This window comes from Mya arenaria, chromosome 12, assembly GCF_026914265.1.
Source record: "Mya arenaria isolate MELC-2E11 chromosome 12, ASM2691426v1".
In the NCBI taxonomy this organism is placed as follows: Eukaryota; Metazoa; Mollusca; class Bivalvia; order Myida; family Myidae; genus Mya; species Mya arenaria.
The window spans coordinates 68,950,318-69,198,967 of record NC_069133.1 but is presented as its reverse complement, the minus strand read 5'-3'; the positions used below and the strand labels follow the sequence as shown (position 1 = coordinate 69,198,967).

The following is a 248,650-nucleotide window of genomic DNA, read 5'->3' as shown; positions in this document are numbered from 1 at the left end:
ATCTATAGAGCTGCATAACTGTCTTAGTTCGCTGAGTCTTTGTTCAACATTATACATGACTGTTTTCGAATGTCTTAATGGAGCAGATACCTCTTTAATTTTATTTAATACTCTTAAATCATTTGACTCTACTTGATCATATGACATATAGCTCAGGTAAAGTCCACAAAACATGCAAATGCACAAAACTATCAGCAATAGTTTGCATCGGAAGCCTTTCATGATATTATTGACACAGTCCTTGTTAAAGATGTGCCTGTAATAAAGAAAACAACATTTTACTGAAAGAATCATCTCCAAATTCAAATGTTTATAGCATTGTGAATAGCAATTGTTCAAATTTAATATCTTGTCTAAAATATGGCTGCATAATTATCATATCAAATGCTCAGATCGTTATAATGACACTGCAGCTGTGATCTTTTTATACTTTATATTATAAATGCATTGAACAAAGTATCTTATAGAGTTGCTAAGGTCATAAATAATTAAACTCTGCAGTTTCCTATTAATGTTGATTTAAGAAGTAAACAATGAAATTGTCACTTAATTTAATTGGTAAAATATTTCTTAGAATTTAAAATAAAATCGGTTACCATTAAATCCAGACTGAAATAAAAAATATATAGTCCGTACTATATTGGTGAATATGTTTCGATAAATGAATATCCTTTAAAGAAATGCACACTTCATAGCGAATTTCAACTTGTCAACTTGTTATAAATGACAGATGTGTCATTATGTCACTATTAAGTGAGCGATAAATTGTCAGTATGACCCAAATACTTATACGATATCCTTATATGAATTAACTGTGTTGGTATGTTTATAAATAAACCTTTATTACTAATGATAATTTTATTTCTTTTACGAATGATTTTTAATATGCGCAGATTGCTGAAATTGCTGATCAGCGTATATCATGATTTTAAGTCTAGTATTGATTGTGGCCTAAACACAACCAATACTAGACTTAAAATCATGATAAATGATTATATATATATATATATATATATATATATATATATATATATATATATATATATATATATATATATAGTAATATGTAGTAAGATACAGCGAAAGGAAAGTAACTTGCAATACAATAAATAATAATTATTTCAGACAGAGCTCAATGTTTAAGTTTTAGAAAGGCACACATATATACATAAATATATATATATATAAATATATATATAGATATATGTATACATGTACACAATACTCATCGCCAACCATATGAATGTATTAACCATTGTATTTGTATACTGTACTCATGGGCTTATGCCTATTGTATATGTTTTTCCACAATAAATAAAAAAATAAAATATTTGCCAATCAATGTCCAATACATGGCTCACAGGAAGCTATGGCTTTCGATATGTTTTTAATGATGTACAAACTATGAATCAGTTATATTATAGATACTTTGATACAGGAATCCACTGGAAATTATCTAAATCAATAATACTATTAAGACAGCAGTGACAAGCCCAGAATCGAAAAGGAAAATAAAATACTGTGAACAAGAAGAGAAACAAATTGTAATATTATGAAGTGCTAAATATGTTACTATTTTATTAAACACGGAGAAGAAAAAAATGTGTTAGCTACTTGTATTAAAACATGCAATTTATGTTAGTAATAATCATAAACGCTCAGATTCGTGATATTGTATAAATAAGTATGTACATAAATAGGCCTATCCAAAGGCAAACATGATATCGTTTTCATAATATGTGACATACATGTTCGACGTGCTTTGGTGATACTTTTTTTCTCTGTAAGTGTCCAGAAGCAAATTATTTAATATCATATATACGCTCTGAGTTTCTAGAAATACGACATGTGTTACGTGGTAAACTATGTATCTATGTGTTTTTTTTATATTGCAGTTAGTCAATATTTCGCAAGGAAATATATACCTTAAACAATACAATGGTGGAGAATGGAATGGCAGTATTTTACAAAATATTTGACATTAAAAGTTCAAATTGGTCGACGTTTTATATGACGTATTTAATGGTTTAATTGTCAACCTATTGAAATTATAACTTAGCAGACGCCTTTAATAGCTTTCGCACTTGGTATATTATAGTGCTGTAAGAAGTATACAATTACAAATTAAACTGTCGTCATCGCAATACAAGAATGGTTGCACGCATACCAGCAACTAACAGTCTCTCTATTGTTTAAATAAAAACACAAAAGTAGCAATATATGTGATTTTTGTAATTGTAATGTAGAAGCTTCAGAACATTATTATAAGAATAATATATTACGTATAGCTGCGAGTGTATTACAATTTACGTGCGTGGTTGTGTGTATTCTCGTGTGAATATTAGAATATGTATAGCTGCATGTGTATTCCTATTTCCGTGCGTGTATGTGTTTTATCTCGAGTGAATATAAGAATATGTATAGCTGCATGTGTATAACTATTCACGTGCGTGTATGTGTGTTATTTCGTGTGAATATAAGAATATGCATAGCTGCGTGTGTATTTCTATTTCTATTTACGTGCGTGTATGTGTGTTATCTCGTGTGAATTATAGCTGCATGTGTATAACTATTTACGTGCGTGTATGTGTGTGATCTCGTGCTAATATAAGAATATGTATAGCTGCATGTGTATTTATATTTCCGCGCGTGCATGTGTGTGATCTCGTGTGAATATAGCAATATGTTTAGCTGCATGTGTATTTCTATTTACGTGCGTGTATGTGAGTGATCTCGTGTGAATATCAGAATATGTATAGCTGCATGTGTATTTCTATTTACGTGCGTGTATGTGAGTGATCTCGTGTGAATATCAGTATATGTATAGCTGCATGTGTATTTCTATTTACGCGCGTGCATGTGTGTGATCTCGTGTGAATATAGCAATATGTTTAGCTGCATGTGTATTTCTATTTACGTGCGTGTATGTGAATGATCTCGTGTGAATATAATAATATGTATAGTTGCATGTGTATTTCTATTATGCGCGTGCATGTGTGTGATCTCGTGTGAATATAGCAATATGTTTAGCTGCATGTGTATTTCTATTTACGTGCGTGTATGTGAGTGATCTCGTGTGAATATCAAAATATGTATAGCTGCTAGTGTATTTCTATTTACGCGCGTGTATATTTGTGATCTCGTGTGAATATAAGAATATGTATAGATGCATGTGTATTACTATTTACGTGCGTGTATATTTGTGATCTCGTGTGAATATAAGAATATGTATAGCTGCATGTGTATTTCTATTTACGCGCGTGTATATTTGTGATCTCGTGTGAATATAAGACAATGTATAGCTGCTTGTGTATTTCTATTTACGCGCGTGTATATTTGTGATCTCGTGTGAATATAAGAATATGTATAGCTGCATGTGTATTTCTATTTACGCGCGTGTATATTTGTGATCTCGTGTGAATATAAGAATATGTATAGCTGCATGTGTATTTCTATTTACGCGCGTGTATATTTGTGATCTCGTGTGAATATAAGAATATGTATAGCTGCATGTGTTGTTCTATTTACGTGCGTGTATATTTGTGATCTCGTGTGAATATAAGAATATGTATAGCTGCATGTGTATTTCTATTTACGCGCGTGTATATTTGTGATCTCGTGTGAATTTAAGAATATGTATAGCTGCATGTGTATTTCTGTTTACGTGCGTGTATGTGAGTGATCTCGTGTGAATATAAGAATATGTATAGCTGCATGTGTATTTCTATTTACGTGCGTGTATGTGAGTGATCTCATGTGAATATAAGAATATGTATAGCTGCATGTGTATTTCTATTTACGTGCGTGTATGTGAGTGATCTCGTGCTAATATAAGAATATGTATAGCTGCGTGTGTTACGTGCGTATATGTGTGTGATCTCGTGTAATATAAGAATATGTATAGCTGCATGTGTATTTCTATTTACGTGCGTGTATGTGTGTGATCTCGTGTAAATATAAGAATATGTATAGCTGCATGTGTATTTCTATTTACGTGCGTGTATGTGAGTGATCTCGTGTGAATATTAGAATATGCATAGCTGCATGTGTATTTCTATTTACGTGCGTGTATGTGAGTGATCTCGTGTAAATATAAGAATATGTATAGCTGCATGTGTATTTCTATTTACGCGCGTGTATGTGTGTGATCTCGAATAAATATAAGAATACGTATAGCTGCATGTGTATTTCTATTTACGTGCGTGTATGTGTGTGATCTCGTGTGAATATCAGAATATGTATAGCTGCGTGTGTATTTCTATTTACGCGCGTGTATGTGAGTGATCTCGTGTGAATATAAGAATATAAATAGCTGCATGTGTTGTTCTATTTACGTGCGTGTATGTGTGTGATCTCGTGTGAATATAAGAATATGTAAAGCTGCATGTGTATTTCTATTTATGTGCGTGTATGTGTGTGAGTTCGTGTGAATATAATAATATGTATAGCTGCATGTGTGTTACTATTTATGTGCGTGTATGTGTGTGATCTTGTGTGAATATAGGAATATGTAAAGCTGCATGTGTGTTACTATTTACGTGCGTGAATGTGTGTGATCTCGTGTGAATATAATAATATGTATAGTTGCATGTGTGTTACTATTTACGTGCGTGTATGTGTGTGATCTTGTGTGAATATAGGAATAAGTAAAGCTGCATGTGTGTTACTATTTACGTGCGTGAATGTGAGCGATCTCGTGTGAATATAAGAATATGTATAGCTGCATGTGTATTACTATTTACGTGCGTGACTGTGTGTTATCTCATGTGAATATAAGAATATGTATAGCTGCATGTGTAATACTGTTCACGTGCGTGTATGTGTGTGATCTCGTGTGAATATAAAAATATGTAAAGCTGCTTGTGTATAACTGTTCACATACGTATTTGTGCGATTTCGTGTGAATATAAGAATACGTTAAGCTGTATGTGTATAACTGTTCACGTGCGTGTATGTATGTGATCTCGTGTGAATACAAGAACATGTATAGCTGCATGTGTATAACTATTTACGTGGGGGTATGTGTGTGATCTCGTGTGAATATAAGAATATATATAGCTGTATATGTATAACTGTTCACGTGCGTGTATGTGTGTGATCGCGTGTGGATATCAGAATACGTATAGCTGTATGTGTATAACTGTTCACGTGCGTGTATGTATGTGATCTCGTGTGAATATAATAATATGTATAGCTGCATGTGTATTACTTGAAATGTGCGATATGTATGTGTGTGATAAAATGTGGAATAAGGAATATGTATAGCTGCAAGTGTAATACTATCTACTTGTGTGTATGTGTGTAATAAAATGTAAATTTATGAATATGTGTAGCTGCATTTGTATTGCTATTTACGTGCGTGAATGTGCTATATCGTGTGAATTCAGGAATATGTATAGCTGTATGTGTATTACTTTTAACGCGCCTGTATGTGTGTGATAAAATGTGGAATAAGGAATATGTGTAGCTGCATTTGTATTGCTATTTACTTGCGTGAATGTGCTATATCGTGAGAATACATGAATATGTATGTGTATTACTTTTAACGTGCCTGTATGTTTGTGATAAAGTGTGGAATTAGGAATATGTATATCTGCATGTGTAGTACTATTTACGCGCTTGTATATGTGTGATATAGTGTGTATACTAAGTTTGTCTCTGTAGTTTTTCTCATCAATAATGAAACAAATAATATTCGAGGAAGCCAAATTAGGTAACACAAAACGCAAGCTCCGCTTTTAAAAGCGAAAACGGTCTCCTCTTTATCAATCTCCCATTTTTTATCCATCTTTTAAACCTCCCGAGTCAACAAACGTACGCCATAAGTTGTTGCATCTGACTATCAAATATTTCATGAGATGGATGGAGATTGCTATTTCCATGTGTAGCCGTTACAGACCACGTGTCCAAATACGTTACGTTGTCCCAAAGATGTTGAAATGTTTCCTTTACGATATCTTGATAAATTAAGCTCAACCTATTATCAAACCACTTTTTGTCATCGTGACAGACGTGCGGCCCTTTGTAAAATAGTTTAACTTTAGGTTTCCTCTTGATTAACTGTTCCAAGGCCTTTGCGAGTTCATGAATTCGCTGTTTGTAAACATTAATAGGATATGCTTGAAAGTGTGTATGATAATTTACAACAATGATTAATTTGTCATCTGGAATATCACTGTTTGATAGTTTTTTGAGTTCTGATGGAAATGATGTAATTCCGTTCGGAGGGAAATCTGCATTATGGAATGGCATTTCATGTTTCAAATAGGCTGTGGTTATATCAAAGTTACTATAAGTTGTTCTTGAATGATACGTTCTTCCTTTACCTAGACCATCACGAAGACTTTTCTTACTGAAATCGTTTTCTAAAATAGATCTAGCAAAGAATTCAAAGTAATTTCTTATAGTAGAATCTCCAAAGAAGTATACGGTTTTATTCTTTAAGCACTCGCGGTAGCTTTTGATTGTAGGCACACACGATGAAAAACACTTTGCAAAGTGCCACTGACCTTCCAACCAGTACCCACTAGGATATGAGTCTATTTCTGTCCAAGACTGAGACGAGGACCTTTCAGAACATGATATATTCCCTTTGGAATTTGTTTCCATGAGTACGTGGTTAATCGACACTTGGTCATTGAAATATGCAACAGTCGGCAATAAAACCTTCTCAGAAGCTTTGGCGTCACCTGTGTTAAAAGCCCCAATTCCAAAGGAATGAATATCCTCACAATAAATAGCCTGTCTCTTTGGATTACCACAATACCAGGACATTCCATCATTTAGCAAAGTAAAATTGCAAAGTCTGTCATAACCGTATATATAAGCGGTTGGCCCACAAGGTGTATATTCACGCTCAAATACACCTCTGATACCCAATCCATTCTGCATGGTAAACACCTGATTACCAAATTTTTCAACTGCTTTGTCACGAAGACAATAATTCTCAATAAAAGATGCTACCCTCACACTTATTTCTGTTGATCCACTCCACCATATACGAAGAGACGCCGTGTAGCTTCCATTGTTGAAATCAACCACGTGACTGCTCGATCTTCCGTTCCCTTTCGTTTGTTTGGCTGTTACAATCAAGACGTCACCTCCAATTGTTTTTAACACGTTTCCATGGTTATATGTTGAAATAAAGACATATATGAGGTTGCTATCACTTTCATCTTGTTCGACATCATTTATTCTCGAATACCTAACGCTTGTTTTGGTCATAAATAAATCTTTTCCATCTAAACTACTGCACAGCTGTCTTAGTTTGCGTAGTCTTTGATCAATAGTATTCATTTCTTGTTTTGAATTTCTGAAGCTGGAGATTGGAGTTGATAACTTTTTTATTTTGCTTCTTGCTTTTAAATCATTTGACTCCACATACGACGTATAGCTTAGGTACAGCCCCCAGAACATGCAAATGCACAAAATTATGAGGAATAATTTGCATCGGAAGCTTTTCATGATATTATTGTCACAGTCCGAGTTAAAGATAAGCCTGTAATTAGAAAACAAAATGTTCTGATAAAATCATCCCACAATTCAAAAGTTTATAGCATTATGTATGTCAATTGTTCAAATTTAGATTCTTGTCTGAAATATGTCTGCATAACAATCATATGTGTAACTTACTGCACAAATTGCTATATGTGCACCTGTCGAGGTTCGAACCCACGACCCCTCTCTCTGCAGGCGGACACACTACCGCGTCGCTATAAAAGCTCAATAGCGATACAGTATAAGTGCCGCTATATACACATCGTATACCCGGTTATATATAAAATGCTCAGAGCATTATAATGCCAATGCAGGTATGATCTTTACATACTTTTATATAATAAACACATTGAACAAAGTATCCTTTAGGGTAGCTAAAAATAAATTACTGAAATGGTTGCTGAAATTAATTAATAAGATATTTCTTAGAATTTCAAACAAAATCTGTTACCAGCAAATCCAGACTGAAATACAAAAACTATATTGTCCGTCCAACACTGGTTAATGTTTCGATAAATAAATCTGTACAACAGATTAATAATATTATTGATATTCTTTAACGAAAAAGCACACTTCTTAGCGAATTTTAACTTGTTATAAATGACAATTGAGACTGTGTCATAATGTCATTATGAAGTGATCGGCAAATTTTCAGTATGGTCTTATACGACTTATCCGATATCCTTATATGGGTATGTAAATTAACCTTTATTCTTCAGAGTTTATTTTTAGATATTTGCAAATCAATGGGGTAAGTGTTCAATACATGGCTCACAAAAGCTATGGCTTTTTGTGTGTATTTGATGATGTAGTATTGGCCCTTACAGCTGTGGCGCAACAATGCATCATCAAAAACATACAAAGCCTTATGTTGTAGAAAGAAAGTGGCTCGGTCATTTTAATGTAGTTTATTAGGTGGAATTAAATTCTCAAGTCAAATACTCAATATTCAGTATTTCTAACAAGAATAAATGCGATTATGTTACAATTTCGTAGAAAATAAAATGACAGCCGCTGAAGTTATGCAATGTTAGTCTGTGTAAAATATCAAATACTTCCCAAAAAAAGTTTACAAAATAATCCGAGAAAACTAAGGGATTAGGCCATAAACTAGCTGAAAATGGGCCGAAACACGGTCGTGCCGTTTTCTGGCCGGTGTCAAAACAGAGCGGCCAAGAAATGGCTAGAAAACGACCAACTTTCGGGCTGACAATTGGTCAGTGGCCAAGAAACGGCCAACCCCGCTGTAGCAGAAACAGCCGCAGCCATATTGGACTTATATGAAAAACAACGTATAGTGGACAAAATCCAGACTTCCTAATGCATATAAATATAAACAATACTCACTCATGACCATAATTCGTTAATCGTGAGTACAAGGAATATACGACATAAATTTTGAATGCAATACAAAATCGCGACATCCCTGTCAGATTCATATCTTGTGTCACTGCAAAAGAAGGAATTTAGAAATCTCTACGTAAAATATGCACAGAATTATGCGTAAGGCCAAATGTATGAAGTTGTGCAAATGCACCAAAAGCATGAAAAGGATGCCATAGTCCTAAACATTTGAGAGTTAAGTAAAATGACATTTTATATTTATTATGTCCAGATGTGGGTTGCATCAGTATTAAATATGAATAAGTGATAGATACATTGATACAGGAATCCACAGGAAATTATCAAAATCAAAAGTACTATGAAGACAACAGTGACAATTCCAGAAGCAAAAAAAATGTAAAAAGGAAGAAGAAAACCTGTGATTTTTGAAGTGCTAAATATGTGAACCATTTTTGGAAGCCGGAGAAGAAAAAATATTATGTTAGCTACTTGAAGTAAAGTATGTCTCTATTAATCATAAACGCTAAAACTCGTGTATGCATTAGAATGTACATTGAAATGTCCTTTCCAAAGGCAAAAATGATATCATTAGCATAGTATGTGACATGTTTGACGTGCTTTGGTCATAATTTCTTTTCTGTAAATGCCCAAAGGCAAATTATTTCATATTAAACGCTCTACATTAATAAAAATACGACATGTTTTACGTCGTGAATTGTAGTTAGATATTTTGTATTCTATATATTTCTATTGGAACCAATAACAATCCTACTCCCAGATTTCAATAATCTTACAATGCGTTTTTAACCTCATGAATTTAGATAAACTATTTCGATTTAGAAAACTTCACATTCAAAAGTGTTAAATTGATCACTAAACCTTGATACATTAAAGATTCTGAACATAATCAATTTCCTTTAGTTTGAACCCAGTAGGAAAATTTACCTAGAATGGTAAACAGAATAATCACCTTCGATCCCTATAGTTGATAAAAGCCTTTGTTATCGCTGTCAACAGTTGCTTTGATAGTTCCTTACAGCATTTTCAATAGAAATCAATTTCATGTTGCGTCTGAACAAATGCTTCATTATAATAGAGGTGCATTATCGATAAATCCTCAACTTGAACGATTGGAGCGCTTAGCTTTTCTTTCTCGAAGTTAAACCATAACCATAACTTTCTTTCCTATATATACAAAAAACACAGTACAAATCACTTTTCAGAATTTTATTTTGTTTTATTTACATTTAAAGTTTGGATTTAATGGCGAGGCTCCATGATATTTACACAAGCACGAATTCACAAGCATGAACAGCGAACGAAGCAAACTGGTCACCTGCCAACTTGGCGTATTACTGGTGACCGCCCCAAAGCAGCAGTTTTGAATAGCCCCAATGGGCTTTACGAGTTTGATTATGAAATAAACTTAAATATATGAACGTGAATTCCGTCAAGGTGTACTATGGCCGGAACTCACAAGTTAGCATTTTAACTTTAAGTCTACTGTCTGTATTTATATAATTCAAATAGCTTAATAAAACATCATAATTTAAGTGCTGCCGAACGCTAATCACGACTCATAAAGCATTCAATACTTAACAAACACAAAATGTCATGATTTTAATAGATGCCACGCCGCTGGTAAATTCACGAGTTATCCATCCGATGAGGGTTTGGGTCCCACGAGTGAAGAATGTGCACCTCTGTTTGCGTAGTGGTCAGCGACTTTGCAAGTTCGTCGTGGTGGCTTTAAACGACCATGGATGTTTTAGCTCTGCTGAAAACAGATATGCAAAACGGGCGCAGACAAATGCAACACATGCCGCTATTCATGAACATAACTACATGTATAAACTAATCAAGAGCTAAGAAGCAAGAGGTACAGCAATTAATTGGGTGAGGGGGGGGGGGGGATTTTCTTAAATAGCAATCCTAGCTCTTGAAAGAACTTTCGGTTCGACTGCCTGAACGATAGTGAAACGGTGTGGTTGCGCGCTCGATTTAGCGCAACCACGCTCTTTTTAAGTTTTAACCAATGAAATGCTTTAACGAAATGGCGGGCGCGGGAATCTTTTGATTACGTAATACTGTAAGGCGCCCTCAAGCGGATCTGTTAAATGATTAGATGTGTATTGCTAACGTTAACATAAAGATGATGAAACGGGTTGATTATTTTCGATAACAACAGCTATTTTATAGTTAATAGCTGGAATTACTATTTACGCGCGTGTATGTGTGTTATCTCGTGTGAATATAATAATATGTATAGCCGCATGTGTATTACTATTTAAGCGCGTGTATGTTTTTGATCTCGTGTGAATATTAGAATATGTAAAGCCGCATGTGTATTACTATTTACGCGCGTGTATGTGTGTGATCTCGTGTGAATATAAGAATATGTATTGCTGTATGTGTATTACTATTTACGCGCGTGTATGTGTGTGATCTCGTGTGGATATAAGAATATGTATAGCTGCGTGTGTATTACTATTTACGCGCGTGTATGTGTGTAATCTCGTGTGGATATTAGAATATGTATAGCTGCATGTGTATTACCATTTACGTGCGTGTATGTGTGTGATCTTGTGTGGATATTAGAATATCTATAGCTGCATGTGTATTTCTATTTACGTGCGTGTATGTGTGTGACCTTGTGTGGATATTAGAATATGTATAGCCGCATGTTTATTACTATTTACGCGCGTGTATGTTTTTGATCTCGTGTGAATATTAGAATATGTAAAGCCGCATGTGTATTACTATTTACGCGCGTGTATGTGTGTGATCTCGTGTGAATATAAGACTATGTAAAGCCGCATGTGTATTACTATTTACGCGCGTGTATGTGTGTGATCTCGTGTGAATATTAGAATGTGTATAACCGCATGTGTATTTCTATTTACGTGCGTGTATGTGTGTGTGATCTTGTGTGGATTTTAGAATATGTATAGCCGCATGTGTATTACTATTTACGCGCGTGTATGTTTTTGATCTCGTGTGAATATCAGAATATGTAAAGCCGTATGTGTATTACTATTTACGCGCGTGTATGTTTTTGATCTTGTGTGAATATTTGAATATGTATAACCGCATGTGTATTACTATTTACGCGCGTGTATGTGTGTGATCTCGTGTGAATATTAGAATGTGTATAGATGTATGTGTATTACTATTTACGCGCGTGTATGTGTGTGATCTCGTGTGGATATTAGAATATTGTAAGAGTATTCAGTTTACCCCGCTTATGAAATGCAAGATATCATTTCGCTAGAGTGACCCCTTTTTAGTCGTTAGTCTGTGAAGGTTAATTATTGTTGAACGAGAATAAAAAGACGAAAATATGTTTAAATGTTACTTATTTTATTTGTTATAATTAACCAACAATGAAGCAATATAGTTACATTTGCGACGCCATCCGTAGTAGTCTTAAGTTATGTAAGTTACTGTTAGTTATGTTAGTGTAAATTTTGATGTTGTCAGGCCTAAAGAAATGCAAAAAGAGATCCCTGTTCTTCTGCGCGTTCCATTTTATACCCAGCTCCTTGATACATCTTCAGCAGCCACCGTAGTAGTACTTCGTCAGCTCCCGCCAATGAAAATGCTGCATTCGCCAATTTCCCTCTTCTCAGCCAATCGAAAAGACGCGACAAAAGTCTTCTACCTTGTGTCAGTCCGCGGTCCAAGAAATAGTTATAGGCCGAACATTAAAGTTATTGCTAATTTCAATAACTAATATACTAAAACTGTTCTGCTATATTAATACATCCATATATAATCATAGTGTAAATTAACCTTACATGATTTGCTGTGTTACTTCGCAAATCTCACGAACCAATATTTCGTAAACAGACAAGTTCAGATGGCGCCACATATACATGTGATACAAAAGTTACTTTCCATTGGAATTATGACGTTACCAATGAGATACGAATATTGTAAGATATACTCTTTCACAAGTGACAATATATTTTATAGTGATATATGCATGAAACCTTCTTCAATGGTTATTTACATGCAAATGTCATATATTTCCGCGACCTGTCAAAACTGTCAGAAACTTGGCACATTGATATCTATAGAAATCGTGGTAAATATGTAAGTATGGTTAAAGTTATTGTTCATCGTTGTTGCCAATCCATGTCAAGAAGCAGGCCCAGTCCCTCACATTATACTTCCCCTCTCTTTATTAAAATAATCCTCCTGGATTATACAACAGTTTGAATAAATAATTGATAAGACAATTTAAATATCTGACTTTATATGCTTTTTAAGAACACATCAAACATTTTAAAACACATACTAACAGGAACGTATTAACTGAGCATTACTTAGTATGAATATAAACCGTCCTAAACACACTGTTCAATCGCACACAATTTAAAGTCTAATCTTAATGCTCTTAGTGTCCATCCCTTCAAAAATCATGTCACAGTCAGTCCACCTCTCGACACGCTCAAGGCTTCTTAGTATACCCTGAGATACTCGACTTTCAGTTATATCCCCCTTTGCTATTCCCTTCAGATATGCAAAGTTATAGAACCGAATCTTTGAGTCTATCTTATCGCAGTCCTCTTCTTCAACCCCGGGCTTCCCTTCCGCCTCAATAGCCATGAACTGGTACTTGTCAAGTAGCGTCCTTCTGGTCACGGTTGGGAAGGAAGTCACTGTCATGGACTGTTCCAGGAAGATGGCAGCATACTACATGGGCCATAAGTCTTTGGTCAGCTGTCATGGAGCGCCAGTTTGCTGGAGGCCAGCATAATTTCTGATGACCTCGCTGGAACGAAAAGTCCGTGACATTTGACCAATCCCTCTTAGCCGGCGGGCACATAGGCATACAGCCCTTCATCCGGAGACGAACAGCCCTGTCCTTAAATCCACCCTGGCTCTGTACACTGCTTTCTGATGATGAGGAAGATGAACTTGCTGCAATGCTCCTTGGTGTACTATGTCCAGCATCTCCAAATGGCCCGACTGCTTCTTTCTGTGGAGCCGCCTCCTCCCCCAATACAATATCATCTACATATTCCAACTCACGATCTTCTTCCGCCCTCTTTCTTTTCTGCCCTCTTTCCTCCACATTGGTTTTCTCTCCCGGCTCAGCACTAGACTCCTCTCTCCCCTCTCTTTTCTTCGCCTGTCCGCTGGTCACTAACTCTTTGCCACATTCCGTCCTCCTTTCGTGACTTCTTCGACTGGTGTTACCATGTTCATGTTCTGTTCTTCTGTCCACTACCTTTCGCTGGTCCTTGCTTGGTGTTGTCTCCCGCGATGTACCTTTGGAGTTCTTCCGCAGCTCTTTATTTATTTCTACACCTGATCTCCATCCCGCAGCCATCCGTTCTGTACGCTCCTTTCTGTCAGGGAATGAATCAGCCCATTCCCTCATTGCCTTCCTGGCTTCATACGCCGCACGCGAATCATACTCTGTGACATAGTCAGCTACCCTGGCATATTCCTCTGGATGCTGCGCGAAGTAGAACGCATTAGCCCTGTAAAATCTGTCCTTAGCGAGTTTCACCTCCGGGTGAACAGCCTTTACATGGACCTCACAGTCTCCGATCCTGGTGTAAATCCGCTCCGATGCCTTGCACCATGGACAGTATACCGATAATCGACGGTGGGCTGATATGACGTGAGCACGCAGCATCTTCTGGCTTTGAAGGTAGACCTCACACAACCAGCATTTTACCCTGAAATATCCAACCATAGAATAGCAAATTCGGGAATAAACTGATTTTTAATCTTCTTTAGTTTGATACAATGATATGTACTATTACAATTTTAATATTATTTAAACAAACCTCCACAGACTAACACAAATTATTTATTGTCAAATATAATTGTATGTTCATATTTATGTGCATTTTGACTGGACTTTTGTAATCCAACGTGGAATGTTTGCCCCCTGTATGGAAAGAGTCTGTCCACGTGGTACGCCTTTGGACATGCTCTAGATGACAATTTCACCTTGCATACCATGTCATCTATTACCCTAGTGATTAGAAAGGGACCCTTCCACTTAACGGCTAATTTAGAGCTGACTCCGACTTTTCTTGAGGGATCGTGCAACCAAACTACTTGTCCCGCCAAGAATTTTCTCTTTTTAGCGCTGCAGTCATAGTGTTTCTTTTGATACATGGCTGCAGACTTCAGATGCTTTCGCGCCACCTCATGACAAAGTGTCAGTTTTCTTTGTAGTCCAGCAATATAGCTTTCTGGTGTTGTGTCTGTTAAGTTATTTTCAGGGCACCCAACTACTGCCTGTAATGGAAGACGAATATCGCGTCCAAACATCATTTTGTTCGGTGTTATTGAGGTACTACTTTGTGGGGATGATCGATATGCCATTAAAACTTGTTGAAGGTGGGTATCCCAACTGTCCTGTTCAGTTTGACAATATGACTTCAACATCGCCAAGAGTGTCCTGTTAAACCTCTCTACCAGTCCATTTGCCTGGGGTCTCTTCGATGTTGCGTGCAGCTTCTGTATTCCCAGGTAGGTACACACATCTTCTAAAAGTTTGGACTCGAAACTTCGGCCTTGGTCTGTGTACACCTGAAGTGGGGTGCCATAACGACATATATATGAAGTTGTCCACAAACGCCTTGGCGACAGTTTTGGTCTCCAAATCTGAAATTGCCACGCACTCTGTCCACTTGGTAAACCAGTCTATCATAACCAGAATATACCGGCTTCCATTGGTCGTGACCGGAAGTGGCCCCAATATGTCCATTTGTACTCTCTCCATAGGTTCTCCAACCAAGGACTGTCCTAGTGGAGCTTTATTTGACTGTCTCGAAAGTTTGTTAACCGCACAGATGTCACACGTGATGCAGTAACTTTTTACACTTTCAGCTATCCCAGGCCAGTAAAATGATTGTCTTATTTTGTACAGGGTTTTCATAACCCCAAGATGCCCTCCAGTTGCCAAGTCATGGTAAAATTTCAACACCTCTTCACGCCTGTCGGATGGGGTAACCAACTGGTGCAATATTCCCCCATCATCTTCTTCGTACTTCCGGAACAGCACTCCCCCTACAACTTGCAACCGATCCCATTGCCTCCAAAGAGTTTTTGTCTCAGCTGTTGCACTTGAAATATCATTCCAGTCTGGTCTTGTTCTGTTTTCTTCTTTTGCAAGTTTGATTGTGCCAATGCTAGTGTCAGCTTGTTGACTTCGTGAGATGTCTAGTGGTTCCCAGTCGTTCAAGAGAAAGTCAGCCCTTTTCAGTTGTAATGATTGTGTTGCTGTTTGGCTCCTAGTTACAACCCTTATGGTATCTTCAAGTGGTTCTTGATCTTCTTCCCCCTCTTTGGCCTCCTGTAACTCTTGTTGGTGCTTGCAGGACTTGCACGGTTTACGCGATAGGGCATCAGCATTACGGTGTCCCACTCCAGCCCTATGTTCTACCGCGATATCATAGGTGTTCAATTCTTGAAGCCAGCGAGTGACCTGACCTGTTGGCGCTTTCAATGTTCTTACCCAGCTGACAGCCGAGTTATCAGTCCTCAGAAGTATTTTCTGTCCATAAAGGTAATTGTGAAAATGTTTTAGAGCACAAATGACAGCTAGCAATTCTTTTCTTGTGATGCAGTATGACCTCTCATGGACATTCATCGTCTTACTCATGTATGCAACCACTCTCTCCTGTCCATTTTGAACCTGCGAAAGTACTGCCCCTACTCCGTTGTCCGAAGCATCGGTATCCAGAATGAACTGGGAACCAAGTTGAGGGTATGCGAGAATGGGAGCAGACGTTAGCAATTTCTTGAGGTGGTCGAATGCCTCTTGACAGTCGTTGTTCCAGACAAATTTTGTTCGCTTCTCACAGAGTTTATGTAGTGGTTTGGCAATATCTGCAAACCCCTTAACAAATCTTCGGTAGTATGATGCAAGCCCCAAAAAGCTTCTAACCTCCTTGCAGGTTTCTGGTACAGGCCATTCTTTGACTGTTCTGATCTTCTCTGGATCCGTTTCAACACCCTGCTCCGAAACTATATGCCCTAAAAATATTACTGTCTTTTGGAAAAATACACATTTCGATGGTTTCAATTTTAGGTTGGCTCGTCTTAATCGTTCAAAAACATTTTTCAATCGTGTTAAACATTCATCAACTGTTTTCCCCGGCGTAATTATGTCATCTAGGTACAGCAAGGACTCGACCCACTGCAGGCCCCTTAGAACGTCCTCCATGACCCTTTCGAAGGTCGAAGGGGCATTAACTAGACCGAAGGGCATGACCTTGAAATGGTACAAGCCCTCGCATGTGGAGAAAGCTGTTTTAAGTTTGTCTTTGTCATCCATCTCAACCTGCCAAAATCCCGAGCAAAGGTCCATCGTGTTAAACCATTTGGACCCGGACAGCGCATCTAGACAATCATCAACCCGTGGGATAGGGTATGCATCCTTGATAGTGACCTCATTTAGTTTGCGATAGTCCACACAAAATCTGGTCGATCCATCTTTTTTAGATACCAAAACTATTGGCGATGACCATGGACTATTGGACGGCTCTATGATACCCTTCTGTAGCATCTTCTGTACTTCACTTCGTTCTATTTCTCTTTTACCGTATGGCTGTCTTCTTGGTGGCTGTCTGATAGGGTTAGCTGTTCCAGTGTTGATAGTGTGTTTAACTTGGTTTGTACAGCCAAGGTCATCAGATGATCTTGCAAATATGTCTTGATATTTGTTAAGTAATTTCGCAAAGTTTTTCTTTTCCTCGGATTGAAGGTGGACAACACTTCGCTCATACATTTCTTGCACATGCTCTGGTAGCAGGACCTCTTGTGAAGATACATCGATACATTCATTGGTACAATCGGTTAATGCTGCGCACCTTTCAAAAACTGGTTCAGGGTAGCAAGGATTTTCCAATGGGAAACAGTGGCCAACGCTGTATCCCGCTTCCAATGTAATGGTCTGGTCATTATCGTTCACTACACATACAGCGGTGTCCTCAACACAGGTCTCAATGATTCCAACCACCACCGTACAATTTGTATCCTGTAGGTCACGTGAGTTTTCTATGAATGCTGTTCCCGGCAAACACGTGGTGCCTTTTACTTCTACAGGTAACATTTTATAGCTTCTAGGTGGTAAATCCACCCTTTCTTTTACCAGCACCCGGCATATTCTTTGTCCCCTTATCTCTGCTTCGCATTCAATCGTTTTACCATCAATTGTGTGTAGTGTCTGCCCCTGTATATCCCATGATCTTATATGTTCCGTTATGAAATCTTGTCCTAGTATGCCCTGTAGAGGAATGTCGCAAACAATGACATTAACCGTAGCCTTGTATCTCCCTAACGTCATTTGTACATCACAAGAGCCATGCACACTCAGGTGGGTTCCGTCTATAGCTTGTACACAATGGTTGTGTTCTTGCAATATGGCTGTTTCCTTTCCTATCTTTATAAAAGTTTCCTTTGATATGAGCGTTGCGGTAGCCCCACTGTCTAACAGGATTCCACCGCTGTTTCTTCTATGTTTCCTTTAACATATATGCCATTGTCCCTTGCTTTCGAGTTGTCCCAGATATGCCCTACCCTCATACCCCGCTTGTCGACGCCGCATGAAACGTCAGTGTGTCTAGGTCGATTTTCATTCACACCCGTCACATCACGACCTACTGATGAGACGGTTTTAAGTTTTCCGACTGCAAAAATCTTCTATTGTCACTACCTCTTACCGGACAATCCCTAATAAAATGGTCCCCTGCTTCACATCTATAGCAGCACGTCCTCGCAGGAGTTTTGCTTTTGTTAACAATCTCAAGCTTGTCCAACCGTTGCTCGATTTTGATTATGGCATTTCGCAAATCTTCACAATTTGTTTGGCTGGTAATGCTAGGCCTTGCTGTGTTGCTTACACTTGTAACACCTCGTATGGGCAGCGACCCTGTGCCGATATTCGCTCGTCCTAGCACCTCTTCATAGCGTTCGACGACTTCAAAGGCTTCGCTTATGGTCTTACAATTTCTATCCATAAGGCGACACCTCATTTCTGCGGAAACGTTCTTGTAAAAATGTTGAAGCGCCAGCATCTCTTGTGCCTCTTCATCTAGTGTCGAATATGCTTTTTGGGCCAGCAACCGTACTTCGTCACCAAAAGCAGCTATTGTTTCAGATTTTCCCCTTATCTTGTTCTGCATTTTCGCAAGCCACCTATTCTGTTGCCGTTTACTGCCAAATCTCTGCTCAAGTCGGCTTGTCAGTAGCTTGTAAGAACGTTTTTCCGAAACAGGTAGAGAACTGTAGTGGACACGTGCCTGCTGCTTAAGGGAGGTCGCCAAGTACAATAGTTTTTCTTTATCTGTCCACTGTGCCAGCTCCGCACAATCTTCAAAATAAGTAAAATACTGATCCCAATCTTCTTCTCCTGTATATGGGTCAGGTTTGATGTTTGGGCGTGGGCGTCTCCTGAACATCGGTCCTGTTTCAGCATGGTCACCCTCCCCATCATCCCCTTGATGCTCGTCCCCATGTTCGTTTTGGTTCATTTTAAAGTCGATCTCAGAGTCGGACTGGTCACTATTATCACACATTTTAGAACAATTGTATGGCTACAGAAAATAAAAAGAAGAATGAAGATTATTATAAACTTCTTTCCTTTAATGTATGATAGTACATAAGCATTAAACATATATATATATAAAGCAGTCAATTCCGCTCTGCCGCTCCCGCAATGCTATTCAGCTCTACCGCTCCGCTCTCTTATTCTGCCGCTCCCTCTCTGTAAAAGCTCCCGCTCTGTCAAATCCGCTCCCGCTCTGCTATTCCGTTCTACCGCTCCCGCTCTGCTAAATCCGTTCTGCCGCTCCCGCTCTGTCAAATCCGCTCCCGCTCTGCTATTCCGTTCTACCGCTCCCGCACTGCTAAATCCGTTCTGCCGCTCCCGCTCTGTCAAATCCGATCCCGCTCTGCTATTCCGCCCTGCCGCTCCCGCTCTGTCAAATCCGCTCCCGCTGTGCAATTCAGCTCTGTCGCTCCCGTTCTGTCACTCTCTCCAGAAATAATATCTTAACAAAAGTTCGTCGATGCTAAAAATATATCAGCATCCCACTCCTGACACCAGTGTAAGAGTATTCAGTTTACCCCGCTTATGAAATGCAAGATATCATTTCGCTAGAGTGACCCCTTTTTAGTCGTTAGTCTGTGAAGGTTAATTATTGTTGAACGAGAATAAAAAGACGAAAATATGTTTAAATGTTACTTATTTTATTTGTTATAATTAACCAACAATGAAGCAATATAGTTACATTTGCGACGCCATCCGTAGAAGTCTTAAGTTATGTAAGTTACTGTTAGTTATGTTAGTGTAAATTTTGATGTTGTCAGGCCTAAAAAAATGCAAAAAGAGATCTCTGTTCTTCTGCGCGTTCCATTTTATACCCAGCTCCTTGATACATCTTCAGCAGCCACCGTAGTAGTACTTCGTCAGCTCCCGCCAATGAAAATGCTGCATTCGCCAATTTCCCTCTTCTCAGCCAATCGAAAAGACGCGACAAAAGTCTTCTACCTTGTGTCAGTCCGCGGTCCAAGAAATAGTTATAGGCCGAACATTAAAGTTATTGCTAATTTCAATAACTAATATACTAAAACTGTTCTGCTATATTAATACATCCATATATAATCATAGTGTAAATTAACCCTACATGATTTGCTGTGTTACTTCGCAAATCTCACGAACCAATATTTCGTAAACAGACAAGTTCAGATGGCGCCACATATACATGTGATACAAAAGTTACTTTCCAGTGGAATTATGACGTTACCAATGAGATACGAATAGTGTAAGATATACTCTTTCACAAGTGACAATATATTTTATAGTGATATATGCATGAAACCTTCTTCAATGGTTATTTACATGCAAATGTCATATATTTCCGCGACCTGTCAAAACTGTCAGAAACTTGGCACATTGATATCTATAGAAATCGTGGTAAATATGTAAGTATGGTTAAAGTTATTGTTCATCGTTGTTGCCAATCCATGTCAAGAAGCAGGCCCAGTCCCTCACATTATAATATGTATAGCCGCATGTGTATTACTATTTACGTGTGAATATTTGAATATGTATAACCGCATGTGTATTACTATTTACGCGCGTGTATGTGTGTGATCTCGTGTGAATATTAGAATATGTATAACCGCATGTGAATTACTATTTACGGGCGTGTATATGTGTGATCTCGTGTATATATACGAATTTGTAAAGCCGCATGTGTATTACTATTTACGCGCGTGTATGTGTGTGATCTCGTGTGAATATTAGAATATGTATAGCCGCATGTGTGTTACTATTTACGCGCGTATATGTGTGTGATCTCGTGTGAATATTAGAATATGTATAGCCGCATGTGTATTACTATTTACGCGCGTGTATGTGTGTGATCTCGTGTGGATATAATAATATGTATAGCCGCATGTGTATTACTATTTACGCGCGTGTATGTGTGTGATCTCGTGTAATTATTAGAATATGTATAGCCGCATGTGTGTTACTATTTACGCGCGTGTATGTGTGTGATCTCGTGTGAATATTAGAATATGTATAGCCGCATGTGTATTACTATTTACGCGCGTGTATGTGTGTGATCTCGTGTGAATATTAGAATATGTATAGCCGCATGTGTGTTACTATTTACGCGCGTGTATGTGTGTGATCTCGTGTGGATATAAGAATATGTATAGCTGCATGTGTATTACTATTTACGCGCGTATATGTGTGTGATCTCGTGTGAATATTAGAATATGTATAGCCGCATGTGTGTTACTATTTACGCGCGTGTATGTTTTTGATCTCGTGTGAATATAAGAATATGTATAGCCGCATGTGTATTACTATTTACGCGCGTGTATGTGTGTGATATTGTGTGGATATTAGAATATGTATAGCTGCATGTGTATTACTATTTACGCGCGTGTATGTGTGCGATCTCGTGTGAATATTAGAATATGTTTAGCTGCATGTGTATTACTATTTACGTGCGTGTATGTGTGTTATCTCGTGTGAATTATAGCTGCATGTGTATTACTATTTACGCGCGTGTATGTGTGTGATCTTGTGTGGATATTAGAATATGTATAGTCGCATGTGTTTTACTATTTACGCGCGTGTATGTTTTTGATCTCGTGTGAATATTAGAATATGTATAGCTGCATGTGTAAAACTGTTTACGTGTGAATATTAGAATATCTATAGCTGCATGTGTATTACTATTTACGCGCGTGTATGTGTGTGATCTTGTGTGAATATTAGAATATTACAAACACAAGTATAAACTAACAATCTCAATAAAAAAATGTCAAGAATTTAAAACATAGAAAATATACTCATGAAATAACTAAATCCCCCCCCCCCAAAAAAAAATGATTGTAGGATAAAATGAAGCATTCATTTAAACCATTATGAATTTATATTTAACGCCTAATCAGCACTGAATTGCATCATTATATGATCCATATTTTTCCGGGTTTTGTGAATGTAAATGTAAATTAGGTCGGTGACCACCGCAGTTCTAACCGCGCTGGGGTTGATACTCTCGTGCGCGCATTAATTCTCCAAAAGTTAAAAATGTTATGTCGATCTGCTGATGCGATTTCCGAGATACGGTTTAAAAAGTCTGCAGGCCTAAAAACTACAGATATTTGTTCTCAGTGACCAATGAAAACCTTATATTAGTTCTCACTGACCAATAAAAACGTACGATATCAGTTCTCACTGACCAATGAAAACCTATGATATGAATCAATATACTTAGTTTTCGCCGTCATTTCCTAGGTTATCGAAATAACTTGTGATATTGGTTGATATCATAGGTTTCATCAGAGCAAAATCTGTAATATCATAGCTTTTATGAATTATTGTGCAAATGGCGTGCTATAAACTTGTCCTGATGTCACAGGACGGATATTCGGAGGCAAGCAGATAAAATATTGAATGGATGAAACCTTATCAAAAATAGATGGTCCTTCTTCAACATGCTTAATATTAATATGGGTGAAATCAAACAAACCCTCATCTGCATGTTTATTGCTTAGCTGCTAAATAATTAAATGAATAAAACCCATACAATATTTTATTCTGAATATTAAAAGCAGACAGCAAATTAAAAAGGATAAAACAAAAAATAAGGATGGTCCCTCTTTAGCTTGTTTATTAGAAGCAGCCAAATAGTTACATGAATAAAACCCAAGCAAAAATCATTTTCGCTCTATTGGTTGTTTATTAGAAGCAGTTTAATACATAAATAGAAACCCAAGCAACAATGATTGTCGCTCTACTGGTTGTTTATTAGAGGCAGCCAATGATGGTCGCTATATTGGGTTTTTTATTAGAAGCAGCCAAACAGTTAATAAATAAAACCCCGAAACAACAATGATGGTCCCTCTACTGGTTGTTTATTAGAATCAGACAACGAATAAGAAACGATAAAACTAAACACTAATAATGACAGCTTTTTAGCATTGTCCGTAGTGGTTAACCTGTAGATTCTTGTGAGCACATCTCGATTTTTCAAACTCGCATCTGGAAGAAACAATTGGTTTAATTTGTACCGGTATTTTAAGTGTAAATAATAAAAATGCCACTGGGCACCAACCTACTACCAGAAAAAATACCACAATCAAATCTCTAATTACACATCAATAATTGAATTACATAAGCTTACATAGGGTGATATATCATCCCTACGAGAATATTTTGCCGTAGATTCTAGACTACATATTTCTTTTGAGCCTATTTGAATGTAAAATAGATAGTTCTACGCAATAATCAATAAACCTTTAAAACATTTATGGTTTAATACTTAGAGACACATTTATGGTTTTAAACTTACAGACACATTCATGGTGTTATACTTAGAGACACATTTATGGTTTTAAACTTAGAGACACATTTATGGTTTAATACTTAGAGACACATGTATGGTCTTAAACTTAGAGTCACATTTATGGTCTTAAACTTAGAGACACATTTATGGTATATGCTTAGAGTCACATTTATGGTCTTAAACTTAGAGACACATTTATGGTATATGCTTAGAGACACATTTATGGTCTTAAACTTAGAGACACATTTATGGTTTAATACTAAGAGACACATTTATGGTCTTAAACTTAGAGACACATTTATGGTGTTATACTTAGAGACACATTTATGGTCTTAAACTTAGAGACACATTTATGGTTTAATACTTAGAGACACATTTATGGTTTTAAACTTAGAGTCACATTTATGGTCTTAAACTTAGAGACACATTTATGGTCTTAAACTTAGAAACTCATTTATGGTATATGCTTAGAGACACATTTATGCTCTTAAACTTAGAGACACATTTATGGTATATGCTCAGAGACACATTTATGGTCTTAAACTTAGAGACACATTTATGGTGTTATACTTAGAGACACATTTATGGTCTAAAACTTAGTGACACATTTATGATCTTAAACTTAGAAACTCATTTATGGTTTTATGCTTAGAGACACATTTAAAGACAAACGTAGAAACATAGAAACATACTAAATTGTATGCATAACGTAAAACAAAACAACATTAACGAGTAAAGAACTGCCTATTCAAATTGCATTTCACGCTAAGGCGAATATATAAAACTTTATATAAATTTATTAGTTAGATACGCACACATTACTGTAAGTGACCCCGTCAGTTCCGCAGACTCGCTCGGTGTTGGTGGGGCAAGCCTCGTGCATCAGCTCCAAACAGAAGAAGTCCTGTAGTTGGTTATGGTTGATGAATAGTGGGTCCAAGGTCGTCATGGGACCACCAGCAGTGGTGGTCATCCTTCCTGTAGTGGTCATCCCAGGACTGGTAACGCCAGCGCCCTTGCACGAGGTGAGAGCCGTGACGTGGAGGCTGTGATCCCTACACTGGGCCTGAGCAAGATAACAACTGAAACAGAGGAAGCGTTAGAACATCCAATCGCTGCATTCGGAACTCCTCGGTCATTTTTATCGAAAACAACCTCGGATGTATGCCGGTACATCAGTTGAAGTAGTTCGTAATTTTTTGAGTTATATGATTAATTAAATGTAGTGTTTTAGCTTGTATATATTGATCTAAGTTTAAATTGATTGCCAATGAAGTGTATTGTTGCAAACATAATTAAGATTCCCAAGAGTTCAGTCATTAAGTTTAACTGCTACATTAAATTACTACGCGATCTACTTGCTGCGGACTGAAATCGTCCAAAAACATCTGAGGTTGTTTTCGATGAAAATGGCCGAGGAGTTCCGATTGCCATTCGCTGTACACAATGGCCCACACACTTGGTAAGTATAGTCAATCTACAGAGTAACATTTGAATCATAAAATATATGAAATATAAAAACTCACGAATCATATTAATTACTTGGCCTCAAAAACTACAATAAAAATAACGAAATGTTTGATGGACCAAGCCTTCCGTGATTCAAAAATACCTATCCGGCTAAACGTTTAGTATGACTTGCGCCGATTGTCTAAAGGCTACCACATGACACAATATCTTTCAAAGTTAGTCAAATTGACGCTTGTAATTGAATCAGTGCCTTCTGTCAAGTCAAGTCAAGTCAAGTTTCCTTTATTTCACTCATTCCAATACAAACATGGATAAATGAGGTAATATCAAATGATAAATGTCACAAAGGCAAACGAGTGAAATGGGTACATATAAAGATTTGATTTCTTATATTACAAGTGTTTGACAATGAATATTATAAATAGTAAATTACCAGTGTAATCAGTTTTGTTGAATTATTGTCACATACATTAGTGGATAAATAAATGTCCTAAAACTATAATGATTTCAATAAAAACGCTTTAACAAACAGTATTCAGTTAAACATCTGTATTTTATTCCGGGTATTTTAAGTTTCTCTAGTTTGAAAATATTCGGGTGTCTGTAAAAGTAGGGTTTCAAATATTTCTTCCGTTCTTCATAAAAAATATTACATTCGAAAAGATAATGAAATTCATCGCCTAATTTATCGCAATTTCTACAAACTCTTTCATTTAGAGGCGTTCTATTCCAGCTACCAGTTTCAATTGGGAGTCTTTGGTTTCTTGTTCTGGATTTAACTATAAAATGTAAGTTTTTAGTCGGTTGATTTAAAATGAATGGCTCTATGCCGAATTTTGTTTTAAATATTCTGTAAAACGTTGCTTGGATGTTTCAGTTACACTAAACCATTCATTAATAAAGAGATCTTTTAACTTTTGCTTAACCGTTGCCTTCAGCCATTTTTGATTCACAAAGTTTTGGCCTTCCCATATATTGATTAATCCACATTTACTTAAAATACATTTTAGATGGTGGATCCATGGAATTTTTTTTTAATACTTGCTCACAATAGTTGATTGAGTAATTGTAAATACTCTTATATATCAAAGACGAGAGTTTCGTAATATTGTTATCAGTATTTGTTAATAATTTTGTCCAGAAGGCAATCATTTTATCTTCAATATCAACCAAATGCGGCATTACCCCCGTTTCACCATAGACCATATAATTTGGAGTAGATCGCTTTAGCTTTAAAATATACTTAAGGAATCGAAGTTGAACTATCTCTAAAACATCATTTTTGCCATAGTCCCAAATACAAAAAGTATTGGTTTCAAAGTTTTATCAAAGATTTCAATTTATAAGTCTATAGGCAAAGAAAGGCGATTTGCATTCCGTAATAAACTGTACATTGCTCTTGTAGCCTGATTTGCAATATGTACTTTGCATTTTTAAAAAGAACCGGTTCTACTAAAGTATATACCGAGGTATATATATTCATTAACTATATCGAGTTGGCTTGCTTGAAATGAGAAATTAAATGTAACCGGTCTTCCCTTTCCAAATACTAGTATTTTAGACTTTTAAATATTATCATTGATAATATACGTGTTACCTTTAGGGTTTTTCCGATCTTATGTTTAAAATTAATTGTGTACCGTTGTCCGATGTCAGGTAAAGGCAATGCTTTAATTAATTCTATATCTTACATGTACTTTGTGGTTTCGTTAGATCTATATATCTTTGTTTTATATGGATTCTATATCTTAGTTTAAGTCATAAACTTAATAGGCTGAAGTAGCTAATTTCAGTTAGCCATGAAAAATGGCTCATTGTGATCATCAAAAAGATAAGTCCTATTAGAAGTCTCTTAAAGAAGAAAATATGGTGCAAAAGAATAGAGCGGATGGAACAGTGGGAAACTCACCTGTTCTGGTAGTCCACCCCATTACTGCCACAGCTAGGCAACGAAGTGCGGGTGGAACAGTGGGAAACTCACCTGTTATGGTAGTCCACCCCATTACTGCCACAGCTAGGCGACGAAGTGCGGGTGAAAGAGTGGGAAACTCACCTATTATGGTAGTCCACCCCATTACTGCCACAGCTAGGCGACGAAGTGCGGGTGGAACAGTGGGAAACTCACCTGTTCTGGTAGTCCACCCCAATGCTGCCACAGCTAGGCGACGAAGCGCGGATGGAACAGTGGGAAACTCACCTGTTCTGGTAGTCCACCCCGATACTGCCACAGCTAGGCGACGAAGCGCGGGTGGAACAGTGGGAAACTCACCTGTTCTGATAGTCAACACCATTACTGCCACAGGTGGGCGACAAAGCGCGGGTTGAACAGTCCAACTTCAGGATGAAAGTGTCGCACTGGCTGAAAGACTGACATCTCGCTCCTGAAATCGCCATGTAGATAAGCATTCACATGCGGTATAAGTAACATTTCTATGTGAATATACTATATACATCGACATTTTACTTGAACACCGAAAATCGGTTTGACTGTTCAATTAAGATAGCTTTTGTTTAAGATTGACTTATAGGTCGTTCGGTTACTTTGGGACATATAAGTATCAAATATATAACTGAAATTCTTGATCTAGTAAGTGCGCTTGTTGATTACCTTGAGAGAATATTTATTATGTATACATATGTAATAATATTAAATTGGAATAATAAGATTCTATTTTTTTTTCAATATTGGGTTTGAAATTCCGGTGCCAGTGGTATAATCGTAGTAATGCGAGTGAAAGATGCCTTTATTAAATGAAAGCAAGTCGGGAACCATACACTGAAAAATGACGATTTCATTCATATAAATGTGATGCAAAGTAACGACTTAAGGTTCTCGTATGTTATATGCTTTGTTATTTATCTGATTCAATGCCAATGCTCGATGCATTATTATTCGAAATGCATACTGGCTTGTCGAAAGATGAATTTCAGACAAATCGCAATGTTACAAAACAATAGGACGTACTCATGAATATTTCCAGTCATTGACCATCCTATTTTTGGACCCATGAGTTCTTGTTGTTTTTTTTGTTCAGATTTATTTTCTCTGTCAACGCATAAATGTACTCACGAATTTGAATTTAAAATAAGTTTATCAATAAGCGAAATAAAATATAATGCCACTAGGGCCTCACGAAGTGTATCGCAATTATTCATTCGGAACTCCCCTGCCATTTTCCATCGAAACGATCTCGGATGTATATGATATGGACGGTTTACAATGTTAGACGTCTTTATATTTAACTACGCTGTAAATAGATCGCGTAGCAATTTAAATTTAGCAGTTAAACTGAATGATTTTACTGTTAGAAATCTGAATTATTTATTCATTAATACTCATCACTGGCAATCAATTTAAACTTAGTCATACAAAATACACGTTAAACACTACTATTAATAAAAACTATCATTTCATTTTAAATTTACGATCTACTTCTTCTGATATAACGGCATATTTCCGAGGTTGTTTTCGATGGAAAATGGCCGAGGAGTTCCGAATTGCAGCTATGATCATTAAACTTGTGCATCTGACAGTGGAAACGAATACACATGTCGAATATAGGAGATAAACACAATTTAGTGCGATGAGTCTTGAACGTTTGAGTTATTGCTACTGATAGTAGCAAAATGACAGCGTCTTGTGCTTTAATAAGTTGCTCTACAAATATTAATCGTTCATCCATACTCATATACCAGCTGTGTGATAAAAATGTGAAATAAGAATTATGTTCGCGACTGTACGTTATATGCTGTTGCCATCTTCGTCAAGTAATATACTGAAAGGTACTCACCTATTACAAGCACGGCAAACAGTATAAGTGATTTCATTGTTAATTTTGTTAAGTATGTGATATTCAATAATTGTTCTTATATTCTTCTGTGTAAACAGAGAAATGTACGCAGACAAAAGAAAGAGATAAGGCTTCTGCCCTAGTTCTTCAGTATTATCACACAACGTTCCATATTTGACTTCGGAATGGTAGAATTCGGCATTCGTATATCATGAAGCACTAAGAAATCGACACGTTTTCTGTTTTATAATCCATAAATACAAGTTAGGTAACAAAGGTCGTTACGGTTATATTTATATTTTCATTAAGTCCTTTCTAAATTATTTTTCTCCTGTAGTCATCCGCACTTTGTCAATCGGCTTCGCAAAAATATTTATTTTTTTAAATATAGTCATTGTTGTTTTTTTTTAAAGATGGAGGAACTTCATATTTAGCTTGCTTTCGAACAAGTTGCGGTATTGTCATAACATTAGTGTCGTTGCCATTGGTGCCATTGTCGTTGGTGTCGTCGTTGTGCAAAAACTGTAATTAGCATTAACCATAACTCATAATCTTTATACACGTGTTGCCGGAGACAAAACACACGTGTGTAGCATATAACTCTAACTTTAATATCATATCATAATGCCCTCATTACAGAGTTATGCCCACTTTTTACTGTAAAATAACAGACGAGCATTTAAACACTTATTCAAAAGCAATACATACTCATATATAACAAACATAATTTTTGACTGATAAACCTTTAACTACTTACTAAATAATTCATTTCTGGCAAAATATTAAATGATTGGTGAATGTTAAAATATTTATAATGATCTACTGTAGTCTAATTAGGTAGAAACATCGTGTTTTATGCTCATTACTTTCAAATTAAACTCAGTATCCTTCAATCCTTCATTAGAACCATTGTTTACGACATTTGTTCATCCTTTTTGGAATATTAAAACAAATTATTAATTGTGGTCAATCTTATTTGGTAGTAAGAGTGCATCCATAAGCAGAGCTCTTGTTTAATCTCACCACTGACATATTTAGAACTTTAATATAACATTTATCTATTACGCGTATTTTAAACCGAATATATATGAGCGATTTCTATTGATCACTTCAAAGATATTTAAGTGACATGTGCATATTTTCGTTGTGAACATGTATGCCAAGTTTTGTGCTAACTGTGATATTTCACGGTCTCCAACGTTTACCTCCGAAAACATAATTTCGTCCAAAGTATTTTAATAGCACCTTCAAAGCAACGACAATCACGAAACTTGCAGCACTGTCAGCGCCACCTAGCACCAGTTTAAAAATAACGGTATTTAATTTTAAAGCATCAGTAGGACACATTCAGCGATCCCGAATGAGCAGAACATAAATAATTGCACTGTGGACACAGCACAATGAGATTTTTACAGCCGTGATCTATTTGTAATTAAATGCAATGTTTTTACAAAGAATTTGCACGACGACAGCTGCCAACCTTCACTACACGGTTTCAGAGCAAAGTGGAGCTGTTTAACAAAGTCTCTTACTGGTAGCATCTCACGACGGATTGAGGCAGATATGGTTATCATTGACTTCAACAAAGCTTTTGACAGTGTATCTCAACGGCAACGGCTTAGCCGGAAGTTTCATCACTATGGCATCTAGGGCAGAACTACACGTGGAATTACTCCTTCTTATATGGCAAACCTCAGAGAGCACTTGTTCATGACCAGTCTTCAGTCTTTCCTTAGGAATCAGTATTGGGACCCCTACTATAGTAGGCTGCTACTGTTTCTTAGTTTTATCAAAGACCCGCCTCTTCGCAGATAGACGGACTGCATCCTGTACAACAATATCAGACTCCAACATGACCAAAAGCTGCTACAATTTGATCTTGACTCTCAATGACTAGATAGGAACATCAATCTTGAATGGTGTTTAAACCTAAACTATGACTGGCTCATTCGTTGGCACACTCTCAGAGTGAGCTGCCCAACTTGGCCTCTAATTATGGGGACCTTCAATAGCAGTTACAATGTATCGCCAAATGAAAGGTTTGTCCGCGCAAAGATAAAGAAACCTAACAATCTACTGTGAATTGTCATAACGTATTTTGTATAGGTTTAAATGCTCAAAATATCATATATCGAAACGGTTGTAAATGTAAAAATTACTTTTACAATACAGGATTTGGACGACAAGCTTATAGAACACAAGGCCTCCAACAAAGACTTGTGTTGAAACCATGTTCTAGACTAAGTGCAATACTAGCGAAGATATGCTGATATTGACGAGGTCAATTCGATAGAGACATCCTAAAAGTTGGGCGGCATTTCGCAAGCTGGTAATTGACTGAATCGGTTTGAATATAATTTGAAAACAATCCCACCAACATGAAAAGTGAAATATGCGACGTCTATTAAACCTATGTATTACACATATGTCTCCCCTGAAGGGTCACATACACATGTATTTATAATTGTAGGGAAGAGAAAAATGGTATACCGTATATGTTTTCAAATTTAGAAGAGCTTAAGTTTGAATATCCAAATGCACTTATATTTTTGAGAGGAGATTTTAATGCAAGAACAAAAAAATATTTAGATTATATACCTTTAGATAATTTGAATTATATTTTTGGGGAAGTAGATTATGAAAGCAGCTCTTTCAATATGGTCCGTAGAAATTTAGATAATGTGCGAGGTAATAACTTTGGCAAATCTTTGGTGAATCTGTGCTGTATCTTTGACGTGCACATTTTAAATGGCAGGTTGGCAGGTGACAATGAAGGCCACTTTACTTGTGTCTCTAATGATGGTGCTAGTGTTGTAGATTACATGATCGCGTCGTCGGAGCTATTTGAGAAATCAGTTGTCTTTAAAGCACTTGATTGACACGAGTCTGATTATTTCCCGATTAAATGTCAATTTAATATTGAATATTTATCAGCAAATACTAATGGTGACTGTATTAATTCAAATATTGTTTTATCTAACGTGAAGAAATATAAATGGGACGATAGGCATAGTGACTCTTTCCGCAACAGTATTAACACGCTGTTTAATGAAAATAGGCGTTTAATAACAAATCTTATAAATCACGATATTAACGCGGCGATAGATAAAATAACCGCCATTTACTATGAGGCGGGAAATAGGATGCTCTTAGCACCGAAAAGCTTTCAATCATTGCAGCCTCGTTGGTGGGATGAGCGTTGTGATTTTCTTAGGAGACAAAAATATGTATATAAGTATTGCAATGTAGAAATTGTACAAGTCTCGTGCATGCCTTTATATTTGCCTGTGCACATGCGCATGCGCGAGCTTCTAGATTCACGTAATAAAGCCAATAAATGACTAAATGGATAGTAGTTAAAACTAATCAACAATTTGTTTCTTTTCAGGACTTTTGTAAATTAGCATCTATGCTCCAAAAATAACGGTCTTGTTGCAACAATCGAAACCAAACAAAAAATAGTCATTTGTTTTCAGGCAACAGCAAAGAAGCATTAAGTTATTATTTACTTTAAATTGTATAAGCAAATAATTCTCAAGACTTTATAACTCTCATATGTGAATTAAGGAATTTGGATTTTGCTCCATATTTATTCATACAAGACGATCTAATCCCGTATCTTAAGAGTAACAAGTAATAATTAAGTATATTTTGTTGTTTATGTCATTAGAATGCATGGTAATGATATACGTGTTGATTTGATCTTCTTTTCCGGCTGAAAACAAACAAAAGCATATCAAATCTTGGATAGAACCTGGTGCGAGTGTCAAAATATATCCGGTGCCCACATTTCTATTCAACTACTCATAAAAGATAGAATCCGGAGCTCCGCTGAACCGACAAGCGAGGACTTTATTTCCACTTTTTATCGCAAAGAGTATATACAGAAGCAAGAAATTAAACTATACCTACATCGATACATTCTTTGAAAAGATAAACGTAATTATCAGGATGTAAATAGCTGATAGTAAGAAAATATTAAGGTTTCGTTTGCATGCTATTTGCTGTCAGAATTATGATCGCTGTTTTATTTTTATTCGTTTAGATGAATAAAAAGATATGGGGCTTTCATTTTTGTGTTTGTTTGTCGATAGTTGATGGAGTTATTCTTTAGGTATAAAATCACAAACATAATTACAGCACTTGTTGTTATTTTCACCGATTTACATTTCGGCATTCCACTTTTTAATGTAAACACGACGGATAGAATCCGCATCGGTGCCGGATAGAACCCGAAAATGAAAAATGTGGACGGAAAGAAACCGCTTTGCATCATCACCGTATATAGCTATAAGAAACATTTTGGAGCATTCCCAACAAAGGAATTATTTTTACTTTTTGATAGCATGGTAAAGCCAATTTTGTGCTATGGATCGCAGATTTGGGGATATAAATATATTGATACCATAGAGACAGTTCAAAATAAATTCTGCAAGAGACATTTGTATGTTAAAAGAACTACAAATACATGTATAACTCTGGGCGAATGTGGACGTCTTCCTCTGTGTGTTACTTATTTTGTTAACTGCATTAAATACTGGTGTAAGTTATTAACTATGTCTAATCATAGATATTCTAAACACTGCTACAAAATGTTGAAATCGTTAGATGACGCCGGGCGAAATTGTTGGGCATCCAATATTAAATCTTTGTTATTCACGTACGGTTTTTGATATATTTGGATTGCTCAAGATATAGGAAATATAGATATATTTATATATATACTTTTAGACAACGGTTAATTGATTGTTTCGTCCAAAAGTGGCATAACGACATTAGTGAGTCCTCAAGGTGTCATCATTATAAACATTACAAAACATTATTAAATACAGAAAGGTACCTACATCTGGAAATTCCATTACAATATAAGATTGCGTTTGCAAGGTTTCGCTGCTCCAACCATAAACTGAATATGGAACTTGGAAGATATATAAATACTCCACAAGATGAGAGACTTTAATTTGTATATATTGTCTGAATCAAAATTTGACAGTTATTGAATGTTAATATCATGCATTCTTTCAATGTCCTAAATTCGATATGATTCGTAGACAATATATTTTAATTGGTATTCATCTGGTAATAGTTTAAATGATTTCTATTCTTTAATGTCTACTGAAAATGATAATACAATATTGAAGCTAACAATCTATGTATACCATCTGTTGGACATGATAAATGTGTAAATCGTATGTTGCAACTACTATACTATGTTTGTTTTTTGTACATTTTCTGTATTTTGGACCGGTGGCCTTTATTTACTTGAATAAAATTAATTGAATTAAATTGAAATCAGATCCCCTCAAAGAAAAGCATTCGCAACCCTGATTTAGTCCGCTGGCCCGACTCTATATACAGTAAATTCTAAATCCACTCGCTAACTTGCATATTACCAACCAAGTAAACATACGTACAATGAACGTACTTCCGTCTATAACGGAATGTTACAAAAGTTTATGGCAAGTATTTTAAAATGAATTACTCATATTTGTTAATGAATGTTTTTGGCGATAGAAATGTTTTTCATTTAAATGTTATCTTTATTTACTGAAATGTGTTTAACCTTATGACGTACCTTAAACACACACAATAATTTACTATAAGATCTTGCATGCATGTATATTGGACTAATTCAAACAGGAATACAGAAAGTGTGCATTAACACGTATGCTGTACATAACTACTAGAAAGTCCCCCAAATACCTACCTTCCTACTACCCCCCAACCTCAACCCCTAATTGTAGAATTGATATATTTCGAAATGATAAAACATACCTTATGTAAAACAATTTAAATATAGTCTCTAGCTGTTATAATCGCACATGACCATGTTTTGTTATCTTTTGGGTAAATTACAAACGTTGCAACGCTTTAGTATTATATAGTTCTTGCTACCTGACCAAACGGTGTTTATGTTAGATAAACCCCTTCAATTTTTCGTTCATTTTTGTTCTTTTGCGGCTGTCAAAAGATGTTTTCTACTGTTAAAGCAGCATGTCATTTGCGAAAAGCATTGCATCCACTATTTTTAGTTCGGAATGTTCACGCTAGTATAACGTCACACTCACCAAACGTTCCAAGAATTACATAGGTGGTGGTTTGGGGTATATTTATACTCGCACTCGCGCAAGTCCCATTCGTTGATTGTTCCAATAAGACAGTCAATCTTATGACGATAATTATATGCTACATTGTTTTCAGTATATTATTCATTCACATTTACACAAGTTGAACGTGGGCATTCACAATTAAGATTAGTGCAAATAAGATAAAAAGCATTATTTTCAGGGATCAAACTATCTTTTGACTATGAACCAAGTGATTTGCAGGTTATGGGGTTGAGTTCCAGTCATCGAAATAAGACTTGGATGAACAAGTCGAATTCTTATACTATTGCTTGGCATCAATTTTTTAACATTAGCCCTCCTATATAAAGTTCAGAATTTGAGCAAGCCCGGAAGACATTTTACCTGTGCAGGGCTTGCAGGCTTGTGTTAATTTTGACCACTGGAGTTCGCACAAGTTTAATAAAACTGACTAGAATTATATTTATGGGACAGGAACAAAGAAAAAATCCTGCAGAAAATTGAAAACAGCTGCATTAATTACGGTTAAATAAACGTTCAATTTGTGAGAATACACGTTACATGTAATTAAATGTTCAATTTTTGAGAGTGCAGCTTTAATTAACACTTCACAACACCATGTATACTATAGGATTGACTCAACGCAGGGGGAAGTGAGGCAAATTATAGAAATGAATGGGTGTGCGATATGCTTACCGGTATATTAAAGGGTATAGTGAAAAATGGATTAAAAAGATAACAGCAGTAGTAAGGAAAAATCACGGCATTAGCAAAATCTGTAAAAATTGTTTGGTTGGTAGTGTATCCCTCAATGGGTTCTGATTACCTTCCTGCCAGGAACCAGGCATATAGGATATGAATCGGGTACATGTAGATGTCCATCAAACAAGGTGTTCTGGTATTTGGCAGAAATGACGCAGTTTAGATTAGCACCTTTTTGATAAAATTTCAATGACGGTCATTAACTTATATGTTAATGTTCTCTCCTACTATGTCTCTATTATTTGTTTACAAGCATGACAGAATTTTGGACATTTTAGCTACATATATATGTTTTCGGTTATTGTAGGTTCTGTCAGGCTGCGGTGTTTATGATGGGAGTGAGGTCCATGAATCTTCAGCGTAAGTAAAGTGTGAACATATAATATCTTTACTTATAGAGACTTTCTGTAGTATTGCAAGTTAATCAAAATGCTTGTTCATAAATATGTTGTAAATGATTCCTCTCTAAATCCATTTTTTTATCAAAGTAAAACATTTTTTCAATTACTCAACTTGCAATTAGAAACTTTCGGCAAGCTTTTTCAAGCTACATGGGTTTTTTTTTATGGGTGGGTCTGAACCATGAACATCTGGTGGCCACCAACCTGACAGAATGGCATTAAGAATAATTATACCCCCAACAAACGAAGTTTGAAGTGGGTATATTGGAGTAACCCTAATGCTGGTCCGTCCATTGCAACTTTCCTTGTCAGGTGCAAAACACGAAAACTATTGGATGGAATCTAATGAACTCATACGATAATAGAACATAATGAGAGGAAATGCAGAGTACCACAACCATAACTCTATTTTAGCTACTTACAGAATTATTGCCCTTTGTTACTTTTTCTTGTCTGGAGCATATTAAACTTGAAAACTACTAAATAGAATCAAATAAATCTTCATACAACGGTAAAGCACAATGAAAGGAAGTGCAGTGTACAAGTACCATAAATCTATCCTTAACATTGTTAATTTTCAGTTTGATTTCTAGATATTTTCACTGTTATTTCCTATCAGGGTGGTGTTCGGGGGTATTAGTCACATGCAGTGATAGCTCTAGTTTGACGTTGACACCTGTACATAACAATGATAATTTGGTGAAAATGAAAGATAAACAAGAATCACTGGAACATATTTTTCTCTAAACCATCAATAATTTACACACAATTTGTTCTTCCTTCTTTAATTGGCGCCTGCTGAGTATGACATACACATAGGGGTTATATTTTGTCAGGCGTTGTCATCCATATTATTGTCCACGCTGTCATCACACTTTCATTTTTAATCATTAAAGTTTAAACAGCTTGTTGTAGGGTCTTCTAACTTTGTATATACGTTAATCATGGTAAGAAGATAACACCTAGGCTATTGAGTTTGGGGTCAGTAGGTCACAATGACCTTGACAATAAAATAACACATCATATTCATGAAATTCTAGTTCTACTTTAAAATAAGTCTGTTGGAAACTGACCAAAAAATAACCTATTAAGCAACGAAGCATTGCAGTCAAATGTCTGCTGTTTTAATATTAGGTCTTGTTTCCTTTGTACGATTGGTACATTTTGTTGCATGCATTTGTCTGCTACACACAGTTTATCATACATACTAGACTACTGCCAACCTTGATGTGTATCATTGAAAATTTTTGTTTTAGGGTGCTGGTTCACCTTAGCCGGTCAGGAGCCGATATCTCAATGTTTGCTCCAGATATTGACCAGATGCACGCTATAGATCATACAAAAGGCGAGCCCATGGACATAAATAGGTAGCCTTAATTCTTTCTGTACTCTTTATCTTCGTAAAAAGAAATGGTACCGGTATGTAAAAATAAGAATATACATTTTGAGTAAGCCCAGCAAGACATTTTACCAATGCTCCTGCATTAAAAAATGTGCTTGTCTTTTGGTGATTTTAGGCCTGTACAAATATTTCTAAACATTCTAGATCCATGCAGCAATTTAGATATTTCAAGTCATTCTTGTATCCAATATTTCGATATCACACACATCTTAACTAAGTACCACCTTTCCATATTAAAATAAAATCTAAAATAAAGGAATGTTTCATTTGCATACATGCCTTGGTATTGAATAAAAATCATTCATATAAGCAACTCTTTTTTATTGTTTCATTGTAGAAATGTCCTTGTTGAATCTGCACGAATAGCTCGAGGAAAGATCTCATCATTGTCCAACCTGAAGGCCACAGACTATGATGCTGTCATTTTTCCGGGAGGATTTGGGGCAGCCAAAAACTTGTTAGTTCAATACCATTGGCACAGGTTTTTCAAAATCAATAAAAAAAAATAAAAATAAAAAAAAATCTTATAATTCTTATCTAAACATAACAAGACCAAAAATGTGAAAAAATATTGAAAAATATTTATTTTTTTCATAAATATTATATGCACTTTGTAATATACAGTACAAAGTGCATATCTATGAAAACAAGTGCATATTTATGAAAAACAAATATTTTTTTCACACTTTTGGCTTTGTTATTTATAGTTTGGAACTATAAGATTTGTTCTGATTCTATTTTTTTTTTTATAAGATTTGTTTTTTATTTAAAAAAAAAAAAGATTCAAGTTTGACAATCCGGTGCCATTGGTCCATTGCCTCCATAAATGTAAAGTTGTGAGCATAAAAGCTCTACTTAAATTTCTTTCATCAAAAACATACTTGTAAGAATATTGGTTATTTTTAACCAGGTTTTCACATTGTGTTCAAACTGAATAACTTTAGTTAGGGATGACATATATTGACTAAACTTGGTGTACAGGAAGAGTTTATAGATACCTTTCATGGGATTGCGTTTGGGGTCCCTAGGGTCAAGGTCAAGGTCACTGTTACTAAAATTAGAAAAACAGTTAAAACTGAATAACTTTAGTTAGGGTTGACATATCTTGACCAAACGTGGTCTGTAGGAAGAGTTAATGGATACCTTTCATGGGATTGCATTTGGGGTCCCTAGGGTCAAGGTCACTGTTACTAAAAAAAGAAAAATGGTTCAAACTGAATATCTTTAGTTAGGGTTGACATATCTTGACCAAACCAGGTATAAAGGAAGAGTTTATGGATACCTTTCATGGGATAGTGTTTGGGGTCCCTAGATTCAAGGTCAAGGTCACTGTAACTAAAAATAGAAAAATGGTTGAAACTGAATAACTTAAGTTAGGGTTGACATATCCTGACACAACTTGGTATAAAGGAAGAGTTTGTGGATACCTTTCAATGGATTGCATTTGGGGTCCCTAGAATCAAGGTCACTGTTACTCAAAATAGAAAAACAGACACAGGCTGAAGTTCTTCTGTCAATCATTAAAAACCTGGTTTCGTCTCATTGCGGCGTTTCTTGTTGGTATATTAAATTACATTTTGTGCTAATAAAAGAGCTTTATCATGATAAAGAAATTTTACATTTTTTGAATAGTTTTCTTATGTATTAATTGAAATTTCAAACTTAATTTACTTCTTCACAAATTCTTTATTGTACATAACGAATGGAAATCAATTAGTTTTTCTGATTAACAACGCAGAATGGAAGAGCAGAATAGAATTTATTACACGTAAACTATACAGTTTTTTGTGTTTCATATACATGTTAGATATATTACAATTACAATTATACAATGTGGTGTGAAATATTATATCTATATTATAATCAATCTATGTTTGAGGATGAACTGGAATAGTAAATCTATCAAACTATAATAGTAACCAATAAAATAACCAATAGTTTGCTTTTTATATACTACAGTAAAACTGCGATCACTCGAGGACGCTGAGGTCCGAGCTGAAACCCCGAGGGAACCGATGTTTCGAACGACCCGAGTTTCAATTTTCCAGTCAGTTATGAAATATCTTTCAGTTTGTTTTAAGTTTGAAGTCGTCAAACCGACTGTTTACTACGACACCGATTATGTGTTGCGGTGTGGAAATGGCTCATAATATGTTCAAAGGTTGTCGTATACTAAATGTAAAAAAAACCCCACAATTATAAATGAATAAATAGCTACATTTATTTTTTACAAAAAGCAAATTTTCTAAACAAGCAACATTTAAATATGACAGTACATATTATGGCATTAGTCAGATTTAAGTTTTGCAAAATCAAAGATTTATGATTGGAGCATCTTGTCTGTCTCGCGAAACTGTTTAAACTCATAATTATCTTCTCAAAGGACATCAACTATCATAGGTCATGCGTTAACAGTGATAAACGTTTTTTCACACCTTATCAAATTTTCTTTCAACTGTCATTGCAATTTTTACAACTTGCGAAAATTTTAACACCAAGCAATTGTTTGTTTATTTGGAAAAAGTTTGAAATTATGACCTTGCGGGAGCCATAAGGTTTTGTGCCAGATTTGGGACCGGCTATTGTGCTTGACTCCTCGACTTATTTAGGTTTCGATGCAGCATCAGTATATTTTATATGAAAATAGAAGGAAAAATGTTCGGGACCAAGCTCCGACCTCGAGGGAACGCCGGTTCTCGAACGAACGCAGTTTTACTGGAGTATATATTGGAACAAGTGATATTCATTTGATCACTTTCTAACATTAAAACAGACTAACATTGCATATATAAACATAAATGGTAACACATAGTTACAAATGTTAACAAAGCAAACTACTGCTTGAGATAAATATGTGTATCAAGGCTTATAATTATATATTCGTTAATAAAACAAAATGCACCTTAAATGCTACAGATATAATAAAATATATTTGCTTAACATAAATGTTTCAGGTGTGTTCTGTGTATTAAGTAGTTGCACAAGTTTAAACATACTAGGTCTAATTCTATAATGACCTTAAATATAAGTGGACATAAGGTCTACACTTAAATTTTAAATGAAATTCGTCGTTTGAATTACATACTTGTCAAAGACATAAGTGGCGCTCTAATCTATCATCTCTGCCAATATGAATTCTTAAATTATGCAAACATATACATATTTCTGTGATAGCAATTCTAAGATTTCTTGACACCATTTTGTCTTAACAGGATTCAAACTCAGATGCAGTTTTAAGTACTCTATGAACAGTTAAAACACCATTTTCATTAACGCTTCCATGCCATTGTTGATACACCCATTTCTTATTACGTTTTGTGCCACCTCTTTTGCGAAATTTACAATTTTTGTTTTAGAAATATTAACTTTTAAACCCCAGGTATAACGATAACTGTATAAACGGTCTAATGACATTTGTAAGTCTTCCGGGGTAGCAAGAACCAAGAATAACCATATCATTCACAAATAACAATAAAATCAAACAAATATCACTAAAGCTAAACCACAATCATTTCTATTTTGTAAATACAATTCTAAGTCTTCCACAAATAATGAAAACATAATCGGGGAAAGTATCTCCCCTTGCCTTAAGCCTACTGCAATATTAAAAAAGTCTGAATAGCTATTACTTGTGTTTTACACCGGACTTGACTGACTGATACATATTGCGTATTATATGTGTTATTTTACAATCTAAATTGGATTTATTAACAGATCAAGCTTTGCTGTTGATGGAGCCAACATGACAGTGAACACTGATGTAGAGAGGGTCATTAAAGAGTTCCATAATAATGGTAAACCTATTGGGTAGGTACTGGGTATCATTACAAAGAAAGGGATGTCACCATCATGTATGTGATCTAGAGTACTGTCAGGAGTGTGAGAATGTGACATTACATCAAGAGTGGGCATATTCAATACACCTTCTATAACTTAAATGTGTTACTCATTACTGGTAAATTCTGAAGTATTGCTTTTTTTATGGTGAAAATGATAGATAATCTACAAAAATAACATACTTTTAAGTAATTTAAAGGGAAAAGAAACATTATATTATAAACTCGCAAGTGTTTGAGGAAATATATATGGTGTAGGCTGTGCTGTATGGATAAAGTTATAGCTGGGCTGGTGTTGCAAGGGTGTGAGATGACAGCTGGGCTTGACATATAAGATGGAGGCTGATGACCATATGCTGCTACTGCGGGAGCTTAGAAACCATGGCCTGAAAGTCTAATACATTGTTGTAGGTTGTGCTGTATTGCCCCAGTACTTGCTGCACGAGTGTTGCCAGGGTGTGAGGTAACTGTTGGGCAGGACAAAGACGACGGAGGCTCATGGCCATACGCCGGCACTGCAGGAGCCATAGCGACAATGGGCACTAAACATGTCAACAAGAATGTGGATGTATCCTTACCTCCTCATGTTATTCTGTCTTCTCCCATTCCAAGTTTTTATTTTATTTTATTTCCTTTTCAAACAAATAGGTGTGGTAAATGAGTGAAACGAAACATCAATTTGGTGTGGCTTAGGCTTATTGTCGCTTTCATAAGTAAAGGTATATCTCCTGGTTACTGTAGTAGTTATAAATAAAGGATAGATATTGACATGTCTGCATTCAAATGCATTTAATTTGAATATTCCTTGCAGGAATTTTTTCTCCAGTTCTGTTGCCTTTAAAAGGCCAAGTTCCCAGCTCCAGAAAGTACATATTTAATTTCTCTTTTTGTAATCAACGAAAAATTCAAAAATACCTTTCATATCATCAATTTAATAAAAACTAAAAAACATACATATCATTCTGAATTTTATAGAATAGTTAAACCAAAACCTTATTAAGAACATGCTGTTTTTGCATAAAATCAAATAGTTAGATATGACGGCTATTAAAGATTATTTTAATGATTAAATTATTAATAAGGGAAGGGAACTTCCCCCTTCTAAAGGTACTGGCACCAGTCAGCCAAGAAAAGAACATATCCCTGCCTTGTTTAAATGTGGTAGGCTCTTTACAAGCAATAAACAATGTTTTTTTTTTGTTTTCTCCTTAACCATCCCTCAGGAAGCCTACACTGACAGCAAGAATAAGATCGTCACAACGCCAGCATTCATGTGTGAAACCAAGTTCCACGAAATATTTGACGGAGTTGGGAAAATGATCGACGGGGTTTTAAAACTCCTACGATGAAATAGGATATTTGTTTCAGTATTTAATATTTTTTATGTTTTTGTATTGTGTGGTTTATTACAGATCAGAATGGTGACTTCAGTTGAAAATATGTATGGCAGTAATTGGCCATATTGCAAAAAATATATATATATTACAAGTAGTATTTTCAATACTACAGTAGATAGTAATTGTTGATTTGTGAAATTCTATTGCAGACATGCATGTTTGTTTATAGTATAATTAAAAAAAAATGTGAAATGAGCTTTGTTGTTACCAGTTTACATGAAAATTATGTCTCCCCCCCCCCAATAAATGATGGTGAGACAAATTGTTTTTGTTTGATATATCAACAGGTCCGTCACAAATTGTGTCCGCTCCATATCTCTTGAACTGCTTAGGGATTTTGAAATAACTCTCCACAAACGTTCACCATATTGAGACGACTTGCAGATTACATGTTACAACCTGCTCGGATCAAATCTATATGCTGCACTATATACGATATTCTTTTACTCCAAACAGTTGCAAAACAACTCCTATCTCATATCCAATGTTCTTAAGAGTCCACTCTGCTACCGTATTGCTTGGTTTGATTGGAATAATTTACTAACACATGATTTCAATACCATCTTACTTTGCCTAATCTGTCGGGGGATATCAATTCAACAAATTTGCTTGTTACTACTATTATTATTATTTTTAACCAGGTTTTCAACGCGGGCGGGCTAACGGGCGGGCGTCAAACATTGGTTTCTGTTCAATAACTTTAGTTAGCATTGATAGATATTGATGAAACTTGGTGTGTAGGTAGCTTATGGGAAGAGCTAGCTTATGATTGCTTTTGAGGGGGTGGAGCTAAGGTCAAGGTCACTGTTACTAAAAATAGAAAAATGGTTTCTGCCCAATAACTTTAGTAAGCATTGATAGATATTGACGAAACTTGGTGTGTAAGTTGCTTATGTGAAGAGCTAGCTTTGGAGTGCTTTTGAGTGGGGAGGGGCTAAGGTCAAGGTCACTATTACTTAAAATAGAAAAATGGTCATGGTCACTGTTACTTAAAATAGAAAAATGGTTTCTGCCCAATAACTTTAGTTAGCATTGATAGATATTGATGAAACTTGGTGTGTAAGTTGCTTATGTGAAGAGCTAGCTTGGGATTTCTTTTGAGAGGGGAGGGGCTAAGGTCAAGGTCACTATTACTTAAAATAGAAAAATGGTTTCTGCCCAAGAACTTTAGTTAGGATTGATAGATATTGACGAAATTTTGTGTGTAGGTACTAGTAGCTTATGTGAAGAGCAAGCTTGGAATTTCTTTTGAGACCTTTGGTGGGCTCAAGGTCACTGTTACTAAAAATAGAAAAATGGTTTCTGCCCAATAAGTTTAGTAAGCATTGATAGATATTGATGAAACTTAGAGCGAAGGTAGCTTACATGTATGTGAAAAACTAGCTTGGGAGGTGGGGTCAAGGTCACTGTTCCTAAAAATAGAAAAATGTTTTTCTGCCCAACAACTTAGTTAGAATTGATGGATAGTGATGAATCTTAGTGTGAATATAGCTTATATGAAGCTGCAGATTGAACTTGCTCATACAACAAATTAATTGGCTATAATTTCTGATTGCCCATAACAAAAACCTGGTTTCGTCGCATTGCGGCGCTTCTAGTTATTATTATTAAAACGGATATGAACGTGAAAATAGAGTGCTGATGATAACTAAGTTGAAAAATAATAAGCTTTAAAAAATACTAAGAACGCTATGACAAGAGCTACTAAGAACTACTAAGAACACTTACAAGAGATGCTTTGAATGACTAAAAACGACATTACAACAGCTACAACGAATAACTTCAGGCTATAAAGAACACTATTACAAGGGCTACTTAGAACTTCTAAGAGCACTAGATTAACAGCTGCTAAGAACTACTAAAACCATATTACAAGGGCTACTAAGAACACTATTAAGATAAATGTTATAAGAGCTGGTTATAACTATTAAGAGCTTCTAGGTAGTATTATAAGAGCCACTACGAATTAAATTACAAGGGCTAGCTACCAAGAACTACTAAGAGCCCCATTACAAGAGAGCTGCTAAGTGCTCCTGGATACAATGTTACAACAGCTTCGAATAACTACATGTACTAAAAGCTACTCAGAATTATTGCAAGAGCTACTAAGAGCTACTTCAAAGCACTAAGAGATATTCCTGAGAGCTTCTTAGAAATACTAACACTACAATGTAGTATATTGTGAACTTTAAGACAGGCTTTTTAACTTGATAGCCCTTTAACTATTAAAATTTGACAAGTTTGACTTGATCCACTGTTGGACAATAGCATCTTTAAAAGACTTGCTCACCATATGTTTTGGCAATATAAATCGGACAAATATCAAATTATGGCTTTTTATTGTCATTGCTTTTTGTCAAACTGTCTCTGTAATTGAGTTATTATCCTTTACTTATCAATATTCCATATTTTAGCTCAAATAAGTTGAAATCTCTTATTACATGGCAATATAGACATCAACATCCAGGAGGATAAGAGAACTGGGGAGGGAGAATAGAAGAGAGAGAGGGGGAGATGTGCAGATAGAAGAGGGGGAGAAGGAATGATAGATGGGATGCTAGAAGATAAGCGAGGTGAAGAAAAGAGGTAATAAGAAGTGGGGAAAAATGGACGGGACGAAAAAAGGCAGGTTAGAAGAGCTGAAGAATGAAGGGAAGATTGGAGATGGGATGAATGAAGGGAGAATAGAAGAGGGAATGAATAAAGGGATAATATAAATAGAAGAATGAAGGGAGGATAGAAGAGGGGGCGAAAGAAAGGAGGATAGAAGAGAGGAAGAATTAAGGGAGGGTACAAGAGGGGAAAAAGAAGAAAAAGGGAGGAGAGAAGGGAGGAGAGAAGAGGGGAAGGATAAAAGAGGGGAAGAAAGAGGGGACAAATGAAGGGATGATAGAAGAGGGGATGAAAGAATGGAGTATAGAAGAGGGGATGAATGAAGGGAGTATAGAAGAGGGGACGGAAGAAGGGAGTATAGAAGAGGGGGTGGAAGAAGTGAGTATAGAAGAGGGGATGAAAGAATGGAGTACAGAAGAGGGGATGAATGAAGGGAGTAGAGAAGAGGGGACAGAAGAAGGGAATATAGAAGAGGGGCGGAAGAAGTGAGTATAGAAGAGGGGATGAATGAAGGGAGTATAGAAGAAGGGATAAATGAAGGGAGTATAGAAGAGAGGACAAAAGGGAGGGTAGAAGAGGGGATGAATGAAGGGAGGATAGAAGAGGGGAGCAATGAAGGGAGGATAGAAGAGGGAAGAAAGAAGGGAGGGTTGAAGAGGGGACGAACGATGGGAGAATAGAAGAGGGCAGAAAGAATGGAAAATAAATGAGTTGATGAAAGAAGGGAGGACAGAAGAGGGGACGAAAGAAGAGATGATAGAACAGGGGAAGAAGAAGGGAGGGTAGAAGAGTGGATGAAAGAAGGGAGGATAGAAGAGGGGAAATTAAAGGGAGGGTAGATTAGTGAAAGAATGAAGGGAGGATAGTAGAGGGGTCGAAAGAAGAAAGGATATATAAGGGGAATAATGTAGGGAGGATAGAAGAGGGGATGAAAAAAGGGAGGAAAGAAGGGGGTGTAGAATTTAGGGAGGATAGAATAGGGGAATAATTGAGGATAAAAGAGAGGGAAAAAGACGGGAGGATAGAAGATGGGAATAATGAAGGGAGGATAAAAGAGGGGGCAAAAGAAGGGAGAATAGAAGAGGGGGTGAATGGAGGGAGGATAGAAAAGGTGATAAAAAAAATTGAGGATGGAAGAGGGGAAGAATGGTGGAAAGAAAGGGAGATAGAAAGGAGGTATAAAAAAGGAGGATAGTAGAGGGGAAGAATGAAGGGAGGATAGAAGAGGGGAATAATGAAGAATATAAGAAGGAAGAATGGAGCGAAATAAGGGTTTTAGAAAGGGTGAAGAAAAGAGGGATGATAGAATAGTGGAAGAAGGGAATGGAGAGAAGGAATTGAGGATAGAAGAGGGGGAGAATGAAGGGAGGATACAAGAGGGTACAAATGAAGGGAGGATAGAAGAGGGGGAGAATGAAGGGAGGATAGAAAAGGGGACAAAAAAGGGATGATAGAAGTGGAGAAGAATGAAGGTATGATAGAAGAGGGGAAGAATGAAGGGGGGGGGGGGTAGAAGAGGGGAAGAATGGAGGGAAGGGAGGGAGATAGAAAGGAGGAATAAAAAAGGGGGATAGAAGATGGGAATAATTGAGGATAGATGAGGCGAAGAATGCAGGGAGGATAGAAGAGGGGAATAATGGAGAATGAAAGAGGAAAGAATGGAGCGAAAGAAGGGTTATAGAAAGGGTGAAGAAAAGGGCGATGATAGAAGAGCGGAAGGAGGGAATGAAGAGAAAGAATTGAGGATAGAAGATGAAGGGATTATTGAATATAGAATAGAAGGGAGGGAGGGGAAATAAAATAGGGGTAAATTGAAGAAAAGATAAGAAAAGAGGGCGATAAAGCAGAGTTAAGAGGTAAAGAGAGGAGAAAAAGAGACAAGGGGATCAAGAGGGTGGTACATGTATGATGAGAAAAGGGATGTGTGAGGGCGAGAGATAAGGTAAGGAGAAGAAGAAACGATAATAATAGAGCATTAGTGTAATATAGATAGCCCTCGTAGCATGCACGATAACATACGCATGTGCTATAGCCACTCCGAGAGTAAATTGAAAATACAGAAGAGAAGACATTGCTCGTACCATGCACGACCATTCCCGTAAAAATACGTCCAAGATTTGAAACCCTGGAAAAAATGGAGGTATTATTAGTAAAATTCTATATCCCTTTAAAATTCACGAAGGTGCACAGAACACCCACGTGTTATTGTATCAAAATGTAGGGCTTTATTTTGGAGCGATTATTCTTCAAAATTGTGGTCTTTGTCCTATTTTAGCGATTTGGTAATAATTTATGCCTTCAGGCTTTGTTTTCTGTAGTAAATTTTATACAATGTCTATACTGTTTACAGTAGTGGTTAGCGGATCTCTTGAACGCGTCATTCCTATTCAATTCACCGTACCATGGGGCCGTCGCACCATGTAACGTTCTAGTCAGCGCTCTATGAACGTTCTAAGAATGTTTAATCGTTCAATTTGCGAGCGTTCTATGGTGAGGTGGATAAATCTAGCGTGTGACTAACGTTTGACTTACGAATGACTAGCGTGTGACTAACGCATGAGGTTCGTGTACCAGCAACCAAGTAAGACACCCCTAAAAACTATAAGCGTATGCTGGCGTGCCACTGGCGTGCGACGAACGATTAGTCAACGTAAAACGAGCGTGTTGACCGTGTGACTTTTGTGTGACTAACGACGTGTACGTTCAGTGGTCGTTGACAATTCGCCAGTCAGTTGTTCACGGCAAGGCAAAGATTGTGAAACAAATAATAACAACCAAGTAACGCTATATATGGTAACGATTGACTAATAATAGCCGAACGCATGCAAAGTTAAACGTTGAAGAACGCTGGTATCCATGAGTACGTTTGTGCATGTTCAAAACTTTATTTTCAGAAAAGCGTTCTCCGCCGATCACCGATGATAATCGGCAACTACCAGCGTGCATCAGCGTTCACACAACACCCTACTGGCGCTATACCAGCGACCACGGACGATTACCAGCGTTCACCAGCGTTCACACAACGCTCTACTGGCGCTCTACCAGCGTTCACACAACGCTCTACTGGCGCTATTCCAGCGACCACGGACGATTACCAGCGTTCACCAGCGTTCACACAACGCCCTACTGGCGCTACACCAGCGTTCACACAACACTCTACTGGCGCTATACCAGCGACCACGGACGATTACCAGCGTTCACACAACGCCCTACTGGCGCTACACCAGCGTTCACACAACGCTCTATTGGCGCTATACCAGCGACCACGGACGATTACCAGCTTTCATCAGCGTTCACACAACGCTCTACTGGCGCTATACCAGCGACCACGGACGATTACCAGCTTTCATCAGCGTTCACACAACGCCCTACTGGCGCTATACCAGCGACCACGGACGATTACCAGCGTTCACACAACGCCCTACTGGCGCTACACCAGCGTTCACACAACGCCCTACTGGCGCTATACCAGCGACCACGGACGATTACCAGTGTTCACACAACGCTCTACTGGTGCTATACCAGCGTTCACTCAACGCCCTACTGGCGCTACACCAGCGTTCACTCAACGATCTACTGGCGCTACACCAGCGACCACGGACGATTACCAGCGTTCACCAGCGTTCACACAACGCCCTACTAGCGCTATACCAGCGTTCACCTGCGTTCACACAACGCTCTACTGGCGCTAAACCAGCGTTCACACAACGCTCTACTGGCACTATACCAGCGACCACGGACGATTACCAGCGTTCACCAGCGTTCACACAACGCCCTACTAGCGCTAAACCAGCGTTCACACAACGCCCTACTGGCGCTAAACCAGCGACCACGGACGATTACCAGCGTTCACACAACGCTCTACTGGCGCTAAACCAGCGTTCACACAACGCTCTACTGGCACTATACCAGCGTTCACCAGCGTTCACACAACGCTCTACTGGCGCTATACCAGCGACCACGGACGATTACCAGCGTTCACCAGCGTTCACACAACGCTCTACTGGCGCTATACCAGCGACCACGGACGATTACCAGCGTTCACCAGCGTTCACACAACGCTCTACTGGCGCTATACCACCGACCACGGACGATTACCAGCGTTCACCAGCGTTCACACAACGCTCTACTGGCGCTATACCAGCGACCACGGACGATTACCAGTGTTCACCAGCGTTTACACAACGCTCTACTGGCGCTATACCAGCGACCACGGACGATTACCAGCGTTTACACAAGGCTCTATTGGCGCTATACCAGCGACCACGGATGATTACCAGCGTTTCTTCTAACGTCATAAAACATTTATCAGAACGTTATGGTGTGACGAGCCCCAACGTTAGTTACATTGTTTTCGACAATTCGTTCCAATACTGGCAATAGCATATGCAAATTAAATGCATACACTGGACAGTGTCATGAATATGTTCATAGAATTGACATTGCGAACATTTAACATTAACAATCCTGCTCGTGTCTCGTATTTGTCTTGAAACGTGTGAGAATTATTTTTATTTGCCTGAAAACGTTCAATTAAGCTCACGTATTATTATTTGATGGTATCTTTCATAATGAGAGGAACTCAGGGAGGAAATAAGACAAAATTACTTGCCTTAGTATTGGAGAAAAAAAAATGTACCAATATCTGATTACAATTTAATATTGCATACATATATTGTCAGGAAAATATACTTTGAATACTATGCAAGTGAATTTCCAAATATTTCTTCGAACTTATTAAAAGGACTTTGATGAAATGTATACATGTACTTCTGCGTTGATTACTTTTTTACTTTTTAATGCAACAAATCTGACTTTTTCAAGTATCAAATTAATTATATGGATGATTTGGGGGGGGGGGGGGTATACCGGTTCGTGTCTGAAATTGAAATGTCCGTTGCTGGCGTCCCTCGCGTGCGTTTACAAGCAATCAGAAGGACAGTACCTGATGAAATCATCAAACTTGCATGTATGAGTTTCACATAATGGACACCAGACGTCTTAACAATAGTATAAACTATTTTGAAATGTTTCGGGCCATTTTCGACGCTTAGCATACCTGGTCCTTTATATCCAATTACATTGTATGGCCGTTATGCCGTCTGAATCCGGCACCCCGATTTCGTATGAATTTCCAAAAAATGAACGGAATAAAATCAACATTTACATTGGTCATCATAAACTTAAACTAGAAATCCCATTGTAAAAGTTGGTCTAATAAAATAAAGGAGTATCGGAAACGAGCTCTTTAGATCGGAGTCTGATTGTTTAAAAGTTGAAAGCACTTTAGATCTCTGATTGTTTAAAAAATTGAGCATTTTATTTCCCCGCGAACGATTTTCCCCGAAAAGTAAGCCTGATCATCTCATAAACAATGTGTTCATACTATTTTAGCGTTTTCTTCATTGTGCTTACCCACTGGCACCGGATTTTCGAACTCAAACATTTTAAAAAAAGATAAAAAAAATACCGAATATGCGAAAAAATATTGAAACATAATTATATATTTTTTTAAATATGCACTTTGTACAGTATAATATACAGTACAAAGTGCATATTTAAAAAAAAGAAAAGAAAATTCAATATTTTTTCACATATTCGGTATTATAATTTTTAGTGAGGAATTATAAGATTTTTTTTATTAAAAAAAAAAATGTTTGAGTTTGAAAATTCGGTGCCAGTGGGTAAGCACAATGAAGAAAACGCTAAAATAGTATGAACACATTGTTTTCGGTCCCGCTTTGTGTACCTTCCTTTCTTGCGTTGAGACGTACTAAAGTGCTGACCTGTAATTAGCTAACTATACAGAAATAGAAGGATTGCTGACCATAAAGATAAGGAAGAAAATTTTACTAGTTAAATGAATGTTGTATGAGGAGGTTAGTTTTGTTTCTTTAAGTACTATTAGTGGGTTAAATATTAATTTTATAATGATATTTTATTAAAGTTGATATTTTTTATGGTGTTTCACTGATTGCAAGCCACATACACACTGGCCACGTTGTTTCTGCCGATCCAACCCAACCACCGTCCGCTACTTTTGCATTTACAAGAATATTAGTTGAATAAAGTAGACAGTAACACCTCAATAAAACCTTGCCGTCAAAAAAACACACAAGTATTTCACGGTTTGTGTTTGATAGATGTTGGTAATGCACAGGCGCGTATTTAGGGCTAATTTGGGATTACGCAGATTGATGACGGGCAGCATATTGAATCCTTCACCCCCTACACCATCCTTCATGGGTTTAGGTATGACAAAAACTTCGACCTGTCAAAATTTCAATACGCAACTGCGTATTTGCGTACAGTCAGCTACGCGCCTGAAAAATAAATAGCCCTATAATGATTATTTTTTTATTATTCATATTCAAGATGTCCGCTGATATCTTATCTGGTATTTAAATAACACAAATTTGGTGTAAGCCATCCCACTGAAACTGTTAAAAATACTGAAATGGACCAGACGCCAAGAAACTTTTTCTCAAGCGAGTGGTCATGTCCGTTCTTAATGTAGCCTTCTACATGTACGTAACAACGATAAATGTTGAAAAAAGTTCGGTACACGTGTAATGTGTTTTCTCAATGTCCGGCCTTTAGTTTACAACTTTCAATTGTTTGATCAATAAGTCTTGAGATTGTTTTGATCATAATTGACAATTTAAAGATTTGTTTTACAAATGTGTAGGCCAAAAATATGAAAGTTCTGCAGGAGCAAAAATAATGTCAGGAATTAATATCAGAACTATTCGGTTGCCTCCCTTAGTCTGTAGACGACATGCTTCATTGCGCATGCCCCTGGCGCGTAACATTAGGTTGCACATTACCGGCAAGTAATACCGGAAGCTGGATATTTTGTGTGGATTTCACCTGTTTTCTGAGTAATTTTATTTGTCAGGTAATTTTACTTCTGTTTTCTGTTGTGAAAAGTGATGATATTTAAGTTTTATAAAAATACATAACCCAGTGTATTGCATTATAATAGCTTATGCTGTTTTCATTTCATGTTTGTGTGGGTGGGGAATAAAACAATCCTTTGATCAATATAAGAATTAGTAGCATGTTCACATTGTAAACACTATGCATGGGTCATGTACGTTATGACATGTGCCTTTAGACTACTCACTGTCTAAAGTTCTGTCGTAACTACATGTTATTGTTTTTACGGAGATATATGATTAAAATTTCAGAATAACATTTAGAACAGTTTTATCAGATCTACTACTTTAGCTTTAAATTGACTGAAAAGTGAAAGATAGATTTTATATATATATAGATTTAGATATACTTTTCATTTTCCTGAAAGCATGTTATGTATCAGGAACTTCTGCAGCAAATGTTTTTCATTAAGTCGCCAGCAAAGCTTGACAAATTGATTATACTTTGTCATTGTCTGCATCACACTCATTTCAGATCAATAAATTTTGTGACAACTAGGAATGCACTAGGAATGGCCATCCTCATAAAGAGATCCCTAATGAACTATTTAGTTTAGGGTCCATAGGTCAATTTGACAAAGTAGGAGTTTGTTTTATTATAAATATAACAATCCATAATTATGTAAGTTCACAAATAATTTGTAAGTATAGCAAACTTTTAAAAATACCACTTCTCTGTGAGTTTTAATTGTTCATTTTTAAAAGTAAAATTCATCTATAATAATATGAAAAATTGTGTTATTTTGCGTTGAGATTCGTCAGTGTAAATTGACTGTAGGAAATGAAACTGTATGTACTTTTATTTATCAAAATTTACCTTTTTACATGCAAACTAAAGGACAGGTGGAGAGAAGCAACAGCATTGACCTGATACCCAGCTATGTAAACCATAAGATACTATCAGTTTCTGCTGTCTTTGAACTACATTTTGTACTCAGCTGTAAGTTTTGATGTTGATATTATAACATGCCTGATACTATAAATTATTTTTGAGGAAATATTTGGCGTTTACAGTCCTATAATTCATGTTATAATACAAATTTGACATTACATCTTATATGCATAAATAATGTAGCACTGTTGATTTGTTAATCTGTGCAAGCTCAAATTCTTCAAAAGAAAAAAGTCTCCCGGTATTATTTGGACTCTTCTTGGAAAAATATCTGGAATGTAAGGTTTGGGTTAATGTGCCAGCAGTTTAATGTAGTTTTTCAGCAGTAAAAGTTTGACCCCTTGATGGTGAGGAAGCAAACATTCCTGAAAGGCCATTGACCTTGTACATATAACCAGTTTCTCTTTGCAGCCACAGACCTTGAGGTTATCTAGAGTGAAAGTATTATAAAAACTTCATGTTTGAATGCCACTGATTCCTGTTTTGATTTTTCGAAATATTCTATTCTTCCGATTTTATTATGAGAGCCCTAAGAAAGGTGTTTTTCAAATCTTTAATAATACCTTTTTTCATTATCTGTATATGATTTTATTATGGTACATGTTACCACCTTAATATTACTTCATTGAAGATACAAGTGTATTTATGCACCTTTTATTGCATCTTTCCTGTACTTAACTTTATCATGGCCGATCTCAAGATAACAATATTAAGTTAGATTTACTATCAAGCAAGTATTTCCACCCAAAGTATAATGTCATCTACTATTTTATCAGCCTACAACATGATTTATTGCAAGATATTCACTTTATCCAACAAAACTGGGAAAATTAAACTTTAATGTCTTTTAAATAAACACAGCTAATCTGCAAATTTAATCAATCAATTTCCTTACTCCCCCACTGTCTACTTTCCACTACTGCATGGAGGGAAATGTGAACTCTGATCAGGGTGACTCACAGCGTAGGTATGCTCACTGTGAAGTTACGTCTTATATTGGAGTGATTTTAAATTGATCCCACTTGAACATATCACTATAATATCACGTGTTATGTCACATTTTAAAAGCAATATAATGTTTTTGACAAAAAATCAAATTACGTTTATCATTATTGTTAAGTTTGCACTAATTTATTCTATTTTGATAGTACTAAGTCAGTTGTTTTTTTCTGACCAATTTTCATCCCAATATTTGGCTCCATTCAAAAAGGAAGATACTTACACCTATTCCTGTATGTTATAACATAATATACTTTTTCCTATCAAATTGTGAATATAAGATTCCTAATTTTATGTTTTGAAAAAAAAAAATGTAACCGCAAACTGTTTTTGTTTGAACAAGTATATACTTTTTCAGCTTTCTTGTCCATTTTTAGACATTGGACATCTCAATTAAGAGTCTTTTAGTCTTAGGCCAAAAAAAAAAATAGATGTGTTTCTGGTGGCCCGACCAACCGTATTTTTTTACCGCCGACCGTAATTTTTTTATGACCCTTCGACCTACGCCGACGATGTTCTCGGGTTCAAATGATAATTAAGACGACAATGATATTAAAATTCGTAAATGTTAGACGGCGACGACACAAACTATTCTCCGATACTTTAGCTTAGCGTCAAAATGGCGGCGTTAACGGATGATAACAATAATATCTCATCTTTTTTGATCGCTATAGAGCTTGCGGCTTGCGAACACAAGCCGGGATCAAAACAAATCAAAAAAGTCCCAACAAATGCTACTATCCGAAATATTTTTGAAGAAATCCATGGTCAAGAAAAAGGGAAAATCGACGCACAAGTTTCGGTAAGAAAAAAAACTAAAAGTGTCTCGAGTCTTTGATGATTCAGTGAAACGTGAAAAGTAGTCTGCATTCTGAAGCAATGCAACTTGCAATTTGTGGGATGTTTTAGACACTCTCCTTTCATATGAACATATTATTATACATCAGCCAAGGGCGTACTTAATTCAATTGGTTTGCAGTATCCCTGTGATTCCAGCAGGTGTGCAAGTTTTGATTTTACACCTCATATTTTATCTGGATGTATAAATGAGATGAAGAACCAAAATTTTCAGTCCTGTATGACGCCATATATTTATACCTACATATAGTGTTGGTTTGCTGTAACCCCCATGTAAATAAATATTAAAATAAATAACGTACCTAGTCAGTGGGGGAGGGGGCAGATGTGTCCGTGTTCCCCTAGATTAGAATTTCCAAAATTAAGGGATCTTCTGTAATTTCTTATTTAATAATATTCAATATCAAAATAGTAAATAAACACAACATACAACAAATACATGAACTGCAAACAAAATAAAATCTGTGCTTCAATATGGCAAAACATGACAAAATTGATAATTCAAACATTAACCCTATATAGCAGTTGAAAAGATACTACTCGCTGATAGTTATGATCCGATAAAAGATTAAAAAAAAAAAAAAAAAATCCCTGCCTACCGACCCTCTTTTTTTTTACCATGCCACCAGAAACACATCTATTATTTTTTTTGGCCTTAATTATAACACACTTTTCCCAATCTGCATGGTCACGGTCGCATTCCTAAAATGGTGTAAAAACACTGAACTATTCTGTCTTGTTAACATGTGCATTGTTTGTTTTATAAATATCGAACATGTCTTTGTTTTAATGTGAATGAACTTTATTGTCTTGCATGTCTAGCCTGAACAATAGCCAAGTTCAAGGTTCCTTAGTCTAACATGACATGATTACTGATGCAGATCATGACACAACTATACATATTAAAGATCTAGGTGATGTGAAATGGCCTTCAAAAAGAAACTCCTGTTTTGTATTAAATTTCAAACCTGAAGTTTTACTCATTATGATGTTATATGGCGCATAACTTATATTTTTTATGGTACAGAATCAGTTACTCCGTCTAGGTTGTTGTTGAAGAATGTACCCATATGAATTTGTATCATATAACTTCACAACCTTTTTTTTAGTAAATGCAAGGTCTTGTTGCAGGAAACGTTAGCAAAGAAAACAAAGTTAATATAAATCACAGTCAGTAAAATGAACAATGGCTATTAACATCATTTCAAAAGCATAATTACAGGGTTTTTAATTATTTGACAAAACAACATTCTACTTGAAAAATATTGAAAAATCTTTTGCATTAAAATGATATTCTTGTCAACAAAACACAAATTTTAATTAATTTTTTATTTAAGGAAAATAACATTAGAGTGTGCTTGATACAGGAGGAATATGAAGCTTTAACATTTCCACCAAGGATGATGAAATTTGCTGGTTCATTGGAAGATTTACCTTATAAAAACAAATTGTATATTTCTCACAAACAGGCATTAATAATTTTGATCAGAAAATTGAAAGCATATATTTAACATTTGTTTTGTAAACTTTTGAATAAATATAAAGAAAAAAACTTTCAGACTCGGCAAAATTCTAGGTACGGGCGCAAAAAAATGAAGGGCTTTTTTTGCATTTCGGAAAACAGAAATTTGACAACTGATCAATTTGTTGTGGCCTTAGTATAGGTCATTGTTCATTTGAAGGTCCGTATGAAAATAAATCTTTCAAGTTTGGCACAGCAAGAATAATATTATATTCATATTGACCTCCAAATAAAATTAATGATGCCATGTATTAGGGTTAAAATTATTTTGTTAATTCTTTAATTGCCTTATTAACAGCAAGTTGTTTTTATCTTTTAAAAATGAGTAAGAAATGGCAAATGAAATACTATGCCCTGTACATGTATATTAAGTATTTTGCCATATATACACATGACTTGTTCATTGACATGAGTAACTCTTCCAGTCTGTAGGACTTTATTATTTCCAGTGCAAATGCTATTAAAAGCAACTGGTAGTTTTCTATAAAGTCTCATTGTAACTCACATCAAATATTCAGCCAAACGAAAAATAGTTACAATTTTAATATAAACTACTTCATCGGTGATGAATAAACCAATAAGTACAGCAAATAAAACGTTGATCAATATGAAAATTAAACATAGAATATTTTAAAAAATACAGTATTACTGACATGCTATATGGACCAAAAATGATTTCTACTGTTGACATAATTTAATGACATCAATGTGTAATATGTAACATCAGGCAAATACAATGGATTTAGAAAAAGGAAACAACAACAGCTTAATATTGTAATCTAAAGTAATAGTTATATATTACAATTATGTGAAATAAAAATTATCTCATTACAAACACCTTAACACTGAACAAGAATAACTTTTTATACTGTAAATATTTTATTAGACAAGCATGCCCTAATAGCTGCGCTGCGTAGGAGAGGTCTTTTCCTGACTCTGTTATTAGATTCTGCGACCCTAACTAAAAAATTAAACAAATGCAGTTTGCCCTGAAGAAAAGCATCTGTTTATGGAGCACCTGCTCAGGCTGCTTACGTGCAATTAAACACATCGTCACCTTGATGCAATAACTGCATATAGAAATAAAGGCAGATTTTAAGTTCTTGCACTAAGGTGACAACATACCCTAAAATGACACCACTTATTTGTCGGTAACAGAGCAAACTTTTTTCATTCTTGTGCATTAATGTATTGAAGCTATGTGTTCAGTGGACTATTTTATTGTCTTACACACAAGGGGGTGTACACTACCAACAACACATTTTTAGCTCACCTGTCACGTAGTGACAAGGTGAGCTTTTGTGATCACTCTTCGTCCGTCGTCCGTCCGTCCGTCCGTCCGTCCGTCCGTCCGTCCGTTCACAATTGCTTGTGAACACAATAGAGGTCACAATTTTGACCTTATCTTTATGAAACTTGGTCAGACTGATCATCTCTATAAAATCTAGGTCAAGTTCGATATTGGGTCATCTGGGGTCAAAAACTAGGTCACTAGGTCAATTAGTAGTAAAACCTTGTGAACACAATAGAGGTCACAATTTTAGCCTAATCTCAATGCAACTTGGTCAGAATGATCATCTCTATAAAATGTAGGTCAAGTTCGATATTGGGTCATCCGCGGTCAACAACTAGGTCACTAGGTCAATTAGTACAAAAACCTTGTGAACACAATAGAGGTCACAATTTTAGCCTAATCTCAATGCAAGTTGGTCAGAATAATCATCTCTATAAAATCTAGGTCAAGTTCGATATTGGGTCATCCGCAGTCAATAACTAGGTCACTAGGTCAATTATTAGAAAAACCTTGTGAACACAACAGAGGTCACAATTTTGACCTAATCTTTATGAAACTTGGTCAGACTGATCATCTCTATGAAATCTAGGTCAAGTTCGATATTGGGTCATCTGGGGTCAAAAACTAGGTCAGTAGGTCAATTAGTAGAAATACCTTGTGAACACATTAGAGGTCACAATTTTAGCCTAATCTCAATGCAACTTGGTCAGAATGATCATCTCTATAAAATCTAGGTCAAGTTCGATATTGGATCATCCGCGGTCAATAACTAGGTCACTAGGTCAATTAGTAGAAAAACCTTGTGAACACAATAGAGGTCACAATTTTAGCCTAATCTCAATGCAAATTGGTCAGAATGATCATCGCTGTAAAATGTAGGTCAAGTTTGATATTGGGTCATTCACGGTCAATAACTAGGTCACTAGGTCAATTAGTACAAAAACCTTGTGAACACAATAGAGGTCACAATTTTAGCCTAATCTCAATGCAACTTGGTCAGAATGATCATCTCTATAAAATCTAGGTCAAGTTCGATATTGGGTCATCCGCGGTCAATAACTAGGTCACTAGGTCAATTAGTACAAAAACCTTGTGAACACAATAGAGGTCACAATTTTAGGCTAATCTTAATGCAACTTGGTCAGAATGATCATCTCTATAAAATCTGGGTCAAGTTCGATATTGGGTCATACGCAGTCAATAACTAGGTCACTAGGTCAATTATTAGAAAAACCTTGTGAACAAAATAGAGGTCACAATTTTAGCCTTATCTTAATGAAACTTGGTCAGAATGATCATCTTAACATAAGCTAGGTCAAGTTCCATATTGGGTCAACCCAGGTCAAAAACTAGGTCACTAGGTCAATTAGTAGAAAAACCTTGTGAACACAATAGAGGTCACAATTTTAGCCTAATCTCAATGCAACTTGGTCAGAATGATCATCTCTATAAAATGTAGGTCAAGTTCGATATTGGGTCATCCGCAGTCAACAACTAGGTCACTAGGTCAATTAGTACAAAAACCTTGTGAACACAATAGAGGTCACAATTTTAGCCTAATCTCAATGCAAGTTGGTCAGAATAATCATCTCTATAAAATCTAGGTCAAGTTCGATATTGGGTCATCCGCAGTCAATAACTAGGTCACTAGGTCAATTATTAGAAAAACCTTGTGAACACAACAGAGGTCACAATTTTGACCTAATCTTTATGAAACTTGGTCAGACTGATCATCTCTATGCAATCTAGGTCAAGTTCGATATTGGGTCATCTGGGGTCAAAAACTAGGTCAGTAGGTCAATTAGTAGAAATACCTTGTGAACACATTAGAGGTCACAATTTTAGCCTTATCTCAATGCAACTTGGTCAGAATGATCATCTTTATAAAATGTAGGTCAAGTTCGATATTGGGTCATCCGCGGTCAATAACTAGGTCACTAGGTCAATTAGTAGAAAAACCTTGTGAACACAATAGAGGTCACAATTTTAGCCTAATCTCAATGCAACTTGGTCAGAATGATCATCGCTATAAAATGTAGGTCAAGTTTGATATTGGGTCATTCACGGTCAATAACTAGGTCACTAGGTCAATTAGTACAAAAACCTTGTGAACACAATAGAGGTCACAATTTTAGCCTTATCTCAATGCAACTTGGTCAGAATGATCATAGAAACCCTTTAACGACTTCTGGTCAGAAACCGATGATCATATTTTTATGAAACTTGGCAGAAATGTTCCTTGAATGGTCCTATACCAAAATTGCCCGAATGGTTCCAGTAGGCTGCACAACATAGCCGCCAGAACTAAAAATAGAAAAACCTTAAATGACTTCTCCTCATAAACCAATGATCAGATTTTGATGAAACTTGACAGAAATGTTCCTTGGGCAGTTCTTAACCAAAATTCCCCAAATGGTTCCAGTCCGCTGCACAACATGGCGGCCAGAAGTAAAATAGCAAAATCTTTAAACGACATTTCTGAAACAGATAGGCAGATTTTAACAAAAACTTGACAGAAATGTTGCTGGGGTGGTCCTTGACCGAAATTGCCTAAATGTTTCTGGTCCACTGCATAACATGGCGGCGCAGCTAAAAATAGAAAAAGTTTTAAACGACATCTTTTCAGAAATCGATGATCAGATTTTGATTAGACTTAACATAAATGTTCCTTGGGTGGTCCTTAACCAAAATCTATCAAATGGGTCCATTCCGCTGCACAACATGGCCGCCAAGACTAAAAAAAATGGAAAAACCTTTAAACAACTTCATCAAAAACCAATAATCTTATCTCAGTAAACTTGACAGAAATGTTCCTTTGGTGGTCCTTGTTAACTCAAATTGCCCAAACCGTTCTGGTCCGCTGCACAACATGGCCATCAGAGCTAAAAATAGAAAAATCTTTAAATGACTTTTCTTCAGAAACCGATGATTGTATTTCTATTTAACTTGGCGAAAATGTTTGTTAGGTGGCCTTTGCTTGAGCCTGTAGGCCAGTGCAGCACAGGCACTGATGTGCCTCTTGTTTGCAAAAATCTTAAAAATATGTCACCAATGTGCTACTATTCAATATAATTTCATGTTCTCATTTGCAATTGGCTGACTACTATTGAACGTTTCACATTTGTACTCAACAGTATGTGCAGTCTACACAAATAATAGTGTACATATTTGTACATTTTTGTTAGCCTATCTGTCTGTCATAGTTACCTTGGCACAAGAATACTATTACTGACACATTTAAAACATTCAAAAACCAAAGAACTTAGAGCTCAGTTGTTTCCTGGAAAAAGTAAAAATGTTGTCACCAACTACATTGTGTCTGCATTGATGTTATCATTGTCATTATTGATGTAGTTCCCATTCACTTACAATTGTGACCATCACCTTCATGTTACCTTGACGTTAAAAGTCCAGTGTTAGAACTGTTAATGCCCTCAGTATTTGCAGCTAATACCAATCCCTATTCAACAAAACATTTCTTCATATCATTCCCTTGAACCCATCTTTTCCATCATACTTTTCAAGGTTTGTTCCCACAACTTTTTGATGCATTCTGTTGATTTTGAAGATGTTTGTTTTTATAGAAAATTTGGCACAAGTAAATGTTTAATAAACACATTAATAAAACCCTTTGAAGATGTTGTTTGTATTTTGTTTGCTCATTAATATACTATGACAACTTCCATTCATTCATGATTGTTAACAACAAAGTAAACTTGTCGCCTGGTGGCATCCATTAATTACTAACAATTAAGGAAGAACCAGTAACTCAAAATATTGATGCATTGCAATCCTGAAAGTCCCAATAGTATGGATCGATGGCAGGTAAGCGATACAGGGCCACCATGGCCCTATGGTTAGCTCACCTGTCACGCAGTGACATAATGAGCTTTTGTGACCGCTTGATGTACGTCGTTCGTCAACATTTTGCTTCGAACAACATCTCCTTAACCCCTTGGCCAATCATGATGAAACTTGGCAGGGATGTTCCTTGCATGAAGCTCTACCAAAGTTGTTCAAAGACATGGATTCCATGCGAAACTCTGGTTGCCATGGTAACCGATAAGAAAAACTTAAAAAAAATTCTCCTCCAAAACCACAAGGCCTAGAGCTTTGATATTTGATATGTAGCATCACCTAATGGACCTCTACCAAGATTGTTCAAATTATGCCCCTGGGGTCAAAAATGACCCCGCCCCGGGTCACGTGGTTTACATAGACTTAGATATGGAAAACTTAACAAATCTTCTCCAAAACTAGAAGTCCTAGGGCTTTGATATTTGGCATGTATAATTACTTTATGGACATCTACCAAGATTGTTCTAATTATGCCTCTGGAGTGATAAGAGGCCCTGCCTGGGGGTCGCAAGTTTTACATAGGCTTATTTAGTGAAAACTTAAAATCTTGTCTAAAACCACAAGGCCTAGGCATTTGATATATGGTATGTAGCTTTACCTTGTGGTTCTCTACCGAGATTATTCAAATTATGCCCCTGAAGTGATAAGAGGCCCCACCTAGGGGGTCACAAGTTTTACATAGGCTTATATAAGGAAAGTGTTTAAAAATCTTCTTGTCTGAAAATGCAAGGCCTACGCATTCAATATTTGGTATGTATCATAACCAAGTGGTCCTCTACCAAGATTGTTCAATTTATGCCCCTGGGGAGAAGAGGCCCTATCCTGGGGGGAGTCACAAGTTTTGCATACGCTTATATAGAACAAAAAACTTCTTGTCTAAACCAACAAGACATTGGCATTTTATATGTGGCATAACCTAGTGGCCCGCTACCAAGATTGTTCAATTTGTGCACCTGTGGTGAAAAGAGGCCTCACCCTGGGTGTCACAAGTTTTACATAGGCTTATATAGGAAAAAACTTTAAAATTTTCTTGTCTGAAGCCACAAGGACTAGGTCTTAAATATTTGGTTTGAAGCATTGCCTACTGATAGGGTCATGTGGGGTAAAAAACTAGGTCAGTGGGACAAATAAAAGAGTGGCCTCTAGGGGCCATACTTTTCATTGGATCTTTATGATAATAGGTCAGAATGTTCACTTTATTTAGCAAAGCTACAGGTGAGCGATACAGGGCCATCATGGCCCTCTTGTTTTCCAAATACGTGCTGCCTTCACGGGAGTGATTGCGTCATTGCTGTAAATCAAGGGGATGTATTCCGCGGTAGCCAACGCGGTGGTATGTGTATCTGTTGCTACCGCATACGACGCAGTGTTCTCAATAAGAACCGGCTGCCGGCCAAAATGGACGGTTCAAATGGCAATAGGGCCGGTTCAAATTTGGAAAACTAAATGAATTTTCAGTAGAATAAGTAGAAGCTGGTTGTTTTCTATTTGAGACGGTTAAACCAAAACTTATTGAGAACCCTGCGACGTCCGATTACATGCGTGCAGCATATCGCGAGGATGCGGCTTACCTTAACAGATGCTGTGGGTAGAAATAGGAGATCGTAAATTGTACCATGCTCGCAAAACGGCTTTTAGCCAATTGCTATGGTAAACAATCTCATCCCAGGCCACACTTGATTATTTGCAACGTCCCTTATAGCGTTGACTCAACGCATTTGGAAGCGTGGCAAATTATAGAAATGAACGCAGTGTGCGATATGCTTATATCGCTGGGTAAGGAAAAATATATAATAAAAAATACCATCCGCGGTAAGGAAGAATCATGGTGATTAGCAAAATCGGCCAAAAGCAAGTGGTTGGTAGATTACCAGTGTCCCTTCCTAATTGGTAATGTAACTGACAGCTTCTGTTGATAAACATACAGATGGATTCAATAGCTAATGAACATTATAATCCAATTCTTACAAGGTAATGTTATATTTTGTTGTTGTTGTTTTTTTTTGTTGATGAATAATTCACTTTTTTTTAGACAGACTTCCACTTCCAGCTGATACAGCTATTTTACCAGACACTGTTTTGCACTTGTATGTGGAACCCTGGAGAAATTTCTCTTATCAGACAGTACTTTATGTTCAATCACATTGATCACAATCAATAAAGTGATGTGGGCTGGAAGTTGATGGAAGTATCAATACTTCAGAGGATTTAATGTATGGCTGAAATGAAAATCCTGCTGTTGTAACTGCATGGATAGAGATGCAACATACCTTGGTATTGATATTCTAGAAGGTTATAACAGATGAAAGTTCATGCTATTGTAGATAAGGCCAGAGTTTTTATATCTTTAGATTTACGGGAGCGCCGTACCTAAATATTGCAAAACCCAAATAAAAATAAAATTCATTTTCGTAGTTTTATTTTTATTTTTTCCGACGAACGTTGCTCCAATGTTAAGAAGAAAATAAAATTAGTGTTCTATAACCCATATCCCAGAACCAACTGGTGTACCAATTGTCATTAATTATAGGTCTTTTTACTGCACAAACCACGTAAACCAGTCGGAAATACGCGGGGAAACAGAACAGGTACCCGTTACCATAACAACGGCCTGTCAAAAGTGAAAGTAGTTTTTGTCATACCCCTTATTTCTCGCAATTTCTGCAGCTATATAGAAATGTTTTACAACAAAAACGTTCCGATGTTTATGTTTCATTAGTTAAATCAAACCATGGAGAACTTAAAGCGTGTTTATTGTGATTTTTTTTATAAATTCAGTATGTTGTTCGCGTTTCGTGGAATGATTGCGAAACTTCCGGTCAAAATAAGGAGACAGAAATTCTTGGGTTGTTTTGTCTATTAAAAGTCGTTGGCGCACGTCGTATATTAACAAGGATGAATTGGATTACAGTGCAAAAATGTATAGCTTCTGACAAACACAAACTGCAAAATGATATCGTGTTCATCATAGTCAAAATGGATATTTTTTTCTGAATTTGACTCTGGGGAGCATTGAACACACTACTTCACGATCACATATTTGAAGAGAAAAACACAAGGTATCGTGATATTCGTAGTTGTTAATTAGTTTAATAATGATTTAGAATTTAAATCGTTATAGAGTACTGAAAATGATGTAATAATAACATAGTGTGTGTTTCCGATAAAACAAAAAATCTGTCAGAACATAAGATATCTGGCAGTCAGTGCAAGAAGTCAAACATGTATGTTGCTTATTGCCAACGGGCATAGCTGGAATTAGAAGGATATTTTTCAGGACTGATTCTAAAATCAGTTCTTAGACCTGGTTTTTTGAAACATATAACACTTGTCAAATTTATCTTAATGCTCCCGAATTTTCTTTGGTGAAGTACATAAATGTAGCTTTTGACTGTCTGTGTATCCGTAAGCCCTGTCAAACTTTGAAGTGAAGAAGAATTTCCATCAGGGCGTCGACTTTTTTTGGTTATTTTTTCTATATCAAAACCACATCACGGTAAATTGTCACGGTACTATTTCGTTAAAAACACATTTGACCTCCTTATTATACCGTGTCTGAAACTTTGTTCAATGTTTGATTACTTCACAATGGAAAGGATATGCTTATACTGTGGGCAAAAGGTTAGAAATGGCCATTTAAACTTCTGTATTACACTGACATGTTTCATAAAATCCATGGGTTGATAATATATGCACCTCATATGCATAGATGCATTCGAACAGATATATACAATTAATTTCAATGAGCGCTTGAACTCCACAATGTTGAGGTCAATATTTTCAGTCATTAAAAGGATCTTATAATTATGCTTTTGAAACTTTATGGTGATCTATCACCCTTTTTTCAGCCTATGAAATAGCTGACACAAGTAAGGTGTGTTTTGTCTTCATGATATAAGAAGATTTAAAAAAATAAAAAAAATCGGAGAAAAATCCGTTTTATTTTTATTTATTTCTCCTTCGGGACATTTTATGCATTTTATTTTTATTTTTATTTCCTCCTCCTTACCCAACTTTTTGAAAAATCTCCCGTAAATCTAAAGATAAAAAAACTCTGGCCTAATTACAAATAAAAAGGGTGACATTTGGATGACATTGAAATGCAAGTTGTCACTAATCCTGCCATCATTATCTCATCACCATCGTCATCATCATCATCATCATCATCATCATCATCATCATCATCATCATCATCCATCATCCATCATCCATCATCATCATCATCATTTTTTTTTTTTCAAGAAAGGTAGTCCAAATTGTTACATCTGCATAATATTCAATTTTGAAGATGGTTAAAGGGGCTGTACTCTGTATGATAAAATAGCGGGGAAAAAAGAAAATTGACGAAAACTGACATAAACTTGGCATCGATGTGTACAATGCATTGAAACTTACTAACTGAAGTACCACATAGTTTACAATTTATTTAAGTTTAGCAGTTATTTTGTACTTTTCCATTAAAAAAGATTACTGGGTATGTCTACCAGGTAGAATTAATTCCTTATGCGTGATTGGCTAGTCGGTGTTATCACATGATATTACCGAGGCAGGTGTATAGCTTGATCATGTCACCCAATTAGAATAAGCCTTTGTAGCTCAGTAGATACGACGCTGGACTGCAATTATGGTGACACAAGTTTGAACCCGGTCTCCGACACAATTTATTTTTTACATTTTGGTACTTTTTTTACAATTATGATATCAAAGCGTAACACATTCTATTAGATAATTGTCCTGAGATTTGTTACAGAAAAAAACTTTTTTGGGTGCCAATCTGGTTTACAGTCCCTTTAAGTTTCTACAACATTCTGCAGCCTTTGAATGTAAAGTATAATGAATGTTAATTTATGTTAACCATGCAACTTGAATGGGCAGCAGTTCTGCAGGGAAAAGTCCAGAGATTGACTCCCAGCTCTAAGCTATCTGACATGCTGACAGCTTGTGCTCCCTCTGCTGATAAACCATCAGGCAGAAGAGAAAAGTTGTTTTGCTTGATAGACAATATTTCCTGGACTGAGTCATATGGTATGATATTGACCACAGCTATTAATGTAGGATTGTATTTTCTTTATGTTGAAGCATTTCATCTATATGTCTTACTAGTGCTTGTGGTTTTCGAATTTCTAGATGTATGCATAACAAAAATAACATGTTTCATTTATGTGTGACTTGTCTGATATTGATACTAAACTAGAGTAAACAAAGGATAGTAATTGTTTGTGCCTTATAATCTAGAATATTTATGAAAAATTGAAGGGATTTTTCTCATCATAAAATCAGCAAGCCAGGCAACAGGCAAGTCTGTTTTGAAATCCCTGTGCCTTCCAGGAGCGTATGTTTTGTGATTCATATTCTCTGTGAAGGCAGGTATTCATACAATTTTGTTTTGTGAAAGCTGCACAGTGGGATCAATTTGGATTTCTGATCGTCAAGTTGATTTTTCACCATCAGTGTGTGTAAGATTTTATAGCTCAGAGGTATGAATTAATATTTTACGTGAATATTTCATGGTTGAAGGGTCATGAAAGTTATCACTCAGAAACCTTTTGAAGATCATTTTCAGCAGATATTTTTTGTAGTGTATGTCAAGGACATGTACTTTATGTTGTGATTTCTACAAATAACAGATCTACTTTTGCCATGATATTGCTTTAAAAACATTTCCTAAATTTAAATGACTCATATTTAAGACCTGGCTATTCGTCCATGTTCGAGTAAAAAGACAGAAAAATAATATGCATTTCATGAATGAATGAAGAAATTAGCCCACGTTTTAATGATTCATGGTATTAATATGCATATATATATATAAAAACAGATGTATAATTAATACTTCATGTTGGCATTATAATAATTGCAAGTGTAGAAATAATGACAGGACTCATCTAAAAAATTGTGGTAATAATGATGAATTCTCAAAGTGGTTATGCGTCATACATTCATAATATGCGTTTATGCTTGACATTAATGAACCCTTACCACAATTTCTTAGCCGGTGGCTTGTTAACAATACTTATGACTAGGCAGGGAGAATTAATCTCCTGATTTTTGGAGTCCTGGCAGTGGTGTTTGTTTGGACTTTCAAGTTCTCACAGCATTCTTAGAGTAAATTGGTTGTACCCCAGGTATTATTTAATGGCTAGAATTTCTTCTCCATGTTTAACCTTGGTGCATCATTAATGAGCTCACGCGGGGTATCAAGTTCTTATATCTGTTGTATGTTGAAACAATCTTGAAATCTGTGAGCTATTGCTGTTAACTTATTTAGCAAGATCTTCAGAGTACATTTTGGACTCCATTGTCAAGAATTCTTTGACAAAAAATGTAATGAAGAAAAACACTTAATCCTATCCAACGAGAACATAGCAGATTAGTCAGGTTTCAGACAGGGTTTGTGTGTTAGGGAAAAGTCCTGTGAGATTGGGTTTCCTTCTTTATCTAATGAAAACAGTGACTGTATAGTTGTCAAGGTTAGATGCACAAGGTCCATGATCATAATTGTGGCATATTGAGAGGCCCTGATAGAATATATTATGTAGATTAACTTGTTTGAAAGGCATTGGCATTTACCTGTCACTTGACCACTGAATATTAAAATTAGTTGTGGATAAAGTTACTATGAGGGCTTCAAATATTTGTATCAGTGATGGGTGAAATACAGCTCATCCAGGAGACTGTCCTCATCCTTGTAACAATATTGGGGTGTCCCTTTATTTCAAACTTTATTTATTTTACAACAAATGTGAAGAAATTTATATTATCTTTTGTGAAGTCACTCTCTATGGCATTGGAGAACCTGAAGAAAAACTGTTTGTCTAGGTGACCACCAACCAAACTCAGATGCTGCACCTAATTCAGGGAATTGGACCCATGAAGCTTTGGTGAGAGTGCGCTAACCACTGCGCTATAACCGGACAACCCGGGAAGCCTTGGGGAGAATGAGTGCTCTAAGCAAGAAGTGAGTGTGCTAACCAGACAACCCAGAACACCTTGGCGAGGAGCAGGTGCACTAGCCACTGCGCTCACCACTGAGAAACTGGGATGCTTTGGGGAAAAGGAATGCTATAATCCAGAAGCGAGTAACCGCACAACTCGGGATGACTTTTTGAGAAGCGAGTTTGCTTACCAGACAAACATATTGAAACAAAGTCTTGGTGTATTTGGTAAAATGTCATGCAAGGGTATAAGGGTATGAATTTGTCTAGTTTTGCTGCAGTACCCATGCCCACTTGTTTGGCTTGGTCACCACCAGCCAACCAACCAACCAACCTTGCATGTGCCCAAGTTGGGCATCTAACCTGTGCCCTAGGTGGGAATCTAACCTGCGCCAATTTCTTAAAAAGATTGTGAGGGGAATATTCCGGGAAGAGGGATAGCATGGCTCAAACCCGGGTCCTCTGGGTCTGTAGTCAGTCAGGGAATATTGACTACCCTCTTGCATACATTTTTGGTTATTCTAAACATTAAAAATTCTAAAGTTAAAAAACACAGACTGTCGCTTATAGTCAAGTGAGTTAAACAAAATTATGTACCAAAATTACGGTATACAAAAGTTTTTCTGCATCAATATTTTGAGCCTTTAAAATGGGCAAACTTTGTGCTTGCTGGAATTTATAATAATGTTCATGAAATGAAAAGGTTCGAAAATTATAATTAATTATATTTGTTCACCACTGGTGTCTTTTGTGGCATTTTATTCAAATAATTGTGTCTGAAATTTGGCCGAATAGTTACATATCAGAACACTGAAATTGAGAAAACGGCATGTTTTTTACATGGACGAAAATCAATCACATGTTTTGTAAGAGTAACCCAAGATATGATATGTGCCAATTTTTTATTGTGATATTTTGGAATTAACAAAGATTTTGATGAAAGTTTAAAAAAACTTGCCGTAACTACAAACTTAATCGGAACAAGAAGTGTTCATAAAGCCTAATTCAACCTGTTGCTTATCATTTCATTTCTTAAAATAAACACATAACACCGACAATGCACCTTCAAGTTAATAGTGCTTAAAAAACAATGTAAAATTGCCATTCGAGTTGGCATTCAGTCTATGTTCATGTTACATTTCCAATTGCAGACTGTAATGTTATGCCCAGCTATCTTTTCTGTTGGAATTATTTGTTTTTTCCGTAACCATTTCCTCCGAACCCTATAATTGCCTGTAAACTGTGGTGAAAGATATTGAACAAATGGTTGCACAGGTGTAAAATCAAACATGTTTTCCAGATAACTGACATCTTAGAGTGAAATTCTGATGATTAGCAGGATAAAAATAGATCATTATAAATAAACCCTAATGATGGTTTCCAGTTCATTCAAATGGAATGTGAACAATCAGCGATGTTGTAATGTTTGCCATTGATTGCCAAAATGTCTTAAATATCAACCTTCTTTCTTCATATGCTGATAAGCCTTTCTAAGCTTATTAATTTATTGTCTTAATAACATGACTTGTTGATCTCCCTGTATTTGTCCGCCCCCTCACTGCTCTTATCAGATCACTTTCCCCCTGCCAAGGTCACAAATCAATGTCTTATTACATATTCCCTTCTGTATTTCATGTGGGTGTTTTCTGATGAATTTGGGGCTGATATTTGGCCTTCTTCCCAATGTATTTTGTTTATTTTTTCCCATATACCGTATGTGAAAATAATGCTGTTTATTTATTTCATTTGAAAATTGGACCCAAAACTGATTTTGCATGGAGGAGTTGGTGTATACATAAAGAAACAAACTTATAACATTCATTGTCTTTTCTTTCTATTTTCAAAGCACTCTAGCTTAAGTTGCAATTTTAGTCAAATTGACACATCATTTCCCAATCAGAACAGCTCTGACCCCATTCCCAAAATGATGGGGGAAAAACTGCACTACTCTATCTTCATCCTCTGTATCAAGGTCTCAGTATGTTTAAAACAGCCACATGATGTAAAATGGATGCTTACTGCTCTCCTTTCAGTCTGCATAGTTCTTGGTGTCAAGATCATATATAACACTGCCCTTTTTATATTTCAGGTATAAAGGGAACCTCCACTTTCCCAAGATCTTGCATTTACAACACTGCCAACTGTATAATGTACTTAACAGTGTGTCCCTCGTGTATTTCAGGTGTAAGGTGAACCCCGTGCTGTTTCGCCATGCAGGCCCCTCCCAACTTCCAGCCCCAGAATGTGAACCATGGCACTAAACTCCCGCCCGCCAAGCGGTCACGTTACAGGAAGTTTGACATCTACCGAGATGTTACACAGTTCACCTTTGTCGACAATCATGCCATACAGGTATTTATTGAAGTATTTAAGTGAAGGGACTCTAAGGTGACAGTTCTTTAATCATTTATACTTTCACACCTCCAAATCTTCATTGTAATTTTTATCGACTGTCTTTTTTAGCTCACCTAATTTGAAGTGCTTTAGGTAAGCTAGTGTGATCAGTCTATGTCTGGCATCCAGTGTCCGTCATGCCTCGTGCGTCGCCAACAATTGCTTTAAACAATATCTTCTTCTAAACCTCTTGGACAATTTTGATGAAACTTCACAGAGCAGGGCTTTTTCTATAGTACCCACGGGTCCGACTATCGGACCCATTCCCAAAGCAAAATATAAGATATTTTTCCCAATCTTCAGAAAAATATCCCAATCCCCCAAAAAAAAACATTTTTTTTTTTTTTTTTTTAGAAATTCTTTTACCTGTACTGGTTCATTTTTAACATCCTAATAAATTATGTGATTGTAAGTTTTTTTGGTAATTGAACTCAGAAATCAATGATTTTCACTACATTCAGACATATGAACTATTATATATATATGTCATGATTTATTGCAATAGATATTTACACCCCAAGGATTGATATTTCAGCCATTGTGGGTCTTTTAAAGGGAAAATAAACTAATATTAAATCATTTCCTTATTCACAGGAGACTAGACAGCTTTTTCTTTTCACTGTAAAATTTCCCAATTTCCGCATTTTCACGACGCAAAATTTCCCAAAATGTCTAGGGTCTTTTTCCCAAAATGGGCAGAAAAAGCCCTGCAGAGATGGTCTTTGTGTGGTGCCCTTTCAAAATTGTGTAAAGAATTCCATGCAAAACTCTTGTTGCCATAAGAACCAAAAGGAAAACTTTTAAAATCTTCTTGTCCAAAACCGTGAGGCCTAGAGCTTAGATATTTAGTGTGTAACATTGTCCAGTGGTCCTCTACAAAGTTCAAATGAAGCCTCTGGTGTTGAAATTGACCCTGCCCTGGGGGTCACCTATTTTACATATAGATTGTCATAAACATTTGGGTCCAGACCCTTGATATTTGGTATGTAACATCATATGATGGCCCCCTACCAAGTTAATATTATGATCCTGGTTCAAATCTGGCCCCTCTCTTGTCGTCACAAGATTTCTATAGACTTATTATGCCCCCCTTCGAAGAAGAGGGGTATATTGCTTTGCACAGGCATGTCGGTCGGTCGGTCGGTCGGTCGGTCGGTCGGTCCGTCGGTAGACCAAAGCTTGTCCGAGTGATAACTCAACAATCCCTGGACATATGGTCATCAAACTTCACATGAAGGTTGGGGCTGACCAGTAGATGACCCCTATTGATTTTGGGGGTCATCGGGTCAAACGTCAAGGTCACAGTGACCTTTAATGGTAAAATAATTTTAAAGCTTGTCCGAGTGATAACTCAACAATGCCTGCACCCATGGCCCTCAAACTTGACATGGAGGTTGGGCCTGACCAGTAGTTGACCCCTATTGTTTTATGGGGTCATCAGGCCAAAGGTCAAGGTCACAATGACCTTGAATGGTAAAAGGTTGTCCGAGTGATAACGTGACAATGCCTGCACCTATGGCCCTCAAACTTGACATGGAGGTTGGGCCTGACCAGTAGTTGACCCCTATTGTTTTTGGGGGTCATCAGGCTAAAGGTCAAGGTCACAGTGACCTTGAATGGTAAAAGGTTGTCCGAGTGATAACGTGACAATGCCTGCACCCATGGCCCTCAAACTTGACTTGGAGGTTGGGCCTGACCAGTAGCTGACCCCTATTGTTTTTTTGGCTCAATGGGTCAAAGGTCAAGGTCACAGTGACCTTTAATGCTAAAAGGTTGTTCATGTGATAACTCAACAATGCCTGCACCCATGGCCCTCAAACTTGACTTGGAGGTTGGGCCTGACCAGTAGATGACCCCTATTGTTTTGGGGGGTCATTGGGCCAAAGGTCAAGGTCACAGTGACCTTGAATGGTAAAAGGTTGTCCGATTGATAACTCAACAATGCCTGCACCCATGGCCCTCAAATTTGACTCGGAGAATTGGCCTGACCAGGAGATGACCCCTATGGTTTTTGGGGGTCATCGGGCCAAAGGTCAAGGTCACAGTGACCTTGAATGGTAAAAGGTTGTCCGAGTGATAACTCAACAATGCCTGCACCCATGGCCCTCAAACTTGATTTGGAGATTGAGCCTGGCCAGAAGATTGTCCCTATTAATTTTAGGGGTCATTGGGCCAAAGGTCAAGGTCACAGTGACCTTGAATGATAAAAGGTTGTCCAAGTGATAACTCAACAATGCCTGCACCCATGGCCCTCAAACTTGACATGGAGGTTGGGCCTGACCAGTAGATGGCCCCTATTGATTTTAGGGGTCAAAGGTCAAGGTCACAGTGACCTTGAAAGCAAACTCGACAATTCTTGGACCTATGGTCATCAAACTTGACATGAAGGTTGGGCCTGCCCAGTAGATGACCCCTATCGACTTTGGGGGTCATCAGGCCAAGGTCAATGTCACAGTAACCTTGAACGCCAAAAAGTTAACAAATCTTCCCCCACTGATTTCTCAACAATGCCTGAACCTATGATCATTAAACTTGACATGGATGTTAAGCCTGACCAGTAGATCACCCTTATTGATTTTAGGATTCATAGAGCCAAAGGTCAAGGTCACAGTGATTTTGAATGGTAAAAGGTTGTCAGAGTGATAACTCAACAATGCCTGAACCCATGGCCTTCAAACTTGACTTGGAGTTGCATCTGACTTGTAGATGACCCCTTATGATTTAAGGGGTCATCAGGTCAAAGGTCAAGGTCACAGTGACCTTGAACGAAAAAAACTTGTCTTGTTATAACTTGACAATGCCTGCACCCATGGCCCTCAAACTTGACATTTAGGTTTCTGGTGACCAGCTGATGACTCTGGATTTTGAGTTCATAGAGTCAAAGGTCATGACGGTCATAACACACTTTATCCTCACACTTTAATGGTCATAATCTTAAAACAGCAACAAATCAGCTGTCATTTCGGTCCATGCATATTTCATTCAATTGTCCATTTAATCCTGACAACATGGCGCTCAGGGGGGGCATAATGTTTGACAAACATCTCTTGTTTATGATAGACTTTGGAAATCTTCTAATCTCAAACCACAAGTCCTAGCCCTTTGATAATTTTATGTATCATCATATGATGGCCCTCTACCCAGTTTGTACAAATTATGCCCCAGGGGTCAAAGCTGACACAACCCTTTTTGACATACTTACTTATTTTTGAAGCTACACCAATGTAATTTGGACCATGTATGCTGTTTTCAAAACAAATCTCAATGTTGTCCTCATATTACATTAACTGTGACCTTTTGACCTACCTTTTATTATTGAAGTGGCAGCAATGAAATTGGGTCCACATGTACAGTTACGTAAACAAATATCAATGTTGTCCTCAGATGACCTTGACTGTGACCTTTTGACCTACTTTCTTATTTTTGAAGCTACAGCATGGAAATTTGGATCATGTGTATAGTTTTGAAAACATAAATTTAGCTTAGATAGTTGTGTAACATTGTCTTATGGTCCTTCTTTGTCAAGATTGTTCAAATTATGCTCCTAGGTTACATAGAGATATAAAGGGAAAACGTCTTGTCTGAAACTGAAAGGCCTAGAGCATAGCTATTTGGTGTGTATCTCTGTCTAGTGGTAACAAAGTTTTAAAACTTTCACTCATGTGAGCAATTGAGGGCCATCGTGGCCCTCTTATTGATAGTAATGTTAATAATAATCTCTTTTGTATTGTTTTACAAAGATAGGCTAATGTATTGCTCAATTTGCTCCTTTCCCATGTAGAAATAATTGTTTGTGAAAATAAACTGGCCTTTGGGAAGGACCCCAGTCATTGACCAAACCTGTTACTGCTTGAATCCATATAAGACAAGTCAGGCCATTCAAGAATGACATATGTAATCATTACAATAAGATCGGCCAGTCGTAGTGTGATATACAGAAAAATGCGTATTTAAAGTATAAAACCATTGCATCCATTTAGGCTTAGAGCATTTGAGTCAAGATGGCCTTTAAAATGTTTTAGGGTATTTGACGTGTTAAAACTTAAAAACTTGTAAGTGCAAGTTTGCATTTCATAATATGATGGTTTACAATGAAATTCCATTAGAGTTCATCCTTTGACATGATTTTTATCAATAAACCAACGATTATCTCTTTTAGGTCAACTCCTATCTACACTGCCAAAAGTGCCTCTCAATAAAGAACACAGAAAATTTCAAAAATCTGTTTGGTTCCCTGTACATATGGTTCACTTTCCAGGCTGAATATTGAGATGGCTTATCAGATATTTACATGATGAGAATTCCAAAGGAAAAATGCAGGAATAAATCTCTGGTATCTGATAAACAATGGAAGACTGCCATGGAGTAATGTCTAATAAACATTAATCTGCCCAATTAGATTAATTTTGATCAAACACAGTTGACTAGTGGTTGTCTGAGTGGTTCGGTGTTTTAGATGGTACTCTAATATTGGTCTGTATCTGTTAGATAATTTTCTATTATTCTTTGAAAAAAGTGAAGTAAAGGGGGAACAGGTTTCTTTTCATCATATGATAGCATTTTGTTGTGCAGGAACCGTTTGGTTCCATTGTGAAGAAAACTACTCATCCTGATTTTTTCCTGTTGTTTACGAAACCTTTGATTCTGTTTTCCACTGGTTCTGTTGAGCAGGAACCTTCTCGTCCTGTTGTGTAGGAAACTCCTAGTCCTGCTGTTTATATGGAAACTTCTGGTTCTGTTATGTAGGAAACTTCTGGCTCTCTTGTGTAGGAAACATCTGGTTCTTTTGTGTAGGAAACTTCTGGTCCTATTGTGTAGGAAACTCCTGGTTCTGCTGTTTATGCAACTTCTGGTTCTGCTGTTTGTATGGAAATTTCTGGTTCTGCTGTTTATACAGAAACTTCTGGTTCTGCTGTTTGTATGGAAATTTCTGGTTCTGCTGTTTATACAGAAACTTCGGTTCGGTTATGTAGGAAACTTCTGGTTCTGCTGTTTATACAGAAACTTTGGTTCTGTTATGTAGGAAACTTCTGGTCCTGTTTGTAGGAAACTTTTGGTTCTGTTATGTAGGAAACTTCTGGTTCTGCTGTTTATACAGAAACTTTGGTTCTGTTATGTAGGAAACTTCTGGTCCTGTTTGTAGGAAACTTTTGGTTCTGTTATGTAAGAAACTTCTGGTTCTGTTTGTAGGAAACTTTTGGTTCTGCTGTGTAGGAAACTTTTGGTTCTGCTGTGTAGGAAACTTTTGGTTCTGCTATGTAGGAAACTTTTGGTTCTGTTATGCAGGAAACTTTTGGTTCTGTTTGTAGGAAACTTTTGGTTCTGTTTGTAGGAAACTTTTGGTTCTGCTGTGTAGGAAACTTTTGGTTCTGTTATGTAGGAAACTTTTGGTTCTGTTTGTAGGAAACTTTTGGTTCTGTTATGTAGGAAACTTTTGGTTCTGTTTGTAGGAAACTTTTGGTTCTGCTATGTAGGAAACTTTTGGTTCTGCTGTGTAGGAAATTCTGCTGTGTAGGAAACTTTCGGTTCTGCTGTGTAGGAAACTTCTGGTTCTGCTGTGTAGGAAACTTTCGGTTCTGCTGTGTAGGAAACTTCTGGTTCTGTTGTGTAGGAAACTTTTGGTTCTGCTGTGTAGGAAACTTTTGATTCTGCTGTGTAGGAAACTTTTGGTTCTGCTGTGTAGGAAACTTTTGGTTCTGCTGTGTAGGAAACTTTTGGTTCTGTTGTGTAGGAAACTTCTGGTTCTGCTGTGTAGGAAACTTCTGGTTCTGCTGTGTAGGAAACTTTTGGTTCTGCTATGTAGGAAACTTTTGGTTCTGCTGTGTAGGAAACTTTTGGTTCTGCTGTGTAGGAAACTTTCGGTTCTGCTGTGTAGGAAACTTCTGGTTCTGTTGTGTAGGAAACTTTTGGTTCTGCTGTGTAGGAAACTTTTGGTTCTGCTGTGTAGGAAACTTTTGGTTCTGCTGTGTAAGAAACTTTCGGTTCTGCTGTGTAGGAAACTTCTGATTCTGTTGTGTAGGAAACTCCTAGTCCTGCTGTTTATATGGAAACTTCTGGTTCTGTTATGTAGGAAACTTCTGGTTCTGTTGTGTAGGAAACTTTTGGTTCTGCTGTGTAGGAAACTTTTGGTTCTGCTATGTAGGAAACTTTTGGTTCTGCTGTGTAGGAAACTTTTGGTTCTGCTGTGTAGGAAACTTTTGGTTCTGCTGTGTAGGAAACTTTTGGTTCTGCTGTGTAGGAAACTTTTGGTTCTGTTGTGTAGGAAACTTCTGGTTCTGCTGTGTAGGAAACTTCTGGTTCTGCTGTGTAGGAAACTTTTGGTTCTGCTATGTAGGAAACTTTTGGTTCTGCTGTGTAGGAAACTTTTGGTTCTGCTGTGTAGGAAACTTTCGGTTCTGCTGTGTAGGAAACTTCTGGTTCTGCTGTGTAGGAAACTTTTGGTTCTGCTGTGTAGGAAACTTTTGGTTCTGCTGTGTAAGAAACTTTCGGTTCTGCTGTGTAGGAAACTTCTGATTCTGTTGTGTAGGAAACTCCTAGTCCTGCTGTTTATATGGAAACTTCTGGTTCTGTTATGTAGGAAACTTCTGGTTCTGTTGTGTAGCAAACTTTTGGTTCTGCTGTGTAGGAAACTTTTGGTTCTGCTGTGTAGGAAACTTTTGGTTCTGCTGTGTAGGAAACTTTCGGTTCTGCTGTGTAGGAAACTTCTGGTTCTGTTGTGTAGGAAACTCCTAGTCCGGCTGTTTATATGGAAACTTCTGGTTCTGTTATGTAGGAAACTTCTGGTTCTGTTATGTAGGAAACTTCTGGTTCTGTTGTGTAGGAAACTTTTGGTTCTGCTGTGTAGGAAACTTCTGGTTCTGTTGTGTAGGAAACTTCTGGTTCTGTTATGTAGGAAACTTCTGGTCTTGTTTGTAGGAAACTTCTGGTTCTGCTGTTTACTGTGAAATCATTAATGTTCGTGGGGCATTAATGTTTGTGGTTTTCGTGGGTAAGGTGATCCACGAATTTAAGATCCCACGAAATATAGACCCTTTATTGACTTTTTCAACTGCCATGTTATGTACATACTAGTTTATTCGTTACAAAAGTCGCAGTATACAGCGTTAATACATGTCTCACTGTATATTTTACTATCATGGTTTTGTTCTGCCTTTAACAAATAATAAACCAAATCAATTAAATGTGTTTTTATGAACCAAATGACAGAAGCACGTGTTTAAACGTGTGCTGTTAATGAAAATCTCCAGGTTTACAAGATGTGCGTGATGAGTGTCTGTACTTGATTTTTTTATTTAATGAAATAATCGATTACATTACAGGTTATTGAGCACCCAACGTTTCAGAACATTTACGCATATTATAAGACTTATACAAATGCCGTAATAGTCCCGACATGCCTTCTGAATGACAGTCAACTGTTGCAACCGTTGCAAAACTGTGTATTGTCAAAACTGATGATTGTTTTGATAAGGCTTGTCGCTGCGCGGATTAAAGCATGTCAGGCATAATTAATGCGTGTCGGTAATTATCCTTGCCAGCGGAAGGCACGACGGGTAAAGTGCGAACAAACAACTATACGGTATTACCATCTCAATAGTTCGCTCTATTGATGTTTTTCTAATGCCAGACAGCAGGTGTTTTTCACACCTTCGCACATTTGAAAAGATTTAATAGTGACAATAATGCTACTTTGCTAATGCACATTCCTTTATTATTTTTTTTAAAACAGTAAGATACAACAAAATGTTTTGTAAATAATCGAAACATTAAAATCATGAACAACGATTAATTGATATTTACCTCCTTTCCCGATTTTCCGTTGCCGTTATAACTCAATCCAGTTATAGTGCTGACTCACATCGAGTTTTTGTGAGTAGCGTCCCTTTTGTAAAAAAGTAAACACTCATGTTTGTTTTCAATTTATTTCTCAGTAATTCATTATAAAGTAAACATTCAATATATTTCTGCGTGTGTTAACTTGCGTGATTTTACCTATGTCAGTTGTTCTCTTCGGTGACGCAGTACAGATACTTACTATTACCGCGTTCTGCCCCGGTCCGATATTTTTGACCTGAAAAGGACTTTGAAAAAAACAGATGAAATTCTAATAGCATAGAAAGGACGCAGACAATTTTTAAGACAAGAATTGGGGGTAAAAAAGTGCGTCCTATGCATGATATAATACGGTATGCACTAATTGCCATCTCGTACCACTTTAGCGAGTGTCATAAACCTTGTGACGTAGAAGGCGGAAATCACGGGCCAGCGCGTGGAGAATATGCAGATGATCTAGGAAGATCGCAGATTTGATTATTTTTTTTTTTCAAAAATAAAAAACCACGAATTCAAGTACCCAACGAAATTGTATTTTTTCGGCAAACCACGAAATTTCATGCCAACAAATATAAATGATTTCACAGTATATGGAAACTTCTGGTCCTGTTATGTAGAAAACGTCTGGTTCTGCTGTTTATATAGAAATTTCTGGTTTTTCTGTTTATTTGGAAACTTCTGGTTCTGTTATGTAGGAAACTTCTGGTTCTGCTGTTTATACAGAAACTTCTGGTTCTGTTATGTAGGAAACTTCTGGTCCTGTTTGTAGGAAACTTCTGGTTCTGCTGTTTATATGGAAACTTCTGGTTCTGTTGTGTAGGAAACTTCTGGTCCTGTTGTGTAGAAAACTTCTGGTCCTCTTGTGTATGCATCATCTGGTTCTGCTGTTTATACGGAAACTTCTGGTTCTGCTGTTTATACTGAAACTTCTGCTTCTGTTGTGTAGGAAACATCTGGTTCTGTTATGTAGGAAGCTTCTGGTCCTGTTGTGTATGCAACTTCTGGTTCTGCTGTTTATACGGAAACTTCTGGTCTGTAATACATAGGAAATTTCTGGTCCTGTTGGGTATGCAACTTCTGGTTCTGTTATGTAGGAAACTTTTGGTCCTGTTGGGTAGGAAACTTCTGAATCTGTTGTGTAGATCTTCTGGTTCTGTTATGTAGGAAATTTGCAGCCTGTTGTGTAGGAAACTTCTGGTTCTGTTGTGTAGGAAATTTGCAGCCTGTTGTGTAGGAAACTTGCTGCCTGTTGTGTAGGAAACTTCTGGTCCTGTTGGGTAGGAAACTTCTGAATATGTTGTGTAGGAAACTTCTGGTCCTGTTGTGTAGATCTTCTGGTTCTGTTGTGTAGGAAATTTGCAGCCTGTTGTGTAGGAAACTTTTGGTTCTGTTGTGTAGGAAATTTGCAGCCTGTTAGGTAGTAAACTTCTGAATCTGTTGTGTAGGAAACTTCTGGTCCTGTTGTGTAGGAAACTTCTGGTCCTGTTATGTAGGAAACTTCTGGCCCTGTTGTGTAGATCTTCTGGTTCTGTTGTGTAGGAAATTTGCAGCCTGTTGTGTAGGAAACTTTTGGTTCTGTTGTGTAGGAAATTTGCAGCCTGTTAGGTAGTAAACTTCTGAATCTGTTGTGTAGGAAACTTCTGGTCCTGTTGTGTAGGAAACTTCTGGTCCTGTTATGTAGGAAACTTCTGGCCCTGTTGTGTAGGAAACTTTTGGATCTGTTGTGTAGGAAACTTCTGGTCCTGTTGTGTAGGAAATTTGCAGCCTGTTGGGTAGGAAACTTCTGAATCTGTTGTGTAGGAAACTTCTATTCCTGTTGTGTAGGAAACTTCTGGTCCTGTTGTGTAGGAAACGTCTTGCCCTGTCGGGTAGGAAACTTTTGGATCTGTTGTGTAGGAAACTTCTGGTCCTGTTGTGTAGGAAACTTCTGGTGCTGTTGTGTAGGAAACTTCTGGTTCTGTTGTGTAGGAAACTTCTGGCCCTGTCGCATAGGAAACTTCTGGTTCTGTTGTGTAGGAAACTTCTGGTTCTGTTATGTAGGAAACTTCTGGTCTTGTTTGTAGGAAACTTCTGGTTCTGCTGTTTACTGTGAAATCATTAATGTTCGTGGGGCATTAATGTTTGTGGTTTTCGTGGGTAAGGTGATCCACGAATTTAAGATCCCACGAAATATAGACCCTTTATTGACTTTTTCAACTGCCATGTTATGTACATACTAGTTTATTCGTTACAAAAGTCGCAGTATACAGCGTTAATACATGTCTCACTGTATATTTTACTATCATGGTTTTGTTCTGCCTTTAACAAATAATAAACCAAATCAATTAAATGTGTTTTTATGAACCAAATGACAGAAGCACGTGTTTAAACGTGTGCTGTTAATGAAAATCTCCAGGTTTACAAGATGTGCGTGATGAGTGTCTGTACTTGATTTTTTTATTTAATGAAATAATCGATTACATTACAGGTTATTGAGCACCCAACGTTTCAGAACATTTACGCATATTATAAGACTTATACAAATGCCGTAATAGTCCCGACATGCCTTCTGAATGACAGTCAACTGTTGCAACCGTTGCAAAACTGTGTATTGTCAAAACTGATGATTGTTTTGATAAGGCTTGTCGCTGCGCGGATTAAAGCATGTCAGGCATAATTAATGCGTGTCGGTAATTATCCTTGCCAGCGGAAGGCACGACGGGTAAAGTGCGAACAAACAACTATACGGTATTACCATCTCAATAGTTCGCTCTATTGATGTTTTTCTAATGCCAGACAGCAGGTGTTTTTCACACCTTCGCACATTTGAAAAGATTTAATAGTGACAATAATGCTACTTTGCTAATGCACATTCCTTTATTATTTTTTTTAAAACAGTAAGATACAACAAAATGTTTTGTAAATAATCGAAACATTAAAATCATGAACAACGATTAATTGATATTTACCTCCTTTCCCGATTTTCCGTTGCCGTTATAACTCAATCCAGTTATAGTGCTGACTCACATCGAGTTTTTGTGAGTAGCGTCCCTTTTGTAAAAAAGTAAACACTCATGTTTGTTTTCAATTTATTTCTCAGTAATTCATTATAAAGTAAACATTCAATATATTTCTGCGTGTGTTAACTTGCGTGATTTTACCTATGTCAGTTGTTCTCTTCGGTGACGCAGTACAGATACTTACTATTACCGCGTTCTGCCCCGGTCCGATATTTTTGACCTGAAAAGGACTTTGAAAAAAACAGATGAAATTCTAATAGCATAGAAAGGACGCAGACAATTTTTAAGACAAGAATTGGGGGTAAAAAAGTGCGTCCTATGCATGATATAATACGGTATGCACTAATTGCCATCTCGTACCACTTTAGCGAGTGTCATAAACCTTGTGACGTAGAAGGCGGAAATCACGGGCCAGCGCGTGGAGAATATGCAGATGATCTAGGAAGATCGCAGATTTGATTATTTATTTTTTTCAAAAATAAAAAACCACGAATTCAAGTACCCAACGAAATTGTATTTTTTCGGCAAACCACGAAATTTCATGCCAACAAATATAAATGATTTCACAGTATATGGAAACTTCTGGTCCTGTTATGTAGAAAACGTCTGGTTCTGCTGTTTATATAGAAATTTCTGGTTTTTCTGTTTATTTGGAAACTTCTGGTTCTGTTATGTAGGAAACTTCTGGTTCTGCTGTTTATACAGAAACTTCTGGTTCTGTTATGTAGGAAACTTCTGGTCCTGTTTGTAGGAAACTTCTGGTTCTGCTGTTTATATGGAAACTTCTGGTTCTGTTGTGTAGGAAACTTCTGGTCCTGTTGTGTAGAAAACTTCTGGTCCTCTTGTGTATGCATCATCTGGTTCTGCTGTTTATACGGAAACTTCTGGTTCTGCTGTTTATACTGAAACTTCTGCTTCTGTTGTGTAGGAAACATCTGGTTCTGTTATGTAGGAAGCTTCTGGTCCTGTTGTGTATGCAACTTCTGGTTCTGCTGTTTATACGGAAACTTCTGGTCTGTAATACATAGGAAATTTCTGGTCCTGTTGGGTATGCAACTTCTGGTTCTGTTATGTAGGAAACTTTTGGTCCTGTTGGGTAGGAAACTTCTGAATCTGTTGTGTAGATCTTCTGGTTCTGTTATGTAGGAAATTTGCAGCCTGTTGTGTAGGAAACTTCTGGTTCTGTTGTGTAGGAAATTTGCAGCCTGTTGTGTAGGAAACTTGCTGCCTGTTGTGTAGGAAACTTCTGGTCCTGTTGGGTAGGAAACTTCTGAATATGTTGTGTAGGAAACTTCTGGTCCTGTTGTGTAGATCTTCTGGTTCTGTTGTGTAGGAAATTTGCAGCCTGTTGTGTAGGAAACTTTTGGTTCTGTTGTGTAGGAAATTTGCAGCCTGTTAGGTAGTAAACTTCTGAATCTGTTGTGTAGGAAACTTCTGGTCCTGTTGTGTAGGAAACTTCTGGTCCTGTTATGTAGGAAACTTCTGGCCCTGTTGTGTAGATCTTCTGGTTCTGTTGTGTAGGAAATTTGCAGCCTGTTGTGTAGGAAACTTTTGGTTCTGTTGTGTAGGAAATTTGCAGCCTGTTAGGTAGTAAACTTCTGAATCTGTTGTGTAGGAAACTTCTGGTCCTGTTGTGTAGGAAACTTCTGGTCCTGTTATGTAGGAAACTTCTGGCCCTGTTGTGTAGGAAACTTTTGGATCTGTTGTGTAGGAAACTTCTGGTCCTGTTGTGTAGGAAATTTGCAGCCTGTTGGGTAGGAAACTTCTGAATCTGTTGTGTAGGAAACTTCTGTTCCTGTTGTGTAGGAAACTTCTGGTCCTGTTGTGTAGGAAACGTCTTGCCCTGTCGGGTAGGAAACTTTTGGATCTGTTGTGTAGGAAACTTCTGGTCCTGTTGTGTAGGAAACTTCTGGTGCTGTTGTGTAGGAAACTTCTGGTTCTGTTGTGTAGGAAACTTCTGGCCCTGTCGCATAGGAAACTTTTGGATCTGTTGTGTAGGAAACTTCTGGTCCTGTTGTGCAGGAGACCTTTTATTTTGTTGTGTAAGAATTGGCTGGTTCTGTTGTGTAGGAAACTTCTGGTCCTGGGTTCTGCTGTGTAGGCAACATTCGATTCATTTGTGTAAGAATTATCTGGGTCTGGTATGATGGAAATGCTTTGTTGTTTTCTGTAGAAAACTTCTTTTGCTGTTGTGTAGGAAGGCTTTGGTTTTGTCGTGTAGAAAACCTGTTTGTTTCATTTTGTAGAACCACTAAACTTTGTTACAAGTGTAAGGAACCTTTCTTTCTGCTTAGTATGGAACCTTTGGTTCCTTTGTGTAGGATTCTCCTGGTTGTGTAGTGTAACAAATGTCTGATTCTGTAGTGGATAAACCTTTTAATTCTGTAGTGCAAAAAGGCAGATTCTGTAGTGTAGAAAAGTTCTGATACTGTTGTTTAGAAAATCTCCTGATTCTGTTTCAAAGGAAACTTCTGATGGAATCTCTTGATTCGGTGTAAGTAACTCCAGATTGTGTTGTGTAGAAAACTCATGATCCTGTTGTGTAGTATTACTTATAGTTCTGTCAAGGAATTTTGATTATACTGTGCAGAGGATGCTTCTTTTATTAGATCAGCTCATTTTCATTGACTCTTTACATGTTGTGTAGTCTGAGAACTTCATAAATCAAAATGTACTTTAGTGTTTTAAGAGTTATTGCCTTTGTTTCCTTTACTTATTATGTCTGTGATAATGTTATTCTAGAGGACTTCACATAAAACTCATTAGATGAACCAATATTAACAATTTTCTAATGTTAAATGTTGTTTAATTGTAATAGCTCTTACAAATTATTAGCTTTGGAAAAGGTTCTTTGTACTCTTTAGTTAAATGTAAGTGCTTAACTCTTAATCTTTCTTTACTTATGTTTTCAAAAAGGTTTCCATCATATTATGTAATGTGAACAAAGGGCATTAATGTAGGAAAGTGAAGTTGAATTATCTTATGTTTATAAGAGAGGCGTTGAAGAGAGGCCTCTGTTAAAATTAACTATGAGGGAGAAATATGTGCAAATAATGCAAGGTATGATCATAAAGACCCTCCATTCAGACCTCTCCTCACTACATGATTTTAAAGGCAGAATCTTTGTTTAATAAAAACGTTTGGGCAGTTTAACATGCCAAGGGCACAGATGAAAATCTCAATAATTATTTTCTCTTGTCAAAACTATTTCAATTTCCTCCATTTGCAGGTATCACAGACGGACCATGCCAGTTTCAAGGACCTCATTTGGCACCTTGTCTACTATCCCAAGCTCAACTCCGACCTTGAGAAGGCAAGGTATGGTTTCAAAACATGGTTCTGACTTGTAACTTGTCATTAGAACTATTTTATTAAGGAAATTGTATTTTACAAAAACCTCTCCTTTCCGATGTATTAACACCAACCTCCAAGAGGGAGAGTATGGTTACAATGTAGCGCTGAATAATTGGATAGATTGCATACAGGATAATCGATGATGGAATCAGACTGAACTTGCAGAATCAATTATCATATCAGAGTCTGGTTGTCACTCGCTAGTATTATTATACCACATTTTTGCCAAAAAATTGATGCTTGAAATAACATCTTTGAAGAGACATTTACAAGTTAACATATTATTCCTCTTGTGATGTTCAGGGGATATAAAATTCAGGATTTATCCTCTATCCCGGATATAGAGGCTCCAATCATTGTAAATATATTGTGACACAAAACATGTTGCGGTGATGCATTTTAATAAGAGTGTCTCTGAAATGACAAAATGTGTTCCTATGATGTATTTATGGTCTCTGAAATGCCTAAAACCTTTTTGGCCCCCTTGTTTCCAAACAAGAGCTCTTACCCTTGACCCAAAGTTTTTTGCTGCCCCGAACTATTTTTCAGGATTGACGATTATCAGCTGTTAGAACCCCTAGATGTAGTTGCCTGATTCATGGGTTGTTCCCCTGTCGGATGTATACATATTGTAGGGGAGAAAGAGTTGCAGGACATGTTCATTAGATTTGTAATCAATAAATCACTAGAACTTCATGTGCTAATATCATAACCAAATGAAATAAAAGGAATCCACTTCCTCATATAAAACATACATATTTTCATACAACATGCAATGAAAATGAGAATACCACTGATTGGATCAGTCATCTGTAAATCATGAAAATGGTACAAAGAAAATAGAAATGCTATATAGTCTAATGAATTATGTTTTATATTGGTATAATGAATTGTTTTATTGTGATAGAGATTAAAGGTTTTCTGACATGATTTGCCAAGTCCTTCAATTAAAACATCTATCAACGGCAGCGAGCACAACCTACTTGAAATGTCTCAGTCTTCTCACATTGTATCATCATGAACTTATAACCAAAGCAAATTCAGATGTAATTCAATTGTTACATATATCATGGCTCATGGCTCTGGTTTCAATAAAAGGCTGTGTTTTCAAAATAAATAACTTGTGTTAAACTGATACACAATATTATTACAACAAACTTTTGTTATCTGTTTACAAATATTTTACCTCGACTTTGACCTTGACCTTGCGGTAGAACATACCTTGAAAGAAGAAAGATTGGTAACCTTAAGAAACATTGGCATCTTTAAGATATTTTTTAGCTAGTTTGAATGTCAGAGCCTTGATAAAAGAAAGATTGGTAACCTTAAGAAATATGGCATCTTTAAGATATTTTTTAGCTAGTTGGAATGTCAGAGCCTTGAAAAAAGAAAGATTGGTAACCTTAAGAAACATTGGCATCTTTAAGATATTTTTTAGCTAGTTGGAATGTCAGAGCCTTGGTGTTTTGCATCAGGGTGCACTATCTCTGTAAGTTATAACTTAAGAAAAAACATTAAGATATGCACAAAACTTGGTGCACATAGCAAGGCCCATAACTGCATCTTACAAGTGTCACGTTAATTGCCCTTTGATTGACTGGAAGTGTTGGCACCCCCTTACTAGCTGTGCTCTTGTTTCTTTTGTATGGTATAAATCACAGGGTGCAAAATTTTATGTAATAAATTCTTTGATCACATCGCTGGAAACTTCATCAGAATGCTGATGTATATGTTAGCTGGTTGAAAGATTTATATGAAAGGATTATGTGCAGTCTGTGCATTTCTGATTGATTACTGATATGCAGCCTTGAAGCAAGAAATGTGGTACAGAGAATAAATAGAGTTACCATGTTCATATTATGATTGCTCATTTTTCCCATGGTTAGGATATTGCTGTGATAAAAGTCATGATGGTGTTTTGTGTCCTTATTATAAACGCTATAATTTGACTGTGTTTTTTGGTCACTGTCCTGTCTGTCACTGTCCTGTCTGTCAGTGGTTGTGTTGTCATATTTCATGTCACTGTCCTGTCTGTCAGTGGTTGTGTTGTCATATTTCATGTCACTTTCTGTCTGTCAGTGGTTGTGTTGTCATATTTCATGTCACTGTCCTGTATGTCAGTGGTTGTGTAGTCATATTTCATGTCACTGTCCTGTCTGTCAGTGCGCATGTCCTCATATTTCATGTCAGTGTTCTGTCTGTCAAGTGTTCATGTCCTCATATTTCATGTCGCTTTCATGTCTGTCAGTGTTCGTCTTGTCATATTTTATGTCATGGCTGTGTCTGTCGGCCTGCTTCACGTCAATCACTGCTGCGTCTGTTGATATTAATGCTAATGCTTGGTCAGTGGTTGTTCTTATTGTCATATTTCATGTCATTGTTATGTCCGACAGTGTTTTTGTCATCTCTCAAACATGCTTTAACCGCATACAAAGAACATGTACCAGGGCAATAAAAGTAGACCCTATGTTCCTATACAAGATAGAAGAAGCGTTTTACAACCCCTATTGTTACAACAGCATGTTACATGTTTACATTGGTACTTGATTAATTTCAACTTTATTGTCTGATTTATTATCCCAGGACATAAATCAATGTCAGTGTCAGTGATTTTGCCACAAAATGTATTAACTGTAATCCTTCATATATTATTTTTGCAATATGGCAAAAATTTGCATTTTGCATGCATATTCTGCTTTCAGTTTGTCTTATTTTTTGAAGACAAAAATTCAAAGCTTTGTCATAGCATTCCGCTATCTATGTCATGAAAAAACTTATCTCTTGTCTGAGATGAATATTTACACTTAAAGACATTCATTGTCTTGAATAGATATATATTTGACTATTACAGACCAGCGGGCCAATTATATATATCATTAACGAGTTGTCCACATGTTATCTTTTGGTTACTTTGCTAATTAATATGAATTATTCCATTGATTGACCAACCAAACGACTTTTGGCTAACTTTGACCTACATTGTGTATCCAAGGAAATAATAACCAGCACCCAATTGTATAAAACTGGTTAAGATTTTGGTTTGGTCAAAGTGATCATCAAAAATGTTTATTGATTGGTCAATATTTATCCATTAATAACTACTAACCAATCAAATCTCTTTGATGAGTCAACTAGCCAAAAGATAACCGGTGAACAACTTATTGAAGCTTTATACAATTGGCTGCAGTTGTATACATTGGCTGTAAGGGGCCATCTCATCAGGAATCCTTGGAGAGTTTTCAACTGTGGTACTTCACTGTTGCAAATGTTGAAACGGCCCCCAGAATATAAGTTTCTGATTTCACACTATTTAGTTAGCTATTTTTGTTCTGTCATCATTTCATCCATTGGTAAGCCCTGATTACTGGAGAGCAAGTGTTAAATTTGACATTTGACAGCTCATTAACCACTTTGTTGTGATAATGAGGAGGAGGCATAATGGTTCAAGATGAAACAGGGGGTTTACCAATGACATTTCCATGGTTGTCTGTCAGAGGGTCATCAAAGTTTACTAAAAACCTTAGAAAACAAACAAAAGTAGCTCTGAAAAGTTTCCAGCAGTGCAGCCAATGCCTTTTAAGCTTCATTATTCCTGATCAAGTTGATTACATAATTCCTTTAATTATTATTGCTCAATATTGTGTACTCAGCTCAATAAATTATGCATGTTGTCAATGCTGTTTAGTGATGACCAAAAAATCAAATTTTCAACTTTGAACACGAAGAATTCTTAAAAATCACCATTTTTTCTCTGCAATATTACAGAATTCCATTTTTTTCTTGCATATTGAACTAGTTAGCAATACAAGATGATTATGTTTACATGATTAATTCAGCTTTAAAAGAATATGAAGAAGATTGAATGTAAGACAGTTTGCCAATAAAATTAATCTTGTATACACAGATTATTTGAAAAATGGCAGACATTTTTAGCAATGGCTTGCCAGAGATGGCATGACTTCTGTGGGTGTGGAAAAGTAATGTAACTTGGTGGAAATGAAGGCTAACATAGTGCAGTTTATTAGATAATGCTGGGGTTTTGTCAGATAGTTGGATGGATGTTGGTTGCTTGATGGGATGTAAGATGTATCCTGGAATAGAAAGATCGGGGATGGCAACGTTGGCTGTTTTCTCTGGAATACTCACTTATGATGAATCAGATGTGATTGGAAATCACTGCTGCTTGTCAAAAAGCTTGTAAGGCAAAGTTTACAATGTATTAACAGAGAAATTGCAAACACAGACAGAAAATGTGATTTATTTATCAGAAATCAAAATAGAAGGTTTCAACCAAAAAAAAATCAACGCAGCCACATCATGTTTGACTACCTGTAAATAGCTTATATATATGTATATATGTTTTACATGTAGCTTTTAAGGGGTAAACTTAGTGCAATGATGAGTGTGAATTATGTCTGACTTTTATGCAGAAGTCTATTTGGATTCACAGCTATAAATATTTTTTATTCAAGTCCTGTTGCTGATTTAAGACCCGCATACTTCAACTATGAGATGGAGTGGATATTTCCACTTCTAATGTTGGTGGTACATATGTTTTTGTTATACACATATTTACATAACATAACTCCTCTGACTTGATGATGTTTAACTGCTAGAGATGTATAAAACATTTGAAGTTGACTGCAAATATAATCAGCGAGTGGGCCTTTCCTTTTTGCTTTCAAGTTATGCATTTAAGAAGAGGATGTGTATAAGTGTTCACAGTTGATGAAAATATGGCCACATTTTTTAATACTTTTTCATATACTTATTATTTTCTATCCATCAGCATAGAGTGAAAAGTGAATTCCAGTATAATGTGGAAAAAAATGATTGAAGATCGAATTCCAACATGCCATCTCTAATTACAGAGGATGATATTTTATGTATTTTCAGGACTTCTAAAAATGCCAGAATTCTTTAGATGGGTAAACATCATTAATAACACAATTTACTTTCAATGTCTAGACCATTCTTGAAATCTGGTGAAGATGTTCAGGATCTGAGAGTTTTTATCTCCTTTATTATCTCCTTGAAAAAGGGTATCATTCCGTCTTCTGAAGCAGACAAGGGAGACAGTCATAATTTGTATTAATAGAAAATACTGTATATAGAGTGACCTGTGTTATGTCCCTTACTCTCTTATGTTTAATAAAATGTTTAATGTATGTAAAAGGTTGATATGCCCAGTAGTAAAAATGCTATTTAATTTATTTAGGGTGTCTTACAAATCTGTGTTTATGAATACCAAAGGTAACAGGGATTATAATAACATTTTTTCTCAGATTATGTTCATTTATAGTAACAGTGCAACCACAAAATATTTCTGAAGTCATACATTAGTGAATGGTTTAGTGACTGCAGTTGTGGAAAGAGTAGTACTGTAAACACTTCCTAGAACTGTCTTTGCAGTTTTTATTTTTTACTATGTATTATTTTCCAGAGCCATATTCCGCTGGATGACGTCCAAGAACATGTACAATATTGACTTTAAGAACATCCAGAAAGGCTCCCCGGAGGAGGTGCTCACGTCCTTCAAGAACAAGAAAGGGACGTATGCCAGAATCTACGAGACTCTGTGTGGGTAAGTGAACAGAACCACGGTACATCATCCATCAAGGCTGTCTCTGTTCCAATTCTAGTTAAAATTTCTATCCAGTGGTTTATAAAAGGTTTCAAAGAAAAATATTAACAAGCTATTGCCCTTAACAAAAAAAATGAACTGTTATTGTACTAACAAGAGAAAAAAATATGTCCTTAATTGGATCAAACCCAGGATGTATCGTTCATGTCATGTAAGGCTTTTGGATGTGCCAATATGGCTGACACCACACTCACATTGAAGTATTATACATCGTTCAAACTTAACACAAACCTAACTGCTATCCCGTGTTGTTTCAGCTACGCTGGTCTGTACTGCACTGTGTTGACTGGGTTTGCGAAGGGCCTGGACTACCGTCCGGGAGACAAGTTCAAGGGCACGGAGTACAACCACAGCTGGAACGCAGTGAACATTGACGAGAACTGGTACCTTGTTGACTCCCACTGGGCCACGCGATACCTCATTTCGGAGAAAAACCAGCCAGAAAACCTGGTATGCAATGGGAATTTCATGCATGATATGTGATCATTTTCTGAAAAAAACTAGCTGAAACATTTTGAATTTATATTCCCTTCACCCTTTTGTATTGTGTTTGACTAGATTTGGATTCCATAGGACATAGTACAAGTAAAGGAGCCTTTGTCATCTTGAAAATAGATCTAGCATGGTCCAGTGGTATCAGTGATAATGCTAGGTCCATATGTGTGTGTCATCTTGCTTACATTGTGTTTGGCTAAACATGTTTCATGTTGTTAAGCATTGTATTGCTTTTCTTCAAGGTTTGAAGCAAGGTTTGAATTGTTAAAAAACAAGTCATCTTATCCTTTTAAGTTTAAGTCTTGGGAGATTTGGCCTAGTCATCAATGCATTTTCAAGTTAAGGGCTGATTATACAGACTTATGTTCGAAATTTCAAAGTATTTTTAACATTTTTTAGTGATACAAAATAATAGAAAAATGATGTCAGTATATATTCCATTGCAGGTGTATGAATACGATGACTTCTACTTTATGACTGACCCGGAGCAGCTGATCTACAGTCACTGGGCCCAGAAAGCAGAGTGGCAGATGTTGGCCCACCCGCTCACCCTACAGGAGTTTGAAGAGCTCCCCCTTGTCAAGTCGTACTTTTTCAAATGCGGGATGTTCTTCATCTCCCACCAGAAAGGCGTCGTCCAGACTCGCAAGGGGAATATTTCAATCACAGTAGGATTTGTGAAGCCCACAAATTTTACGTACAAAATAGTCCTGGCGGAGAATGGTGACGAGATGTACCAAGGGAACAAACTGAAGAGTTACGGGCTCCAAGAGACACGCCACAATCAGGCTTCATTCACGCTGAGAGCCCCGAAAACTGGGTCCTTCTACCTGACCATCTTTGCCCAGCTTCTGACGGGAGATATCGGGGTGAAGAATGTCTTTACAGCAGCGGCAGAGTACAAGGTGAACGCTGATTCCCCTGCTCATGATGCGGTGCCCCTCCCTAACTGCTCTGATAGCAACTGGGGCCCAGGAATCCCCCTGGATCAGCTGGGAATCATCCCTTCGCAGAAGGATGCCGTTATCCCCACTCAAGAGGGAAAAGTGACTCTGGAGTTTCAGAAAACGAGACCCACATTCATACTGTGCAAGCTTCGCCGACCTGGACTTAAGGTAAATGTTAGAACATTGTTCTTGTTTTTAAATATTATGTAAAAACTTATTTTATATTGAGGATCATTATTTTGTTGTTTCCCTTTTAGCAATTCCATATCAGGAACACTTAGTTTATTCTAGGCAGATGATGGAAGTGTTTATATATATGATATATCTCCCAATGATAGGGAAACATCAGTCAGTTATATCTATCAACCAATGACATGAAGTACTTTCACCCATCAAATGACATGAAGTACTTTCACCCATCAAATGACATGAAGTACTTTCACCCATCAAATGACATGAAGTACTTTCACCCATCAAATGACATGAAGTACTTTCACCCATCAAATGACATGAAGTACTTTCACCCATCAAATGACATGAAGTACTTTCACCCATCATTTTAGGAAAATAACACACCAATTTCTCTTATTATGAGCTTATTTCTTTTAATTAATTTCACAGTGTAGATTTAGAATTCATCTATTCAGTGTGTGTTTTCACAGGAGGATGAGCTGGAGCGCTGTGTGGTCGAGGCTGACCAGGGAGACAGAATCGTCGTGACAGTGACCCTGCCCCACAAGGGCGAGTATGGATTCGAGGTATACGGCAACGACCCCAACAAAGATGGAGACACCTACACCCATGTGTGCCAGTACTTCCTGCACTATGCTCCTCCCAGTGAGCAGGCGAACGCCTTCTACCAGGAGACCCCTAGCAGGCAGTGTAACCTGCCGGACGGTTCCCAAGCTACACAGCAGAATAAGGGATACCAGCCTGATGCACAGCAGGTGAGAATTGTGGGAGTTGTTCCCCTTGTTGTTATTATTACTGAGTGAAAAAATGTGAAATGTGTTATTGGTTTTATGAGCAAAATGCTTTGAACAATATTCAAGTTTTTTCTTTTCATTCAAGACAATCTCTATTGGAAAATGGTCATCAGTTGGGAGTCCTGTTGATGTTTTTATTTAAATGTCATAACATTTTTTTTTTTAGAAACTCAATCTTTTAAAATTATGCTCTATGTAATAGTGTTTTTTTTTGATTTCTGAACAATTCAGTGTATGGAGACCAAAAATAAATGCTATCTTTCTTAGCGACCCGTTCAGAATGCCCTTCAGATGCCACTATACTGACAGCATGCGTAAAATAAATGACTTAATGGAAATTTGTCAGTTGTTTACGTTACTAAATGGAAAGATAGCAGTTGTAGACTTCTTAGTCAGAGTTCTTCTAAGTGATTAAATGTAAATCTGTCTGGCGATTTCAATTGGCAGAGGAAGGAGCCTGAACACTTATGTGGAGTAACAAGAAATATATATTCCATTAGACCCCATTCAAACTCATTTTGCGGATAATTTGCTTTGTAACAGATGGCTTGTGCTCTTTGGTTATCTTGGAAATTTAGAAACTTGCAAGGGGAAATACAATAATAAATATCGCCCTAGAACTCCTGTCTATTTATTCCTTGAAAACTACTTGTTATTTTTGTTGAACTGGTGTAAAACACAAAATCTTTTGAGTGTTTGATATTTTGTTGCAGTACAAAGTTAATAGAACTTCTATTTGTTAAAAAATGAAATCAAAACAGACTAACAACTCACAATTATAGAAGGACTCATAGACAGTTTTCATGGCTTAATGTAAGTTGAGATAATACATTTTATTTCTCCATGATTGAAAACTAATGTAAAGGTCTTCTCTGTATTAGCAGTCTAAGTTAAAAATCTTAGTTTTCTTGTTACTGGCATACCATGAACCTTTTTTTGCAATACAAGGCAAAAGTTTACGGAAGATGTATAGTAATTACTGTGATAAACTTGATGGTTTGGGGAGAAAGACAACACAACCAAGGTGAAATTGTTGGCAGTCTGCATGGCAGCGGCAGTTGCATGTGCCAGAATCCATGTACAGTTTGTACTGGGGAATATTGCAGCTGACAGTCTGGAACCAGAAAATTGTTAAAAAAAAACCTGTTGACTGATGCAGGTTGCAGATTCACTGTAATAGAAGACAAAAGTAGTCCTAATATTGGACATGGTGTCTTAAATGTTTTTGCATGGTGGTGGGGGGGGGGGGGGGAATTAAAGTTGACAGAAATTAAAATGATAATAATTACATCTATTATTATCATCTTTATAAACAGAAGCACTTAATAGAGTAAATCATATATGTTGTATCATAGTTATGGAATGTCACTTTGTTTAAGATCTAATTCAACATGTTGAGTGATCGATAGTCAATAGCAGAAGGACATACATCCGCAACCACTTGTTACTAATACCCACAGGTTTTCTACATGAACGGAAGCTACTGTTTTCCGCTTCAGGTTTTGCTAGGAGCATTTCTGACATTCCCAATGTATCATTCATACACTTTGTATTCTTACTGTACAGTCAAAACTAAGTGTATAGGTTGCATGTATTGCAGCAGATGATTCTTGTATTGTGCCAAAATGCTTTGCAGGATTTGTTTGGGTCTGATCTTAAGTAGCTGTAAATTGTCAAGATCACAAACAGCAGCCATGTAAATTAATAAGACAAGTGCAAGTTCATCATTTTACATAATTGATTTGGAAAAATAAACGAAAACTTAATTTGAAACAGATCACATGACAAAATTTAATATAAAGATTACAAACGCTAGGGAGAAAACATGGCTATGATAAATACAGGCCTGCAAGCCCTGCACTGGTTAATTTTTATTTAATAATATTTTATTGCATGAGAACACGTTTGACAATGAGAATATCAATGCAATGTTCAACACAATATTTAAACCAACATTATAAAACCAAGCATGCAAAGGGATTGGGCCACGGCTCTCTCTTGTTTTACCGGGCTAGTTCAAATTCTTAAATTTACATAGCAGAGCTTGTTATAATTTTAGAAGCCCAGTAATACCACAAAAATTCAGACATGTTGATCTTGAAGGATAATTTTTCAATTGTGCTTCATTTAGTGTGTAAATTGCACAGGGATTGTCATAGATCTGCATTTGTTGTTAACAAAGAAATATCAACGGCTATCAATTTGTAAACAAGAGCTTGAAGATTGTACTGTGAGAAAGCAGTATGAACTTAACATGTGCATATTGTTTCTTTGAATATCAAAAAAGGACTAAGGTCGAAAAAAGGTTTTGTCACAAAATTCATACTCAATGATATGGCAGGGATTATTATTTGCTAAACATGTGTAAAATTACTGAGGCAGGGTTTGTGCCATGTCTCATTTCAAGATATAGTACCTTTTATAGTTAAAGCAAAATATTTGCACAACTACTTAGGTCTGTGACAGACGTCAAGGCAATGGCAATAACCTGACTTACCACAATGATGAAAGGCATTGAAGTTATGGTGTTGTTTTCTCTAGATTGTAAAAAATACTATTCTAGGATCAACAACGGCTAAATTAATTTATAGGACTTCTGGGTTCAGCAGAAGGAAAGTTTCATTTCTCCACTTCTTATGCTTAAATGAAGACACTTGTGTTTCAAAATTGACCAGATTCTTGACATGGTTTGGTCAGTCAATTACAACCACTGCCCCCCCAGGTCCGGGGAATAGCGGGGACTTTGACTTTTGGTCCAGCCAGCCCCGGGTAAAATCTCCGCCCTGCGGGGACGAACTGATGGTCAAATCCCCGCCAAATGCCCCCGCACCCCAGGGGGCCTAGGTAAGGCCCATTCCCCACTATATTTTGCTCGAAGACAAAACCATCGCATTCACCCAGCACTGCGTGGCCACCTGAAACGTAAAAACACGGCCCATTTCCCTGGCTATACCTGGTATACAACCGGACATGGGGGGGGGGGGCGTGGTTACAATTGACTGTTGCATTAGAAGAAAACCTCACAAAACTAGAGAAAACGAGTGGCTCGCAAGGGGGGTTATACGTCACTATAGACAATAAATAACTAAAAATATATATATATATATATTACTTTTAAAAATAATTTAATATTTTGCACTTAAATATTACATTTCATGTGTTTGAACAAAAATAAATTTTATTGGGAAAGCAATTAGAAGCAAGTATCCAGAAAATTCATTTTAAAACTTTATCATATTTGTGCCTCTCATCGGCTTGCCGACTTAACTATAAATCAATCAAAACGTTTCATTTCCTTAATTCATCAACATTATTCAGTATTAAAATATGATTATTAATTGGTCTTCAATCTAGGTCATTTGTCTAACATCTAGGTCAGAACTTGGGTAAAGCAGCTATTGGCGAAAAAAAAAAATAGTAGCCTGCCGGAAATAAAAAATAGTAGCCTGCTCAGTACTGCACACCACCTTGTAGCAGATAAGCATATTTATTTCCAAGCACTCAAGTTGATGGATCTGCTCAGCAGCTACTGTCAGGTCCCAGTGGAAGTCTACCAACCACAGAAATATTTTCATTCTGCAGCTGTAATTACTTTTCTATCACTGTTGTATGGATGACATTATGTAATATTTATATTGCTATTGCATGAGAAACCCCTGTTTCTGCATCTCCAAGCACATCATTAATAATTTTACAGGGCTGGTATATTATTGCCAGTCCCCATGCAGGCATAGCGCCTAAGTCGCCAGACATGGTACCAGCAATTTGGGCAGGCTGTGAAAATGAGTTGTTTTAATTCCATAATAATTTTGATTGATTAAAATGACTTCAATTACATTTATATTATGTCTGTATCTATCATCAAATCCATGTTTTAACATGAACTGTGATCACTGGAGGTATGTACATTATACAATAGTCAGTTTCCTGTTGTGTTCGAACACCCTTATTTGCTTGTTGAAATAAATATGGTCAATCAGATAATACTCGGCTATGTTTCTTTATGATATTTAGACTGCAACAGTTTATTTGGCCTGATTTCTTCATATATAGTGAAACTGATTGTTTTATAGTTCAATGTAGTAGAGCAGAAGTTGTTATATCAAAAGAGTGGTAAATACAAAGCCTTGAGTTGCAGATGCTGCACTTGTTAAAAGTTGCTGCATTTCGTATTATTTTGTGCTCTTTGTGGTGAATAATAGGGCTTATCTCTGTGCTATGGAGTAAATACTGGATTTGAGCTGTAAAAAATCAGTGAGGGGATTTTCTTGGTGATGTTTTTGCAAAGAAAAAAAAACATTTGACTTTTCGGAGAAGAAAAAAAAACTGTAGTATGTGTCACAGTCGTTCCACTAGCTAGCATGTTGTTGTTGATTAAAGGTTGTATTTGATACTTGAAGTTTATGAAAGAAACAACATTGTTTATTAAACAACATTGTTTATTTTTAATTATTTTCCAACTCTGCTGTTCGGTGATAAACTAATTGTGTATTACTTCAGCCACTCTGTACTGTATGACTGTCCGAAATTCACCCTTTAGAGTCACACTTGCTGACACCAAGTAACCTTGTGGAAGATTTAATTATTTTTGGCTGAAAATTAGGTATCACCTTACAGAAATGCACTAAGCATAAACTGTATGGAGGAAAATACTGTTATTATGTGGAAGACTGTACAAAAGTAAACAACTAACAATCCTGTTTACATAGCTGGGATGTCGGTGTCTGTTCAGGAAATAATTTGCAAGACGTAATGAATATTACAATGTAGATAGCTATGTTACCGTTTCTCTTGTCATACAACGTTTCTTGAATACTCTTTGTGATGGAGAGAAGGACTAGTGGTACGAGAAGTGTGGAAATAACCTATGACCCACATACTAGGGTCACCAAGGTGGGTGCACAAAGGTCGCATGCATAAAATATTTACAAATTCACAGGAGATTTACTTTTTAAAAAAGCATTCTTTCGCTATATAATAATGCTATATAATGCTGACTTTTTTATCCTGTTAAATGAAATGTAATGAAATTTGTGTTGTTATTTTGTATAATATGATATTTATACTTTGCATAACCTTTCTAGAACATTAATTTTGTTTGTTATGTTTTCATATGGCTGTATTAAACAAGTGTCATGAAAACATTTTTTACTACACATTTAATAAATTTTTTTATATCTTCTGACACTCATAACATGTAGTTGATGATTCACCGACATAGGAAATATGATGCAGGCCGCTATTATAAAAATGCAGCCATCTGGTTGAAATTTCGGCAGGTGACTCATCAGCTGAGAGATGAAGAAATACACACTATTCCTCACCATTCTGATATGCATTTTGGTTTTAAACTTAATTGTTATTTAAATATCGAATAATCAAGGTATTGTCTTTGTTGGTGTCGATGTTTGCAAAGTGTAATTTTTTTTATATTGGCCATGACTAAGACTGGAAACGGATAAAGATTATTACATGAAACTTCTTACAATTGATCACTTTGTTAATGATCTGTGCATAATAGTAGATTCACATATCTCTGGCTACTAGCCCTTGGTGTGGGTGTGCACATATTTGTGTCTGCCTACATTGCTAATTAACTTATAACATCAACTTTTTTCCATATTATTACAAAGTTCCTCAATGCAGGGAACATGAACAGAAAACAAAGCAAATATAATTTGCATGCATTAACAAAAAACGCTATTTTTTTCATTTTTATTATAGTGTAATTATATTTTTCTTTAACTTGAAAAAATATTGAATAATCTGCAATAAAAAGTTGACAATATTTAAAAAAATCATAGATAATGAAGGGTTTGTAAGTGAAGGTTTTATGAAATATGCTAATGCACTGCATCTAAATTTCCAGTCTCTGAACATCTAAATTTCCAGTTTAGTCCCTGACCATCTAAATTTCTAGCTCAGTCTCTGTCCATCTAAATTTATAGCTCAGTCTCTGTCCATCTAACTTTATAGCTCAGTCTCTGTCCATCTAAATTTATAGCTCAGTCTCTGCCCATCTTAATTTTCAGCTCAGTCTCTTTTCTAGCTCAGTCTCTGTCCATCTAAATTTCCAGCTCAGTCTCTGTCCATCTAAATTTCCAGCTCAGTCTCTGTCCATCTAAATTTATAGCTCAGTCTCTGTCCATCTAAATTTATAGCTCAGTCTCTGTCCATATTAATTTCTAGCTCTGTCTCTGAACAACAAAATGTCTAGCTCAGTCTCTGTCTATTTAAATTTCTAGCTCAGTCTTTGTCCATCTAAATTTATAGCTCAGTCTCTTTCCATCTAAATTTATTGCTCAGTCTCTGTCCATCTTAATTTCTAGCTCAGTCTCTGTCCATCTTAATTTCTAGCTCAGTCTCTGTTCATTTTAATTTCTAGCTCAGTCTCTGTCCATCTTAATTTATAGCTCAGTCTTTGTTGTTCTTAATTTCTAGCTCAGTCTCTGTTCATCTTAATTTCTAGCTCAGTCTCTGTCCATCTTAATTTCTAGCTCAGTCTCTGTTCATCTTAATTTATAGATCAGTCTCTGTTCATCTTAATTTCTAGCTCAGACCAGAGTTTTTTTATCATTAGATTTACGGGAGATTTTTCAAAAAGTTGGGTAAGGAGGAGGAAATAAAAATAAAAATAAAATGCATAAAATGTCCCGAAGGAGAAATAAATAAAAATAAAATGGATTTTTCTTCGATTTTTTTTTATTTTTTAAATCTTCTTATATCATGAAGACAAAACACACCTTACTTGTGTCAGCTTTTTCATAGGCTGAACAAAGGGTGAAAGACCACCATACAGTTTCGAAAGCATAATTAAAGATCCTTTTAAAGACTGAAAATATTTACCTTAACACAGTTCAAGCGCTTATTGAAATTAATGCACCAGTCAATTGTAACCATGGCACCCCAGGTCCAGCCAACTCCGGGTAAAATCCATGTCCTGCAGGAACAAACTGAGGGTAAAATCCCTGCCAAATGCCCCCGCACCCCAGGGACCCTACGTAAGGCCCATTCCCCGCTATATTTTGCGCGAAGACAAAACCACCGGATTCACCCGGCACTGCGGGGCCACCTGGGAGGTAAAAACATGGCCCATTTCCCCGGCTATCCCCGGTATACCCCGGACCGGGGCGGGGGGCTGTGGTTACAATTGATTAGTGCATAATTGTTAAGTAGATATTTGTTCAAATGCATCTATGCATACATGTGATGCATATATTATCAACCCATAGATTTTATGAAACATGTCAGTGTAATAAAGAAGTTAAAATGGCCTGCCCATTTCTAACCTTTTGCCCACAATATAAGCATTTCCTTTTAATAGTGAAGTGATCAAACATTGAACAAAGTTTAAGACACGGAAAGGAGGTCAAATGTTTTTTATGTCTTTAACATATAGCACCGTGACCATTTACCGTAATGTGGTTTTCATATAGAAAATTTTACCAAATAAAGTCTAAGCCTTGATGGATACAGTATACCTATTCACTTCTAATTTTGACAGGGCATACGGAAGCATAGACAGTCAATATCTGTGAACTACATTAATTTTATATATACTTTACCAAAGAAAATTCGGGAGCATTAAAATAAACTTGACAAGTGTAATATATTTCAAAATAACTGGTTAAAAACTGATTTTAGAATTGATCCTGAACAATATCATTCGAATTCCAGCTATTGGGATGCCCTTTGACACATGAGCAACTGATCAGTTTGACTTCTTGCACTGACTGCCAAATATTATCTTATGTTCCAATGTTTTTTGTCTTGCCAGAAACAAACACAATGTTATTATTTGCTCATTTTCAGTATTTTATAACGATTTAAATTATAATTAATTATTAAACAAATTGACAACTACGAACGTAAGAAGATACCTTGTGTTTTTCGCTTCAAATATGTGACCGTGAGGCAGTATGTTCAATGCTCCTCAGAGTCAAATTCAGAAATAAATATCCATTTTGACTATGATGAACACGATATCATTTTGCAGTTTGTGTTTGTCAGAAGCTTTGAATATTTGCGCTGTAATCCAATTCATCCTTTTTAATATACTACGTGCGCCAACAACTTTTTTATTGACAAACACAACCCACGAATTTCTGTCTCCTTATTTTGACCGGATGTTGTGCAATCATTCCACGAATCGCGAACAACATACTAGATCTACAAAAAATCACAATATACACGCCTTAAGTTATCGACGGTTTGATTTAAATAAAGTAACATAAACGTCTTGGTAGTAAAACCTTTCTATATAGCTGACATTGACTCGCTACTTTCACTTTTGACAGGACGTTGTTATGGTTATGGGTACCTGTTCTGTTTCCCCGCGTATTTGCGACTGGTTTACGTATTATTAAAGTAAAAATACCGATAATGAATGACAATTAGTACACCAGTTGCTTCTGAGATATGGGTTATAGAACACTAATTTTATTTTCTTCGTAACATTGGAGCAACGTTCGTCGGAAAAAATAAAAATAAAACTAGGAAATTTTATTTTATTTTTATTTGGGTTTTGCAATATTTAGGTACGGCGCTCCCGTAAATCTAAAGATATAAAAACTCTGGCCTCAGTCTCTGTCCATCTTAATTTCTAGCTCAGTCTCTGTCCATCTTAATTTCTAGCTCAGTCTCTGTCCTTCTTAATTTATAGCTCAGTCTCTGTCCATCTTAAATTCTAGCTCAGTCTCTGTCCATCTTAATTTCTAGCTCAGTCTCTGTTCATCTTAATTTCTAGCTCAGTCTCTATTCATCTTAATTTCTAGCTCAGTCTCTGTTCATCTTAATTTCTAGCTCAGTCTCTGTCCATCTTAATTTCTAGCTCAGTCTCTGTTCATCTTAATTTATAGATCAGTCTCTGTCCATCTTAATTTCTAGCTCAGTCTCTGTCCATCTTAATTTCTAGCTCAGTCTCTGTCCTTCTTAATTTATAGCTCAGTCTAGCTCAGGCTCTTAACATTATATCAAGTTTTCTTTCTTGCAAATGCTTAATTGGAGCTGAATGCTTTATCTTTGAAAATGAAATTGCTTGACTTGAAAGGGTTGTACACCCAATAAACATGAAACAACTTGCTGGAGCACCTCTGATACTTCAGTGAAGTGTCTTTGAACTCTGTAAATTTGTTTAGGTCTAGTATTGCTGCATAAATTGTAGTGTAATATGTTTCTTGTGTTGTTTCTTGTGCCAGAGATACCACAAGAAATATGTTTTGAGGAATTTCTTTTTGACCTCCAAATTCTTTCAAGTGTTCATTCAGTAACTGAAAATAACCACAAAATGTGCATTTAATCATCAATAGTCAAGTGTTTCTTGGTTGTTTCTTGTGCCAGATGTCACAATTTTTTTGTTTCAAATGTAATTTTTACCTCTATAATATTTTGTCATTTTATATAGACAATAAAGCGATGCATTCATATGAGCAATATGCAGTTTTCAAATAAATAAGCTTGGCCTCTGGAGAGTGGCATTTATATTTAATAAATATTTTCAATAATCTGTATAAAGATTGATAACACAGGACATAATGTTCCTCTCCTCTTCAATCTCAATATTATTAATTTTATGAAGAATCAGCTCTATCTGTTGGATTTTCAACCCGCCCTCTTAATGCAAACATTGCTGGGCTAGTGGTGAACATTGCCCTTCAATGTCTTATGTCACAACCTCACCCTCAATATGGAATTTGAATTTTCCAACATTGTCACATCTAAAGTGCAGGGTATATAAGATTGAGTATGGAACAGGGATCATTATTTATTTGTCACCCTGAAATTTTGAATATATTAATCCAGAGTACTTTTTTGCAGCTTTATAAAAATTGAAATAAACAAATTCCTGAAGACATTGTCAAATTACAAGTGCTTAATTACAAGTGCTAGGTGTATAAGGTTCAGTAAGAAATAATATTTGTTTATGCCACTTTATATTAAATCTATGAGAATATAACTTCCTTGAATGTTAAGAAATATTTAGAAGACGGAACTAAAGTAATTAAGCTATTAAGCGTTATATTTCAATAGTTATATGGTTTTGGAGAGAGTTCATATTGCAATAAATATGGAGACCGGACAATAAACTGGAATTGACCTTTGTTTAAAATGTAAAGAAGACCACCTTTCATCAAGTAATTTGTACCGTTTCAGTGTTTGCTTTTGTTTGCAAGGATATTTACTTCAGTCTATTTTATTAGTTTTTGGAAATATTTGTGGAATTTCAATGCAAAATTAAGAGAACTACAATCAATGGGATTGACATTTTGAATCAGTTTGAAGAATATTAGTGAAAAATAAGTAACTGTTTTGTGACATTTTAACAGTGATGTTTAAATTGGTGACAAATTTTAATATAACACTGTACCTATATTAAAGTGTAGATAATATTTGACTTGCGTTACAAAAGTGCACAGACTTAGAGCTATAGATTTATAGCACAAGTCTGGATATTGTGTAATATTAACTGGAGCATTACCCATCAAGCCGTATGTCAGGGGTCGCGGGCTCAGCAAAGGTGGAGGTGACTCTGCCAGGGGGCGCTCTCAGTGCAGAGGCTGAGGTGGGTTTTGTGTTGCTATATTAGGAATTTCTTTATCACATAGAATTCTGTTTAGCTACTACCTATCATGAGGATGGATTTGACATAGGTTCATTTTAAGTGCTCACCTCTCACCTCTCGCCAGAAGCTTGTGTTCACACATTTCACAGGACCACTTTCTCGCTAAACACGGCCTCTAAACGCCAGCTCCATCACTTTACGGTGGTGCAAAGAAAGAGCTGTTGACACTTCCGTGGTGGAGCTTTGCCCTATGTTTACATGAACAAACGTGAGTATGATTTATTAATTTTAATTGATAATTTCATTTAACGGACATATTTCAAAAACCGGAGAATGTGGTACCGTGTAAGAACACTTCTACTGTAGGCTGGTTACTATTTTGTTTCAATATTGTGCAAACTGTGGTGCCAGGAGCTTTTCTCCCGAATTGGACATGTGCATATTTTGAGATCAGATTGCATAGCATGTACATTTCGGTGCTTACACCCCCCCGTAAGAACATTCTCACGCATGTAAACATAACTGTTATGTAAAAACCCTATGCCGGAACACAACAAAACCGATAAGCACTTCTTAAAAAGAAAAAAATGCACATATTTATAAAAGTGGTGGCGCTGATGGCGCCAAGTCCGATTCGGGAGAAAAGCTCCTGGCACCACAGTTTGCACAATATTGAAACAAAATAGTAACCAGCCTACAGTAAAAGTGTTCTTACACGGTACCACATTCTCCGATTTTCGAAATATGTCCTTTAAATGAAATTATCAAATAAAATATAAATTATACTCACGTTTGTTCATGTAAACATAGGGCACAGCTCCACCACGGAAGTGTCTACAGCTCTTTTTGCACCACCGTAAAGTGGTGGAGCTGGCGTTTAGAGGCCGTGCTAAATGGATACCAGTTCTGTTTCCACCCATGAAACAAACCTTTTGGTTCATTATGGCTTTTAGCTGTCATGATTGAAGGCTTTAAAGTGTATGGCAAGTTCAGTGTGATCTTCTGAATTTTTCTGAACAATGTTTATTGTTAAAAGCTGCAGTACTGTAATATTTCACATAGATTGCCATCAGCTGAGAACTCAAAAAAACTTATTCCTTATTCTACACAGTACTTGTTATTATCATTAAAATATCGGTGATAGGATTTCAAAGATTCTCGATAAAACTTGTATCTAAATGCTAAAGCAATGTATCTTCCTTTTGAGTGTTTAAAGAAAAGGTTTTCTTTAACATGAATGACTTCATTTGAGAGTGATTACGTTCATTGATGTTGTAAACTGCATCTATTGATGATCAGTGATGTCTGAAATGTGAGATTTCATAATTACCTAATCCTGTTATGGTGTCTTGCTGTTAACTGTACACAGTTGAAAATCGAGTCTTATTCTTTGTACATTTATTTTCACAGTTGATGATGGGCTGATTGATCAGAACTTTGATACAGTTAACAATTACAGCAGATCACAAGTGTATCCATTAATCTTCCAGAGATTTCAAAGTTAACAACAATGACATCAGCAACATTGTTAACTTTAACAATATTTTGATAAATAGGTCCAGTGAGATCTCAAATTCTGTGTTTTTGTTTTTAAATATTTAAGTATCCATTGATGTACAAAGTGGCACTATCACAATTGATAGTCATTCATATCATAATTGTGTGTAAGAAGGGCATCTAGGCACATACTTACAAAGCTAAAGTATTTTGACGCATACTTTTTTGAAAGAGGATACAGAATTGAAGATATTTTAATATTTATGTAATATTGAGACATATTCAAGAAAAAGTCAGTTTTGCACTAAGAAAGTTGCTTTATGGATAAGGTCCCAGTGGTAATAGAATTAAAACATTGTTGGAACAGAAATATCCTCAGGATGCCAGTAGAACATTTTATGCTATGCTTAAAAAAATCTGAACGATATGTTAAAGTGATGTTTTTAAACAAGATACCAATATTTTTTACAGTATAAATGTACAGTCTCATTGATTGAAGAAAGCCAGGCAATGATTGCAAAACAGCACAAAGCACTTAACAAATAAGAATAACAATGATATATCTCAGAAGAAACCATATCATGCACATAATCTCCCCTTGTCTGTTGCACTGTAAGCCTAGATAGCCTAATGTTGTTAGCTTTATTAAGTTCAGAGTGTTGTTTTTTTTACCATTTAAGTAATGTTTCCGTTCTTTTTGTCTATTATAGGTGACTGCAGGCCTTGCTAGCACTTACATCGGTGGGCAGGGCAGGGACGGAGAGGTCGATGAAGAGTTCCCTCCGCCCCCACCAGAGCTTTTGCAGCAGCAGTATCTCTATGGGGCCGCCCCCCAGCAGGGTGTGTACGCCAGTGTGGCTCCAGGAACCCAGGCTCAGGGCCAGGTGTCATACCGCCCAGGTAAGGGCACGACGGATGTTCCCCAGCCACAGAAGGGCAAAGTGTCCAATATCCCCGTCAGCTCTGCGCCCATACAGGTGGAGAAAAGGTTAGTGGCGTTACACTTAAACTAGTTGAATAGCAAACAACAGAGTTGAATAACAAAAACAATGTCATTGAATAATATTTAACAATTGCGTTGATATAATGTTTGTATAAAGAAATGATGTTTCGGACGTCTTGTTCTTATAATTTTGATTGTCATTTGTCTTTTAAAAATTTACAATTGTTATGTTTAAGAACTTGCTTAGATTGCAGAGTAGTATCATAGTAGTGAAATAGCACTAATATAAAATGAGGACGTATGGCAGTTTTCAAATAACACGAACTTCACTATGATGATCACAGTCATAAGGCACAAAGGTGTTATATCAAATGTTGATATGTATGTTCAGACTAGCTAATATTCCTCCCTGGATACTTGCAACCAATGTAATTCATTTTGTTGAATTATTATAGGTTCTGCCCAAGACTAAATGTTATTATTGTACACTTACACAGATCAGCAAGGACTGCCCATTGATTTTTACGTACCAATTGTCTGCTTGTAGAAATGTCGGCCAGGAACCACCAGCGCCGCCACCGACTTTCAAGTTGATCCCCGTAAAGACAGAGAAAGATGCCGGTCCACCTCCTACCCCGCAGGCGGCCACATCGCACCAGAAGCCGTCCCTGGAGAATATTGACAGGCAGGTGCTTCACACTGTGGACGACCACGCCATCCAGGTTAGTGTAGATACAGTGTCTCCATTTGGTATAAACTTTTCGGAAAATACACCTGTATTATTCCTGAATCATACATGTAAACAAAACATTCATCAAGGTGTTATATGTTACTTTTGAGTGTAAGAAAGATGAAATGCGACAAACACCAGGCCCTGCCATACCTAGGTGTTGCTAGTTTTTTTTACCGCGTATAAGTTAATCTGGGGTGATGTAAAGCTGGCAAAATATGAGTTGCACTACAGAATCTTTAAGCCCAGAGAGTTATTGACATATTAATAAAGTTAAATTTATTCTAAGTGAGATTCTAACTCAATGTTTTTGACTTTAGGTAAAAACATTGTGTGATGCAACACCCATGTACCGTAAATCACTGTGTATTAGGAAGCACCATTTTCTGGCCAAAAATGTATAGCGAAATAAATGGAAGGATGGTGATTTACATGCATACTGTAAGGTGGCAGCATTGTGCACTGTCAATGTGTAAAGGTGTGAAAAAAACTCTGCCTTACCTACGCGGTACTTATACCAATAAGTAAACACTGTTGCGATAATAGTGTTCGTCCCACACGACTTCGGGTTTGCAGAATGAAATAGTTGTGTAACTAATTAAGTGCTTTATACCACTTGTGCTATTGTTATTTCAATGTATTAAATCATTTTACTTATATGGTACTATTTTAAGAACCTTTGCCATTTTTACAATACTAAAATTTGTCAACAAAAATGTTGGCTGCCAATTTTGATTTTTTATGCCCCCACAAAGTGGCGGCATATAGGGTTGCCCTTGTCCGTACGTACGTCTGTCTGTCTGTACGTACGTACGTCCCGAAGATTGTTTCCGATCTAATTCTTGAAAACCGTTTGTCCAATCCTCACCAAACTTTAAACACATGTTTGTGACCATAATATCTTGATCAAGTTCGATAGTCATGGAAATCGCTTTAGTCATTTAGGAGTTACGGCCCTTTTTTGCCAAAAATACTTCAAAAATATATGTTTCCAATCTAATTCTTGAAAAGTATGTGTCCAATCCTCACCAAACTTTACATACATGATTGTGACCATAATATCTTGATCAAGTTCGATAGCCATGGAAATCGCTATTGTCATTTAGGAGTTACGGCCCTTTATTTGCAAAAAAAGACTTGAAAAATACGTCCCGAAGATTGTTTCCGATCTAATTCTTGAAAACTGTTTGTCCAATCCTCACCAAACTTTTAACACATGTTTGTGACCATAATATCTTGATCAAGTTCGATAGCCATGGAAATCGCTTTAATCATTTATCCTGAATAATCATTATGGCTTATTTTCTGTGACAAAAAATCGAAGTGGGGCATCCGTGTCCTATGGACACATTTCTAGTTTTTTACTGTGTCCTATCTATGGTATAAGTGTTATCAAGTTTTTATCCCAATTTTTTGCATATATTTTTGCCTGCGTCCTATCTATGATAGCGTCCTATACACCGTGATCTACTGTATAACATATTCAAGCAATTTTTGTGTATTTAGTGGGTGTTTGCTTCATTAAAAAAAGCAGTTCTATGCTCAGCCTTTATTTATTAACATTTTCTTTCAGTCTATTTATTTCAATTTTTTGTAAAAGGTCTCAATGGCAAGCTGTGTTATGATTTTTTCAATTGTATAGATTATTCAATAGATCAATGTTGCTGGTTACTGGCCATTGAAGTTTTAGTTCCAAATATTTATTTACATGATTGTGTGTTTCAGGTGTCAAAGAGCGACCACAGCAATGTGAGAGAGCTGGTCTGGGATCTCATCTTCTCCAAGAACATCACCAATGAGATCGAAAAATGCAGGTAACCAGTCTAACCTAATCAGGGTTATAATCTACTAATTATAAAAATACATGTATAAAAATGCATGAAACATATACAGCTAGTATTTTATGACTAAAGGATAAAGGACTCATTTTTAGTTTGTCATAGACTTGATGATGGTCGTGGTGTAAAAACATGAACCTTGGTTCACATGTTTCCACGGGTTACCAATGACAATGAAGGTCCATAACTTTACTTAAGTAGATAGCAAATTAGTTACTTTATGTAAATTCAACTGCATTTTTGATGAGAGGGAAGGAAATGGATTATTTTCTGTAGCATGTTCAGGTCATACAATTGAAATTTGAGATATTATTAAGGCTATATTGACAGTCCAGTTGCCAATATGATACCTCTCAGATGTTAAGGGGAATTAACTGTTCCATAGTTTAAATGCATGAGACTTTAGCATAATTTATGTATGCACAAGGTTTACCTACCACAGGGATACCCGATACATTGTTGAGTTAATCGATATGCAGGATATTGCCCTTGTTTGACATTGGAAGTATTATTTTCACTCTCTGTTAAAATGCATTGAAGCACTCATGTTTCAAGGTGGGAAAGGTCGAAATTTTCATGATATTAAATGGCTTAGTCAATTAAATACCACCCCTATTTGGAGTATGTTATTTATGTGTTTGTTACTGGATGGACGACCTGTAAATAGCCCCATTATCAGTCACTTTTGTGGTGGAGTCAATATTTGAGAAAGTCATAAACTTGGTTAAAATCCAAAATCTAAAATGTGTAAACATTTAGCAGAAAGTTGTAAAATGTTAAGATGTTAGATCAATTTGAATTGTTAAAAAATCATAAAATTGAAAAAAGAATATCTCAAGGCTGTGTTAGATTCAAGGTTTCAATAAAGATGTTGCTTCTACAAACCCTTCAACGACTAGTTTTATGAAAAAATACCTGTTCTATACAGCGGTCAAATAATGCTTGTTTCTACACAATGCAAACGTAACGGTGGCCACAAAAGAAAAATTATATGGTGTTAACATGGTTTGAACTTTCAAGGTGAGTTAGTCAAATGGTATATAATAGTATACGTGTCCATCTCTCACTTTAAAGGTAGTGAGTTTGATTCCCACTACAACATTTTGAACATAGTCTCCAAAAATGGACAGCAGTACTTGTTTCTACCCAAAATAAATATGAAGCCAAATGGAATTATTCAAAACATGACTCATTGCCCTCAACCCCATACCTGGTAATCTTTCAATAGACAGTATATTCCTTTCTGTATTTCAGAGTGATATTCCGTTGGCTGGCTACCAAGAACCTGAAGGAGATGTCGTTTGACAATGTGCAGGCTGGCAGCCCAGAGGAGGTGCTGATGGGTCTTAAAACTGGACGCACAACCTATGCCATGGTGTTTGATACAATGTGCAAGTAAGTGGATACCTCAGCATTTTTCACAACCTTGAGCCTGGAAGCCTGGAGGAGGTGCTTATTGGTCTTAAAACCGGCCGTACAATAGGTTTCATTTTTATAAGTGGTTCACTTGTTGTATAAACTGTAACCAAAAATTTTTATTCTTTGTTTTGGGTACCATTTTTTTTATCTAGTATAGATGAATGCTTTATTCCTATTTAATTTTTATACAAAGCAATAAATTTTATTTTCTAACTTCCACTTAAAGCTATGCTGGTCTGCACTCAAAGATCATCAGTGGCTACGCGAAGGGTGCGGACTACCGTCCTGGCCAGAAGTTCCAGCCTGGCACAAACCAGCACTCCTGGAATGCCGTATACATCTACGGCACCTGGTGCGTCGTTGATGCCCACTGGGCCGCGCGACGTATCATCGGGAAGCAAGCGTCAACAGAAGAGTTCCATTACCAGTTGGATGAGTACTTCTTCCTCACTGAGCCTGCACAACTCATCTTTACTCACTTCCCCGACGACCCCAAGTGGCAGCTTCTTGAGAGAACTGTAGGTTTTTACTTATACACTTCTGTAATTTAAGTAGTTGTTGGTATTATCGTACAATATATAGTATTGATAACAAATAATGATAGATCATATTTCATAGTAAAGTGTATAGTGCTCAAGTTGTTTCCCCCACAACACAAAACCACATCTCGCATAATATCGTTTAAATGAGAGGGATTAATATATTGTTGTAATAACTTGTTTCACAATTGTTATAAATTTAAAATGTTTAAACACATGGCACGTTGATCTTTAAGTCTTAGATACTCCTACACTATTGCATAATTTTCAAGTCACATATATGACAATCAGATCACTCTTTACCATTTAACAATTCTTACTTTACATGTGTAAATCCTCTTGAAAGTGTTTTTCACAATGCATGAATGTTTCACAGGTGTCCCTGGAAGAGTTTGAGAACATGCCGCACATGAAACCCCAGTTCTTCAAGTACGGGCTTGAGTTTGTGAGCCACAGGACGGCAGTCGTGTATGGACGTGGGGAGATCAGTATTCGTCTCCGGTACCCAGCACATAGGCTGGTAGTGGCATTCAACTTCAGCATACAGGTAATGGCTCACATGGAACAGAAGATCAGTGAAAACTGATACTATATATTTTAGAATAGGCTGAATTTGATGGATCATCTTATAGTTGGCATTAACTTCACCATACAGGTAACTAGTGGTCTTAGCCTCAAGTTTATGGGTGCCAGCTCTCAGACTATATCTAAGAATAGTTAGAATTTCAGGCAAACACTTGTGCCCATCTCACAAGTTTGTGCTCAGGCTACTGGTACTGGGTACTTCTGAACATATTATATTTCTGAACAAGTATTTAAACACAACATATTGCATAGACTACACAATCATCAGTGCAGAAGAGAGGTGATCTACTTAAATCAATATTGCATTTATTATTTGGCTGGTCAAAATCTTTGCCGTTTTATCCATGTGTTGTGACATCCTCATTTTCCAACTGTTCTGCAAGTGCAGGTATTTTTAGTTTAGTTTTTAAAAGTAATGAGGCTCATCTGCTGTGATCATACGAAAAATATGTATTATCTGAAAAGAAAAATTGTACAAACTGTTATGAATTCTAGCTGTTGCTACACAATTGCCATAGAGAAAGAACTATCACGAGATCTCGTCAGGTGACTTCAAATTTCACTCGTTTCCGGCGAGAATAACATCTTGTGGATAACGATTACAAGCAAATGTATCTGAATGCATTAGAAACGGCATCTTATAGCTTTAAAGAAGTAAGAACAGTTTCTTGGAAATTAATTTGAATTATCTTAATGAAAAAATAATTACTTTTATTGTCAGTTTGAGAATGGAGATGAGGAGTATAAGGGCGTGAAGCTGAACCGCTACGGTATGCAGGAGAGCGTAGGTGGTGTCGCTTCATTCAGACTACGCCTCCCACAGAAGGGGGCGTACATTCTCTACATCTACGCCAAGGAGGATACACCGGAAAACAAGGACAATGTTTACGCACAGGTAACGAGCCCTTTCATTTGAAGTTTAATACCGTGGGAAAATAGCAAGGATTGTAGAGTGATCGTCATAAATGGAGTACGGTAGTTTATTTTTCAATTTAAATAAAAATCCAGTGCAGATGATTTTGACATGAATAAAGATGTTAGATTTTAAAATTGAAACATAATTAAATAAAAAAATATGTGATTTTATGTGTACATTAGAATTTAAACATTTCTTTTAACATTATATTGAAGCATGAATAAGTTACTGTTGACAATTGGTAATATTTTAAAGTACCGTAGTAACTGTTACTTTTGAAAAAAGGTTGCTGGTTAAAAGAAAGTAATTAATTGCATTATCAGGCATATTTATGATAACTTTTTAGGAGCAAATATTTCACAAAAGCACTTTCTTGTTCCCAGGTATGCGAGTACAAGATTGAACAAGAGGAGGTAAACAAGCCCGAGCCCGAGCCATTGCCTCCATGTGCCTACCTCAACTGGGGGCCGGGTGCAGCATTCTTCAGGTAAAATATTGGGAAAGTGATATATATAAAGGTTGAGTGCAGTATACAGTTATGATGAATTTAACTGATTAATTGAAAAAGTATGATGTATGTCATACAAACACTTCCGACTCATGTTCATGAAACTTTGTGATGACTAGCTGCAGTTATGGTGATATAACTTAAGGATAAGGTAATATCTATCACAAATTAAGTTTAATCTTTATTGATTATTCTTTAAAAAGGAGGAACAAATGTTTGCAAATATTTATGTTTCTAAAATTCTTCAAAGGTATACTGGTTTATGTATTTCAGGTATGGACTTGCCACTTACCAGCAGACTGCTACTGTTCTCACCAGAGACGGCAAGGCTGAGCTCCAGTTCCGCATCCCTAAGACCATGCAGTTTATGGCCAAACTTAAAAATAACCACAGCTCAGACTCCGAGCTCGAGGGCTACTGCATGAACAGGATTGTTGGCAACACAGCGTATTTCAACATCACAGCACCAGGCAGGGGAGAGTACGGACTGGAGATTTACGCAAACGATCCATCCACTGAGGGCACCACTCTTTTCCATGTGGCTCAGTATCTTATTGAATGTAACGAGGATGTAAAAGCTGTACCCTTGCCAAAGCTTCCAGGGGGCTACCTTGGGGCACAGCCAAAGTTTAACGAATTCGGCCTGAACACCTTAAGTCACCATGACCCTGTCATTCATTTGGAGAAGAACTTTGTCGAAATTCAGTTTGCCACTGCCCAGGAAATGAGAGTTACAGCAAACCTCATCGATGCAGAGACTGATAAGGATTATCCAGACTACGTGTTCACACAGACCCAGTCACAGGGCAGTGTGGTGAGCTTCCGAGTCGTACTGCCCAACGAGGGCTTCTACAAGTTGCAGCTCTACTCCATCCCTGTCTCCGATACGAGCCAACAGCTGCCGGGTGTGTACAACTACCTGATCAACTGTAAGAAGATGACGCAGCAGGTTGTCCCCTTCCCAAAGCAGTATGCACAGTGGAAGGAGGGCTGCTGCATGGAGTCACCCATCTCACTTCACCAGGGATGTGGGGACGAGGTGGTTTTCCGCATGTTTGTTCCGAAGGCCTCCGCTGTTGCAGTTGTTGCTGGCGATGAGTGGACACACCTGCAGTCGCCACAGACAGGCATGTGGGAGGGTCGCGTGAAAATGGGTCATTTGTACGGCCGCGGGGCGAAGGCCACGCTGAATGCAAATTATGGCGGGGATCCCACAAGTTACGCTACACTGCTCGAGTACAATGTCTGAATGAACTATTTCTGGAATATAGATCTAGCTAGGACGTTTTAATGACAATTTTACACATGTTAAACTCATTGGAATTAAAGTAACAATTGCTTGATAATTATGTACATGTACTTGTGTAGTGACAGTACTAGTATATTCGCTTTGCTTCTTGTTGTAGGGTGCTAGGTGTGTATTCTTGTGTTTATAAGTTTTACCACTTGTATCACCATTTGAAATATAAGGTAAAAGTATGTAAGCTTGTAAATGTTCTATATTTCATTAGTTTTCTTTTTTATTACATAACTTAATCAGTTGAACATTCTTCAAGGCCACTGAATGGTTGTTAGTAAAATTACAAAATGGTTGTCTTAGTAACCAACATGTTTTATATCAAAGATCTTGCTCTTTTAAAGAAGGCATAATTTTGATGAATTTAAGCTTATTTAGATGTATATATTTCTTGTATGGTTAGGTAGTTGTCTGTTCATGTAGTAAGAAAATGAATATAAAAAAAAGTAATAAATTTATATTTTTCAAATTAAGTGCATTATCTTGAACTTCTTGAAATATTTTTTCTTGCCGATCATTTTTATATTTTCGGTATTGTGTTTCAATAAAATGTCTTTTGCTAGTGCACGTTAAACAAAGCTAGATTTTATTTTTGGTATTAATAATTTATATGTCACATTGTTGAATGATTTTTGAAAAAAAGTCAACTCTTAATACACCTTTTATTACAGGTTTGATCAAAATATCTGTTATGAACTCTTGTGGTATTGTTTGTCCTTCCAAATTAGTGCAATATGAAGACATGTCTGTGTGTGTTTTAGATCAAATTTTGCTTTACCATTCATCAGTGTTAACATTCTTAAGATCACAAGGTCACTTCTGTGACAGTACTTTGTAGGTTACCAAAAATAAAAAAACTCCACATTTCAGTCTTGGGCATTATTCCAGCACGAGTTAATAATACTGTGTAATGTTTTGCTTAAAAACGCATAACATAAAAAGGCACTAGAATATTCACTTGAGGTACCTACTGTAAGATTTATGTGTGTATAGGAACATGGCAAAACATATCGTCATTTAGAAATATAATTGCTTCTATTTTACTTACATATTGTTTTAGCTGTCTGGAAAGAAATCTGCTTAATGATTATCGTAATATGTTCATTTACTTTTATTTTTCATAATTTTTCTTTGCTCAAGCACTTTGTTTCATTAGCATCTGGTATGCTCAGTATCGTTTAAAAAATACAATTCAAAGACCCTGTAAAACTTATTCTTAGTTCTTATTCCTGTACTTAATTTAAGGTCATAATCTTGTTCATGTAAACCACTTTAAAATTACTATTGATATTGAAAAAGCGTGTTTTGCTTAATATTTAGGAACAGAAGTTTCTATGAGATGCCATAATCTTGTTATAGCAATTGGTTTTTTGATTTGTTGAAATGGACTTTATATTATTTTGTTAACTGCTTTTTAGAATGTTATTTTTATCTCTTTATAGTCATAATATACACTGAACTATAGAAAAGTGCTCTATCTATGCTTTTTATAGCAATAAATTGATTGCTTTCATGTCCTTGTTTTTATCCTTAAGGGTGAGAGTGGTCTTGCGTTACAGGTGTCTGCCTCACGCCAAACAGGTGGATTCAAGCCCCACCAGTGTGAGAGTGGTCTTGCGTTACAGGTGTCTGCCTCACGCCAAACAGGTGGATTCAAGCCCCACCAGGGTGAGTGGTCTAGTGGTATAGGTATCTGCCTCATGCCTAACAGGTAGATTCAAGCCCCACCAGGGTGAGAGTGGTCTAGTGGTATAGGTGTCTGCCTCATGCCAAACAGGTAGATTCAAGCCCCACCAGGGTGAGAGTGGTCTTGCGTTACAGGTGTCTGCCTCACGCCAAACAGGTGGATTCAAGCCCCACCAGGGTGAGAGTGGTCTAGTGGTATAGGTGTCTGCCTCATGCCAAACAGGTAGATTCAAGCCCCACCAGGGTGAGAGTGGTCTAGTGGTATAGGTGTCTGCCTCATGCCAAACAGGTGGATTCAAGCTCCATCAGGGTGAAAGTGGTCTAGTGGTGGATTCAAGCTCCACCAGATATTTTCTTGGACTCGATTAAACACTACTGGTTTTTACCAAGGAAACAGACTCGAAAATGATTCATACATGCCATCAGCTGTTTTCTATGAAGCTAAAATAAATTGGTATAAACCAATCCTTGCTTTGAGTCAAGAAAGGCAGCTGTAGTGTAATTCAAGTTGCCAATAGTTGTGTGATCAGGAGATAATAATTGAAGATGTATATTTGATAAGCTTGTCATGACTGTGACTTCAAATAGGGAAGTGTAAATAACTTGGTACTAGCATAGACTAGTGGAGTGCCACTTACAACCAACTGGTATATGAGAAAGGTCAAGGTCAGACATGGGCCTGGTGAAAATGAGGAGCACATAGTGCTGTTTGGTAGGACCCCAGGGACTAGTTAATGGAGAAGGATCAAGGTTGAACCACACCTCAAGAACTTCTAGGCAGTTTCAAGTTCACTTTAAGTGACTCTCTTATTCAAAATCAATACATACGCATGTATAACAAACATCAATTTTGACTGATGAACCTATAACTACTTACTAAATAATGCATATATGGAAAATATTAGTTTCCTATAACAAGATTGTTCCCGTGTATTCATTAGCAGAAAGCGCAAAAATATTAAATGATTGGTGAATGCTAAAATATTCATTGTGGTCTACCATAGTCCCATACGTTGGAAATGCCATGTTTTATGCTCATTTCTTTCGAATTAAACTCGGTATCCTTCATTAGAACCATTGTTTTCGAGATATTAAGTCATCCTTTTTGAAATATTAAATCAATATTATTAATTGTGGTAAATCTTATTTGGGAGTAAGAGTGCATCTTTAAGATAGAGATAGCCAATATCCATGACAAAAAAGCTATATCTGCAACATAGCAAAATTCTCCCCTAGTGTTTCCTTGTGTCATATCGTACACAATAAGTAGCTACATTGTGCTCTAGAACTAACCGCTTCAGCAACTCACTTAGGCTTTCTGGGTTCTTAGTCCTATTATACAGTCATACCATTAAAAATTCTAAAAATCTCAGTCAACTTGCTTGTGGTTAGCCAGCATGTTTGTAGCTAAATGGTCAAGATGGCGACGTAAATTTTGAGTCTTGTTACATCATGATTTTGATATTCCATGAACAAATGGTGATATGTTCAGATGAGAAATTCTGTCTTTAATTCCAGCAAAAATATTTTCACCATCAAGTGATAATGAACATTGAAGTCAACTAGTGTCGTCATCCTTTAAGATACAATTAATGCATCACATTTTTTTTCCACAGCATTGAGAAACAACTTTCACATTTAAGTTGCTTGAAAGCAAAAACTTGGCAAGCTCTTGTTGTTTTGAGCATTCGAAGAAGGCATTTTGGAATTACAGCCCCAAATATAAAAATGGTAGAAAACCACAGTTGTGTTTTATTATTTACATTATCATAGACAGTACAATAAGACTATTACAGAGACTACTTGACATTCATTTTGTATGAACCTTCTTGACATCATTGGTAACATCAGTATTATGCCCTGATAAACCTTATATCTTATATCCAATAGTATACAACATTACAATTATCAGCATTTTTTTTTTACAAAGGTATGTTGTTGATAACCTTAATACTCAACTGCAGAAGATTTTAATTATGATGAATAATTATTCACAATGGAAATATAAAGATTGGCACTTGTTCGTGTGTTCATGCTGTATTAACTCAGGTCACATCAGCATTTTCCCAAGAAGTACTGGCTAATCTGAGAAACAAAAGTATGATACCATTTACCTTTATGGCGTTGATTTTCTTGTAACTGGGACCAGTCTTTCTGCTCAACCTTGCTGGCATTTTGAAACTGGCTAACTTTATCCATATTTAGCAGTTATCATTCAATATATACTAATCTAAACATTAAAGCCTATTCAAGTATGATTTCATTATTTTGTCTTCTCCATTGTTTTGGCATTGACTTTTCCCTTCGGTATCGCAATCATAAATATGAATAAAAGTAAAAATAATAAAAATTGTACATATTTTATTGCAAATATACAAATAAAATACAAAATATCTCAATAAGAAAACAAGACTAGATAACAACTCTGATCAACATAACTTTCAATGTTGTCAACCATAGATTGTGGAATAACAAAACATAGTCACATACTCTGAATGGAAAGTAATTGCTACTGCATATCACTTTGAGGGCCATTTCAATGAAGGATTTTATTTGTGACTTCAACAATCTTAAATCTCTATACTGGTATATGTCACAAATGGTAACATATTTATTATTTTTGTTTCCTCATCTTTGTGTTCATTTAAAATAGTGGCTAAAGTTCCAGTCACTCAAATATTTAGCACAATTATAAAACTATAACACTATACGACTAAAATCAACTAAGATCTTTATTGGCCGACATAACTGCCAAAAACAGAAATGAGTCTGACAGTAACTATGACAACAGCAAACAATATGACATCATGGTGTCTTGTTACTAAAAACAGAACTGAGATTCCGTGGTTTAATGTGTAGTTTTAAAGATCATGGGTACTTTTCTTTTAATCTATAGTAATTAACATTTCAGTACCATGGTATAGTGTAAAACATATCTGATATCATGCTAAAAACTGGCACAATGAGACCCATTGCTCTTTGTCACAGTCCACATAGAAAGCAGCCATGCATCAGAAACATTCTCAGATGAACCTTGTAGATTTCTAATTTCCTTGCACCTCTGAGTACATTTATTCATTATGATCAAATTAATAGAAATTGAAAACAAGTATTAATAATTATTGACAGTGAAAATTTTACTTCCATCAAGATCAAAATCTTTCTTCAATGACCATTCTGCTGCAAATTAAATTTGATCAAAGTACTGGTGACCATCACTAGATGTGAGGAAGGCCCAACATGTTGCTTGTATCTCGGTTACTATGGTGATTTTCTAGGCACATCTGGTTGCCATGGTACCCTGTGCATTCAGCCGTGTCCATTCCGCACGTTCTCCCTCGGTGGAATCTGGGCGCGCGTCACTTTGAAAGCTTGCACTAGCTCCTGCATGAATTATGTAACTATGAATTCAACAGAGTATTATAACAGCCTGAGACTTGTGGAAGTTATTGAAATGGATACAGTTTTTTTCTTGATAACAACAAGGACAACGGCAGCAAAGCTATCATAATAACTCTCTTGACTCTAAACAATTTCTTTACTTTTTATCTTTGAAAAACAGACAAGCATACAAGTTGAGATTCAACCAAATTTGGCCTGTCTAATAAAAGAACATAGACAAACCATTGTAATATTGATAAATTCTGTAATCTTATAATAAATTAAAATGAAATTTGCATTTAATTTAAACAGGACAACACAATAGTGGTTGGCAATACCAAGTTATTAAGTGAATATCTTTTCAAAGTCTTTAGTTTTTGGCAAACACAGTTTAAGCTCATTGCCAATTAAACCTGAATTCAATGAATGTAGATTGTGGTAATTTTGTGATATCATTTTTTAGTTTTGGCCAATTTCACTATAAATTTTGTGAAACCATTACGTCCAAATAGATGCATAATGTTTTTAAATTCCTGACCAGATCAATTTGCAAATTGCAAATATTAAAATCTCTTGAAATTTCAGCCATCTACAGAAGGATCACATACCTCCCATTCCCCGGGGGTTATGGAAATGATGGCCTGTATTCTCCGCTGGTCTTTACCGTCACGACTTGCTTGCTTCTTGCGCTCACTGTCCATTGGCCCTGAAAGTTGATACAAACATACACAAGTATATGTCACTCTAGCCGTGTAGGTGGTATAACTGAATGCGAAATAGTTGAAATACTAAATTGTGATATTTTTAAAAGTTGCAAATGAGCTATATTTTTAAACCACTCACTGACCATATGGTGAAGCTATATTTTCACACCACTCACTAGTCATTTGAATATGAAGCTATAATTATTACTACACCACTCACTTATCATGGGAATCTGAAGCTCCTCATCTAGATACATCTCCGCCCAGCCATCCTGAAAAAAAACACATACATGTATAAAACTATGATAAGTTTTGTTGTAATCAGGCATTGTTGTTGTTTTACTTGAGTACTTGATTAAACAATTACTATTTAAATCCTAATAAAAATACTCACACTTAATATATAACATTTAATTATATGACACCATGACCTACCTTAATAAGAAAAGACAAGTGAAAGATGTTCTCCACCGTGTGTCCGAAGGAATCTGGGTTGAGCACAAACTCAAAATATGAGATTCCTGAAATAAAAAGGTCCTGTCTGTAGCATCAAACACATAAAGACACAGTGCACTTTTTCGACATCGGCTACATATACTGTACATGTGGCCACAACTTTTACCAAGTTGGACTTTTTTCCTTAAAGATTCATTACAAACAATTCACATTCCAATTGGGAAATTTATGCATTTTTTGCATTGCGAATATAGCCTATAACAGCTATTAAAATAACTATTCAACAAGCCGGGCTTACGTCTGTGTTTCCTGTAGTGAGCCCGGAGAATTTTGTGTACCCGTTCCACCTCCTCCGTAGTTGCCTCACCCTCATCCATACCCTCAAAAGTTTTTAACTGCACAAAAATAACACAAGATTTTCCATTGGTTTAGGTGCATTTTGATCCCAGCAAAAAAATAAACAATGACAAGTGTAATCACATATGAATGCCTGTGTTAAGATTCTTCACAAAATAACATACAAACTTCAAGGTTGACTTAAACTTACCATTTAAATGTTAAGACAAAGTGCCACTTATATAGGACAATGATTGAACCTTCAATCATTGTCCAAACTGTATAAAACATCATACTGAGTTGTTTCTGTTTAAAGAAATAAAGACTGTTCAAGAAATTGGGGACAGAGTGTGTTAAATTTCACAAAAAAATACTGGGGCAATTGATAAAAGTCTTCTCCTCTGATTTTTTTTCAAAAACCTCTTACTAATTCCCCAAATTGTTCTCCCTAAATGAAGAATAGGGTAACTTAAGTCAGAAAAAAGAAGACCCAAAGACTTACCTGGTTTGGCACTGTTTCCTTGGTAGCGAGACTTTCCTTCTCCCTGGGTGCTCGCTGTTGTCTCTCTTTTACTGGCTTTGGTCCACGCTCAAAAGATCCCAACCTGAAATCCACAATTCAAACTTCAGTCAGGATTTATGGTCGGAGTCTTGTTTCTTTGGTAGAAACCAGTACTTGTGTCCTCTTTAAGAGGCCAAGTGAATGTGTGCCTGGTGGGGCTTTAGCCCATAACATCAATGGTGGATCCAGGCATATGCCACTGGTTTACTATCACTCTCTCGCATGTGTAGTTTGTTTATGGCAAGAACTTACTCTGTTCCAAGAAATAACCTTTTCAACCTTTGCACAGTAAGCAGATGCCAATGTTAACGTGCTTTTATAAGTTGATCAAGGGGTTTAATGTATCAAATGCCTTAAGGCTGGCGAGGATGAGTGAGGTCTAATAAGAGTGAGAGTGATATAGGTGTCCACCTCTCACCTAAGAGGTTGTGGGTTTGATGGCAATAAAACGTTATTGATTTTCAACAGATTTTGATAAATGTCCAACATCACAGCTTTCTGCATTACAATTCCATTGATGATGGCACATGCCTATCACTTGTGCTCAAAATATCTCTGACAACAGTTTCTGCTTCTATAAACATTGAAGCTAAATTGTGATAAGTAAAGTTAAAACAAATGAATTTACAAATTACAAAGCTCAGACCTTGGTACCTCCTACAGGACTCAATATTCCGTCCTATCTCAAATTTTAACAAGCATAGCGGAGCAAGCAACAAAATGATCATGACGACTGTTTTTTTAGTCAAGAAAGGATATTATTCAGCAAACATTAAAGCCAGAGTTTCATGTCTTGCTAAAAAATGTGTGTATAGCTATATTGATAACATATACCAAGTTTTATTCCATTTTAAATGGCTTTTATTTATGGCCAATGTCAAAGTTTTTGAAAGCCAGTGCCGCAGTCACCAAAGCTAGCACAATACCTTGACATTTTTTTCTTTAATCCCCCCCTAACTAGCAAGCAGTACCTACACGAATTGAAAGGGAGGTGAACGTCTAAAGAATGGTTGAGTGGCCCGCCCGAGACTTGCCCAGCCCTGGGCAGATATCCTAGCTTCTACACCCTGCCCCGCTGATGTGCCTCCCACAAACGCAATCTGTAAAACAATAATAACAATCAGTACATAAGTCCCATCACTGAATAAGGCCTTCCATTTAAAATAATATATCATCGATAGAAGTTTTTATTATATTCTTTAATATTCTATCCCTCCAAAAGAACTATTAAAGTGCATTTATGTCTCATTTTTTTATATTCATACATTGTGCAGTGCTTCAGGAATAAACGTATGTTTCCTTCCAATGCAAAGCTACACCTATTATATTCTTTGGACTGATTACAATGGCCATAATGTAAAGTTAATGTTAGAAGGTAATAAAACCTTAAACAATGTACTTAAATGTTGCTTATGAACCCTGTAATGGCATGAATTCTGTAAAGAACTAAAATGTCATTAGAACCTAAAGGTATGAACTCTGTTCTGTACTTAAATATTGTGTAAACACAATGGTTTGAACGCTAGTTTTAAATTCTTAACAAGATGACTACTGATTAAAAGATTATAGGTCTTTTACCAGTTTCTGTGCAAATTCTGTAGGCTGGAACCTGACAAACTCTGTATGCAGGGCCTGTGCCTTCATGCGCCCAATGTTGGCAATGAGATGCATGGCCTGGGAGTCCAGGGCTGCCTCCCGCGCTCTCTCAACTACAGTAGAGGGTAAACATTGATCAAATATGTATCATACACATATAAGTATAAGAAATTTACTGTCAAAATCCATCCCAATGGGTAGGAAAGCTCTCCATGACCATAAAATAATTTTAAAATCCCTGCGCATAAACAAGTTACAGCCCGGACACAACCGTCTATTCTATATGTGCATATATGCAGCAGTCTATTAAGGATAAACCTCTAAGTGAGACATTGGGAAAATTGTTCAGAACTCTGCGTTTTAGTTTACGATGTTAAGGTCATCTTTTTAAAACTTTACTGGTCTCATATTTATATGGATATACTGGTGATTTCCAGCATTTCTAACAAGATTTTGTTTCAGCTGTATTAGTTTTATTTAAATATATTAGTACATCATCAAACATATTATTTTGACATAAACTATAATCTTAATGGAATGGGTTTTGTGCTCATTTAATACACAAATGAACAGTGAAAGAACTTTTGGTGTACATCGCAATTGGGTCTGAAATAATTATAATTTAAAGGCTGAAGGCTTATACAGTTAAGCACTGTACAATGCTAAAGGAAGTACAGCTGAACAGGCTTGTAACAGTGGTATTTCTATAGGCCCAGATGAGGTTTTTACTTGAGCCATCTTGCTAGTGTATTGGAGACGCCCATATCATTATTAATGAAATAAGTTGCCCATTTTTAACTTCAAAACGATCAATTAATATCATTTCATGGAGCTTATCGTGGTTAATGGTGAAAAGGATATTTGCTAAAATTACAATTTTGTATCTTTATGAAAGTCAGTTCTTACCTCTCTTGAAGTTCTCATCCACCTCCCTGAGTCTTTCTTGGAGCTCCTCGGACTGTGGGTTGACAAGGTCATCCCTGTGCACTGAATAGAAAAATGGGGCAGTTTAAAGCATTATTTTAACTAACAAGAGCACCGAGAAGCAAATGTCAATACTTGTCTGTTGTGGGGTTTATTTCAGACAAAAATGGAGGCTATGAGCAAAACATTTACTATAGCCAGAGTTATGGGCTTGCTATACATGTGTAGATTGTCCCTGGTAACATGAGTACCAAGTTCCATTTTAATCAGACTGTTTTTGAGTTGCGACCAAGGTTAAACAAAACTGCACTATGACAACACAGATGACAACACAGATGACAACAAACTAAGGATGTTTATAGAAACTGAAAAAACTTGAAGTGAGATGTCCACGTGAGTCTCTTAAGTTCTGAGCAGTTCAATAATTGAATTAAAAATGAAATACATAATTCATGCTTATGAACCCATGAATGTATTACCATGCATGTACCGATAGGTCAGGGCTAGTTTGTATTACTTGTGTTTATTCATTATTGTCAACGAAGGTCCTACAATGTGCACAATCTGAGAGTCGACACCAAATTCATTGCTGTATTGCAATTTCCCAGACCAAATAACCATGCACCACTGGCACATCTTATATAGAGCTGAAGTCTTTTTTAATATATAAGTACATTTTATGTCTTTGTTTGGTCAGTTAAAATACTATTTGAATTTCATTGTTGACATCCCTAGTGTTGTTGTTACCCCTCCTATCACCATTGCTTCAGTACACTCAATAGAGTAAGACCCACTTTGCCTCGCTCACTCACTGAGGGATAAAGCCGATGTTTGCATTCGGAATGTCTGATATTATTGATTGTATGACCTCGTGGCGGAACACTGTCTGATGAAGTGCTACTGTTGAGATAAGCAAGAAGTAATTCTTTCTTGTTCAGAAGTTATTTGATTTATCCTTATGTTCATTGCATGTTGCAGAAGTTATTTTACGGCTTTGTATTTGTGTGTGTGTAAACACCAAGTAAATATTGTCTTGTCTTGTAAATAATAATCATTGATATATTGCCTCTGTTTAAACGCATCATTAGATAGCTGACATTTTGGCACAATTCTAAACGATGAACTATTGTGTGTGATAAATAGCATATAATAATTATATATGTGTCATTGGTAGTTAAGGTGTTTTGGAAAATTTGCCACAAAAAAAATAAAATAGTAAAAATAATGTTCTGAAATGCATATGTAAAAATGACTGTATTCTTGTGGCAAGCTAAATTCATGAAAAATGTAACATTTTGAAGTTTTAAAGTTTGATAAATCTTTTCTTGGAAGTCAGGGATGTGATTGACCTGGCAGCTGGAGGGCTGAAACCATTTCAGCCATGGGTTCTTGGGGCACTTTTGGGGTCAAAAGCACACTGCCGTAGAAGAAAAACTGGCTTTTAGAAGCTCTTTTAAGGGCTCTTCTGACTTTAAATTTGAAGCAAACTGGGATATCAACTCTAACAACCAAAAGCACACTAGTATCTTTTTTAATCAGCTTTTTTTTTTTGGGGGGGGGGGGGTCCCTGGGGCCATTAGATCCACGGAATTCCGCAGATAAATCACATCCCTGGAAGTGGAAACGGCAGTGGTAAAACAATAACAGCAATTTACTGGAACCATCATATTTTTAAATCAATTGACATACTTATTCAAACAAAATTATCTTTAATGGAGATTCTTATCGAGTTTCCATGGCGTTTGTATTGCAGAGTTAACCCTCTGAAGAAAGACTTTGAAAATCTAATTTGAATTTGTCGACTGATCAGCTTCTGAGAGTCTCAACTCCAAACCCAACGAAAGTGGACAAACAAGCAAAAAGTAAGTAGGAAAGCAAAAATCCTTGGAGGGAAACTGAAAGTGGGCGTTACGTGACGAGTGTACTGTACCCCTACCATCCCTGTTGATTACAATCTCATTAATGTTGATACCTCTTCCAATCATTGTTTACACTCCTGCAATCGTTGTTACTTGTCTATCATCAATGTTTCACTAAAAATTGCAATTGTTTACATCTCGTCCACAATACATATCCCTTCCACCATCTTTGTTTAGAATCCTGCTGCCAATGTGACACCATTGATTACCCCCATATCGCAGATATTATCCTTGCCACTGTCATTGTTTACAACCATGCGCAGTGTTGGTAAGAACGCCGTAATAGTGTCCTAGCAGTCGTGTGTTTCAGCCCCACACTGGGCACACTTTTCCTCCCTTTACTGCTGTAAGAAGTACACAGCAAGATTGCATTGATAAGCCTTAAAGGTTAATGGGGGGATGAGTTTAGTGTGTGTGGGTTAATGTGTAACTAGCCTCCAATTAGCTTAGTTGGTAAGAGCTCCGTGCAAGTGTTCTGGCTGTCATGGGTTCGAGCCCCACCCCACGAGCACTATTCCTACAGTTGTTAGCCATGTCATTGCTGTTGCTTCCACACCCGTCACTGTAACTGCCCCACCCTTCATCATTGTTTCAGGTTTTTACCATTCCCACTGCCACGATTTCTGCTACACTTCTCATTATTACAACTGCTGTCAAGGTAAAATATCCCTCTGATCATCTTATTTTCAAAATGCGTCGACCATACCGTTTTACACACAACTGGTGTTCAAGTCTCCCATCGCCTTGCCTTCTTTATTTCATTTTCCGTCACCATTAACTACCCCTACTCTCATGGTTATTTTAACCTACTGGTGTTCATAAGTACTGGTATCCTTTTTCAAGGAGGAGGACGTAATTTCGATTTTCAAAACTAAAATAAAAAGTCAACTTACCAGGCAAAAGTTGGTCCCAAAATCAGTATTTTTCATTCCAAATACGCCATTTTGTGTGCCATGAAACATTTTTCTCACTTAATGTTTACATGAAACGAAATTACGTCCTCCCCCTTGTTTTAATATCTTTTGTGTAATAATGTTTTGAAATTGTTATGCAATTAAAATTTAAATATTCTTTCTGAAGTTCCTCATTACACACTAGTCCATATAAACAGCCCCTTCAGAGTCTTTGACGATTTTTAATTTGGCGACTCTACGCGTCCATAACCCACTTGTTGTTTTCCTAGCCAAGAATGACAGATCCCAGCACTAATTATATTGAGCAGAAAGATGCACTAATTATATTGAGCAGAAAGATAACGAGCACCTGCTAGATGCTTTCAAAATGGCGATGCTTTATTGACAGAAGTCGATCTAAATTAAACTAGTTATTTGTTGTTTCATAAAACACTAGTCCACCTAAATGGCCGTCAACGAGTCTTATGACGATTTTCTTTATTATGGCAGACTCGTGACGTCCACCATCCCAGCAAAGAGTAGCGAACAGTCCTTGCGCAGAGAATCCTAGCGGCCACAATTTTGAAATTATCTCTGTTAAAAAATTCAAATTTCTACGAAAATATCATTGCCTACTATTAAACATACATTTATATTAGTCATTATGCCCAAAAACATGTTCAGATATCATAAATCACTTACATCGATTGGTTATCAAGTATACCAATATCTGTAAATCTTGGACAAATCTAACAGGTTGTTAGTTCTGGCTTCCATAACTTTAATGTTGATATTTATTTTTTTGATGTTTACAACACATTAAAGTTATGGCGTAACCCCCATAGTAAAGTCAACCAGAATCAATTGAGTGTGATGATGCAATGCAATCACATGACCATGATGACGTCGATGGATTCTATTTATAGTATCAGATTCACATTGTTCATTTAGTTGAATCCAATTGCAGTAAGGCTGAAAATACCTTTTGATAAGTAAAAACAATTGATTTATTCCAAATTTGTTATTAGTTATTTACTAATTATTCAAACTGGATTTATTAAAATGATAAATTAACTATCTATAAAGCGTTTTTTGGTTTTGAAAATGTGTTTGTGAACTACATTTTACTTCATTTACCTGAGGATATAGTTATTTTGTCTGTACAATGCATACAAGTGAAATAACAGCATGACATAAAAATGTCACGAATTCTGTTAGGGTTTGGATACGGCGTTCTCTTCAACTAACACGTCCAAAAAGGTAATATATAAGGTATTCGCTGAAGTTCTTAAGCTATCAGGTTGTATGATTTATGTGAAATAACGAATCTAATGACAAATTCAATCCAGCAGACAGTTTAGATCACTTTCGGGTATATATTGAACAATTTTGTCATTATTATTTCAACATCGATGCATAATATTACTTTATATTCTTTCACCCGGTGTTTAATGGTAGAGAGTTGTAGCGTTACAGGGATACATAAGAAATGTCAAAATAATAAAAAGTATCCCTGATCGCTCATTATTGTAGCTACATAAAACACTTCAGTGTATTAAGTAAAAGGTATGGGCTAAATAATTGTTAAGTATTGTGGAGTAATAGTTAAAAAATATATTTTGCATTGGTACTGCTCAGTTGACTTGTGGACTTTAGGGAACAAAATGAATATCCAAATGTTAAAAAATCCCTAAACGTGCATTATTGCTGCTATTAAATCACTAGTCTAAAATAATAGACGTGTTATACGGGATTCTTCCAATCCCTAACGTCTAAACGGGAATGTGCAAAAAACGGGGGTGTTTTAAAAATATTGAAATTGTTTTAAGTGAAGTATTTTATGGTTGAAATTGATCATAAAGAGTTATATTCATATTTTGCCATGTAAGTGAAATGTTATTTTGCACTAAACAAGCATTTAATCCATTAAAACAAGTTGTTTACCTTTCCAATAAAACGAAAGTTGACTGACACAGATAACAATTATGCGAAGGGGAACGACTCGATACAATCGTAATAACTCGGCCTCCTCCGACAAAGCTTCGAGATAGACCTCGTTATACAATCGTAACAACTCGGCCATGGCCGAAATGTTCCGAGCGATTTAAAACTGTGCCCTGAAGCCTTGCAGGTGCCCTTCATGTATATATCGTTATGTTTTGACAGAATGAAATGAAGAAAAGCCGTCAAATTCATAATTATAAGTTGGATAAAAAAATAATTGTGTACGGAACTAATATAAAATAACATTATCTGGTAATATTTCTTGTCTTTATGATATTTTATAGACGCTATATGCTTTAACCCGGAATCCTGATCGGAACAACTACCCACTTTTGATACTAAACAATTTGTACGTGAAGGATTTGCCATATCAAAAATCTAAAAAAAAATCCGTCAACGTACAATTATTTGGACTATTAAATCACACACTAATCTACAAAATTAATGGTACAAACACCTTTATATGTTGAAAAAATAACACGGAGTAACTAGGCACGTGAAATACACACGAATGTGCACTGAATACCTTAAATGGCATATATACGGGAAAACCATTCCCCAATATGTGCTCTCTGAAAACCACTATCCGAAAGTACTTGTCCAGAATACCACTCCATTTTTCAACTTTTTTTTAGATAAACCCAACAATCACATCACAAATTCAGCATATGTGATGAAAATCTATACCTTGAAGGTCAGTGATTATGTTCCGATAGTGCAGTCGCGTTGCTCTCCGTTCCGGATTATCCTTGTTAAAATCCTCTTCTTCCGCCATTTCTGTTCGGTTCCGAAATTTCTTTTATGTGTAAAAATTACTTAATGGCCATTTCCCGTACCGACTGTGACGTAAAACCCGGTATCAACATAATCCGGTACCATAAATTGTGATACTGGCTCTACCCAATGTCGATACCGGGTAACATAAAGAATTTATTGTGGCATACATTTACTACAATAAAAGTTATCGAGCCAAGTATGGAAATCATCCTGATATATTCTCCTGATCCATGGTAAGCTAACGATGATGATGATTTACTTTGATTTGATTTGTCATATCTCAATGTATGTATTTATCATAAATGTCTGACGTGTGTGCAGTATCAGAAATACCTAAATTAAAGGTGTTATGAAGCCCCTTTATGACACATTGCGCACGTGTTGCCAATAACTGGTTGTGCTAGTGCCAGTGTCAGAATGTTCCCTTCATTCAATTCTTTAATTGCATAAAACAATACAATTTTTATAGCAACATTTCTTTTACATATTAACAACTTTATAATAGAATGTTCTGATTTTTTTTTTATCTGAAGATTTTTTTTTAATATAATATTATGTTACACCAAGTTGTGTTTAAAAATTTCACGGAACTATAAACCCATGACAATATAGCAAGTTAGCACTTGGCTAATATTATGAAGAATGTTATGTGATTTAGTGCCTTTTTTATAAATGACAGAATATGTTTTGCGTGTATTTTGGACATACTAAAAGAGCAAGATGTTCTGTCACAAATATATAATATTACATTATTTACAGAATATTTCATTTCTTGATGTATTTGTTTATCTTCCTGTTTAGGGAATGATTTGTACATCGACAAGAACAAGGCATGCTGTAAAGTAAGTTTTCAGAATCTTTGCATTTTTGAATGAGTCCACTGGTGCCATAGGTTTGATGACAATAATAAGACATCAATAACCCCTTCTGGTTTTATAACATGCTCTTTCATGGGTCAGTAGAATGGATTACTTAAAGGCCCGTAAACGTCTGATCGTAATTCTGAATTTATTAAAACACTTATTTGTTAATAGGTCCGTGATATTTCTTAGTCAGACAATGAGATTAATTATCAACCCTGAAAGTGTCAACTTTAAAAGGCACGTACTGGACCAATAGACAGATACATAGGAAATTGACCCCATGCTGTGAGACAAGTCCAATAAACAAGGGATGCATAACGGGGAAATATCTTGCCGCTTATGTCTGAAGTATAATATAATAAATATAATAATATGTTAACTTCAGGCATGAGCAAAACTTGATTTAAAGGCTTGACTAAGACAACAAAATTGGAAATTTCCTTCATACGATTTTGCATACATATAAGATCTATAATAATTAAACTTACCGAGAAAAACGAAAAAGCACGTCAGCGTTTTGAAGATCAACATGTTAATTCCAATGAATTATTTCTTTTCAAATCTTTTCCCAATTCCAATGAATTATTTCTTTTCAAATCTTTTCCCTAAATATCACATTAAAAACCAAACGTCAATTATTATCAAATTATAATGTACTGTATTCAAGATTTACAGTTTGTTAAAATTGTGGAAATTAAGGGGACTGTCAACATATTAATGACTACATGTTAATCATACTATTATTCGTTCAATCAAACTCACTATTCTGTTGTATATGTGTAACAAAGTCAAAGATTCATGATTCAAACATATTTATTAAGTACTGAAAACATATTGTTTCTTCTTACATGATAAGTTTAATTTAAATTATATATCATGTGACATAATTATTTCTAATCAATTAAATGCATATTAAGCATATAAGTGAAAGAGAAAATTAATAAACATAATAATATGCATGCATACATAACAATATCAAAAGCCATATGGTTGATTGTTGGGGACATTGATACCGGGCCTATCGATACCGGGAATTCTGAAGAGAGTATTATATTACCCGGTACCGTCTGTGACGTAAAACCCGGTATCAACATACTTTGGTAAATTTAACAGTGATACCGGCTTTTACCAATATCGATACCGGGTACCGGCTTTTAGAACCACCCTATATTTTTTATAATTTTTTATTTTAAATATTTTTTTATTTTATGTTTTCATTATTTTTTTTGGTCAAGATAGTGAATATATGTCATTTTAAAAAATATTCCACAATTTTTCATGAAAAAAACTAAGTATATTAAAAAAAATACTGAGTAGAAATACCGCATCAAAAAACGTTCGATTTGGATAAATACGCGTCTTACTCAACGAGTTTTCAATATGTTCTATTGATTAGGTCCATTTGGAATTGATAATTTTTTGCACATGTTTACCATATATTTTTTATATATATATGTTACATGATAGCTTTATCATCTACGGGTTATCTGCCCTATTGTATATTTCTTATAACATGTATTCCTCCATAATATAACATGGTGCCGGAAGTGGGATTGTGTAACTCGAGGAAATTAGGTCACAATCTGAAAGGGATGAACAGCTGTGCAAATAAAGGGACACCATAAACATGGCCATTGCATAAGAAAGACTGTCATTTCAGCATTCAGGCATTTTGGGCCTATAGAGATGAATTATCTGTGACAAATGGCTTGGTCATGAAAGGTGAAAAACTAGTTATTCCTAGGATTCCTAGGATTCTTAGGTCACAGAGAAACTCCATCAGTCACCTGGGAATTGAAAAATGCTTATCCAGAGCAAGGTCAAATGACACTAATTAGCTCTGAGGTACCAGAATATCCGTTTCAAATGGCAGGGTGTGATTTGTTTTCACTGGATGAATAGAACTATCTGGTGATGTCAGATTACTATTCTAGGTATCCAATTGTATCCAATTGTACATGAGTTGTCAAACATGAAAAGTTCCACCGTCATTAGCAATATGAAAGACATTATGTCGCAATGGGGTATTTGTCAGAAAATAGTGACTGTTGGGGGTCCATGTTTTGCTAGCCAGGAATTTGACAAGTTTGCAGAGTCATGGGACTTTGTACAAGTAAAATGCAGTCCTTATCATAATCAGACAAATGGTTTGACTGAGGCCATGGTCAAGGTCTCAAAACGAATTTTGATAATGGCAAAACCAAACAAAAATAATCCCAGATTAGGTTTTCTTGAATATAGAACCACACCTCTCTCAGACATTGAATTCAGTCCAGCGCAGTTGTTAATGGTAAGGCAATTACGTTCCATTTTGCCAACTCTCCAGGAAAATTTGATTCCTTAAGTACCTCCACCTAATAAGGTCAAAAACAAAATTTCTGAGAGTAAGTCAAGATCGAAGCATAATCATGATAAAAATGCTAGAGTGCAGCAACCTTTAAAAGTAGGTGACACAGCTAGGATTCAGCGTCTTAATAAAACCTGGAGTCCAGCTACTGTGATTGGTCAACGCAATGAACGATCATATGTGGTCGAAACTGAGAACGGTCAAATTTACCACAGGAATCGGAGAGATTTAATGAGATCAAAAGAAATTTGTAGTAGTTCTAATGGTGCATTAATTCCTGATTCTGTATTGCCAGGTAATGAAGACTAGTGTGATTCGGCATGTTCTAAAACCTGGCCTGGCCTGGCCTGCTGACTCAACATTTTGTGTCAGGCCGGGCCAGGCAAGGCCAGATTTAATACAATTTGAGAGCACAAGCATCAAAAAGTGTTTTAATAATTGAATGCATGGGAATATTGTTAACACTAATCAGATATATTTTTGAAGTGCACAGAAGTGGGTTTACAAATAGTATCTTAAAATCAATATGTTCAAACTAAAGTTTAACGTACATATATTTTATTTTTTACATTCATATATATTTTATTTGTAATGATTATTTGATTTTTTTTTTCTTTTTTCAAGATGTAGAAATTTTATCTAACATTACAGTTCATATAGTTTACCATCAAGTTGTTCAAAACTACATGCATAGTTCTATTCATTATAGAAAACCTGATTTCTGTGTTCTAAAATCTAAAACATGCAGTTTATTTTCCAAAGAAAGGTATATCATTGTGTTCCAGTATATTAAATGGTTTAACAATCAGTATGTATAAAATATGGCTTGGTCAAAACTACATGCATAGTTCTATTCATTATAGAAAACCTGATTTCTGTGTTCTAAAATCTAAAACATGCAGTTTATTTTCCAAAGAAAGGTATATCATTGTGTTCCAGTATATTAAATGGTTTAACAATCAGTATGTATAAAATATGGCTTGGTCAAAACTACATGCATAGTTGAATTCATTATAGAAAACCTGATTTCTGGTTACATACATATGTATTTCATTTGTGACCATTTTTATATGTTTTGTCTTAATTTAAGATGTAGAAATTCTATTTAACAGGTTATATAGTTGAACATCAAGTTGTTCAAAACTACATGCATACTTCAATTGAACACCTGATATTTGTGTATTTATCTTATAAGTTAATGAATTTATTTTTATCAACCACATTCTTTATAAAAATAAAACACAGTTTTTTTTTATTTACATTAACTTGCACAAAACTCAGGTTTTCAATTGAGGTATACAAGAGTGGTCACAGACAGCTATATCCCCCGCCTCATGAGGGCATTTTTTTGTAATGAAAGCCAATCAATGGTAAGGGTAATTTCTCAGGAACATAAGAAATGTGTAAAATTAAGAAAGGGCAATAACTCTTCCTAAAATGGTCGAATCGCGAAAGCCCGACAGTATGCGCTGCATCACTATATAGTCATCAATCTGTGAAAGTTTGGTAGAAATCGCATGAAAAACGTAAGAGGAGTTGCGAAGAAACCAATTTTAAATGTAAAATAAATGAAGGGCTATAACTCTTTCAAAAATGGTCGAATCGCAAAAGCCCGACAATATGCACTGTGTCACAATATAGTCATCAATCTGTGAAAGTTTGGTAGAAATCGCATAAAAAACGTAAGAAGATTTGCGAAGAAACCAATTTTAAAACCAATTTTAAATGTAAAATAAGCAAAGGGCAATAACTCTTTCAAAAATGGTCAAATCGCAAAAGCCAGACTATATGCACTGCTTCACTTTATGATCATCAATCTGTGAAAGTTTGGTAGAAATTGCATGAAAAACGTAAGAGGGTTTGCGAAGAAACCAATTTTAAATATAAAATAAGCAAAGGGCAATAAAGCGGAGGATGAAAATATGGCCTGTCCTGGCCTGGCCGACACAAAATGCTGAGTCAGATTTTAGAACATGCCGTGCGATTCAAGCTTAGATAGAGCATTGTCCAACCAAGAAATGCCAGCAAGCAGCTCATCTACAAAAGTTAAAAATGGTAGCAGATGTGTAAATAGATAACAGAAACCATGGGATTTATTGATAACTAGTTAGTGACTGATAGTAAAATCATTAATAATAATTGGTGAAACGATTACCAATTACATCGACCGTTGTTGAACATATATTGATACAGTTGTTAATTCAAATGTATGTATATATTGGTTGTTATTTCAATATTGTGCATAGCTGTTCTTATAAAGATAATTTTGAATATTTTTCATTTATAAAAACAATGGAGATGTTACATGAAAGCCTTATCATCTAAGGGTTATCTGCCCTAGTGAGTTAAATACCTAGGCACAGCCACATGCTTATCAGTTCTAGTTTAGATATCGTACAATACATGTCGCAATAAATAGTTAGAGCACATTTTGTGCTGTTCTTATATTTATATGTATACCTCCATAACATAACAACACAGTACACAGTTTTCATAATTATCAATGAATGAAATATATCATATAAAAGAGTTAAGCATTCAAATATTCAACAGATTCATATAAAATTATGTGCTTGCAAATCAAAATAACAGAAAACAAAGCACAATAAAAGCCTAACATAAATCAATTCACAAGGCTTGCATGTATTACCTGTCATCTCATTCACTTTCAACATTACACTAATGATAGATGTAATGAAACCATTTATCATCATCCTAAATTGCTCCAACTGTATTTTTTTTGTTAAAATAATGCTATACCTAAGTTATAAGTTTAACAGTATATTTAAACATTATGTGTATATTCCTGGACTAAGATATCAACAATTTCATTCCATCTTGTTTATCAATATAACAGAATTAAAATGACTCCAACAACATGTAATCTTGTTTTATTATTTAAGGTACCGTAAGCATAAACCAATAAGCAATCAGAATTGAATTCCGAAGTCTTCTTAAACTGCTGCATTAAAAATCTTTGAGATAAACATGCATTTGTCAAACACAATGACATGAATATTAAATTGAATACCAACAAAGAAACAACATCTTTTGTTAAAGGTACATGTTTGATAATTAAATATTGATTTAAATGTCACATGGCACTGCTTTGTTTCCTTAAACATGTATATAGCTGTAAAAAATAAAATTACATGTACCGGTACATTGTAAACTTGAGTCTAGCAATTTATTCAAACACATTAATAGCTACATGTATAAGGTCGTGCAAATAGGCCATTAATGAATTACATGTTATGCAATAACTTGCTTGTAAGCCATTAACAAATAACATGTAATGCATTGCCTTGCATATAGGTCATTAATGCATAACATGTAAACAAATTACTTGTAGGCAATTAACAAATAAAATGTAATCCAGTTACTCACTTGTAGGCCATTAACAAAATAGATATAATCCAATAACTTGCTTGTAGGCCATTAACAAATAAGATATTATCCAATAACTCGCTTGTAGGCCATTAACAAATAAGATGTAATCCATAAACTTGCTTGTAGGCCATTAACAAATAAAATGTAATCCAATAACTTGCTTGTACGCCATTAACAAATGAAATGTAATCCAATAACTGGCACATAGGCCATTAACAGACAGCTCATTAAATATGCACCTTTTTTACAGATATATGAATTAGAACATAATACTTACATCAAGAGGTGGTAATATTTATTTTATCAAATGGTCTGATGATATATTAAAAAGATATTCTCTTATTTCTCCTTAATACGTACAGGTTTAACCAATAAGATCATTCTAACATGTTCTACCCTTATTCACAAATAGACAGTTTATTGGATGAAACCATGACTATCACAGATATTTTAATGGAATTGATACAGAAAATTGAATACCATAACTAATCATGCAGGTTATTACTACAGCATTTAACAACCCATGATTGGACAAAGACAATACATATAGAATGTTTATGGACTTTAAAATATTCATGTGTCACCAATATATGAAATATGATGCTCAAATATAGCACAATTGTACGAAATCCATCTCAGATAATGAAGCTTGTATGAGTATTACAAAGACACCTATATTTGTTCAAAATCACTTTATTACCTGATACATGAACAGTAAGGAAATTATCGTGTACCTGTACATAATTGCCTTCAATCAAGTAATGTTCATTCTAAATCAGAAGTTAATTGCCTTATTAATATTCATAGCAATTACAAACATACACTGATAACACAAAACCTTAACCGGAGAACAGTAGTCACAAACATTTGCATAGGTCAACATATACTGCACCAACAGTGTGTAGACACTGGTATATGTATTAAACCACACTTCACTGCCATAACCATGGAGAATTAAGGGAAATGCCATCATAATCATTGCCACTGTGTTTTGAACAATTGGAAATTTAGCAAAATGGTAATATAATGACACACAATTGAGCTACATGACACAATTTCGAGCCTTCGAACATTCACTTGCTTTAATTTCATCCTAATATTGAATCTTTATGGAACATAGAAAAAAAAAAGTTTGATGACAGTATTTTTAAATAATTGGGTTGTTTGAAACAGTGAATGCAGTTGACTTTCGTAGGAACTATGGAAACATCAGTCAAGTAATTTACGTTAATCGCAAAAAGAAAATGATGCCTCAAAGACAATCCTTTTAAAGAAACAAGTTTGGAAGAAATTAAAACACATTAAACAATTAATTAATTTTGGTAATTTTCATTAATGCTTATTTCATTTGTAATAATTATTTCCAAAGAACCAAAATCGTGCAATGTAGCCAAATTGATAGAAAAAGCTGCCTGAGACATATTAATTATCCTTTATTTTCATGATTCCATGTAAAGGCCATGCATTCAGCTCTATAAAGCATACTATGAAAGCTAAACAAACTTTAGTCACATTGAAATAAGATGCAGATAAAACATTTTGGTTTTCCATTTATCCATTTAGACTGCTATTTTCAATTAAGAAACTATAACTGAAAGTCATTTCTGTATTACATGTGTTACTCAAACCAGTTTTTACCAGTACTAGAATTTTCATTAAAGGGATCTCTCACAGCAACTTTTAGGGAAAATGTTTAACTGAGTCGTAGTAAAACTAGGTCACTGAAAGCTTTCATCACGCAGGAAATGTCCAAATCTTTTTTTCGAAATATTTGACTTTGAACTGCATTCATACTAGGATGGGGAAGAAAATAGAACCCATCCCCAGGTGTCATTACTTCAATACATTTTAATCCTCTTGACAGAACTGCCTGTGCTCGCTCTACATTTATAACGGGATACTTGCTTGGATAGTGATATATTTTGGCAAAGATCAATATGTTTCAAGTCTCTCAATGTTGATTGTACGAAATATGCATTTTGTTGCAAACTATGATACTGTCACTTAAATTCATGGATATAAATCATTAAATAAAAAGGTGTATAATATCATAAGAGGACATACTTACCCGTTCGTACAATAAATTTCTATGCAAAAGTACATGGAGGAAAAGAAGTTCTCAAAAGTACATCAACATTGTATACAAAATATATACAAAATATATTTATGGCATCTATTACCTTGGTTTACTATTTCAATAATCATAATCCTAACAAATACCCCTCATAAAAAAGAGCAGTATAAAAAATATTAATACAGTAGAATGCTTTAATTTTACCCCTTATGAGAAAAGAGCAGTATACAAAATATTAATACAGTAGAAGGATTTTACATGTGTTTTATTTTTGCTTACATCCACGACTCCATCAATTGCGTATTTAAAACTTTTCTAAATGAAAACATAAAAACTGTCATGTTTACAGAAGCAATTCATATAGACATGTCACACTTTTTTGCAATTACTTAACTTTGCCAAAATGGTTGAAATACAAAAATAGCTTAAAAAGACCTTCTAAATTTATAGCAATCCAAAATGTATCAAAATGAAACAAATACATCAAGACACCAGTAGTCTTTGAACACGAAGGGTATCAGCTTTGAATAATTTCAACGTAGTTGGCGGGAAACATTCCTCGTGAGCCGTTAGGGGCAGTGCCAATCCACCAACCTTCGTCTATTTGTTCGACATGTGTGAGGACATCATCTGGGTCAAAGGTTACCTCAGTGTCATCAGCTAAAAATAATAAAATACTAGGTCATTTTTTATTTTTTTTTACATTATCTTCATAAGAATCATACCTGCATTGCTAGTATGACATATTCTATGGAGTAAAAGAATTATTGTCATAGCCTTTGTGATGTTTTGGATGGCATAGACAATGACAGTATCGCTGCACAAAATTTTTACCATTGGATACCCAATAGTATGAAAGATATTCACATGAAACATTTTACCAGTGAGGATATGCATATGTGTTTAATATAAAAGGTCCTTTACTCTGGGCCATAATAATACTGGCCAATCTTTAGGGTTGTTCTGGTGGGATATATGTACTAGGGTCAACACAAATAGCAACTAACATACCCAGAGATTAAAGTGTTACTTTAATTAGAATTTTGCTAATCACAGCTTTTTATTTATATTCAAGCATAAATTGGAAGGCCTTAGGTTAAGCAATAAGTAACAACTGACTAACGGCCACAGGTGTAAGGGCTGCGGGCTTTGGGCAATAAGGATGGATACTTCAGCCATTCCAATTACCTTCTGACATAAGAGAGAACTAGGTTCACACAAGCCTGGTAGTGGTTTATTGCACACACAGCCCCTTGTGGTTTAAGGGGTCACCTGTTCATGTGTGTGGACGGAGTTTACCAAAAATTCACGGCAATGACAACTACCTTCTGACAAAAGAGTGAAAAGGGTACTCACAAGCCTGGTAGTCATATAAGGCAATACAGCACAGCCCCTTGCCCTCTATAGGTGCCCTTTTAGGGGCCACTTGTTCATGTGTGTGGACAGGGTTTACCAAATGTACACAGTGATTACAACTAGGTTCTGACAAAGAGTGAAGACGGTACTCACAAGCCTGATAGTCGTATAATGCAATACAACACAGTCCCTTGCCCTCAGGTGCCGCAGGCTCGGGGTTGGGGACATCTGGGGCCTGTACTGCTTGGATGTCTTGCTCCACTGAAACAATGGCATTACAGTTACTGTAGATAGGTCTTTTCTCATAATTGTTTGGTTTTGCATGCTTTTGTAAAAATAACAATTTGTGACGATATTTCCTATTCATTCAAAAGCAATAATATATTTAATATTTTGTAGGTTTGCAAGATATGACAAATACTAGTACACAATTAAGTTCTTCCAATGGTGTTATTCAAAGGGAATAAAAGGAAGATTTTTGTGTTGTTATTGTCATATTTGATAATTTTAATTATTATGACTATCATTTACATTATTTGAGCGTACATCATCTATTCTTTACTAACAACTTGAAAAGTTCTATGACAGTCTTTGTTAACAGATATGCAGATATATTCATATAAACTGTACATGAGAAAAAGGACAGGCATCATACAAGATATTTTATTGAATGTTGTTTGTCCATGAAGGTTGTATAAAGGTCAAACATGCTCTGTGGATAATAAAGTGGTTGCGATAAACTCCTTGATATTGTGTATATGAAGCCACTCGTACAAGTTCAAGTTGTCGTTGGCATAAAAAGCATGGTTTGCAAGGGTATCGGTAGGATCATCAACTCGCACTTAAAACTATGTCCAAGCCAACTTTTCCATGTATCACGTAGATCATAAATTGTACATGTGTCTTTAATACCAACTCCACCCTTTAAACTTGTACAAAGTACACATACCTGGATGACAAAGCACTCAAAAAGTAGTCCACATACAAGTTTGGATTTTGCAATCATTATTTACATGTACTTAGAAATGTAAAAATTAAATATAATTGCAAGAAAACAGCCAAAGACATTGTATAGAACATGTTTATATGCGTATAACAGGCAGTTGCCTTGTTCATGTAGAAGACAGTTTACCTGCTGGCTTTGATTTTCCTAGAATCAAATATATTAAAAAGCAGAAAACAATATTCTAAATGTAAATCAATAAAAAATATAATACTATTTAAATAATGGTTCTACCTACATGTATTTATCATTGGCTACAGAGAAACATATTTTCTAAGCCTCCTTATTATAATGTATTTAAGCAATAACAGGAACAAGAGGTTCATATTTGCCTCCTTGATTACATTCCTTGTTGAATTTGTATTGTCATATATATACTCTGTGTATTCGCAATGTTCTTTTTTAATTTTCCTAGACTTAAACTTGGTCTATGGTGCAATTTAACTAACAAGAGTGCCGAAGAGAGAACATCAACGCTCGTCTGTACTTTGTAGTCAATAAGGGGCATAACTTAACACTTATTACCCGGTAGAGCAAGAGTTATGGGTTTTTCTACGCATGTGAACATTATCACTGGTAATGTAATAGAAAGTTTCATGTTATTATCTTGCACAGTTTAAAGGTTATGGCCAATTTAAAGTGTTTTGCTTCAATTGTTCAAATTATGAAGGGGCACAACTTGACAATTATTAAAACCTAAGTAATGGGCCTTGCTACAATGTGCATTTTGCCACTAGTAATATTTGCATGTCTTGAACGGGTTTTGAAGTATGGTCAAGGTTAATTTTTTTGCACAATGAAGCTAACAACGCAGATGACACCAAGAATACGACAATAACTTCACAATATTTTCTACCAAAACAACGGATTCCATTCATATGAAAGGGGCCGAGTTCAACACACAAGATAATGGGATGTATGAATGTACAGACATATATATATGCCTCCTATAAATTTGTTGGGGCATAAAATAAAAATATTTAACAACTATGTATATAAACTAATGGTTGTATGTGGCCTTTATCAAAAAATTTACCTTCCTCTCCCCAGTCTTCATCAGCCTCCTCCTCATCTGAGTCTCCATGTCTGGGTGGTAGGTTTTCTGCCAGCAGGTTTTTTCCAGCTGGGGGTTGGGTTGGTGCCTGAGCAGGTGGTGGAGAAGGTTGCCTCTTTGGTGGGGGACTTGGCTCCCTTGGGGGTGGAGAAGCTTCTCGCTGAGGGGGTGGGGACGGCTGCCTCTGTGGGGGTGGGGAGGGCTCACGGGCCGGTTGAGTGGGAGGGGGAGAAGGCTGTTTGCGTGGAAGCTGGATGGGCTGTCTGGCAGCTGGGGGCTCCTCCTGGTCCACCTCACCAAAATTGTGCTTCAGTTGCCTGAAAACATGTCAAAGTTTGAAATGTTTATATTTTACTAGCATTCAACATATAAAAAATAACAGTTAGTAACGGTAGCATAATAAATCTAGATCTCATTCATCTACTTCAATAATATGCATTATGTAATGATAACAACTTGGTCAAGAACAGACTGTCAGCACAATAAATTGGACTCAAGAGCTCTAGAGAGCCTCTGTAAGCTTAAGGCATTCATTTTTTGCAAGACGTTTAGATGACTTAAAGTTCATTATAATTGCAGTTATCAAAGTACCTTCTGGGTGGTGGGGGTCGATCCTCTGTGTCCTCAGACTGTGACTCTTTCCTCTTGAAATATGAGCGAGCAGTGGATGTTTTGGCCGATGCGAGCTTCTCGGCCTCTGCAGCCCTTTCCCGTCGCAGCTGGTCAGCACGGTGACCACGTTCTTCTTCATCTCGTGCTGCCTGCTCCTGGTCGAGCTCCTGAAATTATTAATTGTCTATGTAAATCAAAATGTACAGATTTTAGTGTTATTTTATTTTCAGAGTAATTCAATCTAGGGAAGGATCCAAATGATCCATCAATACAATACAATTCCATACAATGTAAGAACCTAATATTGGGTTAATTTACCTTCAATGTGTGCTTAGAAATTACAGTAAAATCATAGAAGTATTAAAATTTATAGCTGTTTTAAATGTTGAGTTATAAATCTAAAAACTTATTGCCAAAGCAGAATGATTTTAAGCAATGGTCATGTGTAATAACCCCACCCATTGTTTTTTCTGCTGTTGGTCGTCAGACTGGCTGGCACGTCTCTCTGCCGCCCTCTGCTGGTTGATGGCCTTCATACGCTCCTGCAACTGCCGCTCCCGCTCTTCCGCCTCCTTCGCCTGCGTAAAAAAAGGATAGTATATGAGTGGGTATTTTATATAAAAACTAAGAAAGGAAGTTTGCTTGAGTTGGTCAAAGATCCCCTTAAAGTTAAGCCAAGTTTTTATTCTTTCTGTTCCAATTTATCATGAATTTTAAGGTCAAATAGCAATAAAATAACAAAGAAAATCATTTAGTGAGAAATCCATTATTTTCTAAAATATATGAAATAACATCTTGGGAAAGGACAAAGTTTACATAAAGGTAAAGGCTAAGGGCTTCTAAAAACCGGCAATTTGCCGGTCTGGACCAATTTTGACTTTGCCAGACCGGTTACAGTTACAGAAAATGGCTAAATAATCGGTCCGAAAGCGGTTTTTTCAATTTCAGTTTATAATAGGCTATAAATTGTGCTAGGGCCATGTGTTTAAATGGATGATATACATGTGGAAAAGTGTGTGAAAGGAAGGGAAGCTACTGTGTATCTCAAATATGGACAATGCTTATATTGAAGTGTATGGATATGAATGGTATCTGCAAGTGTATACCACTTCAGCCTCAGTTTCATCTTTCGGTTTGGTCTCCTTGATAATATAAATTGTACAGACTTTTAGCAGAATACATAGTGAGGTTTTAAATCTAAATGGTATAGATCTGAACAAACAGCAGCTTACAAACAAGAAAGTAATAGTCTAAATAGAGTCTGTCAAACAATCATGATCTTACATGAACAAATCTTTCTTACATAACTCATATGAGATTATGCATGATCAGCCAATTCCATACTCTGGAATCAGTGTTTGTATGTCCTTTACAACAAGGCAAAGCAATAAACAGTAAAACAAAGCTCTTATTCTGGGAATGGGATGTTTCTACAGGCAACACAAAACATGTTGTTCTTGGCAATCTGTGAGCTAAGTTTCATGTAAAAAACTTGAACGATTTTCAAGATGTGGCCAAGGTTAAGGATTTTGCACCCTGATGCCAACATTGACAACACCAACGATATGACAATACCTCAAAACAATGATGACAACATCAATGCTACCACAACACCTCCCAAAAAAGACAATCCAATAAAACAAGAGAATTGCGAGAAACTAACATACAAAGATTGTATACAAATGCTATAACAAAACATGTTAATATAAACAAACTAGCACAGATTACACTGAGGCTACTGAGAGTAAAAGAAAACTTCATTGTACTGGTATGAAGAAGCAATGTAAAACACTGATTGTTCAGAACTTTGCTTAAGTTATTGATGTTATTAACATCATCATTATTGACTTTATTTCTTAGGAAGTTTTACTGATACACTATACACTAGTGTAAGTGATCTGCAGTGTTTCTTACAAATTTTTATACAACTGAATAAGCCGTGCTATTATTTATTGAAACATATCAGCGCATCATAAATAAATTTCATCAAAAACTTCAGCAAAGTTACGAATAATCAGCCTAATATTTCAATATCCACTCTGAACTAGTACTTTAAACAATATGCCCATACCAAAAAGCCAGAGAGTGTATATATGCAAAGAAATACAAAAAATCTGTAATTTACTAGACATTTTAAAGGTACTTTTACGTTTTATAGGGTCAGACATGAAAATGTGTAATGGGAACTAACTGATTCTAACACAGTGTGACTTTCCACCTTTTTGTGAATGGGGCCAGGGCCCTAAGAATTGTGGATGTAGCTATAAAATACCTAAAATTGTGAATTTACCCTAGTGTATTCCAAACAAAAAACACAGAAAGCCCCTTTTTTGATCATAAATTTAAATAATTTTAAGAGAATAAGACTGCATTTGAACACATTTGTATTAGTTTTACTAAGTGTTAAAACTGTGTTGTTTCTTTTTTTTTATTTAGGATTGTGAATTTTGAGTCCAATATTTGTGAAAAGATTTTTTTTATTTTGAATGGTGCCAAACTTCATCCCCATTCAATCCGCAAAAAATGCTGTAACATTTGTAAATTTTCATCACATGTTCAAGGGGTAAATCATTTTTTCATAAAATGTATGAAAATATGACAGAAAATGATTTATTTGGTTGAAAAGTGTTGTTAGTAATGCTTTTGATAGAAAATGAATTTTAGACTTAACTTTACAAACCTCCGTTCAAATAACTACCTGTCAGTTGCTTTATGGTCTTGTTTTCATCAAAACAAACTTAAAACATGTTTGAAAAAAAGTTTCCAACATGAAATTTGTGATTAAGTCCCTTCAACCAATTAAAAAGCGTCTACAGATCTAAGTAAATGTACTTGCTTAAAAGATGTAAGTTTTAATTCTACAAAGAGATTAAAATAACCCATGCATAAAAATATGTTAAACAATATATCATAGAGCTATTATCACACATCCACACCAAAAAAGGAAAGATATGAACAGTCAATCACACAATCCCAAATTGGGATTCCTAATAAGCAGGAATGAATCTTATAGTTACTTAAATACTTAAAGACGTTATAGTTAGTTAATTAAATGTAGTCATTAAGTTCGGCATTAATTTTAACGTTTTATTCATAAAAAAGTGTAAACTACCTTTACGTACCACGGACCTTAAATATATGTCGTGTCATAGGTGCAGCTATATTATAATTAGTGACAGGAAACTGTGACATCATTTTTCAAGATTACGCTAAATTTACTACAAGACGTTTTCTTCTTTTCACCGCTTGTATTTTCATAACATACAAGGGATTCAAAATAAAATATCATTGAAAAAGACAATATTAATTTTGTGTGCGTGTACTGTCAGTATGAGAACTATAACGAAGGTGCACATCACAGAAACTGACATCTACTCAATGACATGCACGCAGGCCCGAACCTTGATGCCATGCCAAGTGTTTTTACATAGACTATTACTGAAAAAGACAGAATCAATATTGTGATTAGTGTTAGTTCTATAGCAAGCGCTCACACCAGAAAGTCTAGACTGTTAATACACAGATTCACATGACATCTATTACATGCATGTTGTCGTGTACCTCACGAGCCTTGCGCTCACTATCTAGCGACTGTTGACGTTCCAACAATGTGCGTCTCTCAATGTCCTGTCTCTCATGTTCCTCCGTCTGGTTGTATTGTAGAGTGGTCACAGTTAGATTTATGATTGTACATTAAAAGCTAGCTCAAGATATAAATTATACAAAATTTTGAGACTACGACAGTTTGACTGTATTCATAAATTGTTGTAAATTAAATATTGCCATGAGAAAAATAGAGTTTTTCTTTCTTAAGATATAGTACATACAGAACTCGTGATATGGAATAAAAACTTTTTACAGATCATTTCTAATGAAAATGTTCAGTAAAGTAATTTTATTACCACATCAAAATTTCATGATTACAACATTCAAAATTTTAAAGTAAAGTTATTTCCAACATCAGGTTTAAGCTTTAGAGAACACACCACCTACCTCAGTTTTAGCCCAGAACTTGTCCCTTTGTTTAATGTTAATATCCCGAGCTGCCTGAGTTTTCTGGTACACAGACCCCTGAAATTACATAAAAAACTGGCACTGTAGTAGTCTTACATTATAAATGAGCATTCTTAAAAGTGTGTAAATGAGCATTCTTAAAAGTGTGTAACATGAATTTTGCTCTATATAACTGGTTTAAAAGGAATATATTTGCACCAAATATTTATTTGTTTTGTAATGAATCCCAGGACAATTATTTAATAAAATGTTTTACTCTTTCATATCATAATTGTAAAAAAAATACCAAAATGTAAAAAAAACGAGTCGGAGACCGGGTTCTAACCAGTGTTGCCAAAATTGCAGTCCATTGTTGTATCCACTGTGCTACAAAGGCTTACTCTAACTTGTTGGAATATTTAAGCTATATACCTAACTCGGTAATATCAAGTGATAACATCGACTAGCCAATCATGCATAAGAATGAATTCTACTAGGTAGACATACCTAGTAATCTTTTTTAATGGAAAAATACGAAAAATAAATTAATTGTAACTATGTGTTACTTCAAGTTAGTTTCAATGCATTGTACACATTGATAACAGGTTTATGTCCAGCCTTGATCCATCAAGTGCAATTCAAATCAAGTACAACAGCTATGGCCTGTATAATAGCTTCCTGTACATTAAAGAATACAGTCTACATTTATTTGTCATATACTTTAATCAGAAGTATCACAAGGAAATAACTCAACAAACTTAAATCTGCAAAATATCCATACATGTACTGTTTGCAAATGGTTTTACTACTACCAACCAATTAAATCGTAACTCTACATTTTCTTTGTTCAAATGGCTTTGTGGTCAAGATTTGGTAAGCTGATTGAGTCTTTGCTTTTCTGTAAACATTCACCCTGACTCACGGGGGCATACAAACAATGTGCTTCAAAGACACCATCCTTACCACAGCAGCGATTGGTTCCTGTGGTTTTGACTTCTCCTTGTGGATGCTGTATTGCGATCCCGAGGACTTGGCCACTTTCTTCAGAATATCATCTTCATCCATGTCATCCTCTGTACGGGCATTAACTGTCACATGAATACCCTGAAAGTGTACAAGACAGCTTCAACGTGGTGAGTAAAAATGTTTAACATATTTTTGTTTTGTTTCTTCAACAGTTGAATTCAAATTATCACATGTGTACTGAATGACACAGGATCAGTTTGATTTATTAAAAATATATTTTTTTTCAGTAGCATTTTCTATAAATGAATGATGGTCCCAATAGTATACTTACATGGAAGAAGTTGGTCACATCTCTCAAATGGTTGGCACACTTAAACTTCATGGACTCCGGGGCTGCCTCTCCTTGCTGAAACACAAGTGTGTGTGCGAGTGTGTGTTGTTTATCATTTAAGTCAATAGAAAATATATTCATTCAACAATGTACAAGACTGGTTACAGTTGCCCATATCATAGAAATTTATGAGAGAAAAAATAAAGGATACCACCTATAGCACAATGAGATAGCAGATATCCATATCTGAATTGTGTCATCAGCTATAATGATTTGTGTCACAATAAGATGGCTGATACTCACATCAAACTTGTATTACAAGTGCTAATAATTTGAGACTGTCATCTCACAAAATGTATTAAGTATACATGAATGTGAAACTTGGGAAAAAATAGTTTTCAGGCATCATTTTTACCATGTTTGTCAAAATGGAATATATAACATACCCAGTTGATGAGGACAAACTTTGGCAGGTTTGTGTTGGGGTCCAACACCTTGCAGTAGGCATACATGATCTTGGAACTGTTTAAGTCATCAACCATGTCACTGATACCACCCTCTGGAAATAAAAAAACACCTTAAATAAAGATGACAATTACATTAAATAGATTATGTGTATGTTTAATGTTATGTTATTTTTTTGCATGTATGTTAAACATATAAAGTTAGTCTTGTATTTGAACACTGCTTACATACTGTGCTTACACAGCACACATACCAACCGTCATTCATCATTTTTACCATTATGACATAACTGTGACAAATTCTTTCGTATTAAATCAGGATGCAAAACAAATCCTACATGTTACTCTTTAGATTGAGCAAAAAAAGGACAACAGTTCATTTGATAAATCCTGTTTTATATTATTTTAACTTTTTACATACCTCCTGTCTCTGCCACTTTAAGAACTGCTGTCTGACCTTCATAGGTAAAAACTGCCCTGAAAAAAGATCATTAAAATTATGTATTTATGCATGGCTATTTATCAAATAAAAAAATACCAAACTCATGTTTTGCTGCTTATTTCAATCAGTAAAAGAGCATAACTTTAATTTTCTTCCTCTTTACATGAAATTTGTTTCTTTAAAGGTGCACAAGTCAATATTGGTTGTCAGATGCAATATATTTTATTTATAGCTATGTAGCCACAAATCCAAAAAAGACACAATATAATTATTGCTAGTAATTTAATGGGTATCTACATCAGGTCCCAGTCTCAGTAGTTTTATGGACGAGTGTTACGGAATCTTGACATATAATTTTTACAAATCAAACTAAACATTCAGCATAATTGCTGAAGTATTCTGTATGTATAGCTTAAGTTGTGGGAATGTATGTCTTCTTTTACTAAAAAAAGGACAATTAAACCCTAAGCCAGAGGGCTTGATAAGGTGAGTCATGTTTTGCATACACCCTCTTTTCAACAGCTCAATCTTCTTATACAAAAGTTAAGTAAAACTTTAACACCCAACGGTACAGTACTTTTTTAAGTTGAAACACATAGTCAGACCGCAAGAATTATGATCACAATTTAAAGTGCAATTATATCCAAACGGTAACAGTAAAAAACATGAATGACTACATCTTCCTAAAAAGGCGGAAGTAAACTGATAAACATTTTCAAATGGAAACTGCATCGTTTTGAGTTTCCTGACTTGAAAAAAATCTCCGTGAGTATACGCAACTTAAACAACAAAATGTATTACCAATCTGTACTATTATTATCCGCAACAACATCATTATACGCTTTTAAAAGCGCATCTTTGTGTTTCCTCAAGTCGATCGCCATTGCTTTTGACAGGCCGCTTGCGTACTACGTCACGAGTATTTGTGTACACAGATTTCTATGTACACATCAAGATGTCAGAAGTGGGGAAATAAAAACGCATGGAATGAAATACGAATTCCATGCAATGACAGGTTTACGCTTTTGCATTATTAGGTTCATTGAAAACATATATGTATTTTCTCTACATTTCTCTTGCATGACTATTGTTTCTTGAGTTAAAATTTACAATTGCTCTGTGACACACTTTCTGTCAGGAATGTTTACATTTTGTTTAGTAAAAATATCAATCTGTGACTAATGTCAGGTAAACTAAATTTCACCTAATTTAGCTTTGGGCATTTTATGAATCCCAGTGTACCATACATCTAAATGGAACAATTTTGATCTATTGTCAAAGTCAATAAATATTTGACCATTAAATTTTAAACTCTCACTTTTTGTCCAATATCATGAATGAAAATCTGTGCAGTTCAAATTTACTGTTCAAACAATATTATCCTTATGGTAGGTATATCAAATGCAGAGTGTTAATACCGGTAATACCAATACTGTGCTTATGTAATTGTATCTGTTTATTTAGAATGCTTTAATGGTATGCAGTGTTCATGCTTGTACTTGAATAGTCATGGATAGTACATACAATGCATGTATTGCAATTCATAATGTAACTTGCATCATTGATGTATTGGACTTGTTGAAGGATGGTCAGATGAAGTGATGAAGGTACATAATTCACTTTAAGCTTATTTATTGGAATAACATGGTGAGAAATGGATTTTCATGTATGCATTAATTTTGTACATTTAACTTACCAGATTACTGTGTTGGGTTATTGGAAATGAACAGTTGCCATTATAAATTACAAAGTTAAGATACAAAAAAATGACAAAGGAAAAACAATAAAAGTAACTTTTATTTAACGCTTAATAACTAAAAAATATAAATAAAGTTGTAAGCAGATAATAACAGTTTCACTTTCTTGTTTTCCTTTTGTTTCTTTTATAATATTGTAATTAATCATAATTTTATATTTCACACCTGTCACCATTCTGTAGTTCAAGGTGCTTTATTTTACTGATTTGTGACTTGGCCCTGGGTCTTTCTGATTGGAAAAAATGGCCCATTTTGACCCAAACTGGAAATTCCAATTTTGCCTAGAGATGAAAAAAAAATTTACAAAAAAGATGATAGAATTAGATGATTTTAAAAAAAATACACAACCTCAAAAAAAATGGTTTGGGGGTCTAATGTCTTCTCCTTTTTTAAACATAAAATTGGGTATTTTATTTTCACATTTGAAAAAAAGGATATGTTTCAACATTGGGTATGAGGCCAAATTGACACCTAAAATAATCAGAAAATACTGCAGTTGCATGTACCTTGAACATGAATTGACACCATGCATACTACTTCATTTCCCACCCAAATTCTGCGTAAAAATTACATCAAATGCTTTTTATAATGAATAATGCCAAATATTGAGTTACTGTGTATCACCTTACCTAGCTAGCCTTGAGTCCAAAGTACTCCATAAAATATCTCTCTTATAATACCAAATACCAAAAAAAATAGGGGTGAGGGAAGTCCAGCCCAAAGAATGTTTTCATTTGTTGCCTGCAAATTTTGATAGGGTATAATAATTTTAAGACATTCTTATTTGTTTAAATTTTGAAAAATTCATAGTTGACAGTTAAGTTAATTTATACTATTTTGACAGAGCTGTATCAGTCATCGAAATTAGACTTTTGGATGAACAAGCCCGAATTCTGATACTATTGCATGGAAACATATTTTTGAACAAGCCCTGCTATATAAAATTCAGAATTTGAGCAAGCCAGGGTGTCATTTTATCAGTGCAGGGCTTGCGGGCTTGTGCTAATTTCGACCACTGCTGTATTGAAATGTTTGCTGAAAATAAAACAATTTATGCTTATTACTTCACACATGCATAGATGGATCGTTATTTTTCTTTATGTGTGCTGTTCATATGAATGAGTGGTTCCAAAAATGCTAATTACACTTGTATTTGATATTATATAAATACATAAATTTGAGGGTCTTAAATTAAACTGACTGTTAATCAGAGAAACCTGTTCTTTTTCATTTCATTGTTCACATTCTGAATGTTGCAATTCAATACTTATGGCATTGATTTCATCAAACTATTTCCAGAATTTGGAATTTACACTGGTGAATTATTTATTTTTGCCTGTATGACTATCTCTTGTTACCTGTATGCAGATTGTTTTGTAAGTAAGAAAAATTAATCTTTCTACTAAAGATAGTATAAGTTTGTATGATATAAAGCAATTTTTTGGAGTAAAAATTTGTGGTATTCTATGACATAAATAAGAAAAACAGTGTGATTTATAAGTGTCTGTATAGGTAACATCAAAGATTGAAATATATACATTTAAGAATTGATTGGTTTGGTAAGGAAAAAGTTAATGGGCCAATTTTAGCTTCGTTCTTGTTTATATCTTAATGATAGCCTATTTAAGCTCGAGGGGTTATTTTTGAGAGTACTGTACCACCATCTGTGGCTATTTTAGGCAGATCTGACAAGTGTAAACTGTTCGTTACCAATGTGCTCAGTTTTTGTGTGAAAGTGTCAGTATTTATAACATCTCCTGCTGTTGCTTCATTGAAGGTTTATGCTAATTGCTCTAGTTTTTCCGAAGGTGGTGCTTAAAGTGCAATGACAGACTGGATTGTGCGTAGAGTCATGCACATTACCCTTAATAGGCACAGATATTGGGCCATAGTTTTCACTTAATTAGATATCTTATTTGATCTGAATGCTGCATCAATACAATTAATAATGGGTTTGGCAATCTTCAATTTGTGCAACCACATTGCAAGAAAACATTGATTCAACGTCAAACATTATTTACCATTTAAGTATCGTGTATGTAAGCCAAAAATACAAAACACAGGAAAAAAATCTTTGCATTTTTGTTGGGAGTGCTGCAAATAATAAACAAAGGCTATTTTTTTAATTCTGGAATTTCCTTACTTTCACACAGGTTTAAGTTGATATTTCATTCTTTATTGCTTCCTTATAATAGTACAATATGTTGGAATCAATATGGTTCGTTTCCTTTGTTATTTCTTTTAAACGTTTGTTATTTCTTTTAAACGCAGAAGATAGTTTTAACACTTGATACATTTTAATACATTATATACATGCCTGTATTGTTTGACTGAAATATATCTGAAATCATTAAATGCTACAATTGTGTTCTGGCACTTGTTCGTATATTTGATTTTTCAATGTAATGGATGATGCCATGCAGAACATTGTAGCAGATGCAAAAGACAGGCATATGTGTTCTTCAATTAATATTGGAACAATGCCACTAATGAAAGAGTCTGCTGCATTGAGATAATATATCATAATATTTCTCCTCAGTTTTTTATGGGCATAAAGTAGGCTTTTCCTGACCTACTGCAACTTCACTGTGAAAACTTATTTTTGCAATGATTGAATGTGTAGCATTGCAGTTTGTTTGGCTCAGCTTGTAAAGATTTGTTAATTATGCAATCTTAATTAGTTTGGATAAAAAAATTCTTAAAGCTGATATTTGCTATGGTTTTGATTTACAGCATAACATCCAGCTATATGCCTCAGAGAATAAAAACGCTCTGATTTCATGTAATGAAATTATTGTTTTCCTACATTTCAGATTGATTTCTTAACAATGTAGAAAGCAAGCATAAATCTCCCACCTGCAACAATGTTCGATGTGGAGGAGTCGCCCGTGTCATCACGGAAACGTGAGCCAGTGCCCGCCATGAGTTACCACCCAACAGTACTCTCAGAGTACATCAAGTGCGTTGTTGTTGGTGACAGTGGTGCTGGCAAGACATGCCTGATTACCTCCTGGGCGTGCGACACAGCGTACCGTCTCGACCAGCTGGTGAAGACACATGTGTCCACGGTGTGGGCCCATGATCACTACAGGCAGGATCCACATGTAAGATGTGAGAGATCATTGATTGGAGAGAAACATTCACATTGATACTTACAATTAGTAGATATCTATATTTCTGTCATGACCACAAAAGGCATGAAGGAATCACATGATATGCTTCTTGAGCTTCCTTACAGAAAGAAATTTAGATTTTGGCACTAAGTAGGAGTAATAGTATTAATAATTATTTATTTTTGTTCTGCCAAACTGTTCATTCAGCTTAAGCCAAGCACAGCTTGCTGCTTATTTAGTTAAGCAAAATTAAACACTAGCTATCTAAGTGATGATGCAAAATGTCTATTTAAAAGCCAGCATGTATGCGCTTACAGATGAATTCTAGAGGTCATATTCATCTGAAGCTTTCTAAGTGTTTAAATCAGAATCTGTTTAGCGATTCCCTTGGCGAATACATGATGTTGAACACTGTTAATTAATAAACTTCTATATTGTTGTGAAAAAATGTGGAGATTACATTACATAGTTCTTGCCTGAAAATAGTTTAAATCATATTTATTGTTTATCCATATTATTTTTGTATACGGTATTTTATTTGAGTAATTTATATTCTGATATCCATAGATATTTATAGCATTATGATTGTCTCAATTCCCTTGTTAATGTACAGATAGAATTGTCCATGATCTGATTCAACCTTATCTGTTGTTAGATTCTAAACAAGTCTGTGGTTGCTGTTGATGGGGGCTACGTCTCGTTACGTCTCTGGGACACGTTTGGCTACCATGATAAGGACCGAGGCTTTGCTTACAGAGGGTACGTATAAGGATTGAATATTGTTTACAGGATATATGTTTAGTGACTGAGTATTGCCTACACACAACACATATTATAATTCAAATGACCAAGGCATTGTGAACAGTTACTGGTAGTCCAGTTACCCAGATTGTTTTTGTCAAACTATAACTGACCCCAAAAATGTCCGATTTATCTGAATTGTTTTATTTATCTATAATGGGAAATAAAAATAAAATTGATTGATTAATCAATATAATCAGATGTATACCTAGGGTTCAGGGTTGCACTAACAGGGGGTGTGTATCGGGGGGCCGTGGTCTACTTAAAGTGGGTGTGTATAAGGGAACTATGGTTTCAATTACAGCAGTTGTGTATAAGGGCTTTTTATTATCATTAAGCAGATTTGTGATTACAGCCATATTACAGTAACATGCAAGATATATTACAATGCAGTTATTGACTTGGTAGTATTATGTTTTTTGTTGCGGTAATACTTCAAGGGTTTTATTTTTTGCCAGAAATAAAAGGATCATTACCCTGTTTTTTGTCTGATAACACCCAGATTTAAAATTTAATGATTAGAAATTCAGCTATGATGGTGTTAAAATTGTAACGAGCTAACAAAGCGTGACTTTGTAATGTGCTCTCGCTCCCAATTCTGGGCTTTGTATGCATGTTTTATCCTGATATAAACTAAAGATTTCTTCATAATGAGACAAAAAGGAGATTGCTATCATTTTAAAGTATTCACGAAGAATACGCTAAAGAGAAAAAGTTTGCATGAACTCGTCAGTGTGATGACTTCATTTTTTATTTGATTGCTGCTCTCTAATTTGACAAGCATGATGTCATCTGGCTGGACATTTTTGACAAAGAATTTAATTTTTTTTTACTTAATTTTATCTGAAATAATGTATGCTTTTTATTGAACAATTAAAATGTAAACCGTAAAATTTACAAATATGGATTAATTAATAATTGTTTGTGCGATTGGATCCTTGAATAATATATAACATATAATGCATTGTTATGAATTCCAACCGGCTGGCAGCCAAAATGGACAGTTCAAATTGTTCTTTAGCCTGTTAGAATTGACTGGTTTCAAAACTAAATTATCACAACAACCGGGCTGTAACATTTGATATTTTGGACGATTAAGCCCAAAGTTATTGAGAAACCTGATAATGTATTCCTCCATATCTTATTGCAGGTATCATTTTCTGAAATTGAAACCCACAATTTATTTTCAGCTTAAAATACCTTTAAACATATAGTTAACAGCACGGTTTTCAGCCCACACTCTCAAGTATTATTTACTCATGTTACATTAATGTTGCACTAAATAAATTCTCGTTCATCAACAGAACTGACACTTTTAACACAGATATTGACATTTAATGATTGATTATATTGGCAGATAAAATGTTGGACAAAGTACTCTATCATAATTTCAGAATTTTTATTGTGTAATTTTATGAGCTGATTATTTCATCTTTGTTGATAGTTTTCATGGTAATTATATTGATTTTATTATACAAAATGATTCATTGTTATTTGGTGATGTTAATTAAATAAGCCTTGTTTTACAAAAGAATGACACCCACTAGGTACTTTATCAAGACTGTGTGTGAACTAAGTAGATGCTGTCCTGTTTCATGAACTTAAGCTGAAAATAATAAATCACAAATGACAAGTCATGTAACATCAAATATATCACTAAATGACCAAAAACATTATGTAGAAAGTCTTATCCATGCAATCTGGGAGTACCGCTATGATGGTTATTAATGGTCCTAGATGCAATTAAACAAAAGTTTAACCTTAATGAAAGGGCATTGACAGGTGAACAATGTCCAGTAGCCTTATAAATGTGTACGCTATGTGTGTGGTTTGTTTATTCAGCTGGGGCTTTTATGCTTATAGTGTTTTATTTTAAAGATATATCTTGCCTTATGTACACATTTTCAGCAATATGTGTTGACAACCTTCCTCAAGTCTCACCAACATTTAGTAATAGTTAAAGATTGTTTATATGTTCTTACAAAAAGATGTTTGAGACGACACAGTTGCATGTCCATTTATTTTGTGTAAGGACTAACTAAAAATCTTTTAAGTATTTTAGTGGTCTAAATCATATTGTGTAAACTACCCCATATTTGGGCCAGCCACAGTTTATATATACCACTTTACCAGATTAAAATCAATAAAGGCTGATCTACTGAAATAAAAGTTTTGGAAATTTGAGAGATACTGCCTTCTGATTGGACAAAACATATTGTTGACCACTTACACATGATCATGTATATAGCCGCATTTGTGAGTTTTAGCTTGCCTGTTTTTCAAAAAGTAAAGGTACTGAAATAACATTGGTATTGTTGTTGATGTTTTCCCCTGCCGAATCAAAGGTTTCGGGACGGGGATATTGTTTGGCGCTGTCCATCCTTCACATTTTTTTCTCTCTGAAACCAGATCATGTATGGATTAGTCAGATGATATTCAAACTTAGGCAGAATGTCCACCTTCATAAAATCTTGATTGCTTGTAAATGGGGATGACATGGGGTCAAAAACTTGGTCACCAGGTCAAATCTTATAAAAAAGATCTTTCGAACACACTAGAGATATAATATTTTGTCCAATACTAATGAAACTTAATCAGAATATTTTCCTTGATGAACTCCATGATAAATCTGAAACTAGGTCATTTGGTGTCAAAAACTTGGTCACTAGGTCAAATCTTCGAAAAAATCTTAGGAACATGGTAGAGGCAATATGTCTGGCCCTATGATTATGAAACTTAATTAGAATGTTTCCCTTGATAAATTCAATGATTGGTTTGAAACTTGGTCACATGAGCTCATAAACTAGATCTTGAGGTCGAATCTTTCAAAAATCTTGTCCAAAACTAAATATTGGTATTGATAGGTCAGACTTTGTTCAAACTGTGGTCAGAATGTTCACCTTGATGTAAATTTGGTAGACTTCAAAAGTGTGTCACATGGGGGTAAAACTTGGGTCAAATCTTTAAGAAAACTTGTGAACAAACAGAGGCAATATATCCACATGTTGTCTTGGCACAATTGGCAAAGACATTCGTATTGAAATCACCAGAAACAATTAAGCAGACAAGAATTTACCAGATTAGCTTCCAGGGTAATCTATAAATGTTGGTGTATTTTTTGCAGACTTAAGGTATTTTCATAGTGACTTCACACAGAATGAATACATTAATTTTTTTTAAAGGTAAAACAGTTTATTTTAGTTTTTGTAGTGTATTGATGTAAATTCTTTTGAGAAACACCCATGAGCAAGATACAAGAGTTTCATAACATATGTTATGAACCAAACTGATTATTCTGCAACATTATTATAGAGATAAGAGGGTCTATCAATTCTTAAATGCAAGTTAAATAAGGAAATAATTAACTTCCCCAGAAGTATTTATTAGGGCTGCTTATCGATTTTCCACAGTAAAAACAGGCTGAGATATTCGAGTAATTGGTCCTTATTTATGGAAATATCTTAATTTAGTGTAACAGGTTTAACTATCACATTTCAATTGGCTCAATTACTTGCTTAATTGATTTTATAAACTAAAACATGTTTTATCATGATTATCTGTTAAAGCTGCACTCTCACAGATTGAACGTTTTGACAACTTGTTTATTTTTATGCCCCCGAAGGTGGGCATATTAAAATCGCACCGTCCATCTGTGTGCCGTCCGTGTGTCTGGCTCAATAACTCGTGTCCAGGCTGTAACTTTCCCTTGTATGGACAGATTTTAAAATAACTTGCCACATGTGTTCAGCATACCAAGAAGACGTGTCGCGTGCAAGACCTGTGTCCCTACCTCTTAAGGTCAAGGTCACACTTAGTGTTTATTCACAATGGAATGCTGCATATAAGGACATAGAGTAAAGGTTGTCGTGTCCGGGCTGTAACTTTCCACTGTATGGACATATTTTAAAATAACTTGCCACATGTGTTTGACATACCAAGACGATGTGTCGCGTGCAAGACCCGTGTCCCTACCTCTTAGGTCAAGGTCACACTTAGTGTTTATTCACAATGGAATGCTGCATATAAGGACATAGATTATAGGTTTTCGTGTCCGGGCTGTAACTTTCCCTTGTATGGACAGATTATAAAATAACTTGCCACATGTGTTCGACATACCAAGACGACGTGTCGTATGCAAGACCCATGTCCCTACCTCTAAGTTGAAAGATACACTTAGTGTTTATTCACAATGGAATGCTGAATATAAGGACATAAGAATGTAGGTTGTCAAGTATGGGTGGTATTTTTTTATGTTCAGAGGCAATTTAAAATAACTTGCCATATGTATTTGTTTGATCTTTAACTTTTCATGTACTGACCTTGTTCATAGGTCAATGTCACATTCGGGGGCATTCGTCACATACTGTGACAGCTCTTGTTTGTCTTGGAACGAGCCGTTTGCGAAAATCCATGGAAACCAGTTATTTAAGACTGCTGATAAAAAATTAGATCGCAGATTTTTATATTTAAGTTCAAAATTTGATGTTTAATGCATTTTTCATAAACCGTTCGTAACAGTTTAAGCCATAAAACAATAATTTTCAAACCAAAATATGAAAAATTACGAACTGATTTTTTTGTCAGCAATCTTATATCATTGTATTGCAGATATCTACGCAAAAATTTGCTCTTTCCAAGACAAAAAATAAAAAAGTTGTAAAAATGGTAAATCTGTGGGAGTGCAGCTTTAAACACTTTCCTAACAAACTAGTAAAATACTTAAAGAGTGAACTTTGCTTGATTTTGTTAAGTTGTTTACCATTTAAAGTTTACTTGAAAATTTGTTGTTGATATCAATTATAATTTTCTCACATTACAATCTCTTTGTGCATTTTTTGCCTCTCAAAGCAAGTCTGTTATAAGGCATATCTGTTTCTTGCAAAGAACAAAAGTAATAGCCTTGATGTCATCATCGTTGTGGTTGTCTGTCAAGGTGGTATGCTCTAACCTGAAAAATGATAGTTTCTATCAAAACTATTGAACGTGAAACATAATATTCATGCTCACAATGACCTTATTTAGACATACATGTAATAGGGCTCATAACTCTGGTTTAACAATTGCTTAGTCATATAGCAAATGCCCCTTGACCAACTGCAAACCAGGAATGAATGTTAGGTATTCCTCTTAACCAACTGAAAACCAGAAATGAATGTTAAATTATTCCCCTTGACCAATTAAAAACCAGGAATGAATGTTAGGTATTCCTCTTTACCAACTGAAAACCAGAAATGAATGTTAAATTATTCCCTTTGACCAATTAAAAAACAGGAATGAGTGTTAAGTTATTTCCCTTGACCAACTGAAAACCAGGAATGATTGTTAAGTTATGTACCTTGACCAACTGAGAACAAGGTACGAGTGTTAAGTTATGGCCTTTGACCAACTGAGAACAAGGTACGAGTGTTGAGTTATGCCCTTGAGCAACTGAGAACAAGGTACGAGTGTTAAGTTATGCCCTTGACCAACTGAGAACAAAGTACGAGTGTTAAGTTATGCCCTTTGACCAACTGAGAACAAGGTACGAGTGTTAAATTATGCCCTTTGACCAACTGAGAACAAGGTACGAGTGTTAAGTTATGCCCTTTGACCAACTGAGAACAAGGGACGAGTGTTAAGTTATGCCCTTTGACCAACTGAGAACAAGGTACGAGTGTTAAGTTATGCCCCTTGACCAACTGAGAACAAGGGACGAGTGTTAAGTTATGCCCCTTGACCAACTGAGAACCAGATTTGAAGGTTAAGTTATGCCCCTTGACCAACTGGAAACCAGAAATGAATGTAAGGTTATTTCCCCTGACAAACTAAAACAAGGTACAAATGTTAAGTTGTCCCCTTGACCAACTCAACACAACGAGCAAGTGTATGACTATGCCCCTGACCAACTGAGAACTCTGATGAGTGTTAAGATATGCCCCTGATCAACTCAGCACAAGGGACACGTGTTAAGTGATGCCCCTGACCAACTGAGAACAAGGGACAAGTGTGAAGTTATGCCCCTGATAAACTGAGCACAAGTGACAAGTGTTAAGTTATGCCCCATGACCAAATGAGAACAAGAGATGAGTGTTAAGTTATGCCCCTTGACCAAATGAGAACAAGAGATTAGTGTTAAGTTATGCCCCTTGACCATCTGAGAACAAGGGACTAGTGTTAAGTTATGCCCCATGACAAAATGAGAACAAGAGATTAGTGTTAAGTTATGCCCCTTGACCAAACAAGAACAAGTGATGAGTGTTAAGTTATGCCCCTTGACCATCTAAGAACAAGGGACAAGTATTACGTAATGCCCCTTGACCATCTGAGAACAAGGGACAAGTGTAAAGTTATGCCCCTTGACCAACTGAGAACAAAGAATGAGTGTTAAGTTATGCCCCTGACCAACTGAGAACAAGGAATGAGTGTTAAGTTATGCTTCTTGACCATCTGAAAACAAGGGGCAAGTGTTAAGTTATGCCCCTTGATCAACTGAGAACAAGGGATGAGTGTTAAGTTATGCTTCTTGACCATCTGAGAACAAGGGACAAGTGTTAAGTTATGCCCTTTGATCAATTGTGAACAAGGAATGAGTGTTAAGTTATGCCCCTTGACCAACTGAAAACAAGAGACGAGTGTTAAGTTATGCCCCATGACCAACTGAGAACAAGGGATGAGTGTAAAGTTATGCCCCTTGACCAACTGAGAACAAGGGACAAGTGTTAAGTTATGCCCCTTGACCAACTGAGAACATGGGACAAGTGTGAAGTTATGCCCTTTGATCAACTGTGAACAAGGAATAAATGTTAAGTTATGCCTCTTGACCAACTGAAAACAAGGGACAAGTGTTAAGTTATGCCCCTTGACCAGCTAAGAACAAGGGACAAGTGTTAAGTAATGCCCCTGACCAACTGAGAACAAGGGATGAGTGTTAAGTTATGCCCCTGACCAACTGGGAACTCGAACGAGTGTTAAGTTGTGCCCCTGACCAACTGAGAACAAGGGATGAGTGTTAAGTTATGCCCCTGACCAACTGAGAACAAGGGATGAGTGTAAAGTTGTGCCCCTGACCAACTGAGAACAAGGGATGAGTGTAAAGTTGTGCCCCTGACCAACTGAGAACAAGGGATGAGTGTAAAGTTGTGCCCCTGACCAACTGAGAACAAGGGATGAGTGTTAAGTTATGCCCCTTGACCAACTGAGAACAAGGGACATGTGTTTAGTTATGCCCCTTGACCAACTGAGAACTTGGGATGAGTGTTAAGTTCTGCCCACTGACAAATTGATTAAGAGTAATATGCTCTTGTTCAAGTTCTGTTTTGGTATTTCAACTTCAATTTATGCTCATCGTTATTCCACATCACTGTTTTGCAGGGGAACATAGTGCTTTCATGTAACAGAGTGGTGATATGTCGTTTCAATGTTAGAAGATCTGATATTATGATTATGCCCATTGCTTTTCCTTTGCAGGGCAGATGTAGTTCTCCTGTGTTACAGCGTGGTGATGGGCCGCTCAATCAACAACCTAAAGAAGGTTTGGATCCCAGAGATCCGTCGCCGTGCCCCGACCACACCCGTTGTCCTTGTTGGTTGCCAGGCAGACATGCGATACCTCTACAAAGATGAGCAGTACCAGAAACTCCACAAGGGACTCATGTACAAGTATGGGAACTTTGATATTTTCTGAGGCTCAGTTCCTTATTATGAGAACATTTGTCAGATATGACAGGCATTTGATCAAACAAATTGTTCTTTGTTTTCATTCTATGCTATTTTAGAACGTTTTTGGTAATAAATGTATGAATTTGATAAGCAGCTTTGTTTCAGATTATTTCAGAGGTCGTCCTTTGCAAATGTAATATACCGGTACCTTATTTTATATCGTCTCTTGCAATTCATTAGAAACCTTTAGATAAAAACCTAAAATGTCCATAGATATAACATATAAAGACATTAGAAACTTGAAATAAAGCAAGATAAACATGCTTTGTACTTGTATTTATATTTAACACAGGGTTGTCAAAGAGAGTGATATTGTTACCCCCGACCAGGGACGGGCTGTTGCCAAGGAAATTGGTGTTCCATATTACGAGTGCAGTGCATACACCAAGTTTGGTGTGGAAGATGTGTTTCTTAATGTGATCAGAGCAGCCATGGTTGAAAAGCGTAAGATTCGCTTTTGGAGTACATTTTTGCGGCGCATCCAGTACCCACAACTTCAGGCACCCATAAAACTGCCACCATTGCAGATGCCAAAAATAGAAATTCCCCTGGAAACTTTGCATGAGGACTTGAGTAATTTACTCAGCAATGAATCTGAGGGTGATGTTGTGTTTGTAGTCAGAGGCCAGAAATTTTGGGCTCATAAGATTTGTCTTGCTGTAAGTGCTAAGACTTTCGAGGAACTGTTTTTAGAGAGTGATGTCTTTCATCAGAGAAGTGGCCATAAATCTCTTCAGCGATCACTATCTAGTCAGAATGCTCGCCCAGCAAATCAGAACATGAATACATCAAGCAGTGCAGATGGAATCTCACACATGATTCATCAGCATGCTGAGGATGTTAAAAATCGTAATCAGATTGACTTTCAAATTCCTGTGCAATCTGCCTTCCTTACAGTGGAGGAGCAGGCAACAGAAAACCCTCACAAGCCAGGAAAGATTACACATCAAACAGTGGTTACCGTCAGAAATGAGATAACTCCTAGGGCCTTTGAGATTATTCTTGAATATCTCTATCAAGGGACAGTGCGTAGGGAGACTAACTGTTTCGATGAAGTTCTTACCGCATGTGGTTTCCTGCACCTTCCTTACCTGGCTATCATAATCTCCAATATCGCATCAGCTGAAGAGTATTTGAATGTTGAGTTGGAGAGAAAATTTCATGAGCATCGAAGAAACAAGCTGAGGGAGATAGCTCTCCAGAAAGAGCAGCTGTCAGGTGAGTTTGTTTGTTCAGTAGGATTATGACTTGTTTGTTTTAAATCAGCAACAGGATTAAGACTTCTCTTTTCAAGTTTATTTTGAAAATACATAAAAAGCCTTTAAAATTCCTTGAATCTGTTTAAAAAATAGTAATAAGTCAAAAAAAATTATGTCGAAGTGGTCATGACGTCAGAAAATACTTTGAGATAACAAACGTTTTATATATTGAAAAATTGACACAAGGGGAATCGTTCTATAAAGAAAAATATTTTGGACCTGCAAAAAAGTTTGACATTGAGCTATCAGAGATCAACTTATTCAATTTCGACTGCATATGCTTTTTGTTATAAATACAAGTTTGTTGGTTGATCGATTTTTTATGTATGTGTTTATTTCATGACTGTCAGGGTTTTTTTTTTTAGCCCTTTTTCCAGCTTGATGAATGGGAAATATGTGCCCATATACATCTACTGATGTCTATCTGTGAGTTGGTGTAGCCTTCATGTACCTTTACTTTTTAAATATGGTTTCCTTCTAGATGGCGGGGCTGTATGTGCCCACATACTCCTACTGATGTCTAGCTGTGAGATGGTTTAACATTCCTATACCTTTAAATTTTAGACATGCGTTTCCTTCTGGATGACAGGGCTGTACATGCCCACAAGCCCCTGCTGATGCCTTAGTGTCAGATTATGTAACTTACATGTAAATTTACATTTTAGACGTGCGTTTCCTACTGGATGACGGGGCTGTACGGGCCCACAAGCCCCTGCTGATGTCTCGCTGTGAGATGATGTACGCCATGTTCAATGACAACTTCATGGAGGCTGCTGCTGACAGTGTGAGTGCTGTAGTCTACTTTGAGTTGGTCAGGAGATAACATATATCGATTTAGAGATCAGTAGGTATAAACTATATATATATTGGCGGTGACCTAAAGCTGAAAAATGGTTTCCGCTCAATAACGAAAGAACGCTTGCACCCAAGAACTTCATTCTTAGTATGCCAGTTGGTAATTATAAGAAGATGATCCCTATAGATACCAGTAGGTAAAAGGTCCCCTGTTGATTTTGAAGTCTGTTGGTCAAGGTCACAGTGATCTTCAGGTGCAAAATGATTTGTTAGCCAGCTGTCCTTACGTCACACTTCGTTTCTGCTTAACAATTATAGAGTGCTTGGACTTAAGAACTTCAGACTTGGACCGAGGAACTTCAGACTTCAGACTGATATGAAGGTTGGTCATGACCAGTAGCTGACCCTAAATGATTTTGAGATCAGTAGGTCAAAGGTCAAGGTCACAGTGACTTTGGGGTGAAAAAAATCATTTACCTTAGCTAGTTGATGACCCCTATTGATTTTTTTTATTTTCAAAGGACAAGGTGACGTTTACATTCAGGGGAAACATGCCAAACTTAAAGTTCACAGATGGTTTGTCTCCAGTAAAAATTTCATGTCCATCATTGATTATTTCTCAGCTACGACCACACAATGGGGGAGACAACTGCTTTTTCAAAAAAACAATCTCGAGTTTGTAGTTATTTCTAAGCCTGACCTGATATTAATGAAAATTATCAATAAGTAGACTTAGTGTTTGAAAAGTGTTTTAACCTATATTTTAATTGTAAAATGTAAGATTTATTATAAATTTTATAGATAAGTTTTTAGAGCACAGCTGTTCTGGAAGCATGGAACCGAATGTCAGTTGCAATTAACAGCTATTCTGTTTGCTGTCCTGTTACAAATTCCATACAGCAGTTACCCCAGTTTGCAGTATAGGACTGTAGTTTGCTATAATTTTGCAAGGTGCATTTTTGAGGGTTTTGGGGTTTTGAGAGGGCTGGAGGGACAATTAGGCAAGTTAAAGTTAAATTTAAATGAAAAATAAAAAGTTGCACCACTATTTAGATTTAACCTTTTGCTAGCTTTTAAATTCTTAAACTTATTGCTAATTGAAAAAAAACTGTTAATATTAAGCGGTGTAAATCCCCATATTGTTTTCGCATTTCACCATTATTGCTATCATGATATAATCCAATTCCTTTTGCAGATTTTACTTCCTGGTGTGTCAAGGGATATATTTCTGGCACTGCGGGAATTTCTGTATACTGGAGAATGCCCAACAGGGGCCACGCTGAACTGCCTGGGTATTATCGAGGCTGCGAACCGACTGTGCCTGCCACGACTGGTTACAATGGTTGAGGCTGCGGCAGTGGACGACCTCTCACAGGCAGATAAGGAAGGCGAGGACATAATTGAGGATGTTCTGAATCTTCTTGAGCCTGCACAGGTGAGTACATGGAATTAAGAATTAGGATTCTTTAAAAAAAAATGCATGGTTTTAATTTTTTGCAATTTATATCATTATTTATTTATTTTATACCATATATTTTACATGATTCAAAGAATATTTTGTCGCTGTGACAGTTGAGTAAAAATAACCCGTTTTTAAATAAGCCCATAATGGTTTCCCAGTTTATAGTATGTATATTTAGCATGTGAAACTCACATGATTACTACAGAAATATATATGACGCTATTTTTAAATTGACTTGGATAACCATGGTAGACAATCCCAGTATATTTCGAATTGAAATTCAACACGCAAAAACTGCGAAAGAAGCATGTGTGGTAAGCAATGTGATACATCAGTAAGTAACATTCAATGCATTGTAGAACATGATATCAATTTTATGTAAATTTTCTCAATTTTTCTTTTTTTTCTTTCAATTGTTTCATCTGGTGTCTAGTCCCTTTTATAGTTATATTCTGTGCAGAATAACCACATGCTACATTTGTGTATCTTAAGTTTAATTTGGTTGTGGAATGATATGACATTTAAAGGTACAGTTGAACAACTTTTAAAGGTTATGTGCAGGAGAGATTTTATCAACAAAAGGATAATATTATTGCATTGTCAAACCATGGCCCTGAGTAGTAATGATATTTTTTATTAACAAATTAATGGTAAGAATGACTACTTAAGATGAGGCTTATTTGACATGATCCATTGAGAAAATTGGAGAAAAACAGTGTTTATTTCAGCTGCACAATGCAGGCCATCTGAGAGACTTTTGTATTCAAAAGTTTATAACCAAATGTATCTGTTTGTTTTAAAAGGAATGATTAAAATGAGAAAATTTGACCTTCGTTTATTAATGAATGTTTTGAATAAACGGATCTTCAATCTTTTTGTAGTTCAGCTGCCCAACATGGATCAGCCTGAAGTATTAGGTATCTGTGCATTCTAAATAAGATTTATCACAATATTTAAAAACACCATCTTTTTCTTGTGTGTATTTCAGCTGCACAACGCGCCCCAACTCAGCGACTGGTGTATGAAGTATCTGTGTAACCACTTCCTTATCATCCGACAAAAGTACCTGAAACAGTTCCACAAACTGTCTGCCGAAAACATCAAGTTTCTCGACTGCAACAGATGGCCCCCTGAGTGGTCTGTTGAAAGATTTTCTGGATCATTTTTCTCTTTGCTTCATGAAATGAACAATTGAGCTAGTCCTAATTTTGTTAGTGATTGATAAAGTGAACAAGGCAAATGTACAAAAAAATATCCAAATTGTTTAAATATGATTTTAATTGCTAGCCAGTTTATTGAGCGAAAAGGTAGTCTCAGCATAGCCTTTGTGTTATGAGCTTCCACATCAGCATACAAATACTGTACTCCTGGCCCAAACTTGAAAAACATTCCAGATATTCATATGAAACTTCTTACGATTAACAATATGCACATGATAATGAAGACCCATATCTCTGGCTTTAATAATTTTCAAGTTATGCCTCTTTGAATAAACAACAGTCAACCAACTTCGGTAAACGCTTCTGGTGCTCTTTTCTTTTGATTAATTATATCAGTCAGATTCAAGTCAGCACCACAAATTTAATGGAACATAAAAATTTTACTGATTTTTAGATCTAGTTATTAAAATCCCAGTAATCCATTTCATAATTCTATCACTTGTCCCCCCAGGTACATCAAAGAGCAGAGTTATTACGAGGACATGCAGATCCTAGCAATGAAGAACAAGCGTCGAGGCAAGGGTCCCATACAGCTGAAGCAGCAGTTTTCGCGCATGGATCAGTGTTCCAACGCTGCTAGCTGCCTTTGCTTCTGTCGCCGCAGCAAGATCGCCGCTGATGAAAAGGAGAATGGCTCATTTGATTGGTCGGATAGACTGGATGAATAGTTTAGATTGGTTAGATTGTTTATATGTACAGTGATTGTTGATTGGTTGTATCAACTTGATGACTAGTTTTGATTGGTTGAATATATTAGGTGGAGAGTGTTGGTTACTTAATGGATTGGATTGTTTAGATCAACTCTAACCCTAGTGTTCATTTGTTGCATCAATAATTTAAATTGTGTTCATTAGTAATTAATTGTGTCATCATTATAACAATGAGTTGTATTCAGGAGGTTAGTTTTGGGTTCTCTCATGGCGAGTCATTTGGTAGTTATGTAATAATTAATACACAATGTAATGTATTTCACTTTTGCTACGAAATGTTCAAGGACGAGAGATTTTTATTGCATGAATAATAGCTGAAAATTTAAAAGAAGCCATTTCCATATGACAAAAAGTAATTTAATAAATTAGTAGTATGTGTACACTTGATTAATTATAAGCAAATAGCTTGTGATATGTTTGGCATAATTTATGCTCAATCCTACACTACAGTCAAACCCCATTGGCTCGATTTTCATCTTTGGAATGAACTGGATGTTAAGCAAGGATTTATTTCTACTGAAAGTAAACATTCCCACATGGCTCGAATTTCCCCAGGCTCGGTGTATTTTCGTCGGTCCCTTGGAGTTCGAGCCAACGAGGTTTGACTGTATATGAACTCTGAAAGGCTACTCCTCATTATGAACTTGCAGTTTTCTTACTAAGGTATGTCAAGCCAATATTATGGAAGGGGCATTGCCCTGTCTGTAAGGCCATCAGTTCATTTTTGAAATTCCACTTAATCTGAATGAATTAATCTGGTTGAATTTATAAATTTAGCTTTAATTGCTGAACTTAATCAACCTTTTTATTGTCCCCTTTACATATGCATGTTAATTTAATCAGTTAAATTTCTACAGTTTTTAAGAATACTGTTCTATTGGTGAATATAGACCTTCTGTAAATACTTCTTGTCCTGTTTTAAACAATTGATAACTTCATCCGGTGAAAACTAGTTTTGGGAGGTTTTAAAAACCATGTGAGTGATGTGTGTTTTTATTTTGTTTAGTGCAGGAGTATTTTATTTTTAGATTGTTGAAACTGTTGTTAGGCTTCCAATTCAAGCTTGGTTTGTTAGCTCATTGTTTGTTTTTTTAGAAAGTTTGAGGTATTGTCATAGTCTTGGTACTTAAACATTTACCTTGGCCATAATTAAAAAACTGTTTTTAAAATATGTGTTCACATGTTACCAGTAACAATATGGCCATGTGTATCAAGGTCCATTACTTTGGCTTTAATATGGATGGTTTAACGCTCCTTTATCGACTTAAAAAAAAACAGGTGACCATTGGCATCTGGTTACGGTGCTCCTGTTTAAGGTACATGTATTTACCATTTATCATGTTTATAAGCAACTTGTAAAATATCTGTAAAAAGCATTGAACATGCTCATTTCTGTACAAACTTTTACCTTTGAAGGTAAAATAATTTGTTATACAAAATTGCAAGTATATGATACCAATTTCAATTTTTATAATACCTATCAATTATCAAGTCATCTTTCTAACCATGTTGATAAATGTGTTATCATGTTGTGCAAGGGACCTTTTTGCATCACCCTGAAAGCATGGCAGACACTAAGGGACTACTTTGTTAAGTGTCATCATTTGCATAGTTTTCACACTTTCATATAAGATTGATAACTTTTGAACAAAGAGTTTTTAAACTTGCTATGAAAATTGGTCAAAGTCAGTAGGTCGAAGGTCAAGGTCTTGGTGACGTTTAGGTGAAAAATGATGGGCAGGTGACACATCCGATTCTAGCTAAAGCAAAGGATTCTACACCATCCTTTTTTTTGTCTTTCATTTAGTATATTTTGTGTATTTTACTTGAATATTGTGTATTTCGTAGCAGGGTTTATGGGTTGTTTTATCATCAAGTGTTGTACATGCTATAATAATGGATACTAGATCTTGGTAATAATCTTGCCTTTCAATTAAACTGCCATATAAAAATATCATAGGTGTCATCATTGGTTTCATTGATTTCAATGTGGAGTGAATATATTGTGTCAAATAACTTGCAGTGTAAACTTGTATATTTGATTTGAAAACATTGTGAATCCTCATGCTTCTATTTGTGTGTGTGTATGGGTTTGGGGGCAGATGTTGATCGGGTGGGGACACAACCATGCTATTTTGACACACATTTTGTAGTCTAAATCCCACCTATGGAGGATCGAAATCTGTTGAAATCTCTGGGATCAGTGTGGGCATTTTTTTGTTTTGAGATGCTTTTTAACATCAGTGGGATTATTGTAGTTTGATTATTTATATAAATTGAGCTGTAGTATTTCTAAGAATCTCAAATGATCTTGTGTAACAGATTTGAGATACCAATAATGATATTTAATGCTGGACTACAGGCATAAATCTTAGGAAAAGAACCCAATAGGTAAAATACCCAAGTTGAAGTTCATGTAATTGATTGCTCTAAATAGATTTTTTTAATTCAATTTAACTTCAGTACGGTGTTTTTCCTTTATGTATTGTTAGTGGGCACTTTGTTGGATACTGCATTCTTATATTTTTAATATAATGCAATTATGTTTTTACACTGTCATTTAAAAAGCAAATGAGGAAAGTTTTGATATGAGACTTAATCAGTTCAGAAACTTTTAAGTTCTAAGATTATATAAACGTTTATGTCGACAGCAATGCCTTTGATTTTTTGTTTGAATGTAATATTCACTGCAATTGTAATATTGTTTTAAACTGTTGATTTGCAACACAAATGAGCTTTAAAACACAAGCTCATTTACCACAGGGAATGGGTGGGGCAGTCTGATCAACGAGTGTACGACAGAATATCGACTGAATAGGATAGGATCAAATGTCAATGTCAAAAATTAAATACAAAATTGTACTTCCAAATTAAAGCCTTGCAATCATTGTCGTTGGCATAGTTGTCGGCGTCAACGTGCAAAAACTTAACTCTCTGAATCTGTCCATGAGATTCAAAGAAAACTAACTTCTCATGCTGCCATCAATAATATGCTCATGTTAAGCAAGGCCTATAACTCTGGCTTTAATAGTTGTCAAGCTATGCCCCTTTTTGCTGTAAAAAACACTAACAGAAGAGTGTTGGTACCTGTTAACGGTAGTCTTATCGCAGGAAGTTGGTGGGTTATAAGAGGTTTCCATTAATGAGCAATTCATCATTAACAAGGGGAACATAATGCAGTTTTTTCTTAAAGTGGCACTCTCACAGATAGAACATTTTGACAACTTTTTTATTTTTTGTCTTGGACCGCACCATTTTTTTTGCAAAAATCCATTACAACCGGTTGTATAAGACTGCTGAAAAAATATTAGATCACAGATTTTTATATTTAAATTCAATAATTTATATTTTATGCATTTTTCTTAAACTGTTAGTAACGGTTTAAGCCATTAAACATTAATTTTTGAACAGAAATATGAAAATCTGCCGTCTGATCTTTTGTCAGCAATGTTTTAGCATGGGCTTGCAGATATTTATGCAAAAATTTGCCCTTTCCAAGACAAAAAATTAAAAAGTTGTAAAAATGGTATATCTGTGAGAGTGCAGCTTTAATTCAGTGTTTGAAAAAAAAATGGGGCATTTTGAATAAGTTGGTCAGGACATTGAAAACAAATATTAAACAAATATTTTGAATTTAAATCAGTGCCCACTGCCACCTGGTCAATCTGAACACATTATTATCAGTTTACCAAATAACTGCTGCAGCTTTTATCTATGATAGTGCTATTTGCTTTAAACGGTCTTTTATCAGCAACCTTTTGTTAAGTACCGCTCACATGAATATATTAAGATATAAACCCTTTACTGTTTTAAGGTATTGCTATAGCCTATATACATGTGTATGCAAATGCTTACCTCTGATATATATATATGTATGTGCTCATAAATAATTGACATGTGAATTACATGGACATGTCAGTGCTAATTCTTTTAAAAAAGTGCTGAATACATCTACCAGTTTACATCTTACTAGTTTAATAGTTAGGAAAGTGCTTACATTCAGTTAATTTACCCTTTTTAAAAGTGCTTTGGTTAATTAACATTCTTTGTGGATACATGAACTTTCTGTTAAGTTCAACCTGGGTAAGATTCAATATTCAACGTTGATTGTGATATTTTAAGGCCTCCAGCCCATACAGATATAACAAAAACACAGGAAAAGTATATCAGTAAAACATTTTCAGGGTAGGTTTTGTGGTATCAATTGAAAAAAGTATTTATCTCCCTTTGTATTTTTTATTTTACATTTTATCTATACATGTATATGATTGTTATGGAGACACACATGCATGCTGGGTCTTCATAGTTTATTTTTCTCTTTAACAATAACCCTTTTTTACCCTTTTCTAAGAAAAACCTGACTTGTGTACAATGTTCATTCTATATCACATAGATCTGTTCCCATTTGTCTCCCCTTTTTAATCAAATATCTTATTATTGTTGTATTCTGTGATTGATAACAAAATGGTATTATGTTGATTGTGTATAACTGTGCTGATTAAATCTTCATGTCTCATTAAATGCCTATCATTATAGAGGCAAAAATTACCTGCGTTGTTGTCCTGGGAGGTGCATACATGCACATGTATACAACCAGTAGACTAGCTAATATTACATCTAGAAACCTGTTTATATTCTGAAATATTCACCTATCTTTCATCATACATTACTATTGACCAATGCATCTGGCATAATGGACATCATTGACACTGCATTTGTTGAGCATTATTAACATAACTTTCACAGTGAAAGTTTTGGCATTGTAATTCTTGGGCAATATTAACATAACTTTCACTATGAAAAGTGTTGACATTGTAATTGTTGAGCAATATTAACATAGCTTCCATAATGATGAGTATGGGCATTGTAATTGTTGAGCAATATTAACATAGCTTCCACAATGACGAGTATAGGCATTGTAATTGTTGAGCAATATTAACACAACTTCCACAGCGGAAGTATTGACATTGTAATTATTGAGCAATATTAACACAACATCCACAGCGGAAGTATTGACATTGTAATTGTTGAGCAATATTAACATAACTTCCACAGCGGAAGTATTGACATTGTAATTGTTGAGAAATATTAACACAACTTCCACAGCGGAAGTATTGACATTGTAATTGTTGAGCAATATTAACATAACTTCCACAGCAGAAGTATTGACATTGTAATTGTTGAGAAATATTAACACAACTTCCACAGCGGAAGTATTGACATTGTAATTGTTGAGCAATATTAACATAACTTCCACAATGACGAGTATGGGCATTGTAATTGTTGAGCAATATTAACACAACTTCCACAATGACGAGGATTGACATTGTAATTGTTGAGCAATATTAACACAACTTCCACAGCGGAAGTATTGACACTGCATTTGTTTAGCGATATTAACATAACTTCCACAGCGGAAGTATTGACATTGTAATTGTTGAGCAATATTAACACAACTTCCACAGCGGAAGTATTGACACTGCATTTGTTTAGCGATATTAACATAACTTCCACAGCGGAAGTATTGACATTGTAATTGTTGAGCAATATTAACACAACTTCCACAGCGGAAGTATTGACATTGTAATTGTTGAGCAATATTAACATAACTTCCACAATGACGAGTATTGACATTGTAATTGTTGAGCAATATTAACACAACTTCCACAGCGGAAGTATTGACATTGTAATTGTTGAGCAATATTAACACAACTTCCACAATGACGAGGATTGACATTGTAATTGTTGAGCAATATTAACACAACTTCCACAGCGGAAGTATTGACACTGCATTTGTTTAGCGATATTAACATAACTTCCACAGCGGAAGTGTTGACATTGTAATTGTTGAGCAATATTAACACAACTTCCACAATGACGAGTATTGACATTGTAATTGTTGAGCATTATTAACATAACTTCCACAATGACGAGTATTGACATTGTAATTGTTGAGCAATATTAACACAACTTCCACAGCGGAAGTATTGACACTGCATTTGTTTAGCAATATTAACATAACTTCCACAGCGGAAGTATTGACATTGTAATTGTTGAGCAATATTAACACAACTTTCACAGCGGAAGTATTGACATTGTAATTGTTGAGCAATATTAACATAACTTCCACAATGACAAGTATGGGCATTGTAATTGTTAAGCAATATTAACACAACTTCCACAGCAGAAGTATTGACATTGTAATTTTTGAGCAATATTAACATAGCTTCAACAAAAAAAGTACTGGCATTGTAATTGTTGAGCAATATTCAAATAACTTCCACAGCAGAAGTAATGGCATTGTAATTGTTGAGCAATATTCATATAACTTCCACAATTAAGAGTATTGGCATTATAACTGTTGAGCAATATTCATATAACTTCCACAATTAAGAGTATTGGCATTATAAATGTTGAGCAATATTCAAATAACTTCCTCAATTAAGAGTATTGGCATTATAACTGTTGAGCAATATTCAAATAACTTCCTCAATGAACAGTAATTTTCACAGAATTACCACAGTGAAGGCAAGTGGCACTGTGATTGTTTAGAAAAGTTCAATTACCATCCAAAATGAGTATAGACTCCAGGGTTCTCAGTTCAGTCATAAAAATGTGGGTGCTCAATGCAATATCGGAAAACAGTACGAGTCCATCCTTATTGGTATAGCAGGTCCTTATCTTAAAAATGTGAGTGCTAAATGGAATTTCAGAAAAAGGTATGAGTCCATCCTTATTGGTATAGCAGGTCCTTGTTTTGTATTTGATATATAATGTAAAGGTGTTAAAGGTTTCTTCTACACGAAAACTCTTGCATGAAAACTCATGCACTAGAATACCAATGGATTAGAGTTGCAATCAACATCAAAGTTACTTTGAAATACAATGCTAGTGACCGCAAATAATACATAATCCATAACATAACAAGACAAATGGTAAAATATGTAAAACAAACATGACATGAAAATTATACATAGCTTTCTTGCCTGTTGCCAGGATGGAATACTGTGCTCTTAACTACACAGATATTGCTATTACCATGTTATATCTGCATACCCTACAATATTGAATAAATACGAGCACAGAAATATGAAAACGTGATAGATTATATTAACTAAGATTAGAAACAACCAATACTGCCTTTTCAAAAGTTCCTAGAAAAGTACTGCACTTAGAATTCACACAATTTCAACTGAATAATGTATCAAATGCACTTAACAATAAGACTTACTTTAAGTTACTTGAACACTAAAGTGGTAATAACTATGGAAAACAAGCATCTGCAGCTAAGCATTGAAGTTCACCCAGGGTCCCTCATGTATAAAAACATTGAGAAATCTCAAGCTCTGTTCTCGTCGTTGTGGAGACCTTTCTCTGAGTACATCCTCTACAGCTCTGGACTAATTTCTTATCATCAGTATCAATCCCTGGACAAAATACCTTTCCCTAAGTAATGATGCTCTATTCCATCCGGGATGTCCTATCACCATGACGTCCCTTCCTTTCATCATTTCCATAAGCCTCCGGTTATACGACTTTAAAAAATGCTTGGGTTACTATCACCAATCTCCGTCCTAACTCTGCAAAAAACTTATCATACTCATATTTCCAAATTCCTTCTCGTTGTTATATCTTCCTTTGTATCACATTGTTCTCTGGTCGATAGTGTATTAACTTATTACTGTCCGCCTCCATCGTGTCTGAACTATGTTCAATACATCCAAATCACTTTCAAATATATCAGCAAAAATAATCATGTCATCTAAATAGGTTACGCAGATGGTCATATCTCCTAAGCAATCTTCAATGGGGCGCAGATAAGTTGCAGGACAATTTGACCAACTTTAAGGCACACGGACGTATAACATTAAATATAAGATTTCCTTCAGTCGACGCAGTCATCCTAATGTGTTTCTTCCACTTCAGTCTGGTTGTACCCAGCTTTCATAACTATAGTTACCAGCCAGACAGTCAAAACATCTCCATTCCTAGGTAATGCGTAAGAGATTTTGGTATTACGATGATCGAGCATCCTTCTATACACAATCCATTTCTCTCCCTGACTAATGCAACGTTACTTGTCCATGGTGATCTAGATCTTTTTATAATGTCTACATCTATTCTTTTGTAAATGTTGCCTAAGCTCCTTAATCATTCCTGATGTAATACGCCTATGCGGTTGTTAATTGGTATCTGGCCATTGGTAATAAGTATATCCTGTGTTTTATTTTTGTACAGTATCTATACAGGGCAATATAAGGACTAGTCACACAGCTTCTTCAATAAAGATCGTTCTCATTGCAATATGTGGTGATAATTATTCACATAAACTCAGAGCGTTGACATTAAAAATTGGGAGCAATATTCACAATAAAGAGTTCATACTGCAATCTGTGAGCATTGTTCACACAACCTCCACAATGAAGAGTGTTGTCACTGACATTTATGATCAATGTTCACACAAATTACATGATAAAAGGCGTTCACACTGCAACTTGTGAGCATAAATACGCCAAGTGGCGAAAGACGACAATGTGACTGATTAAAAATTCGTTTTTTTCTCCCGCCACTTGGCCTATTTTTTCCCCGCCTTTTGGTGCTGTCGTGTTGTCGTATTTCGAGATATGGCAGAAATCAGCCGCCATAATTATGAATATGATTCTTGCTTTGCAATTTAGTGACAATAAACAAAGTTCTGCTGCGTCAGCATTAAATTTAAAAGGTTCCCACATGCATACCTAAATAGCAAATACCATGTTCAACATGTAAAGCCTGAAACCCAGTGAACTGCTGGTGATTATCTTAATTAAGATCGTTGGAACCTGATATTACTTATTTCAGCTAAAAATGGCAACGAAATGTCAGAAAAGTATACGATCCGTAAAAGCAATTTGATTGTGACAAAACAAAAGGGGATCATTGCGTTGCTTTTATTTCTGATAGTGACATGTATTGTTTTTGACGCAGGCAATTCCCAATTGATAGTTCCCCAGTTCGAGGACGTTAAAAGCGTTCTCGTAATGTGCAAAAATGGTTTTCATCCTCACATCGCTTGCTCGATTTTCGATTGGACCTTTTATTGAACGGTCATACATGTACATCGATTTAATTTCAAATGTTATTTTTTATTTATCGTATGAAGTAATAGGGATTTGATATAAGAGGATATTTTTATATCAATTAACGATCCGTCCATGGAGTATTTAATTTGCAAAAATAAAGAAGATTGTTTTTATTGTTTTTTTGTTGTTGTTGTTGTTTTTTACAGAGTATATGATTGAATTAGTCCATATGGCCCTTGATCAAACATTTTATTGAATACAATGCCAGTAATATAAACGGACATAAAAAAACACATCTTACTTACATTCATGACATAGAACAATGGTTGTACAAAAATTAAAAAAGGCGCTGTAAGGCCTTTTTTTAATGAATTGGGTAACGGATCCGCCGCCCAATTATTTCGAAAACTTCAATTTACATTTCCATATTCCATTTAATAAATAATTGAGTCAGTGAAATTTGTTACATTGTGCTTTTTCTGTTGAGAAGAAGTAGTGCCCAGCAATAAGGAGACATATGCATATTCATTGTAATGTTGATTTGTAGAAATAGTGTTGAAAATAGGATACTCTTGCAGTCAGGATGTGCTTCAAAAACATTAACAAAAAGTGACCGTAAAACTGAAAGTTTGTAATAATATTTAAAATGTGACATTATTTTAAGGTGTAAGTGTATAAAATGCTTATTTAATGATTACATTAATTTGAATTTGAAATTGGTAGGAGAGAAAATTGGACTGTAAAGCCAAACATATGTGTATAACAAAGTGAGCATTTGAATATATCAATATTCATTATAATATTGAGGCATTGAAGACATATTGTGTTGCATAGAAATCAAAACATACTTAAGCATTTCAAATGTCATTCATATGTATCTATGAACATGTCTTTCCTGTTTGTTGTTATTTTGATCTTTTGGTTTTGGGTTTCGCCACAAACGCTATGAAAAATACATGTACATGTATTGTAAAAAAAAATAGAATGAGTATGAAATCCTTTTTTCTTTTTCTTTTTCGCACCACCCGTCCAACATTTTTCCAAAAAAATCCGTTAACCAATTAATAAAAAAATGGCCTAATCTAATCTTTACATGAGCTTACTAGTAACAAATCATGCAGCAAGGATTGAGTTCATCTTACTTTTACAATTAAATAACTGCAGAAAATTTGCAAGAAAGGATAAAAAACATTATTGGCCTGAATAAAGGCAGAATAACGTACAGGCATGTACAAATCTAGTTTCAGTGTTTCGTGTAAGTGACATGTGTACTGGTATGGTGGTCATAAGATTTCATGCCTTTCATTTGCCACATGTAATTTCTCGATATTAATCTTGAGATATTTTTATCAAATTATTTATCATCAGAATTGTTTTGATTATAAGTTGATATCACATTGTATGAACTTTGGATGTAAACAGTATTGACCCATCAGAAATGATTTTCTCAGGATAGTTTAAACATAATTTGTATAATAGAAAGCATTTCTACAGGAACAGATGTTTGGAAATTAATCTACTATGATTGCAGGTTGACTATTTTTTCTTTATAATTACTCTGCATATGTTAATACATCAGACACAGTTAAAATAAATTATTAATTAATAAGTCTATTTTTGGTTTAACGTTGTTTAGAAGATAAGCTTCACAACAATATTATTATTGAAATTGGAGCACAACAAAGCTGTGCTTATGCTTTTTTTCACTCGAAGGCGTGCGCATGCGCCGTTGCAAGTTTAACTCGAGCGTGGCAAACATTAATATATGTATCCAAATGGTTCTTCATTTAGGATTATTCAATAATAACTTTAATCACCTGCTCTGATTGAAATTGTATACATTAAAAATCTTATCTAACTCTTAACTCAAGTCAGCTCATAACATTGCCATATATTATAAAGGTCAAATGACTTGGCCGTGTTATCATGTTTTAAAGATTAGCTTTATATAGTGACATGAATAGTTTTAAACATAGTTAACACGCTTACTTCAAAGCAATACAGCAATTTTCAGTTCATATACAGATAATGGAGCTTTAACTTCACTGGGGACTTTGCCCCATCTCATTCTACCATATGTACTGATACATACATGACCGTCACTAATGCTATCGCCTATTGATGGAGTTCAATACCAAAACAATGTACATTATCGAGCTTGTGCAGTGAAATAAACATCTGGATACTGTTAGGAAATTACGTCTTGTAAACATACTGGCTATTTATAAAAATATATAGGTATTTCAGTTTAATACTATAAATGTGTAATTGACCGTGAATCGAGGTATATTCACTTAAATCAGCTTTACTTTCGAAACTGTGATCAGGAATGATTTCGCCACCGAAGGAAAAGGGGTCTGGGTTTGGCAGTAAGGGGCTGCACAAAATACAGAACATGCTTCATCACCGGCCCCGGGCATCGTCACTCGGACAGAAAGACAAGCCGGAGAAACATGGACACGTACATGGTATGTATCAGCTTACATGTATTTACGTAGTTCAAGTTTGCTTAAAACATATCCAGTTAGATGGCAGGACTCAATACTTATTTTCCGGTTTAGGGCCATGATGAATACAGATGAACAGCTGTATGATCCTGTATAATTCAATTGGCTAAGTTATTGGATTTCCGAGCCGGCCTAACTGAAATATAATTACGAGGTCTGATACAGTATATGCTTTATCAATGCTCAGTTTGTTAGTATACACACTGTTTATAGACTTTAAGTACTTGATTTATATCTCATATGATCACCCGGAAGTTATTATAATGCCGTGCTGAGCATTATAAAATTTCGAGTTACATACGATTGTCTAAAGATCTGCCAACTATTATACAATGATTGATACCATGCCCTATTCAGATGTTATTTGCTGTACCATAGTCTGGTGTAGATCAGTGTTGTGTTTACACATATCTATTTTCACTATTAAGATAGTATGTAGACCATAGATGCTAGAGACCTTCACTCGGAGTTATGTTAATATTTGTGTGAACATATGGTTTTGGAAAGAAACGGAGGCAAATGATGACATATTTTAATGATCGATCAACTCGTTACGTGCTATTTTAATATGCATACATGTAGTAATTACGATATTAATCAATTATAACTTCTTACGGCATTCAAAATAGTACTGCTTGACAATGTTTCAAAATAATCTCGGTACGTTCAACGATGTAGCCCCAATAAAACATAAATTCAAACTAGATTTGTCTTGTTCTTTTTGTTATGCCTGACACATTAACATCTATCCCATCTTTGTAAACATTTATAACCGAGAGAAAAACAAGTATTTCCAACTGATTTCAGAGTGACACGGTTATCAGGTTTTCATCAAATATCAGTTCACATGAATGTATTTAAGAAATCCGACCCAAAAATAAGCTCCATAAGACGTTTTGTTAAATGTTTATGTTTGGTGACCCTATTATACAATTATGTACAGTTTGGAAATTGTTTGGAAGGGTATTTCTAACTGGTTATTTATATGCAAAGTAAATAACCAAAAATACATTATAATTGTTGAAATTATTTTGGAACCAATTAAATTGCAATATTTTTCAATATATTTGCCTTCCAAAATTCCATATTAATCGACGTTGTACGTGCCGTACTTACTTGTTGAATTGCTAATATATTGGCCATTCACATGCAATTTGAAACGAAAAAGGTTGTCTGATTATTTCTTCCTAAAAGAATAATGTTAGAAGTCGTTCATACTATTTTTGCTACATTATTTCTGATGGTATTGTTAAAATACATGTGACAATTTAAGTCTGCGGACGCGCTCTGTAATAGTTACTTCTTGCCAAGTATAAAGACTTATTTACCAGGCAAGTAAAGAATTTGTACTACATTGTATTTCGGCTTGCAACACAAATATGTTCGTTTTATTTTGGCGAGCTGAAATACGTATATTGCATAGATGTTGAAGAATTCGGTTAGTGTCAATAGTGGAATGTATTTAGCCCAGTCAAGACGTAGAAAAACAATAATGATAATAATAATCTGAATTGAATTGTGACTGACTGAAGAGATAAATGTAAACCTTTTCATAATATTCGTCATAACCTTATCCTGGAAAATAATATATCCGGACCTACATGATTTATGCAAAACTGCAGACCTACACTTAATAATGTCATCCTCACCAATCCAAAGGACTTTATGCGTAAAACTTTCAACTTTAAGTGCGGTCTAAGCTACTGTCACAACCTCATAGCATCTAGTATAAGAGATCAATGTGATCCATGAAATAGATGGTCACTTTTAGGTCATACAAGAACTTTGACAACAACTCTTTTAAGGAACACCATGTACCGTTCCATCTCGCCTATATCTTTGAGGACACGGATGATATATTTTGGGCTAATGAACACCTATTGAAACAAGTCATTGACCAGCATACCCCAGTAAAACAGAAAAACCTAATAAGGAATCCACTACCTTACATTAATTCTAGGTACCGTACGTAAACTCATTTACAGGCTCGTCAAGCAAAAAACGCTTATAACAGAAATCAGGACTGGAAACCTGGTCAAGCTACACAAAGTTCAGAAATGTTTTAAAAAAAAGGTAATATAATCTATAGCTCTTCATTTCTAAGAACGGTATATTGGAGGACCCAAATCCAAAGACTTCTGGCCGACAATTAAATCTTCTCTCTCACAGAAACCTACACATAAATTGCATAACCCAATATTACTCAAACACAACATAGGAGATTTGGTTCCTGATCAAAAGCTGATGGCGAATAAAATGATCTCGTTTTACATCAATATAGTCGAAACTATTGGAAGATCTGTAACTCAGCTGAAAGATAAACACCCTAGTCTGGACAAAAAAAAAACAGGAACATTGCCAAATGTCACCTGATTTTAATTTCACTCCGGTTACTGATTAAGATATTTGAAAATATCTTAATAGATTAAATAAAAAAGTAACTGGAATAGATCTGATTTCTCCCAAAATCTTCATTGTTGGCAAAGATAATAAAAGGTCCCATCCGAAACATGGCCAATGAAATCATAAGCCAAGGATCATTTCCAAATACTCTTAAACTAGCACACGTAGCCCCTATTTTTAAAAAAAGATGACCCCTTTATAGAAATAACTATAGACCAGTCAGTATTTCATCATCAATGTCCAAATTATCTGAACGATTGAGCAACCGATTATAGTCATTCTGATACAATTTGTCATCGTTTCCTGGCAGTTTTCAGAACAACATATGGCAGTCAAATTACCATGTTTAGGCTGGTGGAAGACTGGAAAAACCTTGATGAGAACAAATGTGTAGGTGCAGTTCTAAAGGACACCTCAAAAGCATTCGAATGCCTGTCCCATGGTCTTATCTTAGACAAGCTTAAAGCGTATGGTCTCTCAGCCCCAGCATGTAAACTTATGCACAGATATCTTACAAACAGAAAACAACGGGTCAGACTTGGTCAAATGGCCAGGGAGTGGAACTCCATCCCGAAAGGCGTGTCACAAGGATCAATATGAGGGCCTCTAGTCTTCAGCATCTTTCTCAATGACATATAGATCTTCTACTTGATCAATAAGCCTTATATAATTATGAAGATGACAATACTCTTTCTCTGTGTGATAAAAATGATGTTGTTAAGACAACTCTTGAAGAAGAATGTAACATTTTGATAAAATGGTTTACTTCCAATAAAATACAGGCTAACCCTGACAAATTTCAAACAATTCCAGTTGGCTCAAAGTCTGTGAAAGAAATAAAGCAATTCAATGTGTTTAATTACACCATTGTAACTGATGAGCAAGTGAAACTTTTAGACGTTGATGTAGATTGTATATTAGATGTTGATGAACATTTTCTAAAATGTGCAAACAGCTTATTTTCTTAAAATCTTTTATCAGATCCAATTTCAACTACCGTCCTGTTGTTTGGCATTTTTGAAGAAAGATAAACACAGAAAAAAATAGAAAATAATTTATATTCAATACAGAGCTTTAAAAATTTGTTTTATGATTACACTTCAAGTTACGAAAATCTTCTAGAGTACAATTGCCAACATTACATCTGAGCAGGTATGCATTGGTGTGTATTCAATGCATTGCTATTGAAATTTACTAATATATGTACATTATCTCTCCAAAATATGTTCAAAGCTTTGCAGCTTTTAAGAATTGTAATTTAAAAAAATCCGATATGAAAACTGAGTGGATTTGCCATCATTAAGAACAAGTTATATAAGTATTGGAAGAACTTAGAGGCCAGTCAGGTATGGAACAATCTCCCGGCGGAAATAAGGTGATCTAAAAACTTCTTGGAATTTAGAAGGATGGTCCTGCAACTGGACAGGTCCTTTTTGTAAATGATTAATGTGCCAATAATGTTTTATACCTAAAAAAAGAGAAGAATTTGAGAAGTATAGAGTGTTTCACTGATGTTTTTTATCGTTTGTCTCTACTGGAAAACAGGTTTGTTTTCAGTGGGATGGCCTACACCCACTGTACAAGCCGTGTACGTGGCATTCAAATACCAGAAAGAGCATTTTAAATATGAATAAAAATTATCGAATTAAATAACAAGGGCGTTTATATAATTATGATTGTTTCAAATTTATATATCATTAACATCTGTCGAACACATACAACTGGCTACGTACACTTGTGTGTGTTTTTTTGGCAAGTATTTTTAATTGTTACGATTTGGCATTTTCAATTTAAATTCTTACACATCATCGGGTACACGTTGGAGCTTATAGTCAAGACAGTGTCCGAGCAGAGATGGTTACCTGTAGGTAGAGATTGGCTCAAGCATAGAAGCAATCATGCCTCTGTATAGCAGTAGTGCTACTGTTTCGGATAATATCAGCAAAATCTAGTACTAAATTACTTTGCTATTACTTTACTACTTTACCTGATAAATTAAGTACATCTTCTTAGCAATTCTTTCCAAAAAAATAATTATTTCTAACAAGCTAAATTGCTGATGATTATAACTTTTTTGTCACATCACTCAGGGGGAAGGGTAATGTAATAATGCTTAATATAAGAGGGGAGGGTAAGGTACCATGCTGTAATTCCCACCTATATACTGCTACTTACAATTTTGCTGTTTAAAATGTATACGATTTTCCGTAATTCATACTCTCAGTGAACGAACTAACACATTGAATACAGTGCTCTACTCCTTCATACTTATATGTATGCTTTCGTTTCCAGGTCAGGTCACCAGCGCATTGTTATGTTTTGATATGTTATATCTGGTACGGATAACAAATACTCCGATGCTATTTATGTTTGTAATTCATGTCGGAAAATAGCTCATTGAGCCAATTAATGTTTCTTGGTATAATATACCCGACTTTAAATACATCTTCGTATGTCTTCCGTATTTATGGAAGGTGCATTTGTATGTAAATCGACCCCACCCGAATTGCAGCTCTATTCCAGTGTGGTTACCTCATCATGAATGTAAGTGGAATCTAACCCCTAAATGCAGGAATCCATTATGAGAAGTCAAAAGCGCTGGGAACCATGCATTCTCTGACGTCAGCCCAAATTCTCACAGCCATAGTGCGCCATTTTGAATATGAGTCCTACGTAGGAGGATGTAAATCGATCTGCATCTTTCAGAAGAATGATCTGAACAAAATAATACTCTAATTTATATTCTCCACAATCATTCATCGATATTGTAATTGATTATCTGCGTCCAAAATGGCGGGTAAGTATATAAAAAGCACTAGACATTTTGACCTAAATTTTACTGCCGGTTTCAATTTTGACATTTCCTTAAATATTTTATTGTGTTCTGTTTATACAGGCAATGGTGGGGAGATTCAGTGGTGCTTCTCACAGGTTAAGGGTACAATCGAGGATGATATCACAGAAGGTATAGCGTTTTGATTCTCTTCAAATGTTAAATAATGGATATAAAAGCTCGCATTCCAAAATTTATTCGGAAGTATGCAAAAAAACGCCTCGTTATTGTACGCCGCTGTTAATTCTTTGGGACTACTTATGATAATAAGACTCCAATATCACAAAAAATCTTCACTAATTTCTTTGTTTCGTATCATTTGTTTTCAACAGAACAGCATAAATGTGTTCTACAGCTTTTTAAAGTGCATTCAGCCAATTATGATTCTCTTTTAAATTATCATGTTGATTTTTAAGGCAGATATATATCCCTTGTTCAGGTTTTCTGCATTCATAATGACATTGTATGCATCCCCATTTTGAAACAGAATGTACACTAAAAGAATACATCTAACATTTTTAAGTAAAAGAACTTTCGTCACAATGGATTATATTAGTTTCATAGTCACAAAAATCATCGTTCACAATTATCAATTTTTGATATGCAACCAAAAGTAGGCTTTAATAAAAAAAAATATCTACATGTAGAAAAAAATGAATGGCCGTCAACGAGTCTTTTGACGATTTTTTTTATATGGCAGACTCGTGAAGTCCACCATCCCAGCAAAAAGTAGCAAGCGGTCCTTGCGTAGAGAATCCTTGCGGCCACAATTTTGAAATTTTCTCCGTTATAAATTCAAATTTCTACGAAAATATTATTGCCTACTATTAAACACATATTAAGTTATGTCAGTATGCCCAAAAAAACATGTTAAGTTATCATAAAACACAAGTGTCGATTGTTTATCAAGTATCCCGATATCGGTAAATTTGGGACAAATCTGACTGGTTGTGTACATGTATAACGGTATTTGTGATCCATAATATATTAATGTGAAAATAACAACTCTAATGACAAATTTAATCCAATTCAGATCACTGTCGGATAAAAATTGAACAACTTTGTCATTATTTTTCAACGTCAATGCATATTATTTCAGTATATCATTTCGCCCATTGTTAAATGGTAGAGAGTTGTAGCGTTACAGGGATACATAAGAAATGTCAAAATAATAAAAAAAAAGTATCCCTGATCGCTCATTATTGTAGCTAGCTGAGCTTATGAAATGACCAGCATTAAAAGTAAAACTTCATGGCTAGTTGCAACAAATGCATACACATTTCATCAAAAATGGACAGTTTAAACCATTTTGACTTTCTTGAGGGATTGTTAATTAACCTTATAAGCTTTTTTTCTATTGGTCATTTGTCTTGGAGCAAAAAATGCTCATAATAAATGGGTCGGTGCTTCCCTAGTCCAAATAATTGTACGTTGACAGATTTTTGATATGGCAAATCCTTCACGTACAAATTGTTGAGTATCAAAAATGGGTAGTTGTTCCGATTAGGATTCCGGGTTAAAGCATATAGCGTCTATAAAATATCATAAAAACAAGAAATATTACCAGATAATGTTATTTTATATTAGTTCCGTACACAAAAAATAAATATCCAACTTATAATTATGAGTTTGACGGCTTTTCTTCATTTCATTCTGTCAAAACTTAACGATATATACATGACGGGCACCTGCAAGGCTTCATGGCACAGTTTTAAATCACTCGGAACATTACGGCCATGGCCGAGTTGTTACAATTGTGTAACGAGGTCTATCTCGAAGCTTTGTCGGAGGAGGCCGAGTTATTACGATTGTATCGAGTTGTTCCCCAAATGTCAGTCAACTTTCGTTTTATTGGAAAGGTAAATAACTTGTTTTAATGCATTAAATGCTTGTTTAGTGCAAAATAACATTTCACTTACATTGTAAAATATGAATATAACTCTTTATGATCAATTTCAACCATAATATACTTCACTTAAAACAATTTCAATATTTTTTGCACATTCCCGTTTAGACGTTAGGGATTGGAAGAATCCCGTATAACACGTCTATTATTTTAGACTAGGTGCTTCCCTAACTTGCTTTGCAACTCCCACCATCACCATACCACACTTGATGTTTAAAACCCCAAATCCAGTTACATACTCATAGCTGAGATAAACTAAATCTAAAAAGTAATATCTGTATTTCCCTTTATTGTAGCGGATATCATATCATGTGTAGAGTTCAACCACAATGGAGAGCTCTTGGCCACTGGTGACAAAGGAGGGCGTGTTGTCATATTCCAGCGCGACGGAAAGGTACAAAACAAAAATATTAAACATTCAGAAACCTGTTCTATTTAACAATTTGATGTGGGTATAAATCAGTTTGTGTATTTTTGTCACTATAATTTTGCAATGAACAGTCTGTACGAAAGTCATTATCACATTGCAGGACACGAGGTCCTGCAATACAGTCTACATTGCAGGACCGGACCAGTTTTTGCAGGACCAAACATTTTATGTATATTTTTGTGAAAGTCAGGGCTTTCAACAGGGTCTAAACCCAATGGTCAATGACTCTTAAAATCTGATTTTCAAGAGTCAAAATCAGATCTTCAAGTGTCATTGTCCTTGTTTTTCTAAATACATGGTCTTAATTCTTAATTATAGTTTTCATCTGTCGTATGATGGCATTGCAAGGTACATGATTATCTATGAAAAACTAATACATATATACATTTTTTAAACTGATATAGACATGGTTTAAAAAACTAATACAAAATATATTTAAGCATTGTTGTTTTTTAAACTATCGTACTAAGTGAAAAAGCAGAAGGTATCTGTTAATTTGCATAATGGGCGGAGTTATCACGTCATTGAGTGTGAGTGCTGCTAATTAACATGGAAACCGATTAGATTCCAGATTGATAATCAGTTGTCATTGGGGGTGTTAATTGCTCTTGACTTTAATTGATAAAAAGACATTTAGATCATGTCTTGCAAATGATTAATATTACAAATTTATGATGCTTCATTTTCGGGTCATTTACGATTTTGAATGCGTCAAAACCCGGGGAGCTCAGGTCGATAAACGCCCTGATTAAGTTGGTTTGATAAAGTAAACATAGGTTAGTTAATAAAATTAACAAGATACACGTTTGACACATATTTATTAAATCATTTTGCCCCAAAAATTATTGCCGGACAAGCGGGCCTACAATATAGCTGTGATTGTCCTACAGACTGAATGAATTTTACATGTAAGATGTGACATCTTAAGCTATTATCCATTTCATGGAGGCAATTTGGCTACATTTGTAAATGCTGGTATTTTTTGACATACCAGTACCTTTGTAAATGTTATGTTGCCAAGGCTTTTATATGTCTTGAGAGAAGTGTAAAATCCTTGAAAAGATTTAAAAAAAGGAATGATTGTTAAATAAAAAGATTGTTTATGCTCCTGCTATAACAATATTTAAACTGTATATGATTTTACATTTTCTGAAATCGTGCCACTGCAATAAAGATCTGTTGTTAATTGAAATAATCTTAGTGTTATATTTATTTTATTTTGCTACACATGCATGTATTTGTGAATTTAAAATTATTATTATTAAAATTATTGAAAAAGAGCATGTTTATGATTAAAAAACAAAACAAACTCAAGTCATTAATATTGTTGAATAATAGCCCAGATCCTTCACTGAAATGGGACCCAGGTGGTTACAAAAATCCTCAATATCACAAGGTTAAATATTTCAACTTTCTTTGTTCTAGGGGAATCCTCATTTCCATGCTCGTGGGGAATACAACGTGTACAGCACCTTCCAAAGTCATGAGCCAGAGTTTGATTATCTTAAAAGTTTAGAGATTGAAGAAAAGATCAACAAAATACGCTGGCTTCAACGCAGCAACCCAGCTAACTTCCTCTTGTCTACAAATGGTTTGTTTCTTGCCATCTCATACAGGAAGATTTATTTCATATTCTGTACATGTAACCTGTTTCATTGTAATGACAATTTGTATTCTGATAATGCAAAATGGCAAATGGTCTAAAAGCAGAGAATGCACGAAATGTTATCGAGTTAACATTAGTGAGTGACATGAGAAGAAAATAAGTTTGCAAAATGATCCTTTAATTAAATTTTAATAAATTATATGTTTGGTTCACGGCTTGAATAAAACAAAAACAATAGTGTTAAGGGGGGTAAACTCATATTCATTGAAGACCTCATTATTTGGTTTGTTCAACACTCTTCCAGACAAAACAATAAAGTTGTGGAAGGTCACAGAAAGGGACAAGAGAGCGGAAGGCTACAACCTGAAGGATGATGCTGGGATCATGCGAGATCCTACCTCAGTCAATACACTCCGCATCCCCAGCTTCAAACCCATGGAGCTGCTGGTAGAAGCTAGTCCTCGCCGTATATTTGCCAATGCTCACACATACCACATCAACTCCATCTCGGTGAACAGTGATCAGGAGACATACCTGTCCGCTGATGATCTACGCATTAACCTTTGGCATCTAGAAGTCACAAATCAAAGTTTCAGTATCCTTGCTTTTTTGGTATTCACAAGCTCATAGTCGTCATTTCTAGTTTATTAAACTATATGTGGGTTCATAAGAGGTAATCTTGTCTGGCATTACAGAGTTTCCCAGATTAAACTCAACTACAGTGGGCATAATAGGCGAACTTTTGAAAACAAAATAAATATGAACATTGTTGTACTTTTCAGTTCTAAGTGGTAATGTAATATTAGCTTGTAAGGAATTTTGGCTAGATGAATACAGCAGTAAAAGTGGCTTTTGTTGTGACCAGTGTGTCAGACACAGATTAAGACACAATTAATAACAGTAAACAACACCCATGGTTGCTCATAAATATTCAAATTTGTATTTTACATATAGTATAGGCTACCGAGGCAATACATATTGCTGCAAAAATTGTGTATACTATTTTACAAAGGTTTCCATAAACATAGAAGCATTACCTATATTAAATATGACAAACAAATGTCTTACAAACATGATGCCTTGTGTTTTCCTTAACTGGTGTAACAGACATTGTAGACATCAAGCCGGCCAACATGGAGGAGCTAACTGAGGTGATTACAGCGGCCGAGTTTCATCCCACCGAGTGTAACCTGTTTGTGTACAGCAGTAGCAAGGGAACCATACGCCTCTGTGATATGCGGGAACAAGCACTGTGCGACAAACATGCCAAACGTAAGGAGATTAAATATGAACTATGTGCTAGGTTATTAGATATTAAAGTAGAATTCAATAACCACACAGATATAGACACAAGTTTATGAAATAGTCACATTTTGTATGATCAAAAACACAGAAAAGGCTGGTTTATAATACTTTAATAATAGAGAAAGGAGCAGGTCCTGTGCAGACTGGACCCATTCCAGATTCCAGGGCTGCCCCGTTAACTGCTGACAACTTGTATACTGATTAGATGAATTGGATGAATATCTAAGTGAACTATCGATACTTCAAGTCTTGGTTGTTAAAACCCTGTTCTGACACTTGTGTATGCAGGCTTTAGTGGTCTGTGTACAATGATATCAACAGGAAGAGAAAGGAGCAGGTCCTGTGCAGACTGGACCCATTCCAGGGCTGCCCCGTTAACTGCTGACAACTTATATACTGATGATGAAGTAGATGAATATCTAAGAGAACTATTGATACTTCAAGTTTTGGTTGTTAAAACCCTGTTCTGACACTTGTGTATGTAGGCTTTAGTGGTCTGTGTAAAATGATATCAACAGGACAATGATATCAACAGGAAGAGAAAGGAGCAGGTCCTGTGCAGACTGGACCCATTCCAGGGCTGCCCCGTTAACTGCTGACAACTTGTATACTGATGATGAAGTAGATGAATATCTAAGAGAACTATTGATACTTCAAGTTTTGGTTGTTAAAACCCTGTTCTGACACTTGTGTATGCAGGCTATAGTGGTCTGTGTACAATGATATCAACAGGAAGAGAAAGGAGCAGGTCCTGTGCAGACTGGACCCATTCCAGGGCTGCCCCGTTAACTGCTGACAACTTGTATACTGATGATGAAGTAGATGAATATCTAAGTGAACTATCGATACTTCAAGTCTTGGTTGTTAAAATCCTGTTCTGACACTTGTGTATGCAGGCTTTAGTGGTCTGTGTACAATGATATCAACAGGAAGAAAAAGGAGCAGGTCCTGTGCAGACTGGACCCATTCCAGGGCTGCCCCGTTAACTGCTGACAACTTGTATACTGATGATGAAGTAGATGAATATCTAAGTGAACTATCGATACTTTAAGACTTGGTTGTTAAAATCCTGTTCTGACACTTGTGTATGCAGGCTTTAGTGGTCTGTGTACAATGATATCAACAGGAAGAAAAAGGAGCAGGTCCTGTGCAGACTGGACCCATTCCAGGGCTGCCCCGTTAACTGCTGACATTTTATATACTGATTAGATGAAGTAGATGAATTTCTTAAAGAACTATCAATACTTCAAGTTTTGGTTTTTAAAACCCTGTTCTGACACTTGTGTATGCAGGCTTTAGTGGTCTGTGTTCAATGATATCAACAGGAAGAAAAAGGAGCAGGTCCTGTGCAGACTGGACCCATTCCAGGGCTGCCCCGTTAACTGCTGACAACTTGTATACTGATGATGAAGTAGATGAATATCTAAGTGAACTATCGATACTTCAAGTTTTGGTTGTTAAAACCCTGTTCTGACACTTGTGTATGCAGGCTTTAGTGGTCTGTGTACAATGATATCAACAGGAAGAGAAAGGAGCAGGTCCTGTGCAGACTGGACCCATTCCAGGGCTGCCCCGTTAACTGCTGACATTTTATATACTGATTAGATGAAGTAGATGAATTTCTTAGAGAACTATCAATACTTCAAGTTTTGGTTTTTTAAAACCCTGTTCTGACACTTGTGTATGCAGGCTTTAGTGGTCTGTGTACAATGATATCAACAGGAAGAGAAAGGAGCAGGTCCTGTGCAGACTGGACCCATTCCAGGGCTGCCCCGTTAACTGCTGACATTTTATATACTGATTAGATGAAGTAGATGAATTTCTTAGAGAACTATCAATACTTCAAGTTTTGGTTTTTTAAAACCCTGTTCTGACACTTGTGTATGCAGGCTTTAGTGGTCTGTGTACAATGATATCAACAGGAAGAAAAAGGAGCAGGTCCTGTGCAGACTGGACCCATTCCAGGGCTGCCCCGTTAACTGCTGACATTTTATATACTGATTAGATGAAGTAGATGAATTTCTTAGAGAACTATCAATACTTCAAGTTTTGGTTTTTTAAAACCCTGTTCTGACACTTGTGTATGCAGGCTTTAGTGGTCTGTGTTCAATGATATCAACAGGAAGAAAAAGGAGCAGGTCCTGTGCAGACTGGACCCATTCCAGGGCTGCCCCGTTAACTGCTGACAACTTGTATACTTGTGTATGCATGTTTTGTGGTCTAAAATGCCCATACCCTGCCTGATTAGGAGACTGTTGCTCTAAAAACAGTGTTTTGTTTAGGCCTCTGCATTGTTAACTGTTACTTTGCTATTAAAGTACAGTACAGTTTATGATTGATCAGTTTTACATTTTCCAGCCTGTAAGCATAAATGTTGGTTTAGAAAAGCATGCTTGTTGGTTTAGAAACGGAGCCCATAAAAAGGATAAATATATTGTAGTGATATTCTATGCTTTAGTTTAAGTTGATCTCTGAGATATGTCCGAAGCACTTGTAATTGTGTAAAGATTAATTATTTTGACTTGACTATCATTTCAGTGTTTGAGGAGCCTGAAGATCCAACGAACCGTAGCTTCTTCTCCGAGATCATATCCAGTATATCTGATGTGAAATTCAGTCATAACGGCCGTTATATGGTCACCAGAGACTACCTGTCAGTTAAAGTCTGGGATCTACAGATGGACTCAAAGCCCATAGAGACTTTTCAAGTACACGAGTACCTAAGGAGTAAACTGTGTTCCCTTTATGAGAATGACTGTATATTTGACAAGTTTGAATGTGCTTGGAGTGGAAATGATAGGTACGTACCAACAAATATATGTGAAAGTAAAAAATGTATTAAATTTAAAACTTTTGTGAATAACATCAACTAAGGTGATGCATTCGAAATAATGCTTTGTTGAATCTGAATTAAACACATGTATGTTTAGTGTCAGAGTGCTTAAAATTGATATTTTACATTGTATGGTTTGTTACAAGGTGAATTTATTGTGTTATGGTTTGTAATGGATGCTCTCAATTATAGTTTTGGTGAGTGGCATGAGAGTGTTGAAATATTTCTATGTTTCAGGCACATAATGACTGGTTCATACAATAACTTTTTCCGCATGTTCGACCGAGAATCAAAGCGTGACGTTACACTGGAGGCCAGTCGGGAGAACGTGAAGCCAAAAACTGTACTGAAACCTCGAAAGGTGTGTAGTGGGGGCAAACGCAAGAAGGAAGAGATCAGTGTGGATTGTTTGGACTTTAATAGAAAAATCCTACATGCTGCCTGGCACCCCTTGGATAATATTCTAGCTGTAGCAGCAACAAATAACTTGTATCTATTTTCTTCCAAAGAATAGAGGAAAATTTGTGGAAAATTGGAGTTATGAAATGGCCAATGAATTATAGTTTCTTTGTGAAAAAAGATAAAAAGTCAAGACAAAAAGGGAACCAGATACAGGAAAGTAGTCTGCACACAAGTTGCTGATAAGTGTAAGATCATGAACTTTCAATAAGGACTTTTCTGTTTAATCATACAACCCACCTCAGGAATGCATTTTCTAATTAGTTGTTTTTTTAAGCTTGTATCAAAGGAGCCTCCCCTTAAGAATTTATATTGCTTTCCAGGGGTGGGTTTGTGTGTATTTTACATGGAATAGCCCTATTATGTCTTCGTACAGTATTTGTTGACTTGCATGTGAAATGTTTAACTCTGGGAAATATGTTCAGCTAATGGTCTGTTGCATTTAGTCGTGATGGTTCTGGTATGTTATTTGCCGAAAATGTGTTCCTTACTTGTGATAACTGTTAACTAGGATTGTATCTTGTAATGCTGGAATACAGGCATGTCCGTTAAACAGAGATAAATGTCTGAAATGTATTTCAATGATATGGCATTGTAAACGGCAATAAGCATTCTGTCTGTTGTAAATGTTGTATTTCTTTATAAGCATGAAATCAGTTTTTCAAAACTTACCTATATTTACCTTGATTTTTGTCCTTCTGTTTTACTTTTGGATTTATATACTCTGAACTGTGCTACATTTTCAATTTATTTCCTGCTATATATTATAAGTGATATTTTGCTGGTGTAATAGTCTACTCTTACAAGCAATTCGGTATAAAATCAAAAAGAATTGAAAGTTCAATGCTTTGGTTAACACCATATGATTATTAGTATTTAATGTTTGTATGCTATTGTAATTTGGAATATCAGTCTGGTGTGTTTGCTAAGAGCAGAAGGAGCTGAGTAGCCTGTACATGTTGTTAATGTAGGAGTCTGTCGGTCATTCCAGGATGGTGTAAAATGGTGCATAAAATAGTACACTGTTGGATGTTTGGTGCATGAATACATTTAGATGCAACAATGATTTGTTATTTTTTGTACATTTTATTGTTGACAATATTTATTATCTAATACTTGTTTGTGGCATACCAGGTGGCATATCCATAGGAAAATATGCCTTTGATAAAGTATACTTCTTTTGTGCATTTGAGGATAAGGCTCATGTGATCGTTAACATAATCAACTTTTAAATATCATTCATTCGATAACAACAACTACAATTCTCACTTGATGTACTGTACCGGTACGCCTTTGTCTGAAACTATTTAACAATCATCGAAATAGACTTCGGATGATCAAATACTAGTGCTTGGCATCAACATTCTTATCAAGCCCTGCTATATAAAATCCAGAATTTCAGCAAGCCCAGAAAGCATTTGACCAGTGCAGGGCTTGCTGGCTTGTGCTAGTTTTGACCACTGATTAACTGAAATAATGTAACTGTCATAAAATGATGTGACATTAAATGAGGTACCATGATGCTATTATGAAATGCCTGTCCTGTTAAGGTTGAGGATAGTGAGGGCATAACAGTGTTTTTGCTGCTTTCTCGAGTTAGACCATCTTATGTTTTTCTTCTATCATTCCACAATGGTACACCAGTAGGGAAGCCTTAACCCTCAGTTTACTGTGATAAGAATAAAACAATATCAAGTAGTGCTCATAGTACTGTTATATACTTTTGTGGAGAAGAAGCCCAGCGAATGAGTACTGGATTGTTAATGTTACCAAATACACAGTCCAATTGTTAAGGATTGATATATGCTATGTTGTAAGCCTTAGTCATTTCTTAGATGATACCAATTAAGTGCTAATTATTTTAAGTACATGAACATTAACTTCATTCTGCATTACACTGTTCTATTGTTAAGGGAATGTATGCCATGTTGGAAGCCTAAGTCATTTCTTAAATGATACCAATTAAGTGCTAAATGTATATTAACTTCATTCTATATTCTGTGCTCATAAAATATTGGCTCATATTATATAAAAGTGTGGTATACGTTGAACTTGCATACACGCAACACAGTCGGTATTCACTAATTCCTCGGGTCCAAGTTTAAGGCTAAAAACACAAAACTGTACATCTTGATTTCCCAGTAAAATAATCGTATCAAGTAAAACATTAATGTTAAGAATTGCTGTATTTGTTATATTTGTAGTTTTACTTTTATATATTCTCCTTTTGTCGATAGAAGATATGAATGATTTTTGAGTCTTAAGTCTCAAACTTCTACTTGAAAAGTTAGTGAATAGGGGCGCAGTGCTTGAGAAGTGAAGTATTTTGTAGTGTATAAGAAACGATGTCAGATGTGCAATACCTTAGCCCCTGTGTATGCATCAGCAATCTGTAATGTGTTTGTTATATCCGAATATTCAGGTCTGGATATGGTTTTCATACACAGACAATTATACACATAGCGAGTTCTATAGCCATATCAGAAATGTGAGAACTTGTTTGTTTTTATGCCAAAATCCTTTTTGTATGTTCTCAATCATTTGAATTAAATTGAAGGTACTCTCAAATAACTGCTGTGCCATTTAGAAACATTCTTCAGCACTAAAATGTTGCCCATTGAAAATTAAATTTGTGACTCTTTTAGAGAAATGTATATAGAAAACAATGGAAATTACTACAGAAAATGTAAGCTGGTAGAAAAACAGTTGTTTTTTTTGTATTTGATAAATGTATGTTAAAAATGCACATGACGAAATAAAAACTAAATAATTCATGTATTGTTGTGGATTTTACACTTCAGGACCGAGTAAGGAAGTGTATGTAATTGAACAGATTTGAGCATAATTAATTCACAATCTCTGGAAATGATAAATTCTGTTGACGGAAGCTGAAAGCGTAGGGGCTATTGTAATGTTTGGCCTGTGTGTCGGCTTCCGGTCAATCTTGTCTGGAGCATTACAGGGCAAAGTGTTTGAGGTATTGACTTGAAACTACACATACAGATCGATCTCACTATTAACTCTGGCTGCAGTATTTCATAAGTTTTTGCTCTTTGTTAATTTTCATACTTATTTTTTGTCCGGAGAATTACTAAAAAACCTTTAAGGTATTGATTGCAAACTTCATATATAGATAAATCTCATTAAAGAGAAGTGCAGTGCACAGGAACCCTAACTGGCTGCAGTATTTTATACTCCCCCCCCCCCCCAAAGGGAGAGCATATAGTTGTCTGCCCGTCATACACCTGTCCGGAGAGTCACTTCAAAACTATTGATGCAATTGAAGTATAACTTGGTATATATGCAGATGGGATTGAGAGGAAGTGCAGTGCACAAGAACCATAATCCTATCATGCATATTCATTAAATTATCTCCCCTTAACCATTTTTTCATAGTTGGTGCTTGTCCAGGCCATAACTTCAAAACAACTGATGGGATTGAGATAAAACTTGGTCTATAGATAAATGGCATTGAGAGGAAGTGCATTGCACAAGAACCATAATCCTATCATGCTTATCTATTAAGTTCTCTGCCTTTAACCATTTTTTCATAATTGGTGCTAGTCTGGGCCATAACTTCAAAACTACTGATGGGATTGAAATAAAAATTGGTATTCGGATAGATTGCAATGAGATGAAGTGCAGTGCAAAAGCACCATAATTCTATCATGTATATTAAGGTAGCACACTCCTGATGAAAACCTCCACTTGAAACTCTTTAAATTTAATGCTCTAGCCTATGTTGTTAAGCACAGGACTACAACTCTTTTTCTCTACAACTCAAGGGTTTCAAGGTAGGAGTTCAAATCCATCCAGAACCATTTTTTTTTCTTACATATTTTGGCAGGAGTTTGTCCGCGCCATATCTACAATATTTTTGGATTTCAATTGCTTTTTTATTTCATTTCTTGTAAATTTATTTCTCAAACCTATATCTTTCCATGTTATGAATCTTTCCAACTGTGTATAATAAATTATTAAAAATTAAATTAATAATGCTACAACCATTTACCTTCTACCAGCACATTGTATAACAAGTGACTTCATAGAAAAGCATCCATTGCTCTCAGTGATATTCTTGTTTTTCAGTTTTTAGCTTGACTATTCGAAGAATTAAGAGAGCTATACTCCTCACCCTAGTGTTGGCGTCACACCTTGGTTTAGGTTTTGCATGTAAGCACCGTTAAGTCATTATCTATACATTTTTTATTGCATTGAAACTTTGGATATGTATTCCCAACTATCTAACCTACTAAATAAATGAAGTTAGATCACACCTATTTGAATATAATGCAAATAATGGGCGTTTATTATTTGACTTAGAAATTCTGGGTAAGGTTTTGGATGTTTGCACACAATGTCTCAGCAACTACTTGATGTATTGCATTGAGACTTTATACAATGGTATTCAAACACCCAACCTACTTGAATAACCAAGTAAGATAGCTGTATTTTGCAAATAATGGCCCTTTATTATTGGACTTAGAAATTCTGGTTAAAATTTGGCATATTACCACATTTATGTTAAAATCTCAGCAAATACATCAATTATTGCATTGAAACTTTATACAAGGGCTCCCAGCCATTCAACCTTCTTAACTTATCAAGTAAGATAACTCTATCTTGTGTATAATATAAACTTTGCCCCTTTATTATTCGACTTAGAAATTCTTGTCAAGGTTTTGCATGTAAGCACATATAGGTTTATATCTCACCAACTACTTGATTTATTGAATTGAGACTTAATTAAATACAGTGATCCATACATGTTTTGCCAAAACTTTTCAATCCTTACACTGAAAAGCGGCAAAATAGTCGGGCACGCTGTCTCTTGTTTTTGTCCGCAGCATAGCTGGATGTATGTAACGTATTTATTTCAAAGTTCTGTATGCAAGAGCTCCTTGAAGAGAAGTGCAATGCACAAGAACCATAACACTGGCTGTAGTTTTTGTTTGGTAACTTTTTTTAGCTCACCTGAGCACAAAGTGCTCAAGGTGAGCTATTGTGATCGCCCTGTGTCCGTTTTGACTGTTAACACTCTAGAGGTCATAATTTTGGCACAATCTTAATGAAACTTGGTCAGAATGTTACGCTCAATAAAATCTTGGACAAGTTCGATATTGGGTCATCTTGGGTTCAAAAACTAGGTCACCAGGTCAAATTGAAGGAAAAGCTTGTTAACACTCTTGAGGTCACATTTATGACTGTACCTTCATGAAAGTTGGTCAGAAGGTTTATATTAATTATCTTTAAGTCATGTTTAAATCTGGGTCATGTGCGGTCAAAAACTAGATCATTAGGTCAAATCATAGGAAAAGCTTGTTAGCACTCTAGAGGTCACATTTATGACTGTATGTTCATGAAACTTTGTCAGAATGTATATGTTGATTAGCTCTAGGCCAAGTTCGAATCTTAGACAAACGGCTACAACGGTAACGAGTTCCATAGCTTATACGTAAAACAACAACATGACCGATGATAGTGGCGGAGACTTTGGAAGCGACATAAGACAATGAAAACGGCGGTAAAGACACTGGGAGATATTTACGAGAATGCATTAAAACGGCCACAGTGGCAGATACAAACGTTAACCGGAACGTTCATGCACATGCATTTTTATGCCCCCGAAGGTGGGCATATTAAAATCGCACCGTCCGTCCGGCTCTGTAACTTTCCCTTGTATGGACAGATTTTGAAATAACTTGCCACATGTGTTCCACATACCAAGACGACGTGTGGCGTGCAAGACTCGTGTCCCTACCTCAAAGGTCAAGGTCACACTTAGTGTTTATTTACAATGGAGTGCTGCATATAAGGACATAGAGTATAGGTTGTCGTGTCCGGGCTGTAACTTTCTCTTGTATGGACAGATTTTAAAATAACTTGCCACATGTGTACCACATACCAAGACGACGTGTCGCGTGCAAGACCCGTGTCCCTACCTTAAAGGTCAAGGTCACACTTAGTGTTTATTCACAATGGAGTGCTGCATATAAGGACATAGAGTATAGGTTGTCGTGTCCAGGCTGTAACTTTCTCTTGTATGGACAGATTTTAAAATAATTTGCCACATGTGTTCCACATACCAAGACGACGTGTCGTGTGCAAGACCCGTGTCCCTACCTTAAAGGTCAAGGTCACACTTAGTGTTTATTCACAATGGAGTGCTGCATATAAGGACATAGAGTATAGGTTGTCGTGTCCGGGCTGTAACTTTCTCTTGTATGGACAGATTTTAAAATAACTTGCCACATGTGTTCCACATACCAAGCCGACGTGTCGCGTGCAAGACCCGTGTCCCAACCTCAAAGGTCAAGGTCACACTTAGTGTTTATTCACAATGGAGTGCTGCATATAAGGACATAGAGTATAAGTTGTCGTGTCCGGGCTGTAACTTTCCCTTGTATGGACAGATTTTAAAATAACTTGCCACATGTGTTCCACATACCAAGCCGACGTGTCGCGTGCAAGACCCGTGTCCCAACCTCAAAGGTCAAGGTCACACTTAGTGTTTATTCACAATGGAGTGCTGCATATAAGGACATAGAGTATAAGTTGTCGTGTCCGGGCTGTAACTTTCTCTTGTATGGACAGATTTTAAAATAACTTGCCACATGTGTTCCACATACCAAGACGACGTGCCGCGTGCAAGACCCGTGTCCCTACCTTAAAGGTCAAGGTCACGCTTAGTGTTTATTCACAATGGAGTGCTGCATATAAGGACATAGAGTATAGGTTGTCGTGTCCGGGCTGTATCTTTCTCTTGTATGGACAGATTTTAAAATAACTTGCCACATGTGTTCCACATACCAAGACGACGTGTGGCGTGCAAGACCCGTGTCCCTACCTCAAAGATCAAGGCCACACTTAGTGTTTATTTACAATGGAGTGCTGCATATAAGGACATAGAGTATAGGTTGTCGTGTCCGGGCTGTAACTTTCTCTTGTATGGACAGATTTTAAAATAACTTGCCACATGTGTTCCACATACCAAGACGACGTGTCGCATGCAAGAACCGTGTCCCTACCTTAAAGGTCAAGGTCACACTTAGTGTTTATTCACAATGGAGTGCTGCATATAAGGACATAGAGTATAGGTTGTCGTGTCCGGGCTGTAACTTTCTCTTGTATGGACAGATTTTAAAATAACTTGCCACATGTGTTCCACATACCAAGACGACGTGCCGCGTGCAAGACCCGTGTCCCTGCCTCAAAGGTCAAGGTCACACATAGTGTTTATTCACAATGGAGTGCTGCATATAAGGACATATAGTATAGGTTGTCGTTTCCGGGCTGTAACTTTCCCTTGTATGGAAAGATTTTAAAATAACTTGCCACATGTGTTCCACATACCAAGCCGACGTGTCGCATGCAAGACCCGTGTCCCTGCCTCAAAGGTCAAGGTCACACATAGTGTTTATTTACAATGGAGTGCTGCATATAAGGACATAGAGTATAGGTTGTCGTGTCCGGGCTGTAACTTTCTCTTGTATGGACAGATTTTAAAATAACTTGCTACATGTGTTCCACATACGAAGACGACGTGTCGTGTGCAAGACCCATGTCCCTACCTCACGTAATTGACACGTAAAGGCAAGATCAACTTTTCATGTACTGACCTTTTTCGTAGGTCACTGTCACATTCGGGGGCATTCGTCACATACTGTGACAGCTCTTGTTCTAATACTAAATTATTATGTTGGAACAGTTGTGCATGTATAGGGATGCATCATAATTAAAAAGGCCACCAGATATGGACACTGGTTCATGAATTATCCATTCCGGTAACAACTCGTCCATCTCCGGCAAGCTTCGAGAAAGAGTGTTGGATACTGGCCAAGGTGTTCCGATTGATGAATTCTCAAATGCCAACTGATCGCGAACGACACCTATACACCGTTGATGTACAACGTAACCGTGAATCTCATTCAACCCCTTGACGTTCGTATTGAACGCAAATGAAGTAAATTTAGAAAGATATACAAACGTTATTTAGTGTCGCTCTCCATTTTCGATAGTTTCGCTCTGCTATGAAAAAAATAAATACAAAAAGACACTACGCAACAAATTTGTTTAACGTTGATACATTAATTGACATCATACTGTAACACCAAAAGAGTGTATCGTGCGACCTTAAACAAACTTCAACAGATCCCTTCAGAGAAAAGCATGCTCGACCTTGAAGGGGTCCACTAGTCTTTATATACACTAAATTCTCTATTCACACAGAGCTCAGGCTTTGCTAATTTGCATATTATCAACCAAGTTAACATACGTACTATGAATGTACATGTACTTCCGTTTATAACGGAATGTTATTATGAACGCACATCCGCCGCCTACAGCGGACCGTTACAAGAGCATATATTTCTTATACAATACTCATTTGAATATAAAGAATTATTCGTGTCTAGCCTTTCTTCAAAATAGAACAGTGCCAAAAAAGATGCTTGAACCATAGTTTTTATTGAAGTTGTGTTTTCTAACAACAGAAGCAAGCGCGTTATAACGTGGCAACTGCAACATGGTACGACCTGGCATCAATTTTCGAAACATCTTAGTATATTATATCAAGACCAAGGTCAGCACATTATTTTTGATTTGGTATAAATTGTGAAATATCCCCTTTTTAAATAGTTTTAAGGCTTGTAATGAAAATACTATTTGAGATCAATAAGATATTCAACTAATTGTTTTATAAAATCATATTAGATAAGTAATTTTGCTAAATGAATTAAGATACTTTTAAAAGTGAGTTACGCTTGAGCATTTTTGAGAAATTGGGGCCTGGGGCGTAAAGTCACTGATACATTTACAGTTATAAGTAGAATGAACCTATTTTGATTAGACTATAAGATTAACTGGCCTATAAAATACTCAGATTTTGTTCATTAGGGATTGGATCAGTCTATGATGACGATTGAATAAGGCCCCATTGGCATCGTTTTTGAAGAAAACAATACGAAAAGTATTTCTTTATTTGCATATTTTTCGGTTTGTAGATAAATTTGAATATGCAGACATACTACAGAAGTATTACTTTCACGAAATATTAAGTATTTGAAGCATTGAAAACACTTCAGAGATCTTGTTGAAAAATTATATGATAAAACTATCAATAATCTAACTGATAATAAAATCCATGTTATTACCATATGGTGATTTTCTAAAAAAAAAAGGTCACGTTGTTAAAACAAAAGATGATGATACATCTGGAAGCAACATATGACAACAATATTTAAAATTTCGGGACAACGGATATGACAGTAATTAAGGCGACGAGATAGTTTGAGAAAAGTAGATCCCGGCTTACACCGTTTATCCATTGGCGTGAGGACGGGTCCGCACCTCTCATCCCTGGCGTATGCCCATTGGCAGGGAAAAACAACTAAATCACATATTATACTCCTAGAGCAGATTCTTCAATCAAAGACAATTCCTTAGAGAGAATCATTTAGTTGTGTTAGAGTTATCGCATTATGATATTGTACTGTACAGTACAGTTCTAGTCTGTAAATAGTTGGAAAAAATAGTTTAGCGTAACCACATCTCCCGGTTTTGGTCGGAAGTATACGTAAATATTCGTTTTAATATCCGACTATTTTAATTGGTCAGATATTCATTCGTTAAGTTCCGCCAACTTGGGTGGTCTGCAACGGCTCTTCTACTTAAAGACTTTACCAATCAAAAGTCAAAGTGTTTACAGATTACATTTATAATGAGAAGATGACAGGCCCTCAATAGGTTCAATTTTGTTATTTATCATATTAGTTATGTTAACAACACAATAAAATATTTGCAATATTGTTTGTTTTTTATGTTTTATAAATTCTTCTGACGTCATCAGCAAGAAATATAACAGTGAGGGAGTAAAACGGATCATTTACAAAAATGCCTTACAACCAAGCAAACATGGATGAAAGAGACAATTATTTTGCTCCAAATTACCAGAATTATCAGGTACCTGTGACTCCCCCGGGATTAGAAGCCATATATTCAGCATGTAGGAAGTTATATCCGGACCAGCCAAATCCTCTCCAAGTCACAGCACTCGTAAAATACTGGTGAGTTGACTTCACATATTTCGAAGTTAGATTGTTCAGCCATTTTGCCTTTTTGGGGTTAATCTGTCAGAGAAAATATACAAAACAAAAGATGGTTAGAACTCAAACGTTTTTCTGTGAAATAGTTTGATGTATAGCAAAACACATTTGAGAAGACAGACATTTACGATGTATTTAAATTATAAACAATTTAAAAAAACAGTAATTATTTCTTCTAAATAATAGTTCATGTTTAACAAATTGAAATGTTATTAATTTTACCTAGAATTTCTATGATATTTTTAATTATTATTAATACAAAAATAATTAATTGTAGGACAACTAGTATAGATAATATTAAAATGTTGCATTTTAGGGTAACCACGAGTGAAAATATAAATTGTCAATGATCAAAAGTTAAGTAAAATCGATCATGCACTGATACTAAATAAGTTTATGCTTGAAAAAAGAATTCTGTCAAATTATTGACAATTGGAAATATAAATTGTCCATAATCAAAAGTTATGTAAATCCATCATGCGCTGATACTAAATAACTATGTTTGAAAAAAGAATTCTGTCAAATTTATTGACATCAGTAGGAAATGTGAGAAACATTACATCATGACATCCTTTCAAAAGAATTCTACCAGGATAAGTGTATGCTACTTTACATTTATTATGCATTATTATTCAAAACAGGAAACAATGTCCATTAGAGCAGTGAAAATATCATAATTGATATCTCACAGAAAAACATGAAAGAAATAGAGAAGAATTATTTGTTTTAGTAGAAGATTGTTGTTATTTCACTGTTTATAGCATATGTTGGGACACTATACCTGGTATAGCATAAAAAAGATACCTAACAGCGACAACTTTTGTCATTTCGTTGTTTATTTGCCTAAGCGGTCAATCCCACATTTGTTGACATCAACAATAGTCAGCCATTTCAGAAATGCAATCATGATGTTGATTGCCCAGACAGCATTTTGTTACAACTGTTTTATATTGGTTGTTGGTTTGCAACAAGTTCCGATAAAAAAAGCAACACTCAATTGCTTCGGCTCAGGTGTCAAAAATGTTCGGACAGAAATATAATTTTTCTGACAGGCTAAAACTTCCAAATGAAATGCCAGTCTGGTGGACTGGCAGAATTTTTTACAAGTTTGGGAAGACTGCAATGCTCTTTCTTTTGTTTAAAATCTCTGTAAGTTTATGATTTATGATGAACATAAAGAAGATACATTGCATAGTTTGCATTTGGAGTATTTTGTCTGTTATGTATGTAGTGTACAAACTTTCATAATATAATGAAAAATATAGATGATAAACTCATTTTAATGAAATCATGCATTGCTGTCTTTTTTTCCTAGATTATGTTCTTTATTATAATTAATATTTCATAAAAAATAGACCCTCAAAATATTTTTGGTTATTTTAAAGCAATAAACTTTATCACTTTTTTTTATCTTCTGTCGATTTTTCAAGCATTCTTGTTCATTTGCGAAATTGAAATTCCCAATTTGAGTCTAAGTGACATATTTGCCCCAATCAGAAAGACCCGGGCCCATTCCCATAATGATGAGGGAAAAACAATACTACTGAGGTAATTTGATATTTTCCTTATGAAATGAAGAGGACCAAATCTTATCTATTTAAAATTAATTATAGGACTTAGGTTAGTTTTTGTTAAAATGCATTTATCTAATTAAATGTGGTAAGGCATGATGCACCAAAAAATTAAATAATTTTTAGACAGTTGAAATGCATAAATTGGTCAGATAAAGGATTGTATGAATATAAAGAGAAATTGCAAATCTGCCTCCAGCGATAGAGGTTCAATAAAATCCGATTGATATAATTGTTTGTAGTTGGTTGTTTGTTTATTGACTATAATCTTTGAAGGGGGTCCTGGTTATGGCCACTCTCTATGTGGGGGATGTAGTCTTATTGATTTGATTTTATTCTCCAACAGAAAATAACCCACCTATCTACTACAGGTTTACCTATACCAATTCAATAAATACTTTTTAATTACACCTCAAACTGCAGTAATAGATGTCACTTGAGTCTTTGTATAGCAGTGGTATTTTGATCGCTTTGTTAAGATCAGATGGGTTCGTTGGTAGGAGAGAAGTCTAGTGAAATAAATTTGAATGAGAGAAAAATTGTCTTTTTCTATTTGTATGCTTGTACTGTTGGCCTGCAAATCTGAAATAGCTGCCAGGGAAAAATGTTAACAAAATAGGCTAAAGTATTTTTATATGATTTGTATTTATTTTGATTGTAGTTTGGGGTTGAAAAGAAAAAAATATTATTAAATATTTTGAATGCATTTGTACTTATGAGTGCTAAATTTAGCTAAAGAAAATAATAAACCACATAAAAATAGATTACCTCCTCAAAATTGTTTTTTACTTTAAGAGGCTAAGAGCACATGGAGGTTACTAGTTTTCAGTGTAGAAAAATTGACAAAAGATTGAATGTATGTAAAGTGTTATGAAAATCTGACATTCTTGTTGGAACTCTAAGCACAGTTTTATTGTTCCCAAAAAGCTGTTTACCACAATTCTCTGGGGTGGAAAGAAATTTGAGCCAGTTGTTTAAATTTTCTCCACTCAACTGTAGTAGGGTGTGGAATGGTAGACAATGAAAATGTCTTCAAAATCTTCCTTCTTATGTAACATAACACCAAATTAATCACAAAAGTGATTTTGTCTGATCCCCGTTGATACCCTGTATTGTCAGCCATTAGTTCTGTTATGTGATTTTTGCAAATTCAAATGACCAGGGCAGCCAGATACCAGTTTGTTTATAAACAAGAAACAATCACTAAACTTGCTAGGAGGTAATTATTTGTATCAAATTAAGCTAATATGCGTAAAGGCATCGAATTCGCCCAAAAAGGAGTTGTTGATATTTTTTCCCTTAAATTTTCACAGTTATATGTTTTGCTTTATCCTGACTGGCAACCATATGTTCACAACCATATGTTCTCTTTCACATGATAATCAAATGAACATAATTGTCCACATAACTGGAATAAAGATTTCCTCAAGATTAATGGCCAAGTTTCTCTATTTAGGAGAAACGCCCCACCCTAATTGGAAATGTTGTTTTAAACTTTCACATTCTGATGATGAATTTTTATTACTTGTCCCACAGAATCAACTTTTTTGACAATTCTGTTCACATATTTAATTTTTCAATTGTCTACATAGAGTGTACTTTATATGAATAGTACTTGCAGTAACCAACCTTATTTTAATAATTTAGTTTAGGTTTTTATCGTTCAAACAAAATCATAAAATAATGTACCAGTTATTTTTTAATATACTTTTTATATTTGAGCTAAAAATGTAGCGATGATACCATTGATGTAAAGAAAATACAAGATAAGCTTAACAATTTAGCCAAGTCACAATTTAGATAATGTTTTATTAACTCTTAAAAACTTCACAATGGTCCCAGTTCAGCGGATTATTGTAATATAGACTGGGGATATAAATTTGTCTTGCTGGCGAAGATGTATAAACATTGTAGGAGGGCATAGATTGGAGCATTGTTATTGTTACAATAATTCAGACCGAAGTTCTCCTTTAGCTGCAGGGGAGCAGGGCTGGTCATTCCTGATGTGCTAATAAAACTAGGTTCTGTCTATGACACGCATAATTATATATTCAATTTAGGTCCTTCTTGGTATTTGATGTACTTCACAAAAGTTTAACTGAAAGTTTTGCTGAAAATAAAAAGCAGAAATTGTAATGGCCAAATGGAAAATCATAGATATATAGTGAAAAATGGAATGATAATTTAAGCAAGTCTTAATTGGCACAGCTTTTTAAAAGTGTCCATACATGGGTTTTTTGCATGTCCAAAGAAGAGAATAACATTTAAGAAAAAATATTATTTAATCAGAGGCTCCAGGAGGGATAAATTCCCTGTTATGGGATTAGTATAGCTTCACGCTGTTGAATTTATGTCCAGACATTAAGATGCATGGATGAATTTTCAAATATGGGATAATTGATTGTGACCTCCACTAGTGAATAAACACCAATTGCTTGAGGGAAATTCAGCTTTGAAAGTCGACATCGTACTTGTCTCCCACGCTGAAGTAAAGTAAATAGTAAAATCACATTAGAGTAAGACCGGGCCGTGTATATTGACTTGAGATCGGAGATTATTATCGCTTGAGATAATGCCGACCCCCTGCGGACTGTAAGAGTGTAGAGTAGATTTCAATACTAGCGCAGAGACTCATTAAATTGACACAAAAATGACACTTCTAAGGCCCTTTGCTTCTGTTGCTATTATATTGAGATTTATACCTTGTTGACAAAAGCAAAAAAAAAAATGTAGTTTTAAAATTTATCAAATGTGGCATGAAGTTATTTACTAATTTATTAAAGTTATGCAAATTTCTTTCTTCATGGGTGATAATGATCTGAGATTTGATTGTAGCTGGTCGCAAAGTTTTCTTAGCATGTGGTTGAAAGATTATCATAAAGACAGAATTTATGAGAAATACATTTACATCAAAATACGATAAATTTAAAACTGCCGATATTAAATCTGAAATGGGTGATAGCCTGGGTTCTGTGATTATGGTGGCACGTAATGGTGCAGAATTGTCAAAAGACTGACCACCGATGGGGGGCTGCTCTGTTACGGCTTCGAAGTAAGACAAGAGTACGAGCTTTTATTCAGCTAGATGATAATATTTACATTTGCCATACTTGGGAACAATAGATTGAGCCACTAGGTGCTGTACAATGAGATTATCCTTGTATCTGTATTTTCATTAATTTATTTTAAATGACAAAAGTGTTATCTAGTAATACTGTTTAACTGGTATAGGATCTTGCAACTAAGCCTCAGATTTACCCCATGCTGAACTCGGCTATTTAATATGACATAGTTGTAAACAGAGTTGTAGTAATGTTACAATTTTTTATATCACTTTGTTTCTTTTATAACTCAATAATATCTGTAAGTGCTGGTATACAGGAACCTGCAACAGTTGACTTGTCTGAAAGCAAAGATTTGAACATGTTCATAAATGCACAAGTTTGTATTCTGTAGTTTGCTTCCTCTTATGCGAAAACATAATTGTAGGCATGATATTATGGACAAACTGCCATGAACTAGTATGATGGAAGTTTCCTACCGTACAGAATGTTTATTACACCCATTTCTTCTATCATTGCTGGAATCTCTTAGATACATGTATCTATGGTACTATTTCTTCAATGATCAGTTTTATGACAAGAGTTATTTACATGTTCTATACATGTTTCTTCCCTAGGCTTGGAGGTCCGGACCCACTTGACTACATCAGCATGTACGCGAATCCCGGCGACCCAGACAAGGGGGTCCCCCCGCATTGGCACTACATCAGCTTCGGTCTCTCCGACCTGCATGGTGACGGACGTGTGCATGAGTAAGTAGATTAAGGGGCTATATTCTATAATCTTCATTTCTTGGGTTCCTCTGCATTGTTACTACATCAGCTTCGGTCTCAGCAGGTTGAATGGTTTTTAAACTCCAGTTGTGAGTTTGCGGAAAACAGCAGAATGGAAAAATGATGTTGTTAGAAAGTGTTAGGATAAGTGATTCAGGTTTTCTTTAGATCAAGTATATATTGAAAAAAAATGACCAAAACCAAAATCTCAATCAATGAATTTATAAGAAATAAAAGCTAACATCTGTATCATTTAAAACATTACATTATTTTTGTTTATGTAAGAGTGAAGATTGTCCGTGTTGTGTATGTGGGCGTTTTGGGTCTACACCCACAACTGAGGGGATTCTATAGATAAGATAGGGACATTTCAATATTTATTTGACAGTTTCATATTTGGGTGGTCTGTCTGTCTTGTTTACAATGATTGCTTACAGTTTAAACAATAGGGGAAATTAAATTTCATTATAAGACTCAAAACTGTGTCCTTAGTAATATGAAGACAAAGTGCTTAAGGATGTCTTGAGAAGATCATTAATTTTTAAATGGTTACAGTACAAGATGGGGTATAAATGATATGGTAGAGCTATTGAAGCACTAGGAGGGGGGGCTTGTATTGTATACTTGAACAGGGATTGTCTATTATGTTAACAATTGATGGCTAGTATTTTTTGTAGGCCTAAGAACGCTCATGTCTGCAGGGGGGAGAATAATGTATTGTAATGAAGGATTCTTCCATATTTGCAGTAATCTTAAAAATGCCACAAGTAAAGCATTTGAAATAAAACCATTTCTATGAGCCGAGTCAGTCGCTCTTGTTTGGTCAATGTATTTCGACAGGGGCACCATAATTCAGTGTATAGGCCCAGTCATTGATTGATATTTTCAACAATGTTAACTAATGATTCTTACATGATTTTAGAAGTTTATTATATTGTGAAAAGATTATACCAAAGTTTTAGTTCCCACTTAATATTTTTTTTATGATTTGAAGAGTTTATTTTATTTGAAAAAGTATTTTTTTATGATTTGAAGAGTTTATTTTATTTAAAAAAAAAAGGTCATTTCTACGTTTTTAAGCTTCCTTTAATTTTAGTTTTTATCTTACCTGTAAAATGCATGCAAGTGCAAGGTTTATTGTCAATTAAAACTAAATTTGTTTAAATATAATAATCATTTTTGCTGTTTCATCGTCAATTAAGCTATCTACCTGTTCCATTTTTCGTCTCGTATTATGAGGTTTATCTATTGAGAAATCTAATTGACTTATAATACATGTTAGATTCAATTAAAATCCAATTGTAATATTTACATTCCATGGGATGACAAAACCTGCATGGTCATTCATAGTCATTATCATAGTGTTTATGGAATATGGTTTGGTTTAGTTCAGCAACATAATGGGGGGAGGAATAAGAGCAGTGTTTTTTCTCACCATTTTGGGAATGGGGCTGGGGCCTGTCTGACTGGGAAAATAGGTCATTTTAATTAAAATTTGGAAATAAATAACGAACCTTAATAATTTATAAATTAAGTGTGCATGCTGCCTGGGCATTTTAGCACACAAACACCTCAAAATAATTATGAGTTAATTCAGACTGATGTTCAAATCTTGATTATTAGAAAAGAATTGGCCAAAAGCAAATAGAACCTGAATATTCGAGAGGTCATGCATTTTATAAAGCTTTATAATTTCAATTGGAAATTAAACGAAACTTCTGTGATTGACTATCGATCTTGTCCTTTAAAAAGTAGTGATTTAATGGCGTACTTTTAAATGAATGGAAGATGTTTCTATTTATGGATATTAAGTATAATAGAAATCAGTAGAATTAAATGCATGAAATGTATTAGTTATTATCTGCTGATTTTCTATGAATATGTGAAGTTATTGTCAATATTTTGAAAAGGGGGCAATGGCGAAATTCCAAACTCAGTTTTCGGAACAGTGGTTTCGTGTCAGATAAATAGAAAATAATGTTATATGAAGTAAAATATTGAAATGAGGGGAAATTCGAAACTGTTTGGTATACAAGCCCAGTGAATAGAAAGATTTTAAAACTGAAAACAATGGAGTATTGATTGAATGATTATCAGTTTGATTGCCATTGTATAGCTGTGAACTTGGCAATTGGGCAAACTTGTTTTCATTGTATTGTCAGGACATACGGGACATTTAAATGTTGATGTTAAAGAAAGCTTGAATATGTTTTCTTTAAACATAATATGATCTGAAGATTATTAATATGGGTCATTTGTTATACCTGTTGAAGTGTAATAATTGCCAGCAGATTTGCTTTCGAGCCAAATTTTATTTTCTTTGTTTCATGCACATGTTTTAAAAAAAATTGCTACAGTTTAGTATAAATTTACCCCCTAAGACCTTTTTGGGAAAGTAAAACAAATGATTTGTTTATACTGTAACTCAACAGATAGCAATTTGTTTCAAAAAGGTTTAGACCTCTTGGGCGACATGGGTAGATGAATATATATCAATGTACATTAGAAATAATGTATTTTTTAATAAGAGCAGTGGTATCAATTTATATGGTGATTGTAGTTCATACTGAGTCATACTTGTATCTGTGGCTATTGTAGTCATAGTTCCCTCTTGCCACTGTGGTTCACCCTAGGGAGACTGCTATCTTTGTTAGATCAAAGTGATTCATAAAAATACTTCATTCATTTTAATATTCAAAAGTACATGTATTATAAGCATATTGTAACAGCCCGATAAAAAGCATGATATCTATAAAAAAAATATCATACCCCAAAACATGCTTGTATTTTATAAACATAAATTATAAATGCATGACTGAAGTATAAACTACAAAGCATGTTTAAGAGTACAGTTTTATCAATATTTATGGTTTTAATCATGATTTAAAGTTGTTCATGCTTTTGTGTGTGTTTTTTCCTTGCATTCCTTATATGTAAAAAGTCAGTATGTAGGACTATTTTGTAAGCGCATACAATGGACATGCAAGTTCCATATGTCTTAAAATCTCTTACATATTGCCAAAAAATGATTTTCTTATATCCAATAAACTATTTTTCTGCAATTTTGATGCTTACTGACACGACTGCGATTTGATAAATTGTGCATTTTAATGCAAGAAAATCCACAAACCGAGATAGTGAGACAAAAACAGTAAGCAATGGTAGATAAACATGCATGCCTACAATACCTAGCATGCAAATAATCTACACTGATGATCAAAAATATTCCCAATGATTTTTGACGGCTGCCTTGGCTTTAATTTCTGATGTAGATATTTCTTAAATTTCCATGAATGTTTCGTTTAAGGCTCATAGAACACATGTTATGAGAACAACATGTATAGTTCATTATAAAATTAATCGAAATCATGTTTTTGTTTTTAGATGTCAGGGTACAGATGGACCAAGTGGGTTCGGTTTTGAGCTGACGTTTCGTCTGAAGCGAGAACCAGGGGAGACAAATCCTCCTACATGGCCCGCAACTCTCATGCAGGCATTGGCTAGATACGTCTTTCAAACAGGTAAATACATTGAAATATTATGGAACACATGGGTTTTCATGATGGAGACAACAGTTGTAAGAATATTCAAGATGTTAAATTAATGATCTACATTATGGAATATATTTCTGCTCTCATACAGTGTATTGTTCTTTCAGATCTATGAATTTGTTATATTTCTATACATTTAGTTGTCAGGCCAATACAGAAATGAAGTATTAGAAAATGTTGATTTAAAGTTGGGTACTCATGTTCATCATAAGTTCATACTATGATAACATACATCTGAACAAAACTTTATTGTGAATATAACAGAGAACAAGGTGTACAGTGGCGACCATGTGCCATGGCATATTCCCCTGGATGGAAGCGAGTCTCGTGTCCAGCACATGTTAATGGCAGACGACCCGTCCCTCCACCCCATCACGACTCCGTTCGGCCCCGTGTGCTTTGTACAAATTGTGGGTGTGTGTACGGAAGAGTTGCAGGCCGCGCAGCATTGGAACGGCCCTGGGGTGATCGAACTCCTCCGCTCAATCTCACAGTAAGTAGAGGGCATTTGTTCTGTAGAAAAACAGGTACATGAAATACAAAAAAAAAATATGGTAGTTAAAGTTTTTTATAATTGACTGAAGGTAACTTTTCTAAATTATTAAACATTTAAATGGATTTTTTACGAATTGTATTTTTTCAATATGGTTTTCGTGATCAAATTCTTGTACTGAATAATTGTTTCATTTTGTGATTATTGAACTGGTTTGAACACAGATCATCAACAACTTTTCTCCTTTGATGGATTCCTTTGACTCTTAAAATGTCTAAAAAATATTTTTAAAATGTGTTTTGAAAATGCTTTTAACACTTGAAAACTGTTTTGTTCAAGTGATTATCAAATAAACAAGCACACGAAACATGAATTTTTGTCTCCAACCAGCAATCTTTAATCGATCATTATCATTATCGTGCACATGAATTGAGCCTTTGAGTTCTTTTAATCCTTTGTTTGATTTCTCATCTTTTATCACATGTCTTCATTTATGTAAAACAGTTCATACAGTTTGTTGATAAAGAAATATACAAACATAGGAGTCCAAACAAAATTCAGCATAATTTGATTTCGTACATGTGTTGTACAATACAGAAAGACTTTAGCCAGCTGCTTTTTTTAGGTTTTACATTTCCTTTCATGTTAGAAATATACAAACAGGAGTGCAAACCAAGTTCAGCATAATTTTATTTCGTCCATGTATTTGTACAATGCAGAAAGTCTTTAGTCAGCTGTTAAGTTTTTGTTTCACATTTTCTTTCAAACGCAGCTGAATAAAACAAAACTAACATTGTTGAATTATTTTGTGTTGCCTTGTATTAAATGAAGTTATACAATGATTATAAACTTAACTTAGTTATAGCTTCATGTCTTGTGAATATTGTTTTAAGAAAGTTCTATTTCACTGTTCTTTCAGAGCGGGAGGTCCATGGTTAATAACCGACATGCGACGAGGAGAATCGATATTCGAAATAGGCCCCACTCTCCAGGAGAAAGTGGATAGCGGAATCGAGCAGGAAGGATCAAACCTAAGTGGCGTAAACAGCAAGTGCTCATGGGAAGAGCCAGGAGAGAACGATCGAGACAGCCTCTCATTTAAGGATGGGATCGTTGACGATGATGAGGACGATGCTGAGAGGGGACATATATCTATCATTGGTGAGTTGTTCGATTATGGCTTAAGCATGATCATATAAATCATAGAACATATTGATATGGACTGAGATGGCCATTGGCTATATTCTATTAGCTGCTCAAGGTAGAAACAATTCTGCAACTCAAAAAAAATGAGGATTGAAAATTTCATATAAACAGTAAGAAAACAATATAAATTTTAACAAATATCATATCTACATGAGGTGTTGGAGGACGGACAAGCTAATCAGGTTAATAAGGTTGGCTTAACATAAAACAGTCAAACATAGAATTCTAAAGGACTGCCCTATTGTGTTAAACTTGGACTTAGATACCATGTCTGCTTCTCTGTAGTCATATTGTTGAATAAATAAGAATAAGCTTACAGACATCATGAAAATAAACAGCTGTTAAAATCAAGATGCTTCTTATTGTGTGAATTACAGGATTGTTATATTTCCAAAGCATATGTTTGACATAAGGTATTCTGCCAATGACATGCTAAAATATTGATGTGCTAAAATGTTGTGAATACATTTTTTCCTCTCTAATGAATATTAATAAAAGAGACAAAAAATTGTTGATGCATTGATGTCATAGCTGTGATGGGGGTCTAGCCAGTGGAGGCTGTTATTGGCTACCGCGATGTTTCCAACTGGCAGCTTCACAGTTTGCCATGATTCTATCACACATTGAAACATTCTCAGGGAATGTGGGGGGCCTCTACCCTCAGCGAAGACTTGCCCCGTGTGGTACAAACACCCTCATGGGAGGTTATGGGAAATGGATTTTTTGTCGCTTCAAGTCCTTTTATATAGAAGTTATATGATTCCCATGCAAAGCTAATTACTTGAGAACTTTATGGGTTTTATTATAGGTTTTCCTGTGGTTGGATTCTATTTCTGGTCTCCGTTCAGAGCTTGTTCAATACTTAGAATCATATTTCCCTGAAAAGCTATTTCAAGCATAGATCTTTCTAAATTGGCTAAGCAATTATTTCTGAACAAGGCAGTTGTTTAATTGGCTGAAATGCGGTTAATGAGTGGAGAAATGAAACAAAATAAACTGTCTGCTCCACTGATGCCACTGACTGTTTATTCCATCGTTGCATTATAGTCCTTTTTGTGTCTGTAAATTACAAATGGCTGTTCCATTTATGCATGTTTTAATAGTAGTCTCTTTCAATGTACAATTGGATAAATGATTTACTTCAACAATGCTGATTTCTATTTTCAGAATCTGACCAGATCAAATCAACATTATCTCGTGGGTTGGATCCACACTTACAATCAAAAATAGACGGTTTCAAGTGAGTATTAATGTCCTCATCCGTTCTTTGAAGAAAATAGTTCATTTCCTCGCTTTACAATAATCATACATGATATGAAGAAAATCAGGGCCCATATTAAATTATGTCTTAGGTCTTAAGTTTAAGACTCAAAGGCTAAATGAGTTAAAATGTCAAATTTTAATTTTAGAATTGCTATTAAAAACTGGTAAAATTGAATGTGTATGTTACAAAAAAACTTGCAAGTTTCAACTTGATACCCACATATTTTGTCAAAAATAATTAGTAGTAGTTAACAAAATTAATTTAATCATCAATTTTGATATACTTGTATCTGTTTTTCTCAATACTATATTTCAAAATAGTTTTAAGTGGAGAAAAATTACAAAATTGTTCTTTTATGGATTTTTTTTATTTATCTATCAAGCATACTGTTTCCATTTTATTTTGATGCCGTTATACTAGCATCTAAAATAACACACATTGTCTCTTACAGTCGGCCAAGATCACGGAAAGGGTCATTTGACAGTGTGGAGAGTTCTGACGCCCCAACGGAGTTGTTGCGGACACGAACACTGGAATTTGTACATCTTAAATTTAACTTGGAAGCAGCCTCCCTTTTACCTTTAGCATTGAGGTATTTATCAGTTTATTGTGGAGATTCAATTGACATAATCAACTGATAAAACTGGTATTTTTTTTTAAATTAAAATAAGTTATTTTTATCTGTACCCACTTAAGTCTTGTTTTCCTCGATAGATAATTTGAATCTTGGTCCAAGATTCAGAGACTCAATGCATATTATTACAAATCTTGAAAATGCTCATTTTTTTTCTAGGTCTTCACTGTTTCCTTACTAAAACTATATCTTTGAATTACAGAGGAAGGTTACGGCACGGCCGACATTTCACATTTATGAGTGCGACAAACGACTCTGCCATCACCCTTGTTTCACCGAGCGTGAATGGTTCGATAGCGGATGAGGAGCATCCATTTGCGGCCCACGGTTTGTGGCTCCAGGTTCTCCTTGCGGACGATTTCATTGAGGAAATGTGCATAGACCTACAGGAACTTTCAAATCCAGCTGATGTAAGCCTCATGTTTGACACGAATGATTTAATATGTATGACAGACATTTAAATACGAGAACTTTGATGTGCATGGGAAAATTTTGTTTCATTTGACATTATATTTAAAATATGGTTTAAAATGTTTTGATACTTTTAAAATAAAAATATAAAAAAACTACATATTTATGTGATATTTCATTAAAGAATCATTCTTGGCACTAAATGCAGTATGTTAATGCAGTTTAGATATTTAATAATACTTTCTCCCAAAGTTGACTATAAAACCTTATTTTTTCCAATTTCAGCTTTTGTTGCCAAAAACATACCGCTGGCCAGAGAGGCGATTGTGTATCACAATTCTCCCGGATGAGGCGTAGCATGTGTGTTGTACAATGCTTCATTGGTACGCCAGCACCCTGTCAGATGACATCACAAGATTAACCAGGAGAGGACTGCCTTTAAATACCTCCTAGACTTTTTTTCCTAATAACTGACTACGTAGACTACTTTTTGTTGCTTCTCGTTTTATCCTAAATGGCTACTTTTACACCATGTTGAATAAAACCGAGTGCATAACCACAACACTGTTTGATGGAATCAACAGAAAGTGAGAAAAAAAAAGAGAAAAAATCACCACTGAAAACAAATGGAATTTTATTATTTATGGAGTTTTAAGGCAGACCAACGGTGTAACTCTGACATTCGGGATGTTGCAATGATCTAGTCAACTTGTATAAATAATCAGTGACTGCTGGACATTTGATGGATTTGAAAGTGGAAACGCATGGTTTCAGTGTATATGTATGGCCTAGCTGTTAAAGGACCTGTGCTGTTAACATTGTTGGACTTTGTGTAATGTTAGCACCGACAAAAAGACTTTCATTAGACTTTGTGCTATTGGTGTTTTGTTCAGTGAGTTTAATAAACATTTTATGTTAATATAGAGCAAGAACAAGATTTTTTACAACTTTGTATGACAAAAGGCATTCTTGTATTGTATTCATAATTTCATATCAATACCATTTGTAAATAGAATCATATTTTGTTTGTGGGAAGCACCACATTTTTAACTAATATATATAAGTGGTCTGGTTCATGGACTCTTATTTCCGTGAACATGCCTTTGAAAATGAGATTATTTCAGGAATTGTTAAAACTTTTCGAACTGTGTAGAAATATCCATTAAACCCTGTATTTTAAAGTAGTAATCACTCAGATTTGTATATGCCCACCTTTGGGTGTATTATAATTTGTAGCTCCTATGCAGTATTGTGTTTGGAATGGGGGCTGGTAGATTTATTATAGAGACAAAAGTTAAAGGTGTATTTGTATTTTGTTGTTCAGTTTCAATTCAGACTGTTGGGTTTTCTCTGTCTTTCATTTTGAGGAAGTATGGTATATAAAATCTTTATATAAAATAACATCTGATTGGACATACTCACCGTGAACTCTTTTATCCATTGAAAAAAAACAACATTAAAACTTGAAATTAACAAAATGAATGTGCATTTTGGTTTAATAACTATTTTTGGGGCGGTTTTTTTATTCACATGATAAATAACTTGACAATGTAGTATTAAATTATAATATTATTATAAACAGGAAACTCAATATACAAGTATTAATTGTTTAACATTTTTTCTGACTGTCATACCTTTTAGATACAAAATGTACTTCAAGCACAGTTACATGCACAGATAAAAAATTCAGAAATAATACCATACTATCGAAAGTCATCATATTTTAATAAGGTGAAAAAACCTGATTGGCTTAAAGCTGCACTCTCACAGATAAACCGTTTTTACAACTTTTTTATTTTTTTACTTGGAAAGAGCAAATTTTTGCGTAAATATCTGCAAACCAATGATAAAAGATTGCTGCCAAAAGATCAAAGTGCAGGTTTCCATATTTCTTTTCGAAAATTAATGTTTTATGGTTTAAACTGTTATTAACGGTTAAGAAAAATGAATAAAACATCAATTTTTGAACTTAAATATATAAAAAGACGCGATCTTATTTTTGTCAGCAGTCTTATATAACTGGTGTCCATGCATTTTCGCAAAAAAATGGCTCGTTCCAAGACAAAATATAAAAAAAGTTGTCAAAACATTCAATCTGTGAGGGTGCAGCTTTAAAGGACGTATTTAATTTTTCCTATTTGTTTAAATTTTCTACTGTTGACATGGGCAGTTCGTTAGCATGCCCGATCTAGGAATATTTGTAACATATATAGAAATGTACATACATAATATAAAGTTCTTGTACACATCTCAAACCATTTGTAAAAATGCTGACACTGTAAAGTGCTATACATACTTCAAACAGTTTTAAATTCCTTAAGAAAAAGGAATGTTTGTTGACTTAATGATTTTATTTTTTTTTGTGTGCTTTAACAGAAATTTACTACCTATATATCTAAGATGTATATTTTTAGGTATTATTTAACTTATCCTTATTTAACATTCAGACAATGTTCTATTTCTGAACTTCTGTGTCTAATTCTTCTTGTTTTGTTTTTGAAGCAAAATTCTCGGCCACTCTCTGTAGATTTGTAAGTGAACACTTGCCGTATTTTTTTCTTGGCAGATTTTCTTCTTTTTTTCAATTTGAAAAAAAAGCTTAAAGTTTGAAAACTATTAAATTCCAACAGATTTGTGGCCCAAGTTTTCCTTGACTTAGTCTTTTCTGAGACTTAAATTCTAACCATATCTACAACGATATTTTTTCGCTGTGCTTTCAAAAGCACATTTCGATGTTTAGGGAATGGAGAAGACACATTGGACTTCTAAAGCGATAATTGAAAAAATAATTCATAAATCAATTATTTCATTTGTGAAAAGTTTCAGTTTGGTGTAATACTACGTTTTTAGTATTGTGGTGTTTATATAACAGTATGGCCTCTTCTCACATAAAATTGTTTTTTTGACAATCCTGTAAAATTTAGTATTTTCCTTGAAGAGGCGCACGTGATATCTTGTTTAAAAAAAAAGAAATGTTCTATGAAGCTGTTGTTCTTATGTCTTCTCCAGTATTCTGAGGAATACTCTGTATGTATTCTTGTAATTTGTTAATCAAAACATCACAGGATTATTATTTCACTGGAAAACCGGCAGTGGATCCTGTAGGAAAATGTTAATAAGAAGTTGTCAGAGTGATATTCTGATTTACAATAATATTCTAAAAAAAGGGTTATCCTTTCTCAATTTAAATTTCTTCGAAACTTTGTTGTTATTTTTAAGCCTTTATGATCTTTACTAGCCGGCAACATAATGAGCTAGGGTTGGACTTGTACTATTAAAAGGTGCGTCCAATAGATTATGTTTTTGAATAGGTTTGCTTTCTTAAAGCTTACGATCATACATGTATTTTAATTTTGGAAATGTTCATTTTTGTTCCATGCATGTACTGTTATATATCTGAAATTATATATTAATACTGGACATCATTGACTACACTTTTTATGGCAAAATATTTGATAGAGTACCTTTGATATCTTATAATCTCAATACAAGTTTAAAAAGCAGTAACAAAAAGTCAATATCACTTGTTTTTTTTTCAGATATGTTTGAAGATATTTTTGTCTATGATTTCGTTTAGCATGTATTTGTGCTTTTTGCTGGGAAGTTTTTGTCCCAGCAACCAGCTGTGTACTTGTCTTGTTAATGTGTTTCCTCTGGTTATATGACCACCTCTGAAAGGGTTGGTTTTCACTTCATACTTGAAATAAAATACAAAAACTTACTCCCAGATTTGCTTTCCTTTGTTAAAATTTCTGATGTGAAACAGGAATCGGCTGTGTACAGAATAATAGAAACTATTAGTACCTATATGGAGTACCTACATGGGTTATATTTACGGAGTACTGCAGGAAGTACCTATATGGAGTACCTTCATGGGGTATATTTACGGAGTACTGCAGGAAGTACCTATATGGAGTACCTACATGGGTTATATTTACGGAGTACTGCAGGAAGTACCGATATGGAGTACCTTCATGGGGTATATTTACGGAGTACTAGCAGGAAGTACCTATATGGAGTACCTACATGGGGTATATTTACGGAGTACTGCAGGAAGTACCTATATGGAGTACCTACATGGGGTATATTTACGGAGTACTGCAGGAAGTACCTATATGGAGTACCTTCATGGGGTATATTTACGGAGTACTGCAGGAAGTACCTATATGGAGTACCTACATGGGGTATATTTACGGAGTACTGCAGGAAGTACCTATATGGAGTACCTACATGGGGTATATTTACGGAGTACTGCAGGAAGTACCTACATGGGGTATATTACGGATTACTGCAGGAAGTACCCATAGGGAGTACTGCAGCGAGTACCTACAGGTGGTACCTATATGGAGTACCTACATGGGGTATATTTACGGAGTACCTACAGGAAGTAACTACGTGTACATGGGTACCTATAAGGAGTACCTTTAGATGGTACCTTAAGGGAGTACCTACATGCCTACCTTGACGGAATACTGCAGGGAGCACCCAAAGGCAGTACTACAGTGATTACCTATAGATGGTACCTTAGGGACAGGGTACATGTATAGTCATAATGTAGATTACTTCAGTCTAGTATAGATGTGCCATTTGTTATTCAGTGTGACTTCAAAGTAATCTTTTCATACAAGCTCTGAAAGTGTTTCCACTCGTATTGGGTGTCTGTATTCTAAATCACACAAATGGGTGTGCTTTTCTTGACCTTTACCGAACGGGTTAAACGTATGTTCAATGCGCAACAAAACACTGAATAATGTCAATCGTCATGTACATTGACAACTTTTGCAGAATACGTGAACAACTTGAGAATACTGAACAAAACATCACTAACTAACAGCCTAAGGTCATAGACTCTGTGGTCGAGCAAGCGATGAAATATGGTATTAGTATGTCAAGGCTGGTGTATAAAATGTTACACAAGAAAATACAAGTTATTATTTGCTAGCCATAAGTATCAAAAGGATTACATCCAAATGGATCGCGAACACTTAAGGGCAGAATAATGTAGCCCGGGAACCACAGTTCCAGTGGGTGCTGTCCATAAAGGTCCATTGGGGGCAATTATCTAAATCCTATCCTGGAGCAAGGAAATATGCCAAACTAATGGTTTTGGATCATGATACCTGGCAATGAAAATCCTTTTATGGGGGATGTTGGTGGGGGGGGGGGTGAGGTCTCATCTGGTAGACTACATCTGGCCTGTCAACATCCCGCGTGTCCGACATCGGCGGCCGCTGCCTTTAGTTACCTATGTGCGGAGATTGCCGGTGTCCCATGCATCTGTTGTATTTTGTCTCCATAACAACTAACAAAAAGCCCCTTGAATACTGACAAACACTTAAAGAATTCTTTCTTGGGGGCCTCGGACATATTTATTTTAGTAATCCCATCTAGGCTATTCAATACACTATGTTCTGAAAAATAACAGCTCTTTTTGAAGTTTTTCGTAACGAAGTCATCTTGAATCTATAATTGACAACCTGGATTGCTGTCAATTCTGATGAAACAATTTTCCCCTAGCGGGCAGCATGACAAAGGATTTCCTTTCTGGGGGTCCGCGAGTAAAGCAAATCCTTTCTGGAACCTGCTACGTACCGAAAAATAACAGCCAGTATCCTATTAAGTCTACGTCTATGAGTAACTTGTATGACGTGATAGGGGCGTTCTTTACTCCCCGAGGTGAAAACTAATATCTACTATTCAGTTAGCATTTAGAAATCTATGTACCGAAAAGTAACACTATACGAAAGATCTGGAACATTTTTATTTATAAATAAATATTTTGTACAAGGTTTTTGTTTTATGGCTGCTTAATAATACTTTTGATGTCAAACCCCTTATAAAACAGAATATTAAATGTATATATACTAACTTCTGATTAATATAATCGAAAAAAAGCCAAGCATTGCTTTATTTGGCACCGTCGCTAACCAAGTAATGAACATTCATTTAAAAATAAATCATAAACCAATATCAAAAAAACGATATTGGTTAAACATACATAGTAACAAACAGATTTCAAAGTAACTGTTGTTGCACAGAAATATTATGTTTTATGTTAATGATTTATGTTCAGTTACCAAGAGAAAACAAAACGATGGTCACAAAAGTTTTTAACGCAAGGGAAGGAACCCGTTCTTATACAAGATAACCTTATTAAAAGTTATGCCCCATTCCTTTCATTTGTTACACCCGCGTCTGGAATTTGAAAGACGTCGGCGTCACGACTACGTTGATAAAATGACTCCTAATGAATTCCTCAACTGCACGGTTTGACGTCAGAGGCTGGCTTCCGCCATGTTTGGAGTATACGTTTGAATTCAGTATCTCGACGTCGGACGTAGATGTACCGTTGCTCAGACTTGTTAGGAATGATAGCCAGCCATGTTCATACATCATGACGTCATGGAGAAATACTTCCTTCAAGTCTTTAGCACGTGAGCTCAGAGCTAGGTCATAGTATTTGACTCCGACAATAGACACATAGCAAAGGTAGTGCATGTTGGGTAGGGTTTCGAACAGAGTTCTATAATCGAACTGGGTCCAGAGGAAGGTACCTGCGTGACCAACACCAAGCTCAGTCACCGTCGCGGTCGGCTTGTCAAAACTTCTGAAAACTGAAGACACGTTTCTCACAAGTCCACTTACATTGACGTCATTAACACTAAGCGGCAATGTCGTACATTCGCTATTGACGTCGTTGAGGTAAATTCGACGTAATCGCGTTTGCTTTGTCAAGTTTAGACTGAAGTCGCATTCCTCGAGCGCTTTTTGGTGGTCCATACATCGGACTTTTTCCAATTCCAGCTCAATCAGTTGTGTCCTGGAAAGGAGTAACGCCTGAAGGTCCTTTACCATTTGGTGACTACCGGATACCTCCAGGGACAGGTAACACAGCGACGTCAAGGCACAGAATGATGATGGAAGGGCTGGAATATCCTTCAAAACTAACGTCAAAGACGTCAGAAGTTTCAGCTGTACTGCGTTCATTGTAAGGATAACGTGAGAGCTGGCTTCGTCCAGATGCAATCTTTCGACAACTGTACACTTCGCAATGACAAGCCGGACAAGAGAAGTGTCTTCCTTCCCAGGCACGTCGACGTAGATGGATTTTAGGTCATCAACGTTCTGACATGAAATTACATCAAGAATGACGTCACTTACTTGGTCGACAACTAATACGTCATTTAGTGTAAATCTCAGCTTTCGCCCCGGCGTTGTAAATAGGACTCCTCCAACAGATTTGACAACAACTGGTTTTGATGATGAGTATTTTCTGTTTCGCTCAGTCTCTCGGTAGCAGCGCAACTGTAATTTTTGAATCAATTTGGCGTATTTGTACGTGGACAATTGCTGCCGACGGCCGAATACATATCGCTCGTCCAAGCTGTTACGGTAGGTCTGAATTGGCCGTGAAGTTGAAGACAACGCCGCGATATGGGTTGATATCTGTTCCCCATCTTGTGGCATAAGTCCACAGAGAAATATCATGACATCAGACATATCAAGAACTTTCTCAAACGTATCAACATACGCCAACAGTTTTTTGATTGGTTTTGAATGATCTGGATCTGACGCGACATAGACTGCAGCGAGATAGTCTCGAACTGTGTTGTGGAAAAACCGGACGTCCACTCTCCCAGGCGACTGCGCGCTTGGCATTGGAGACAGTGCAAGAAGTCCAGTGGACAGACCTAGATCAATCTTGTCTTTCCCGAGTAAGCTCTCGAGCGACAGTCGCGTAAATGTAGTCGGGCTGTGTTCGTTTAACAAACAATCGAAAGCAAATCGTCCAAGAGATAGAAGGAACTCTTCAAAATAGCGACAAATGTTGTATTTTTCGATAAGCTTCGGTAACTTTGTTTGATGTCTGTCGTCACTTCTGCGTGTTTGGTTTATTTTCGTACTCTTGTTGAGCAAGAACTGTAGCAACTGGAAGTAGATATCGGTCCTGGAGTCCCCAAACCCTCCGGTATCGTACCAAAAGCAGACCAAGTACGTCAGAACAAGCGGTATCTCTGTCACTAACGTCAGGTGACGTTGTTTCAGCGCTTGAAGACACGCATTGACGCGGCGTCCTTGGTCATCGCCACATACGGACCGGGCGATTTTCTCTACAAGCTTTCGTACGCTTCTCTCGTCCAGTTCTTGGAGCTCATACAACTGATCCGAATGCTTGATAGGCAAACTTCCCACTTTTGAATGATGTAACGTCATTAACGTCACGCAATTGTTCAGATGTTCCCTGCTAGGGAGTTTCCCATCGTCCGAGCCTTGCCATTCGTCATAGCCATCGAGAATAAGCAGCACTCGCCTCGGGTGCTGAGAAAGATGCTTCATGACGAAATCGTAATGCCTCTGATTTTCTACGAACAGCTGATCCTTAATCATGTCTATGACGGAATTGCCACGGAGAGCGTTGGCCAAATACACGAGCAATATGACGTCGAACGTTTCACAGAGATATGTCTCGTTTTCATCCATAGGAGCACCCTCTTGACGTAGAAGCGTTCCTTTACACCAACGGTGGATCATCTGAAGACAGAATGTTGTTTTTCCTCTGCCGGAGGAGCCAATCAAATAAACGTTTTTTGGATTCTCGCCGTCAAAAAACTGCTGGTATGACGTCACTCTCTCCGCGTGCTTTTCGGCATTAGGGAAGAAGCCGTAACGTTGTTTTGCGTTACAGATTGTTGAGTCGACGTAAATCCCACCCACGTTAACGCTACTCTGGACGCAACTCAAAACGTGCATTTCCGTTATGTGCTCATATCTCTTTAATAGAAAGTCCTGGGTCGTTTGTAAAGCTGAAATAGAAAGAAAAGTATTGACACTTTAATAATTCAGAACAGAGCAGACACTTTAAGACCTTTTACATAAGTATGTCGTCTTAGAACATGCAATTATATTATATATGTTTTAAAATTAATTAGTATCTATTTATTTGTAATGAAGATTGCAATGTGTAAAATGTAGTCAAAAGTTAAATGTTACAGGAGTTTGAAAGTTTCAGAAATCACGCCGCTTGAAAGCGAAACAGGACGTTGATTTACCCACGACATCATTCATCAAACACCAACGAAGTCAACGTCATGTATGCCATCAACAAGAAATGACATGTCCATCTCGATTTCTTTAAGACATATATTTTCTGGTTAAATATCATTTATCACGGTTATCGCAGAATTTACATATTATATAAATGAAAGGTTTCGAAATAACGCGGTGATTTTGATGGACCCCTCAATATTGACGTCAGTGGCATACTGTGAAGACTCTTAGCTTCCAAAGTGTTATGAATACTGAACATATCAAACAGTTCCTAACAAGGTATATGCTGCATTACATGTATGGATATAGCAAGTTTCGGATAAGAAGTTGAAAAGGTTCATTGTCGCATTCCACTTCAAGCTTTAGCAAGGTATACAAGTTCTAGACGATCATAATTTGAATTTTGTTAAGAACTGTTACATTTACACAACACATAACCAATCATATGTGGTACCGCATTCGCTGAAATTTTACTCGTATAAACCTCTAATCAGGAAAAGCAACAGACCAGTTTTACCGTTTGACTCCTTGTCGGGAGTTTGACTCCTTGTCGGGAGTTTGACTCCGTGTCGGGAGTTTGAATCTTGCCAGGAGTTTACCTCATTGCCGGAAGATTGCCTCCTTGCCGGGAGTTTACCACCTTACCGGGAGTTCTCCTCCTTGCTCGGAGTTTGACTCCTTGCCGGGAGTTTACCTCATTGCTGGAAGTTTGCCTCCTTGCCGGGAGTTTACATCCTTACTGGGAGTTTGCCTCTTTGCTCGGAGTTTGACTCCTTGTCGGGAGTTTCACTCCATGTCGGGAGTATGACTCTTGCCATGAGTTTACCTCATTGCCGGGAGTTTACCTCATTGTCGGGAGTTCGCCTCTTTATCGGGAGTTCGCTTCCTTGCCGGGAGTTTCCTCCTTGTCGGGAGTTTACCGCATTGCCGGGAGGTTACCTCCTTGCCAGAGGTTACCTCATTGCCTGGAGTTTACCTCATTGCCGGGAGTTTACCTTATTGCCGGGAGTTTACCTCATTGTCGGGAGTTCGCCTCTTTGTCGGGAGTTCACCTCCATGCCGGGAGATTACTTCCTTGTCGGGAGTTTACCTCATTGCCGGGAGTTTACCTCTTTGCCGGAGTTTAGCCCCTTGCCGGGAGTTTGACTCCTTGCAGGGAGTTTGACTCCTTGCCGAGAATTTACCTCCTTGCTGGAAGTTTGACTTCTTGCCGGGAGTTTACCTCCTTGCCGGGAGTTTGACTTCTTGCCGGGAGTTTAACTCCCTGCCGGGAGTTTGACTCTTTGCCGAGAGTTTACCTCCTTGCCGGGAGTTTGACTCCTTGCCGAGAGTTTACCTCCTTGTCGGGAGTTTGACTCCTTGCCGGGAGTTTACCGCCTTGCCGAGAGTTTGACTCCTTGCCGAGAGTTTACCTCCGGCTCCTTGCCGAGAGTTTACCTCCTTGCCGGGAGTTTGACTCCTTGCCGAGAGTTTACCTCCTTGCCGGGAGTTTGACTCGTTTACCTCCTTGTCGGGAGTTTGACTCCTTGCCGAGAGTTAACCTCCTTGCCGAGAGTTTACCTCCTTGTCGGGGGTTTGACTCCTTGCCGAGATTTACCTCCTTGCCGAGAGTTTACCTCCGTGCCGGGAGTTTGACTCCTTGCCGAGAGTTTACCTCCTTGCCGGGAGTTTGACTCCTTGCCGGGAGTTTACCGCCTTGCCGAGAGTTTGACTCCTTGCCGAGAGTTTACCTCCGGCTCCTTGCCGAGAGTTTACCTCCTTGCCGGGAGTTTGACTCCTTGCCGAGAGTTTACCTCCTTGCCGGGAGTTTGACTCGTTTACCTCCTTGTCGGGAGTTTGACTCCTTGCCGAGAGTTAACCTCCTTGCCGAGAGTTTACCTCCTTGTCGGGGGTTTGACTCCTTGCCGAGATTTACCTCCTTGCCGAGAGTTTACCTCCGTGCCGGGAGTTGACTCCTTGCCGAGAGTTTACCTCCTTGCCGAGCGTTTACCTCCTTGCCGAGAGTTTACCTCCTTGCCGAGAGTTTACCTCCTTGCCAGGAGTTGACTCCTTGCCGAGAGTTTACCTCCTTGCCATGAGTTGACTCCTTGCCGAGAGTTTACCTCCTTGCCAGGAGTTGACTCCTTGCCGAGAGTTTACCTCCCTGCCGGGAGTTTGACTCCTTGCCGGGAGTTGACTCCTTGCCGAGAGTTTACCTCCTTGCCAGGAGTTGACTCCTTGCCGGGAGTTTACCTCCTTTCCGGGAGTTTGACTCCTTGCCGAGAGTTTGACTCCTTGCCGAGAGTTTACCTCCTTGCCAGGAGTTGACTCCTTGCCGAGAGTTTACCTTCCTGCCGGGAGTTTGACTCCTTGCCGGGAGTTGACTCCTTGCCGAGAGTTTACCTCCTTGCCAGGAGTTGACTCCTTGCCGGGAGTTTACCTCCTTGCCGGGAGTTTGGCTCCTTGCCGGGAGTTTGACTCCTTGCCGGGAGTTGACTCCTTGCCGAGAGTTTACCTCCTTGCCGGGAGTTTGACTCCTTGCCGGGAGTTTGACTCCTTGCCGAGAGTTTACCTCCTTGCCATGAGTTGACTCCTTGCCGAGAGTTTACCTCCTTGCCAGGAGTTGACTCCTTGCCGAGAGTTTACCTCCCTGCCGGGAGTTTGACTCCTTGCCGGGAGTTGACTCCTTGCCGAGAGTTTACCTCCTTGCCAGGAGTTGACTCCTTGCCGGGAGTTTACCTCCTTTCCGGGAGTTTGACTCCTTGCCGGGAGTTTGACTCCTTGCCGAGAGTTTACCTCCTTGCTAGGAGTTGACTCCTTGCCGAGAGTTTACCTCCCTGCCGGGAGTTTGACTCCTTGCCGGGAGTTGACTCCTTGCCGAGAGTTTACCTCCTTGCCAGGAGTTGACTCCTTGCCGGGAGTTTACCTCCTTGCCGGGAGTTTGACTCCTTGCCGGGAGTTTGACTCCTTGCCGGGAGTTGACTCCTTGTCGAGAGTTTACCTCCTAACCGGGAGTTTGACTCCTTATCGGGAGTTTGACTCCTTGCCGAGAGTTTATTTCCGTGCCGGGAGTTGACTCCTTGCCGAGAGTTTACCTCCCTGCCAGGAGTTGACTCCTCGCCGGGAGTTCGCATCCTTGCCGGGAGTTTGACTCTTGACGGGAATTTACCTCCTTGCTATGAGTTCGGCTACATGTCGAGAGTTTTACTCTTTACATTTACGTGGTTCCACTCGCTTTTCCGTTTGGTATATTTCTCTTGAACAACTTAGGGCAAACTTTTGCATACAATGGATCACGTTTGTATTTCAGCTTCTACAACAGGTATTTTATGTGCGAAACTGACAGGCAAAGATGCGGAATGAGGGATAGAGGCTACGAGGTCAAAAGTTGTGTGGAAACATAATTATGGTGTTTAAGCATATACATACTAATTGTTTCCTCTGTTACTTTGTTTGCATTTTCAGCAGCCACATGAGTGCTAGATTTGGTGTGTGTGAGATTAATGTCTATCTCCACATGCAGATCTTGGACAATTGTGAATTGTAACTTCTTTCGAGCTTCTTCAAGATCGAGTCTAGCGTTTTCAGGAACCGAGTTCAAAATATTCTTTGTCTTTTGTTCAACGTCTGCTGTAAAACGTTGGTCATTAACGACTTTAACCAGTGTCTCCAGTGCGTTCACAATGCTGCCCCACAAAGACTGGAACTTGGCGTCACTTAATGACGCCGACGTACAATGGCCTATAGCGCTGTTACGCGATTGACGTAATACGCTTAAAGCTTGCTCTTCATTCTGAGACAAAGATGCACAGTTATTCAACACAAGTCCCAACAAAGTGAGGTCCCATCCTTTGCAATCAGTGGCCGCTTTGTTGGATGGGAAAAGAAGATCAAATTGACACTGGTGAAGAAACTTTCGTCGACTTAACGACTCTAACGTACTCTTATGCGTTCTAAGGAAGGCGGACAAATCTTTGCTTCCGGTTTCCTGAATAACGTAATGTCCGAGAAGACGTCGGTATACTCGTCTACCAACGTCTATCAAAAGCTGCACACAACGTAGGAAATTAGTCGTGCCGTTTTCGCGCTCATAAAGTACTTTAGATGCCATGTTCCTTACATATATACTGTGTTTTACATCTTAATGACTTGTACTGTTCGTGTCCGAACTAAGCCAAGCACCACTGAAATAAAATAGAAATACGTCACTTTAGAAACGGTTCTCTTTATGTGGATAAAGAAACTACTTCTATGGGGCCGATTCCTGCCGTTTTGTGTGTGTGTGTGTGTGTGTGTGCGTGTGCGTGTGTGTGTGTTTTGCATTTTGGCGGCGAAAATGCGCGAACCCGCCACCCGGCGGAAGGGAGAAAATGCGAAAATGCGCTAGATGGTAAGGTGAAAAAATGCTTATAATAATACTGCACATTTTTGCCCCGCCACTTTAAATTTGCGCATTTTTACATGTTTCGCCTTCCGATAGGGATAGAAAATGCAGCAGTATGATTCGTCTTAATACCGTTTTGCGCACGCTCTTTCGGACTAGGAAGTCTATATAACATACGCGAACTGGAAGGGCGAAAATACAAAAATACGCCAAGTGGTTGGGCGAAAATACGCAGGATAATAATTTCGCATTTTTAACCCGCAATTTGTCGGGGTTTTGCCCGTTCGAAGCAAAAAGACAAACACACAAATTTGCGGAACAATCATTCACAAAAATTACTAGTACTTAGTCGAAAACTAATATATAATCATTTACAGTGGTGACCTTGTTTAACTTATATTCCTTACCTTAAATTCGCTGTGATTGCCATTAATAATAATAAGAACAAAGTTTATTCACAAATATACACATACGGAAAAGTAATTATTTTATCTACATTTAATAACTTTTTCATTATACTAACAATTAGGTACATGCACTCTGTACTGATTTAATCAACAGTAGTTAGATAATAAAGATAACACCAGTATATTTATATATACAAACAAAATACGGGGAATTGTCAGGGTTATAATGATATCATGGCTCTGAAGTAAGTCATGTGTTATATTACACTGAACATCGCTCGCGGATGATTACGCTCTCGTCTGCTGCTTTTCGGTCGAACAAGGGCCATAGCTCGAACATTACTAAAGGCAGAGTTATTGTCGTATTGTCACTGGTAACAAACGATTACAAAGTTTCATGTGAGTATCTTGAACAAAGTTTAAGGTATGACCGATGTGTTGTGCACGCCGACGCCGACGCCGCCGACATGAAGAGTATGGCATCAACTCGATTTTCCTTTTTTGAAAAACAGTCGAGGTCATTACAAATACACACAATTTCCATGTTATGATCGTAGTCTAGAAGCACCGGGTAGTCGGGATTAGCTGCCAGGTTGAGGAAGTCATGTATAGATAGATACATCTAGATGTAAGCCGAGATAGGGAATGATAATCTGTATAAACATCTGAGCATGCAGCGTCCAGCATCAGGCAAATCCATGAGGGGTGTTTATGATGTTGTTTAGAACTGGCTCTTTCCTATGTAAACTGTAGACCGGATAATTATAGCTCTGTGATAAGTATATAATAGTTGTTTTCCCCGTGCACGTACTAGCTTGTCTCGTGTATACAGTAAGAAACTCAAAAATCAAACACAGTTAGATGGAGGTGATTTAGTTGTAGCTGACCACTAGTAACAAGGGGCGGTATTCATAAAACACCTTAAGTCATTCATTGGCTTATGTCACGTTCCTAAACAATGAAGTCACATTAAAGACAAAGTATAAGTGTTTGTTTTCATAAAAGTGTGTATTTTGAATGAAATGAATGGAAAATAGGTATTTTAGATCTCATGAAGCGAGTATATCATAGGGTAAGTGAGACACTTAACTTAAGAAAATGACTTTATACAGGAAATTACTTAAGATGGTTTATATAGAACAGAACAGAACATAATTATATTAGACGTTTACCATCACAGTACGTAGTAAAATAATATCAAACACATTTACAAATATGAATTCAACAAGTCACATAATACAGAACCGATGTAGGTTGAATACAAATAGAAATAAAAAAGTTGCGATGAGCAAATGCAAATAAATGCACGTACATAATGTGAGGATGAGCATATTATACTAATTATTATAAGTTAGGGAAATTCTATGTTTTACAGATTCTTTAATATATATACTCTGACAGTTTAAATATTGTATTTTTATTTTCAGATTTTAACAATTCTATAAATTTATAGATGCTTGGTATAATGTAAAAAATATTTCGTAATATACTTTCTTCTAATATCCATACAACAAGGACAAATTAATACAAAGTGATATTCATTTTCTATGTCACGAGTGTTACAAAAATACTGGTTCAGTATATTGAGTTCCTGAGGTAGACTCCTCTTGAACAAAGTGTTAGCCCTTGTAACCTTTTTCAGCCTCCCTTAGATCGTCATCTGTAGATTGTCCCGTCATTTACGCCGGTACCTAATTGATGTAACGACTGCATGCGTTCGCTGAAAACATGTAATATGAAACACATAATCGTTGTAATCTAGAACTAAAAACCAAATGTACCAAGAATGATTAACTGAATAAATCAAACTCTGGGATAACCCCTCCGCACCGGTTTCTTGATATGTTTGTACAGTCACTCTCCGTGCATCCTCGTCTTCGATAGCATTACCACAAACACAGCTTCAACCACAAACCGGGAACTTTACAGCTTTACCAGAGAATGCATAACATGTTACGGTTTTATGAATCATATGGATATTTTTTCCTGCTGAACTCTGAGAGTGAACAATGATGTAGGCGAAACTTTCTGGAATTATTCAAGAATGTTGTGGATTTAATTATTTAAGGTATGTCCATATCTCTTACAAATGTGTGTTTCCAACTGCAAGTATACCATTCACAATACTCTTTTGATATAATTTATTTTTGGCAAGGAAACATATGGAATACTAGTAATGGTTTAGCGATTTTTCTAAAAATAAAGTTTTATGTCAAAATATACGTATAGCGCAGACGAATTATTGACAGAATGTCTTCCGCTGCTTACATAAACTGACACTGAGATGATGCTCATTAATTGTTTCAGACTGTCTGTAACGAGACAGCTAATGAGATTATAATGGGAAGCGTGCAACCAGTCGCACATATGATCGATGATGATTGTCATAAATGGCTCTTAGAAAACCAAACACATTGAAATAAAGGTCTCAGAAAATGCCATTGTACGTTACATTACGCAGGTAAATCTTGCTCTGTTTATTATGGTGCTGAATATTTGTGGTATTTCTAGGATCAAGTCTGTACATATTGAACGCTGATGTACATGTATAAAATCGATGTGACGTTCAATGATATCACTGTATTTTCCCGGGGATCGATCATCCAGACCACTGAGACCAGCATTAGTTCAATAGACACGTCTAGCCATTTGATGCAGATGATGTCAACACTTGAATGAGAATGCATCGGTAGAAACAAAATCATTTAATATGTTTAAATCATGTTTTATGTTTTAAGACGATTTGCCCTCGAACTTCTCTCAACTCAAAATTGCAAGATTAATGACAGCTGTACCAAGTCTTAATTTCATTTTCAACATGTTGCTTGCATTTGTTTGGGAGTACGGTTACAACATTGAGTCAGATCAAGCTGGCTTCAAACCAAGCCACTTTATAATCAAGCCAGGAATGTGTGTAACAGTCGTAATAATCTGACTATTACATTAATTATTGCATCTGCACAACTATGTATCATTAAACAGAGACTAAACAGAGACTAATACCTATATGAAATAACGGTAGTTCTTTCCAAATAGTGTAATGGTTAATTTATTGTAATTCTGCATTAACTACAGCTGGTGTTGCTCGAGACAAATACTGAAACACTTATCTTGTATTACTAAGTATTTGCTCGTAAATTACTCCATTAATTATAAATACAATTACCTTTGCATTCGTACAAAGGGCCTCTTAATTAGGTCCACAGGGGTATAAAGAGTGTCTCCGAGAGTGACACCATCTTCAGTACTATGCAACTATATTTCTTGTTGATGATATTGTGGCAATATGTCGACATCTGTCCTTGGACTTACAGACAGAACTGCACTGAAAAGCACAACTAATTTGATAAGCGTGGAAATCAATTGGAACCGGATGATTCATCATTATGATTCATAGACCTTTATTGGACAGACAGTGGAGTGTGCTTTAAAAAAATAAAATGTTAGTTTGTGAAGTCATTTGTGTATTTAAACAGATTTTCTATGCAGAAGTTTCATTTTAGTTAAAGTACTGATTTTTATGATCGCTGATTCCTGCCATTTCGACATTTCTCTGCGAAAATACCAAATGGTAGAAATCAGCCAACATATAATACTAAGACTTTTACCGATACGAAAATACGACAAGTGACGTGGCGAAAACACGAATATACGCCATTTTGCGGGGTGAAAATATACCATATGGATAGGCGGAAATACGAAATAATAATCCGGCATATTTCACCCCGTCAGTATTTTCGCACGCAAAACGGCGTATTTCGTATTGTCGCATTTTTCGCCGCAAATATACGAAATGGCAGAAATCAGCCACCATAAAATATGGACTTTACTTATATATCTGCTGAAAAGCTATTTATTCGAATTTCTTGAAGCAGTTTTTATTCAAATATCTTAAAGTAAAACACGCAGTTCCAGACAAAACACAAGACAGGACGCATACATCACGAGTTATCTGACATCATGACGCATCAGGCTCACAGTTGTTTACTTGAACGCATTGATTAATACATAATGTATTAAACATGAAATGATAAAGCTTACAATCGTGCAAGAAATTACATAAAATAAACATATTATCGAGTTATTTGTTAAAAAGGCCGAGTAGTAGAATTGATCATAGCTCAGTTGAATCATCTGGTTAAGACGGGTTTCACGTATAACTATATACATATATATGCATTTTTACTAAGTACTACTGCTACTGCTACTGCAACTTCCTACTGTAATGCAACTGCAACTGCTTCTGCAGCAGCTGCTGCTGCTACTCTTATGCTACTGCTACTCTTATGCTACTTCTACTCTAATGCTCCTGCTACTTTAATGCTACTGCCACTCTAATGCTACTACTACGCTGCAGTTGCTACTCTAATGCTACTCTTATGCTACTGCGACTCTAATGCTACTGCTACTCTAATGCTACTGCTACGCTGCTGTTGCTACTGCTATTCTACTATTACTCTTATGCTACTGCTACTCCTATTCTACTGCTGGCTGCTATTCTTATGCTATTGCTACTCTTATGCTACTTGTACTCTAATGCTCCTGCTACTCTAATGATACTGCTACGCTGCTGCTGCTACTGCTACTCTAATGCTACTCTTATGCTACTGCTACTCTTATGCTACTTCTACTCTAATGCTCCTGCTACTCTAATGCTACTGCCACTCTAATGCTACTACTACGCTGCTGCTGCTACTGCTACTCTAATGCTACTCTTATGCAACTGCGACTCTTATGCTACTGCTACTCTAATGCTACTGCTACGCTGCTGTTGCTACTGCTATTCTACTACTACTCTTATGCTACTGCGACTCTTATGCTACTGCTACTCTAATGCTACTGCTACTCTAATGCTCCTGCTACTCTAATGCTCCTGCGACTCTTATGCTACTGCTACTCTAATGCTCCTGCTACTCTAATGCTACTGCCACTCTAATGCTACTGCTACGCTGCTGCTGCTACTCTTATGCTACTGCGACTCTTATGCTACTGCTACTCTAATGCTACTGCTACGCTGCTGTTGCTACTGCTATTCTACTACTACTCTTATGCTACTACTACTCTTATTCTACTGCTGTCTGCTATTCTTATGCTACTGCAACTCTTATGCTACTGCTACTCGTATGCTATTGCTACTCTTATGCTACTTGTACTCTAATGCTCCTGCTACTCTAATGATACTGCTACGCTGCTGCTGCTGCTACTCTATTGCGACTCTTATGCTACTGCTAATCTTATACTACTGCTACTCTAATGCTACTGCTACGCTGCTGCTACTGCTACTCTACTGCAACTCTTATGCTACTGCTACTCGTATGCTACTGCTACTCTTATGCTGCTGCTACTACAACTATAAATACTAGTAGGAGTAGTACTACTATTCTTATATTACTGTTCTGCTGCTCCTACTACTATTGCTGTTTTTGCTGCTACTTCTTGTACCAAGACTTATACTACATCTACTTCTTAATCTAACTGCTTTCAGTACTGCTAACACTTCAACCAAGTTCATTTCAGCGTTACATTTACCACTCATTCCATTTCTCTACTGTACATGATGAAGCCAATGAAGAATCTTTGATGATGTATTAATGCAAGGTTCATGTTATAGCTGGGAAATCTCACGAAGTGCTTCATTTAATCAGGAATATTTCAATCACCCCATCCCCAGGTGAAACATAACATCACAAAAATATACAAACTTACATACACAACTTCTCAGATGAATGTTCTTGATGCTACCCGGTGTTTATCATGAATGACTTAATGATATCTGAAATGTTTCATATGGTGATATACACAATGAGTTCAATGTTCTTTATGATGTTCATGGATTCTAAGAAGCGTGTAATTAATACATCTTTTGAACGATTTTATTCTACCTGTAGTTTTCTTACGTTATACATCAATCTGTTTCACATCTCATTGGTTCATGGTATAAAAATTTTAGTTCGAATTTTATGATCTATTTTACAATAATAGTGAGTAATCACATAGAAGAATGATTAAAATTAATTTGAAAATATACGATGATGCTATTACGGTCCAGGAGCGTAGCCACACGGTAGCTAGGCCTAAAAACATGAAGGCCTGATGGTTCTTTGTGAGTTTGGGGACTTTTATATGTGCAGTACACACACTTAATTATATTTGCAATGATTACAATAAAATCAAGCAATACACCCTGTACGTAGTTTCAATAAACACCAAACTTTAGTTAAAATAAAACAAACTTTTGAGTTGTTCAAATTGTTTGATCAGCTATAAGTTTTTATTGCATCTTTGGCATATTTAAATTTTGTCATTTTTCAAAAAAGTTGAAGGCCCTGGCCTACAAGGCCTAAATGTAGCTACGCCACTGTTACCTATGACATGTCATGTGCGAACGTTTTAAGTAATTGTTAAAGCTTGTAAGTATGTATTTACAAACTGTATATAGATAAATGGTTTGGTACGACACAGTCGCATAAGCATTTTTTGTGTAAGTACATACTAAAAAGCATCTTCATGATATTATGTATTTTATCCATCAACTGGGACAGTAACTGTTTATATCTACCGCTTCACCTGATTATAATCAATAATGGCTGACTGCTGATTTACTGAAATAAATGTAAAAACTATAGAAATACTGCTTTCACATTGGACAAAATAAAATGTTGACCACTAAAAGCAGTGGGTGGAGTTGTAAAAAGAAAAGCACATACTATGTTTTTTGTTTGTAGATTTTAAATCACATTCCACCTGTTTCATTTCCAGGCCAAGGAGACAGTGTTATGTCAAAACAAGGGAATGATGCCAAGAACGGAATGTTAGAGCAATAAACACCATGTCAAGTTGGCAAACACAAACAACAGACACATATTAAATCACTGTGAAAATTGATGTACATGCAAAGGAACGTATGCTTAGAAAATCCTATGGATGAATATCTTAAATTACATGGAAAAACAGAATTCCTGGAAATGGTCAGATCTTTCAGCGTTGTTAGAGTGAAGAATCTTAGCCACAAAGTTCAAATTAGGGTCGACAACCGTTTAAATGATTGAATTAACTCCCCTGCCTAGGAAGGACCCAGAAGGTGCCACTTTTGACGTCATAGAAGAGGAATCGGAACCGGATGCCAATGGCGATGCGCCGACCGAAGAGGATGATAGCAGTGTAAGTGCAGCGCGTATATGTTATTATTCTTATAAAAAAATACTTCGAGATTATAAATAAACATGTATAAAGACTCTAGATCAGTTCTGTTTAGAATGACAGCATTTGGCTCCATATATATATTAATTAATGTGACAAATAAGTAGCACAAAATGGACAAACGGATAATATCATGTTGTTATTTTCCTATAACTCTGGTGCTCATGTACAGACTCAGATGTTGTTATTGCAATTTACATTTGTATTCTTTGTCTTTTTCAGGATCCACTAGCGCCGACGTCTGACACTGAGGCGGACTGTGAAGGCAGTTCCGGTCATGAAGCATCTGAACCCCTGTGTCAAAAATGCCCGAAGTGCAGTCCCACGTGTGTGGCCATATCGAGCGGCCTCGTGTCCATGGTGCTGGTGTGTGTCGTGGTCATCATGGCCTTCCACCTTGGAGCCGTGCACTACTGTATATTCGGACACACTCGGATCTTCCGGGACACCGATGACTCGAACCGAGGTGTGTTTGAGGACCTGTCTCCCAATGAGTACAAATCTGTTAGAGACTACATGTTTGAAACGTCGAAAATCGGCTTAGTTCCCATCACCAAAGCTTTTCCGAATCAAAGTTACATTTATTTGATAGATTTACACATTCCATTGAAGACGTCGGTGCTTGAACATTTAGATCGGGGAAGTGTAAGGTTAAAACGGGTCGCAAAAGTGGTTGTAATCAGAGGAAATTTAGAATCGCCTCGGGTTGAGGAGTACCTTGTATCCCCACTTCCGGTTCCCAAGAGTCACCGTCTGGCGAGAAACCCTCTTTACGCCCGATACCCGGTACCGTACACCAGCCGACCCATGGACCAGGTCGATTATCGGTTCGTTTACCCGATAATTTCACAATTTACCAAAGAAATATATCATATACTTATGGACAGTTATGGGTTGTGTTATCATAATTGCACAAAAGGTATAAACTGTATGCTATTTAGGGACACTGCGCCCAGTGGCCTAGAGAGCGGCGATCGAATCACGTGGTTCCGGGCCTATAGGGACGTCGACGGGTACTTCCTACATCCCCTTGGACTGGAGATACAGATTGACCACAAATCTACAGACATTTCCGACTGGATGATTGAACGTATCATGTACAATGGTCATCTCATTTATACCGTCTCAGATTTTATTGAACGTTACAATACTGGCCAAATTAAAAAAGTTTCTCTCTTGAGACCTGTCGGACGCCCCGAGGATCTTTATTCCTCCTATCATCGACGCGGGACGTCGGAAATGCCACATCCACTGCGTCCACCACGCTTGATGGAACCCGATGGGAACCGATTTACAATCACCAACCAGCATGTGCAATACATGCACTGGGACCTCGACGTTCGGATGAGGCCATCAACTGGGCTACAGATATTCGATGTCCGATTTCAAGGGGAGAGGTTGGCGTATGAAATCAGCTTACAGGACGCAGTAGTCTTCTCATCCGGTTACGGCCCAGCGCAGATGATCAGCAACCTGTACCTGGCCTCGTGGATGATTGGCGCGTCCTCGTTCGAACTCGTCCGTGGCGTGGATTGTCCGGACACCGCTTCATTTCTGGACCTTCATCATTTTGTGAACTCTGATGAACCTATGCTTTATAGAAAGTCTGTGTGTGTATTTGAGCAGGACCCCGGTATTCCGTTACGCCGTCATTACGAGGATGATTTACGTAACGGCTATCGACGTTACGGTGGTCTGGTCGATTATCATTTAGTTGTCAGGCATATAGCGACTATTCAGAGTAGTGATTACATATTTGATTACATATTTCATTTGAATGGGGAAATACAATTACGTGTTTCTCTAACGGGTTACGTTCAAGCTACATATGACGTACCGTTTGAAAGTCCATACGGAAATCCATTATATTTTGGTGTCGCGGGAAACGTTCTACAGACTTTATTTCATTTTAAAACTGATTTAGATATACGGAGAGTAGAAAATAGGTTCGCTATATTAGAAATTAAAAAAGAGACGCAGAGACACCCATGGTACCCCGGACTCAATAAAACACAATTCCGGCTAAAGAAACACAGTCTTTTACGAGAAATGGACCTTGTTGTGGGTGATTTTCCTTATCCAAATTATTATTTACTATTTGACGAGAACCCGACAAATCAATACGGGACTCATCGTTCATATAGAATCATAAATGAAGGCGTGACGCCATTTCTCCTAGATGACGTCAACATCACTAACGCAGCTAATTGGGTAAAGTATCCGGTAATTGTCACTAAATATGACGATACAGAGGACCATTCGAGTTCAATCTACGCTCAAAATGATCCCTGGGACCCTGTGGTGGATTTTGAAAGGTTTGTTAATGATAATGACACAATCGTGAACGAGGATCTTGTTATCTGGGCAGCAGTTGGAATTTACCACGTGCCGTCAACAGAAGACGTACCGTCAACGTCAACGTCATCGCAAAGTAGATCACTTCGGCTCGTCCCGTACAATTTCTTCACAGAGGACCCGAGTGTGTCGTCTCCTAATACAGTTCAAATCATTCCTGATGGCGAGGATATAAAAGTAAACATGTTCGGTACGTCAGATGACGTCAGTTGCGCTCCTCAATCGCTGGGTCCGCAGACATTCTACGGGTATCGTGCGGACGATTAAGGGAGGCAAATATGTACTGTTTGTGTTATGGGAACATCACTTACGTCCCTTAATTAGGATTATGCTTTCACGAGGTATTATATACTTCAGACTTTCTTTGACTGTCTAATACATGTGATATGCTTGCTATTCAGGATGGAACAAGAACGCAATATTACCAACTGCTTATACATGTATATTTGATTGTGTGTTTTAACCGGTGTTTAATGTCCTATGCTTTTGTGTTTCCAAATAGTTTATTTTCGATCTAGCTCTTATTAACCATTTTCATTCATCAAAGGTTTGATAATGATCAATCTTACTATCTGTGGTACGTATAGCATTATCGCTCTTGTGTTCTATAATGTTATTAACAGGCCTACATATTTATTCCATGTATTGTTGTTATGAAAGTTCTATGATTAAGCAATACATAATCACACATATAGTCATTAGAATATTTCATTGAACATTTTTTATTCTACGTTATTGTCATATGATCCCGCTACACATATTTCAATTATAAACATTGTACATTGTATGTCATTAAATGGCTCACTGAACTTTTCCGTAAAAACCAACAATATTTGCATTATGTTTTATTGAATATTTATATAAAAAATGTATTAAATCACGCGTGACTTCCTTTTTTCACTCGTGTAAAGTTAGATTAAGCTGTACTAGATAGAAAGACGTACCCTTCTGAACCTATTTATGTCTTTACCATAGCCGGCAGTATCAGTCAGGGATGGCGGACAATATGTTAGGATATAATGTATATACAATTTGACGATCTTCAAAATTGTTTTACTCTCTTGAAACTTGAGAGAAGTAAAACATAATTTATGGGCACATACCTGCATTTGCTTTGAAAAGCTTTGACGAACGAATACTTACGTGAAAATTGTTTTCAAGAAATAAAATATTTTATTTAGTTTTTATGCATTCGTCAGAATCGTTCACTTAAAGCTGCACACTCACATATTTACCATTGTTACAACTTTTATATTTTTTGTCATGGAAAGAGCAACATTTTGCGTAAATATCTGCAAACCAATGATATAAGATTGCTGACAAAAAAAAACAGATCGTAGATGTAATTGTTTCCGTTCGAAAATTAATGTTTTATGGCTTAAACCGTTACTGACGGTTTAAGAAATATGCTTAAAACATCAATTATTGAACTTAAATGTTAAATTCTGCGATCTGCTTTTTGTCAGCAGTCTTTTATAACTGGCTTTGATGGATTTTCGCAAAATCTGGCTCGTTCCAAGACAAAAAATAAAAAAGTTGTCAAAACGTTCAATCTGTGAGAGTGCAGCTTTAAAAAAAGGATAAACACTTTGATATACCTTGGTTAAAATAGGTTCGGAGATACTGAGTCGGCATTAGGTATGCATGCCAACACACATAATCAACATGAAAAACAACCCACATGACACTTCACAAGAACATGGTACCAAGTATACGCTAGTGTTCACGTGCCTATCTCGATTGTCACCAAAGTGCCAACAACCAAAATCCCTGCTTAATGTATTTTGCAAAAACTACTTTGTGCTCATTTAATGCTGAATAGCGTATGCTGTTCTTATTAGTCCCGGATCTGTATAAAAATATTGAAAAGTATGTGAACGCTTTGGTAGCGCAGTTTGACAATGGCTTAATTGCAGAATTTTAATTGCAAAAACAAGTTAACGGACATTAGTTTAGAACAACTAAAAGTGTGCCTTTTTTATCGTGCACAAGCCTCCAGGAAAAGCAACAGGTGCCTAACTGGACACGTTTAAACTTGAGCAGATAAAACAGTGTCGCATTTGAGTCTTCCGTATGTTATTGCCTTGGAACGGCCATTGAATTTATTATACACGGGGTAGGAATTTGGTCTTCAACGTGCTATCGCCTCGGAATGGCCACTGAATTTATGTTCCACGTGCGAGGAATTTGGTCTTCAGCATATTATCGCCTTGGGACGGCCACTTAACATACGATCCCCGAGGTAGGGGTTTAGTCTTCCGTATGTTATCGCCTTGGGACGGCCACTGAGCATACGATCCACGAAGTAGGGGTTTAGTCTTCAGTATATTATCGCCTTGGAACGGCCACTGAACACATGATCCAAGGGGTAGGGATTTAGTCTTCAGCATGTTATCACCTTGGAACGGCCACTGAACACATGATCCACGAGGTAGGGGTTTAGTCTTCAGCATGTTATCGCCTAGGAACGGCCACTGAACACATGATCCACGGGGTAGGGGTTTAGTCTTCAGCATATTATCACCTTGGAACGGCCACTGAACACATGATCCAAGGGGTAGGGATTTAGTCTTCAGCATGTTATCACCTTGGAACGGCCACTGAACACATGATCCACGAGGTAGGGGTTTAGTCTTCAGCATGTTATCGCCTAGGAACGGCCACTGAACACATGATCCACGGGGTAGGGGTTTAGTCTTCAGCATGTTATCGCCTTGGAACGGCCACTAAACACATGATCCAAGGGGTAGGGATTTAGTCTTCAGCATGTTATCACCTTGGAACGGCCACTGAACACATGATCCACGAGGTAGGGGTTTAGTCTTCAGCATGTTATCGCCTAGGAACGGCCACTGAACACATGATCCACGGGGTAGGGGTTTAGTCTTCAGCATGTTATCACCTTGGAACGGCCACTGAACACATGATCCACGGGGTAGGGGTTTAGTCTTCAGCATGTTATCACCTTGGAACGGCCACTGCACACATGATCCACGGGGTAGGGGTTTAGTCTTCAGCATATTATCGCCTTGGAACGGCCACTAAACACATGATCCAAGGGGTAGGGGTTTAGTATTCAGCATGTTATCACCTTGGAACGGCCACTAAACACATGATCCAAGGGGTAGGGATTTAGTCTTCAGCATGTTATCGCCTAGGAACGGCCACTGAACACATGATCCACGGGGTAGGGATTTAGTCTTCAGCATGTTATCACCTTGGAACGGCCACTGAACACATGATCCACGGGGTAGGGGTTTAGTCTTCAGCATGTTATCACCTTGGAACGGCCACTGAACACATGATCCACGAGGTAGGGGTTTAGTCTTCAGCATGTTATCACCTTGGAACGGCCACTGAACACATGATCCACGGGGTAGGGGTTTAGTCTTCAGCATGTTATCACCTTGGACCGGCCACTGAACACATGATCCACGGGGTAGGGGTTTAGTCTTCAGCATGTTATCACCTTGGAACGGCCACTGCACACATGATCCACGGGGTAGGGGTTTAGTCTCCAGCATGTTATCACCTTGGAACGGCCACTGAACACATGATCCACGGGGTAGGGGTTTAGTCTTCAGCATGTTATCGCCTAGGAACGGCCACTGAACACATGATCCACGGGGTAGGGGTTTAGTCTTCAGCATGTTATCACCTTGGAACGGCCACTGAACACATGATCCACGAGGTAGGGGTTTAGTCTTCAGCATGTTATCACCTTGGAACGGCCACTGCACACATGATCCACGAGGTAGGGGTTTAGTCTTCAGCATGTTATCGCCTTGGAACGGCCACTAAACACATGATCCAAGGGGTAGGGATTTAGTCTCCAGCATGTTATCACCTTGGAACGGCCACTGAACACATGATCCACGAGGTAGGGGTTTAGTCTTCAGCATGTTATCGCCTAGGAACGGCCACTGAACACATGATCCAAGGGGTAGGGATTTAGTCTTCAGCATGTTATCACCTTGGAACGGCCACTGAACACATGATCCACGAGGTAGGGGATTAGTCTTCAGCATGTTATCGCCTAGGAACGGCCACTGAACACATGATCCACGGGGTAGGGGTTTAGTCTTCAGCATGTTATCACCTTGGAACGGCCACTGAACACATGATCCACGGGGTAGGGGTTTAGTCTTCAGCATGTTATCACCTTGGAACGGCCACTGCACACATGATCCACGGGGTCGGGGTTTAGTCTCCAGCATGTTATCACCTTGGAACGGCCACTGAACACATGATCTACGGGGTAGGGGTTTAGTCTTCAGCATGTTATCGCCTTGGAACGGCCACTGAACACATGATCCACGGGGTAGGGGTTTAGTCTTCAGCATGTTATCGCCTTGGAACGGCCACTGAACACATGATCCACGGGGTAGGGGTTTAGTCTTCAGCATGTTATCGCCTTGGAACGGCCACTGAACACATGATCCACGAGGTAGGGGTTTAGTCTTCAGCATGTTATCGCCTTGGAACGGCCACTGAACACATGATCCACGAGGTAGGGGTTTAGTCTTCAGCATGTTATCGCCTTGGAACGGCCACTGAACACATGATCCACGGGGTAGGGGTTTAGTCTTCAGCATGTTATCGCCTTGGAACGGCCACTGAACACATGATCCACGAGGTAGGGGTTTAGTCTTCAGCATGTTATCACCTTGGAACGGCCACTGAACACATGATCCACGGGGTAAGGGTTTAGTCTTCAGCATGTTATCACCTTGGAACGGCCACTGAACACATGATCCACGAGGTAGGGGTTTAGTCTTCAGCATGTTATCGCCTAGGAACGGCCACTGAACACATGATCCACGAGGTAGGGGTTTAGTCTTCAGCATGTTATCGCCTAGGAACGGCCACTGCACACATGATCCACGGGGTAGGGGTTTAGTCTTCAGCATGTTATCGCCTAGGAACGGCCACTGAACACATGATCCACGGGGTAGGGGTTTAGTCTTCAGCATGTTATCGCCTAGGAACGGCCACTGAACACATGATCCAAGGGGTAGGGATTTAGTCTTCAGCATATTATCGCCTTGGAACGGTCACTGAACACATGATCCACGGGGTAGGGATTTAGTCTTCAGCATGTTATCGCCTAGGAACGGCCACTGAACACATGATCCACGGGGTAGGGGTTTAGTCTTCAGCATGTTATCGCCTAGGAACGGCCACTGAACACATGATCCACGGGGTAGGGGTTTAGTCTTCAGCATATTATCGCCTAGGAATGGCCACTGAACACATGATCCAAGGGGTAGGGGTTTAGTCTTCAGCATGTTATCGCCTTGGAACGGTCACTGAACACATGATCCACGAGGTAGGGGTTTAGTCTTCAGCATATTATCGCCTAGGAACGGCCACTGAACACATGATCCACGGGGTAGGGGTTTAGTCTTCAGCATGTTATCGCCTAGGAACGGCCACTGAACACATGATCTACGGGGTAGGGGTTTAGTCTTCAGCATGTTATCGCCTTGGAACGGAACGGCCACTGAACACATGATCCACGGGGTAGGGGTTTAGTCTTCAGCATATTATCGCCTAGGAACGGCCACTGAACACATGATCCAAGGGGTAGGGGTTTAGTCTTCAGCATATTATCGCCTAGGAACGGCCACTGAACACATGATCCACGGGGTAGGGGTTTAGTCTTCAGCATGTTATCGCCTAGGAACGGCCACTGAACACATGATCTACGAGGTAGGGGTTTAGTCTTCAGCATGTTATCGCCTTGGAACGGCCACTGAACACATGATCCACGGGGTAGGGGTTTAGTCTTCAGCATATTATCGCCTAGGAACGGCCACTGAACACATGATCGACGAGGTAGGGGTTTAGTCTTCAGCATATTATCGCCTAGGAACGGCCACTGCACACATGATCCACGGGGTAGGGGTTTAGTCTTCAGCATGTTAACACCTTGGAACGGCCACTGAACACATGATCCACGGGGTAGGGGTTTAGTCTTCAGCATGTTATCGCCTTGGAACGGCCACTGAACACATGATCCACGGGGTAGGGGTTTAGTCTTCAGCATGTTATCGCCTAGGAACGGCCACTGAACACATGATCCACGAGGTAGGGGTTTAGCCTTCAGCATATTATCGCCTAGGAACGGCCACTGAACACATGATCCACGGGGTAGGGGTTTAGTCTTCAGCATATTATCGCCTAGGAACGGCCACTGAACACATGATCTACGAGGTAGGGGTTTAGTATTCAGCATGTTATCGCCTAGGAACGGCCACTGCACACATGATCCACGGGGTAGGGGTTTAGTCTTCAGCATATTATCGCCTAGGAACGGCCACTGAACACATGATCTACGAGGTAGGGGTTTAGTCTTCAGCATATTATCGCCTAGGAACGGCCACTGCACACATGATCCACGGGGTAGGGGTTTAGTCTTCAGCATGTTAACACCTTGGAACGGCCACTGAACACATGATCCACGGGGTAGGGGTTTAGTCTTCAGCATGTTAACACCTTGGAACGGCCACTGAACACATGATCCACGGGGTAGGGGTTTAGTCTTCAGCATGTTAACACCTTGGAACGGCCACTGAACACATGATCCACGGGGTAGGGGTTTAGTCTTCAGCATATTATCGCCTTGGAACGGCCACTGAACACATGATCCACGGGGTAGGGGTTTAGTCTTCAGCATGTTATCGCCTTGGAACGGCCACTGAACACATGATCCACGGGGTAGGGGTTTAGTCTTCAGCATGTTATCGCCTTGGAACGGCCACTGAACACATGATCCACGGGGTAGGGGTTTAGTCTTCAGCATGTTATCACCTTGGAACGGCCACTGAACACATGATCCACGGGGTAGGGGTTTAGTCTTCAGCATGTTATCACCTTGGAACGGCCACTGAACACATGATCCACGGGGTAGGGGTTTAGTCTTCAGCATATTATCACCTTGGAACGGCCACTGAACACATGATCCACGGGGAAGGGGTTTAGTCGGTCTACGAGTTCTCAAACTCACACCTCGGCTCAGTATTTATTATCATTGATATCATAAATTGATATCATAATCAACCAGAAACAGAATGATATTCGACAGCCGAAACAAAACCAAAACTTGATCAATCATAATGAAAGTGTAAGTGTTGAATATTATGTTCCAGTCCATTGATAGCCACTTGTACATTTGCCAACTCCTTTAAACGCAAAAAAAACTATTGGCAAATATACTCTGAAAATGAATGTTCAAGCTTTGTCAATCGTTAATAAAATAATAAAGCAGACTGATCCATTATTCTTTGATAATATATTTTTTTAATTTATGCTATTACAACATCATAAAAGTTCATGGCACATCAGCAATAGGCGAAAATAAAGTGTAGGCATTTTTTTCGGAATACTCTCTGGTTATGCAGACCAGTAACTCAAAGAATAGTGAAAGTTATTTTTTATTTCATAAAACACATGTTCTGTAGAGTAAACAAAAATGCATGTATAAATGTAAAACATTGTCCATTAACATGTGGAATGTAAACCAAGACTATCAAAACAACAAACACCAAGCTATAACTACAGTTATGATAAACTTCAAAATAAATATCACAGTTCTACTGTACATTATAAAGTGTGTAACATGCATAGTAACAGTGTACAAAAAAGAACAAATAATCACAACTCCATCATATTGCGGCACATACATTATTTTTATTTGAAGGATACAAAGAACAAACACTTCAAATACTTGTTTTGAATTTATAATATTCTTAGTCAAACATGTACTTTGCAAAAATATCTTGTTTGTTAGAGGTCTGTGTGCTATCAAGGCCAATATCTATTTTGTTTAGGCATATTTAAACAAATGGTGATGAGCATATATTTTTTTTTATTTATATATATTTCCAACACTGATGCAATTTTGCACTGAACTTTTGTAAAACATATTGACACCTATCAAATTTACATCACTTTATATTTTTACAAAATTCAATATTATACTATTTATTTAATTGATCTCAAAATAACCTCTTGAATACATTTCCCCCCAAAATTACCATATTTTGACTTGAACAAAAACGGTATAAAAATTCATTTTGGGAATTAAAATAAAAAAAGGGCGGGGAAATGAAGGAGGCAGTGCCTGGGTAACTTGGCCCTTTTTGCCTAAACCAGACCACAGTACATTTTGGGGCTTGCTCCTGGGTTGCTATTGCCTTTATTACTAATATCAAAAGTAGGAATTGAAAATCGGACCAAAGCCATAATCGATCATCGAAAATAATCAGACGAGCCATTTCGATCAATCATCGATTATATAATCGAAACAGAACAAGTGAATTTATTACAAATATATCCAAAACTATATTGGTTTGTATATACATGTCTTTAAATGAATAAACATATTACAATCAGTTGTTTTATATGCTGTTTTGTTATACATTCCAGGTTACAATTGATAATTTAGTAAAATGTTTTTAGGAGATTACTTAATTCTAAAATAATTGAGAATAAATTGCCGTATAACCCCGTATAAGTCCGTACCGTTTCTCGTTTTAAAGAAAATCAGAACATACACAAAACGGTTACTTCCCTTGGCCGTACATTGGCGATAATCGATTATGGAATAATGAAATTGATTATCGCCGACCTCGGACACAAATAATCGACTTTCAACAATACTTGATCATCGTTTTATCCCTAATCAAAAGTATTTCCTTTGCGTTCATACAAAATGTCTGAGTATCAGATACCATTTGTAAATACAATGCAAGTACCTTCTTTACTTATAAAACATACACATACAAGATATAATGGTGTTGTGCTATCCTTTCTAACAAGCAAGAAAATACAGCACTATTATAATATAAATATATTTTGTGAGACAAAAATTGCAAAAAAAGTTATTGATCTACATTGATTGATAAAATATTTCTAATGATTCTGGAGATTGTAAATGGTAAAAACATGAACTTGTGTTAAAAAAAATAACAGGCACAAATGATGAAAATCAATAGAAAAGCGATTAAATGTACATTTTAAATTCTACAAGAAAACTTTTCATGGAGTTGTCGTGTCCTCAAAATTTCAAATGCATTCAAAATAAGAAAATGATAAATAACCCATCAATGACTTATAAAGTTGCACTAAACATATATGTTCACTTGTGGTTTTCATTCATGTCACATACAGAGCATTATAATGAAAGTGATCTTGTAGACTATAAAGAATAAACAGAATGAAAATATGAATAGCAGTAAAAGGTTTATCACAGACTAGAAACATGGACGGATAACAATAAAACATACCAATATCTAACATTGATTGTAATACATGTGAGCATCAGAACATGCTATGCAAACATATATATATTTCTATATATATATATATATATATATATATAGAGAGAGAGAGAGAGAGAGAGAGAGAGAGGGAGAGAGAAAGAGAGAGATTTCTTTCATTAAGATCTAGTCCTCATACATTCATGTCAGTTAAAACATTTGTAATATGTATATACAATACTTAATGCACGTGGTCATTCTGTTAAAGAGTAACAAGCGACTAACAACAATATGATAACAAGAGATGTTTGTCAAACATTATGCCCCCTGAGCGCCAAGTTGCCAGAAATATTTGGACAATTGAATGAAATATGCATGGACTGAAATGACAGCTGATTTGTCATTGGATGCATATGAGGCAGGTCATCTAC

General features: G+C 36.3%; 10 protein-coding genes across 18 annotated transcripts; 6 read left to right on the top strand and 4 right to left on the bottom strand.

The window, feature by feature from the left end:
• Positions 1-23,231: 23,231 nt before the first annotated feature.
• On the bottom strand, positions 23,232-29,048 carry LOC128212557 (tomoregulin-2-like). Its single transcript, XM_052918051.1, has 4 exons — positions 28,946-29,048; positions 27,424-27,535; positions 24,500-24,766; positions 23,232-23,380 (listed from the first exon to the last, which is right to left on the bottom strand). Exons 1-4 carry the CDS (start codon positions 28,980-28,982, stop codon positions 23,314-23,316), a joined length of 483 nt encoding a protein of 160 aa, XP_052774011.1. The 5' UTR covers positions 28,983-29,048; the 3' UTR covers positions 23,232-23,313.
• Positions 29,049-34,880: 5,832 nt separating this feature from the next.
• Positions 34,881-43,024, top strand: LOC128211783 (putative glutamine amidotransferase-like class 1 domain-containing protein 3B, mitochondrial). Its single transcript, XM_052916838.1, has 7 exons — positions 34,881-35,036; positions 36,101-36,153; positions 37,451-37,561; positions 37,934-38,053; positions 41,311-41,403; positions 41,844-42,000; positions 42,656-43,024. The coding sequence occupies exons 3-7, from the start codon at positions 37,491-37,493 to the stop codon at positions 42,779-42,781; spliced, it is 567 nt and encodes a 188-aa protein (XP_052772798.1). The 5' UTR covers positions 34,881-35,036; positions 36,101-36,153; positions 37,451-37,490; the 3' UTR covers positions 42,782-43,024.
• Positions 43,025-52,216: 9,192 nt separating this feature from the next.
• On the top strand, positions 52,217-115,736 carry LOC128211194 (uncharacterized). Of its 2 annotated transcripts, none has more exons than XM_052915669.1 (16): positions 52,217-52,340; positions 70,921-71,090; positions 85,194-85,282; positions 90,762-90,902; positions 91,220-91,412; positions 91,904-92,572; positions 93,067-93,351; positions 106,159-106,436; positions 106,939-107,113; positions 108,847-108,935; positions 110,214-110,354; positions 110,605-110,896; positions 111,294-111,464; positions 112,224-112,397; positions 112,802-112,905; positions 113,200-115,736. In XM_052915669.1, exons 2-16 carry the CDS (start codon positions 70,950-70,952, stop codon positions 114,173-114,175), a joined length of 3,918 nt encoding a protein of 1,305 aa, XP_052771629.1. In that variant the 5' UTR covers positions 52,217-52,340; positions 70,921-70,949; the 3' UTR covers positions 114,176-115,736. The 2 variants fall into 2 exon arrangements, with proteins under 2 accessions (XP_052771629.1, XP_052771628.1); XM_052915668.1 differs by lacking the exon at positions 52,217-52,340 and adding an exon at positions 67,166-67,280.
• Positions 115,737-118,253: 2,517 nt separating this feature from the next.
• LOC128211884 (EP300-interacting inhibitor of differentiation 3-like) lies at positions 118,254-129,510 on the bottom strand. The gene is made up of 10 exons (XM_052916994.1): positions 129,372-129,510; positions 123,851-123,931; positions 122,927-123,057; positions 122,324-122,448; positions 121,289-121,391; positions 120,749-120,845; positions 120,430-120,515; positions 120,215-120,266; positions 119,899-119,996; positions 118,254-119,293 (listed from the first exon to the last, which is right to left on the bottom strand). The coding sequence occupies exons 1-10, from the start codon at positions 129,457-129,459 to the stop codon at positions 119,219-119,221; spliced, it is 936 nt and encodes a 311-aa protein (XP_052772954.1). The 5' UTR covers positions 129,460-129,510; the 3' UTR covers positions 118,254-119,218.
• Positions 129,511-135,155: 5,645 nt separating this feature from the next.
• LOC128212237 (drebrin-like protein) lies at positions 135,156-149,300 on the bottom strand. 2 transcript variants are annotated; one of them, XM_052917585.1, is made up of 13 exons: positions 149,158-149,300; positions 148,336-148,391; positions 147,897-148,009; positions 147,451-147,525; positions 147,117-147,257; positions 146,154-146,231; positions 145,722-145,808; positions 142,619-142,738; positions 142,140-142,327; positions 141,531-141,865; positions 140,624-140,641; positions 139,645-139,752; positions 135,156-138,795 (listed from the first exon to the last, which is right to left on the bottom strand). In XM_052917585.1, the coding sequence occupies exons 1-13, from the start codon at positions 149,238-149,240 to the stop codon at positions 138,653-138,655; spliced, it is 1,545 nt and encodes a 514-aa protein (XP_052773545.1). In that variant the 5' UTR covers positions 149,241-149,300; the 3' UTR covers positions 135,156-138,652. The 2 variants fall into 2 exon arrangements, with proteins under 2 accessions (XP_052773545.1, XP_052773546.1); XM_052917586.1 differs by lacking the exon at positions 140,624-140,641.
• On the top strand, positions 149,291-171,719 carry LOC128212236 (rho-related BTB domain-containing protein 1-like). 3 transcript variants are annotated; one of them, XM_052917582.1, is made up of 9 exons: positions 149,291-149,371; positions 152,927-153,217; positions 153,882-153,985; positions 161,474-161,665; positions 162,018-162,943; positions 163,650-163,768; positions 164,975-165,214; positions 166,230-166,378; positions 166,913-171,719. In XM_052917582.1, exons 2-9 carry the CDS (start codon positions 152,978-152,980, stop codon positions 167,127-167,129), a joined length of 2,187 nt encoding a protein of 728 aa, XP_052773542.1. In that variant the 5' UTR covers positions 149,291-149,371; positions 152,927-152,977; the 3' UTR covers positions 167,130-171,719. The 3 variants fall into 3 exon arrangements, with proteins under 3 accessions (XP_052773542.1, XP_052773543.1, XP_052773544.1); XM_052917583.1 differs by having other exon boundaries at positions 149,350-149,393; XM_052917584.1 differs by lacking the exon at positions 149,291-149,371 and adding an exon at positions 149,864-149,963.
• Positions 171,720-178,338: 6,619 nt separating this feature from the next.
• LOC128211667 (serine/threonine-protein phosphatase 2A 55 kDa regulatory subunit B alpha isoform-like) lies at positions 178,339-195,287 on the top strand. 2 transcript variants are annotated; one of them, XM_052916669.1, is made up of 8 exons: positions 178,339-178,701; positions 184,040-184,108; positions 186,179-186,276; positions 187,738-187,903; positions 188,223-188,513; positions 189,026-189,190; positions 191,762-192,023; positions 192,294-195,287. In XM_052916669.1, exons 1-8 carry the CDS (start codon positions 178,563-178,565, stop codon positions 192,568-192,570), a joined length of 1,467 nt encoding a protein of 488 aa, XP_052772629.1. In that variant the 5' UTR covers positions 178,339-178,562; the 3' UTR covers positions 192,571-195,287. The 2 variants fall into 2 exon arrangements, with proteins under 2 accessions (XP_052772629.1, XP_052772630.1); XM_052916670.1 differs by lacking the exon at positions 178,339-178,701 and adding an exon at positions 183,759-183,940.
• Positions 195,288-202,252: 6,965 nt separating this feature from the next.
• Positions 202,253-219,304, top strand: LOC128212021 (suppressor of fused homolog). The gene is made up of 9 exons (XM_052917237.1): positions 202,253-202,579; positions 207,869-208,003; positions 211,409-211,545; positions 211,840-212,068; positions 212,988-213,229; positions 214,442-214,514; positions 214,990-215,130; positions 215,375-215,582; positions 215,869-219,304. Exons 1-9 carry the CDS (start codon positions 202,407-202,409, stop codon positions 215,938-215,940), a joined length of 1,410 nt encoding a protein of 469 aa, XP_052773197.1. The 5' UTR covers positions 202,253-202,406; the 3' UTR covers positions 215,941-219,304.
• A 2,314-nt stretch (positions 219,305-221,618) lies between these two features.
• Positions 221,619-228,721, bottom strand: LOC128210931 (uncharacterized). The gene is made up of 2 exons (XM_052915276.1): positions 228,040-228,721; positions 221,619-224,387 (listed from the first exon to the last, which is right to left on the bottom strand). Exons 1-2 carry the CDS (start codon positions 228,719-228,721, stop codon positions 221,767-221,769), a joined length of 3,303 nt encoding a protein of 1,100 aa, XP_052771236.1. The 3' UTR covers positions 221,619-221,766.
• Positions 228,722-230,242: 1,521 nt separating this feature from the next.
• Positions 230,243-239,803, top strand: LOC128210358 (amiloride-sensitive amine oxidase [copper-containing]-like). Of its 4 annotated transcripts, none has more exons than XM_052914666.1 (4): positions 231,246-231,469; positions 231,709-231,844; positions 236,161-236,562; positions 236,824-239,803. In XM_052914666.1, the coding sequence occupies exons 3-4, from the start codon at positions 236,443-236,445 to the stop codon at positions 239,221-239,223; spliced, it is 2,520 nt and encodes an 839-aa protein (XP_052770626.1). In that variant the 5' UTR covers positions 231,246-231,469; positions 231,709-231,844; positions 236,161-236,442; the 3' UTR covers positions 239,224-239,803. The 4 variants fall into 4 exon arrangements, with proteins under 4 accessions (XP_052770627.1, XP_052770626.1, XP_052770625.1 ...); XM_052914665.1 differs by having other exon boundaries at positions 231,709-231,862; XM_052914667.1 differs by lacking the exons at positions 231,246-231,469; positions 231,709-231,844 and adding an exon at positions 230,243-230,473.
• Positions 239,804-248,650: the final 8,847 nt, after the last annotated feature.

Bases quoted from the DNA above. Each gene is read 5' to 3' on its own strand.
- LOC128212236 (XM_052917582.1), top strand. From the start codon at position 152,978: ATGTTCGATGTGGAGGAGTCGCCCGTGTCATCACGGAAACGTGAGCCA. The intron at 161,666-162,017 runs GTATGGGAACTT...TATTTAACACAG, and splicing joins CACAAGGGACTCATGTACAA to GGTTGTCAAAGAGAGTGATA. The intron at 166,379-166,912 runs GTCTGTTGAAAG...TTGTCCCCCCAG, and splicing joins AACAGATGGCCCCCTGAGTG to GTACATCAAAGAGCAGAGTT.
- LOC128210931 (XM_052915276.1), bottom strand. From the start codon at position 228,721: ATGGCATCTAAAGTACTTTATGAGCGCGAAAACGGCACGACTAATTTC. The intron at 224,388-228,039 runs GTATGTATATGC...TTTCTATTTCAG, and splicing joins AGTAACAGAGGAAACAATTA to CTTTACAAACGACCCAGGAC.
- LOC128211884 (XM_052916994.1), bottom strand. From the start codon at position 129,459: ATGGCGGAAGAAGAGGATTTTAACAAGGATAATCCGGAACGGAGAGCA. The intron at 121,392-122,323 runs GTAGGTACTGCT...TGTGGATTTCAG, and splicing joins TCACCTCCCTTTCAATTCGT to GTTGGGATCTTTTGAGCGTG. The intron at 120,846-121,288 runs GTAAGTCTTTGG...ATTTTTGTGCAG, and splicing joins AGGAAACAGTGCCAAACCAG to TTAAAAACTTTTGAGGGTAT.
- LOC128211194 (XM_052915669.1), top strand. From the start codon at position 70,950: ATGCAGGCCCCTCCCAACTTCCAGCCCCAGAATGTGAACCATGGCACT. The intron at 85,283-90,761 runs GTATGGTTTCAA...ATTATTTTCCAG, and splicing joins TCCGACCTTGAGAAGGCAAG to AGCCATATTCCGCTGGATGA. The intron at 108,936-110,213 runs GTAACCAGTCTA...TCTGTATTTCAG, and splicing joins AATGAGATCGAAAAATGCAG to AGTGATATTCCGTTGGCTGG.
- LOC128212021 (XM_052917237.1), top strand. From the start codon at position 202,407: ATGCCTTACAACCAAGCAAACATGGATGAAAGAGACAATTATTTTGCT. The intron at 213,230-214,441 runs GTGAGTTGTTCG...TTCTATTTTCAG, and splicing joins GGGACATATATCTATCATTG to AATCTGACCAGATCAAATCA. The intron at 215,583-215,868 runs GTAAGCCTCATG...TTCCAATTTCAG, and splicing joins AACTTTCAAATCCAGCTGAT to CTTTTGTTGCCAAAAACATA.
- LOC128212237 (XM_052917585.1), bottom strand. From the start codon at position 149,240: ATGGCGATCGACTTGAGGAAACACAAAGATGCGCTTTTAAAAGCGTAT. The intron at 147,526-147,896 runs GTATGTTATATA...CTTGTGTTTCAG, and splicing joins AGTTTGTCCTCATCAACTGG to CAAGGAGAGGCAGCCCCGGA. The intron at 146,232-147,116 runs GTAAGGATGGTG...ATGTAATTTCAG, and splicing joins AGGAACCAATCGCTGCTGTG to GGGTCTGTGTACCAGAAAAC.
- LOC128211667 (XM_052916669.1), top strand. From the start codon at position 178,563: ATGATTTCGCCACCGAAGGAAAAGGGGTCTGGGTTTGGCAGTAAGGGG. The intron at 178,702-184,039 runs GTATGTATCAGC...CTGTTTATACAG, and splicing joins GAAACATGGACACGTACATG to GCAATGGTGGGGAGATTCAG. The intron at 186,277-187,737 runs GTACAAAACAAA...TCTTTGTTCTAG, and splicing joins TATTCCAGCGCGACGGAAAG to GGGAATCCTCATTTCCATGC.
- LOC128211783 (XM_052916838.1), top strand. From the start codon at position 37,491: ATGTTTGCTCCAGATATTGACCAGATGCACGCTATAGATCATACAAAA. The intron at 37,562-37,933 runs GTAGCCTTAATT...GTTTCATTGTAG, and splicing joins GAGCCCATGGACATAAATAG to AAATGTCCTTGTTGAATCTG. The intron at 41,404-41,843 runs GTAGGTACTGGG...ACATTGTTGTAG, and splicing joins AATAATGGTAAACCTATTGG to GTTGTGCTGTATTGCCCCAG.
- LOC128212557 (XM_052918051.1), bottom strand. From the start codon at position 28,982: ATGAAATCACTTATACTGTTTGCCGTGCTTGTAATAG. The intron at 27,536-28,945 runs GTGAGTACCTTT...TGGCGATTTCAG, and splicing joins GTTTGCCGTGCTTGTAATAG to GAGCGAGATGTCAGTCTTTC. The intron at 24,767-27,423 runs GTGAGTTTCCCA...CCTCTGTTTCAG, and splicing joins GGTGTTGACTATCAGAACAG to TTGTTATCTTGCTCAGGCCC.
- LOC128210358 (XM_052914667.1), top strand. From the start codon at position 236,443: ATGATTGAATTAACTCCCCTGCCTAGGAAGGACCCAGAAGGTGCCACT. The intron at 236,563-236,823 runs GTAAGTGCAGCG...TGTCTTTTTCAG, and splicing joins CCGAAGAGGATGATAGCAGT to GATCCACTAGCGCCGACGTC.